A 233,554-nucleotide genomic window follows, 5' to 3' on the forward strand; every position below is an offset into this window, starting at 1 on the left:
CAAATTTGTCTTAACACTAAACATCTACCTCTGAGTCACTCACTGAGTACAGCAAGAAAGCAAATTATTTGGGGTCCTGTACAGCCCAGAATAACATTTTTTATTGAATGTGAAAGAATCGTATGTTTGTTCAAGTTCTAGAGCTGTGGTTCTTGGAGGTCTTACAGAGGTCATAGCTCTCCTACCAGCTTCAGCACAGCCTGCGTCTGCATTCCTCTGCAGCAACACGACCGCCACATCTCTGCCACTGAAACACATTCGACTGCACTAACATGACGCATACCAGAACTTTGTGCTGTGCTCAGGCGTTGGCATCAATTTGAACTCCTACATGGAACAAATTGGGACTAAAATAGCGCTACAACAGATAAGTGATATTTTACACGGTTGTATTTTTGGTTCGTGTTCCTCAGGCTTGTGTAGAAGGTGAACGGTGCCAGGCAGTGAACAAAGTGCCTCTTTGTGGTTTCTGCAGATGTTTTCAGTGCGGACTTCAGGGTGTACACATTATACAGTTAGAAATAATCACGTAGCCGAGTTTCATGTTCATGGAGTGTGAACTTTTTACATTTCTCATACTGAAGAACGGAGACCAAGCTGTTCAGTGCTCATCCTGGCACCGTCACATATGCTCCAGCTGAGGTACACCAACTGTTGGTGGTAAATACATAGCTCATGACTTTATAAAATATATGTATGTAAGCACATTCTTTCTAGAGACAGTTGGATGAACAAATAACTCTTCATTTAACAGCAAGTGACAACAACTTTGTTACATGGCAAGTTGTTTCTAAGGCTGAAGAGCCTGTGAACACTGTGCATACTGGAAATCAGCATATGCTTTTCTGGTTGCAGCTAAATCATGACATGAATTGCAAAGGTTACACTAAATACAGATGAGAATTTTAGATTTGATACGAAGTTTTTCTGTGACATTTCAGTGAGAACATATTTGAACAAAGAAAATCGCTGCTGCATCCATGAAGAGGACACGAGACAAACACATCAAAGTTGTCCACATGTACAAGAAATAGGGGAGACCAGAAAAATGGTGCAAAAATAAGAGGGTGCCTTTGAACCTAATGATAACCAGATGGAAGCATTGTAATCCTGCTCATGAGAGCAAAAGAGAGAGAGGAGGTGGAGAGAAAACACAGTTCTGAAGGCAGACCGAATCCGAGAACACGAGTGATGAATAAAGCGTGCCGTCTGATGCTGTGTGTGGCTCCAAATGCTCAGTAAATTTAGAGACCTCTGTGCAGTTTTGCAACCAACATCAGGCAACCATGCTGCCCTGGAAGATGCTTATAGTTGCTCTTTTCTGCTGCTGCATCGAGGCAGGTGCCACACAACATCGGGCTAATGGTAAGACTCAAAATGCATGTATGTAAGTTTGCTACAGAAAAGCAAACAGTTCAGTTTCTGCAAATACTTTTTGAGTATTGGGAATCTTTGCTGAACACAGAGTGATCCTCGTTCCTCACCTGTTCTGTAATCCAGCACCTAATATGTGAGTTAAATAGTTTTAAATGTCTATTTTTAGTCAAAGCATGTTTTAATGTTGGCGGCTGCTCTGGGATCACAGATCAGCTGCACCTGTTTCTAATGGGAAACAGTGGCTTTAGCTGTAAACTGATCTGAGAGAAGGAGGAAACACTGTGAATAATAAAAAGCTTACAGCAAAGATGATCAGATCAGCTTGTGACAGATGATTCTTTCTGCCTGTGGAGTTTGAGTGTTTTTGTAAATCTTGATTTCATTGCAATTCAAAAAAAAGTACGCCACTCTAGGAAAGCGATTAAAAAGCAGAGATGAGTGTGGGTCACTGACATGAAGGCAAGGATGAAAGCAAGTAGGGATGAGAAGCTGCAATCATCAGGATTAGATTTATTGGGCTCTTTTTTAAGATCAGCTGATAAACATGGGCACCATGTGCACTTTAGTGTTATGATGTTACATTTATCCCAGTGTTTCAAACAACTTCCTCCCGCTGCGATGTGAAGCTGCCAAAGAAATAAAGTTGGTCATCGAGATTTAAGACTGCAGTTAAAGTCCAGGATCTTTTTTGGAGTTAAAGTCTTAGATGAATAACTTACCATGGCGCAGCACCAGTAAAAACCATGCAAGTGGAACCTCATCCAACCTCACGTGCTTGAAAAAATGCTAATTTTAATAATTTGCTTATATAATATAATATATATATAATTATATCATTTAATATATGCTATTTAATAACTAGGAACATGTATGTACATGAAAACATTTCATGTAAAACTGTGCAATAAGAGAGAAAGAAGAGAAAACAGTGTTTGCTGTGATATCTTCTATCAGCAGAACATAAAAGTGAAAACAGGTTTGGATATGCTGGCGTTTAATTACTATTTTATGCAGCTAATTATGAATTATGTCCTGACATAATCGTAATTACCTAAACATGTAATTCAGAGTAATATGTTTCATGAAAATGTTTAATCGCTGTGAATTGGAGAAGTTACTAAAAAGGAAACGCTATCCTGTTCAATAATGCAAGCTCTCGCCGGCCTTATTGAACTGAGATTAATGGAGATCATTAGCTTAACATAATGACCGACTTGCTCGGTTGATTTAAAGTCTATTAAAATATCATCTCGTTTCATCTGCTGAAATAAACACATGCTGTGAACGTGCTGGCACTGGGTAAGTGGCTCTGGCGTATCAATAGCAATGAATTTCTTAATGTGCTTCCTTTTTTATTTTTTGAACTGAATCACCACTCTGCCGATATTACTGCATGCCGGAGCAGTTTGCTGTCTGTCTTTTTGCACGGTTCCCTCCTGTTTTCATGCTTTTAGGAAAAGAAATTCTGTCACCTGGATCTCGGAATTGCAGAAACTCCACTTTTAGGCATTAATAAAACCACACCATTATTGGATGTGAGAGACTGGACAATGAAAACTGTAACTTTGTTCCTTTTAAACATGTTAGTTCCATCACTGTCAGCTCACTGGGTCCACCACTTTGACCATGTAATCTAGATTGATAGAATTATTGTGTAGTCATTCATGCTCTTCAGTGTTTTAATCCAGTGACCTCCTGGACTTTTCATGTTGTTTTCTGTTTTTCATGAGATTTTCACATCACCCTACAACGCAGGCTCTCGAACTCTGGTGGTTTTACACACTGACATGTGGCACCAACACCTGGACAGAGTTTTGTCAGATACCTAATGTTTCCATTAGACTCGCTGAGTTTAATCCTAATTAGTGAGCCTTTTCTGAGGGAAAGCAGTTAAAAGTAAGGCAAAGGAACAATTCTGCTTTTGTAAAATTCATATTCAAGTTAAAAAACGAGAGCTTCTGAATTGCATTTGACCCATCAACTTGTTTTTAACATCCTGGCTTAAATCATAAGCATAAGGAATCCCATATACAGCTCTGTACAATCATCTGGAACTTGTTGTACAATCCATGTGCCACTCCACCTTTGATTTCTGTTTCCTTTGAAGTTTGAGGTCATGTCTCATTGTCTGCTGATAGGATTCATAAGAAAGGTTACCGATCACAGACTTTAAAACACCTATTATAGATTATCTGCTGCTGTGAGCTGGATGAACCTGGATTTCACATCTGTCACAGGCTTCACCTCACAGTAAAATCTGCATTTCATTGTACCATGCAGGGATTATTGCTTACTTGTCACAGGGATTTCCAGCTGAAAAGATTTAAACTGTCTTTTGGATGCATAGAAATAATCCAGATGTGAAACTGCGCATGCTTTCATAACACCCTTGATTCTCATTGTCTGTGTCTCTTGGTGCACCAGCCTTATTTCCAGCTGCAAGTAGTATAAAAAGAGGAGTGACAGCTGCGGTGAACCCCACTTTCATCAGCTCCATCAGTGATGCTCACCTGCTGTTTGAGGTAAAAGAACAAACCTTTGAGTTTTTATGAGTAAAAAGCAAACACTGACAATGTAACTATTAACAGTTACTTCTTTTCTTGTCACTAAATACAGATACTGATGTCTGGCATACAGTTTGAATCCAGTGGAGCGTTTTCGGTCACAGATGCTGAACTAGCTTCCCTTCAAAAGACAAGAAACCTGGATTTCATCTGCGAAGAGATCATTCCGAAAAAGCTAACAGACATATTGAGGCTCATATCCGGTCTTTCAAATCATACTGGCTACCTGCATCAGCACGATTTTGAGCGCACTGTCTTGACTTTGGTGTACACTGCCCATCAGATGGTCAGCTCCGCTACTGAATACCAAAGAGACGTGTGGGCAGAGTCCTTTGTAAGCCTATACAAATCCATCAAGAAGGATCTGACACTGAGAAACTGAGTAAGCAGTGGTGCTGTGACACAATGACTCACTGTTTAATATGCACACAGATGAAAAGCTGAAGTGTTGGAGCTTGCAGCTGGATGGCTGACAGATCCTGATGGAAATGTCCTGTCAGTAAACGTCAGCATGAATTCGTAAAGTGCACAGAAAGAAAATAAACACAATCATTGTAAAATATTAACTGTTACAGCAAATGTTCATCCAAACATGAGGTACTGTATATGAAACAAATTCATATCTTGAATGTAGCATTAAACATTGTGGATTTAATCATGTTCCTGTCATTTCAGCGTTTGTTCACTAGCACCCAGATGTGACGGCATTTCGAGACTAATATGAAAGAATAAAACATCAAGTTTTGAACCAATGAGAACTGCAGGTCTGGATTCAGATGACTGCTCAGGTTTTTTAAGATATACATCATCAACAATTATCATATCACCAGTATCACCAGTTTACAAAAAAGTCTATCTATACTACCTTCCCAGTCAAAGATGAGCCACAACATTAAAACCACTTCTCACGCTGTGGTAAAACAGTCTCCTCCTTAAAGGAAAGTGTTACTCGTCTACAACAATGTTTAGTTGGTTGAAACGAGCGAAAGTCGCTTCCCCATGAATGCCAGAAACGAAGGCTTCCCAGCAGAACATTGCACTGTAATGAAACGATCACTTACCCACTAAGTGGTTGTAACTTTGTGGCTGATCACGTACCTCCCAGTGCAGGATATAATTTGCAAACGTCACCTTAAAAGGTCCTTTAAATACTTTGCACCGTGTTGTTATATTAGAGTGCCCTTTACAAGGTCCAAACTGAGCTGCCTGTGATGGAACTGGTTTTGGAAAAATCCCCAAAATGGCACGCTGGAGTGAGTGCACCGCTCACAGGCCAGCTCCAGTAATAACTTGTGCAGGCTCTTGTTGTCCCAATGGCTGTTTAGGTTCCACGGAATTAGCAACTGCCCCGCATCCATCTGAGGAGTTGGGCATGGTAGGAGGACAAAAGGGGATGTACCGGAACCAGGAGGAAGAACACAGATGAGAGTTGATGCCAAAGGGAAGGCTGTAGACTTTTCCGCTCTCCAGTGTGTTGCTGGAGTCATCCTCATGAGCCTTGTTCCAGGCAAGGATACCTCGTTCATGCTTCGATCCTGTTGGACATGTTCAATGTTTTTAAAAAAACCTGACTCTGGATTATCTCTATTTCCTGATTTTGTTTGTTTATCATAAATGTTGACAACACTGTGTTGTTGATTCTCTAATAGAATATCTCTAAAACATTGTTCTTTTAAATTTAGCTGAAGTGAAAGACACTAATGAAAGGTTAAAAAATGTTACTTATTTTGCTGTTTTCATTTTTAAAGTCCTGTGAAAGAGAAAGTAGACCCTCGCTACAATGACAATGATAATGATCCCAAGCACGCCACCAAATCTAAACCAGAATAGGTAAAAAAAAAAAAAAATCAAGGTGTTGTAAAGACCCATCAAACTTTAGAGCTTGAGCAGATTGAAATTCAGTGCTCCCTTACAGTCAGACCATAAGAGGGCTGTGCATAAACAAATACCTGCAAACCTCAATAATCTCAAGCAATGCCGTAAAGGAGAGTCGGTCAACATTCCTCCACAATGATGAGGGTGAGAAAGGAAATGATTATTTCACCTCAGAGTTCTCATAGTCCTCACTGTAGAGTCATAGAGTCTTGTGTAAACTTTCTTTTTCACATTACTTTTCATTCTGACCCTTTCTTAATTAATTGAATAATCACTAAACTAAATGAATATGTCCACAATACTCAATACCCTAAAAGCATTCTGAAAATCATTTTCATCAGTTTCATTAAATTGCCATGTTTATCATAACCTCAGCTCTGTGCTTCAGTGTTTTAAACATGGTGAATTAAATACATGCAGAACAGTAACAAAGAGCAATACCTGGAACGGTGTTGTCCAGTATGAAACCAAAGAAGCCACCGACAAACATGCTGGTTGTCAGAAGTACCTGTAGGACCTGATCAAGTTCTACCACACCTGGACACAATGTAAACAGTTAGACCTGTGTTTAAATGATCAGGTTTTTTGAAAAAAAATTCTAAGATTAGTAAAGATTTTCTGTCCACCTGTAGAAATAGCTTTGGAATTCTTCAATATCCAATTTGGAATAACCAGACCAGTGAACATGGAGAAGCCGAAAATGAAGATGTTTCGAGACGAGTTCATGTCTGCGTACTGAAAATGTGACCCAGAAACAAAGTCTAGTTAAAACCGACTCAAATCAAAAGAAGAAAATGTGCCGACACGTTTGAGCTTCAGTACAAACCTGCAGATTTGAAACTCCGGCTGCAGAGATGACACCAAACATAACCATGAACATTCCTCCTATGACAGGTGACGGGATAGTGGTGAATATAGCGCCCACTTTACCAAATATACCCATGACAACCATCAACACTCCACTGGCCACAATCACCATCCGACTGCCCACCTGCAAAAAATAGAAATTCTCTCAGTTTTCCTGAGATCTGAGTGCACTGAAATTTGTGCTTAAAATGCCAAATTTAAGGGAGGAAAAGAACTAACAATGCAAAAAACTGCACAAAACACCAAAAAATCCAAACAGTAGCAAAAACTTCATAAAACAGCAGGTCATCTCACCTTTGTGATACCAAGGGCTCCGACGTTTTCGCTGTATGAGGTGGTACCATTTCCAGTACCCCAGGCACCTGCCAACAGGCAGCCTATCCCCTCAATACCGATACCCCTGTTGATGGCATGTTTTGGGGGTGGTGGAGCTCCAGATAACCTAGCACAGGCGTGGTAGTCCCCAACAGACTCTATCATAGAGGAAATTACACCAGCCAAGATGCCAATCACCCCTGCCAGGCTGACAGTAGGTCTCCCCCATTGTCCTAATTTTGGAAACGCAAGCAAGTTGAAAATGTCACAAATGCATAATCTGCAAAATATTATTCTGAAAATAAGATAACTTTGATGACTCTGTGAGTTTCTTCCAACACATCACTGAGCCACACTGTGGTACTGGATGATATTCCTCGTCATTAGAAAGAAATGTGGGTGGAAACAATGATCCCATTCAGTCTGAGTTTAGTTAAAAATCAGAAACAAAGAAAATGACCAAAGTTGTTTTAACGGAGCTTTTCTATCTTACCTGGGTACGGGAAAACCAGCCAGGGAGCCTGACTCATGACATCTCCCTTTAGATCGGTGCGTGCAAGGTAACCATACTTGTCTGGTTCAGCAGGAAGTACATTGTAGACAGTCAAAATGTAACAAATGGTCCAAGATAACGTGATTCCAAGCAAAACCTTGTGATGCATTAAAACAAAAACACCTTGTTATCTGTTTTGTTTGGCTTTAATATTAAAAAATTAATAGAAAAAAAGAAAAGACTCAATGTCTTCAACGTACAGGAAGAATCTGAAAGACGTAGACTGGAGAGGTGTGCAGTCTTTTATCCTTGTTATATGCTGGAAAGGGCACTGGTATGTGACGGAGGTACTGCGAGAACAGGATGATGAGTGCCGTGGTCCTGTGTGACACAGACATAAAGGAGAAAAACATCGTGTAAATATTGCTGAGATGTAATGAAGAAAAAGGAAAGTAGATCAGCTGTACTGGATGTTGGGCAAGAAAGTTTTAATAGGCTTTTCTCTGCAGCCTTAAGATTAAAGCTTTACTGGGTTGAAGGCGTATTATTTTCTAAAGTCTTGCCCAGGCAGGACTGGGAGCACGCTTAACACAACCTAACACGCATTTTATTGAGAAACCTGCTTTAAGGTGGCATGAAATATTTTTTATACAAATCTCTCTGGCAGTCTTTAAATATTCGTTTTGTCATTTTTATGTTATGTAGAGAAATGGGGCCTTTTTAGGGACTTTATTTAGAAGTTTTACCCACATTGCAGAGATGCCCCAGTGGTTCCCAGCACTGCTACCCGCTGAGTCAAAGAGGGACAGTCCAATGAGAGAAATAGTAGGAGCGATGGTGAGAGGCCCAATGAAGCGCATGAAGAGGCCAATGAGGCCTGAAAAACCAACCAGCACTTGGAAGACTGATCCCACAATAATGGATCCCTGAAGCTTAAGAAAACACAAAAATGTTGACAGTCAGAATTTGGAATTCGTAACCTCATTAACCTTTTTGTACTAAAAAACATTTCTGTTGTTATTTGCTGACAAACATTTCCATTGCCTTCCATAGACTTTTGGGATAAAATTCTATCTGCCTCACCCTTAAGTGTTTCTGTTTAACAGGACATGTACAAGTCTATAAGCCAGGAGCTGCAACCTCCACCAGAGGGTTCCAGTCTGTGGCTCAGCATCATGCATGAACTTGAAGGCTTCCAGCATAGGCACTAGGACCACTACAGACGCTAATCTGAAATCTTTGTGCCTCCCTGGAAGCACTTTTTTTTTAACAAGCTCAACTAGTTTGCAGTTGGAGAGAACAAGTCAGACGAGTTTTTAGAAAAATGTAACCAAAAATGGGATCAAAGTGCTGAAGGTTCAGACTGTCACAGTTTACTTACTGCTCTCATTCGACTTTGCCACACTTCTATGAAGTGTGTGGACGAGGTGTTGACTAGGCTGGCATTTTGAGTCCATGCAGGACACGTCCACTCTGGCATGGAGAGCAGTGCCATGGAAGGAGCCAGTAATGTGAATGTGCCACCTTGGAGAATCGGCAGCCTGGAAATAATTAACACAATACGAGAGAGCAAACCATCAGTTACTGTATCTTTGGGTGATTGAAATGCTTAGACTGACTGAGACAGTGTCTTCTGTGCATGCATGTGTTTTTTAAGACCTCTCTGACGGCATCTGCAGTCTATTTATTTGAATCGTGTACAAGGAAATGGTTAATTTAAACCATGTGAAGAGAGTGTGACTTGTTATGCAAACTGTTAGACTGAAAGTTAAGTCAGTTAAAATAATCTGCCACGTAATGACCCTCATTATGCTATTCTCATAAGCAGTGCATCATTCACACACGTCGCAGAAGAAGAGAAGTTTTCTTGTGAAAAACAAAACATGCAAACATTTCTTTTGATGAAACATCGGAAAGTTTTCGTTGTGTCGTCGGGACGCTAAAAGCACCACTAAGTGCGAGGCTTGTTTTCCCTCACAGCTGACTTGCAGACATTTTGGGAAAGACAAGAAAGCATGAGTGGTGCTAAGCCAGAACAATGTGGACTTAGCAGGAAGTAGATTCCAAACATAATAAGATAGAAATTCCTCCGTTAATCCATCTGTGACACCAGTATTCAGGCAGGCTGAGTCTGCAACCACATAACAGAAGTTCAGAGCAACAACATACAAGTTTGTAGGCCTCCAGAACAGTGACATCATGTTCGCTCTCCTGTGCATGTGTCACTGTTTACAAGGAAGTTTCCATACTGGTATTTTAAGCAGAAATTAATTAGCAAAACAACTAAATACTATTTATTTGACAATAAAAGCTGAGTTCTGTACAGTATAAAAGCTCAAATGGACTTATTTCACCTCCATGAAGCTTTCAAATACTACTCGGTGTTCATGAACATTCATTTTGGCAGACATAATAGTTCAAAAGAGGTTAAGAAGAAAGGCAGAATGGCTTCTCTGTTCTGGCTGTTTAATAAGAAGAAGAAGCTTAGTTAATTCCATCCTGCTGCACCACTGCGTTGGACAAATACTCTCAGAACATCAAAAAGCACTGAATGAACAATAAATTAATGTAAATCATCTTACATTAAATAAAAGAAATATAAAGCACTCCAGAATCCCACAATGTAATTCATGACTGCAAAAATTCCTAGTGCATATCCCCAGGAGACATCCCACAGATACAGACAGCCACGCAGCCTTACAGCCTGGTTTTCAATAAGTAATGTTCCTGCTTGTTTCCTTACCTAATGCCAAAGACTACTTGCAACAGAGTGCAGACCCCAGAAACCAAGAAGATTGTACTGATGAGATGGCTCTGTGTGAGGCCATCATGCTGCAGACACAGTCCCTGGGACAGAATCAGGGGGATGGCAATGATACCTCCAAATGCAGTCAAACAGTGCTGAGAGGGCAAAGTTGGGGGAAAACAGAGATTCATTTAATCGTTGTAGGATTTACACATTAAAAAAAAAAAGGTACATGGTTGATGTTTGTACACCACCTGAGAGATTACAGTGAAGGTTCGGTGCAATTAAAGTCCAATTTCACTATCTGGCTTACACAACTAAAACCAAGCAACTAACACTCAAGGAAATGTCAAGCGAAAGCTGGTCATGTTTACATTGTTACTTTAGAAACAATGCAGCAAAGCTGGCTCCTAATCATTGTTAAACATGACCAAAGGGAAACAAATCAAAGAAAAAACCTTTGTTGACATACCTGGATTCCTAAAATGATGCACAGGTACCAGGGAGGAACATCTGTTACACAGTATGCTAGTTTGTTACTGCACTCGTCCGTAGAGGAGGCTGGTTCTTTTTCGTTGTCGGGCAGATCACAGAAACGTCCTTCCAGCTTTAGTTCATTAGAAGAATAAGCAGACATGTCAAACTAGAACATTCTGCAGGGATCTATCAACACTTGTGATCCTCAGTTCACTGTATGCATCATTCACAACTGACTGCCCTTTGTTTAAAAAAAGAAGCATGTATTGATATGTTTTTACATGTTATCTATAAAATGTATGTAAATAACTATAATTAAAGAACTTAATTTCATGTTTCTCATAACCAAAATATTAGAATAAGATGAAAAGAACAGGGCAGTCAGATAAGTCGTTCCATTTTTCAACACTAGGAATCAAGAATTCCTTCTATAATCATGTGATGGTAGGAAAACCTTCATTTCACAGATACTTTAAAAAATCTACTCATGCTTCTGTTTCACTCAGCAAGCAGCTGTTTGATCTTAAACTAATATGAGGCTGTTTAATCATATTAGTTACTGCAGTTACTGCAGGTAAGAATGTGGGTTATTATTTAGAATCCACATGGACACCTGAGAGTTATGAATGCCAAGATGTGATTCTGAATCCAGTGCTTACAACTGTGTAGAGATTATGCAATCTCTCTAATCATTTCCTAATATAAAATTAAAAGCAACACTCACCGCAAAGGTATAGTTGTCAAGTCCATTACTTTCCTTTTCTGGAGCCATGTCAGGCTATAGGTCCAGTTTGTGGTCTCCTGAGCCGAGAAACAAAACAGAATGAAAACCATTAATCAGAGGGGAGGGATCAGGAGGAGCATCTGATAGAGGGGAGAGAGCGTACAGACGGGTCGGAGCAGGCAGAGTATTACGAACGCGCAGAGTTCAGACATGAGACTGCTGATCAAAATGGATCCCACCTGCAGCTCATGTGAACCGAATTACAACAGAATCAGCAGCTGACCGCCCGGCATTTGGCTGGCAGGAGATAAAATCTCTTACCAAGAACTCTTTAGGCAAGAAAGTATTAAAAGATTTAATTCCTCAGCATAGGTCATATAATTCTAAAGCTGAAGAAGCAGCAAGTCTGCTGTATGTGGTGACCTGTGCTCAGCTCTGCAGTCAGAGATGTTTAACAGTTAAAGAATACAGCCTTTAGTTTGACAAAGACTTCCCCCTCCCAGAGTTTCTTTCTAAATTTAACACCAAATGTTTGTTTTGGAGGGTAAACTTCTGCAGTGATCACATGTTGACAAATAATCACAAAGCTGGTATTGATAGATGACTAGAAAATGTTCTGTAGATGTTAATTTAATTTCCTAATTTACTGTATATTTCTACTTCCCGTAAAATGATAGTAAACCAGATTATATTGTTAGGAGTTTGATAACAGCCCACCACCACTTCATTAATGTGCTGGACAAGCAGCAGAAGCTCATCCTCACACTGCTTGCATCCATTTCTGTGTGCATGTCATATGATTATTAGTGCACATCTCTTCTTATTCCAAAATCAGGATCTAAGGCACACGCTGGCAGCACAAAGACACCAGTGAAAAGCAACCAATATCATTCATCCTTAAAGGATACGAATGCCTGTGGAACTCTCCGTTCTGTCATTGCCTGGACATTTGAATTCTGCAAAGGTTTTCTGAAGGAAAAGTCAGGTGATCACCAAAATGAGAAGGTTTCCTTGTCAGGAAGAGCAGAAGTGTTAGAACTAAATTAGAAAATACAATTTTAAACTAGAATCCTGAGAAAGGGTTTATCCTGACTGCTGTGGAGTATTTAAATAGTTGAGCTGGAATCTTGGGACGTATCCAACAAATAAAATAGCTGAAGAAAATTGAGGTCACATGAAACTTACAAACCCAGGAGAGTAGGGGGGCATCATGCGGTCTACTCTGAGTGCATGTGACTCACATGTCAGCGAGCAAAGGCCCGATTGTAGAAACAGTGTTATTTTTAAAGGCTTAATATCATTTGCAAAAAAGAAACAAAAACAAAAAAGAGAAGTGAATATTAGAGGATAACTAATAAATACAAACACTCAGCCGGGGTGTAACATAAAAGGTACCAGCAAAAAATGACTCTTAAACCAAAACTATTGAACAAGCCTTGGCTCTGCAGCATCTTACTTACACAATTAAAGCGTATAAGAAGAGGTGAAATGAAGAAAAGGAAGCAAATGGACGGTCACAGCAGACGGCTGCTCCTCCTGGAGCCAGTTCTGTTTATTATTGTTATTACTTTGTTGTGATTTGGTGTTATCAAATAAAACTGAATTCTGACTGAAATGAACACACACACACACACACACAGAGAGAGAGTGAGAGAAAGACAGCTCTCTTCCAAGAAGACCAATAGAAGGCCAAAGGTCAGTGGAGTAGCAATATCTGGTCAGTGATTGAAATACCAATGGAAAAGAAGTCTATACAAATAATGATTTAGCACTGAAACAAACAAAACTGCTGAACGACACTAAGATTTAATGAAGCTCTTATTCTTGTAACATGCTGGGAGGTGCAAATGAGACATAACAACGTTGACTGTAATCTTTTACGGCCTCGGTCTAAATGTTTTGGCTCTTATCTTGTGTCTGATTGCATCCTGTGACCTTCATAGTTTTACGAGCCGTGCAGTTTGGTTTGAACTTACCGGAGTTTGCCGGTAAGAAAGCGCATGTTGTTACTCCTTATAGTTTTCTCACCATACCTTCGATTAAGTGTGAGCTTGCTATAATTGATTAGCTTCTCTTGGATATGATGTATTGTGTTCGTGTCTTTATCAGCCCTACTTAGCTCTGACTTGGAATGGTGCATACCGGATTACCTAGAGATCACAAGAGGCACATGTGCGTCACATTTTGTGACTCATAAGTGGTTAATGAGTTAATATAAAGTATTTAAACATGTGCATTGCTTACCTTCAGCCCCCCAAGCTCAGAGGGTTCATGCTGTTCATGAGGGTTCATTATTATATTCAGAGAATTACAAGCAGGTTCACTGAGAGGCCGGTACCACTAGATGGAGACAGACCACTTTCTCCTACACTCTGCAGCTCAGTGCTTTTTTTTTTTAGTTGAACTAAAGTGTCAGAGTGCATACAGAGGCCAAGGTGATAAAGATTACCTGTGCAATAAATCAGGCGATAAGAAAGAGAAGCAATGATTTTAAATTTGTTTATGGTGAAATTTTATCAAGGTGATAATCAAGCTGCAGATTTAGAGTACAAATCTATCTGTGTCCTGCTGATTCTGCTGAAGGAAATAAAGACTCAGAGCAAACTGAACTACTCAGTTCTATCGTGATAACATCGTGATAACAACCAGATGCCATTATCTGGAGAATTAATTGAGCACACACCTTAAATTAATAGCTTATATATGAAAGATTAAAACTTTGAATGCTGGATGCTGAATGCAGTATTTCTTTTTCAAAAGTATGCTGTGGCATAATGCAGTAGCTCCTCCTCTTTATGATCATGTGACGCAGGTCAAACACTTGCTCATAGCAGTGGGAGGACACTCATGTGTTCTCACCTTGTAAAGCATTGAGTGTAACAAAGATCCCAGACAGAAGAAGTCAGACATCAAGAGATTTCTATTCTATTTCTATTCATTTTGTTTTTACTGAAAGAGCCTGACAGAGCACAAGGAATATTTTGTATCTTTTATACTGGTGACCAAGAACTGACTATAAAAGGAACATATAATGACAGATGAGCTGACGGTAGGCGATAAAATGATGGAAATATGGAAGAGAGGAGACTCAAAAAAAGAGTTATCCCAAATAGATAAAGGAATGGAATCTCAGCCGAGGAATAAAATACTGCATTCAATTGAAGAAATTCTGAAAAGGCCCTCATGTGTCAGAAAAGAGAATGAAGTACATCGGAACTGGTCTGTCATCAGAGAAAACAGCCAAGTATATAACCAGCATCCATGTACAGGTATGTTTTTTAGCCTTACTGTAAAAAATATTGGTTCAAATATTGTCAGAACATGTGTGTTCTCCTTTTGATGTTGAAATTTTTACTCTGTCAATAGAAACTCAGAATATGGGACTACATGAAGAGGCTCCAAAAGCTGCAGGAGACTGCAAGAGTGCGTAATACATTTATATATGAGTAGAAAAATCGATTAAAAGGATGATTCAAGAATGAATCAGTTTGAAATTGAACCACTTCTTTACTATCATATGTTTCAAACTGTCTGCTCACAGGTCAAAGAAGAAAGAGGCAAACCAGGGTCACTTTTACACCATTCCAGGTGCAGGAGCTCGAGAAGGTTTTCCAGCAAACCCATTATCCAGATATTAGCACCAGAGACCAGTTAGCCTCTCGCCTGCAGCTGACAGAGAGCCGAATACAGGTGGGATACATGTTGTTTGGTTTGGTTTTATTTTCAACTTAAAATAGTGAGATTTTTAATACTGGCCACATAAACAGAGTAATATTATTATTGGCGCTACGTTGGTATCAGTCACTACTTTATTTCCATTTGATCAAATCAGCAAGCTCCAAACACTCCAACTGTCTGACTGATTGCACTAACGAGTCCATCCATCCATTCTCTTCAGCTTATCCTTATCAGGGTCGCGGGGTGGCTGGAGCCTGTCCCAGGTGTTTCAGGGTGAAAGGCGATGTACACCCGGGTCCAAATTCATGGGCTGCATCCTCCAGAGGCCGCATTTGTAGACCGATTACGTCACAGCGACGCGCCGAAGGCTGTTCAAATTTGTAGACTCCCCCGAATACAGCCGACAAATGCGCCCTCTTTTCCCCGAAGTTGAAGGACTCCAGTTTCCAGCAATGGCGGCCGCTACTAAGTTTTAAAATTACTCTTACTAATCTTTCTGGGTCACAAAATAAACTTTTAACACATTTTCAGGCGAGAAAGTAGCTGTGTAAACATCAAATATCTGCTCGGTTTACCAAGATATCGCATATTTGCAAAAATGCTTCGACGTTTTCGGAGACGTCTGCCACCCACCAGCTCGATAGCTAGCTGGGAGCTCGAGGGTTACTGATGCGGCCGAGAACGGCACAACTCCCGGCACATCATTTTCACATCACCGCGGACTTTCGCTACTCGGGTTAAACGTAATATATAAGTCACTTAGACAACCTAAAAATGTTACTGTTGGGCTTTTTTCAGTGTTTTGTTTGTTCGTGAGTAAATCGGCTTGGCTGAGATTAAAGTTGTTAAATTAGATAAAATAAAACTTTATTAATCCCCCGGGTGGGTTCCTCCTTGGTTTTTACACAGCTGACTAAACGTCAAATAGAAAACTGATTAAACAGACGTATGAGACGGTCGAGAATTTACGCCAGTGTCCTGTTATATTTTAGATAGCAAGGAGCAGACGGCTGAGACAGCGGTGACGCTAATCAGAAGGCTAGACCGTCCAATTTCCCCAGCCGTTTACTTCCGGCCTACCCGACCTTCTGAGGACCTGGCCCACGTAGACCGCGAAGCCCGGGTCCTCAGGAGGATGCAGCCCATGAATTTGGACACGACCATCGGCACTCACAGTCACACCTGTGGGCGACTCATCAGTTAACCTAATCCCAGTAACTGTGTGTCTTTGCACATTAGTGCAGAGACAATAATGGTCTTTGGACAGAATTCTTGCACAAGCCAAAACCTCAAATGATTAATGATAAGGTGAGACGGGATAGGAGCACACATTTAAAATCATTAGCTCCAAACTGCAACACTGTTTAGGGGTTTTTATAAAAATGTTTTGAATCATTGTTAGTTTTAGATGTGATGCAGGCGTTTTTATTACAATGCAAAATACCCCGAGACTCCTTTTATTGTGAACTGGTTCATTGTAGGTAAATTAACTGCATTAACATTTCTTCATGCTTGTATTACTATTATTGAAGTTTAGTTAATTGTTCTAAATAAATGGTCATTGTGTGTGTTGTTCAGATTTGGTTCCAAAACCGCAGGGCCAAATGGAGGAAGGTTGAAACACTCAGAGACATAGAGCTGATCAGCAGGCAGCGCTTACTTTCGACCAATCTTCACCGGCTTTATTATGAGGTAATTTGACATATATTTTTGTAAAATGTGTATTTATTATTCTCACATGTTCTGTTATGAGGCTTCCCTCATATTCCCAACGCAGCTCGAAGCTCTTTACAATTAAGAAATAAAGCACACAGCTTAGACATATTTAAACAATAAAATGTTTATGATATTATAAAGTCTTTGAATACAGCGTGACTTTCTTAGTAACTGAGCCATTGATGAGGTTCATAAGTAGAATATCTTGGTTATTCCTGTGAGATAAACATCTTTCTCTGCTCTCACAGAAGCCCCAGCTGCAAGCAATGTGCTGCCTGCCCTGCTGTTTACCAAAACCTCTTCAAGCAAGGCTGTATTTCAGCTCATCAACAACACCGGTTGTGCTGACCGCCGCACATTCTCCTGGTCACAGGACTCTCTATATTGACATGCTGGGAACAGAACGATAGCACCTTCACCAATTCTGCACAACACTTTTTTTTTCATTGTTTTTAATTACACGAGGCAAAGAAAAAAGTTTGAGATGATGCTCAAACGTAAACACGAATCTGTAAAATACTGTAGCCGTATATTTTGCTTTTAATGTGTCACACTGTGTGAAGCTGAAATAAAGGCACTGATCTTTTTCTTTATCTCAATAAAGCTGATTGCTTCAAACGTTCTGATGTCTTTCTTCGAAATAAAAGTCCTCGTGATTAGTCTGTACTGATGTATTTGTACAGATCAAGGTTTGAGGGCGTCCTGTACCGTGATATACTTCTTGGTAGAGAGAGCCGTGTCACTGTTACTGTGCAGCAAAGCATTTGGCTGTGTTTTTTTTCATGACACGATTTTTCCTTGTCACAGATAAGATACAGCTTTGCCATGACCTGTTCATCTGTTTGACTTTCTGACAACCTCTCCTTATCTTAATTTGGGCTTGTAACTTGAGGTTATTGGCAGGTCAGATTTAGACAACATGTGGGATCAAAGGAGAAATACAGGGTGAATCATTACTGTATATTGGGGCTATAGAGCTATATAAATAATTGTGTTCTAGGCGAACTTAAAGAGTGAAAAGTTTTGATTCATTCTTGTTCCTTTGCCGAGCAAATGTTACATATTTATATTAAGTATTGTTCGTGGCCTTCCTTTAATGACTTGTGCTCACCAGTCACCTTGAAACCTGCTGCGTGCGACAATTCCAGGTTTTTCTGAGAAGTGTTACATAGGCCAGTTCCCAAATAATTACCAATTATAAGAGAGATAACACAGCGTCCGTCGCCTTCGCTATCAATTCAATAATTTACTTGACAGGGTCATAACTGATTACATTTAACAGGGCTCTGAGTATGGCTAAACTTTTCACCCTGGCCTTATCTTACTTTATTGCATGTGTTTGCTGTAAGATAAACCACACTGGTGGCTGAATGGGAGGGATTACAGTAAGAGGACAAAAATAGTTGTTGGAAAGAGAAAAAACAACAACCTTGAGAACCTCATAATCGTACTTTTATTGGATTTTGTTATTGTAATTCCAAACTGGCATCTTACATTTCCTAAAAGGCTGAAATAATTCCTGGGAAACCTTAGTTACTGATACCAGACAGGTTATCTTATGCCAAATAGCTGTTGCAATGTTTTACATCGAATGTTAGTTTATTGTTCACATTTGATCTTAATTTATTATTTTATACTTTGTCACTATTCTTCCATTAAACTTTTATTGTCTCAGTTAGAAAGGATCCACATAGATTAGCTGTACCTGCTTACTTTGAGAGTAAGATCTTTTCCATATAGTTCGGAGACTTTACTGGCCACGAGTGCCATAAAGGAATCAACACAGGAAGAGATTACCCAATACAGGGTTGTACACCATTTTCCTTTCACCTTAAATATATCGCAGTCTTTGCAACTGTAAGAAAAACTTCTTTCACTAAGGCACTAACTTGCATCAGGACCCCTGTCTGGTATAAAAAGCATATTGATGTCAGTAAAAACAATTTTTTAAATGTAATGGACACAAATAACTTTTATGGTATAAACACAACCTGAGAGTGATATTAAACACTAAATTATATATATATTTTAGTGTTTCCTGTTATATCTGCAGTGAGACTTTACTATATGTATACAAGTAGTTTGATTAAACTTTTTATTAGATTATAAAAATCCACAACTGATTATATGACATAAAAGCTTATAAATTGCACCTACCTGGTTGATAAAGATTTCAAAATTCACCAGTTTTTGGTTTAATTTTTTCATATACGAATTTATTATTATTTATTTCCATAAGAAAACGTAATGTAATCATTAAAACATTTAAAAAGCAGAAGGCATCCGTTTACTCAGTAACATTTACATGTTTGCACACGCTCAGATGGGAAGCGATACACCAGAGTAACCGACAGATGGCGCCCCTGCACCCATTAATAAGCAAAATTGATGCTCTCAGTTTTGCTGTGTGTCAAACAGAAGACACCACTGACCTGATTTTATTCTGTCATTTATTTAAAGCTCGTTTTTTTTATCAGCTGTTGAATGTTGTTCAGAATACTGAAGCACTAAAACAGATTTATTTTTGTTGTTGTTGTTTTTACTTTGTGCTTCGTTTCCAGTCTGCAGCTGGCTCTCAGTGGAGAGGAGGGGTGGGGGGCGGATATTCATCATCTCGCAGCCTCCGCCCGCCTATCTGGCTCATCTGCCTCTGTCCAAAGCGGTGGAGAGACGGGGGGAACCGCAGACAGACAGGGGGACATAAAGCTTTTAGTCGAAGCGAAAGCGCGAGAGAGGGGCGATGGCCGCTGGTGCAGGATGCGGGGAATCGGTGGATCAGTACCGGGCCGAGGTGGAGCGGCTCGCCCAGGAACTGGCCGAGGCGAACCGGGAAAAGATCAGGGCTGCGGAGTGCGGTTTAGCTGTCCTGGAGGAGAATCAGGCGCTGAAGCAGAAGTATACAGAGCTAGAGACCGAACAAGAGATCCTCAGGAAGGAGTTGGAGCAGTTACAAGAGGTAAGAGGAGAGGATGGGGCAGTGATTCTATTTATTTATTTGTTTTCATTCTGTAGGGAGGGGAAAGCACTGCAGTCAGGTGTGTGACTCGCTTGCACCTCAATTGAGTGACGCTCAGCGGGTATCTATAAACCTGTTTGACGCCCAGAGGCAGAGTGGGGGCGGCAATTTATCAGGGCTTTCAAAAAGAGCAATAGTTTAATGCAACTTAAATATGATGCAATTGAAGATCCTCCAGCTGGAAAATGTGCAACACTGTATGAATAAATTGCTTTATGAATAAATTATAATGTAAAATGCTGTTTGTGCAGTGGGTATATCGAGCAGCACTGAGCATTACAGTGTCGGAATTGCAAGCACACAGTAACAGTCCACTTCAGCTCCCACAACAGGAAGTTTCTTTGTTTTCCATAGTAAGAAGAGTCATTAGGGAATTTCTGGGACTCTTTTAGGACCTTTTTTTTTTTTTTTTGCTTAGATGTTTCTTGAGGGTATTTCACTGCAGGCCATATGGTGCTTCAATAATCAACTGGTCTGAATTATAAGAGATAAAGTCACATCAAAACATGTCGTTAAAATTCAAGATCTTTTAAGGTAGGTGTCGACCTGGCTAATGACTGCAGGGTGTCGAGTTACTCAGTGCATACATGTTGCAAGAGGCAGATGCTGACAGGGCTCCCTGGTCCAAGGTCGCCTATGGAAATTGCTGACCATTGGAAGAAGGAGTTGAAGGCTGGTTACACTGGTGCGGTGAGTGCTTGTGAGTGTCCGTGGCATCGAGATAGGCCCCGTCATTATTTACATGGAGTCATCTATTATCACTTGAACATCAGTTGCTTTGGTCGAACATTTAAGTCATCGAGTCACAAGAAAACTTTTAATACCCTGTTTATTTTTTCTGAAAGCAAATAATAGAGGACTGTCAGAATGCATCATGTGTTACAGGTGATCTTTTTGATATGTTAAGGGTGTTAGCTAAACCTTTCAAAGATAGCCAACAGCCCTGGTCAAAGTAATTCTCTGAATTATTCTTTTTATTGTTTCACTTTTTCGCATAAGAATCATTTTGATTCTGGTTCACGTGTAGCCCATTTGAAATAAACCTCTAAAAGTCCACATTCATCCTACACATCAGTGACTCTTTCTTGTGCAACTAGCTCACCAAATATAGCCAAATAAAAAAGAATCCACATAGTACATTAAGCATCACTTATCACATTACATTTTGCATGCTTAATTGTATTTATACTTTGTTCCTCGTACCCTTTTATTCCACTGCTTAGCTTAACATTTCGGTTTGACACGCATGCAGAATCTGAACGATCTTAGTGCAGATAACAGCACAGCAAGAAAGCTGAGGAGACAGCGTGATACAGCCAGCAGCTCAGCAGTGTCAAGCTGATAACTCACACTTATGGATTACAGAGGGATGGGTATTATGATGGACTATGGTGAGAATATGTTGAGAAAGAAAAGATAATGGAGAAGAAATATAAAGACATGGCCGTGTTTTAAGAGGGGAGACGATTATAAGACTAAAGCATACTGGAAGAACTGACTTTGTTAGAGGAAGTTGCCTCTACCTCTAAAAAATAAATTAAGCACGTCAACTGCTTTTAAGCAGTAGTGTAGGCAGCTGCTCGTACATTATTCATCCTTTTAGTTTTCACATTTGTAGTAAAACTTTGATTTTAACTGAAAAAGAACATCAGGTCAGCAAAAAACCACCAACCATTCCTCAGTGTTGTGGTCGGCTCACATCTGCTTGCCTGTATGATTGACTTCTCGCTTGACAGAGGCAACATTTTCTGTATGTGATATTGCTTCAGCAGAAAAAACCCCACCTCTGGGATCCTGTGTGTCTGCTGCACACTTCTATGAATAAGAGACCAAATGGCAGAGTGCAAACCTGCCACTTCAATAACATCACATCTGCTCTCCCCGTACTCGGGAGAGGTGCAAAATAAAAGGTGCAGAAATTCCAGATAGAAACTGAAATTGCTTCTGGGATTAAGTGGAATAGAATATATAATTACAGCGAAAGGTAGACACCTTTTTTGTTTCAGATTACAATGTTTTTCTTCAGTCGTATTGTTTGTATTACATTGTTCTATATTTTTCAGCAACAACTGACAAAAGGCTACTTTATCATACTTGTAGAAACAAAGAACAAATGCCTGAAGTGTGTATTTGTTATCCAGATGCCACACAGATCATATGCCATTGTGTCTGCATGTGTGTATGTCCAAGCTGCCCAGATTTGCATGCATGTTCCTACTGCGTTTGCATACGTTCTGTAGGCACACATACGGCAGCACTGTATTCCCCGTGTGCTCAGGTTGTTTGCCCTCAATCCAGGTCCCAGCTGGTGGGGAGACGCTGGTTAGAGCGCTGCTTGTGCTGCACATTCAGCTCACAAACTAAACACGTGGAGAAACCTATGCAAGACACAAGTGCCTCAGCTACTGTAACACAGGACTAATTTGGGCTTGTTTTACAAAAAGTGTGTATCTGTGTGAGTATCTGCTATGCAATGAACCACAAGGACTTGGATATGGAAAGTCATGATATGACGTGACACATCAGCATCCTCCACGCAAATAAGTCAAACAGTCTTTGTGTGTACAATCATGCACAAAAACGTATTTTTTGGACATTTTTGCTTTTTGTTGTTGTTTTTGATGATGATGATGATCCCAGTCCTTTGTAAGAAATTGATGTTGCTCCAGTGGTATTCATCCTACTTTTGCTTCTTCAGAAATAACTGCAATTGCATCTCTTTGCTATCTGCAGGGTCCAAGAGCATGTGTTGGCACTGAATACATATTTTATTTTATTTTTGTCCACTGTTTACCTATACATTGTTTCCCTCACCCAGCTCCGTCTCTCCCTCCCCGTCTCAGTGTTTGCCTCACGACCCAATCAGCCGTTCCTTGTTTCTCTGTGTGTATGCACTGTATGTCTCTGGATAGCTGCCTAAGCAGTGACAGAGACATCACTACCCTGTGGCTTTGGCTTGTTAGCGCTATCTCTGGGCAGATCAACCTCAGGAAGGACACATAGTAGGAGGCAGAAGGAGGAGGATGCCACTGCAGAGCAGAATAAGTTCCATCATGTTAGTGAGGTTATATGCTTTCTAGGGATTCACGCTGTCAGCAAAGCTTGAATTTACCTTTAAGAAGTATTGGAAGAGAATCGCTCTGCTATCATTTCATAATATAATTATTTATTTTGTTTAGTTGAATAAAAATGCTTGACATGTTTCGAACACCTTGGATCTGAGGAAGCATGTGAAATAAAAGTTAGCAATATCAGCTGCTTTCATAAGTCATCTTTGGGTCTTTCGGATCAGAAGCTTGCAGAAGAAATGACATTTGTGATAAGTTGGGAACAGGCAGTTCACAGGTCAGTTTGTTCCCTCTGCTTTGGGCCATGAAAAATGCCAGCTGAGATCTGTGTCAAAGACTTCACATGGTAATCTGAAAGACCAAAAAAGAAAAGCTGAGTCACGATTCATCAGATCAACGTGGAATTTCCTAATCAGATAAGTAGAACGTAATGCTAAAAGACCGGGCCCTGCACTTCCTTCTCCTGTAAGGTTTAAGCTTCATCATCAGACATTTTAACAACTTGTTTGCATTGTGTTGCACAAGCACAGTCAGCTGAGATTCTCCCACAGCCAGCAACAAACAGAAATGAAAGGAAGTCTTTTGTATGATGTGCACTTTACTTTTAGACAGAACAAAAAAGGAGACAATGAGTGAGATTTTAGCAGTTGCTCGCATGTTATAAAAGTGTGTTACTGTTAAATTACTCCAGTTATCAGTTATGTCTACTGGCTGTTAAGCTAATGGGGGGGTGATAATATGTAGGTTGCAAAATGGTCCAAAAATACTCCAGCTAGTGCATTTTTCAAAGGTACACAAGGTGAAACTTTGCTTTACATTTGGTCTGAACACACAGCTGTTTATAGCTTTCCTGTCCATGACACCTGTAAGGGGGGATTTTATAGCAGCCCTGTTTAAATTGTATTCAAATCGGTAAAACGTCTATTTAAGTTGTATTTCATTATAAGGGGTGTGGCCACTAAAGGTTGGCGTAGTTTCTTCGTCTTCAGCCTCCATCTTGTTCTACTGGACGGGCTGTTCAGCTTTGTATACAGCCTGTTTATCATCTGCCAACGTTAGCATACCATCTAATATGTCAGTGAATTATGGATTCATCTTGTTATCTAACCAGTGCTAGTGTTAGCTGATACCTCCCCAGCTCTACAGTTTGTGCATATGGTCAAGTCTGGTTTAAAGAAAAGAGGAAGAAGATGAAAAGGATGGCAAAAACCTGAACCCAAGGCTTCAAAAACATAGTCCACAATCACGTGAATGATTTCACTATGACTGGAATCTTTGGATATTTAAGGATTTCTTAATTCATAAATTGTATCCAGAGGAAAGAAGCTGAAGAAGAGCAAGCTTACTGAACAAGAATGCACAGGTTTATCTGTCTTTTTCAAAGAAGCATGAGAAAGAGCTGGACTGTATAATTATATGTGTTTCTTTTGAAATCCTATTGGCTGTTATCAAAGATGATCAACTGTATGTGTGATAAATACAAAAACAGTATTATATCCATTTTCTTTTAACATCATGGAACACTGAATCTAATTAATATAGAAGTCAGTATAAGAACACTGTATGACTGTTGCCTCATCCTTTCGCCTTGTGTCTCTTCCTCACCTGCTTAATTTGTACCTATAGTAGGCGGGGCTAACCCTGACCTCAAAGCGCTTTATAAGTGTCGTGTGATTTCTAAATATTCACAAGCTTTGTGTTTGCATGGATTCCTGTAGCTTGCAGTGGACGATACCTAAACTGAGCTGCAATTTCCCGAGTTTGAATCTGGGTAGGGACATGTGTCATTAAACAGTTTATTGTCTCCTTTCCATAATTTGTGCCTCGTCTCCTTTCTCCTCCATCTTCATGCCTGTGACCTGGAAATTGATCTCAGTGTGCCATCTCGGAGAATGTCCCAATTTCTAAAAAGCATTTGAAGAGGGAGAAGGGAAAGAAATCAAGGATGAGAATAAGAGGAGGGAAAGGGGGAATACTGTACTATAGATTGTACTTGTTTAGTTTAGATTTAGTTTATTTTGGTACTTACTTGTCTCTGGTGCCTTGTGTTTAGTTTTACTTCCCCCATCTGTCTAATTGTCTTTGATTACCATCACCTGTGTCTCATGCTGTGTCCTGTTTCCTGTTGTGTATAAATGTTGTTGTGTTCCCCACATTCTTTGTTGCAGCACTGGCTGACCTTCCTTGTGTGTTTCTGTTTGTGTGCCTTTGGATGAACTTGTACATCAGACTGAATAAATATCTCACTCTCTCCTCTGCAGTTGAGTCCTAGCTCCACATTAGATGACTGAAACAGTTTCTTGAAGGATTTGCCCAACTTAATGTGATATGCTGTTAGTCAATGATCGTGTGTGAGAAATTGCTTTAGATAAACTTTTTTTAGAATGACCAACCACCACCAAGTTTCAAATGTGCTGTTTCTTAAGCAGACATGGAACAGTGTAATCTGACTACATTCAAGATGAAGAGTCACTTTTTCCCTGCTGTGCACATCTGGCTTTTTTTTTAATTAGTACTGTCACTCTATACAGGGAGTGCAGAATTATTAGGCAAGTTGTATTTTTGAGGAATAATTTTATTATTGAACAACAACCATGTTCTCAATGAACCCAAAAAACTCATTAATATCAAAGCTGAATGTTTTTGGAAGTAGTTTTTAGTTTGTTTTTAGTTTTAGCTATTTTAGGGGGATATCTGTGTGTGCAGGTGACTATTACTGTGCATAATTATTAGGCAACTTAACAAAAAACAAATATATACCCATTTCAATTATTTATTTTTACCAGTGAAACCAACATAATATCTCCACATTCACAAATATACATTTCTGACGTTCAAAAACAAAACAAAAACAAATCAGCGACCAATATAGCCACCTTTCTTTGCAAGGACACTCAAAAGCCTGCCATCCATGGATTCTCAAATCAAATCAAATCAAAATTTATTTATATAGCACATATTAAAAACAATAGTGTTGACCATAGTCCTTCACAGTCAATAAAAACATGAGAAAGAAAGTGTACTTTATTGGTCCCCATGGGGAAAATCCCTCTCTGCATTTAACCCATTCACTCAGTGAAGCAGTGGGCAGCCATTGGGCGCCCGGGGAGCAGTGTGTAGGGACGGTACCTTGCTCAGGGGTACCTCAGGGTAGCTGTTCAGGGGAATCGAACCCCGACCTTCCGATCATGGGGCCACCACTCTCTACCTACTGAGCTATCCCTGCCCCACGTGAGACAGTTAAAACAAACAATAGAAGAGGACAACAAACAATAGGTAACAACGCAACAAGCTAAAACAGCCAACTAGACAGAATCAAAAGCCAAAGTAAAAAAACAAGTTTTAAGACGTAATTTAAAAGACTGGATAGACTCGGCAGTGCGAATATGAACGGGGAGGTTATTCCAGAGTCTGGGTGCCACGGATGCAAAGGCCCGGTCGCCTCTCGACTTCATTCGAGTCCTAGGTTGTGCTAGGAGCCTATGGTTGGATGATCTAAGTGCCCTGTTGGGATTGTATGAATGGAGTAAATCAGTGTTTTGATCTGTTCACCATCAACATTGCGTGCAGCAGCAACCACAGCCTCCCAGACACTGTTCAGAGAGGTGTACTGTTTTCCCTCCTTGTAAATCTCACATTTGATGATGGACCACAGGTTCTCAATGGGGTTCAGATCAGGTGAACAAGGAGGCCATGTCATTAGTTTTTCTTCTTTTATACCCTTTCTTGCCAGCCACGCTGTGGAGTACTTGGACGCGTGTGATGGAGCATTGTCCTGCATGAAAATCATGTTTTTCTTGAAGGATGCAGACTTCTTCCTGTACCACTGCTTGAAGAAGGTGTCTTCCAGAAACTGGCAGTAGGACTGGGAGTTGAGCTTGACTCCATCCTCAACCCGAAAAGGCCCCACAAGCTCATCTTTGATGATACCAGCCCAAACCAGTACTCCACCTCCACCTTGCTGGCGTCTGAGTCGGACTGGAGCTCTCTGCCCTTTACCAATCCAGCCACGGGCCCATCCATCTGGCCCATCAAGACTCACTCTCATTTCATCAGTCCATAAAACCTTAGAAAAACCAGTCTTGAGATATTTCTTGGCCCAGTCTTGACGTTTCAGCTTGTGTGTCTTGTTCAGTGGTGGTCGTCTTTCAGCCTTTCTTACCTTGGCCATGTCTCTGAGTATTGCACACCTTGTGCTTTTGGGCACTCCAGTGATGTTGCAGCTCTGAAATATGGCCAAACTGGTGGCAAGTGGCATCTTGGCAGCTGCACGCTTGACTTTTCTCAGTTCATGGGCAGTTATTTTGCGCCTTGGTTTTTCCACACGCTTCTTGCGACCCTGTTGACTATTTTGAATGAAACGCTTGATTGTTCGATGATCACGCTTCAGAAGCTTTGCAATTTTGAGACTGCTGCATCCCTCTGCAAGATATCTCACTATTTTTGACTTTTCTGAGCCTGTCAAGTCCTTCTTTTCACCCATTTTGCCAAAGGAAAGGAAGTTGCCTAATAATTATGCACACCTGATATAGGGTGTTGATGTCATTAGACCACACCCCTTCTCATTACAGAGATGCACATCACCTAATATGCTTAATTGGTAGTAGGCTTTCGAGCCTATACAGTTTGGAGTAAGACAACATGCATGAAGAGGATGATGTGGACAAAATACTCATTTGCCTAATAATTCTGCACTCCCTGTAGAAGGAAAAAAGGAACATTGATTAAAAGGATTAGCAGAACTTGAATACTTATTAACATTTCTGGTGTGTTTGACGTTCTCAAACAAGAAAGCAGCAGCTGGGGAGAAAGGGTTTTCTCGCTTCTCCTTCCACCTCCTCCTTTGACTCCTGTTTTACATTGGCAGAGGCAGTAAACATGGACAGAAGGGCTGAATCAATATCTCATGAGATGGTAGTGTTTCAATCTTTTAGCTGTGCACTACACCATCAGCTCAGCGTGCCCCTCCTCATCTCATTATTCCCCTACAGTCCCCCCCTGGATTGAAGTGGGAATTATGCATTGATTTCTGCTCTGTTTGGTGAAAACGTATCATGTCTGAGCTACGCTGGACTCTATTGTGTGTAGCGTAGCGTGTATTGCAAAGATCGGTGAATGCTGCCTAAACACGTGTGAGAGATTCTATTTAGTAGCTTCAAGAATTTTAGAAAAACTGGCTCTTTAATCAGTAACCCACTGCGCTTTATGAGCAATCAAACTGTTTTTGGCACCTTTGCCTCTTGGATGGAAATAAAGCCAAGAGTGGAATGCACTGTGCAGTTTTCGCTGATGCTGACCTGTGACCCTTGCAACAGGCTCAGGGATGCAGTCAAGCATATAGATAAGGACCTGTATGCCCTCGTGGTCTCTGTTGTTTTTGTGGAGAGTTGCCGTGTGTGTTTTTCCAGCACCTGAAGGGAAAATCATTGGTCTTTGTGTTTGAGCCACACATCTGGGCTGATGTGCACAGAGCTTCCCCCTTTCTGTTTTTCCCCTGTGTGCGTGTGCAACACGAAAGGTGGGAGGCTCGGGTGGGGATGTTGTGATGGAGAGCACAGAGTGAGGGGCGGCAGGATATTGTAGTGGTGTTGAGTGATTTCAGCCTATCAACCAGGCCCTCTTTGTTGTTTCAGGTTTTTATGGTTGTATTGACGTAATGGAGAAAAGGGGAGGAGACACAAAAGTGTGCTGTGCGTATCGTATACACACTGTGTCAGCAGAATAGAAGAGCACAGAACAGAGTTTGTTCAGTTGCTTCAGTGTAACGATTGTTCTTTTCTATTGTCACAGAGAAAGGGGCTTAATGAACCTGCAGAGCCCCTTCAGGTTTGCCCGTCCCTGCATAGATTAAGTTTTTTCAGAATGCTCCTTTTTGCTGCAGTGAAATGTAGTAAGAACAGGACTCTCCTCCCTGCTGGCTGCTGTATCGATTAGTTTTCCACTTTAGCTGTGTGTGCTGCAAACTCGGATACCATAGCAGAAAAATCTGTCCATCCTCTCACAAGGAGGAAAAAAAAGACATTATTCCATGTGTCGTCAAAACTTATTGTTTGCCTGAATTAAATTGGACTTCTCTTAAGTCATTAATGCATCACTGAACGTGGTTGTTAAGCCTTTCTTATTGTCTAGACGGAGCTATTGAGTTTCATCTACAGTATAGTCTTATTCTATGCTTCTCATCCCAGCATCCCCGATAAAGAGAAGCCTTTTATCTCCATATCCAGAGGCCATTTTATCCCGCAAAGGGCGCTTGGAAATGCGCATGATCCTCCCTGTCCTCTGCCTTGTCACCATTCTCACACACAAAGGCAGGCATGAGCACATGCACACCCAAGCATGCGCTTGTGATGGGTGTGCCATACAGAATAGGGTCAAAGATGCGTCTTTGTCACTTCAGCCCTATTAGGGAATGTATAGAATTAGACAGACTTTCCATAGTCAACCTGTTTAATTAACCATGTTCTCAGTACACTGGTCATGACTTCAAGTAAGGTCAGGAAACTAAAACAGGAAGTATGCCATGTCAGGGTGAATATGGAGATGATGGGCCTTAATTGGAATTAGTGGGATTAAGTTTTTTGGCAGTTTTGGGTGCGAACTTTTTGTCCAAACACTGACTCACATCAAGCATGATAACAAATCATTTTGACAAGGAAAACATTTCATACAAAAGGAGCAGAAACAGATAAAACAGCTTATAATACACAATGGAGAGATATTTAAGACTCTCATGGGTGTGAATATGTGCCATACTGCACCTTATTAGTACCTTTTTCAAGAAATCAAACTCTACATACTCTGGCATGGAGGGTCTCGTGTGGCTGCACAAAAGCACTGAGTCACCCTGAGGCCCCATGCATGCAATACCAAGAGGGTCACTGTGTGCAGGCTAGCCTCTCCATTGTAGTCTGTATTTGTCTGGCTTGGCTGAGTCCTCTTTATCAGGAGAGACCGAGTGCAGAGAGAGGAGAGCGTTTTATCAGATGAATCTGCTCTGTGTGTCTCTCTGTTTTTATGAGTCTGGCTGCCTGTCTGGGTGTGTCTGCAGGAACGATTACAGATTATCAATGAGCCTGCGAGTTTTCAGTCACTTCTGTCTTTTGATGTTGTAACACATTCCTCAGTGTTCAGACGCTGTTGTTGTTTTAAGTTTCCGGTTTCTTCTTCCGCCACCTGAAAAGGGGGATAAAGGACACCAGCATAGAGGGAGGTACTGCATAAAGAAAGAAGACACGTACTCCATTAGTGGTCTTCGTCCCCTGACTACTTAATGAAAATTATGGCGGGATTGGGGGGTATAAATGGAGATGGAAATTTAATAAGATATTAAATCTGGCCACTTTGATGTATTGGTGGATTATCCTTTTAGAAATATTTAACTTTATCACTTTTTTTCTGCTAATTTAGTTTTCATGAACCTCTGAGCAAATCACTGTGTTTATCAGGTTGTAACCTGAGGGAGAGGATTTGTTTGGATTACCTTACAGCTGATTCACTTAGCCACACAGTTACACACCTGCATGCACAACATAATAACCTTCAAATAGAAAGAACGGTCCAATATGGGCTCAGTGTTTCTGAAACATAATTTAGCTTTAGCACACATCCCACATGTTACTGTTATTGTTGGCTGTGCAGTCAAGTATGAGAAACAGCCTCATTTGCATCGTGCTATCAATTTCCTATGAAGCAAAAAATGATTATCCCTTGATCAGTTGATCAAACTACCCAAATCTTTAGTAGCGACAGATTTGGCAGCGATACGCTGGTACGTGTTTTCTCTGTTTCTTTGATAAGCGATACTTTCTTTGGCCTTTTTTTCTTTATGACATCAGCTAAATATTTCATTTATAAAGCACTAAATATTTGGCTGATTAATTATAAGGAAACTAGCACAAAGTTTTCATTAACATTTATACACACCGAAATGAATGTAGCCACATGACGTCATTCATCGGTATGTGGACCAGCATTTTTAAGGCTAAACTTTGGGTTTAAGGGAAACACTTGTTGAAGTGAAATGCGACATTAATCGGACGAAAGAGTGAGCTGCTGATATAATGGCCAAAGCTAGCCAGCCTAGTTTGCATAGTTAGCTTATTAAAAGACTGAAAAGGTGCACTGAACCCAGCACAGACAGTATAACAGTTTTCATTTCATTTCATTTATTTATTTATAAAGCACATTTAATAACAACAGGGAGCTGACCAAAGTGCTGTACAAAATAACAATTAAACAATGACATTAACAACAACAACAGGTAAGAAAATTAAAAGAAAATTTCGATAAAAGAATTGGTAACTCTCATGCAGTTTCGAATGTGTTTTAAGATGAGATTTAAAAAGAGTAACAGTTGGGGCCTTTCTAATGTGGAGAGGTAGATTATTCCACATTTTCGGGGCCACTACCGCAAATGCCCAATCTCCTCTATGAACCATCCTAAACTTATGTAAGGTAAGGAGTAAATGATCACTTGATCGAAGGGCTCTAGAGGGCGTATAAAGCTGCAAAAGGTCAGACAAATAGTCCAGTGCCTGGCCATTTAGCACTTTATAAGTCAAAAGTAAGATTTGGAATTTAATTCTAAAACGCACTGGAAGCCAATGAAGGCAATCAAGCACCGGAGTAATGTGTTGGTGTTTCTTCACACGAGTCAAAAGGCGAGCTGCAGCATTCTGTACCAGTTGGAGCCGGGCCGGGCCGAGCTGGACTGACTGACACCCACATATAGTGAATTGCAGTAATCCAGTTGAGATAAAACAAACACATGAATTGCTCGTTCCAAGTTTCTAAAAGATAAAAAAGATCTCACTTTGGATAGGAGCCTTAATTTAAAAAAGGACCGCTGGACAACTGAATTAATTTGTTTCTCAAATGTAAGTTTGCTATCCAAGAAAACCCCCAGGTTTTTTACATGCGTTTTAACAGCACATGTTAGGTTACATAAGTCCAAATCTGGGGCATTGAAATTACAACTTGGTCCAAAAATAATTACCTCAGGTTTGTCCTCATTGAAGGTAAGAAATTTGAGGCCATCCAGGTTTTAACTTCGTCAAGACATTTGACTAGCGATTCCATGGGTGTGGAGGTGAACCGAAGATAAATCTGGGTGTCGTCGGCGTATGAGTGAAAGTAGATGTTATGCTTCCTAAAGATTAGGCCTAAGGGTAACATATAGATGGAAAAAAGAATTGGACCTAATACGGAACCCTGCGGGACACCACAAGTAAAAGAAATAAAATCATCATCACGGAAAAAGTCCTCTCGGAGAGGTTTTATGGAGCCGCTGTGATGCCACCAATTGGTTTGTAAATTCCTCTTAAGGAACCAAGGAGAATGCAAACATAATAGAACATGACCCTGCAACTCACTCAGTCCACAGCCTAAATAATGACTTACAAGATGAATTTATGTCTCAGTCACAGGTTTCTATTCGTCACTGTATTAACTTTGTAGAAGTGACAGTAAAGTAAAACTGCCAAACCCCCCTTTGTGATAAATATGTCACAATCATATGAGCATGCCGTGTCCCTCTTTTTCTCATTATTCTCATTATTTCAAAAAATCTTGATGCCGTGGTCAAAATGCTCAGGTTGAGGCTTTACTAACAAACAGGTGATGTTACAGTTGCTGTGTTCATTTTTATCCAGTTTATTGTTTTTCCCCTTTTGTTGTTCCCTCTTTGTGAAAGGCAGGAATGAACAGTGACTTAGCACGAGTGCGAGTTGTCCTGTACCGATGTGTATTTCTGAATACGTATTTGTGTGTTGGAATAGCTTGAAGGTTCCACTGTGTGTTTTTGTGGTCCACTAGCTCAGGATCTCCTGTAGGGCACATTACCAAGCAAAGAGAATGACACAGCTAAAGCTGGTACAGTCTGTGCAGTCCTCTAGTAGCTTTCCTATCTGTCGGCCTACACTGGTCATTGCTTCCTTTCTAATGGGAAATCGCAGCTTTCTAGGTGAATGTAATGGTTTGTCATCAGATCAGTAATGTAGTAATGTAGTGTTATGTAGGCCATTGTTTAGTTTCACACTGGGTCAATAAGGTTGATTTTAAATCTGGGGACGATAAGGGTGAAGTAAGGAGGCGGAGAAGGCGAACATAGGGATGTATTTTAAGAGAAAAAGCAGTAAATAAAGAAAAAAATCTAACAAAGAAATCTAATGCACAGCGGCCTCTCTACCACCACACCGTTCATTCAGTCAGGTTCAGACTAAACACGTATAAGTGATAGGCATTCTGGGAAAGTATCCAACCATCTTTCTTATCAGGAGCAGACTTGGGCCAAATTTAATCACTCAAACAAGCCGCATCATTTTAGCCAGGCACCGCTTGTCCCACTGGCAGAACCCTCGGCTTCACACAGCGTGTTCTCTGGTCATTGTGTTGGTGAGCAGCAGATGTGACACCATTGTGGATTTCTGGGATTGATTTTCCACTTTAAAGCACATGAAAGCATTTTTCAGCTGTTAGCCTACATTATAGATGTTTTTATTCCTCAGTTGTGGGCATAATAGCATATTGTCATAAGAGGAATAATAGGCTTTATTGCACTAAACAGCATTCTGGTAAGGAGGAATAGAAAGCGAGCTATTTATCCTCATTACTATCTATAAATCATTCATTTCATGTAGTTCAATTTTTGTGCAGACAGTAATTCAGGGATAGAGGAGCTCTCTCTAGGGAAATTTAACAGGTTCTGCAGAGCATGCATGTGCACTCTACAATACAGTTATAAGCTATAAATATCCCTCGTGATTCAGTAGAGTAGTCCTGATGACCTAAAGCACACAAACAAACACTTGCGGTAGAATGCTCGCACTGCAAACTCTAATTTTGTCCACTGACAACAACAAAAAACAACAGATTTTCAACATGTTTTGCTAAAATTTGCAATTACTCTTCATCTTTTAATTGATTTCCTCCATTCTTACTTGGCTGTGATTACACACTTTCCCCTTACTTGTGGAAATGTGTTCGTGTGTCTGACAGATCTCTTGACTTGGCATTTTTTCTTGTTGCTTAGAAACCAACAAAGACATGTCTCCGTCCTTGTTGAAGGACAAAAATATGGCAGAGCAGTGTTTTCCATGAACCTTCTTCAGTATCTGTTTATGATATTCAGCATATTAAACTGAAAATATTACATTTGGTGTCATATTAGACTAAGGATAAATGTTACTTATTGTAAGAACTACTCACAATCATTTTAATGTTATCTGTGGCTGTGAAGACGATATTGTAAGCTTTAGAAATAACTTTGATCATATAGCTTTGAAGGCATCGAGGTGCTTTTAAATGGTGCTTCAGAGATCAGAGTGAACATTTAAGTTTCAATCATATTAGAGAATAAAAGTGAGGCTCGCTCAGTCTCACTTGTCACAAAATTTACATTTTATTGACGATAAACACTAAACTTCGTCCATCCATTCGCTTCCACTTATCCTTTTCAGGGTCGTGGGGGTCGCTGGAGCCTATCCCAGCTGTCACAGGGCGAGAGGCGGGGTACACCGTGGACAGGTCGCCAGTCTGTCGCAGGGCCAACACAGAGACAGACAACCATTCGCACTCACATTCATACCTATGGGCAATTTAGATTAATCGATTAACCTATCCCCACTAAAAAATATCAATTATATAGAGCAAAAACTACTAAAACTAAATTCCTAGATTACAGAGTATTAATTACAGACAGTTTGCAAGATGATGTAAAGCTTATTTACTGAACAGAAACAACAACAGGGAAATTTTCTTCACCATATTTATTTGAAATAAAATGCGATATTTCACTTTTTCTTTTCTTTCCTTCTCTGAGTCGTGCACAGCAGTCAAACGCTGTGTGTGTCAAAAGGAGCGAGTGAGTCAGGACTGCATCTTGCATATTTGCCTCATTCACTTACTGCCAGCTAACGTGTGTTTGTGTGCGAGGTCTCGTGGTGACTTAAGGTTGAGACACTGCATGCTGCTTCTTATTTATGTCATATTTGGGGCATTTTTGTGCTTTGGGGATTATTATTTATTCCTTCTGGGAGTACTGTTGTGGAGGGATTTTTTTATTGAATGAATTATTCGGCATGCTCTCAAACACTTTGGATAAAAAAGTAGAGAAACTAAAAATAAATGAAATGTCCCATGCATCAGCTGCGATGTGCTGTTTTGACGATGCACATGTTGAACAGTCCTCTTTGTCTTTTCTCTCCCTTTGTCTGGCTACAGTATCAATCCCGTGGTGAATGATTGCCCTCTAACACACACACACACGCTGACAGCTGCATGGTAGTGGATTTGCTGCAAGTCTCTCTCCATGGTACTGAAATCCCTGATGTGACTGCCCAGGCCACCCATCTGGCTGAGACGCAGCATTTGGTGTATATATCTGTGTGTTTATGTTATTCATAAGAATATTGCTTCTTAGCTAATAACCATATTTCTGTTCAACCATAACTGACAGAAACATTGAGGATGCCGCACTCGTGCTTAAAATTATCTAATTAAAAATACACATTAATTAGAATGACTGACATAAATAACTCATACAACTCGGTTATTGGTTGTTCCTCTCGACTGTGTTTCTGCACGTTTCGAGCATGTTCATTTACCTCCAAGGGTTGCTCTTTGACTCTGAAAATGTAATCGAGTGTATATCCTGCATTAGCTTTACGCTACATTACCATCTATAATTAAACAGCTCCTGTACAACAGATTAGTCCCCCTGTTAATGATGAAAGTTTTCATAAGATTAATTGCTGCTGCAGAAATAGCTCCATCCTCTGACCTCCTGGGTGTAAAAATAGATCCTTGCTGTATGCATATACACACAAATACAACATCACACACCCAGAGCACCTCCCCTGACTTCTCATTAGGGACTCCAGCAGACAGGGAAGGATTTTCGGGTTACACAAACTCTCACACTGCTGCAGTGGTGGGTTTGTTCCCTTTGCCTGCTCCTCCTCCTGTCGCCCCAGGGATGAATATCTATAGAACCCATTGTCTGGACTTTGTCCACTGAGACACATACGAGTGTGGAGCCTCAACACTTCTTGCAGTCTGTGATTTTCAGTATAAAGATCCAAAATGGCTGCCCATGAGTGACTCCATATTAATGTGATCCTGAGGAAACGATATTAAACTTTAATCTTCTCCACTTGATTGCCAATTAGGACACAAATACTGGGGCGTCACTTTATACATACAGCTCATGTAATTATCATGAGATTTAAAACATGTCGAAAGATGGAAACAGGTCTTTTTTTGGTGTTAAAATGATCTCTGTAGCAGAGAATAACATTTGGCCGGGAGTCTTTGATCCAATTCTGCACGATGCACTTTCAAGCAATTAAAAGGAGCTTCTCAAGAAGATTGTAATGTGATGCAGGGAGATGCATTTTCCTGGAGGGAAAGCCTCAGAGGACCAGAACCTCTTTTCTTAAAATCTTTAACTGAAATCTCCTACTAATTTCTTTGGAACTAAATGCTGTGATAAAGGGTTTTGTCCGGGCCAGATTTTTACTTCCTGTCCTGCAGAGCCCAGCTGTTGCCGTGAGGCCTGCTCCGAGATTGCCGGGCTCTCATCCGAGCAGAGAATGCAAGCTCATTCAGTCACACTGTGCCTAGAATTAATCGTCTGTTTTGTTCCAGAGGCCCTTCCTCTTAATCATTCACTACAATCACACTGTGGCTCTCTTGAGACCGAGAGGGGGCACCAGGGTGAGTGCACAAAGGAGTATGAAAAGAGAATGATGAAATACACAGAAAGTGGTGTGTACAGAAGGAAAATAATAAAGAAATATAATACAACCTTTCTTTAATAGATACATGTTGCCGAGTGTTTTTTAGTTTACGGGGCATTTTGCCAGACCGATTATTGCTGGCATTTCTTCATATGCTAACTGCTACACTTGTAATTCAAAGGCATAATAAAGAGGTCTATTGAATTTGCATTAACATGCTCTCTGAGGAGAGCGTGAATGAAAAAGCTTCTATTTAACAGACTTACAGCATGTAGATTAAAAGTGGGTTACACTGACAGATTGGAAAATGTGCCTGTTGGCCATAACTGCAACTGAACTGAATTTAACCTTTAATTCCACTTTATTGCTTACTTGATAATAAGTATCCATAAAGAGAGAAACATGTGGTTCATAATTTATTTTTTTTTTACATGTAAAAGCACAAATTAATTTCACCTCAACACAGCAGGAGACTGCCCGCTTAGCTCGTTAGCCACAAATGAAAAGAAAAGACAGCTGCACTTTAGGCTCATGTCTTTTCAAAGTAATGGATGCTTGTGCCTAATAAATGATTCATGACAAACAGAGAAAATATTATGATGATGAGATGGGATTGGGAAGCTTACATTATTAAAACATGTAGTTCAAAATAAATGGCTTCCTATTTAAATTGCATGGTCAGTTTGAAGAGTCAGTAACCATACAATACAGTATCATCTACAGCAGCGGTCCCCGGGCCACGGACCGGTCTGTGAGTCGTTTGTTATCGGGCAGCGAGATTTGAGGCTCGGGTGTGAAATTTATGGTTTTCAGGGTTTTTATAGTTTTTTTTTTTATTGTTTTTATCGTTAACTCGGTTTCCCTGGGTTTTTTCCCGTGTGTTATGACTAAAGCTTCCTTTTTTTGGTGCCGGTACTGGTTTTATTTTGTTGTATTTATCCGCGACACCTTAAAGGTCAGCCCGTGAAAATATTGTCAGACATAAACCGGTCCGTGGCGCAAAAAAGGTTGGGGACCGCTGGTCTACAGCATCCTGTGGCGATTGTAAACCATAAAATATTTTTCAGATGATCCATTTTCTCTCACAGAGGTTTCTGCAGGCGCCAAAGTCATTTCTCCTGATGGAAAGGGGCAAAAGGGAAGCATGGTTTATTGAATCGCTAAAACAGTTACTGATGTTCCAGTCATGAAACTCACACATGCATTCAGGAAACCTTGACCGAGAAATAGCGCTGAACTGGAAACACTGGTCTTCCCCTAACAGTGAATGTGTGTTTGCTAGTTTACCACTTTGACCCAGCAGGCCCGCTGTGGTTGCCATGTTTTTTCTGTTGATACCTGCTTTGATTTTATCATGACACGCCAGCTCTCAGTGTCGTGAAAACCTGTGTCAGGAAAATGGGAACACTGTGTCTATTGATCTGAGTGAAACATCACCCACATCGACAGACAGCAGGTATTCTTAAGGGCCAGCCCCTGCAAGTGTCCCATCAGTGCTGCCAGTGGTCAAAAGTTCAGCAGCACTCGGCCTAGCACACACAGCTGGGAGAGATGTGTAAGATTTCCGAGGCAGTGTGTGCTAATCCCTTCCATCGCTTGGATTATGATGCTGATGCTATTTGACAGGATTTGGATCAGTGTGATTTTAATTTTGACTTTACAGAAATACCGGTTTCCTTTTCTTCTTACCCTACCTCCCTCCCTTTTTTATCTCTTCAGGCATTTGGCCAGGCTTACACCAACCAACGGAAGGTGGCAGAGGATGGGGAGACCAATGAGGAGACACTGCTGCAGGAGTCCGCCTCCAAGGAGGCCTACTATATGGGCCGCCTGTTGGAGCTGCAGTCGGAGGTGACGCTTAGCCGCTCTGTGGCGTCCAACGCCCAGTCAGAGAATGAGCGGCTCAACGCACTTGTACAGGAGCTACGAGAGGTGAGTTTGTCAACACGAGGAAAGCATGCAGACGATTTATTACTTCCTAAATAAAGAAAAACAGGAAATTGAATCTACTGTGTGTGTAAGAAAACTGCATTTCACTTTTTTATATATTTCTGCTTATGTCAGTAGTATTTTGTCACCAACACCTAAAATTCTCTCTATGAGATGTGCACATTAGTTGTTTTGAAACTTGAATGCATTTGGCTTGCAGCTGGCTCTTGACTGAGCGAGATACAGTAAGAGTTAACTGCATGTAAAGCCATCTTATAGTTTTTATGATCAATTCTTGAGTCCAAACGGATTGTTTTCCACAGTTTGACTAGTATTTCTTTTATTCTACATTAACTAACATGAGACCTATGTGTTTATCAAAGATCAAGAGGTTACTGTGACAAACTAAAAGGTGTCATGCCTCACACAGAATAATAAACGATATGCATATGTGCAAAGTGTGTATTTATGCAAGTATATATGTCTGCAGCAACTGTGTTGGGCAGTACCGGAGTTCGAGCAGGGGTCAGACACTGCGGCCACGACCCCATTGTGGGGGGCAAATCCAGTGCTAAGCTGGGATATAAAGTGAAATGCCCTGAGCTCGGCACATGTGTAGGGACAGAGTACCAGCACTACGCCCACAGGACACACTCTCATTCACTAATTTGGTCAGGCAGTGCTGTGATGTTCGCTCATTCTCAAAGTTCACAAGAAGTGAAGATATTGATGGTGCTGGAGCATGTGGAACAAAATCAACATCTCAGCTGTAATTACCTGATAAACCTTTACACACGATGAGTTGTTCCTATGCACAAATGCCTCATGTCTGAGTCATGAGTGTGGCGCTTTGATATATTTATGAAGTGCCTTCTGCTGTTTTTTGAAGTCCTCATTTGCACATGTGATGCCAGTTAATGAACAGGATTCCTTTCATCGTGAGAGGCAGGTGCTGCAGTGACATCGAGCGCTTCATTTACCACAGACCAAATCTAATTAAAAGATTTTTGTTTTACAGATTTCAAGCAACCTAACATATACAGGTTTGGGGGAAAAAGACACTGAGTTAGTTTAGATAGATGTCTGTTGTTAGAGTTACAAGTCAGAACATGAGAAGTGATAAAGATTGCCACATGGGTTAAAATCAAAGTGCACTTTAAAGCCCAAAAAAGGAAACACAGCCCTAAACTTTAAATTTGTAAAACTTTGCCACAACAGCAGTGATGGCAGGGATGAATGAACACAACATGGCTGGGCCCCTGTTGTGGGTACCATTGTATGATGACTTTAACAGCCGCACTTCGTGCTGTGAACAGCTCTGCCCTGTGGCGGGCTCAGTGCCAGTGTTGTGTGCCGATCTGTCCCTGACCGTAGGGTCTGATTGCCCCCAGTATTATTTGGCCTTGAATATCCTGCACACTATTAATAAAATGTATTTTGACAACATGTATCACAGAAAGCTTATATTCATGTTCATACATCAACCGCAAATGTATTTTGTGTGTTTTTGGTCTGCTCTATTTTTTTCTTTTTACAGTGTTTTAGCCAGTTTTAGCGTAAAAGTGCTTTCAATGTACTTGCAAAACAGTCCAATTGTGCCTTTGTGGGATTTCCCCATTTACACCATTAACTTTTATATAATGGGAGTTCCTGTCAGCTAATGCACAAATCAGGAGGTTCAGTGTAGACCTGAGGTCTTCAGTTTCAGGTTTTTTGCCACTTCTAAAAGTAGCATCGTATTCACTGCCAATGCGTGTAGCCACCCACTCCACCCACAAAGTCTCTGGGTCAGCACTTCTGCCATATGTACAGAGAACTGCAGGGGAGCTGCAGGCAGCTCTGCAGCAGCAGGAGTACACACATGCGCAAATGCACTGTAACATTATTTTGTAGCCTATACTACAGACTCTGTCCACTAGTTGCATTGGGCTGCAAACATTTACACACAACTGTGTGTGAAAATAAGATATATAAAATATATTTTTTCATTTTTGTCTTGATATGTAAATATCATCTAGTTAATTTTTGGGAAACAGCAGAGAGTGTTTCAGCGCATGTACAGTAGAGGTATGTAAAAAAAATAGCTTTTGAGAAAGTCCTACCTCAGTGTGCAAAGTCACGTCACGTCTACATGCATCAGCATTATGAGTCTGTGCATGTCATGCAATCTTAAGCTGACGGGACTGTATTTGATATTGACCTTGTTTACGTGGGCACCACTTTGCCTGTTAGGGTTTAATCATATTCAGCATATTGGATTTACATGCTAGCTATCCTGGTTACTGATCACTGCATGTTGTTTGGGTTAGCATCTGTGATGGTTATGAGAAGTCTATTCTTAATTCCAGTAAATATCATCTTAAATTAATTTGATGTAGCTATTATAAATTTGGCCACAGTGGCTTGTAGTCGGCTCAAGACGTGTTGCAGATTTATCCCAACCAATGAGACCTCAATGAGCGGAAAGAGTGATGGGAACTGTTAAAAATGTCACCGCTGTTTTTCCTCCTCCAGAGTAACGAGATGCTCGAGCTGCAACGGAGCAGAATGAGGGAGGAGATCAAAGAGTACAAGTTCAGAGAGACCCGGCTGCTTCAGGACTACACAGAGCTGGAGGAGGAGAACATCACACTTCAGAAACTGGTGTCCACACTCAAGCAGAGCCAGGTTGGTACGAAGATCAACAGTTTGCACACTAATAGCTTCTTATTTATGTGTCATTGTCGTGTAGAGTTTCACTCTCTAAATGTATTTCTCAGATTTAAGCGTATCTGTGAAATTGCCTATTAAAGATCTGTCATCACTTTCAGTGATGCATCAGCAATCGGTGGCTCAATTGATTTTAATGACTCACACTTGTTTCACCAAAATGTACCAGTGCTCTCAGTGATCTCACAGTGTTTCCTGCACAGTAACACGAAGTCGTATTAGTTTAAACTAGCTCTAGACACGTGGTTAGATGAAGTCGAATAGAGATCTTAACGGTTATATTAATTTCAAAAGGATTTGTTTTTTACCAGCTGTTTACAAATGTGTTAAAATAATTCTTTTCCTGTTATCACGTGGCCTTTCTGTGTCCCTCAGGTGGAGTACGAGGGACTGAAACATGAAATTAAGGTGCTGGAGGAGGAGACTGTCCTTCTGAACAGCCAGCTGGAAGACGCTTTGCGCTTAAAGGAAATCTCTGAGGGTCAGTTAGAAGAAGCCCTGGATGCCCTCAAGACTGAGCGCGAGCAGAAGAACAATCTGAGGAAAGAACTAGCCCATCACATCAGCCTGGGTGACAGCGTCTACGGCGCAGGGGCCCATCTGGCGCTAACCGTCACCGGAGTTGAAGGCCTGAAGTTCCCCGAGGAGAGCAACGGCACTAATGGCAGCACCATCCCTGCTGCTAATGGCAACAATGAGGATAACAACCGCTGCAACGGTCACTTTCACGCTGGCTCTGGGATGGCTAAGATGAACGGGGACTACAGACCCGGCCGAAAGGGAGATGGCCTTCACCCCGTGCCAGATCTGTTCAGCGAGCTCAACTTGTCAGAGATGCAGAAGCTTAAACAGCAGCTACTGCAGGTAGGTCATAAGAGAGAGCGCCTTGGAAATTTCACTGAAAGTTTAAAGTCCCACATGAGCCCCGAGCCCAGTTTGAAATCAGAAAATCGTTGGGTCACCGAATCTTTATTTTCAAGGACACTGACGTCACTTGAACGTCACCGAGGGTTTAAATTACAGCGCTGAAGGGGGTTGAAATTAGCTTCAAAGAGCAGATTGCAGGACTACCATATTGATCTCCCTTCCCACAGTATATTTTAGTTTTTAGTGTGAAGACTGATGGAGTCTGAAGGCATTCATTTAAGGTTATTGTCATTTGAACCCTGTACTGACATTAGAGATAGATGAGAAGTGGAGAAAGACTAGAGGAATGACATCACAAATGTTCAGACTCAAATCGAGGCCCTAGCGCTCAGGGCGCCCATCTGGTAAGTGCTTTTTAAGAAGCATGCTAATGCACATTCAGTGTCTGTATCATGCATTATATATTATGTATGCTTTCACGCATGTTATGGAGGGAGTAGCTTTCAGTATGCGAGAATGCAGCTGCAAGACAAAGGCCGAGAAAGGCAACAGATTTATGCCAAAAGTGAAGGAAACTGCTTTGTACACTTTTATTTACACCGCAATTAGTTTCTGCTTAACGCTGTGAAAAGCTGCTACTGTATACAAAGAATGTAAAAATACAAAATATATATAATATAAAATATATAGGTGAACTAGCTTTCACTTAAACCCACTTGAGTACAAAACACACTCATCGTGGAGGATGGTATACAGAATGTTAAGTGACAGTGAAACCACAGAGAGATCAAACTCGTGCTAAAAGCAAATAAAGTCATTACTGTACATCTTTTATCTAGCTGGGCACCAGCAGGGAGGAGAAAACTAGATTAGTGGTTGCTCTATTCACAGTGTGCCTCTCGCTGTAAACACAATTACTCACTAGCTAATTTTCTCTTTTGAGTTGATCTGTCTGGGAAAGACCATCAGCCTTATAATGTCCAGCTGAAGTCCAGTTTTCATTGTGTTTCTTCTGGAGTTGTCCAGAGTTTCTTATAGTTCAATCTCATAACTTGAAAATCAGATTTATTGCTTTAACTCATTCACTGCCAGCCATTGGCAGTGAATGAGTTAAACCCATTGACTCATTCACTGCCATTGACGGCTATAGACGTCAATGGCAGTGAATGAGTTAATATAGTTTAACGTGTCGTTCTGGAGGACGTACACAAAAATGACATTGCACTGGAAAGTACAAAAAGAAACAAATTTAATTTTGTATTTCTGTCGTGCAGGTGGAGCGTGAGAAGGCAGCACTGCTCAAGAACCTGCAGGAGTCCCAGACTCAGTTGCAGTACACACAAGGTGCCCTGACTGAACAGAATGAGCGCGTCCATCGTCTCACAGAGCGCGTCAACGCCATGAAACATCTCAATGGAGACAAAGAGCTCGATGATCCAGAAGAGAGTGAGAAACCTAATGGGGGGTCCTCATCCCCAACGGCCAATAGCCATCATGATCTCGATATCCACGGTTTTAAGATTCTTGAGTGTCGGTACAAGGTGGCGGTGACCGAGGTGATCGACCTAAAAGCAGAGCTCAAGGCCCTGAAGGAGAAGTACAATCAGGCGGTGGAGGGACAGGGAGACAGCCATGATGATGACCGGGTCCAGGCACTGACTGAACAGGTTTGTGCAATATTAATCCAGTTTTGCTGAAAGTAAAACTGCAAACGTACTCACTAGGGGTGCAACGATACACAAAATTTACGGTTCGGTTCGATACTTTGGTGTCAGGGTTCGATATTTTTTCGATACAAAAAATGTTCATGCTTTTTTAATTTGTCGTTTATTAAAATTATAAATATATATTTTAACTCAAAAGTACAGTTTTTAAATGTAACGTTGCTGAAACAACAAAGGGATAAAATAATAAATCTATCTGATCGAGAAATCCCTCATCTTTGGAAAAGAGAGTTTATTACAGAGAAATGGCTCTTTCCAAAATAAAAGCTCTACTATACGCTTCTTCTGGGCTATATTCTCAGCAGCATATTAAACATATCAGGTCCCCATAAGGAGAATCCTGTGCTAACGGCTGTCTAAATGACTCGGGATGATGTCGGATGTTCCCACTAGTGCTGTCAGCGTAAATCTGAAATGACGTTAACGCCACAACACGGCAAATCTCCGTTAACGAGCTACCGCGGATCGCCCCGTGCGTGGGGCTGGACGGCGTCAGCACGTTAACGAGCTAACTGCGCTAACACAGTAGTTCCCACCCATGTAATTGAGCATTGCGTGGCACATCCGACATACTATTTTACTTTAGTCCATGACGCGCTTACCTTCAGGGTCATACTTCACATGAAAACCAAAATAGTTCCAAAGGCCAGATCTGAATGAGGGTGGGGGAGGTTCAATTTGCCATGTTGCAACGAGCTTAGCTTCTGTCTTGCTAGCTTGCGCTGTGCTCAGTGGATCTGCGCTCGACAGTGCAGCCTAGGCGGAGTAGTCGAACGCAGATCCACTGAGCTCTCAACACAGACAGCATCGTCAGAAGAAAAGAAATAAATTAAAAATGTTGTATTGTTCGATACATATGCGTACCGAACCGAAAGCACTGTATCGAACGGTTCAATATCGATGTGAGTATCATTGCACCCCTAGTACTCACCGTTTGTTTGTTTGTTTGTTTGTTTGTTTGTTTGTTTGTTTGTTTGTTTGTTTGTTTGTTTGTTTGTTTTCTGAGCAGGTAACACAGTTGGAGCGAAGTTATCGTGAAAGCCGGGAAAGGGTTGTAAGCCTGGAGGCGGAGCTCCGAGCAACTGCGAGTACTGCCTCAGAGAGCCAGGGCATGCTGAACGCTGCCCAGGATGAGCTGGTAACCTTCAGTGAGGAGTTGGCGCAACTCTACCACCACGTCTGTCTGTGCAACAACGAGACACCAAACCGTGTCATGCTGGATTACTACCGCCAGAGCCGAATCACACGCAATGGCAGCCTCAAAGGCTCGGAGGATCCTCGAGCTTTGCTCTCGCCTCGCCTGGCGCGACGTCTTGCGGCAGCATCGGCAGCCTGCTCCTCGGAGTCTCCGCGCAGTTCCACAGACTCCCCATCCAAAGATGCCCAGCATAACGAGACAACAACTCACAACCCAGCAGACTCCTGCCACAGCAGCCCTACCCGCAACTACACCGGCTCCCCGGTCATCGGCATCTCTCCTTGCCCATCTCCGGTACCTTCAGACTCAAGTGGGGACCTGCGGAAGGAGCCGATGAATATCTACAACTTAAACGCCATCATCAGAGACCAGATCAAACACCTGCAGAGGGCTGTTGACCGCTCGCTGCAGCTGTCCAGGCAAAGGGCTGCAGCTAGGGAGTTAGCACCCATGCTTGACAAGGACAAAGAGTCCTGCATGGAAGAAATACTAAAGCTCAAGTCCCTGCTTAGTACTAAGAGAGAGCAAATAGCTACACTCAGGCTGGTGCTCAAGGCCAATAAGCAGGTAAAATCTTTTGTTTGTTGGATTCTGGCACTTATTTCATTTTAAAAAAAAACCTAAAATGCATTTTCTATTAACATTAAATGATTCAATTCAAATCGCCCATCTTTGCAGACAGCAGAAGTTGCGCTGGCTAATCTGAAGAGCAAGTATGAAAATGAAAAGGCGATGGTGACAGAGACCATGACGAAGCTAAGGAATGAACTGAAGGCTCTGAAAGAAGATGCAGCCACCTTCTCTTCTCTCAGGGCCATGTTTGCAACGAGGTGAGAAGGGCTCAGGAAATGTGGCACAGCTAAGATGAGAAAGCAAAGTGTTCGGTTAAAACGTAGAATTTGCGTATAAATGTTGACTTGTGGCTACACATAATCCTGCTGTGTGTCTGTTAATCTCCCTGTAGGTGTGATGAATATGTTACACAGCTGGATGAGATGCAGAGGCAGCTAGCGGCAGCAGAGGATGAAAAGAAGACGCTGAACTCCCTCCTCCGAATGGCCATCCAGCAGAAACTGGCCTTGACCCAACGCTTGGAGGATCTGGAGTTTGACCACGAGCAGACTCACCGTACCCGTGGTGCTAAAGTGCCCAAGATAAAAAGCAGCCCACCCAAAGTAAGTCGCAGAGGTGTCCCCACAATTTCTTCCAACCCTACCAGCCTCCACAGCCACTTCATCATCATCACTCACACCCCGAACACCACTGTGACCCTTTGTAATCTTCCCTGTGTAGAGCTAACCTCATGTTTGTTTGTGGCTTTGTGGATATCAGCCGTACCTTCACCTCTGCGTCACTGCAGTTACTCCAGTTTCTCTCTGGAGTTCGAAGTCGTTGGTAGATCCTAAATGCCTAGCCCTACGCTGTTTTTTATCATCATTTCCACACCCAACACCAATTTTCTTCCCAGAAGCCTCTAGATTAGGTGGAATAGGAGAGGTGGTATCACGTGTCTTTAGTTTAGAAATGCATAAGGCACCCCGGTGCACTATCATGCAACATCTGTGCCCATGACACATCACAGGGAAGATTCTTTATGAAATACCAGATAACAAATCTGATATTAGATATCTTTTCTTCCATCTAAAATCCTGCTGCCATAAAATATGACATCATTCCCCAATACTAGGAAGTGTTTCAAAATGACAACAAAGCAAAAATGGCTTTATTTTTAATGACTCACAGCCCCTCACTGTGGCAGATTCAATGAATTACAGCTGAGATTTTTCCTTACAATTTATTTACACCATGACTTAAGTTGTCCCAGGTTTTTGACAGGCTCAGACTAGTAGGAAAACCAGTCAAGCATTTTCTCCGTGTATTCCTAACCCCTCTTTGGAAAAGGGAAAGTAAACAAAAGAATTCTTTGCTACAGCACAATCCTCTTTGCGACGTAACCATTTCTCAACACTAGATGGCGGTGTTTGATCAAATGTGTTTCCCTTTTGAAACTGCAGTCAATTGCTGTTGGACCTTTTTCTCCCTCCTTTTGACTCCGAATTACAGTCACATATATTATAAATAAGCCAATTTAAACTAAATGTTTTTAAAAAGCAATGTGTAATCTTCTACGTGTTAAATGAGCGAGTAAACAAGACCTCAGCAGAACTGGTGTAGTCCAAAAATACAATGCCTATATGCAGCGGGTGAGGTAGAGTAGGATTATATTTTTAGCTTTTGTTTCACTGTACGCGTCCTTGTCTTTTTTTGCCCTTGCAAATCAATATAATATTGTATTGGCAAGTGTGTGTGTGTGTGTGTGTGTGTGTGTGTGTGTGTGTGTGTGTGTGTGTGTGTGTGTGTGTGTGTGTGTGTGTGTGTGTGTGTAAAAGTGTCCATGTCTCTGTCTCTTTGGGGGTTTTGTGTTTTCTGCTTCCAGCACAGATTGTCTAGCTGTGCAGTGGCCGGTCCTGATGAGACTGGGCAGTCACTTGAGCTATACTCAGTTTGGTTTCCAGTGTGCTATTGATCTATAGTAATGTACTGAGAAAAACTGACCGGGATCAGCCTGGCGCTTCACCCTAAAAGTCACGGTAACAGTAGAATTCAGTGTCTTTGTCTCTGACGAGGTCTTCCCTTGTCTTGTCCACCCTGTTATCTCTGTCCTGTTGTCTAACCCCGAGTGTCACCACTTTGTATATTTGTCTAATTTATCAGTTTCTTGTAGATTGTCAGCAGCCTGCTGCCTCAGTACCGCTACTCTCCCCACAACTAAGGCGAGGGAGAGCCTCCCTAGTACGCAGGTAACAAGCTGTAGAACCTGCTAGCAGTAGACTTACTAATATCTATCTATCTATCTGCATACAATTCTATCAGTAACATGTCACATCTTTGTCATATAAAGTGACTTTTTCACATTTTTAGTTGGATTTGTTTAGTAGCAGCAACACCTGCATCAAGATAACTGAACCTGCATGATCCAAATATTAACCTTTACATTAAGTATTATGCAAACCCTTGTATTCTGGAATTAATAGTTCACACTATGAATTATTTGTCACTCTGCATGAGCAGTTTTGCATGACCATTTTGTATCTATACATGCTTTTCTGACAAGGCGAGGTTTTCACTGGAAGGAGGGTCTGTTAACGTATGCTCTGCACAATGCTATGTTGCTAGCAGGCCAATGAAGAGCTGATCCAGTGATGAATATGAGGGTCTTCTTTTTTCAGTTAGGCTCTACTGCTGATGTTGTTATTACCTCACGTTATAACCCTGTTTTGATTTCTCGATGTCACCGTGCACCATGTTGTTTCTGGCCTGGTTTAAGTAGTTGACTTTCTAAAAGTGCACATATTTCCTTTGTTCCTTAACTTAAACAATAAGACTGACACCACTCTGTCTGTGCACCACAAATGAAGTTGTCACTATCAGTTAGTTAGCACTAGTTAGAATAGCTTGACATAAAAACTGGAAACAATAGCTGGCCTGGCCACGGCCAAAGAAAAAGAACGACATTAGCAAATGAATTTGTTTAATAGATACAATAAAGGAGTTTAAGTATGCAAACTGTAAAGTTCAGATGTAACCTGTACTACTAATTTTTCTAGCTTTTGATAGAGCTGAATAGCTGTTTCCAGTATTTATGCTAAGCTAAGCTAACATGCTGCAGTGGGTATCAGATGTAAGTGGTATCGGTATTAATCCACATCTAAGCATGTTTTTTTCTTCATGCTTACATGTGGAAGGAAACCGTCTCATGCTCCATTTTTGCATTTTATATTTGGAATAACCTTTTTCACACTATTCTCTTCTCATGTGTCTTTGCCTCCTTTCAGTCCTAAATTTCTGGCAGACCACCAGGAACACCGAGCAGTCCTGTCCAGCAGCAGAAGCCTTCTCTCCCCTTGCGACCCTCGTAACTGTCTGGCCCAGCAGCCCCATCCTCCTGGCACCTAACCACGCTGGTCCTGCTCAGACCTCAGTCTGGAAGCAGTCCTGCAGAGACACAGACACACTGGACGGGGGTTCCCTCAGTTTAGCTCCCCTCCACCAAGCAGTCCAACCGGGTGCTTACTGAGCTCTGTGATCTCACTGAGCACTACACTGCCCAGCTGTGGCCGGCCTCCTGGTTACCTGGGTCGTAGAAGAGGAGCAGGACGCTTCCTTCATCTCTGGAAGTGACCTACTGTCCTGGAAACACAAAACAGAGACCTGACCTGAGGCAGAAATGCCAGTGACAACACACTGAAATCTGCCGCCCTGTTTCTCCTAGTATTTATTTATAATTTATTCACTCTGCCAGTTATTTATTTCTGATATATTTATTACTTGTATATTTTTGTGTGTTTTCCTTTTTTGTCATTCTGCGAGATGGAGCTCAAAGACAGTTTTCCTGCTGTGATGAAGACTTAAACAGTTTAGCACATTCACTACTGTATATGTATATTTGTTTCCCCAAAAAACGAAAACAAACAAAAGCAGAACGTCTTCTTTTGAAAAACTTAAGGAAATTGAAATATTAGATTTTACCAGCATAATAATCCCCAAAAACTCACATATATCATTTTTACAAAGGGGTGTTAGCAAATATGGTTTTTGTAAACAGGCTAATGAAGGTCTAGATTCAAAGAATAAGAATATTTTTCATTTTGTTGTTGTTTTTATGATGGCGAATTTAATTGTGTTTTGAATCATCAGTAGTCTGGATGCTTGTGGAGTATTTTATAACTCCCTTTGCTTTGATTTTTGTAATGATTTGCAGCAGACTCTGGTGATGTGTTGTTTGTCTGTTACATAGCTCAGGTCTCTCAGAGACCGGGGTAGGTGAGTGGTTGGGTGTTTGAGATCAAGACTAGGGCTGTTGGGCTGAGGTTTTTATTTTGCTCTTTGAATTGCACAGGTTTAAGTGACCGTGGAGTGAACTGACCTCCTTTTTTAACATTAGCTAAGGACAGAGGATTCCCCAAAGGTGTGCCTCCTCTTAAGTAACTGTCACCTTCATCATTGTAATCTCACCATTTTCTTCAGAAAACTTTTATTATTCACATTAATACCCCTAATTATGACATTAAGAAAAATGTTAATCATGCTGACATTTTCCATATCCGAGCTTACGCTGTTCTCAAAACATCACCTTGTTCAGCTTTCTCTACATGCTTACTCCATACAGTATGGAGTACTGTTCAAGCACAATTCTGCACTATGCATTAGAGCAATACAGTTGCCCCTGTTTCAGACTGATCTGGGTAAGATTTACCAAATCTTTTAACCATTTCCGTCATCATGAACTAACCAGCAGGATAAGAATGATAAAACAGCAGGAGGAGTGTTGCCGATTTTGATGAAGGAGCACTATTGTCAATTTTCTGTGTAAAAATTGAGACATTGTTGCTTTTGAAACACTGAGATGGGCAGTTTGTGGAGTTTGTTGCATAATTGAAGTCCCATATTTCTGTACCGTACTTGTCTGGTACACTCATAATGTCTCTGATGTTAGATACAGTTGTTTGTCACATGGATATGGAAGGGATAAATTAAAACTACATAGTCAGTATTAATCTTGTAATGACAGAACTTCTGTTACAACAGTAACAACTGAGTGGATGCTGTGTGTGTGTGTGTGTGTGTGTGTGTGTGTGTGTGTGTGTGTGTGTGTGTGTGTGTGTGTGTGTGTGTGTGTGTGTGTGTGTGTGTACATTTGTTTGATTTATCATTGTTAGATTGTTACTTTTGCAACTATAGAGCGTTGAAAACATTTGTGGTCCAAAAGTAGCTTCTGCACTCATGCAGGCTCATCGGTGACCTAACTCTCTTGGTTTGTTTGCACAACATAGCTATGGATGGAGAGAGACTAATCTAAAAATGGAAAAATATAACATGGTTAAAAAGGAATGCTAGCAGTATGCTGTACTGCGGTGGGTTTTAAAGTTTCTCCACCACTTAAAACGGTGTTCAATTGGCTTCACAACTAAATAAAAGATGCCCTTGGATTTGTATGACTTTGCTTCTGCGTCTGTTTCTCTGCCTTGCCATTTTTAATGAGCTACACAAAACTAGACTCCACGAGACTTCCTGTAATGATGGTGCCTGTATTCCTGTGCTCCTACAGACAACACAGAATAGGTTAAAATGCTAAATTATACTATAGGACAAAATCAGTGTGAGCCAGTGTCATGCCTAAAGGGGTGACAAATATTTCCTAGAGTCCAATGCAGTATGCGGTCTGCCGTTTAGTAAGTGCCACTGGTAATATTGCATATTATTATAAAAAATAATATATAAAAGGTAACAGCTAAAAAATGCATTATTAGTTTATTATTATTATTATTGTTGTTGTTGCTGTTGTTGTTGTTGTTGTTGTTGTTGTTGTAACTATCAATAAAGTTAGCTTTAGCTTGACATTAAAGTGATATGCAATCACGAATCTATAATTAGGAAAATGAATGGCCTATTCTGCGTAATGGGCACTTTCCCCTTTTTTATTTTAGTTCTGTATGAGTAGCCCATTTTACACTGTGTTGCTATTTAAAGGATCTAAAATGACCGTACATATACACACACAACACTGCTCTGTTTTTTGTGTGTGAGGGAATAAAAACCGCACAAGTCGCTGTAAGGTGGTTTAAAAAAAACAGGCTTCTGCTCCGCTGACTGGAGAGGCGGGTGCGGCTCGGGAAGCACCCAATCAAGGTGCCATTGGAGGGAACTCACTGAATCAAACCGAAAGTCTTTCACATAGGTTTTCTATATTTATGGATATTATTATTAGGTCTGTTTACCGAAATCCAGCGCGTCTTCAGTGCTGCTGACTGACCCGGGCAAACAGTTGTAAGTGGCGCTGCGAAGCTGGACGTGGTTGTGAACTTGCAGCGAGGAGGGGATCGCGTTGCTCAACATTTTCGTGGTTATTCTTGAAGATTGAAATTCCTGTCACTTAAGTATCCGAATGCTTGAGCGGTCAGAGTCTCGGGGGGAAATGGAGAGCTTTAACAGAGTGGCTTTTCGCAGGAAACCGAGAAGTCTGGACGCCACGCAGCGACGAGAAGCAGGTGAGGGTTTGTTTTTTAAATTGTAGGGAACATTTTGATGATTAGATGTAGGCTACAATCCCAAAGCCACTCTGAGAGATTCATTTCTCAACTATTATTTTTATTATTTATTTTGTGCGACTTTTTTTATCCAACTTCTTAAATATTTAATATGTCTTCACAGGAACCACTAGAAACATTAAATACGCTTTCATGTGCAGGTACGAATGACTCAGATCGTACCTTATGACTTTTTTAGTTGTCACATAGCCGTGATGTGTTTTCCTCAGTCCGGTTGGGTAAGCGTGGAATGGCCAGGCCGTGACACTCGGCACACCTCCGTTACAGCCCCGTGTTTACACACCACTGCTGAAGTGCTGGCTGATCAGCAGGTATGAAGGGTTTAAAGGCAAGACCCAACCTGTTGTGTAACCATCTGCAGGCTGGAGGGCATGTTTTTTCTTTTTTTTCTTCCAAATAACCACAGTGAACAAAAATTAGTAGGCAGTCATATGACACTGCCTGTACACACACCTCTCAGGTGTTCCTCAGAAGGTTTCTGTGCACTTTGTATCTCAGCTTAACATTTCAAATGCATTAAAAAAATCTTGGGATCTGTGACCAAACAAACTTCCAGATGACTCTTTGCAGAACCCCGACCTGGCACTTGTGACTGAAAGTTTGCCCGGCTCGCTAATCCAGTTTTACATTTGAAATTACTCTGAAAAAGGATCCAAATGATTATTACAATTATGACTGGGCAAGATCAGCTTAGACTTATCGCCTTATCTTGCAGTCCTACTGCATGCTTGTGCAAACATGCAGCTAAGAATACAGTACTCCTAGTTTGATGTGAACTTTGTTCAGTGATTATCACTACATGTATGAAGAGGGAAGGTGGCTTCAGATCATAAAATCTGCCTGTCAGTGGACCGCTCCTGTTACAAGTCCACACCTTTAAGGTGAGGAAGTGAGCTCAGTCCTAAAATACCCAAAAATATTACCAAGCATTGAATCACCCTGTGTTTGCAGTCACTTTTACACGTTTATAATCACTTCCCCTTGTATTGCACAATGTCGCCATATACCAAGTTGTCTATGCTTTATGTAAAACTGCTTTTATGATAATAGGCCAAAGGATAATAACAAAATGCAGCACTGAATCTGAGAACTGAGCAACGCAGGCTGCTGATGTGGTTAATGTGAAGTCTTGGCTAATTTCTGGAAGAATTGATTTGATTTGTCATTTTCCATCAGAAGAGGCTTTAACATCTTACCATGAAAGCCAGCCGTCATTCTCACTGCCAGTTTATTAGCACCGAACAACAAATCTGTCATGCTGGTTCTGTCACAGTAAATTTAACCTGCACATGAACTGTGATCGCTCTCGGGAGTTAAAGCACTGAATCGAACTAATACGTATGACTTAATTGCCCCTGCTGCAGTTGTTTCTTCTGTTCAACTTGATCCAATATGACTCTTAATGATCCAGCATTTTTATTATGCCTGGCTAAGCCTGCATTTCTTTGACTGCGGTTATTTTCTGGCTTTCAGCAGAGACACGGTTTTAAACTTTTAATCATCTGTTACGCTCTACTTCCATTCACTCAGGCCAGACGATTCACTAGCTTTGGTATGAATGTGGATTCTAAGCCATTATTTTATTCTGAAGGACAGACGTTGCAGTCGTTTGTGTCAGTTTTGATCACGTCACTGGGGACAAAAGGTCAGGAAATAAACTATTAGGTCTGCAAGTTTGTTATCCTTTGAACCTGTAACACATTGTTACCATGTCAGCCCTTTTTTGTCGTGTCAGTGTAACGGAGTTGGATTGCACCATGTAAATATCTTTGGATACCATCATAACCTTCAGAATATATCTGTGTATGTGGGCCCATGTCTTAGAAACGTCTCACAATGATCTACACGCACAGTAAAATGAATTCAGTGGAGTCCAAATAGCTTCACAGCACGTCGGTTTATGCTGATGTGAACACAGCCGTATCAGTCTCCAACAAAGGGACTGTTTGTTTTTTGTGTGCTAAGATAGAAGCAGTGGGACTGTATGAATCAGCAGCTGTGTGGCCTGCTAGCCTGCTGTTGCCGGTATTGTTTTTGCTGCACTGATGGCCATTCATGCTGAGCTGAACTGTCTTACTGTCCTCCGCTGGCTTTAACTCTCTTCAGCAATGGTTCTCTTGTACAGTTGAGTTCACGGTGGCTCAACAGTGATTAGTTTTTTCTATGACATGCTTTGCTGAACCACATAAGTAAACACTGCTCATAAATCATATGTGTGGTTATGGAGAAGCATTGCTTCATGTGTGATTGCTATTTGAATGATGAAAGCGGCCAGTCGCAGCCCCCCACCACACCCACTTCTGTGGTTACACCATAGTTAAAATCTTGTAAATAAAATGTGATTAAAGAGTCTTAACGGCTTAGATTGGAGGAAAAATCCACATGTACCATGCAAGAGTCTGAAATAATGGCCTTTATTTCTTTATATTTAAACTAACAAGAAGCTGGACTTGCTTTCTGAAGGTCTTTCAAGGTTGTTGGGTTATTTTGTTGTTGTTTGTTTACTCATTTTCAGCCCCTTCCTCATACCTCACAAGTTTCAACGAGCTGATTCCTAAAGAGCTATTAAATGCAATCTTGACATGCTGTGCACTACATCCTTACAAATTTTAAGGAAACCTGACAATGGAGGACTAATTAAGAAATGTTAGCCCTAAAAAAAACTATGTACAGCAGATGAACACTATCTGAAAGTCACATTATTGACAAACTGGAAAACATCCAGCAAAGATCTGACACAGACCCTGAGATCCATCTGGCCCTTCAGTTGATCCATGTAGTGTTCGCTAAAGCCTCTTCAGAAATGCTCTCAGTGGATGATGGCTGTCAAGAAGCCATCATTAAATAATCAGAATCAGAAAGACTTTATTTATCCCCAAGGGGTAATTAAGATACAACAAAGCAGCATGACATTGAAGATAAGGACAAACAATAAGAGTGAGATAATAAATACACAGAATATACAGTATATACACAGTTATAAAATTACACAGTTTTAAAATTAAAGTGACTGAATAGGTGAATAAATAACTGCAAGTGACTAAAAGTGAATAAAGTGTCGGCAGTATAAAAGAGTGTCGAGTAGTTCTAGTTAATAAGCAAAACAAGGAGAAGATGAGGTATGCAACATCACACAATAGCTGGACCGAAGAGATAAAACCTCCATGAGCCCAAATTTGACATTTGTGGTTCAAATTGTCGTCGGTACAGTATGTATGCAAGAGGCCGGGAGAGATGTGAAACAGTGTCTACAGCTATCTGTAATACATGGTGGAGGCGCTGCCATGGTTTGAGGCTGCACTTCAGCCAAAATCAAAATAGACTAAATTATAAATGGCAGGAGCTTCGTGTTTAGCGCAACAATGAGCCTAAACACACTGCCAGTGCAGTAAAAGCATCTCGCATGGACCGGCCTCCCCAGAGCCCGGACCTCAACATTACTGAAGCAATGAGGAGTCATCTTGACAGAACAAAAGGTAGCCAACATCGAAAGAAGATCTTTGAATGTTCTTCAAGAACCCTGAAGAATTATTCCTGCAGACTACTTAAAGAAATGAGACAAAGGCTTGCACAGGTTCAGGCTGCATCGAAAGAATAAAGGTGATCATACCAAATACTGATTTTCAAGCTCGTTAGAATTGTACAAAAAGGTTTTTTGTCTTATTTATTGTATTTCCATGTATATTTTCATATGTTTTAATAAATCGCTTCACCTATTTCCTGTTTACAGTATAAGGAGTGAGGTGTGCCTGAGCTTTTGCACAGGACTGTATGTGTGCACGACTCCAAAAGTTACGATTTTTATAACAGCAGCTCAGATTATTAATTTATAAAATAATATTTTATTGAAAATGTAACTAATAGGTTTTTGTAATAACTAAAAAAATTAATTGTTTTTTGTTTTTGGAGTAGTTACGATACCTGCTAACAAGTAAGATCATTTCCTCAGGATAACGCAAAGAACTTAAATGTGGAAAACGTGAATTGCTATGAGATGACTACAAACTGTTGAATAAAAAGTATTATTCTGATTTCGGTGCAGGTGTCACAGTACATTTGTTTAGCTCCAAGCATAGTTTGGTGGCCTACTCAACACCTCACAGCTGATCTGTGATGTCAGACTTTCAGTTTGAGGATAAATATTTTATAAACGTAATAAATGAATATCCACCCTCAAGCTGTCCTGAGGTCTGGGATCAAATGTTGAATTAATGTGTTTTTAAAAGTTCTTTTTAATTGGTTTTCATGGATACTTTTGTCTGGTATTTTTCCATTCACAAGTTTGTTATCGCTTTGTTCTTTGGAAAAAGTCACGAGAATCAGGAGGAATCTCATCAATTTATTGATTTTTTTTTTTTTTAATCACTTGACTTTCAGGACATCGTCTGAGATGTGTTTTTCCATTTGTTATATTCACTGGCATGTTAACATTGGCGTGAAGATGTTGTACAATAATATTTAACCACTTGCCAGGTGTGTATGTATTTTTGTTAATCTTTAACTTTATTAGACTGAGTAATGCGGTTGTTTCCTTATTGGAATTTCTTCCCAAAGTTTACTCTGTCTGCTGGAAACGACCCAGACTATAGACGATTGCTCATTGAAGTCTGGAGGAGGGGTTTGGTTTACTCAGGGAATAATCACTGTGGGTGTGTAGTGCACTAAAATGGCTTTTGTGTCTGTGTGTTTGTGTAATGTCAGGATCTGCATACACAAACTGTCTCAAACAGATGGATTCACCGTAGAATTATTTTTGAGGTACTGGTGCAGTTCACAAACGCTCCAGTAGGAGGCATTAAACGCTTAGGAATGTTTACAAATGGTTGTCACTGCTCAGTGTGGCAGGGCCCTTTCAGAGAAATGTAGTCCTTTATAATGAAGCCTGTATCAGCTGCACTTTAGAGTGGCATGACACTGTGCAGCTGATCCCGCATCAATTAGAAGAGTAATCATCGTGTTCGGTGCTTTTGATTCTCTTTGCAAAACCAGGCGTACCTCCCATCTGAGCAGCTCTTGATTCTATTGTTCTTTACTTTTACACACTAGTGTTCAGTATTTGTTTTTTTTAAATTTCATAAACTCATCATAAAACACACCAGTTCTGTGAAAAATTTCATGGCTATTTTGAAACTTCTGTGTTTATATCTTCATCTGTATTCAAGGTCAGCTTGTCCTCTCAGGCGATTTTTAATTTATTGTAAATCTGTTGTTGTAATATATTTCTAAATGTTAATGAGTCTGAGATTCAGTTTGCCCAATCAATAGAAGCTTAAATAGCTGCCATGTTTCAGCCAGGACATTCTGTTTTTCTTTCCATGCGCCAACCAGAGCTTCCTGACTGCAGTGTGTGTGTGTGTGTGTGTGTGTGTGTGTGTGTGTGTGTGTGTGTGTGTGTGTGTGTGTGTGTGTGTGTGTGTGTGTGTGTGTGTGTGTGTGTGTGTGTGTGTGTGTGTGTGTGTGTGAGTGTCTTTTCCCGGTCCTGACAAGCATTGTTATAGCCTAAGAGGTCCTTCCCAGACCACTACAACACTGTTACCTTTAGTTTGAACTGAGAAAAGGAGGAATCAGCCTTGCTGTGTTGGCCTGCTAGACACCAAGGAACCAATGAGCTAAGGAGCCTTCCACTTTGAGGAAGTTTAACAAAGGATGATATTGTGAAAACGTACAGCCCGCCTTTTTGGTTCTCACCTTTGCGAAACTGAGGACATCCCTTCTGCAACAGGATTAAAATGTGTTTGTGGCTTGCTGATTCATCTTTTATCTTTCTCTGCAGGATCGTAGGGTAAAGCGCAGCATAGTGTGCACCCAGAGGTGTACTGGAAAGGTACACTTTTTTACACTTGGGAAGTGCAACATTAGTGTTTCTTTGTAACACTTTTCCTTTCCTAATCTTTTTATACACCTCACTTTTGGGCACGAGATGGACTTCCTGAGATCCTGTCTGAGACGCGATATATCCTCGGGTAGGTGATTCTCACAGGCTGGACGACACAGTGAGGATGAATACTATCTTTAGCTGAATATATATGTTTAGAAGGACCATTTGGGTTATCATTTTAAAGTAAAAGACACTGGACGGATAATGAAACGACGACGCAAGTACTGGTTTTGGAGCCGGAAAGGTAAAAAGTCAAAGATGTGTCTGCTCTGCTGCTATGGTAAGATTTAGAGACCTGTCATTATGAATTACACAGCAATGAGTTAATGTTGTTGAAAAGGGAAGAGAGTTTTCTTGTTCATGCTTTTAAAAAGTCCTGTGTGAATCATTTTCTTACATGTGAAATGTCCTCGATGCTCTGTTGTCAGTGTTTAAATGGCATTTAGCAACTTTTAGTTTCCTAACTGTTAGAGAGGTCCCATTTCTAACATATCCGTCCTCCTGCTGTACTTCAAAGATCTTTGTTGTGCTGCAGCTCCCTCCGATCAAGTGTTTGCTTGTTCTTGCTTATCTTTAAAGAGCCTTGCCTTCTGCAGCACTGCTAATTGTGTTGGGTTTCGTTAGCAGTCTGCGTGAATGACTGGTAAATTCACACAGAGCGACTACTTGTCATGTACAGTGAGTGCTTTAAATGTTCTTGTTGATTTACTGCGTTGGCCTCCCTGCAGACCTGCCTGCAGCCTCAGAGAAACACAGCAGCATGTGAGGGGAGCTTTAAATCCACCACAGTGGAAAAAAACCAAAAGTTTTGTTCTCAGAGGCCTGGGAACTGGCTCCCACTCTTAAGACCCTCCAACCACTCTGACCTTTTGGCAACGTCCCTGATGAGCTTTTACAACTGTGTTCATGCAATACAGTGTATGCGTGCTGTAACATTGCAGCCCCTTAAATGCGCACCTTTCTTCGGCTCCTGTGTGTTGTTGAGGGGTTGAGTCACCCTCAGTTAAAAGCAGACCAGGAGAAGCGGTGTGAGACATTCTGCTCTCATTCACATTGGCAGGAAGGAAAAGGCTGGGAACACCAGCGAGCCCGGCTCCTTTCACCATGCTCATTGTTTTAATGTGGGAGAGAGTCTAAGAAGCAGTGGAGACCCAACTTATCAGCACTGCTACATGCACAGTTGGATTCATTCTCTATTTTTACTTTAGTGTTCAAAAGAGAGGTTTTAGTTCAGGGAACATTTGAGCATCTCTTAAAAAAAGGTTAATGGTGAATGTTTACTTTAAGTCAAATTAGCTTCTGTAAGCACTGAAGTAGCAGCATTAATCATACTAATGTGGGAACAAATGCCCAGTCTATCAGAAGATTCTCTTAATTTAATGTAGCCATGAAAACTAGAAAAATTATACCAGTAATGATAAATAAATTCTATTATCATGGCATGGAAATGGAATAGGAATGATATAGACATCCCCTCTCTTATTTTAGGGGTACGTAGCATCATGTTAAGAAATACTTACACCAAGTTCTACAAATAATAGTGAACAACAGTTACAGTCTGTTGTTTTTAAATGCTTACGTTCATGAAAGAATGCTCGATGTGTCGGGGTTGGCCTCGGGCATTTAATCCTGCTCACTGTGTTTTTGTTCAGCTCAAGGCCATGAAGTGTGTAAGTGTGTGTGTGTGTGTGTGTGTGTGTGTGTGTGTGTGTGTGTGTGTGTGTGTGTGTGTGTGTGTGTGTGTGTGTAAGTGTGTGTGCGTGTGTGTGTAAGTGTGTGTGCGTGTGTGTGTGTGAGTGTGAGGCATAATGACCAGCCCCTTAATGGTCCGTGCGACCATTTGCGTGTGTGTGTTCCCAAGATGACACACTCTTTTAGTTTGTGCTGCAGTGCAGTTGTCGACATTTTCAAATTAAATTCTGAAATATTGTGTAATTAACACTTACGTCTTTGGAGACTTTACTGGTAGTTGGCGGCTGATTCGTCAATGTTACTTCCTTGTTTTTACGTCGTATTTAAAGAACTTAAACAAGAAAGTAAGTTCTGCGTAGACAAAGGGCAAGTGTCTGGTAGTCATGTGCAGATGATAATGATGAGCTAAATTTAGCACCATTGTTCGTTTCACTTGGTGAGAGTCTTGAGAGTGTTGTTGTTAACCTCTGCTAGGTGCTTCCTGGAAAACTACATGTTTTTTTCTTTCTTTTTTTCCCTCCTTTATTGCAAACTCTTTCTTTACCTGTTGATCTCTCTGTTCACATTATTAGTTTGACACGACATGTATGGACATCTTCAGATTTACATACATTCATCTCATTCATCTCAAGTTTTAAACTTTCAAACTTGTCGGTTTCATTTAAATCAGGGTGGGTGTTGGAAAAATCTTCAATCTGTTAATGCAATAGAGGACATTTAGATCTCAGGTATTTCATTTGCTGAAATGCAAATAAACAGGTGTTTCCATTTGAGTCTTTTTTTAAATCTATAAGTGGTTTAAAAGCTGAAACAATGGAATTTACAGTAAGATGATGTATTGGATGTTGTTTAAGCACGAAAACAGCTGTCAGGCAGGTGTGCAGTCTCGACTGTAACCACCAGAGGGCTTTCTGCCAACACGCATGTCAGCAGATGTTGGGCAGAAACGCCAAATCAGAAAGGTGTGGGTTTTTAGTATTTCGGATTTTAAGGTGCTAATCTCAAAATTTGTGAACTGCTGTTAAAAATGTCGAACATACATTTATGATTATGGCTCCAAATGAAATTTCACCCTCCCGCACTGTCTGTCATCAGTCAGTATGGAGCACCTGATGAGCCTTGTCAGTTGAATTGTGATTGCCTTGTTAGAGTGTTAAATGGTGCAGAGGGGAACGTAGTAAATCCTGTTAGCCACAATGTGATTTACAAAGCATTTGCTGAATAGTAATTCAAACAGACACAGACGATCGGTGGGTATATATGACAGAATTTCACACAGCGCTCCTCATGTTTAACCTGTGCCTGTCTTTAAGCAAGATGGTGTTTGGCTTGATAAACTGGCCTTTTATAAGATCAGCGAATGAGCGCGTTTACATGTATGCTATCACTGCTGCACTCACAAACATGAAAATAATGAGGCGTTTATCAGTGTTAAAGATCCCGTTGAACTCATTTTGTTATACAGCTTGGATTATAATGAGATTTCTTCTGCGTGTTTACTGTGTGGAAAGACGAGATGGATAACAAAAGCATTTTCTGTGCCGAGATCCTTTTCTCACTCCCGGTAAACTAATTGTTTAATCAATTTGATGTTTAGATAAATGCTACAGTCTGGCTGCGTTATTATCTCTTGCACAGCTTTGCTTTAGGGTCGTTGCTTCACAGTCTGCATCGATTTTCAGCTGGTTGTTGGGGTTTTTTGTAGGGGAAGATTGACAGCAGGGATGGCATGATTGTGGGAACCAATCCAGGGCAAGTTGTGAGGCGGGGGTGGATGCTGACCCGTTGCCTGTCCTCCTTTTGTGACAGATGTGCTCTACTGCTGTAGAGACAAGCTTTTGGTTTGTGTACCTTGTTTGTGTCACGGTCTGCGGAGGCAGACCGTGCGGAAAGGTGTGTGGTGGACCCAGGTGCGAACACAAACGAGGATGCAGGAGTGGATTCCAACAAAACGAGCCTTTTATTATGGCTGATGAAAAGAACAAAAACAGAATGAGGGCAGCATACGTGTAGTACTCAACAGAAAACCTAAACTGGACAAAACTAAGGAAAGACTATGGCTGGAGGTACAGAACACAGGAGGTGGTAACACAGACGACGCGAGACAGACTGTATGAAACACAGAGACTAAATACACATGAGGGATGATCAGGGGAAGTGGCCACACATGGGAACACAGCTGACACACATGAACTTAACGACAGGACAGAAGGAGTGAAACTGAATACACTGACCGTGAATACAGACTTTCAAAGTAAAACAGGAAACATGGAGATTAGACAAGACACATGAACCGGGGAGACGTAGTACAGGGGAGATGACATAACCGACAGCATGGACTTGACAATATAAGACACGCAGACATAAACACACGAAGGGCAAGGGAGACTTAATACACGGGTAATATGTACAAATGGCTGGACTGCCTTAGTGACCCTAAACAAAGAATAAACATCAAAATAGGCTAAAACACAAAACACTGGGTCGCACGACCCAGGACCATGACAGTTTGTTGTGTATTTGAAGCTTTTGTTCTTGTGTGTGTGTCTCTGAATGTGCTCGTGTCTGCAGACCATACCCATCATTTATTATTGACCTTCAACAATGTGCATGGAGGAGGGGAGGGTTGAGTCAATGAAAACAGCGAGGGATCAAATATGTGCGTGTGCGTGTGTGTGTGCAAGAAAACAGGCGTGTTGGTAAGTGGTGCAGGTTTAATTAATGATGTGTGTGTGTGGTAGGCCCGCTTTGAGCTTATAGAGATGTGATGGGTAATGGCCTGGAGCTATGGTGCTCTCCTCCCCTCGCCTTTTCTCCCAGGCCAAAGAGAGAAGAGAGATGGATGCAGAGTAACAGAGAGGTATGGAAATGGCAAGAGCAGTGGGAACTGCCAGCAGCAGCCATGAGGAGGGAGGAAAAAGTGTGAAGTGTGTGTGTGTGACTGTGTCTATGTGTGATGAGTGGGAGGAAGGTAGTGAGGCATTAGACAGAAGAAAATGTATGCACATATATTCTCTTGTTACAAGGTAACAAAACATCACAAAAAGCCATCTGGATGATAAGATTCTACTCCCTTAAAATCTGTTTGAAATGAAGGCAGGTTTTTCATCTTTACACAACTGTCTGCTGAAAAGTGACTGCAGTGCTGATGGGTTGAATGTAAGCACTCGTATAATAGAACAGAAGAGCCCTTCACTGTCATTGTATATGTACAACAAAATTGTAGAGCCCAAATAGAGGGACAGAGTCTTAAAAGTCAGCTGAAGATATTATTTGTGTTATTATTTATAGTGATATTTTCTTTAATAAGAATACTTGAAATAAGCTGTGCAAAATATTTTTGACCTTACATTTTGTGTTGTATTGTTTTTGGATTTAAATAGAAGAAAGGCTTCATTTGGGTACATTTAGTGTGTGTGTGTGTGTGTGTGTGTGTGTGTGTGTGTGTGTGTGTGTGTGTGTGTGTGTGTGTGTGTGTGTGTGTGTGTGTGTGTGTGTGTGTGTGTGTGTGTGTCTGTTTGACTCTGTGAGGCAGCTCAGAAGTGGTTCTTTAAGCTGTCATCCAGAGGGTGTGACAGCTGATTCATCTTTGGCTGTACAGCAGCGAGGGATGGCTTATCTACCACCAAGCAGAGTGTGCTTCACCTATTTGATTGCATTTCTTATACCTGCGGTGTCTCAGAGTTAGAGCATGTTGTTGCATTGATGTGACCTTCTCCGTGTGTGTGTGTGTGTGTGTGTGTGTGTGTGTGTGTGTGTGTGTGTGTGTGTGTGTGTGTGTGTGTGTGTGTGTGTGTGTGTGTGTTGTGTTCATCAACCCAACGTAAATAAGACCTGTGGATTTGTAGCTCGTCTTATAAGTGTGCATGTGTACCTACGTGACAGTAATTCCTGCACTCACGTCACACTGCAGGTTGTACAGTGAATACTTAACTAGGTCCATTATTCGGCATCTGAAAAACAAAACTTCTGAAAAGCATCACAAAAGAAACAACACACCCTCTTTCTGATAAAAATCAGTGAATATGCTATCTGGTGACAGCCCAAAAACCACGACAGAGCCTGAACCAGTACAACCAGTGTACAACGAGTACACTGTACAAACACCACCAGACTTATGGTGATCTTCTAAAGCTACACCATTAGTAAAAGTCTACATATGCAATACTGCTGAAACTAACAGCTCGTGCCGAGATAATGCAGCTGTGCTAGAGCACTTTCTTCTGTATCATTGTGATATAGACATTATGACAGTGGTTTTTGTTTTGGCCCAGTCTGAAACCACTGAAACGACTTGTACCGTATTTTCACGACCATAAGGCGCACTTAAAAGTCTTAGATTTTCTTCAAAAAGTACGGCGCGCCCTATAGCGCAGTGCGCCCTGTGTGTTGTAAGGAGGACGTAGTAGAGAACACCATGAGAACGCTAAAGGGTGAAGTGTGGGCGTTGATCGTATATACCGGACAATCGCACATACCTGTATAAAAGGTCAGGTATGTGCGTTATGTGGAACATCGTTGTTTTAACAACCCTGAAAATGGCAAAGAGACACGCTTATGAAGCACAGTTTAAACTGAAGGCCATCAGCTACGCGGAGGAACATGGAAATCAAGCAGCCGCGAGAGAATTTAAGATTAATGAATCGATGGTTCGCAAGTGGAGGAAGCTGGAAAACAAGCTCCGGCAGGTCAAGAAGACGCAGCTGAGTTTCCGCGGACATAAGGCGAGGTGGCCCGAGTTGGAGGAAAGACTCGACTTGTACGCGCTGATTCCACAGATAAGGTACGAAAATATGTCAGGCTACGTCAGTAGCAGTTGGTCTTCAGGGTTTCTACTCCACGGCCCTATTTCATACTGGTCCACATTTCCAATGCACGCTATTTTCTGCAAGTACCGCTGCTTCGCCTCTGAATGAAATCGGTCTCTATACAGTTCATTCTCTTTTGAGCTGCTTTTAAGCATCTTTCTTGTAGTCGTCGTTCCAACACAGTGTGTTTGGTTTGATTCGTAGACCTCGAAAATGGCGCTGCGCTCCCATAATGCATTGCGGCGTGACGTCAACTCCAAAGTCCTATACACACTCAACACAAGGCTCCAGCCTGTCTCTCTCAACCACCCAGGTTAGGAGGGAACTGAGGAGGATTAATGGCAAGAAGGCAGCGGGTCCAGATGGCATCAGCTCGAGGGTCGTCAGGTCCTGCGCGGACCAACTGTGTGGGGTGATGGAGCACCTCTTCAACCTGAGCCTGAGGTTGGGAAGAGTCCCACAGCTCTGGAAAACCTCCTGTGTTGTACCAGTGCCAAAGACTTCACGCCCCAAGGACCTCAACAGCTACAGGCCGGTGGCTCTGACATCCCACCTGATGAAGACCCTGGAGCGGTTGGTCCTGGCTCAGCTTCGGCGCCTAATAAGCTCATCACTGGACCCACTTCAGTTTGCCTACCAGCCTGGCATTGGAGCGGATGATGCCGTCATTCACCTCCTACATCGTTCCCTCGCTCACCTGGAGACCGCTGGAAGCACTGTGAGAATCATGTTCTTTGATTTCTCCAGTGCTTTCAACACCATTCTTCCCTCGGTTCTAAAGGACAAGCTGGAGAACTCTGGAGTGGACCATCACCTCACTACCTGGATCCTGGACTACCTCACCGACCGACCACAGTATGTGAGGACTCAGGGCTGTGTGTCGGACAGGGTCGTCTGCAGTACGGGGGCCCCACAGGGAACGGTTCTGGCTCCGTTCCTCTTCACCATCTACACTGCAGACTTCTCCCACAATTCCACCCAGTGCTTCCTGCAGAAGTTCTCTGATGACTCTGCAATAGTCGGCCTCATCACTGATGGGGACGACAAGGAGTACAGAGGTCTGACCCAAGACTTTGTGGACTGGTGCCAGCTGAACTACCTCCAGATCAACGCCAGTAAAACCAAGGAACTGGTGGTAGACTTCCGCAGGCACAAGCATTCTCCACTGCAACCACTGAACATCCAGGGTATGGACATTGAGGCTGTGGACAGCTACAGGTACCTTGGTGTTCATCTGAACAATAGACTGGACTGGACCCATAACTCAGACACCCTCTACAGGAAAGGGCAGAGCAGGCTGTACCTGCTGCGGAGACTCAGGTCGTTTGGAGTGGAGGGCCCACTCCTGAAGACCTTCTATGACTCTGTTGTGGCTTCTGCTATCTTTTATGGTGTGGTCTGCTGGGGCGGCAGCATCTCTGCTGGGGACAGGAAGAGACTGAACAGGGTGATCCGAAGGGCCAGCTCTGTTCTAGGATGCCCTCTGGACTAGGGATGGGTATCGTTTAGGTTTTATCCGATACCGGTGCCAAATCGGTACTTTTGAAACGGTGCCGGTGCTTAAACGGTGCTTAAAGAATGGAGAACACAAACTTTGTCCAAAAACCTCTCATGTTCAGCTGTTTTTGTTTTTTTTTTTGTAAAAAGATAACAATGTTAGCCTTTTCTGCAGCTATGGGGCATATATGGTATCACTCTTGGCTGGAAGCAGTGCTTAAACAATGGAAAAAAAACACAAACTTTGTCCAAAATCCTCTCATGTTCAGCTGTTTCCCACTTTTTCTTTGGTCATTTTAGCCTTTTTGTCCAGGGTGAAGGGAGTATCTGCCATCAAACAAGAGGACAGCCGCATGTAGCTATGATGGTGTTTGCTAGTTCACCTTACATGCATTAATGTAATAACGTGGTTAGCCTACTCAACGTAAATTACACACGGACAACATTAAGCGACTCACGCAGAGAAGAACGGCTGCTGCTGCATCATCATCCTCATCATTTCTGCTACACTGGCAGGGCTAGGGGCCAGGACTCTATTCTTCGGGTTTTTGGGGGATGTTGCTAACTCCGGGTCCGATAACTGGCAACCCACCCAACGTGCACAGTGTGAGGTCTCGCAGCAAGCTATCAAATACAGCGCATTTCTCGGCTTTTAAAAAAACGCTATGCGTCGCCAGGTGTTTCATCGGATTCGAGGTGTTACCTCCTTTGACAGTATCACAGTATCAGCTTAAAGCACTTGTTGCTGCTGAGTTTGCATATTTTGCTGTGAAGTACAGCCAGACTTTTGACCGCTTCGCCTTGGACATTTTTAATCTGTAGCTCTGCTCTAACTGAACGTACGTACCTGGCCCCGCCTACTATCCTGGGAAACGTAAAATGATTGGCTAGAAGTGTATCACAGCTCAGGAAAAAAAAAGCACCGAAATAAAGCACCGAAATGTGCGCTGCTTTTCGGTCTGGTTACTACCGTTTATGTCAGAACCGGTGCCATCATGGCACCGGACACCGGTACCCATCCCTACTCTGGACCCAGTGGAGGTGGTGAGTGACAGGAGAACGGCGGCTAAGCTGTCATCCCTGTTGGACAACATCTCCCACCCCATGCAGCAGACTGTGACAGCACTGAGCAGCTCCTTCAGTGGGAGACTGCGGCACCCACGGTGTGGGACGGAGAGATTTCGCAGGTCTTTCCTCCCCACTGCTGTCAGACTCCATAATAAAGACTTTAACTGATCAAGCACACACATCCATACATATGCAATAATACTAAGTGCAATAATCCTTTCTGTCATCGTTGTATTTTTACTCAGTTGTATATAGTATTTGTATTTGTATCCTATTTTTATCTTATTGTATATTTATTTTATTCTATTCTGTACAGTTGTGTACTGTATTTATTCTTATTGTATTCTAATTTTTGCCTCATAACTTTTGCACTGTCCACTTCCTGCTGTGACAAAACAAATTTCCCACGTGTGGGACTAATAAAGGTTATCTTATCTTATCTTATCTTATTATTGTCACTGCTACATTTCTGTAATGAACCAGAAATTATTTCCACTACTAATTAATTACCGTTGAGCTCAAAGGTTATATTAATAAATGGTTAACAAATGTGTATTTATGACGACGATTTGTGAGACTGGTAAACTTACCTTTGTTCGTATGATGGTCTTTCGTGCTACACGGTGCATTTCAAGGTCCTGTACCCATCCGTCGGTAAACTGTACCTGGGCTTGTTGCAGTGACCTGAAGTTACTAAACTTCATGAGTGTATGCACTCACTCCAAGAACCGTATAATTATAAATTTTAAATGTAAGCGTGGTGAAAGTTGGGCAGCACGCTAAGGTCTTTTGTCCACTCTGTGTGCTCGTAAGGGTCTGACCCTTTCACTCCTTTGATTTTTTTCCTCGTATCTTTTCTGTCTTTTCATCGAGTCTGTCTTTGTACGGACCGGCATTGTTCTCCTTTTGTTTTGTACATTCCTTTTTTGTGCGGCAAAGAAAAAACAAGAAGGTATTGGAACCGGAGAATGAACGTTTTGCGGTACTGCAAATGCTTGCATTTGATGCGGTACTTGGATTGTTTTGCCAAGAGTTCCCGGCATGCAATGCGTGAAAATCACGTGATTGCTAAACAAGGGGGCGGGTGCATCCGGCCTCCTCGGCTGTAATTGGTCCAGCCCAGAGTCGATCATGACCAATTGGTCAATCCAACACCTTTCATTATATATACCCTTCCTAAAAAAAAAAAAATCCATCGGCCTATAAAAACAAAAATTGCCAGCGACCCACCGGGTATGCCCGATGGCCAGTCCAGCTATGCTTGGCTGCCATGCTAATGGACAGAAACTGCCGCCTATGGTGATTTTTAAGCGAAAGACTTTGCCTAAAGAGAAGTTTCCAGCAGGAATCATCATTAAGGCAAATGAAAAGGGCTGGATGGATGAGGAAATGATGAAAGACTGGCTGAGGGAGGTGTATGTAAGGAGACCAGGTGGTTTTTTCCACGCATCACCATTGCTCTTAATCTGTGACTCTATGCGTGCCCATCTCACAGCCGATGTGAAAAAACTAGTGAAACAAATGAACTGTGAGCTTGCTGTCATTCCGGGAGGCCTGACAAAGGAACTCCAACCGCTGGACATCGGTGTGAACCGCCCGTTCAAAGTAAGGCTGCGAGCGGCCTGGGAGCGATGGATGACCGATGGAGACCACAGTTTCACCAAGAGTGGAAGGCAGCGCCGGGCGAGTTACGCCACAATTTGCCAATGGGTTGTAGATGCTTGGGCTAACATGTCTGCTGGCACTGTTGTTCGAGCTTTCGCAAAAGCCGGCATCATTTCCGAGGAGCCGCACGGCACGGAAAGTGACTCTGACAGTGAAGAAAGTGAACTTGGCATGTTTGATGGAGATTTAGCGCAGCTGTTCAATTCAGACACAGAGGATGAGGACTTCGATGGGTTTGATTGATGATAAAAATGTGAGTACCAAACTTTGTTTTGCTCCTGCTTTATTTTTAAATACGCACACTTGTATGCTTGTGTGTTGTTGATGATGACGATTACCGGTAATAGAAATGTGAGTAAGGTACCGAACTCAGGTTTGCTCCCGCTTTATTTTTAAATACACATACGGTACTTGTATGCACCCTATGATCCAGTGCGCCTTATGTGTGTGTTAAATACAGTAATAGCACACATAACTGAGACTGCGCCTTTTAGTACAGTGCGTCTTATGGTCGTGAAAATACGGTACTTTAGCCAACTTTAGCCAACCCCCTTCTACCAGAAACACTTAGCTGATGTGTGTGTGTGGTTTTGATATTTCACGAGAAATTATATTGTTGTATCAGCCTTTATAGCCATGTTTCCATCCATTAGCCATGGATGGAAACCAGACAAAATACTTACGGAAAGCTTACAGACAACTTAAAACTCAAGCTATTTAACTTCAAATCTATTCCCATCCATCCATCCATCTTCATCCGCTTTATCCAGGGCCGGGTCGCGGGGGCAGCAGCCTAAGCAGAGAAGCCCAGACCTCCCTCTCCCCAGCCACCTCCTCCAGCTTATCGGGGGGAACACCAAGGCGTTCCTAGGCCAGCTGAGAGATATAATCTCTCCAGCGTGTCCTGGGTCTGCCCCGGGGCCTCCTCCAGGTGGGACATGCCCAGAACACCTCACCCAGGAGGCATCCTTGTCAGATGCCCGAACCACCTCAGCTGGCTCCTTTCGATGTGGAGCAGCAGCTGCTCTACTCTGACCCCTCCCGGATGGCCGAACTTCTCACCCTATCTCTAAGGGAGAGGCCAGCCACCCTTCGGAGGAAGCTCATTTCTGCCGCTTGTATCCGCGATCTCGTTCTTTCGCTCACTACCCACAGCTCGTGGCCATAGGTGAGGGTAGGGACGTAGCTCGACCGGTAAATTGAGAGCTTCGCTTTTACACTCAGCTCCCTCTTCACCACGACGGACCGGTGCAGCGTCCGCATCACTGCAGCCGCCCTTTTCCGGCTGAGAACCATGGCCTCAGATTTGGAGGTGCTGATCCTCATTCCCGCTGCTTCACAATCGGCTGCGAACCGTTCCAGTGCGAGCTGGAGGCCTTAACCCGATGAAGCCAACAGAACCACATCATCCGCGAAAAGCAGAGATGAGATTCTGAGGCCGCTGAAGTGAAAGCCCTCCGCCACTTGGCTGCGCCTAGAAATCCTGTCCATAAAAATTATGAACAGAATTGGTGACAAAGGGCAGCCCTGGCGGAGCCCATCACCCACTGGGAACGAGTCTGACTTATTGCCGGCAATGTGAACCAAGCTACTGCAACGGTTGTATAGGGATCGAATGGCCCGTAGCAATGGGCCAGACACCCCATACTCCCGCAGCACCTCCCACAGGACACCCCGAGGCACACGGTCGAATACCTTCTCAAAGTCCACAAAACACATGTAGACTGGTTGGGCAAACTCCCATGCGCCCTCAAGTATCCTTGAGAGGACGAACTCTCCTTTCCAGCACCCTGGCATAGACTTTCCCAGGGAGGCTGAGGAGTGTGATCCCCCTGTAGTTGAAACACACCCTCCGGTCTCCCTTCTTAAAGATGGGGACCACCACCCCGGTCTGCCAGTCCAGGGGTACTGCCCCTGATCTCCACGCAACATTTTAGAGGCGTGTCAACCAGGACAGCCCTACGTCCAGAGCCTTCAGGAACCTCGCCCCCGGAAATTGGCGGGTCTCTCCCCTCATCCCCAGACTCTGCTTCCTCCTCGGAAGACGTGTCAGTGGGATTAAGGAGGTCCTCAAAGTATTCCTTCCACCGCCTGACAATTTTCTCAGTCGAAGTCAGCAGCGCTCCGCCAGCACTATACACAGTGCAGGTAAAGCACTGCTTTCCCCTTCTGAGTTGCTGACGGTTTGCCAGAATCTCTTCGAGGCAGTCCGAAAGTCTTTTTCCATGGCCTCTCCGAACTCCTCCCACACCCGAGTTTTTGCTTCAGCCACTGCCCGAGCCACATTCTGCTTGGCCTGTTGATACCTGTCAGCTGCCTCCGGAGTCCCACAGGCTAACCAAGCACGATAGGACTCCTTCTTCAGCCTGGTGGCTCCCTTCACCTCTGGTGTCCACCATTTGGTTCGGGGATTACCACCACGGCAGGCACCAACCACCTTGTGGCCGCAGCTCAATGCAGCAGCTTCGGCAATGGAGACGCTGAACATGGTCCATTCGGACTCAATGTCCCCAGTCTTCCTCGGAATGCTGTTGAAGCTCTGCCGGAGGTGTGCGTTGAAGATCTCACAGACTGGGGCCTCTGCTAGACGTTCCCAGCACACCCTCACTACGCGTTTAGGTGCATCGGGTCTGTCCAGCGTCCTCCCCCGCCACCTGATCCAACTCACCACCAGGTGGTGATCAGTTTACAGCTCAGCCCCTCTCTTTACCCGAGTGTCCAGAACATATGGACGCAGGTCTGGTGATACGATTACAAAATCGATCATCGACCTGCGTCCTAGAGCGTCCTGGTGCCACGTGCACTTATGGACACTCTTATGTTCGAACAAGGTGTTCGTTAAGGTCATTTTGTCACCCACCCTGTCGTTACCCACGTGAGCATTGAAGTCTCCCAGCAGGACAACAGACTTCCTTCCACCTTCCAGCACCCCCCCGGCTGAACTGCCACTCAGCGCATAAGCGCAGATGACAGTCAGGACCCGTTCCCCGACCCTAAGGCGCAGGGAACAAACCCTCTCATCCACCGGGAAAAACCCCAACGTACCAGCAGCAAGCCGAGGGAATATTAGAATACCCACCCCAGTCCGCCGCCTCTCACCAGGGGCAACTCCAGACTGAGACAGAGTCCAGCCCCTCTCCAGGAGACTGGTTCCAGAGCCCAAGCCATGCGTAGAGGCGAGCCCGACTATATCTAGCCGGTACCTCTCAACCTCACGCACTAACTCGGGCTCCATTCCATGTCCTTATTGCCAGTCTTGGCAGCCGGGGATCGGTCCGCCAGGGCCTCCGCTCCTGGCCACCGCCCGGCACACAATGCACCCGACCCCTATGGCGCCTCCTGTGGGTGGTGGGCCTGCGGGAGAATGGGCCCATGTCTCCTCTGGCACCCTCCCCGGGCCTGGCTCCGGGGCGGGGCCCCGGTAACCCTATCCCGGGCAGGGTAAACTGTTCCCTCGATGTTTTCTTCATAAGGGTCTTCTGAATCGCTCTTTGTCTGGTCCCTCACCCAGGACCAATTTGCCATGGGAGACCCTACCAGGGGGCAAAAGCCCCCAGACAACATAGCCCCTGGGATCCCTAGTATAAACAAAAACCCCTCCACCACGATAAGGTAGCGATTCACGGAGAGGCAAATCTATCGTCTGATCTCGGAAGCTAAGCAAATCTATTCCCCTTTTGTTTAAATAACTCTCCTTGGATTGTCTACATCATGCACAAAACGCTGCCGCTGCGGGCCTGAAGTCCTGCACGTCTGTGCTAATCATAGAAGGAACATGAGGCTTGTTTTAAAATACTCGCTGTTTAAATTAAGTACCTTTTTAGATTTGACATTACTGTCCCGTAGCTTTTACTTGCAATTTTTATGGTTCTTAAAATTGGGAGCAAAGACTTCCTTGCCTTTGAATCTGCATGTGTCTTTGTATTTTTGTGTGTGAGAGTGCTGATTAAACTGACCTGTAATGGCTTCTGCAGTAAATGGCCAGGCAGTAAACGAGAATACAATTATCTCTGTAGCACCGTGATTTCCTGAATGTGGTTCACGGACACACAGAATCCGCAGGAAACACTACACACTGCGTATATTGAGGTCTGGATGTAGTTATTACTCTCTAGGCCTTTCAGTCACTAATTACTGTGTTGTTTAATAAGGCCCAGCCAGACTGTGTGTTTCAAGGTGTGTCTGAGACTAACAGCGTGAGCAGGTCATTTCATGGAAAACGTGAAAGTATTTAATTTTAATGGGTCTTCATGTCAGGCACTGGCTGTGAAGAAATTATACAAGACCTGAAAGAAAATGACATTAGTAAGACACACTGGGCAAAGGGAGATGAAAACAGGAGCGGACAGGAGAACAGAAAATGGGCCAGAAGCGCCGTGACTGCCAGTCTGAATTAATAAAGACACCACAAGAAGGAAGCTTACAACAAATACGGAAAAGTGCCCACGGTGCACAATGCTTTACCGTGGGTACTGAACACCCACAGTGCAATATTGTGTGTGCATCACACATTTCTTAATAGGGGGAACTGCCACGAGGAGGAAACTGTTTGTGAAAGCAAACAGTTCTCTATACGTGCGTCTGTAGCACTTAGCATGGCCGGAAGGTCATTTTGTCAGACAGCAATGACATTCTGAGAAGTGTTCTTTCTCAACGTGTCAACACTCCAGTCACCCCGACCACAACATATATCTGTCTGCTCTGCACTTTTCTGTAACTTCTGAGATCAAAGTGACAAGATGTCTAATACTGGCACATGTCGAGCTTCTGTTTGAGAGAAGCCCACCTCACGCCGATGGAAAGAGTCTGATCTCACCACGAATGCTTTCTTGTTTCACTCTTGGTCTTCAGTTGAAGGTTTTAATCCTGACGTGGTTCTTTAAGGGTTTGTGATGACATCTGAATTTATGGGATTATAAAACCAGCTCAGAATTTTTTGTGTGAGTGTGTGCATGTCATCAAGCTAAAAAAAACCCTGTTAGTTCCTGTATTTCAACTTTCACAAGAGGTTGAGGGATAATTTTGTGAGACTGAACTGTAAACATGAAAACCTTCCCTTTACTGTTAACTTTGAGCTTTTATCTCTAAAACTGTTCATATTTCCATTTGAACCCAAATTCCACAAAAACCAGTAATAAAAAGGCTTTTTAACAGACACTTTCCAAAACTAAAGTTACCTTCATTCTGGTTGGGTTTCACTCTGGAAGAGGTCACAAAATTAAGAGTGAACTTGACAATGAAAACCATTGAAATACATTGAGGTATGGCTTTAGCTGTTTGGGTCCCTCTTTCACTGATAATGATACGGGAATAAATAAGTGAGAAGGTTACAAAAAAATACTTATCAGGGGAATTTATAGTTAATAATAAATGTTAGGTGGACCTTTCATAGCCAGAGTGCGTGTTTATCTCAAAGGTGTATTACTGGCCATAAACGACCTTGGTTTTAAAAGCTTTGCGCTGCTTGTCGCACAGGTTTTATGAAGTCTTTGCACACTCTGTAGGAGAGAATTAAATGCTTCTAAAAAGGTGTAAATGAATGCCTTTGATAAAGCGTTTCTTTTTCCAGGGCTCACAAAATCGCTAGCCCGACGTCCCGGGGCTAGTGATTTTTCTGTTCGGGCTAACAAAATCCATCTCAGCCCTGCCTGTCAGGCTGTCATAGGAAGAAAAAAATATGTCAATGCTTTTGCATTATTTCGCAAACGTAGCTGTCAGTATGTGACATATTGAAATCGCGTTTGAATTTCCGCTTGTTTTTTGCTTCACTTTCACTTTGCGATGGCGCAAACTGTGAATAGAGAGCGGCAGCTACTGACTGGTGAGTGACAGATTAGTTGCGCACCAGTTCCTCTGACATCGTCTTATCACTCATTAGCTTACTATTCAAACGTGACAAGTGAAATCTCCCGCAGCAAGCTTAAACCTGTGATGCAGGTTGATTGCGCAGAGAATCGCTGATCATTATGCAAGTGCCTGTGTAAAAGCAGATGGATTTATGCAGGTATTTTAGTTCTGCAGAGCCAAATAAGACAGGTCAGGGTGAAGAAGGGACCACCAAAGAAAAGCCGATCACAAAACGGAAAAGATATGACAAATCAGGCTATGAGGCAAAAACAAAAGCGCAGCTTTTTTTGGTTTCATGGACAAAAGAATTTCTGTGGCTGGAATATGACGAGCTAAATAACATCATGTTCTGCCGGGTGTGTCTTGTTTCCCTCGATTTCTGAGTCGACAAGCACCTTTGTTACTGGGACCAGTAATTTTAAGAAAGACCCCATTAGAACCCATGAGAAATGCAAGAAATGCATTATTGCTCAGTCTGCAGTATCTTTCCCAGAACAAACGCCAATTGCAAAAAAAAACTACTAAAAATAAACCAAGCACAACAAGAAGTCCAGAAGAAACGCAGAAGAAAAAGCTGTTTAGAACAGCGCGATGTTGCAAAGAGTGAACTACCTTTGGCACAATTTAGCAGCCTTTGCAAACAAAGCAAATGATCTTGGTTCCACTTACCTCTTACCCGTGACTTCAGTGGAAATGTCAGATTCAGGATCTGACACAGACTGATCCATGTTCTACACAGTTCTTACAAGTTCATAGAAATTTCTGCTCAATTAGAACCAAATATTTGAGTTGATGATTGTATTTTTTTACAGTTGTTGTAATTTGTGTTTTAACAATTTTTTAAGTCAATCAAAAAATTGTCCTTTATTTTTTTTCAGGCTACTTAAATTTATTTTGGGCTACCAAAAACTGAAGAGTGTCTGCCCGAAGGGCTACCAGAGATTTTGAAATTTTGCGAGCCCTGAAATTTTCTAATCTTTTTGTAACACGCTTCCTCTTGAGGCACCATAGACACTGATTTATTTGGCACGTCTATGAACTGAGTCACCCTTATTTTACCTCAAACCTGCATTTTGTGTCTCGCTGTCAGTCTGAAAGCTGCTGAAGTTGACAGCTGGATTTTTTTAAACCGCTATGTCAGGCTTCTACTTTCTTTACACAGAGATCAGTTCTTCATCAGCTCTCTCTTCAGATTGTCTTTCTTACGCCTTCCACCCAACCCCACCCTCCTCTGTATTCACGGCGGGGGGTTGTTGCATGTCACACTCTCCACCTATATTGTGCTATAGCCACCAGCAGCAGGGGCGGCAGATGAGTATGGCCATTGGCTTCTTCCCCTCTCACCGGCCCTCCCCTTACCCGACACAATGGGTTCGCTTGTCCATGCAACACGCACAGGCATATGCAGAAACACATTCACACACACAGAGGGGGCTTTACTCTGGGGCTGAGTATCGCTTCCCCACCATATGCTCCGTCTCCGCTGGAATGTTATTATCCTCATTTGCTGTAGAGAGAGCGGAGCATGAGGTAAAAGAAGAAGGAAAGCGTGACTAGGTTAGGCTAAAGGGCGACTGGGTGTTGAAACGTATCTGTGTGAGGGAGAGAGAGAGAGAGAGAGAGAGAGAGACCGTGAAAAGGAAGGGAGGATGCAACCGATGCAGTGAGGCAGCAGTTTAACACCAGCCTCAACCTGCTACTGTGAGCGACAGAGCACAGGGAGAGGCACAAGGCACCTTTTTATTCTCACTGGACACAGCCTCCTCTAAGGTCAGTGTTTCTCTCTCTCTTTCTGTCTCTTTTATTTTTACCCTGGTTTACCAAGCAGCACCGGCACCCCGCATCCGTCGAGCTCACACTGTAGCCATAGGGCGGTAGGTTCACAGAGCTGACAGACAAAGTGTGTGTGGTTCATAACCACAGAGAGTATGAAATGCTGTTCTCTATTCTGCACACTTACACATTAAACGCCTGCTGAGGGTGATGGTTAACAATGGGAGGAGCACACATCACAAAAGACAAACCTGAGCTCTCACCACAGGATGCTGCTCTGGTGGGTGCTGTAGCTCAGTGTGTGTGTGTGTGTGTGTGCTATGACCTGTGTTAGCTGGAGAGGACTATTAATTTTCTTTAAGGCAGTGCCAACTGAGCCTCTTTAGACGTGCACACATATAAAGACTGTTAAAGTCGGTAAACGCTGCTTCCCATTTGAGCTGTGGGAAAATAGGTGAGGCAGTGTGTGTGTGGATTTTGTGTCACCTCGTACAAACACAGCTCTGATTTATAGTCGTCCTGTCTTGTCAGCTGTACTCTGATCCTATAAAAGTTTATGTAGTCTGAACTGCATGTAGTTCACTCTAAACTTCCTGAAAACAGCAAAGTCACAATAGCTTTTTAACCAATAAAACTGTTGGACTAAGGATGACACTCATGCTTTGACCTGAGTCGCCTCTCTTCATTCGTGTGCTGGGTGCTATCAGCGTTACTCTTTAGCTAACTGTCTTTACAGTTAAAACTATTAAAGTCGGCTACACCAAGCTACACTCTGAGCATGGCTGCCATTCCAGCCGAGAAGAGGCAGGGGGGTTGTCAAATCCTGTGCATTGATTGGTCTCTATACTAGCCGGGCTCTTCAGTGTGTCTGTGTGGTCCCAGTAAGAGGGATCCTCCAAGATCAACGAGTAAATCCAGGAGTTCATTTCATTCGTAACTCTTCTCCCTCTACTTGCATGTTATCTAAAATAGTAGACGCATTAAAACCGAGTTAGATCTTAACTCGTCAAAAGAAGAGAAGAGATATGTAATGTGACCAAAAATAGCACCAAACTGAAGAGAGCATTTTTGTTTTTGTTTTTTTAAGAGAAGTAAAAAAGAGGAAGGAGAATAACGAGCCGGTTCACAGTGAATAAAATGTGCATAACTCTACAAATATGGCTTACTTTGATCACGTTTGCGTGATCAAAGCTTGTTCTGGTCTCAAACTAAATGTGCTGTGTCACTGTCCTTGGGACGCAGTGCTACCTCTGCTGTAATAAAGCTGGTTGCCTTGTCATTTTATCCTCTTTTTGTGGAGCAGTTTGTCCTTCTGTTAAGACTCTTATGACACAAACCACAAATGCTGATGCTGTTTGACACTTTATTACAAAGCGTCAGGTTAGGTGTTGTGCGCTTGTGAATGCAGACGAGCAGAAAAGCAGGTGACCAAGCTCATTTGATCTGTGGGTTTAAAAATGGAGTGTGCAGAATGAGGAAGAAAGAGGAGGACAGAAAATTAGTAGCATAGTCAGCTTGGTTATAGAGGAAGTTAGTCACGTTAAATCTTATCCATTGCTTTCTATCTTTCTCTTTCTGCCTCGTTACAGCACCAGCCTTGGCTCTGGGCTCGGCTGCAGGCTTGCTTTCAGGATTGCAGGGGTTTTCTGTGCATTCCAAGTCTGTGCTGGGAATATGGGCTCTGCTGCCAGTCAGAATGGCTCATTCATGCTGAGCACAATGATCCCGTTTGAGGCACAAGTCCTTACCCACGCTGTTTGATTGGCATTATATTCACCATCTATTTACTTCATCCATTATGCATTGAGTCAGATCTGTTTGGCATTAATGATTCTCTCTTGTTTACTCTCTACTTGATGCATAAGAATAAAAAAAACTGAGACAAACAAAGATATTTAACGAATGAAGAAATTGTTTGGAGTATAGAACAGAAATGTGCAGATCTATAGAGCTGGGCACATTTGCTCCCAAAATATTGGCTAACAAAGAACAAGAAGAAAACTGCTGATGTTAGCTTGTCCCACACTTCATAGTAGATTCTAGTAGTAGTTGGTCACATTGTAACCTCACAACTTTATTTCCAGATTAAAATTAATCACGTCTATTGCATTACTGTGAGAAGCTCTGAACTGTTGCTGGCACGACCTTCCAGAAATGCCGTGTGCTGTCGCTCACCTTCTGTACACGGCATCCGTACAGTCTGTCGCCTCCGGCTGCTCGGTGCGTAAGAACAACAGGCACATTTCACTGATTTAATCGTCGTGAACTGAAGCCAGCATCAGAAGAGCAATAACAACTTAGTCGTTAGCGGCAGTTTGTGGGAATTTCTCATGTGGTTATTTTTGGATCTGGAGCTACAATTAGGTTCAGGAAGTCGTGAGATTTTTGCCAAAGTGTTGTAAATATAAATGGTTATTAATAGCAATCTTTTTTATAAAGGAGCGATTTGCAAGGAATTTAAACAGAGCTGCTTTAGTTGAAGAACTAGTTAAAGGACTCTGTGGCACAAACACTGAACTCACGCAAATAGTGTACGCACTATTGTATAGACATTTTTGCCTTTTTATACCCAGGCTGATATGCTGCACAGAGGTTTCCTCTTTCACAAATCTCCAGTTAATCTGTTGGACCCTTGAGATCCAGTTGATTTAGGCTCATCATGAAGAGCTTGTCGTAAATAAGCATTGTTGTTCATTTATGAACATACAGGTCTCCCAGGACTCGGTCAGGCATGGTAATCGGGCAGACATGCTATTGATTGGCACATTTGGGAGCTTCTGCCACACCAGCTGTGATCTTTCTGGGGGGTTTTTAAGGTAGACCTGCAGGTCATGTGGATGAAGGAGGAGATGACAAGAAAAATGAGATGACTGTGATGAGCAAGATGCTGTGAAAAAAGGCACACAGAGGAAAAGACTGTGGCATGTTGATGTTATCACAGACTGCAACAGTCAAGCTCTGCCTTAGGTCTCAGTGATTGTAGCGTACACTGCTGTTTGGATCTCAGCTATGTGCTCTCATAGCCCTCTGATACTAACTTTATTTTTCTTAGTATCCCTGGTTGTGGTAGAGCTACAGTATTTGGATCAGTTGTGGAACTTAGCGTCTGCCATCTGGCATGACAAACATGTTTAAATGGTCTGTTATAGTCATTCTTCTCCAGAGAATGATTATCCCTGCAACAGCAAACAGGAAGCCTATAGTTTCCATCTCTTCCTGTCTCTATGGGGCGGGGGGAAGGGTCCGTAGTGTTGTTCAGCTCGAGGATTGTAGCACATCCAGTCACCCAGTTGGCCTGCCCTCATTAGACATGGGCCGGAGAGCATGTTCAGATCATGCTTATCTTCACATGCTGGAGCTTTGTAGGGTGCCTGGTGGTAAACAAAGAGGCACAGTGATGTGCAGATTTTATGAGGCAAGAAGTGTGGCATTTTGTAGCTGAAAACAAAGACTGTCACAGGTCTGTGATCTCAGCAAAAACAGCACAGGATACTGCTCACCATATAAAACAATCTGCATAGATAGCATCTAGCAGCCGAAGAGTCTGCGCTGAAAGAGAAGCTAAAAACAAGAGGGAATCCCAGCTTACAATCCCAGTATTGCAAATAGGTAACTGCTAAAGCAGTGAATGACGAAGATGAAACCAAGCCTGAACATGGATGATGCATTCTGCAGCTACTTTGTGTCAGGGGTAAATGAAAGCTCAACAAACTGGCATTAAATTCAGGTACCAGAAAAACCAGCTTATTCTTTTAAGTGTTATATGGACAACGAACTACGTCAATTTCCCACGTTTGCTCCGTGAGCTGGAGACGCAGGGTCTCATCTGGTTGTCTTGAATACACAAAACGCTTACAAGGCCTTTTAATTTTCACTCTATTATGCCTGCGACAGAAAGCCATCACTCTCTGGTAATTGTCCATAATGGAAGAACGAGATTGAACAGAGGCAGACGCATCTGGTCTCTTTCAGTAGCCTCTGAGTCAAGCAAGAAAAGCTCGCACACATTTTATCACCACCGTGAACATACGATTAAAGGGGTGTGACTTGGCATGCTAATACATTCACGCTTTTCCATTATTTATGAGTTACATCTGAATAGCAGTTATCTCAATCTAGGGCAGCCTTGCATATTAAACTTAGCTTACTTTGCTTTCTTTGTGTCTTTTTGGTGGATTTTCTTTTGAATAATAATCTCTTTATCTCACCATTATAGAATTACATCAGCAGCATCCTCTCTTTACACTTATTTATATCAGGACTGAGACTAGGTTAAGGTTCAGCTCCGTGCAGTCAGTTTAAGGTGAATAACATTTTAGAGAAATTAGCAGGGTGGATCAAATGTTCATTATAATGTAAAATGGGTTAAATAATGGGTTTTAAAACAATTTTGCATGACCACAGATGACTAAATGTGAACTGTTACAGTTGGTTAATTTTTATCTCTCACTTCTCCATATCATAGTCACTCCTTTTTCCACCTTTCTTCACCAGTGATTTATTGCATTTCTTTAACTCCTCCTTTGCTTTTTCCTGCCTTCTCACTTTCTCCTCCCTCCTCGCCAGCTCTCAAAGCATTCTAAGGGAGTCATGAAAGTGACCGTGAATAAATATCTTGTAGGGCGACCTGTCCCTCCTCCCTTCCTGCAATTGTCTGCTTCACCAGGTGACTCTAGTTTCCAGGGAACCGGTTTGTGCAGTGATACAGAGACTCCAAAGCTCTCACGGGTACACACACACGAGCTTACCAGCCAAGAAGGAAACGTGTGTGTGAAGAACGGACTGTAATTTCTCATAAATATGGATACTCCTGAATGGAAAAGACACTATAGGATTGATAACCATTCTGTGTTTACCTGGCCGGGGAAAACACAACTCTTTTTGGGAGGAGTGCTGGCAGGTAGTGTAAAAAATTTACTTTTTGTTTTTTTGTCATATTTTCAGACACGCAAAATAAATAAAGGGTCTAAAAATGAAAAAGTGTTGTTGAACTACGGATTAAAAAAAGCTCTAGAGGAAGCGCTGCCTTTACCACAGAAACCCAAACACACAGGTGACTGTTAGATAAGCGAGTGTGAGAACAGTCACCTAAGAAACATTTTAGACACACAGCCTGCCTGTCAAGGGAAATTATGCAAGAACTTTTTCAATGACCTTTCAGAGCTTTCGTGTGAATGGTGAAGCAGTGGCATTTATTTCTTGCTCATAATCTTACCTGGTGCTGCAGAGCTTTAAATGTTTGTTGTGCTGTAATCGGAGAGGTGTAGCACACAAGAATGAACTTGTGGCAGATTTTTTCAGCTACACCATATTTGTCAGCAGCATCAGTTAACTTTGCTGTTCTTGCAATAATGTTTAAAGATGGAGAAAGATAGAATACCCTCATTTTTAGTTAAGCATTTTTTAAACCATCTATAGTTTATAACACATGTCCTTATGTGAATTATACAACTGCAACCTACAGTGTTGAAGGCTGGCGAAAACACAGGTGGTGACTGTGTTTTCAGTTTGACTGCTGGTCAGACTTGGGTTGGAGCTCATTTGGTGTTTTCAGTCACAGACGTCTATCAGAGTTCTTGTGCTGCTCTACAGCAAGTAAACGTAAGCACCACAAACCAAAGGACTGACCTGATAAAAGATTTGTTTGCACCACTTTTTGATCGTTAGATACGACATGTCGCATACGCAGATGCACATTTCTGAAGTTCAGATAAATGCCACGACTCACTGACCATTCACTCTGAGCAAAGGTTACTGTAGCTGTCAAGGACGAGGTGCCAATATGGTAGCATTAAAGTTTGGTAGCGCAGAGAGCTGCTTAGAACATAACCCTTTAAATTTTCTTTTTATTTACTTCGACTGCCAAGAGAACAATTTGTAGCAGTTTGCCACCTATGTTGTTGAACATCAAAGGCACAACTGTGATTCCATGTAACTGTAAAACAATCAAAATGTGTCAGTAGCAGTATTTACTCCCTCACACCTGTGTAGTTTATGTTTAACTAGCAGCTTTCTTCCAAGAACCACAGACGAGGTCTGCTCAGCGTTCTCACTTCCTCAATCAGTAATTTTAATAAATGCCTGAGTTCCTGTTATTGTAAATCTGATTCCTTCTCACTGGCCAATTCTCTTTCTCAGCTCCTCTCAGTAAACTTGTCGTTATCGCTGCCGTAACAGGAGACTATAAATATGACTTCTGGTTTCATTGTCACTATTGAGACTTTATGGCGACTCTCATCCCACATCACTTCCCAGATCCTACCTGGCCGGTGACCAGTGTTCACTTTGTGTGTGGATTGTGCTGTCTCCGGGTCTCTGAGGTTATCAGTTGTGTTATGCTCGGACTTCTAACAAAAAGATCATCACATAAAAACAAAAACAACAGGATGTTAATGAACAGGGAGGGGAAGCTTTAGTGTCAGGCCAGTTGCATGATGAGTACGTCAGTAGAAGGGCTGGTACACTTTCCTCCATCAGTCATCAGCCACATCTCAGAAAGCTATTTCTCTGACCTTTGTGGCTGCGTGTAGTCGCCAAAGTGTGAAGCATTTTCTCTGTTGAGTTTATTCTCAGTATTGACATCAGAACACATCCCCCCACTTAAGGAAACAATGGGCACGCAGTGACTCTGGTCACACGGCTAAGAGCTGGCCGGAGGAGAGGCCTCCATAGGCCGACTCTGTAGAGAAGATGTGTACATAATGCTTTTCATAAGCTGCTTACATTTGTTATATTTTCAGTAGGGAACTCGACTGGGGTTTAACTTGTATACTGTTAAGTAAGTTGTGTGTGTGTGTGTGTGTGTGTGTGTGTGTGTGTGTGTGTGTGTGTGTGTGCGTGTGTGTGTGTGTGTGTGTGTGCGTGTGTGTGTGTGTGTGTGTGTGTGTGTGTGTGTGTGTGTGTGTGTGTCTTTGAACAGCAGGCAGGCCTGTCATGAGGAGTCCAGATGGTGGGTGGAGAAAGCCCTCCTTTAATCCATGCGCCAGGATATTATACCCCCCTTCACTCTCTCTCCCTCACACATACACACACACACACACACACCGTCATCTGTATTTCCACCGTTTGCACGACCCCCCATTGAGCTACTCTACTATTGGTTTACGTACCATTATCCACGCTCCATTATGTCAGCTCGGTCCACTCGCTGCTGTGTTGTATATCCTGACTGACGCAGCACTAAATGCTTGTACAGAATTGAGTTTGAGAAACGATAAGCGAGGCATGAACATTGTAATACAATTCAATTCACTTGAGTAAGAGGACTCATTATGTTACCCTGTCATGTATTTTGGAGGGATATGATTTCTTTTATTTTTTTAATCTGTGTAGTTTCCTGACAGGCTGAAAACATTGCAGGATGATGTCAACACCGTTTTTTTCAACTGAAATGAAATAGAAGATGATTTACCACAAAACTATAACCTGTTCATAAGTGTGGATTGCCTTCTTTGCCTTCTTTTGTCTTCTTAGTCTCGCAGGTCAGAAGTGACCACAATTGAAAAGGGTTGAGTGCTAAGCCTTACTTAGCAAGATGCATCCATTAACAATATGATTGCAGCTGATAATGAATTAATTAAATGCACAACAAGTCATATTATAATGACAGTTGCTTTAAAAATTCTCCGATTTATTATCTTGCCCACAAACATTGGTGAGATAATCATTTTAAACAGGCAAGTTTTATAAATACTATATTAACACCCATACTGCTCAATAAAGGGATAACTTTTCCCCAGGTTGTTATTATGTTAGTGCTTCTGTAGCTTTATTTTAACAGTGGTGTCATTCAAGGAAATGCAGTTTTCTCCACAACCTCTGAGCAAACATGCAGTTCTTTTAATTCCCAAATGTTTAAAATCATTATCAGTTTGTTGCATGCTGATGGTACGTGACTTGTTTTCAATCAGTCAAATTGTTCCGCTGTAGTGCCGTTTACAAAATACACACTGATGCTTTCTTTTTAGTATTTCTCAAAAACATTTCTCGAAAGAATGCGGAACAACAAACCCGACTGATTGGCTTCGTTTCTGTGTGGTTAATGTTGACACATAGGTGAAGCTGGAGGTGGCTGGAGGGTTGAATATTGTACGATTTTCATTGAGAGTTACCTGGATAGGCAAGATTAGGAACGAGTCGATCGGGAGGAAAACCCAGGTTGGACAAAGTTAGGGAGGCGGGGCTTAGCTGGTCTGGATGTGCAGAGGAGGCTAGTGGATATGTTTGGCAGTGGATTTTGAACATGGAGCTGCCAGACAGAAAGACCACAGTGAAAATTTAATGATGTAGTGAAAGAGGAGGTTGGTGTGACAGAACAGGGTGCCTGTAGAGGCGATGATTACATCTGACTGAGGGCATAGGTTTGTGCTACTCTGTGTGTGTGTGTGTGTGTGTGTGTGTGTGTGTGTGTGTGTGTGTGTGTGTGTGTGTGTGTGTGTGTGTGTGTGTGTGTGTGTGTGTGTGTGTTTGGAGGTTTTGGAACGCTCACGAGGTCTTCATTGTTTTTACGACTAGCTATTTTCTCTTTAATCTTTTATGTGCATATTAAACGGCTGTTTTGAAAGAGCGTTTGCTCTCCCTGCTGACGATGGCCTACATATCACAGACAGACTAATTAGGGTTTCTCTCTCCAAGGGCTTATATACTCCCTTTCATTCTCAAAACAAACATGAGTGTACTCCAGATCTTGATAAATGCAGCTACCACAACAGTGCTTCAGATCTCACAATCTCTCCTGTTCATTGTATAAGTTTATTGGGGGCGGGGTTTGATCTGAGTTGGTGGACCTTTTACATAAAATCTGGGGAAGCCTCAAACTGTTTAAAGCTTCTGTCTGATATGCAGGTCAACCTTTAAAATAGCCTCTTAATCTACACAAATTCTGTCAACTTATTTTTATTCTAAATCTTGAAATCTGCGCATATTGTGTTGTAGAGAGGAAGGGCAAAGCTACCTGTTTCCAGTCGGAGAACACTGAAGAGCAGACCTGTGTGGCGGTGAAGATCGAACAGTCCATAGGTAGGTTGCATCACCTCCATTTATCTTTACGGTCTTTCTCTCAAGTGCTTGCACGCAGACTTTTTGAAAAACTCTTTAGATGTGTTATTATTCATATCTTAGTCTCCCATTTTTCGTCCACTTTGTGCATCATCTTGATTTTCATTGCCATGTTCACATGTCCATCGTCTCTTTTCAATCAACACCTCTGATTTACACACATTTGCATTCAAAATCAATAGAATGCATGGATTTTTCAGCTTTGCCAGACCTTCTGGATCGGAGTAAAATCAGTTAACATGCACAGTGAGGACAGAGGATGATACTGTGAAGGACACTATGAACACGCCTTCCTGTGACTCTCTGCTATGCAGGGGTGTGAAAAACGCTGCGGGTCGCTGCTCTATTTTTATATCAAACTCGTGTGTGCGCTCACGCTCGCAAACATGCTTGTGTCTCATGGTCTGCTTCTTTTGATGAATGGGCGCTTACCTCTGGCCCTCTGTGTCTTCCTATTCTTCATTTTCCTCGTTTTCTCTTCTTTCTAGTTCACGCCTGTAAGTCCCTCTCCTTTTTGCACCTGGGTTTTCATCCATGTCTCTTTCTTTCTTTGTTATATTATCTAGTCTTTCGAAGCAGACTCGTGGGGTAATCTCACAACGGCCCTCAGATTAGAGGATGATGCAAGCTTAATCTGAAGAAAGTCCGGGCAGTTGAAAGCCCCCCACCCAACTCCAAGCTCACAGGACTGGCTGTAATTGTTACGTGTCATTCTGTCTGTCATGTTCTCTCACACGGTGTGCGTTAGCATGATTGGATCATTCAAAGCCTCGTCTGTAAAAGTGGAGCCAAACGTGCACAGCAACAACGCACTCTCAAGCTGACTGGTTGAGGTAGTGCTATTTGGAGTGTGTGCGTACATGTGTGCATGTATGTTTGTGGCTTTGAAGCAGTTTGTGTGACTTTGTCTCAAAAGCTTTCGTTTCACAGCTCAGTTTTTCATCAAATAAATGTAACCATAACGATCATGCAGAACGCCTTTGTCCTTACAAAAGATGTTTACATGCACTAAGTAACCAGGGTATGCTTGTCTCACTGACTCTTTGAAACCAAGTAAACAAAAGGAGATGTTTCCTTCCAATTTGTACACTGATCAGCCTAATATAGTGAAAGTTGTCCTGTTGTGTTGCCAAAACAGCTGTGACCTAAGACACAGGACCTGTTCTCAACAAGGTGCTGGCTCGTTGGATTGGCATGTGGGGAATTTAAGGCCAGGTAACAACTTCAGGTAATTTTCCTCCAGCCATTCAATCCGCATTTTTTGCAGTGCAGAGGAGCTTTGTCATGGTGATAACAAGGGGAGATGTGTTTCTGCTGCAGAAATGTTTAGGTGGGCGGTATGTATCAAAGTAACATCCACACGAATGCCTGTACCAAAAGGTTCCCAACAGACAAGTTTTTTGGAGTTTTATTGTTGTGGCTCATCACTGGATGCTTTTGTTTCTTGCTTGGAGGAATTTGCATACGTGACTGACAGGATGGATAGTGGATGAGACAGGTTCTTGAGCAAAATAATTATATTGAAAGTCGCGCTAAAATAAAAAATACAGTCGCATTTATCACTGAAATATTTGTGCAAACCTCAAAAAAATCACCAGGACTCCATATTAAACATCACAAAACATATCAGGGTGGAAATTTAAAGCGAGAAAACTTTCAATTGTTAATAAAAAAATATATATTTCTGAGTAGTCACAGCATTCATTAAAAAAACCACCAACTTTGTTTTTTCTCAGTTTTCTACAAAACGTACAAAAGTAAAAAAACACCAAACAAAGTAAGGTGAGCATGATGGGAGTTGTGGTTTGCAGTCTTGTAAAGACAGATAATTTAACAGGAGTTGAATTTATACTGGTCCAACTAGTTTATTAATGAAGGAACAAAATAATGCTCATCACTCCCCTCTGCAGTGCGTTTACATGTCGCAGTAAGCAAGACCTCAAGACTTGTTTCTGTCAGAGGTGTCATCGTGACTTAAATTAAAGCTTCCTGTGTTGTTGTTGTTTGTTGGGTTTTTTTATCTGAAACCATGTGATGGTTCAAAGCTGATACATAGCAACGTAGATCAGACCAAGACCTTTCCACCACATAGACACCAGGGAGCAGCTGTGCAGCACACGTTAGATGCAGAACATGGAGAAGACTGAGTTGCACTTCCCAGTGGAGACTTCTGTAAAAGGTACATTTAGTTTATTCCCATAATTCCTTTTGTGATGCTCTTGCTTCATTTTAATGTAGCCTCATTTTGATATTTCACGATTAATCGGGAGGATTTGGTTTGTGTTCGTGTCGTTGCGTCAAAGTTTTTACCATTTTATATGTTAGCATAAATAACAGGGCTCAGGAGGACGAGCTGATTTAAATAAAAATTTATTTTGGGGGCTTCGATTAGATTTGAGGATGACAGAACTGCAGTGAAGCTGTTTAGGCTGCTTTTTCTGTGGTGGCTGTCAATCATTGATCAGGTGCTTCACTAATAAGAGACGCTGATGGAGGAAGAAGTGCTGTGGCTTTTGTCCTCTGCTAGTGGTCCTGTTTCGCTTTCTGCTGTTTGCTTCATTGTGTGATTGTAACAAATGGGTTTCACAAGTGAGAGGAAGCTGGAAAACCCTTCAGTGTACCTGAGAATTGCAGGATAATTTATTATTCCATAACTTTAAACTACATTTATTTCTATTCTCCGAAATTTGTTATTTTTCTGGAAAAATGTTGCTCTGACAGGCATTTGTGTCTGTTCTCTTTCTTTCTATGGATTTGAACCTTTTAAGGTCTAAAGGTGCAGTTCCTGTGAGCTTAAAGGTACAGAGTTCATTTGAAGGTGTCTTTGTTTGCGCGCGTGTGTGCGTGCAACTCTCGGTTTGTGCGAATCAGTACTTTTTAAAAGCCACTTAAATAAGGGGTGTGTGAGCGAGAGTGAAGGAGGAGTCTTTTGCTGCCCTGTAAATCTCCCTCCTGAGCTGAGTCATTCTCAACAGCACCGCCTGGGAAGATTACACGGATGCTAAACTTTCAGCTCTTCTGGGATACACACACACACACACACTCAAACACACAACAGTAGAGATCGACATTGCAGCTGTTTTCCGGTCTATCTCAAACACAGGGTGAGTTCATTCACTGGGATTTTGTTTTTTCCAAGCTTGGCAGAATAGTTCATCCTTGGATTGTCTCTGCTGAGTCTAGAGTGTAGTTATCGAGATACAGTTTTCTTCTCACGTTTTGTGTCATCTGCTTTGTTCAGTTTGCGGTGTTAAATAAAATTGTGTGATCACACTTTAGTGACAGCAGTCTTTCATGTTTTCATGCCCATGCTGCTCTTTTATCTTTTACGGGAGTGTTGCAGTGTTTACACTCCAAACTGTCTGAGCCTTTCATACAAATAACATAGGAGTGGCCTACAAACGCACTTTACACATAAATTTGCAGTTGCAAACTTCATCATAGCCACGTAAGGACTGAAGCTTGACAGATGTTTCTAAAGGCTGCTGTTCACCTCAACTCGTTTTTTATCCTCATTCTTCCCTCATGTTCCTTGACTTTGGTGTGACTGTGTGGAAGCCCAAACTGTCTTTTAAATGCCACAGAGTTTACAAAGATGAAGCAGAATATATCAAAATAAAAAATACTCAGAATTTCCTTGTTGATCACAAGGAAATTCTGTCACACCCTTGCGGTAACGGCAGAAGACGAAGCCTCAGTTTCAAGCTATGTCAACCACTCCTCTGCTTGCGCACAGTCGGGTGTGCCTTTTGTTTTTCACCTCGAGCTCTCACACCTAAGTATCAGGATATATTTTGCCTCAAGAGAGCCAAAAAGAACATGACACACAAGAAGAGACGCGGAAAACATAAAAGTCAGGTCGGACAGGTGTGCTGTCAGGTGACAGTTCTCAAACAAGGTGGAGTCAGGAGGTACAAATATCTTGAACATTCACATAAGAACAATTAGGTCAGATGCCTACCTGTAAATAAGCAAGATGTACGTTTTCTCTGTAAAAACCTTTAAAAAGAAAAACTAGAAAAGCGGCTCATCTTTGCTGTATTAACATTCCCGTGTTGATTCCCTGGGAGCAGCTTTTAGTCTTGATACAGCGGCATGGTTACAGAGGTTTGTGACTTCTGCAGCTGCGCTCTAAAGTTGAAATTTGAGGTTTTGAGTTAAACATTTGTTGTATGGTGAAACTTTGTACCAACTGGCACCTTTGATAATCCATCATCTTCTCAGTTTTCATTCATGCCTGCAAACCTGATGTCATGCCCATTAGCCTCGACTACAGTCTGTATTTCGACTTGTTATCCTTCTAAACTAAGAGGGTGAAAATATACCTTTGGTATCATCTGTCATCATGGGCGTGTTGGCATGGTGATTTTGGTACCTGTGATCTGTATGTCTTTTTTATCATTTATGTCCAGTGTTTCCTCAAATCTTGTATTGAGTGTTGTAAGTCTACTTGAAACATTATTAAGACAAAAAAAATTTTAATAAAACAAATCATTGTGACAACAACAAACTGGAAGAATGTAGTGTGCCTGGAGCTATTTTGGGAATTAGTTTGGATTTCACTATTTTCGGACTTTGCTTGTTTTCTTGTTGCAGAGTAAGATACTTGCGCTGAAGAGATGGATTTATTTCAACGTGTAGTAAACTTAATTCACCCATTTTAACAAATAGTGATTTGTTAAAATGGGATTTTCCACAGTTAATCTAATGTTGGGGAACCAGTTGATCACACTGTGAAGAAAGGTGCTGTTACTGGGGAAACTTCTGAAATCAAGGATTTGTTGTACTTTGTAAAACCAGAAAGTTTTCTCCGCTCTACCTCTCATGTGTACTTACCCTTTGCATGAGCATTTGTTAAGTCGCTTTGAATTTATTAATATTGGTCCTTTGGGCTCCGTGGAGTATGCAGTGAAATTTTACATTTTCACAAGGTAAAAGGATAGTTACCATGGTTACAAGCCTCACAAGCCTCACAATCCTGCAACAAAGAAAAAAGTCAAGTCTCGGTTTGACTAGTCAAGTCTTCACTTCCTGGATTGGAGTAGTGATCCAGCAGTGTTTTCAGTTTCTAGTAAAAGTAGATTATCTGTTTACTGTAAAAGCACAACAGAACTGAGTGGCAGGAAATTTCTTGCCAAAACACAAAAGTTATGAAAAGAAGGTAGAGTTCGTCCTTCCTTTCTGTGCAACACATTTAAGTTGTATTTTGTGTTCGCGTCCACCCGATCCATCTCGTACTCCAGACAGCAGGCCTCCTTCTCCGTCACACAGATGAGGATTAGAATCAAAGTGTTTTCGCAGCACGCTGTCTGGCTGCTTCTAATTTACTGCACATGGCTGTCTGTTGTGCCAAGACAGTTTTAATGAGATGGTGCCAGAATGAGTGCGTTACCAGGAGCAGGACTTTCTTCCCAAACACTGTAGTTTTGAAAAAACTTCCTTTTCAGTGTAACAGCTCTGGTTGCGTTTCCTTAATCTACTGATCAAGATAAGAGGTTAAAAATAAATGATGTGACATAAAATCTCGACATCTAATCTTCTTCTACATAACTGACAGCAAAACATCGAAGCATTTTCAGATCTATATCTTTGTTTACATCTCTCTTGTCTTGACACAGCCTACAGATATATTAAGTGTTGCTATTCAGGTTAAAGGCTGCAATATAAAGGTGATTCAGACGTGAGCCGCTGTGTTTGACGTGGTTACTGACAACCCCAGAAAGCAAAGCTGGGCTGTGGACACTGGACCTCCTGTACTCAGGAGTCAGGATAAATGCCACATGCGAAATGCAATTTGCAGGCAGACTTCGTTTTAGAACATGTACTTATAATGTGGTGCATAATGTTTTGCAAGATGTTTTTTATGACCTCTAATGTGGCTGAGAGTGGAAGTCAGGCACCTAATCATGAAAAATTCCTGCGGCCTGCCTTCATAACTGATTGGTATTTTTTGGGGCCATGTTTAGAAAGAAAGCCCTCCCAAACACAGCGTGGGACCGCTTCCAGTCAGACAGTTGCCAGACTTGTTGTCTTTAATTACGGTCCACCCTTTAAAATAGAAATTGTGACTGTATGATTTTGTGGTTACTCTTTTTCTCTTTCCCTTTAAGATTGGTAAGATAAAGATTACTCTAGTAAAGACAAATCTGGGGCTCCAGGAACCAAGTTGGCACATAGTAACAACGTTTTTGTAAACAAGCTGCATTTGGAGAGGTACTCCAAAGTATATAGTACATTAAGCTCTCACTCAAAGACCAGGTTACTTACCCTAAGGATACAAACAACACTTATTTCCATCATCAGCTTATCAACTATGTACTGTATGTCTGATTAATCAAATGTAGTTATAACATAGAAAAAAAGATGAACTTATATCTTTTTGCTTGAAAATTGGTGCAGCTGCAAGCCCCTGTGCAACCCACCTCCAACCCATCTCCTCCTTTTCATGTTTTTTGTGTCTTAATCAGTATCATGATTGTCATCGCTGACATCTACCTTATTCAGTGCTGTCTCCTGGCTGTCGTTCTGTCCACCTCAGACTTTGCATATACAACAGAACCCAGTATCCCAGAACCGAGCCATCCCAATACAGCCAACACCCAGGTCAACAGGTATACCTGTTCAGTTGCTTGTCAATGCAAATATCTAATCAGCCGATCCCATGGCAGCTTCTCAAAAGATTTAGACCTGCTGAAGTTTAAACCCAGCATCAGAGTGGGGATGAGAGATGACTTCAGTGACGTTGACTGCAGCATGGCTGTCAGAGGGGCTGGTCTGAGTATTTAAGAAACTGGGATTTTCCCACACATCCATCTCTGGAGTTTAGAGAGAATAGTATGAAAAAAGGGAAACTGCCCAGTGAGTAGCAGTTCTCTGCACGAAAATGGCTTGTTGATATATCAGAGGTCAAAGGAGAATGATTCGAGCTGATAGGAACACAAGAGTAACTCAAATACCCACTAATTACAGTAAAGGTATGCAGAAACGGTGGGGTCACAACATGGATCCATCTTACCATACACCAGCGGTTTAAGCTGGTGGCAGTGGTGTAATGTGTGGGAGAGATTTTCTTGGCACACTACCAGCCAAGCATTGTTTAAACACTACATCCTGAGTGTTGTTGCCGGCCACATCAATCCCTTTCTGACTACAGTGTTCCTATCTGTTGATGGCTACTTCCAGCAGGATAATGCACCGTGTGGCAAAGCTCAGAAAATCTCAAACTGGTTGCTTGAACGTGACGATTAGCTTACTGCACTCCAATGGCTTCCACAGTCATCACACATCACTTTTGGGATGTGACAAAGATTCATATCATGGATGCACAGCCGACATGCACTTACAGGCAGTTGATCAGCACAACCTCATGATGCCATCATCTGTGAGGAATGTTTTCAGCACATTGTTGACTCTATACCACAAACAATCCCATCCAATCAAGCCCTAGCAGGGTGTTCTTAATAAAATGTCCAGTGACTGTGTGTTCTTAGATATAGTAATTTTCAGTTTATCTTTTGCTCTCTTCATTGGCTGATCATTACAGCCACTTTACTTTACGTGTGTGATTATTCGAGTGGCAGATATATTTCTAAAAAAGAGAAATATATCTTTATCTGTTTTTAGACATGATGGGACTGAGTCTGTAAAGAAATGAAGGTCCTTCCTCAATGATTCATTTCAAAGATGAAACATTTCTCTGTGCATGTTAGCATCCCTGAGTGCCAGAAACATGAAGTCCCTTCTTCACTTTCGGTAATAACAGACTGACCGAAACCAGAACAAGCACAAATTATAAGAAGTCCACTGTTTTTGTTGTTTTCAGGTAAAGCAGGCATCCTTGGATGTGCTTAACTCTACAACTTCTGGACTAGATTGTAGTTTACCAGTGTCAAAGCTATATGGAAGCTACATCCAAGCTATACATCAGCTGGTTTGCCTTTGCTAAATCACACACACCCGTTAAATGGCAACGTTAAATGGAAGCTAATGTACTAATAGCTTATAGAATAATGAGGGTCTTCACTCTCTCAGCAGTGTAACTCCATGTTTGGACATTTGCTTTAACAGGCTTCATACTTTTTACTGACGTGTGTGTGTGTGTGTGTGTGTGTGTGTGTGTGTGTGTGTGTGTGTGTGTGTGTGTGTGTGTGTGTGTGTGCTTGGCGAGGTTAGAGAGAGGTCGAGTTAGGCTACTGTAAACACTGCCAGTCTGTGTCGCCTGCTCCATTAAGTCGGTCTGCCAGCTCTATCTAAACACTGATGCTGCGCCATCTGTGGCCAGCTGGTTGGGTAAAAAGTCTCACTGGTGCTGATCATCAGCTGGATGATTAACTGGGATAATCAACTGAAGTGTATGACACCCTCTAATGTGTGGTCTTCAGCTGTTTATGGCACTTAATATATGATGGGAATGATTTTTTCCTTTACAGGGCGAATTGGAGGAGAATATGTTTGCACATCTGTTTCTGGAATGGCACGTTGGTTTTTCAGGCCACCTGCAATACTGAATAAAACAAGACAGAGGTTGTTGTGAAAATTAAGGTGTAAAATAAAAGTTCTGACTCAGATATTATATTTCAAAATAATCCATTCTTAATAAGAAACATGTGTTTTAGCATAGTTCACCTTTGAAAGTAGTTGATGTAAAACATTGCACCGATGTAAGTCATGTACTACCACAGAGTGACGGCTTCAAATGTCACTGCAGGATGAGTGGGGCATATATCAGTGTCACCTATCGTAAATATTAGTCATGCCGATAATGCCTGTAGTGATAAAACAGTTAAATACGTATGCTTTTGGTTTCTTCACTCTCACTTCTTTGTATAAAAATGGTTTTGATTCCATTATCGATTTTGTTTTTAAGCTTGTGCGCCCTCTCTTTGTGTCCTTTAGCTCTAGGCAGCAGCCCAGGGTCAGAACGCAGCGAATTGCCGAGTGTGCAGGCGTGTCTGAATCGGGTGACTGCAAGGACGACCGACAAGAGCCGGGGAGGGGTCAATGGAAGAGTCCCTGGCGGCAGGCCTCGGCTGCAGTCTAAACCACCAGGTACATAATAGCATGTGGGAAAAAATTCAGCCAGACGCCACAAAGTGAGAATCTTAGGAGACACAAATTATTATAGCATTTCGGTGTCTGATTCACAACATGTGGTCTCAGTGACCTTTCTACTGCTGTTTTTCACTTTGTCTTTGTTTACTCTGTAAATCTGCAGAAAAACACTGAATGAATCAGTGCTTATGGACGCTGTTTGACACTGTTAACATCCACGAAATGGTCAAACCAGAAGAAGAGTTATGTAAGCTGGCTTGGGTTCAGTGAACCGAGAGACTCGTTCCTCTTGTGTTTGCGTTGGGTAAATCATTCTACACAGATAATGCAGGGAACAGAGCTCCATTCTTCCTGCTGCTGTAAGTCAGGCAGGATATTTAGTTGCAAAGCCATGCGCAGTTAGTTTTTGCCAAGCCCGATTATTTCTTTATTACATTTAGGACGTTTATTACAGTTCAGTGTCCTACAGGTGGTGTCACTTGTGACAGCTGATGCTGCCACCTTCAGCTTCAAACTGAGATTGCAGTAAGAAAATGAATTGAAGCTGTGATTAGTATTCAGGACATTTCTCATGTTGTAAATTCCTCTGTTTTATATCCAGTGCCTCCAAAGCCACTGCACCTCCAAAGCCCAGTGACAGATATCCCATCCCCATTGGGCCACATCCAGAAACCCCCACTTATAAGCAGGATGGAGGACGGAAGTGGAGGAGGAAAAACGGGGGCTGTCAGCCGGGAGAGACCCAGAGAGAAACCCTCCAAAGTCTTAGACCTGATCAGCCGCTTTGAGGAGAACAGGTTCGGCCTCTTAACTTTCTCTGCCTCGATATCTGCAGAAATGAGCAGTTACTTGATCCGTGGATGAATTGCTCATTCTGTTATTTTCCTAATAATGTTTAGGAAATGTAAGCCTCTGTTATTGCTTTTGCTGATTTAAAACTCCGTCACAATGTGTGATTGAATTAGCAGCTTTTGCCTTGATGTGGTTGAAAGATTTCATCTTTGTAACTTCTTGGCTTTTGTAATAAATCTCTGGCTTGTTGTAATCACAGTGACAGAAATTGGTCTTTCCCAACTTTTCTACACCAACTATTTCAAGGATAAAAAAGCAGAAGTTTCAAAGTTTTCAGCCGCGACTCATTGATTGTACGTCGGACGAGAGTCATTAGAGAGAGTAAGTGGAGATTAGTCTGTGGCTGCTGAGCCAAGTGTTAGCAAGGGGATGAAAGGAGATTTGTACAGGCGAGGGGAAACACGGGTCCACATTTGGTTGTGGGACAGAACTCGGTGCTGCGAGAGGAGGATGAGGTAGGAAATCTTTGACGAATGTGTATACTTTGATATTGTTGCCTCATAGTTAAATTGTGAGTTAGATTCTGTAAGATTTTTCCAGTGTTGATCTGTGTCTAACTTGTTGTGCTTTACTCGTGAAAGTTTGCACTGTAGCTGCAGCCTTGTGTCTCTGAGGGAGGCCCATTGCAAGCGGTGAGAGGCACAACAATGGTGCCCTTGTCTGTTCGTACAGTTGCACCCCTAAAATATGCAATCTGCAGCAGTAGCAGCCCACTAAAATCTGTCTCATCTCTGGCCTGGATCTCTAAAAATCTCCCAGGTCTACAGGCTTTCTTTGCACCTTTCATCGCATTTTCTGGTGTGAAATGAGGTTAATCAGAGGAATCTGGTGCATCTATTTCATTCAGCCACTCCTGGGCAGTGAGGATTATCCCTCCAGTGGCCCTGGAGCTCAAAGAAGAGAAACGCTTCACACAGATTCTGTGAACAGAATTAACCTACTAATGTACTAATCTGGTTCACAAGGTTTGGCTGCCTTAAAGGCAGCTAGGCGACGACCACACTGCAACTGAAGCTGCTCTTAATTCGTGTCTGGTTGAGCCTGTTTTGAAACACTGTCATGTCCTGGAACACTTGCTGTGCTATTTGTGTGGAAGGAGGAAGTGATGTGTGCACCTACAAAGTGATGCGGCTGTATTGTTTCTGAATACTGTATTAAATAGTATCTCGCCCACTAGTTGTGGTACTGTCAGTCTTACTCTGAGTGGTGAAAAGATAGTTTCATGTTCCCACACCACAGGTGGGTGACGGCCCCCGACACATTCATCTGTCGGGTGTTTCACCAGCTGTTTGTTCTTCCTCTATTTATTGATACTTCCTGTTTCTACTGGGCAGGGAGAAAAAAGTCATCTGTTGGTTGATTGTTTTTTGCATCGGTAAACGTTAGATTCCAGATATAGACATGGTAACTTTTTTTAATCTGCTAACAGTTTTGCCTTTAATGTACTGTACTGAGTTCAGATAATCTTAGCTGAGAGACAGTGGCTACTGTTGCTGCTTCTTGTTTGGCTGAACGTGTGGAGTATCATTTGCTGGGAAACAGCTGCACCGACTGCCGGTACAGGATGTCGAGCAGCTGAATGGTGACATTGTACACACACACACACATTGTTGTCAATCTAGTTTCCATTTCTGTGCTGCGTGTCAGTTGTCTTCTGCAAATTGTTTTTTCATTTCATTCATTTGGATGCTAAGCATAAAAGAGGCCTCGCAGCAGAATGTATAAAGTAGGTTTTCCATGTGTGGGGAAGTAGTGCAGCATCTACCTCTCGGGAGTAGTGGTGATTTACTTTTCTGCTCCTCCTATTGCTCTGTTGCTCCTCGTTACTGTGCCCCTTTGCTTTACTCACACTTCCTCTCAGCTCTCAGTCAGCAACCTAATAAGACAGCAGGAAGTTTGTGCATCTCTACTGGTTTATTTTTAACTCTCACACTCATGTGCAAAAGCTCTCTGCTTGCTGTTGTGCACCACACTCTGTCAATATGTCACCTTGAGAAGGTATGGACCAGCCTACTCTAAATTTCTTTTTTTTTTTTCCCCTCCCTTATTTTCTTATTCTGGGAAGGTTTGTTAGTTAGCCCTTTATACACTCTTACCCAGACTGAGCCACTTCCTCCTTTGCTTTTTCTTCTGTTCCTCCAGCAACACAGAAAACAAGAGAGACAGCTCACCGCTCAAACACATCAACAAGTCTGCCAACTGCAGTCCAGCTCACCGTGCATGTCCAAAGACGGAGACCAGCAGGAACACCTCTGCGGCGGCCACGACACAAGATGCCAACAGGCAAGCAGCGAACGGGGTGCTAGTGCAGATGGACAAGGACAACGAGAAGGAGAAGGAGGATACAGAGGAGAAGCATGAAAGTGTGAGGACAGAGACTGCTGAGCTTGTAAATGGAGATATGGGGAGCTCGGAACAGAGCGATGATCATTCGCCTTCACACGTGGACAGGACTGGTAACGAGACTGAGAATGAGGAGACTGATGCTAAGACAGAAGGCGAGCACAAGAATGAAGAAGGGAGCACAGACCACAAGGTACGTATTGAGTTTAAGCATTTGCTTTGTGCTCCTGGGACCCAAGTGTTGCGCATTTCTACCTGCTATGTAATACATTAAAGCTGCCTTGCTGCACTGACTCATCTCTGATAGACAAACTCTCAGCATTTATTTATTTTCTCAGCTTTCAGTATGATTAAATCATGTGAACTACTTCATCTCTGGGTGACTGTAACGTTGTAAGGATAGAGTTACAGGGGAAGTGTATGCATTTCTTTCAGCACTTTGTGCGTGTGTGTGTGTGTCTCAGTGGGGTATTTTTCTGTGAAGGGCAAACAGATGTCAACATTTAAGCAGCTGACTCCGTGCTTCAGTAATCTCTCCCATGGGAACCCATTTTGCCTGCTGTTGTCTGGTGATTATAGATATCTCAGGTTCAGATCAATCTCAGTCTTCACAGTGACAAAGACAGCTGGGTAATCTCGCGTTGTGGGAAAGGAAAAGCCTCTCTGCTGTGCAAAAGATATTCATCATTGCTACAAGTCCTACCATTTAAAAACGAACTAAATAAAAGTCAGAAACATATTTTAAGTGATGTCTTCTAGTTTCTTCCGTACTCTTGAAGCAACAAGTGCAAATAAACCCAGACTAACATTGTACTTATTTTACTTGTTACAGTGATTCATTTTACAAACATTACCCACAATTCAGATTTGGTTTTGTTGCGTTAATAGCTGCTAATGGAGCTACAGTTTGACGTGACCTGTGACAGGGAAGTGACAGGTGTTTTAACAAGCTCCTGTTGATTTAGAGGAAGTCCTGCCATTGTTAATGCTGCTCTGCTGTCATGACTCACCGGGACACTTAATGGGACTGGTATTTGGGTGGATAAATTCAATGTAGTTTCTGTTCAAACCATTCAAAGCAAAAGCATTACAATGGCAAAATGGGCCACAGACCACAAGTTGAATACTTAGTCTGCAATATACGTTTCTGCTAAACAAACTGAATTCATGTTTTGTGAGTGATGCAAATAACAAGTTGTAACTTTGAGCCGCCAAGTTTTTTCCAAGGCAGGAGAAGTGCGATCTTTAGAAATAGAATGTAAACTGTTCATCTGAAAGTGTAAAACATAGCTGTTGTGTTTTAAAGTTAAAGTAGCATATTTACAGAAGCCTACCCAAGTACTGTACTATACTGTATAGGTACTGTACTTTCGAGTAAAGTGATTACTGCTGGTCAGAACGTGCAATTTAATGGTGTGTGTGTGTATATATATATATATATATATATATATATATATATATATATATATATATTTATTTATTTATTAGGGGTGCAACAATACACAAAATTCACGGTTCGGTTCAATACTTTGGTGTCACGGTTCGATATTTTTTCGATACAAAAAGAAATTTTCATGCCTTTTTAATTTGTCATTTATTAAAATTATAAGTATATATATTAACTCAAAAGTACAGTTTTTAAATTTAATGTTGCTGAAACAACAAAGTAATAAAAAAATTAATCTGATGGAGAAATCACTCATCTTTGGAAAAGAGAGTTTATTACAGAGAAACGTCTCTTTTCAAAATAAAAGCTCTACTATACGCTTCTTCTGGGTTATATTCTCAGCAGCACATTAAACATATCAGGTCCCCATAAGGAGAATCCTGTGCTAACGGCTGTCTAAATGACTCGGGTAAAGTTTGTAGCATGCTGCTTGTTGTTTTTGTCTGCTTCCACTTGTCTTTGCACGAGGATGCTGTCGGTGTAAATGTGCAGTCATATTCGTTGTGTTCCCACTAGTGCTGTCAGCGTTAATCTGAAATGACGTTAACGGCACAACACGGGAAATCTCCGTTAACGAGCTACCGCGGATCACCCCGTGCGTGGGGCTGGACGGCCAACACGTTAACGAGCTAACTGCGCTAACACACTAGCTCCCACCCATGTAATTGAGCATTGCGTGGCACATCCAACATACTGTTTTACTTTAGTCCATGACACGCTTACCTTCAGGGTCATACGTCACATGAAAACCAAAATAGTTCCAAAGGCCAGATCTGAATGAGGGTGGGGGAGGTTCAGTTTGCTATGTTGCAACGAGCTTAGCTTCTGTCTCGCTAGCTTGCGCTGCACTCAGTGAATCTCCGTTCGATTACTCCGCCTAGGCTGCACTGTCGAGCGCAGATCAACTGAGTGCTCCACACAGACAGCATCGTCAGAAGGAAAGTTGATAAAATAAATTAAAAATGTTGTATTGTTCGATACTTATGGGTACCGAACCGAAAGCACTGTATCGAACGGTTCAATATCGATACGAGTATCGTTGCACCCCTAATATTAATATATATATACATATATATATATATATATATATATATATATGTCTCGATCCGAGTGATTCTACTGGCCAGTGCACTTTGCTATCTATAATGTCTTTTTATTGTGAAAGTTGTATTTTTGGGAAACAAAGAACTTGATAAAAAAAAAAAACAATGATCGGCATGTGGATGCATTAATAATGAGTGTACCTAAAGTTTGTTCTGGAACCTTTCAGGTGAGCGTCAGTGTGCTATTGTCACAGCTTCGTGGCTTTACTAACCACTCGCCTGAGGCTTAGTTTTATACAGACGTGTAACTTTGTTGGATTTGGTGTCGTTTCCCTTCTTCCACATTTTCATTTCCCATTCGAAGGTCCTCGAGCACCACATCAGTTCACTGTTAGCGTCATGTTAATGAAACACACACAGGTGCTGCTTGCCGGTGTGTGTAACAACAGCAAAGCTGTGCTGAATACAAGGCTGCAGTGAACAGCAGTGCGTTGAACCCACATTGGTAGATGTACAGCTATAAACGTTGTCTCGCTCACTGGTCACACAGTTCTTGTAGTTTCAATTGAGTTGTGAACGAAATCTTGCAAAGGGAACTAGCAAAGGGACGGGAAGCTACGCTTTCAAAAAAAGATGTGGGAATTGACAAAGCCATTGTTAGAGAAGTATCAGACGCTGTTAAGTTGCCAGTAAATGATGTGACTCTGTATGTGTTCGTCTCTCAGCAGAATAGCACTTTCACACATTAGTAACTGAATAATTCCCAGAATAATCTCAGTTCAATTTTACTGCAAATCGGCATGCAGGTACTTTACATGGCAATGGCAAGACTTTCATGTGCTATAGCCAGAAATGCACGAATTCACATGTGTGTGTGTGTGTGTTCTCTCTTTTCAGGAGACAAACGAACAGAAACTATTTAAAATCGCCAGCGAGCTCTTGCACACAGAGAAGGCTTACGTGGCTCGACTGAACCTGCTGGACCAGGTGAGGAACCCAGCGAGAGGCCACTTCTGTTTTCTTGACCATTTTCCATTGTAAAAGGTTTAACATTGCGCAGAACAGAAACCCTAATTTGTAGCCACTGTATATGTCTCTTCAGGAGTTTTGTGCTAAGCTAATGGAGGAGGCCAATAAGGGAACATTCCCTGTGGACGTAGTAAAGAACATCTTCTCCAATATCTCCTCCATCCACGCCTTTCACAGCCAGTTTCTGCTTCCCGACCTGGAGAAACGGATGGGAGAATGGTGAGATTCAGCTACTCGAACTAGTGCTCATACATGTGCTGATGCAGCTGCTTGTACCGCTGCGCTGATGATGCATGAGGTCAAGATCAGCAGTTTTGGAGCTATTTTAATACATGTACACGTACAAGGAATAAAAATGGACGGTTCAGCCAGTGCAAGCTACAAAGAAACTGTCTTTGTACTAAATTAGATCTTTTACTTTTACAACCCCACCCACATCTTTCCTGCAGGGACTCTAAACCTCGCATTGGGGACATCCTGCAGAAACTCACACCCTTCCTCAAAATGTATGCAGAATATGTGAAGAATTTCGATAAAGCCATGGAGTTGCTGAAGCAGTGGACAGACCGTTCACCTCAGTTTAAGGCTATAATTCAGGAGATACAGGTATGCACTGTGTAACAGAGTCCAGTAAAGGAAAATATGCATTTTCATACCGTGTTGTGGCTTTTATGCTTAAGCGTCTGTTGTGTTACGAAGCATTTGTATGATAAAGGAAAATCAAAGCTTTCTTGTTCTGTCTGGACAGAGTCAAGAGATCTGTGGGTGTCTAACGCTTCAGCATCACATGTTGGAGCCAGTGCAGCGCGTCCCTCGATATGAGATGTTGCTTAAAGACTACCTGAAGAAGCTGCCTCAGGACGACCCCGATCGAAGAGATGCAGAAAGTAAGTAGGAACGGCACCTGAACGCTGCACAGTGAGGAATCGGGTTCATTTCACTGAGGGTGTCTAAAATTATTCTGTTAAGTTTCTGGATTATCTGCCCTTTTTTTCAGGATCATTAGAGATTATTGGAACAGCAGCTACTCACTCCAACAGTGCCATAAGAAAGTCTGTAAGTAAAGATTGGCTTTAGCCAGCTGATACAGATCCTCTCTAACAGTTTCTCATTTACTAAGATGAACATAACTTCATCTTTTAGGAAAATCTAAAGAAACTGCTGGAAATTTACGAGATGCTGGGTGAAGAGGAGGACATTGTTAATCCTTCCAACGAGTTCATCAAAGAGGGCCACATCTTGAAGCTGGCGGCCAGGAACACATCAGCAATGGAGCGATACCTCTTCCTGGTGAGAGAAACACCTTCTTGTATAATGAAGGACACTGCGGGGAAATATGCTGAGGCGAGACTTTGCCCGCATCAGTCAATTGAAACAAGTGAATCATTTCTTGCTAGGACCACCTCTGTGTAAGGATACATCAGAGGCACATGAAGAAGTCTCTCAATTACTGAGATTGCCAGATGATGTGATTAACTTGTGTCTGTTTCTAATTAGCTGAACATAGAATGTGCCCCGTGTGCGTGATTCGGGTTACCTGCAGAGTTTTAGGTTTTCACCCTCAGGAAGGAAACTGTGCCCAGAAATCTAAACTACAATAGTGCTGATGCATCCAGCTTACATGGTTGCATAACTCAACTGCAAAGTGGTTTTTCCCCCTTTTCTCCTAGTTCAACAATATGCTGTTATACTGCGTCCCGAAATTCAGCCTGGGAGGTCCTAAATATACGGTGAGGACTCGAATCGGCATCGATGGGATGAAGGTCCTGGAAACAATCAATGAGGACTACCCTCATACCTTCCAAGTGTCTGGGAAGGAGAGGACACTTGAACTCCAGGCCAGGTACTCTTTTTCGAGCATTAACACACAATATGCAAAAGTTAAATTCTCCATTCAGCACCCAAGTGTTAAGCACTCTGTTAAAAACAATGTTATATGTATGAAACGGCTGCTAAATGACTACACCCGGTGTTCATTTTCAGATCCTGTAAATCAGTGGCTCTCAGCCCTTTTGCTGTTGTGTGACAGATTAATTTGAACGCATCCTTGTCTTTTATGTGTTAAACTGAATTCTGTTTCTGTTTTCTCCACCTCATCAGCTCAGAGCAAGACAAGGCTGACTGGATCAAGGTACGTAATTTCCAGGTGATTTTCCTATTTAACTCTTCGTTTTTTCAAACAAATTTAAAGTGACACCCCCTGTCGTGCTTATTCTTTTCCAGGCTTTCCAGGCGATCATCGAGATCTTCCAGCAGAAAAACGAGTCATTCAAGAATGCACTAAAAGACATGGACGAAGTGTCGGTCAGTGTTGGATCAAATTGCACAGAGTTGAATTGCCCACACATGTCTGTGCTGCCACAGTGAGTGGGCTTTTTTTCTTTTAATGGCAGAAAGCTGAGCTGGGAAAGCGCGCGCCGCGCTGGATCCGTGACAACGAAGTGACAATGTGTATGAAGTGTAAGGAGTCTTTCAATGCTATTACACGTCGGAGACACCACTGCAGAGCCTGCGGCTACGTGAGTAATGTTTCTGTTGTGGGTGCCATGCATGTGTATGCACACTACAGGGTAGAGAGGTTAGACCAGGGGTGGGCAATCTCAGTCCACGAGGGCCGGTGTCCTGCAGGTTTTAGATCTCACCTTGGGTCAACACACCTGAATCACATGATTAGTTCGTTACCAGGCCTCTGGAGAATTTCGGGACATGTTGAGGAGCTGATTTAGCCATTTAAATCAGCTGCGTTGGTTCAAGGACACATCTAAAACCTGCAGGGACACCGGCCCTCGTGGACTGAGATTGCCCACCCCTGGGTTAGACCCCATTAGTTGAATTGGGAATACCCAGATACCGCCTATGTGATGTTTTATTCCACCAAATATGTCGAATGATGATTTAATGACGTTTTAAACCACAAAATGTGTGGATCACCCCTCTGAATCTTTGAATTCAGGTGTTTTCAGTCCTGTTGCCATAAGTGTATCGAATCAAACGCTCAGCCACAAAAATCTGTGAACAAATGAGTTGCTCTAAAAACTCACAGAATAGAGTGTTGAGCAATATAGGGAGTAAAAGCTGCTGCCGCTCTGCTAACTCAGTGACTGCAGAGTTCCAAACCTCCTCTCCTCCTCTCTCCTCTCCTCCTCTTGCTAAATTGTTATCATCATTGATAACAATATTGCTGCCTGTCTCTTACAGGTGGTGTGCTGGAAATGCTCAGACTATAAAGCGCCGCTTGAATACGATGGCAACAAAATGAACAAAGTGTGCAAGGACTGCCACTGCATCCTGACTGGAGAGGCGATAGCGGAGGGCAAGAAAAAGGGCATTCTCGAGGTGACTTTTCAGTGAATAAACCTGATGTTGTCTAATGCGAACCCTCATTTATATCAGCGAAGATAAGATGAATAACAAAAACAACAAAAACAAGACATTTCAGTGAAACAGCTTCAACAATTTTAAAATTCTAAGCTTGTTGAAGGGTGAATATATTGTATGGCTGATGGATTAGACTACAATAGTTGTAGCTAACTTACTTAAAACAAGTGACTGTGCACTTGAAAGTTAAAGTGGTAATGCGAGTAAACCGTCATGTGACAGAAATAACATCAGCTGGCGTTCCTGTTTTGTTTTTTTCTTTTGCTGATCTGTGCGCATTTTTGCAGATTGAAGCCGGTCAGTTTGCAGACAGCAGCATCATGTGTGGCTTCCTGCAGCACTCTGAGAAGAGCAAAATTTGGCAGAAGTGTTGGTGTGTCATCCCTGAGAAGGAGAGTCTGGTGCTTTACCTCTATGGAGCTCCACAGGTAAAACAACTACTTCAAGCCAAAAATATGATTGGATATGTTCATTTAGCAGATCATTCACAGTGAAGACGATCTCTTCTTTGACTTTCCTCTCAGGATGTAAAAGCACAGTGCACCATACCCCTGGTGGGTTATTCTGTGGACGACACCACCCGGCCCACAGACCCACCGGCAAGCTTCCACATCTCCCAGTCCAAGTCCACCCACAACTTTGCTGCTGAGACCGAGGAACTTAAGCAGCGCTGGTTGAAAGTAATTCGAGTGGCGGTGAAGGGAGAGATACCGGAACGTCCCGAGACCAATGGCAGCGGCGTGTCGGATAACAACAACACGGAGGAAGCCAGCACTGATAACACATAAGGGCTTGTTTTCTACAAACAAACTGCTTTTGCACTTGCAAACATGCAAACTGCAGTTGGATTGTTCAAATAAAAAGATGGGATGTGCAGATTTATTCTGCATGCACAAAATACGAACACTTGCTATCCGTTCTGTCGTCGAATCTTTATCTTAAAGACAGCATGGGAAACAAAGTGCTGGATAAGCTGCCTCTCCTCGTGTCTCTCGTGTGTCTTTGTTAACGTCTGGATTTTCTCCTGCAAGATTCACTGCTAGAGCTGTGCTGGATTACTAACAGACACTTCTGATACAATCAACACTAGAACAGAGGGGCCTCAGGATAGATCGCCTTCCCTCAAACAGGCACTATTAATGAAAGCGCAAAATCACTCTCCGTGGACTTGAGCCAGTGGACTACCGCAGACTTAACAAAGTACCCTGTGAGGATGTGAATCACAGCAGGAAAGGTGGTCCAACTAAGTCTGCTGGTGCTGTATTTCTCTGTACATGTACAGTATAAATGTTTGTTTTTTTCCCTAAATGAACAGTTTTGTTTTTATGTACAGACATTAGTCAGACTTGGTTTCTATTAAATAGAAAAACCTCTAAATGTGCTATAAAGAATTTACAGTATTTCCCCTTTTCTTTGGTTGAGATTGTTCCAAATCTGTAACAGTGATCATGTGGTTGGATAATGATGGTCTCATCTCTCCTCTTAAAAGCAAAAGAAAGTTTCAACCTTTTAATCTGAAACAAACTTACAGATGAAGCAACATTAACACGTAAAGATGGATTCTGTTAGAAGTAGAGCCCGGTGGATGCGATTTTTAATCCTATGCCAATTTTTTAATGGAGTGTATAATTCCAGTGTTGATATATAAGATGATATTTTTATATATGTCCAGTTACAGCAGTGTTTTTTCACAAAATAGTTACAACCTACTGTGAAGACTCCGTTCGACATGCAGTTCGATGCATTTCTAAACCTCCCCCGAGCAACATCATCTGCAAATGTAAATTTAGTTCTCATCCTGCGGTTACGTAGCTGTGATGGGCGAAAACACCAGTCAGTCCCAGAGTTGGCTGAATCTGAAATGGCAGCTTTGTACACGTCAGCGTGTTCACAGAGAGAGGAGCAGGGATCGTCATTATCCACGTGTCAGGGTTTCTGTTCGGATGCATATGCAGCACAATCGGTATAGCAAGCTGGTGCAACAACTGTAAATGTGTTTTTAATGCTGTAATTAATTTTATTATTTAAAGTAATTTATAGACTACGCGAGCATGATCTGTTAAACCTGGGACAAATGTTTCCGTGTGTCAGCTGAGAAGAGCATTCGGTACATCCCTTATTTTAAGATTATTTTTTTCTTTTTCCACCACCAACCCATGAAATGTGTCACAGAGATCAGTCACAGTCCACGATGGACTGTGGTGAGGAAATGTGCCTATATTTTCCACGGCGTTTCCCCCCTCCCCCCGTGCTCAATGCTGGTGCTCACCTCTCTGAACTATTTCCGCCCGCCCCCAGTCGCCTGTATTCAAATAAAAACTAAGAGCACAAAACTTCTGTCTGCTAGATCTGAATGTAAAAGCTAGATTTTTATGCGTCCTCTCGTCCCTTTCCCAAAGGTTTAAGAATCTACGCACTTTACGGTCTTATAAAGTGTACCTTCAAAGAAAATAAAAGGGAGATTAAATGACTCGTGGCGCTAGAATGCCTGGTGTACAGTGTGTTTCAGTGTGACACTTGCCCACTTCTGTCAGCTATTGTGATGCTACTTTCACAAAGAGCATCTTGTTGTTTTGGTTCCTGGTTTTGCTTCTCCTGATAAGAAGTTTGAAATGAGTAAACCCAGACATGCATGTAAAAATAGGTGAAATCAGTCACTGGTGTTCAGCACAGCAGTGGTCGACGTCTTTGTGATGTGTGTGATAAGCTGTTAGAAAAAAACAAAAAAAAGCAGCGTGAAAATGTCACTGTGAGAGTCAGAAGCTTGAAAAACATTTCTATTAATACAGGCTAATCAAATGTCAGCAGACGGTAACCTCGTCTTTACCCGTTAAAAATGAAAGGTGCCCGTAGCCACTGTCGTTCAGGCCATTTATGGAGCGAGGAAGGTGAGAACTGGACATTTAACCGATTTAGAAAAAGAAGTTTATTTTCACAAAAATCATCCGAACAAACAAGAATATCAAATACAGTTTAACAAGTAAAAATTTCTTCTGCTTTTTCTTCTCCACATTCTCAATTCCTCAAATGGTGCTACTTGCACTGTGAACGTAAGCATGATCGAAATTGACACTACGAGTTATAGAAGAGGAAGGTCGGGTCAGTAGAAAGGAGTGATGTTGCCAGACATGAAGTCCTTAGCAGTGTCCTGGTTTTGCCTGTTATGAAGGCAGAAGTTCAAACTGACAGAGAAGGTAATCGGATCTTGGCCAGTCTCAGCTTTTGGGCTGTCGCAGCAGGCCGCGGATCCTGCGGACCAGAGCCTGGATAAAAGTATAGCGAGAGCGGACCTGGCTGTACAAGCCCTCCACCTCCAGCAGCTTCCTCTGCAGGGCCTCCCCAAATCCTGCAGCCATGTCGCTTTTCAGCTGCAATCACACAGACAAGAGAAAGAGATTAATTCCAGGCTAAAGGAAAAACCTGATGAAAATCTCCAAATGCTTATGGTTTAGGCCGAGGCTTAATGCATGGCTAGGAAACTGCCCCAGAATGTACAACTGTGTACAAGAGGTACAACACGTCTTAGTTTGCAGACTCATACCAGTTTACAGAAATTTCTTACCAGATCTAGATCTTGTTGGCTGACTCTGGATAGGCTTAGTCCTCGGCCTCCGCTGGCCTGCAGCCCGCTGAATGAGTCTAAAGAATTTGAACATACAGAAATGTTCATGTTTACTCAACCAGGGATGATACAGTGTCTATGCCACATCTGCTCTCAATAACCAAAAAGTGCAATGAACCTATTATTGGCATGTATTCTCTGTAACATGTGCCCCTACCATCTGCGAGGCGTGATCTGTATAAAGTGGATCCAGGCAGCAGCGAGTCTTTGGGGTCAGTGGGTATACAATGCAACAAGTAGTACTCCAGGTGACGCCACAGCACGAATAAGCATGTCTCAATCACATCTAAGCAGGAGTCAGGTCAAGGCTGTCCACAGCTTCTCATGTGGCATTTTTTTTAATAACTCTTATCAGTGTAAGATAATCAAACACTATATGGCACAGACATGATGGGCAGAGGCAGTTTCAGCGTAGCATTTATCATTCCTGGTTTAATCTTGTTAATCCCATTTCTACAAATGTGTCTGCGAGGGGCAAAGGATACAGGAGCACAAGGCCAGCAGCTTGGCTCTGTTGTTGATGAGCTGGACCAGTCGTCTCTTGGCCAGCAAGCTCCTCTGCACTGATGAGATTTTCTCCACTGCTCCTGGGCCTGAAACCAGGCCTTGGCACAACTACAGAGAAAAGGTGGTTAGAACTGACGGGAAACAACGCTAACAATCAAAACGTATGCAGGATGTGCAAGTTTGCAAGTTTATTTGGTAAACTGACGGTGGTGAAGTTATATCTCTATATACACTGTTGCATCCATCTATTACCTCCTTGAGCTCCTCAGGTGGGAGCTGATCCAGGCTCTGAAGCTTTCCCAGGCTCTGCCTGTGACTTTGGTGGAACCGGAAGAAATCAGCAGCACTATTCTTGAGCAGGTACAAGACCAAACCAAGACTAGGGACCCGAGAGTAAGCCATCGATGGCACAGTGGATGAAAGGTCTTGAAAAGAGGAGGAAGAGTCTATCGTTAAACTGAAAGTGTTTCCATAAACCGGAAACTTCAGGAACACCACAAGCTCCGAAAACATTCCATAACCATAGGCTAAGCCACATTAACGATTAGCATGAGCCAAATCCTTATTCTTCATAAGTTAGGGTAGAATATCACTGACCAGTGCGTGCTCCGTCCCTGCCAGCTGGCTCGCTGCCTGACGGGCTGAAGAGGCAGATGCTGAACTGAGCCTGGGCTGAGCTCTGCAGCAGGAGGGCCTGGCAGTACTCCATGATGTTAGCACACACCTTGGGACAAAGGACAGCAGGTTCAAGTCATTGACGATGCAGAACTGATAACCCTGATTACAGAGAGAAAACTCCAGACATTTCAGTGCCTCTCTTGTGGATTTTGCCCCAAAGTGTCCACTCCACACTTGGAATACGTAAAATATAAATATGCTAACGGGGAAGCTGGCACTGAGAATACACTTTGCATCTCCAGTTTTACCATTTACAGAATAACCGTCAAACCTGTTGCATGGCCACCTCCATCTCTTCTCGCCGTTCTGCTGAGTCTCCAGGTGCAGAGATCTCAGCCTGTTTTAGCAACCTGTCCCGCTCACTTCCTGCCAGACGGCCGAGCAGAGACAGACATAGGCGCTAAAAAAAAGAGAGAGAGAGAGACATTGCCACTTATGCAAATCTCACACTGAACAGTAGACGCAGAGGTTAAAGAGGGTTGAACAAGATAAAAGTGAAAGTTAGAACAGGTTGGTATGTAATAAAAACTAAGGGCATCATCTGACCTGGAATCTGTTAATGTGACCTTGGAACTCCATGAGCGCAGCGCTGTTGACTTCTCCACCCATCTCAAGGGCACCTGAGACATCAAGTAGTTACTGAGTCACTGATTATAAACACGTGGTTCACATAAGGCTGATATAACATTAAAAGAGCTTTGTGCTTTCAGTTCAGGGTGACTGCTCATCTTTGTACCTGGCAGAGCTGTTTTACTGATGATGCCAGTAAGCAGAGAAAGTTCCTGCAAAGCTCCCATACTGAGCTCCTGGCAGCGCAGCAGGGACTGAATGGTGTCTGCATGGACTATCAGCCACTGGAGAACCTGCACACAGATATTTGTTGTTACTTATTACTCGCTTTCAAATCAAAAATCAAACTCAACGATTCATTGAGTAACTCAAATAACTCCATTATTTAAAAAGAAAAAAAACACTTTGATCACTTTCTGCTTTGATGCTTTGTTTATTCCACGACTCAGTGGGGCTCATTCGTCCCCATATAAGCGTGAGTGTTTCACCCACATTTGCAACTAGAAATAGACCTGCAACTGAAACTTCTCTAAAGGCACACACGTGCATCAAACGTACCACATCATTAAGCCCATGCAGCCCCCAGGCTTTCAACAAAAACACTGATAACGCATCAGCAGGGGTGAAGATGACACGTCATGGTTTAACATGAATCAAGAGTCTGTCTACGCAGCAAAGAGCAAAGAGGGGGCGACGTTAAGGAGACCATGAGCTCAGGTTTAGGGCCGCCTGCTCCTGTAATCACTGTTAAAACCTTTACTTGGGAAAAAACTGGCAGGAGTCCTCAAGCAAACCATCGTGTGTCACACCAAAGGAAAGCTTTGAAGCTGCTCCCATCCAACATCTACAGTAAAGCTACAGAAGTTAAATAAAAGCATGCGTATGAAGATGAACTGATGCAATGTTTGACTTTGGCAGTTTGCTGAAGGCTGCAGCAGGGGTGAATCTAAAGGGGGGTGTGGGGTGTACTAGACCATATTTCATTTCAAGGCTTTAATACCATTATTTTACAGATTTATGTAAAATATACAAAACAGGAAAAATGTGATATTAAGTTCATGACATTAATATTTAAGCAGATAAAAATGAAAGCTCACCCCCCCCTCTCTCCACAGCGAAGTAAAATACACATAGGCTAGTAAAAACTGAGCCACTAGCCCGGGACTTTCTAGGCTGGACACTGAATCATTGTTGACATCTAAACCACCACAAAGTTGTTGTTTTTTTCCTGCAGCAGGAAACGTTGCATCAAAATAGGACAAACCACAGAGAATATCCACATGCTCGAATTTCATCATTGTAGTCATGAGATATTTCTTTAAAACCTCACACTCCCACGTGCACATGTGTCATTAACACGATTAAGCAAACAGACACACACAAAAACGCATACACATGATCATATACAAAATCAACCTGAGAAGACGTCATTTTCTCTCTTTTTGCCATTTTATTTTAGGCTTTAGTTTAAGCTGCATGTATGCCTTATTTGGATTCAGCTGTTCTAGAGATTATACATCTAAGCTTCAACGTGTCCAGAACTCTGCTGCCCATATTATCACCACATCACCCCCTCCGTCCTGCAGCAGCGTCATTGGCTCCCAGTCAAATATCGCACCAATTTTAAAATACTTTTGTAAACATTTAAGGCTATTCATCAACTCTCCCCTCCATATCTCTCTGATATGGTTCAGATCACCACTCTGCCCCCCCGCCACCATGGGCAGCAGTGCTTTCAGCTGCTCTGGAATTCCCTACCTCCTGATATAAGAAATACCACTTCCTTTTCTCTTTTCAAGGCTAGACTCAAAACTCACCTGTTCAGAAAAGCTAATCCCACATAACTTTTTCCATTCTGCTATTTTAAATCTGTTTTATCTTTAATGTTTTATGATTTTGTAAATTGCCTGCTTTTAATGTTTCTGCTGTGTACAGTGTCCTTGGGTGTTCTGAAAGGCGCTTTCAAATAACATGTATTATTATTTTTTTGTGCATTTTTGAAAAAAAAGAAGAAAAAAAGAAAATAAAAATTACAACTATTGCAAGAAACCAATGAGCAATTCATTTTGACATAACATAGGATTTCTTACCTGATAACTCAATAACTGATCGAATAATCAATTACTAAAATTTGGATTATTACAGCCCTACATTCAGCCGAGCAAAAAAAAAAAATCAACCAAACCAGAACAGGAAATAAAATAATAAACTCAGACACGTGACAATATTTGAAATGACAAAGCTCAGGTCTAACAACATTACACACTTACTTGTGCTGCCCCCTGCTGGTGATTTATGGAGGTGGAAGTCAGAATCACTTGAAAGAGCCTTAAGGTTGGTAAAAGAATCTGTCTGTAACGGTCCATAGGGCTGGGGATGAAGCCTGATGGGTCCCTCATCACCCTGCAAACCATAGAGGAACAGATGCAAACACAAGGGAAACTAGAAATATAGATTTCAACAGCTCTGAATAAAGGGCAGAGTTGTTTTAAAAAGGGATAGAAGATGTTTACATATCAAATATAAGAACTTTTTAAAAAGACAGCTAGTCCTCTCACTCTCTCCTCCTATCCCCACATCCATACCTGTGTGCGTCGCTGTCGGGCACCATGTCAAACACCTGACACTCCATCAGCTGTGCCACCAGCCCACAGCGCAACAGCTCCACGGCTCCCTGCCCCGTCTTAGCCACACGAGTCAGCAGAGCCTAAACACGCAAACAAGCTTGTAGCTTCACAATCTTCCACTCATTGAGGCTGCTGTGTTCAATTTTAGAAACTAAATACTGAAAACTGTCTCCTCACCATCTTGCTTTCAAAGATGTAGAGTGGTTTGAGGAGAGGTGGCTGTGGTGTGAGCAGGCTCTGTAGCGCCACATCATCCTGCCTCAAGCTCTCCACCAACGACCGCAGGTAGCCACTGTTGCAAATATACAGCAGCCACTGATTCTGACGGTCAATTGACAGGATACGGTCCAGCACGGCCATGGCCAGCATCTAACAGGGCGGGGGGGCAGAATACTTGTTAGGCTTGGTTAACATTAAAACAGAGAGGTGTTGATAGAAGCAAAAGATACTTGGCATTCCAGAAAAGCATGTTAGGATGCTTCAAGATTGGGGGCAAAGAAAAAAAATCACCAAGAGGCTGAAATAGGCAGAGAAAGCTTCATGTAGGTTTAACCCTTACTCTGCTAATTTCATGGCCGTCACAGGCATCTCGGCACACAACCTCCATGAGGGCCTTGCCGTAGCTCTCGATGATCGCAAGGTTCTCCCGCTGCAGTTTGGAGAAACCATCTTCAGGAGCTGTGAGACGTTCCCACATTGCTTTGCCTGCTGCAAACACAAAGACATTTTCTCAGACAAACCCACCGTTCCTTTGAAATGATACTAACAGACAGTATATGTCAGAAAACACTAACAATGACTTTTTTGTCAAATAAAGAGAGGTCCAAAAGGACTCTCTTATTATAACCTGCAGTGTGTGATTGCTTCTGTGTACCTGTCTGCAGAGTGTCCGGTTCTTCAGGTTTCTGGGCAATTTGCAGATAATACAGCAGAGAGCCATACAGGTGAGCACGCAGACGCTGATATCCGCCTCCTTAAGGTGTGAAAGACATTACAAAAACGTACTGGGATCAAAGTATATCCTGAAAAGTTTCCCCATGTGAGAAATGTGGGTTTATGAGTCACTAACCAGTAGAAAGTATAAAGTCCAGCAGCTTGCGCAGGATCAGGTGCAGCGCAGAGTTGGCGATTGACGCAAAGCCAGAGGATGCTTCTAATCCCACCCCCTGCTGCTGCTCAGACAGCACTGATTGGCTGAGGTGAGCTGTCAGTGTGAAGACCGCTCCGGCAACAATGGGCATCAACTCCCCTGCTGCATCCTCTGATAACACCTAGACAAAGCACAGTTACAAAAACTTGAGTATTGAACACTGAGACCAGTTCCTTATTGGACAGGACTGGATATTACTGCTACGCTGACGTGATCACTGACCTTATCGTGCAGGTCCAGCAGCAGATCCCTGATGATGAGCTGCCGCTCATCAGCAGGTATCAGATCAGCTGGGCAGGCAGTCAGCAGCGTCTCCACCAGACTCCTCCAGGACTGCAGCGCATGCCGCTTTGCACTCAGGCTCCGACGGACACGGTTACGTTCCACCACTTGCTGCAGGATTGAGTTCACCTCCTAAGGCAAAGTAAACAGTAATGGAATTTAATTACAGCTTTCAGCTAAAATTACAGGACGTCAGTTTGTGAGTTTCACTCACTTCCATTAACAGGGGCCTCTGTCCAATCGCTGCCATTCCCTGCAGCGCGTTCACCTCGGCGACCAGCACTCTGTGAAGCAACTGTGAGGAAAATGAAAACCAACTTCAGAGGCTGAAACAACACATCAGATCAAGAAAATACATTAGACATCGTATCCGGAAACGTACCTTAACGTTGCACACAGTATGTCCCTGCTCATTGACGTGCTCACAGTTGGAGATCACCTGCTCTATCTGAGTGCGTTCAAAGAAGTCCAGCTGCAGCAGCTCAGGCATATCCTGGCTGAATTCGATGGCATCCAGCACGCTCAGTAACTTCCTGCGCACTGATGATGAAAAGCGAGACGATCTGGGGTCATTCTTAAAAACTCCTCACATGTATTCTTCTAATATCTTTCTAAATTTGAAGGTGGACTTGTGACACGAACCTTTAGAAACTGTGTCAAAATGCAGAAAACCGCTGACTGATCTAGTCTCGTCTTCCATGCCAGATTCCCCATCTGCTAAAAAATAAAAAGGTTTTAGGTGCATATTGTAAATTTCCTTTGCAATAAACAGGACTGTCAGCTGTGAGGGCTTGAAAGTTTTCTAAAAAGATCCTTTAAGCTTTTATTTACAGCCATGGAAAGTATAGAGCAACTTTCCTTTACCTGCATGCTGAGCGTGTGGCTGGTCATCCAGCAGGAGGCTGACGAGGCGCTGTGTATGGGAACGCTGGCGGTTGAGTGAGGTCACTCTCAGCTCGATTGCAGCAGTTTTCATGAGCCAAGACATCTGGGAGAGGGCAGCAATCTGGTTACCTGAGGAGAAGAAGGAAGAGAGAAAAGAATCCTGCAGTGTTTTCTGCCCATTATTTCCTCCTTGCATGGATACACAACAACTCGTTTCAAATTAATGCTACTGCTTTGTTGGTAAAACGCCTTTTATTTAACAAGGTTAGCAGGGATTCTGAGCTCACTTGGCAGGATGAAGGGCAGGTGTTGCAGGTGTGAGAACAGGAAATCCTGACTGGTCCTCAAGTAGCGCATTGTGGGTCCAGATGTGTCTGGACAAGCACACAGCTGGTAGATCACCTGAGAGAAAAAGAAAACCAGACAAACACAAAGAAATTTGAAATATTCTGTAACATAAAATCCTCCTGCTAGCTGAGATACATCTCTCACTGCAGAGATTGGGCCTCGTTTAAACAGGGCTCGCAAAATCGCTAGCCCGACGTCCCGGGGCTAGCGATTTTTCTGGTCGGGCTACCAAAGTCCATCTCAGCCCTGCCCGTCAGGCTGTCATAGGAAGAAAAAAAATATGTCAATGCTTTTGCATTCTTTGGCAAACGTAGCTGTCAGTATGTGACATATTGAAATCGCGTTTGAATTTCCGCTTGTTTTTTGCTTCACTTTCACTTTGCGATGGCGCAAACTGTGAATAGAGAGCGGCAGCTACTGACTGGTGAGTGACAGATTAGTTGCGCACCAGTTCCTCTGACATCGTCTTATCACTCATTAGCTTACTATTCAAACGTGACAAGTGAAATCTCCCGCAGCAAGCTTAAACCTGTGATGCAGGTTGATTGCGCAGAGAATCGCTGATCATTGGCTGATCGGTGGCGCCAGTGTCCGGCAGCCTCGCCTCTGTCAGTGCGCCCCAGGGTGGCTGTGGCTACAATGTAGCTTGCCATCACCAGTGTGTGAATGTGTGTGTGAATGGGTGGATGACTGGATATGTAAAGCGCTTTGGGGTCCTTAGGGACTAGTAAAGCGCTATATCAGGGGTGGCCAACCCGCGGCTCTCGAGCCGCATGCGGCTCTTTGCCTGGTTTCATGCGGCTCTTACGTTCATATCAAAGTTTATGTTTGTGTTTTGATTTTTTTTATGTTGTTGTTTTAAAATGTGCGCGTTCGCTTCGCTTGAGTTCAATACGGTATTTTTCATCAAATGCGCATGTGTGTGAGATGAAAATACCGCAAAGTTTCCCAGTAGGAGCAAGTTCGCCCTTAAAATGGCAGGAAAAAAATGCACAGCAAAAAGAAAATATGAAGATGAACACAGGACGTTTTTAACAGAGTGGGAGAGTTTATATTTTTTTGTTGAACGCAATGGTAAGCCATTCTGCCTTATATGTCAGACGTCATTAGCGCATTTCAAAGCTTCAAATCTTCAGCGCCACTTCAGCTCACTCCATGCTAACATCGACCAGGAATTTCCAAAAGGGACTGAACTTCGCAAGCACGAGTTGGCCACTTTGAAAAGTCAGGCAGAAAAGCAGATACAGTTTTTCCAAAAATTTACGAAGCGGTCAGAGACCATAACGCTCGCATCCTATCAGCTGGCTTGGAACATTGCACGGGCTAAAAAGCCATACAATGAAGGGGAGTTCGTTAAAAAATGCCTCAGTGATGTTGTTGGAATCTTGTCTCCTGAAAACGACAAATTAAAACGCATGGTATCAGACGTCCAACTGTCCCGCCACACTGTTGAACACAGAATATCGGACATTAACACGGCTATTGAATCACAGTTGCACTCTGACCTTCAAGCATGTGAGTATTTTAGTGTCGCATTGGATGAGAGTTGTGATATACAAGACAAGCCTCAGTTGGCAATATTTGCACGGTCTGTTTCAAACGTGTGTGTGTGTGAGACAGTGCACACAATGTTCATTGTTGAAAATGACTGGCCTGTGGTTTTAGTACTGTAGGAGTCCATTTCTGTCATTATCATGTTGGTGTGTGACATTTACAATAAATCTGGCTGAGCAGAGGTGTGTGTGTGTGTGTGTGTGTGTGTGTGTGTGTGTGTGTGTGTGTGTGAGTGAGTGAGTGAGTGAGTGAGTGAGTGAGTGAGTGAGTGAGAGAGAGAGAGAGAGAGAGAGAGGAAAGGATGGGTGATGTTCATGTGTGCCCATGCGTATGATGTGGCTCTTTGCGGTAACACAGTAAAAAAAAAAGTGGCTCTTGGTCTCTGACTGGTTGGCCACCCCTGCGCTATATAAATACAGGCCATTATGCAAGTGCCTGTGTAAAAGCAGATGGATTTACGCAGGTATTTTAGTTCTGCAGAGCCAAATAAGACAGGTCAGGGTGAAGAAGGGACCACCAAAGAAAAGCCGATCACAAAACGGAAAAGATATGACAAATCAGGCTATGAGGCAAAAACAAAAGCGCAGCTTTTTTTTGGTTTCATGGACAAAAGAATTTCTGTGGCTGGAATATGACGAGCTAAATAACATCATGTTCTGCCGGGTGTGTCTTCTTTCCTTCGATTTCTGAGTCAACAAGCTATGGAAGCCCGTTCCTACCACTAAATAAAAACAAAACAGCTAGTATCCATTACTTTTCTCAAAATTTTGAGTTAATAACTCAAAATTTTGAGTTGTGGATCCTTTTTTTTTTTTTTTTTTTTTTAGTGGCGGAAACGGGCTTCCATAACAAGCACCTTTGTTACTGGGACCAGTAATTTTAAGAAAGACCCCATTAGAACCCATGAGAAATGCAAGAAATGCATTATTGCTCAGTCTGCAGTATCTTTCCCAGAACAAACGCCAATTGCAAAAAAAACTACTAAAAATAAACCAAGCACAACAAGAAGTCCAGAAGAAACGCAGAAGAAAAAGCTGTTTAGAACAGCGCGATGTTGCAAAGAGTGAACTACCTTTGGCAAAATGTAGCAGCCTTTGCAAACAAAGCAAATGATCTTGGTTCCACTTACCTCTTAAACGTGACTTCAGTGGAAATGTCAGATTCAGGATCTGACACAGACTGATCCATGTTCTACACAGTTCTTACAAGTTCATAGAAATTTCTGTTCAATTAGAACCAAATATTTGAGTTGATGATTGTATTTTTTTTCTTTTACAGTTGTTGTAATTTGTGTTTTAACAATTTTTTAAGTCAATCAAAAAATTGTCCTTTATTTTTTTTCAGGCTACTTAAATTTATTTTGGGCTACCAAAAACTGAAGAGTGTCTGCCGGAAGGGCTACCAGAGATTTTGAATTTTGCGAGCGCTGTTAAATATTACCTGGTAGCAGAGCTCAGCCAGGTGCGGGGCCTGCTGTGTGAGTGCAGGTCCCGATCTTTTCTCTGTGCCTCTCTGCAGCCGACTCAGGATGGCGTGCAGGCAGCTACGCGGGCACCCTAACACACCTGTAAGACAAACACACTTAAATCATCTGATTTTCTTTCCACTTAATCCATAAAAGGTTCAAACGGTGTTAAACATCATAACTGCTACTAAAATGAACATATTCACTGTAAAGGCCAAACTCTCACCCGGGTCCTGGAGATTGGTTGACGACACAGGCTTCTTCACTTCATAGCCCAAAAGATAAAGGGCCAGATTTGGTGCCTTCAACTCCAAAGACGTAATGAGCAGGTTCAAAATATGGATCTGGGTTTCGTGCCGGATCCTTGCCACCTTCTTTTGTGAGTCTACGTCTGAAAGTTAGTATTTAAGGTGTAAATTAGTAAGTCTGAGTGTGACAGGTTTAATAATTGATAGGTGAAGATCGTCTCACCATCTTTCTCTGTGCCCTCCTCTGCGTCTTCATTGTCCAGACACTCCACAAAGCCTGCCATGAGCTTGTCACTTACAGCCTGAAGTGGAGACGTTTAAATTAATGCCTGCTTTAACACAGCTAACGCTTACATGCACACAGCAAAAACACCCCAAGGTTTCATGAAACCTGTTCCAAGTCACCTTGAAAATTTCAATACTGTTCAAGCCGTTTTCTTACACAGATCTAATTTACTAATATATACTGAAAGACAAACGAGTTTATATCGAGGCAACTGTTCCATCCAATTCAAAGTATGACACGCGTTTCCAGACTGTTCCGACTTGGACGTACCTGGTCATGTGTGAAGTCTCCCACCAGCCTGATCTGAATGTTTGGGTAGTTGGCGATGCGACGCAGAATCTTGGCGCTCTGGAAGGCGGCCTCTGGGTTTGAGCTGCTGTGGTAAAGATACCTGCCAAAGACAAACGGCAGAGTTCAGAACTGTGCTGCAAAGACTGAGTTATAAGCTTTACTGAATAGCCAACATTAATAAAAAGTGAACAAAAATACATTACAGTTCAAACATTATTTTAAAAAATTAAAAAAGGATGTGTTTACCTCGCAATGTTGACAATGTGATCAGCCCTTCTGGTTTGAGGGCTGACGCCTTGGAGGAGCTGCTCCAGGGGAGAAACCAGCAGAGAGGCCTGGCTCTCCCTAAGAAGATCCATGAACACTGCTTCCTTCTGCAGAGCCAAGTCCAAAAGGCACAAGCAGTGCAATACTGCAGACTGCAAGTGCTTTTTACCTGTAAGGGCAGAGTGATGCACTCTTCTGTCAGAACAAAGACACAAGTTCTCTCCATTTGCCTAACAGCGGTGCATGCTTTCTCACCGGGGAAAGGTGCATAGGTGTCCAGCTGGCGGACCCCCTCCTCCAGCAGGCTGAGGCAGAGTGCCAGCATGGGCGAGTCATTGAGCAGGTGGAACATGATGCTGTGGCCCGGAGGCTTATGGGCCGGGACCTGCTCACCCTGCAGTTCCACAATCTCCTGGACAAAGTCAGACGGCTGGGGCTCGTAGTCCCGCAGCAGCTTGTGGAACACCTCGAGGACAGAGTCGGCTACCTCCCACTGGGAGACGGCAACGAAATGAAAGGAGGGGGGGGGGGGGGGGGGACAAAATGAGCAGATTTACACAGTTAAAAGTGAATCTATGTTTCGTGTCTACACCTTGACGCTAGGAGGGAGCATTACCTTCTCAGCAGGGCGACGATACGCTCTGGTGGGGAAGGGGAGGAACACAGAGTCACGCAAGAAGTTCAAGTAGGGCTGAAAGCCGGGCACACGCAACCCTGCTCCTAAATTAACGGGCAGGCTTCCCTCCACCAAGGTGCTGATCAGGTGGCAGAAAGATCGTGTCAGTGGGTACTCCTCACAGCTCGACTCGATCTCATTCAGCTCCACCTGATGGCCATGAAAATAATTCACAAAGTTTGAGTCACGTCCCTCTTTTTACAGGATGTTTAGCAATCGATCAAATTAAAGTAAAACTTTTAGTCTCCAGCTGTTTTACTGATCTATAAGGCAGATCTGTAACGGCCCAATTACAGCAGACCTGCTCAGAGCGCCAATTTTACAAACAGAAGAACATTTAAAGACAAATCAGACCGATAACCTGTCTGCATTGTTTTTCTTTACAACAAGACAGGCTTAAACCCTCTGACCATTACGCTTGCTGAGGAGAAAAAACAAAAACAACTAAAATCTCACCTCTATCCCTGCTGCTTGTCTCTGTCCGGGGGCTCGCACCGTCTGAAGGATCTGTTTGACAACAAAATGAGAAGCTTCAAAACACAAAGTTACAGATAGAAACACAAGAGTGACGATGTTTATTTTCTGGAAATTAGGTTTTAAGAAATGGCTGCAATCATGAGGACTGGACATTTGCATGTTTACAGCATCTTATAGTCATTTCAGTGGTGAGAGCATTGGTGTCTGCTGACAGCTTTAGTGCAGAAATTAAGCTTAACATGTAGAGAAATATCGTAAGAGTAGAAAGGGAGTCTGTGACTTTCTGATATTATCAAAATTCATATTTTATTTGCACATGACAAACAATGTTGACCCTATCAGTGTAAACTCTTGTCATTTTTAATAAAAATAAAACATTGTTCTGTTTTACCTGCGTGTACTCCAGCGACTGCCAGAGTGAAGCAGCGATCTCCGGTGACTTTCCAAACGCTGCCAGGCAGTGCAGGAGCTCAGCTTTCAGGACGGGAGGAACGCTGCACTGAAGCAATCCCAACATCACGACAGCTGGGGTCCACTGGGGATGCTCGCACAAGGCCAGTCGAGCATTTTCACTCTAGAGAAGATAGAAATTAACATCTGACTTTGTGGTATTTTACACCCACATAGCAGCACAAATCCATGCCTGTTGTGGCATACCCATGTGATGATGGTGGTGAGCAACTGCAAAAACGAGGTAAGTCCTTCCATCTCTCTTTGGGTGATGCCCCTGAGTGGCGGGTGGCGGTAGTGAGCCGAATCTGGATTTGGGAGGTCTCGTCGCAGGTTTTCATGGTACAGCATGAGTGAGTGAAAAAAATGTTCCCAGGACACCGGACTGCCTGAGACTCCCTGGATGTTGTCACCTGAACAAGATTAGTATGCATTAGAGAACACTGCAGTACACGCTGGTAAGGTTTTTGATTTAAATAATTATAAATAATAATGAACCCAGACAGTATTTTAATGGTGTAAATAAAATAAAAATTTAAATGTTGTTTTATTTAAAAAAAAAAAAAAAAAAAAAACAAAAAAAAAAAAAAAAAAAAAAAAAACAGACAAACACATTATTATTATTATTATTATTACAACATAATAAAGTTCCTTTTGTGGAAAGGCTTAACTTCAAATCGAATGTGTTGATTTCAACTGAAATATCACTAAAATAAATAAAGACTAAATTTAGTCTTACTGTGTGCTGCCCCGTTGGTCTTAAGCAGGCTGAAGCAGTAATGAGCACACTGAGGGCCATTGGCAAGTCCTTTTAACATACGGAGATAGGAGATGTAGAGGGTGGACGGCAGAAGGTCTCCCATCTGACGTACAAACTTGGACAAAACCACCTGTGTCAACAATCACAAAATATAAAAACACCTTTAAACAAAAAGAAGCCACGGACACACACACCCCTCCTCCCCAAATCTAAATCAATTGGACAATCAGTAACAGTAGTCACAAAAACACGAACCCTACCTGTTTATGTGGAGGTCTTTGCAGGGCCATTCCCAGATAAGAACCCTGCAGGGAGCTGTGTTGAAGAGACTCCGTGGGACACCAGAACTCCAAACCCAGCTCTAATCCAAATGGGTCCTTGCTGTAAAACTCCCCTATCTGAAAACACAAACCAAAAATTCTCATCGATCAGTAATAAAAGGTTAGAGGTAATACTGCCTCGTATGTATATATGGATATGTAAAAAAAAGCAAACCACTAACCAGGATCATGAGGTGGTCCAAGTCCTTCCGCAATGACGACGGAAGCTCGCTGTCCATCTGTAAGGACATGTGCACGAGGCGGGCATCCTCATCGGCACGGTTACGAAGCTGCTTCACCTGCAAAAAGCCAAAATACGCTTGTTACATATTTAAATTAAGATGCAAAAATAGATAAATAAATGAAATGTGATAATTACAGAATGTTGAATCTGATAAGTTAAAATCCATATTATAGTTTTACATGTCAGTCTTAAGTTAAAAGCACCTGCAGCATCTCTTACCTTCATTGGCATAAGAGCCAGAAAGTCTGTGATGAGTGAATGGACGCGGCGGATGTAAAACTCTTCCTGGGAAAAACTCTCACATCCCAGAATGCCCTCTTTCATAAACAAGAAGACATCGCCCAGGAGAGCCTGATCAGCCAGAGCCTCATCTGCCTCGGTGAACTCAACCAGTGCTGCACAAAAATACACGTACAATAAGATGAAATGGCTGTTATCTCAGAAAACGTAAGAATTAGAAGGGCATTTTTAATGGAGACTCAGGGAATGCAGTGCTTACCTGAGCCCTGTGGCAGCTGGGAAAGGACTCTCAGCAACAGAGCCCACGCCAGTCGACACACGGCCTGCAGCCCCGGAAGCTTCCATGGTTGGCTGTCCATCAGGCGACTGTGCACTGCAGACACATACTGCCTTTCTGTCAGCAATGGAAGTGCCTGGAGCAAATCTGGAGGAAAACACACGCAGGCAGATGATTTTTGGAATCAGTGATTTCAACAGGAAAAAAAGAAAGAAAACCAAAACCATCAACACGAACTTACCATCTCTATCTTCAGTCCCCTGCTCTATGAAACTGACATCCAAGCAGTAGAGCAGTGCCATAACCAGAGCCAGGCTAACACTGTCCAGTGAGCCATCAGCCTGAGCTGTAACTGTCTCCAGGTGGCCAATGAGTGCCAGAGTGTCATCTTTTGACAGGGGTGATTGGCAGGTCCATGAAAACAGGCTGTCTGCAAGCGCCTGTCGGCATTCCTTGATGAGGTCTGCAACCTGGTGACAGATGCAGAAACTACATGTAATCCATATTTTCCATAATCCACTCTGCATTCCTACACTCTATGTTTCTATGTTGAGAGAATTAGTGGCACTGTATTGTTCCTTTAACACTGGAAAAAGAAAACAAAGCAATTTGAAGATTTATATCTTTGGTTAAAATTTATACAAAAGATTACTTCCCACCTCCTTCCTGTGCTTTTCGTTGCCCAATCCGCGTTCTTTCTGCAGGCGTTCAAACTCACGCGTCACGCTTATCTCTGACACCAAAGTTAGGATGCGTTTGGTCAGACCTTGGCTCATGAGCTCATCTGTAAATCGTGTTGTCAAAGCCACCAGCTCTCCACTGAAGGAGAAAACAAATGACATTGTCAAACATAAGATTCAAATAGAACAGAATAGAATAGAATAGAATAGAATAATCCTTTAATTGTCCCACAAGGGGAAATTTGGATGTAACAGCAGTCAGAAAGACACATATACAAACAAACAGTACACAAGACACAGAACAGAAACACACACAATTTTTACATATTTACATCAAGGACAATGGTCACCAAAAAAATACAAGCAGGACAAAAACACCTTCATCATACGGGACCTTAACAGCATCTATCACTGTTTCATTGTACTACTTTTAGACACCGTTATTACCTAAGATCCAGGGTGAAGGTCTTGCCCTGTCGTGACTGAATGAGTGTGCGCAGAGAGTTGGCCATACAAAGTTTTCCATCCCAGTAAAGTAACACGGCCACTAGGCCTCGTGTCAGTCCTGGAAAATAGGGCTGCTGCTGTTCACCTGGAGAGAGATGATTACATAAAAGAAACAGAGCTCAATCTCAGTGTTTGATCAGGACAATCCATAGAACCTGCTACACAATTAACTACAGTGACACTTTACCTATAAGATGAAATGGAATTAATCTATGCTGGATAAAGTTGGGGATTTTTTCCCTTCATGTTACCTGCCAAGAGAAGCTCCAAAGCTGCCAACTCTCCAATGTCAAAGAGATCACTGAGGATGAAAGCCTCTGTCAGAAGCTGTTCTGGAAGGAGCCGTGACCCCTGCTGACCTTGGATGGCGATGCCTTCTGTGCTGGCTTTACGCACTTTCTCTCTTTGCTCTGCACTTTTTGGCTAAAAATGAAGAGAAGACAAGACGCTGTTAATATCAGAGTCTCGGAGGACAGACTGTAACTACAAGCTACACATTGGAGAAAAAACAAAAACAAAAAACAAACACCCGTGACCTGCATGTGTGAGAAATTACAGTGTTTTAAATGACCTATTCATGCCATCTTACCGGGTTCTTAAAAAGTGACAGAAAGTGAGGTTTGTGTTTCTTCAGCTGTAGGTCTAGGAGGTGAACACTCTCGGGCTGTCTCCTTAACACAGCTCCGTCCACTGTCTCCCAGAGCTCTTTCAGTGGCCCCCACAGACTGGCTCCTGACGGAGTAAACACGCTTCAGATGTTTTGGGTCGTCACACAAGTATGCAAACAACTAATTTCTAGTCATTTCGAGTTAATTTGCTATAACCATGCTTGTTAACACCACTGCGGCATTTTGCCTATCCTATAGACACTAAAAGATTCCAGAAGTATAGTACAGACACTTCTTTGCCTCCCCGGAGTTGTTAGTTTCACTTTTATTTCAAGCTGATCTATCAGACAAGTCGTGTCATCCCTCCCTGCTATTTCAGGTTGAGTGTGGGAATTAGTTCGATGTAAATGAGTAAAACTAATTTGTTATTTAACCTCAGCTAACTTAACGTCTATTTGCTATGGGCAAGGCTAAGCTATGTTAGCCTGACAGACCCAACAACATGTGGTCAAAACATATCATAATCGACAAATCTGCGGCCAAGAAGCGCATATATCTGCGCTTCAGTGCATAACAGAGGTTGAGATTTGATGCAATAATTAAACAAAATCCAATTATTTAATAAAATATACACCTTACCCGAATTTACCGCCATCTGCGCCGCCATGATACGCTCACTAAGTTGGACAGAAGCTTCTGGGTTTGTGCCGGTGTGAAATTTAAAACGATAACTTCTGTGATGCTTTGGTCGCTTTTAGTGAACAACGAATCTATCAGTCCTAATTTAATGTCCCCGCTGGTTAGTTGAGTAGATTAAATATCTTATTTCATGATTATGTGGGCTCTTTTCAGGCGGGGTCCTCCGAATGATGGCCCCGTCCTCATTAGCAATTATGGGAATTGTAGTTCTTGTAAGTTAAAGCGTTTAAGGCATTTAATTATATCTACAATATGTAAACTTTAAAAAAAAAAAGATTAAAAAATAAAATATTTTAGGAGACTTATATAAAGCAATACTTGAAAAAATATGCAACTAGAAATAGTTCCGAAAAAAATCAAAACACAAGCGGAACCATGAGTTTGAGGCTCTTGTTTTGCTTCCGACTGTTTTGACGGTACACCAAAATGCCCATGCTAGTCTTATATCTGTGAGTCTGTGACCGCTGTGATGAAAATGTGTCGTTTATGACGTTTAATGATCTGTACCACTGCGCTAAAATTGAGGTTTTGAAAACAGTTTAATCACAGTCATGGCTCGAGTCGTGAAAGTGTTTCGGACTTTGCGAAATCATTGGAAGAAAAGCACATTTGCTGTGTGTGTCTTGTCCTACGGTGGATACTGGCTGTATGGAAAACACTGGTGGGTATTTCATGCTATGAATGAGACAGAGTGCACAAATTCCCGTTTTCGCGTCCTAATTATGTATAATGTTTCATCAGTGACAGCGTCCTGCGCAGAGAGGCGTGTCTATTAGCCAGGGTAAGGTGTCACTGAATTATTACTCCAAAACACAAGTTTCCTCTTTGTGACAGTTATCCTTAACATCATCATTTGTGTTAGGAATATGGACAGCAGCAGATAGCACCACAGGAGCGAATCAGGAAAGCAACTGTGATTTTGAACCCTGCAGCTTGCAACGGGTAAGACGCATAATCTCCAGACGTCTCTCTGAGAGTCTTGTTTAATTTTTCTCAGAATATTTACAGCTTCCTGTGTTAATTTTCTCCAGGAAAGCCAACAACCTATTTGAAAAGAATGCTGCTCCTATTTTACACCTGGCTGGTGTGCAGATTACAGTAGTCAAGGTATTGTTTTCTATTTCAATTGGATATTTATCAGGTAATAGTGTCTCTGAGAGTGTCACAGAGCATGACATCACATCCAGATATTACATATCCCTCTACAGACAGACTATGAAGGTCAGGCTAAAAAACTGATCGAGTTAATGGAAGAAACAGACATGCTGATCGTGGCTGGAGGAGATGGCACGTTGCAGGAAGTGATCACAGGTTTACTGAGAAGGCCAGACCAAGTAGGTGTAATGTAATATAGTAACTGTGTTAATCTGACATCAGTTGTCTGTAATAACTATACTCAGTCTGATACGTAATTAAATCTTTCTTTTGGTGGATGTTTTCTGACCACAGGACGTCTTCACTAAGACACCAATTGGATTCATTCCACTAGGCTCCCATAATTCCCTCAGTCCAAGTCTTCATCTCCTCAGTGACAACAAGGTCAAGTAAGTAATGTTTCAGCATCACACACAAAAAGATCATTACATATTCCCACGACAAACTTCACTGGGTTGTTATCATGTCACTCAGTAAATCTATAGTACAGAATTCCCGATTTCTTCCATTAACTAGAATGTTTTTAACGTCATTCATTTTCCAGGGACATCACATCAGCGGCACTGTCAATACTGAAGGGAGAAACTGTACCGCTGGATGTGCTCCAAATCAAAGTGAGAAACTGCTTATATATTGCTCTACATAGCCTTAAAGTTACAAACTAATGTCTGTACTTATTTAAAAACATGTTGCTGTTTTTAACAGTAAGCCGGTAAACTGGATTCATAAAGCACATTTTCCAAAGTTATTTAATATTTATTTTAAAAGCCATCAGGTAAAATATATATATATATATTTTAAAAAACATATATGAATATTTATTATAATAAAAGAAAATTACAAGAAAAAATAAATGCGTTTTATCAGTTTTTGTGAGTATTTTCTGATTTTTCCATGTGACATTATTTTTCAAGTTTAAAAAATATATACATTGATTTATTTTGATGATTTTCTGTTATTCTCCTTTTGTACCACTCAAACTTATTTATTCATTGACTTTCTTTTCATATTTTGAATACACGTTGGCCTAAACGTAAACATAAACTATTATTTTTTTATTTTCTTCTTAATATTTAATATTCTCTTTTGCCATGTTGTCGACTTTAAATTCAGCAGAAGAAATAAGCAAATTTAAATTCAGGTCTTCATGCAAATTATTTCATGTCCAAGGTGTGTAGTAATTAAAAAAAGTTCTTCCCAGAGACTTCAGAATCCTTGGCACTTGGGCTGTGCCATATCATATCATCTGCAACAATATACATTTTTCCATGATATAAAAGTGTCATATTGCAGTATCTGTCCCATCTCAGTGACACCTGTTTATGTTTCCTAGCGCACACAACTGAAAGACAAGCCAGACTGTCTGACAGCAAGTGCCGAATTTCAGTTTTCAATTAGGGTTCAGTAAATAAGGAGCTACTTCAACAACCTCTAAAAAAGCACAGATCAAAACAAACAAAGAAACTCTGTGGAGTATAACCAGGTCAAGAAGGAGGAGAGACTAGCAGCTGGTGATGTGCTACCCAAAAGTAAACAGATGACACAACTGCATACCGCTGCCATATGATAGGATGAGCAAACAGTGGATGGAAATTACTGGCGTGGTTACGTGGTGGAAAAACATGACTTTAAGCAGCTCGACCCACGACACCAAATCCCAGGTAGAAAATATGAGGTATAGAGAATCATATACCCATCCCTTTTCCTGCAAATGGTCAATAATGGCCGACTCAATAAAGTAAATAAAGTATGCAATGGCAAGTTAGTGACTGTTTCTGTAATTACAAGTAGAGATGTGTGGTGCTCTGATTCTACACTCAGTCAAACTGACAGTGTTTGACTCTTAGAATATAAAATAAAATAAATACATAAATAAATTGACAACTAGCTAAGTGAGGAAGTAAATACAAAGCTGAATGCATCATTTTAAAAAGAAGTACTTTACATATACATGTTGTTATCCTTGATATTTAATGATGCACTGAAACTATTCTCAGTTCTATAAAAGTGGGAATTTAAACATGAGACATGTTCAAATGTAGTTTTTAGCCGTCAGCTGTAAAAGACTGATGGAGTATTGCTGTCAGTACCCACGTTTGTGAATGTGAGAACGAGGTGACATGTCTACTGGGAGAAACTGCATTGTTTTAACACTTGGACAGGAGTTTGACTTTGAAGTGTATGTGCTTGTTTTCCCAGGGAGAGAAAGAGCAGCCAGTCTTTGCTCTGATGGGACTGCGTTGGGGGGCTTTTAGAGATGTGGCTTCAAAAATCAGCAAGTAAGATTACTCAACACTGTAACTAGACGAGGAAGACAACGATTCTTCACATATAAGAATAATTAACCATAACGTTTCCCTACAGATATTGGTACCTCGGACCGCTGAAGACAAATGCGGCGCATTGGTTTAGCACTCTGAGGGTAAGGATGTTCTCTTTCCTTAAACATGCTGGCAAAGCGATTAATATGTCAATTTCCCCTTATTTTCTCCTGCATTGAAAATAACAGCAAACATCTCACTCCATTAACCTGTTGTAGTGTAAGTTTCACATCCTTAAAAAAACTTGGGGGTACATTTTGAAACGAGTCAGTTGGTGCAGCGGTAATGACACTATTCATTCACTACTATGTTTTAGGAGTGGCCTCTGGTCCGGGATGTCTCTGTGTCCTATTTGGCTCCCACGCTCCGGCCCCCCGACCTGCCCCCTGTGAAGGCCCCCAGGCCGAATCTGATCCACCGCATCATCCACAGGCTGAAGAACTACTGGAACCCACCAGCTGAAGGTGAGCGAATGTGACTGAACTTGAACAACTTGTAGCACAACAGCCCAGGACACTGTTTGTCTAATTGTTGCTTTGGTGGTTGTGTGTTTGGTCAGAGCTTCCAAAAGTGGAAGAGCCAGAGAAGTGGGAGGAGCAGCAGCTGTCAACGCTAGAGCTCTTTATTCAAACACACAACAAAAACCCAGTGGAGAGGGTCAGTTAAAAACCATTATATATGTAAAGCTGTGTTGCTATTCTTAGAAAAACAAAAGAAAACATCATGTCACTGCCCCTTTTAAGTGCTCTGTGCCTCTCGGAAGTTTTTGCATTCTTTATTTTAATTTTCAGCGCATCAATGACTCCCTCAGGATCAGTGCAGAGCCTCACAACTTGACCGTGGGCGAGTTCATTACTGCAGGGTCAGTAGTGTTTTTTCCTAAATTTCTGAAAGTGTGTGATTGTGCAAAATGCATTCAATGATTTTAATCCTTCTTCATAATAGCAATAAAAAAGCAGCAGACCCGACTGTATTCACTGAAAATGCCACAGAATTGGAGGCTGGTGCTTGCTGGCTGCAGCTGCCAGAGGTCAGAAATCCTTTAAAATCAAACCTGCTTTAAGGCTGTGATTCTATAAGTCAGTCTACTTCCAGAAGATCAGCGTGCGAGTTTTTGCCCTGACATTTAACTTTGCCACGGTCCCCGCAGGGCGCCTCTGGCTTCTACAACATCGACAATGAGGAGTATGAGGCGATGCCTGTGGAGGTAAGGCTGTTGCCACGGAAACTCCGCTTCTTCATCAGTGCCGAGCGCAGAGAGCAGCTCCTCTCACAGATCCAGTGATGAGAAAACAGAAGCCGAAAGAAGACAAGAACAGCGGGACAGAAGCCGAATTCGAGGGAAGCCAAAGAACCAGATGCCATCAAACCCAGAGTTCACCCTCAAAATGGATTTTTGCTTCGCCAGCAGTTTTTTAAATGATCATGAAGTGCTGATGGGGGCTGTTTTACTCCATGTAAACATAAAATATTCAGTACCAGTTACAAAAACAACTACCTTACAGGCTGTTTGCTGTATGTAAAAGGACCAAGGCTTCTTTTCTAAGCCAGTAACCCATGTACAGGCTGTCTTACAGGATGTTTACTGAAAAGTTCACTATTAACATGGTCAATAAAAATAATGTCTGCCCACCTCGGTGCAAGCAGTTTTTCTCCCTTTGTGATATTTATGTGTTCGATATCAAGGTTATAAAGCCATCAAAGCTGCACTTCTGCTGGTCTTCTTGGAAAAATTGTCGAGCTCATTTAAAGAGAAAGGAGCAAGTGACTGAGTAAAGATCAATGTGGGGACGTTGTGCCGACCTGAGTGTTTTGCAGTAGCTTGGACCTGGAGTTTTGGCACGCTGCACGGAGATGCCGAGTCTGATCGGACAGATGGCGTTAAGACAGCAAATCTGCAGGATTAAGCTTGTGGCTGCTTTGTGGGGCCCGTTGAGAATGCTGTGGGTTCATTTTGGTTTGGTTGAAAAATCTGAAGGTTTCAGGCGGAATATAAACGTAATTTCTACGTTTTTGCTAAAGAACGACTGACTTTAAATACAGTTTGTTTGTTTTTTACAGAGGAGGACTATTAAATTGAAATAGGAAAATGATGCGGTGTTAGAAGAAGATTAGATAACGCTTGAACCGTATCAGTGTTTTATTGTTTTACAATGGCAGTACAGTGAAACTGACAGTTGCTCATGCTATTGAGTTCTCGTGTACATTACTGACATCTCTTACAGTGTTTCGCATTAGTAGAGGTGAAGACTTGTTATTGTGTGATTACGCTTACAATCAAGAAAAAAAACAGTCACACTATTTGGATACGTTGCTGCATGTGTGCAATACTTTTGCCGTCTGTGACATTCAGTAATGTGAGAAGGCTGTACAAACGAATCATTTAGCTAATGCTGGTACACATCTGTGAACAGTTCCACAAAGAAGGCATTTTATACAGTGGTTTGTGTTGTGCACATTCCCTTTTTTTCTTTTAAACATTAAACATACATCTGGAAAACAAACGCTGTCAGAGGAAAGATGATATATCAGCTGATAAGTGAACAGACTAGGTAGTCAATCGTGGAAAAGCTAAGGTCATTCTGAAGTTCTCATGACAGTGTACGTAATGTTTTCAGAGAAATCAGTCACCTTGCTCTTGTAAGTTGAAAAACGTCACATTATGATAAGGCCCCATTCAAAAAACAGGGCTTAAAGGGGACCTACGATGCTCATTTCCAGGTCATGTTTTTGAATGGATACTACTAGAGTTGCTTTGCATCACTCAGAGTTCAAAATAATCCTTATTTGTCTTAAATACTTGGCTGTGGTGCAGATCTTTGACGTTTTAGTTTCTCTTCCTTTCTGATTGGCTGCCCCTCACGAACAGGAGGTGGGGCTTCTCATCTACACAGAAGCAACATCTTAAATATATAACACTGTGAAAAATGACTGTTCAGAGAATCTGCTTCCCAGACCTCGTTATTTGAAACTTTGGCCATGTTTAGTATGAGCGTATATGAGCCACTAAGGAAATGCAGAATAGGTCTCCTTTACTACCCTTTTCTTAAATATACAACACTTAGTGCATTTTATTTTCTTAACAAAGCCAGAAAAAATATGCTTGGGGTGGAGTACGCCAGAGAGAAAGTTAAAACCACTTCTTCAATTTTATACAAGGCAAACGTCAGACTTATGTGTTCCAACATGGAACAAATTATCACCGTGGTTGGCAAAGGGGTGGCTGAAATAAAAGCACTCTGCCAGCAGTATTCAAAAGACACAGTTGGCCCATTTCTAAAGCTGGGTTCACTGATGAAAGGACTGAGAAAAACAGACGGAACAGACCGAGTCCTTTCCGTGAATTTGCCCACAGAGGAGTTAAAGCTTCTGCTCGGCTCAGGACGTTACAGGGTTTTTTTTAAACGCACACAAAGAGATCTTTGTCATGAACACATCTGAACAGGAGCTGATCAACAAACAGCTTCATCGATTACGCTTTAGTTAGCAGAATTCTAAGAGACATATGAACTTCTGCTCATGAACAAGGCTCTGCAGTAGTTTGAAAAAGAAAATGTGACGGCTCATTTACAGGTGCTCCCGCTCTGGAACAACTAGATGGCTCAGACTGTAAATCATAAAAACAGCATATAAAAAGTTCAATTTAAGCGTGACTGTGTGTATCGGGAAACAGTCCCGTGGCGGACGTGGTGCAGCATTCACAATAAGAGTTACACATTCATTGAAAAGTCTTCCACCGATTATGACAAATGAGAAGCTTCGACGTACAACAATGCAAAAGGTTTCCAGAATGCGTCGATCTCCTGCACTCTGTGATATCTAAATATTGTTTAAGGTGCATGAAGGTGAGCAAGGTCCTTAGAACAGCTTTTCCCTTATCACTCAGATTCATATTGCTTCCTTTTTCAAAGGCAATTAACGTGGTCCAAAAGCTTTTTTTCCCCCCTCAACCATTTCAGGAATAGTCAGACAAAAAAACAAAACATAAGAACAGAATTACAGCTGTTATTCTGAGGTCTGTGTGATTCCCCAGGAAAGATATCTGAAGTGCACAAATTCATTTCGAGGAACCTTAAATCCATTTTTTAGACAAACCACAAGTGGACGTCAAAGTGCCGGTGACTTCACTACAGTAGCAGGTGCAATCATCAGACAGTTTACATTTTCATCCAGTGCTTCAGTCCTGGTCACTTAATCAAAGTCAAACAAGTATGCACACAAGAAAACTGGTTCAGACAAAAACAGCAAGGAGTGACTCGCAGAAGATGTTAATGGCCACAAGTCTGCTCAGCAGTATTGGTGTTTATCACCCACTGTGAGGAAGTGCACAATGTTAGGTGTCCTTTTCTTCCACAGTGGTTGGAAACAGTCTCCTCAGGTTAAGATGAGACACACACACAGAAGAGAAGAGAGCAGATGAAGTCCCAGGATGGAGGCAGTGTCTTCAGAGTCTTGTATTTGTGACCCTAGTAGGCACATATAATCCAGGCTTCCGAGTTTCCCGGGTTGAATGGGGTTCAGGGGCAGCAGAGGTTGTCTATGACCAGCGTTACATCGAAACCATAAACCTCCAGCAGGTCGGCAAGGAAGGCTCGATCTCCCTGGGGATCCAGCCCCATGGCCCTCACGTGCTCACCGGTGAGAGTGGGGTCGGCGCTTCCTGCTACCTCTGACAGGGTCTGGAAGATGCGGTTATTAAGCTCCATAAAGAACCTAAGATGAGATTAAAGGCAACTGCATTAATACGTGGGCCACACTGCACTTGTCTGAGTATGACTCAAGTCCATTATCAACCATGCAACCAGCTGTCAAGGACTCACAGGATGAAAAGATCCTCTTCATTTGATGTGCAGTCTTCACCCACCTCCTGAGAGTACAGCAGCAGTTGCCTTTGAAAAGAAAAAGTCAGTCACTGTAAAATCTAAAAATAACAAACGCTCATTTTGCAGCGTATTTCTATGACCACAAAACAAATGCATTTTGCAAATTTAAACAAAAAGAAAGAGGAGCGACACAATTTTAACGCACCTCTGCTCAGTCAGCTTCCTGTATTTCTCCTTGTCTGCTGCGGTCAGCCTGAGCAGCTGCTGCAAATGGCTCCTGTGAGTTTTCACATTCTGGTTATCGATATAGACGTCATACAGCTCCTTTTTCTCCTCAAAGATCTTCTCCGTGGTGCCTTCAAACATATCACGTGGGAAAACATGTCTATATAAAAGAACTCATCACTTTATGTTGTAAATCAAACATTTACAGTTAAACTTCACTCACAGGCCACGTATGACAGCTCTGTTTCCAGGGCAGAGATGTCGGCTATGTTGATGTAGAAGAAAGGCCGTAATTCAGGCACAGAAACTCCAATGCCAGGTAATGAAACGTTGGCCAGGCAGCAACAGCAATACACTGAGGGAATATGAAAATACTGAATGAAAACCCTCCAAAAAGAGGAAAAAACACCACACATGCTTCTCTGTTTGACTATTCGTTACATCTTGATCCCTTTGCATCACATTATTGTGAAAACAGAATGTGCATACGCAGTAAATCACATATTACTAGAGCTATAGAGAAATGTGCACAAGCTATGATTAAGCAACTCACCCCTGTAGCAGACAACTCCTACAGGTGGAGGCGAGAAGATGAGTATGCGCTTCCGAAGCAGCGCGAACTTCCACAGCACCATTATTTGCTCCCCGAAAAACTGGATGAACTGGGACATGCAGCCAGCCGGGTGGGTGATCTACAGGGTGCAAGTAGTGGCAAATGTGGTCATTTTTGGGGTTACGTTCGATGTTTCAGAGCATTCAAGACAAGGGAGCATCAGTAACCAAAGTGTGTGCTTTCAGACCTTCATTTCAGGGTGCATGCAGCGGCTTATATTAGTAACACTCCAGGTCGGGCAGGCGGTGACTAGTCCGTTTCCTGTAGGGGGAAGAATGGCCTTCTTATCCTCATAGAAGGCCTCTAGTGGAGAATACTGGCCAGGACACTGCAACTGGTGTCTTCAAGGGGATGACAAGGGGGAAAAGAAGGAATGTGAGCAGATTAAGCTTGAACTCACTTCTTTCTGCACATTCCCACCGGTGCTCACAGCTCATGTTACTACGTGGACTTTAAATTGTGTATTCAGTATTAGCCAGTGTTTGGTCCTCCTAACGCAAGATCACAGATTGTGCAAAGCAGAAGTTATCCATAAATTGCACAGTGAGATCATCTGAGGCCAGCTGTATGAAATAAATTTAACTTTTCTATTTGATTTAACCACTTAAGCCATACAGATCACACATTTTAGGCTTGCTACTGCAAAGTGTCACACATAAAATGTAGCCAAGAGTTCCACACTCCCTTCAAGTTACAGCAGATCTGCTTTAACTGTAACCCAAACCTGTGGTTGTGTCACATACTGTATTTCTACAGTCAGTGAGACTCAGGATTTTATCACAAGGAGAGCAGTGTTTCAGAAGAGAGGAGGAGAGATGCTGTTAACAGTATTTTCTTCACTCCTGTGCTAAGACTTCATAGAAAAACTGCATGTCAGTGGGTTCTTGTGACAAAAGCTGCAACTGGGATCCTGAGTTCATGTTTAATAAATGAGCCTATATTAAAGGCAGGCATATAAAAAGGAACCTGTGGGCAGGGTATGAAGAGGAAGGAAGAAAACAGCAACTCTACATGTCTGACCTGACTTGGTTCTCCAGGAAGTGCATGTAACGGTAGAGCAGAGTGTAGGACGGAGACAGAATTCCCACAGACTTCATTCTCGCTCCTCGTTCCAGCTCACTCTCCACGGGCATGTTCGCAAAACATGCCAGACCGAAGTAGCCACCCTTACGGAAATATCTGTCCAGTGGGCATAACGGAGAGCAGGAGACCGTCAGACTGACAGATTTCTGAGCCTCATTGAGCTGAAAATCTGACATGTGGAAGTACGTACATGAAGTCGCTGGTGATCCGATGAGAACCGCTGGCCATTGACTTGAATTCAACACCATCCAAGTTGATGTCATGAGGCAGGCACCACTCTATCATATTCCCTGCCATTCACAAATACACACACACAATAACCCATGAAGTCACTCCCTACACTGTCTACTTTCATCCTGGCAACTTCCTCCAATCCTGCATGTTAGTCATGTGTTAGCCAGAGGTCAGGGAGAGTAAGAAAGCAGTGACTCAGCCAACACAACTATGTAAAACGTGAAGAAACTTAGGAATTAGAGAGTTCTGATCAATTCTAAACAAGATCTAAGTGGAAGGATTTCCCCTTTAGACGATTTGGGACTTCAGTAACTTATTTTTGCATGAGCTTTAAAGGATGTTTGACTTTTGTCTCGTGTTGAAAGGTTGCCTCACAATAGTTGAGGTTATTTCTTCATTGTGGCTTTTATGAAAACCGTTCAGCATAATGCACGGTTGCACAGATAAAGATGTCAAAACATCACATGATCATCATTTCTGCGGTTACGCAGTCCATGTCTGAGAATTTTAAATGCGAAGGATAAAGAGACCAAAGTCTGCTTGCTCACCTGATCTTGTATCAAAGGTAACCACAAACACGGCCACTATCTGGTCTTTTTCCTCCCACTGATCCTTCACTGAGAGGCCGGGGAAAGGGGCGTTACGGTCTGTACCGAGAGGCTGCGGGCGATCCCAGCCGTGCCCGGACAGTTCGGTTCGGCCCGGGCTTCCGTCCCCTTTGACAACAACAGCAGCTGTCACATTGCGTGTCGGACCGGAGGGGATGATGATGGTGGTGGCGTCGATGGTGGTGCTGCTGCTCCACCCAGTACCAGCCGCAGTGTCTGTCGGCGCACTTTTCTCCGCGGAGTCTTCTTCTCGCGGCGGCTGAGGCGTAGGTTGAGCCGCCTGGTTCGGATCGGGCGGTGGGATCTCCTCCCAGTCCAGGAGCGGGGCTCGGTCCGACTGTTCCACCATGGTGCTGCTGCAGCCTCCGAGGACACGAGAAAGAAGGGGAGAAAATACACAAAGCTCCGACGTGCCGACGTGTCGAGCGGGTTAAGCACGGCGTGAGAGACGGATCATGCTTTCCTGCTGCTCGCGGAGTTGTTTTCTATGTATTTGTAAGCGTGTCACATCCACGGACGGGGCTTCTTTTCCTCCTCCTGCCTCACTGTTTTGATGACGTAGCCCACTTCCGCCCACGTGTCTATATTACTATTTAATACAGTGACCTATTTTTTTTTTTTTTACATTTCCCCTGTCAAATACACAAACTTTTAAGTTACTTACAACAATGAATATTTGCAACTGTCCTTAATAATGACTGTAAAGCGACTTAATAGGCTCATTTAAAAAAATCTTTTAATGAATTTTTATTCTTACTTTCAATGTCAAATGTTAGCTTTTCGTAATATCCCCACACTACCCTAACATTAACGAAATATCACATTTCTTTACTAATGCTTTACGTCAAGGTGTTTCTTCAATTACCACAACTCAACCAATCAGAGGGTTCGATGACTGAAACCGGTGGCGTCATTTATTTAAACAGGAAGTCATGCATATGTGGCGCGAAATTCAAGCGTTTTGGCGTGGATGGTCATTTGTTTGTAAGTATACGTGATAAACACACGTTATTAGGGGTATAAGCAATATGAGAAACATCTTTCGAGCTTAATGTTTTTGCTGGCAATAATAAAACAACTGGGCGGGGAACTAATTAATTTGACTTTTAGTGGGCTGCTTATAGTAACCCTTTATCCTACACTAGGCCTCTGGCTTTAGAGGTGTGGGGGTGTAACTGTAAACTTGTTACCTCTATGAACAAGCAGGCTTCACATTTTGTGCATAACATCGGTCCAGATTTTAGCACAGCACTGTTGTGCTCTCAGGTGTAAAAGGATATGGCATTATAAAATAAGCCATTCCCCAATCTCAGGCCCCAAGCATGGCTACTTTATTTGATGGAATCAGCCAGCAGCTAGATTTTTCTAGCTGTGGAGAAGAGAGCAGCAGCAGCAGCAGCAGCGGTGACAACTCTGATGACAGCACCTCCAGAGTCTACAGTCCCACCTCTGCCTGCAGGACCCCCGGAGCGCAACGTCACTTCAGTAGAAGCAACTCTTTATGTTCCCCTCAGCACTGTACCAGCCCCATACCTTACGCCTCCTGGAGGAAGCTGAGACTGTGTGACTCTCCCAGCACACCCAAGGTGGGGAAGAATATAGAGTAAAGATGCTTCTGTTCCCCGTCTGTGTGCTTGAATGATGTTTGTTTTTTCTTTGTCTTTCTCTCTTTCTATAGAGTTTGCTATCAAAGGCCTCCCAGCCTTACTCCAGTCTTAAGATAAGTCGTCAACAGCGAACTCTGCGTTTTGCATCAGCTGCCGCAAACCTAATCACAGCACCTCTCGTCAACGTGAATCCTTTCACCCCAGACCCGGTGCGCAGGAACAGCGAGCAACCGTGGAGGAACAGTTGTAGAAGTGACGATGATGATGACTTTGGCCGCAGGTATGCGATTCCACCTTATTACATGCTGGCTGTCACAATAAGAATCTCCAACTGATGACAAAAATGCTTTCAGGATTCAAATTGAACTAGTTTTGGTCTAAACTTAGAGACGTGTCCTGATACACAGGCCGGACTTTTGTAGTTCTGTATATAAAGGGCTAAATGCCCTTTCTGTATTCCAGGTTTAAACACAGCCTAACCTCATCTGAAGAGGATGATGACGCCTTTCTCCCACCAAAGGTACAAAGCTATTTTTACCAGTACTTGTGTTGAATGTAGCCCTCCCCTTTCAGATGCTTCTGATATGATTTCATCATCGGGCTTTGTCATCTTCAGCTGCCTCCTCACTTTGTGTTTTGTCCAAAAATGACATCCTGCCAGCCCTACTTCCGGAATTTCTACAAGGAATCTCTAGCAGAAAGAAAACTGCTGTCAGAATCCTCACAAAGTGATTTCCTTGTGGACTTATTACCATATTTGGTGAATCATCACAGAAGAAACCCCAGTTCTCCTCTCATGCGGAGTGACGTGTGCTCTTTCTTTAGAAATCTTTCCTTCTTACCATGTCTGTTTAATCTGGCAGAGACGAGCTGTCCAAGCCTTTATGCTGTCACGCTATGAGAGCGAATTCCTGGAGCTAGAGTGCATTGGTGTGGGTGAGTTTGGTGCAGTTTATAAGTGTGTGAAGAGGCTGGATGGTTGCTTGTACGCCATCAAGCGCTCCAGACGACCCCTGGCAGGCTCTGCCAATGAGTGAGTCAGCACCGTTTCTGTTTGGCTAACACACATCAGCCCTCCCTATCGTTTAAACACCTTCACTGATAAGATTTTTTTTTTTGTTCTTTTATTAGGCAGCTGGCCCTAAAGGAAGTGTATGCACATGCTGTGCTTGGGCACCACCCACATGTTGTCCGATATTACTCAGCATGGGCTGAGGATGATCACATGATTATTCAGAATGAATACTGTGACAGTAGGTTTCAAATCGGCATCTAAAGTAGAATATAAAATGAAGGACGGCGTTGATTTTTGTCTTCCCGTGTGTGTCCCTCAGGTGGAAGTCTTAATGGCGCTATTGTAAAGAGGGAGGCAAAGGGAGAGCTGTTCACAGAGGCAGAGTTGAAAGATCTGCTTCTGCAAGTGTCTGTGGGTCTAAAATACATCCACGGCTCAGGCCTCGTTCACTTGGACATCAAACCAAGTGCGTCTGTTTGACCACTTCTCCCTTTGGACGTTCATTCACTGCCTCGTTCCTAACAGTTTTTTCTTTTTAGGTAATATATTCATTTGCCACCGCCCCAGCGCAATTGTGACGGGTGAGAGTGAAGAGGAAGAAGATGGAAACCCTTCAACCAGAATCATTTACAAAATCGGTATTGATGTTGAATAAAGTGCTACCTTTTTGACCGATTTATTTTTGTTACCGTCGGCTGACTTTGAGTTTTCTGCAGGTGATCTGGGTCACGTGACATCAGCCACCAGTCCTCAAGTTGAGGAGGGGGACAGCCGCTTTCTGGCCAGTGAAGTCCTGCATGAGGTAACTGTTCTGAATGCTCATTCGCATTAGAGGAAAACTGGCTAGTTGCACTTTCCTGTTTTGTGGTAATTTCACATTTCAGTTGTCTCACTGCTCCCCAGGATTACAGTCACCTCCCCAAGGCGGACATATTTGCCCTGGGCCTCACGGTGCTGCTGGCTGCCGGGGCTTCTCCTCTGCCGCTAAATGGAGATCAGTGGCACAGTCTTAGAGAGGGGCGTCTCCCCAAGCTGCCACAGGAGCTCTCGCCTCCCTTTAGATGTTTACTTCAGGTAATTCTGTAACCTTGTTGTTTTAAAAATATTTCATTTAATGCTATTTAAACACTAATTCTTAGTTGCCACCTGTCTAAATATCATTTTTACTTGTTATAGCTGGAATAGCTTATCTTTAGCACTTTTTCTCTGTCAGTTGTTGCTGGAACCAGACCCAACAAGGCGGCCATCTGCTAGGGAGCTTTGCAAGCACACAGTCTTGAGGGAGAAGAGGACTGAGAGGCTGGCTGCTCAGCTGCGAAGAGAGTTGACTGTAGAGAGGTTCAGGACCGCCATGCTTGAGAAGTAAGAAGAAAACTGAAAATAATTTAAGCTGCAGTCCCCAGTTCGAAGGTTTCAGACCCAAGTCGCACTTGAAGTATTGCAGTAATTAATGGAGATGATGGGAGACTTTCAGAGTACTTATAAATCACTTATAATAAATAAATGCATTGTTAAGGAAGTGAAATCCCAAGAGAAGTTATAGGCCCAAGTGTTGCTTCTGAAGCGGTGACAATGCAAAAAAATGCACGAATCGTACCAGCAGGTGGTGCTGTTTCATCTCAGCAATGCTGTAGTAGTCGCCTGTGACAGCCTGTAGTAACCTCTCATTCCTATGTTCATATTTAACAGGCTGGTTTTGGTATCTTAATGACTAATTATAGTCGAAAACACTTTCATTTCCCCTTTCAGAGAACTCCAGGAGGCCCGTCAGGCAGCTTTGTCACCCAAGCAGAACAACCTACAGGGGCACAGACCACCTGTCAAGATGGGCTCCCTCCCCAAACCAGGGAGGAGGCTTGTTGGTAGAAAGACTGCAAGATCCATGAGCTTTGATTGCCCAGGTTATGAAGTCTGAGATGACGTGAAGCCTAATTTTCTGTTTTTTGCTGTGGTGTTTACTGTGACACTCTGCCAAGAAGTTGTGGTAAAGAATGCAGCAGAAGGCAATGTAGCGTGACTCCAGCAGCAACCGTAACAGAGACGATCGCTACATAATCTTATTTTACGTTGTGACTCAGACTTAAAGCATCGGGCAGAACTGTTTTAATTATATTCTTGACTCAAACATGTTCCAGGTGATAATTTTAACATCTCATAACAAGTGAAGACCAGTATGCTTAACAAGTCAGGCACTTGGTTGTTTTTTTTTTTTTCTTTTAAAACCTGTAAATAAACATTTTAAGCATCTTATCAGCATTTTATTTTGTTTTGAGTAGACTGTTTTATTTTGTTTTCCTGTGTCTCTGTGGTGACCTTTGTAATCCAGAAGATGAACAGGGACTTTCCAGTGTAGTGTTGCTCTTATCTATAACTACAGCCAACTGTATTTTGGGCTTGAAAAGCATGAGCCACCATACTGTGAAAGTTATTTGAAAGGCTCTGTTTGTCATAATCTTGAATACCAACTGGAGTATAGGCTTCCCCAAGACAGATCCAATTAGATTTATTTACCTCCCCCCCCCACACACACACACACACACACACACACACACTTTTTTTTTTCTTTTTTACGAGGCCACATTAGCACTGCCACTGATTCTTAACACAATACTTGCATAACTGCATAAATTCTAATAATAGTAATATATAAATATTTTCCTGTCACAATTTCTAGAGGCATTAAATGGCAAATATGTTATTTAAATAGTCAAAGTAGGTGGATAAGTCAAATGGGACTTACAATATTCGCTTTCTTAAGCTTGTGAAAACATGTCCAGAAGAAATATAGCTGTGGGACTATTTTAATGTAACATATTCAGTCAAAAATGACCATGATTAAACGTATATGCGTTTTTGACGCCTTCCGGGTAGTTTGGAGTCAACACCGTGTATGCCAGTCAAAAGATACATAAGCAGGCAAAATTCAGACGGTATTTAAAGGCGTCATGACGCAGTAGCGGAAACTGTTTTAAAGACTGAAGCTAGTTGGCAGTCTGCCGCATACATAAGTTTTCACTTCACGCAAATAAGTTAACGTAGGTGACGTAAAAGCGTGTAAGCGAAACGAATCGATATTTGATGTCATTTTGGTGTTAGGTATACTTTAGCTGCCTGTTATACTTTTAGTTTGTTCGACGTTAAACAACTTTGACGAGCCGAGCCCAAGGTAAGCTAACGTTAGCATTAGCTTAAACTATTTTTTTTCTTTATCCACTTGAAATCCAGTTATTAAAATACAAAATTCCTAAACTTCCTCTGTTTTGACTGACATCGCTTAAATATCGGTTGGGAACTGACTTTTTCCTCTCTCTCAGCGACTGTCAGAAACAAATTTCGATGTAATGTTAAAGTGTCCGGTTGTGGCATCTTCACTGCTATTATATTATTTAATATCGTTATTTTTATCTAAGGGCTCAGGCTGGTTGTAGATGGACCTCTCGACTACTCGGGTTACGGCGAGTGAGCTCATTTTCGCCTTCCTTCAAGAGGGCCATGAAAGCGCAAGCTACATGAAGGAGCTTCACTCGCTAGGCGAACAGTACAAGTTTTCTTGGGACATCAACAGCAACGGGCACGACGCACGTAACCTGGATAATGGAGAGCTTGAAACTGATGGTTATCATCCAAGCAACATCGGAGTCTCTATGCAGGATCTTCACCCCATAGTGGATCTACAGATCCGGGGTAAGTAAAGTAAAACGATGTAAACTGTACTGTCTACAGTCAAGTTTGGTGCCACAGTCATCAGCTGTTTATTTATTTATTTTTAATCAACAATGAGCTGTGTGTGGCAGTTTTTGAGACAGTGTAATAAAATAAATGTTTTATAAACATGTCGAGTTAAGAGACCTGATCAAATATATAGTTTGACCCAGATGTTTGCAAATAGTGCCATATTTTCTAAAAGTTATGCCACTAAATCACAATTGACTGAGTTGTTTCCAGTTAATAACAAAACAACTGAAAGTGAAACCAGGAAATGACCCTGACTCTGTTGTTTATGCTACAGAGCTGAAGTTAATTAGCAGTAGTCCAGAATGTTAAAATTGTCTTAATGGAAACTATAGAAACACGACTTCAGCCATAAATGTTAAACTTTACTCTGACTAATGCAATTGTATTTTTTTTGCTGCAGGAAATCATGAACAGGCTGCAGCTGTTCTTGAGGTTGCACGAGCATTGGGAGAAATCGCTGCTCAGTTTGAAGACAGAATTGTTACTGAAGCTACCAGGAACCTGAGCAACAACATATCAACCTCCCCTCTTCAAGTGAGTATGGGTTCAGCTAGAGGACTACTCAGTGCACAAACTAGGTGTAAACGAGAGCTAGTTTTAAATATGCCAGTGAAAAACTAATGTGGATATATTGAGATTACCCTAGTGATGCCACACCAGGTTGTTTTTATTTTGAGCCCAAGTGTATGGACTGATCTATTTGTTTCTGCTTTCCAGAAATGGAAGGATTACCTTGCCTTTGAGGTAGAGAGGGTGATGATGCGTTGGGTAGGTCCTGACCTACCCCGGGAGAGAGTCATCATAGCCCTTGCACTTACACTGGTGAAGAGGGTGTGTGTGCAGACCCCACAGAGGTTGAGAAACCTTTTCCACACCGCCCTGCAGTACATCAACACTGCATGGGCTCTGTGACCGAAGAAAAGCTGTCTCTAAGGAAATGACAGTTACATCTGAAACTGCAGTTTGCGTCTCATGATTAGCCAACTGTGAAAGGAGTTTGTTGATGTGCCAGTGCCGAACACTTCTGAAGATCAAAATGAAAGCGTTAAACATGACACTTGAATTTCATTATTCCTTTTGTTTACTATTGCTTAAGTGTTATTTGTCTTTATTACTTAAAATGTTTACTTTATGTTGCTTATAAGTAGCATGATTAAAGTTTTTTCCTTCAGTTTAATTTCATTGTATATACACAAAAACAATAAATCACAGCTGAAGTAGTTTAATCTCTTTATTGTTTTTTGCTTCAAACAATGTTCTGTAGGAAACTCGAGGTACAAAATGCCATGTTGGGTATTGTTTTTGACATCCATCCTGCTCTGGACTTGTAAAGTTTCCCTTTGAAAGTAGATGTTACACTCATCAACTTAAACTACATTTGCAGTACTGAAGGTGACATGAACATTCATACAAATTCCTATAATATCTTTAAACTCAAATGATTTTGCGTGATAGCAGCAGTGAGGGTGTGTTAAGGACCAGGCTAACAGATTACATGAGTTCCTCATAAATTTCCCAGCTGTTTTCCCTCTGAGGGAATCAAAGGGAGATTCCACACTATTTGTTTCCACTTCCTGTTCAGTATATTATTTTGGTTTCTTGTGCTCTGCTGGTTTACTAGAATGTTCAGTGATTTCTTTAATGTAGTGTGAACGCAAAATCCAAAATTACAGCTACGTAAGAGGTTGAGTTTATTGTTTGTTCTGAAGACTTTCCTACAAATCATATTTGAAATGGTTCCAAGTGGTTTTGATTGTCTTTTGGCAACCTGATTTTGCTTTCAATAACTCTCAGCATGCTACTGCTTTTCTTTCTACTTGGGGAGGGAAGTATTATGTTGTCACTGGGGCAGACACTTACAAATGAACCTCTGTGGAATTAGTCGGGTATTATGAGCAGTGCCGCAATAAGGGAAAAGGGGACAAGGCAAAGTACAGAGGACCAAATAAAGATGCTGGGGCGCAAAAGCACGAAAGCAAAGTAACTGAAATGAGGGTGAGAGTAACTGGGATAGGTGGGAATAGAGATCCAGTCAAATTCAACCCTAAAAAAAATGTCAAATAAATAAACTAGATTGATTCAATGTGCTGCAATCATGCCCTACTTTTCTGGAGTAATTATAGCTCACTTTTCACTGAAAGTAATCGGTGGTTCTTGTTTGGCTAATGCAACCAAATATAGTAGATTTAAAAAAAAAAACATCTGGTTTCTGAAACAATATGCATCAAGATTTTTTTTAAATGTTTTAAAACCACACTATATTTAAATTTATGTACTGATATCACAAATTTATTGTGCAATATGGACACGTTAGATTCATTTTTGGTTTCAATCGAAAATATCAAAAATACCATTCACTTCTATAGAAGTCTGTTTATGAAAGTATCAGATTTACTCACAGGGAGAAAAATATAAATAACCCTTTGTTGCGTAGGAGGCGGAAGAGCAAGAAACCCATATGTCGCACAACATCACAACTTATACTTGAGGTTTATGTTTCCTGTGAGAGCACTGTCAATTTTCAATCCAGCGTCGCTGACTCCAATGAAAGAAACAATGCAAATAGCAAACCAAGAGACACGACAGAAGCTGAATCTAAGCGAAGAGGGATAAAAGTTCACACACGCTTTTGTACTCAGTAATAAGTACAAAAGATTGGAGGCAAAAAGAAATTGGAAACAAAATTGCAACTGACCCCCAAAAGAAAAACAGAGAAAATAAGAAGTAGAGTGGAGTGCACCGTTTTCACATTTCTGTGTTTGCACCTGGTTGAAAGAAGCAGCGAGGGACTCCCAGCACTAAGGTTGTGGATGACAAGACATTCTGGTTTTCTGGGGGACACTTTCACACATTTTATACCTGGAAGATTTTTAAAAACTACTTTTAAGGAGAGTCTCACCGTATGTATGCAAATACCTTTATTCTACCTTAGCATTCTACACTCCCCGCTGCTGAGGATAACACTTTTTTACGCTATTTCCTCTGAAAGCGTATGAGAACAAAGGCTATAACAGCTGCAAGGACTGCCAGAGCAGCCCCTCCATAAAGCAACACTGGGAGCTCTGATTCTGGCTCCGGCTGCACTGGGGCCTCCTCAGCTGGTGCTTTGACAGGGGCCTCCACAGCCTCTGGAACTGGAGGTGCAGCGACCGTATCGTCTAGCTCTGCCACAGTCTCTGGTTCTGGCTGCGATTCCTTTGGCTGGTGAAACACAGTGATGGACTCTGGGTTCAGCTCTGGTTCGGACGCTAGTTCTAATGTGTAATCAGGCTCTGCTGGTGTTGTCGGGATTTCCTTGGCTGGAGATGGGACTGCCATTTCAGCAGGCACTGGATCGGTCACTGGGGCAGTGACAGCAGCTGGTTCTGGCTCAGGCTCTGGTTCCACTGCAGGAACAGACAAAGGTACTGCAGGTTCAGCTTCAGTGGGAAGGGCTTCAGCAGGTTCAGAGGCAGAGGGAAGCAGCTCTGGTTCTGAGGAAATGAATGAAGGTTCTGCAGACAAGCTTGCAGGTGTTTCTATCACAACTGGCTCTTCTAATGAAATCAGGGAAGCTGGAGGTGTGGGGTCTGCCTCAGCTGTCACTGGTGCAGGTGCGGTCTGGACTCTTAATTCCTCCCTGAGCTCAGCTAGCTCACTGTCAGTGCCTAAAACACTCATCATGCTTTCTTCTATCACTCCGCCTTCACTGCCTTCCTCCAACAGCTCGGCTTCCTCGCGCTCCACATGGACGATGTCCGAGTTTGAGGAGTTGTTTTCACTACGCTCCTCGACCAGAGCAACACCCTCGTTGCTGTCCAGGCTCTTGATGTCTTCAGGGTCCATCGCACCAACCTGTGCCCACGACTCGTGGCCAGCCAGAGACACAGGTAAGCTTTCTGTCTGCCAGGAGCTCTGCTCGCTGCTGTTGTCTCCGGTGCACAGCAGTGACGAGGGAGGGCTGATCTGGTCGTGATCCTGGTCTCCTGAGAGGATGTAAATGTCGTTGCTGTCTTCGGCAATAGTCACACCTCGCTCTTCATCCAACACGAGGCTGAATACTTCACCCTGTGGCACACAGAAACAAACATGACACTTACATTCAATTCATTAGTTGAATTTGTTACAATCTCTGTGTTTTGTTAAAGTTTAGTCTCTGGTTGCAACATCAGAGGCCACCTTCTCCCAAGAAAACCAGCTTAAGAAATATGAAATAAAAGAAATAAAACAACAATTTTAGCAACATGTAAAAGTTTCTCAGTAGTCATAAAATTATAACCAAGAATAAGTTATAAGGTTACATAATAGGAATTCAGAATAGGACTGCTATATTGGGGGGGGGGGGGGGGGGGGGGGGGGGCTTTTGCAGACTAAATCCACACTTGTTTTATCTTCTACGCCACCTAGTGGTAAACAACAGAGGAAGGAAGCATCTGTAAGCTGAGGTCTTGATATGTAACATGCAAATATAACCATGTGAGTGAGAATAACACAGGGCTGAGTTTGCTGGAAGAAAATCCATTTAAATAAGTTTCATAAATCAATATATCGAAGCTTAATATATTAAAGTAAGTTTTATCATGCAAACATTTAGCAAAGAAAAAAAAATTTTTTTTAATATGAATGCACATCACTGCACTGACCATGCAGTGATGTGACGCTTAACTTACAATTTGTGGTTCAAAATAGGCAACTGACCAAGACAAGCAGTGAAATCAAACATCACAACAGTCCTGTAGCTCCAAGGCGTCAACTTTGGACTTTGCACATTAACATTTCTCTATCACAACAAAAATCACTCCCCATTGGATCTGTTGCAATAATATAAAACAGAACTTGCTACAGAAAATCGTGATTGCTACGGCTCCAACTCCAGTTTATGCAAGAGGAACATATATGCCAATACTATACTTTGTTAGTATTCATAAATGAAATCCAACCTCATGGCAACACAAGAGGGAAATCTAAGGAAATCACTAGAGTCAGTAGGACCGATCCTCTGGGAGTCATTTATTTCTAAAGCTTTTGGCAATCCAACCAACACAAGATGAAAAGATTTAGCTTAGAAAGTAATAGGCTGACTAACCAAAAGAGCAACATACAAACCACCTTGTTGCACAGCATGCCGAGCAGGTAGATCTTGCAAATGATGCGTGCAAAAAAAATAAATAAACACATAATGTGAAACGAAAAGTCTGGATGTTGGCTAAAACAATTAGAGATACTAAACTGTGCTTGACTGAGGAAGTTAAGCTTGTATCTGACATGGCCAGGCTTTTCTGCTGTGTTGCATGTCACATAGGTGTGACCTGAGCTGATGAGATTCAAACAGACAGTTCAGGCACGCAGTGTTAGTCAAACAGGGAGGGTGAGTGTTTGTGTGAGCATCAGATAGAGGGGTTCAGACAGCCGCCAGCAGCTTCATCTGAAATAAGCAGAATATGTCAGCATGTTCTTCATGGTGCCCCTGACCAAACAGTTGGATCTGATCAACTCACACGTCAACGTCTGAACATGTAATTAAACATGTTTTGTTTTTTTAGAAAACCTACAAGCCGTGAAGGTCATTTTCCTTACAAAGAGACTCAGTGCTGTGCGCGGCAGCTGCATCCTGGGAAGCAGGACAGAGATTAAATCCAACAGCGTTTCATCGTTATCCAACATTTGCTTTCTGCATAAGCTGATTTGAATGTAGAAGAGCAGGAGTGTTTCACAAAATCCTCCCCTCTCAGGACACAGCCTGCACATCAGCTCGACACAGCAGGTTAATGTTGCCGTGTGGTAAAAAAATAAAAAATCCACAGCCAAAGAGACACTGGTATTCTTTAAAATTCTATTTAGTTTATGGTTTGTGTTTTCAGCAATAGCTATGACTGCACTGGAGACCACACCTATGAACTATAGTAATACAAAGACTATTACTGACCAACTATATGACCACATATTTTAAAGTTAGAGTACCAGTAATAAAGCTTGAATATAAAGCTTATAAAGTTTAGGATTAAACTAAGAAACACGATGAAAAACTTACATACAAACATACCTGAGAAGACATGCAAACTAAACTTTCTTCAATGCTTCAGGTTGTCCCTCAGAAACGCAGAGAGTGGGAAAACTCTAGGCTTTGTTGCTCTGTTCTCAGGCTCAGTTCTCCACCCTTGCCCTAAGACAAACTATATAAAACCACTGCACATTCTTGTTGCAGAGCCAAAGGTGTACAGCCTACCTGTTACTACTCTGCTTTTTAACTGGCTCTCTGCAACCCAAGGTTAAATAACATTGTAATTAAACACTGAAGCAGAAAGCTATCACTGAGGGTAAGAGTAAGAGTAACATAGCCACTGCCCTGGTGACTCATTTCTGCTGATAAATCAACATTAGTTACACTGGCATGGCCGTCGCATACAGTCAAAATCCTACAAATGCTGCAAATCCAAACATCAGATCTGACAGAGTTGTCACAAAAAGCAAACGCTCCACATCAACAAGTGAATTACTAATATTCAGTTTGGGGATTAGTCAGTGTAACGGTCACTGGTTAGTATGCACCCTTGGCATTTATATGAGCATTATGTAATCACTGGTCCTGCAAGGGGTCACACAGCTGATCGAGCTGAATAAAACAAAGTGCTGAGAAAGACAAGAAAAACCAGGAGCCAGCTTTAAAAAGGAAAACCTAAAGTTGAAATGTGTGACAACATTTACCAACGTCAGGGGCCATCGTTCATCTGCTATGTAACACCAGTTCTTTGCTGGGGATAAGATTTTAACACAGCACGGTTATTTATTTATTGTTTTACATTAAAGACTTCTTTGTTTTCACAAATGGGAAATAATTAACAGCAACAAAATAAGCAAACAGACACAAATTTCACCACAGGTCCCCACATCCCTATTTTTAAACTAACTTATCCCTCAGAACTGCTGTGGAGGCTTCTTTCGCATCGTTTCAGGCGACGCTTCCCTTTTCACAGAAGGAATGTTCATCACCATGAACGCATCCTCGCTTTTGGCCAACAACACACTATTTATCAGCTTCTCTTCTGCAACATCTTTATTACTGACAGAAAAACAGACACATTGCTATTATTTTACATTGTGTAATCCAGTTTTAGCATTTCACATTACCCTGGCTTTCATTAGCACACTTCATCCCCACCCCATAAATAATCCCTACAGATGCAGCATTGTGAAACTGACCACCACATGCAGGGTGTGACATGCTTGACTGTCTGAGATTTGAAAGTGTTTATGGAATCACACGTCTCCACACCACTTCTGGGGAAGCACCTTTTAAAAATAAAATAAAAATCTTATTGCAACAGAGTGTCTTGTTGTGTGCAGCTACACAATCTGCAATCAGTAAATATTGGGTTTTAGCCAAACATCGCTGACAGTGTTAGTGTTGTGGGTAGCTGGGGGAGCAGAAAAAAAATGAATGTCTGTCCTGCTTCATCACTGCCAATCAGCCAGTGTCCTGCTGCTTCAGCAGCTTTTTACAGCAAAGGACAAGCGGGTCAGTCAAGCACCTGGTGATGATGTTTTTAGGGGATTATTAGTTATTTTGGGGGCTTCCTCAGCCTGCGCAGACACTCTGTTGGTCCACATTCATGCTGATGCAGTGTCACAGTGATGCACATATTAAAGCCCAGAGCAGGCCAGAGGATGCTTACATAACACGGGAAGCACAGTTACACTGCACAGGGTGTAGCGTGATATGGCCTGACAGGACAAAGACTCGGGCCTTTAAAGCACCTCAGCCTTAAAATATCATCATTGTTTCTAAGCAGGGCAGCTTGTTCCAGTATACAAAACAGAGGACTATATATTTCTTTACTGCCTTTAAAGATATGGTGTTTTGAATATCAAATATGCAGCAATAAAGTAATGTATGTCTTTAATATCTTTTTCTCCGAGTGTAGAGGTGCAATTATCTGTTTGGCACCTTCAAGTTTTGGGCTTCATGTTCCATTATACTCTCAAGGACGGCAATATGAATACTGAACACTCAGTTCTTATGCAGCATTTTTACTTTCAGATGGACAGCAGGACACCAACATCATGCGAGCACAACGACGACAAGCTTCAACATCTCCTCAAGCTTTTTTTGTTTTTATCACCTCACCCATCGTCCCCCGTGTGCTCCCCTGACTGTCTATTGTCTGACAGCTACTTTTGTCCTTGCCAAATGAAGTGTACGCCACATTAGGGCCATACAAATCCTTTGTGTATTCTGATGTAACTAACAAAGCCATTAATCGAGCAGCCCATACCTAACTTGCATTTCAGTGTCCTAAAGAGAACTCGGCAGACACAACAGAAACTTTTTCCAATATCCTGTAAAGTACAAAAACAACAAAGACCCTTTTTGTTGATTAATATACAACTTTGATAGATGCAATAAAAAAAACTTCATTTACTCTCCTCCTTGTTGTGGAAATTTACATCTCACGGCCTCATATGTCAAATGTTAACAACAGTAAGCAGAGTACTGGTAGGAAGTAAAGACCTTTTTAGCTTCTTAAAATCTGTCACTGCTGCACACAGCCACACATGCACGCATGCAGACAAGCACGCATCACAAGTAAACCATCTTACCTGAGCGTGAAAGTTGTGAAATGTAAGTGTGAACGCACAAAGCCCCAGAGAGTCAAAAAAGACGGTTTGAGATGGAGTGCAGGTAGAAAGCCAGCTGGAGCTGTGCATGCAGACAGCTGTCAAACTAATGGAGATTTCACTTTGCCCTGACTGCGCTCATCCCTCCCTCCTTCGTGCCCTCTCCTTTCCACAGCCTCTTCGTGCACTCCCTCTCTCTTTTCAGTTCATCACTCCATTGCCGATCGTGCCCGAGCCTATCATCCGTTCATCAACTATGACATAACACAGAGCAAGAATGTAGCTTTGTTTGAAGCCAGCGTACTGTGTTCACATAACGCTGTGTGAGACCAGCCAGAGCACGACAATGATGTAATGGCGACCAGAGCAGCAGTTAACATGTCAAGTCACGTGAACGTTCGTCAACGTGGCCTCGTTAATAGCAGAGCACCGCACAGACTCCCTAAGTACAACGGCGAAGGGCTGCATTCTGGCAAATACTATCTCTGCAAAAATGTAAACCTAGAAACAAAGTTGCACAAGTTGCTTATCTATGATAATAAGAAGCCATGGAGAGAGTGAGCCTGCAGCCAAGCATCGTGACTTAGATGTGGAAGGACAACTTGCACGGCTAAAGGAGTATTTGCTAGACTTTCATTCATCAACAGCGACAGTTTACATGAACAGGGTTTATATTTAATATGAAAACACTCCACAGAACAGAAGTACTGTCCTATTTTTGCCTGACAATTTTCAGAGTTTATGGTTATTGGCCCAAAGAAACGTAGCAGTAAATACACTGTATACATAACAGTGTGGTTATTTATATAGAAGCAGAGAATTTATAGCCATGGGTATTATGATGCTCATTTTAATCTAGCAAACCAATGCATTTCTTGTAGCTCACTGATGCCCTCATCTGGCTATCAAGAGGTGTGTACATCTTTCTAGGCTGGTGCAATAAAGTTTTCCACTACGCAGCATCTTTTCTTCCTGTTTTATGTACGCATGCTCTGCACAGTCCTAATAATATTTACTCCTTAATAAAACTTAAGTCTCAGTAGGCTCTGTCCTTGATTATTCTAAAATTAGTCACCACACCTGCAATCTAAGATAGTTTTTAAGTATTTCTAAACTGGGAATATAGTTTTCTTAGTTTTTACTGGGGTAGCTCAGGTGGCAGAGCAGGTCAGCCACTAACCAGAAGGTCGGTGGTTCGATCCCAAATATCTTTGGGCAAGATACTAACCCCATGTTTGCCTACTGGTGGTGGTCAGAGGGCCCGGTGGCGCCTGTGTCCGGCAGCTTCGCCTCTGTCAGTGCGCCCCAGGGCAGCCGTGGCTACAATGTAGCTGCCATCACCAGTGTGTGAATGACTGAATGTAGTGTAAAGCGCTTTGGGGTCCTATACAAATGCAGGCCATCTTAAAATTGTATTAGATTGTTAGATTGGACTTTCAGGTAATTAGACTTATTTATAATGTATTTTCCCCTTTATTTAAAAACTCACCCATCCCCCAAGCTGAGTGATGTAGTCTGCCTCGTTCTCCTCTAGGAAGTGAAGCCCCAGGTCCAACAGAGTCATCACAGACTGGCCTTCACTTTGTAGAGCCTGGAGCAGCACTAACGGAACAAGCACCTGGTGGCAGTGGTGACGAGAGACAGAAAGCAGTTCATTCACAAGGATAAGAGACATAAATCTGACACCTCTCTCTTGTTACTAGGAGAAAATCTAACTGGAAACATTGCACCTTTTGCAAATTATGTCTCACTTCTAATCAGTGAAGCAGAACTCACGGCTCACTCACCTTGCTCCAGCCTCCCGGTGTGTGTGTTGAGAGCTCCAGTGTTGTGCATCTGAATCTCTGATAGTCCAGAGGTCTGAAAACACAGACATTACCATTAGTATTAAACACGTGATCTTCATGTTGAGGAGGTTAAAGGTTTTGTACTTTACCTACCACATGTAACTGTTTACCAGGACTACTTTTACCTTAGGTAAATTGATTACAACAACTGAGGAAGTAGCAGCAACACCAGTTATCAACCTAGATCACATTTTAGCACCAAATAACTATTATTATCTTATAGATATTTAATCTTCTTTGCTACAGTTTCATGTCATTATCTTTACTTATAGCCAGCTCCTGTAAGAACAAGGTGCTAATGCCTCTGCTGTCTGCGTGGGGAGGGGCTACACTGATTCATCATTAAAATAGCAGAAGAGTTTTTATTTCCGTTTTCTACTACAGGCAACCTCACAGGGGGAACAACAAGACAAACTATGGCGAAGACCACACAAACCTAACACGATAGAGTTTAAGCTATTATTTAAAACATGAAGCATTACCATCTCAGATTAAAAACTAAATTACAACACTGCACAAAACTAAACTAGCTCTACCCTGGGGCAAGAGTAGAATAATGAGCTAATGTTAGGTCAAAAGTATGTTGGTTGTTTTACTTATGATGGCAGTTTAATGAATGTGCACTTGGATCAGCAGTCTTTATCAGTCAGCCACTGAACTCTACGACCTGAGCAGCTCGTAATTTTTTTATTTTCCTCGATAAAAGTTCTCTCATGAATCATTTCAGTAGGATTCATGAGATGTGCAGTGTTTTGGTTTCACTTTTATCATCAGTATACAGGCTAACCCTGGGAACATAAAAGCTCGTAGACATTTCCAGCATATCTGAGTTGATACTGAACGCTGTATGTGCTCCAGTGGCTTCAGGATTTTATGGTTTACTAGTTTAGGAAAGTACAGAAGTAACAATGTAATGCAAGTCAAAACCAAAAGATCTAAAAGAAAACTGTGTCCGTATGACACTGTTTTGTATCCACTTAGTTCACACTACCTTTACTCTAAAAAAACCCCAAACATTCAGAATTAAAAGGACTGTCAATAAATGTTAAAGTTCAAAAGTGCATTACCTTGATAGCGAGCAAATACCTGCAGTGTATCAACAGTGACTGTGTCAGTCCTTCGAGATAATAACACTTTTCTCACACAGTAACAACTGCAGTAGAAACATGGCTGCTGTACTTAATGTAGATTACCGTACCTATACATCCATAATGGCAAAACGAATGGAAAAAATACTCCCTAACCTCAAACCCAGGATAACACAAGACGCACTTTACACATAATGAACTATATACAACATACAGAGCAGGCTGTGATCCTCAGTCTTGAAGCTGAAAAGGCATTTGACTCTGTTTGTTGGCCTATGTATGTATACCTATATAGAGTCTTGCATAAATTTGGTTTTAATGAGCCGGTAACAAATAATGTAAAGGCATTATATGATAACCCGACTGCAAGGCTTAGGATTAATGGTCACCTAAGTCAACCTCTAACATTGGAGAGGGGAGTGAGACAAGGCTGTGCCTGCTCTCCTCTTGTCTTTGCCATATTTCTGGAGCCACTAGCCCAACATATAAGGCAAAACAGAAAAGTCGCAGGTGTTACACTAAATGATGTGGAACATAAAATAGCATGCTACGCCGATGATGTACTCTTATTCCCAAAAACACCCGAGGAGTCTCTGCCAGAGGTAATGAACTGTCTTAAAAACATTGGCTCAATAACAGGATATAAACTGAATTTAAATAAAACTGAAGCCCTTCCCTACAATTATAGTCCTTCTGAAAAGCTCAGACAAGCACATCCACTGAAATGGAACACAGACTCAATTAAATACCTGGGTGTAAGACAGAAATTACAACCATTTATATCAAAGAGTACCTTACAAATTGGAATCATATCCCATGTCTGAGCATAAGCTCTAGAATAGAAACCATCAAAATTAATGTTTTACCGAGATTTTTATATTTGTTTCTGACCCTCCCACTCCAGATTAATCAAATGGATTTTACTGAATGAGTCAAAACGATCTCTAGATTCATATGGCAAGGCAGACGACCCAGAATACGATACAAAACATCACAACTGCCCAAAGAGAACGGCGGCTGGGGACTACCATGTTTTAAAAAAAACACTATACTTCAGCAATGATCAGGGCAGTGTTGCACTGGTGTGATCCCTCATATGTAGCAGCATGGAAAGAAATGGAATGCAAAACAATAACCATATGCATATACAGGCAGTTCTAGCAGATAAAAATCTACAGGACTACATTTCCAAATTAAGAAATCCTTGGGTAAAGGCCACAGTAGGGGTTTGGAAAGTGGTGGTAAAAGAAAAAAAAGCTGGAGAAGGATATAAAAATATTAAAATGGTGTGCATATGAGTCGGATATGAGCATATGAGCAAATCAAATAGACCCTAGTTTTAAAAACTGGAGAGATAAAGGAATCACGTCGATATGCGGTATTGTAAAGGAAGATGAAATTATGAGTTTCCAAACTTTAAAGCAAATGTTTCATTTAGAAAACCAAGACCACGATAGATACGTACAGTTAAGAAACGTTTATACTCGAAACATTAAAAACCAAATACCCACTACAGCGAGGCCATTTACCCAACTCTTTGTAAATGCTTATAAGTCAGAAATGAAGAAAGGTGTAATCTCACAAATATACAAAAGTCTTCATGATCTCAACAATTATTCAACAAAGTATATAAAAGAAAGATGGGAGAAAGAGGGAGGTCAGACAATCACAGAAGAGGAATGGCGATACATTTGTTCTTTTCATTGGAAAAGTAGAACATCACATATATGGAAGGAGTTCTGCTGGAAAAGCTTTTTCGTTTTTTCATTACCCCAGCTTTAAAGGCGCATTATGATGATGGAAGTTGTGAATGTTGGAGGAAATGAAACAGCACACCACTACCATATGTTTTGTGATTGTAAGAATATTAAGAACTACTGGAGAGAAGTCCATAAAGTGATGCACAACATATTTAGTACATATTTACCCTTTGATTTCAAATCCAGATTTTTAGGATACAAACCCTCAGACATAAGAGAGAAATACTTACTTGGTGTGCTGCTAGCTGCAACTGACCAAAAGGTGTCTGACACAGGATCCACCAACATTAAACAGCTGGACTGATGTAACTTTTGAGATTTATAAGATTAGTGAATTTTGAGTATGAGAAATTTGTAAAACACTGGGGAAAATGGCTCCGCTATGCGAGTTCTACAAGGCCAGATATCGCTGATATTCATCACTGAAGGAATGGTTGTTTACATTTTTGTCTGTTTTTTATAATAACATGTACTAATGCTATGTCACCATCTGCTACTGAGTGTGTTGGCTTTTCAATTGCCCTCTCTGGATGTATATAGTTACAAACGGTGTCTGTCTGTACATGTTTCTTTGTTTTGGTTTTTTCCCTTTTCTTTCTCTTTTTTCATACCTGCGTGAAGGAAAAGTATTTGAAGTGATGGCGGTCATCCAGACTACTGTACATATATGAGAACAAAGGAAGCCATCAAATACTGTACATTTTATTTTATGCATAACTTCAATAAACATAGCTGTCGGAGTTGTATGCAGTCCAGAGAAGCACCAATAAACTTAAAGCAAAAAAAAAAAAAGCTGCTGATTTAGCTTCACTTTTGTCAAAAGGGTCTCCGTTACTTATTGACGCCAGTGTTACTATCGTGCAGGCTGCTTTTTGCAAACACACAGCCACAACTCTACTAGGGCTGCCACAAACGATTATTTTGATAGTCGACTAGTCACCGATTATTTTTGCAATTAGTCGACTAATCAGATCATCATCCATTGGACGTACAGCATACAGCTTATTGCACCAGCAGCATCTGCTCTTATATAACTATCATTAGCTTACAGCTTGAAGTGTTTGTGCTAACTAAAAATAAAGACAAGATGGTAGTTTATTAATTTTTAATGAAATTTGCAGATTGTTTCGGTGAAGTTTAATAAACTCCTTGCTTTCTAAAATATAACAGGACACCGGAGTATATTCTCCAGCGTCTCACACTTCTGATAATCAGCTGTCTGCTTGACAGTTTTAGCTGTGCAAAAACTATAACTTTAATCTCAGCCAAACCGATTTACTCAGGAACAAATAAAATACTAAAGAAAGCCAAACAATAACATTTTTAATTTATCTAAGTGACTTATATATATGTTTAACCTGACTAGCGAAAGACGGCGGTGGGTTTGAAAACGATTTGCCGGGAGTCCGGTGTTCTCACGGCTCTAGTTAGCCTTGCCCCCGCCTAGCTAACGAGCTAGTGGGTAACAGACGTCTACGAAAACGTCGGAGCGCTTTTGAAAATATGTGGTGTCTTGATAAACTGAGCAGATATTTGAGGTTTACACAGCTACATTCTCGCCTGAAAATATGTTAAACGTTTATTTTGTGACCCAGAAAGAATAATAAGAGTAATATTAAAACTAACTAGCTGCCGCCATTGTCGACAACTGCGCTGGGCTGCGCTATGAATTCTGGGACACAGCTTCTTCTTCTTCGGGGTTTAACGGCAGCTGGCATCCTTGTACATGCAGTGCTGCCATCTTCTGTTTCAGTCCGTTATTACACTCTTAAATCCTACTACTCATTCCTGCGTCCTTTGTGATCTTACAAAGCTTCAAACGATGCGTCGACTATTAAATTAGTCGTCGACGATTTTAATAGTCGACGTAATCGTGACTAGTCGACTAATCGTGGCAGCCCTAAACTCTACAAACTCACCCTGTGAGGAGTGTGTGTACGGCTGCTGACAGGTGTGTGTCGAGCTCTTGGGCCAGCCTGTCTCCCACTGCAGCCAGGCAGTCCTCAATGGAGTTCTCCGGGTTGGCTGGAGCGAACACCAGTGAATTGTGTCGGTTGAATCCCGTCCTGGAAAAGGCTGCAAGCAACACAGGTCACAGGACAGAGTGATATCGCTGACAGAAGTGCAGCTCGTTTAAAGGAGGTAGTCAAAGAAAGGGAAGAACACGAAACATAAAGAGTGTTTGTTTTAATTAGTGCGGCACTTCTGACTAACTTTTCTTTTTATTAAACCTCTAATAATAAGCAGTCCTACATATCATTAAACAAATATGTAGGACTGCTTTCTTCCATTTGTGCAACATCTCTAAAGTTAGAAATATCCTGTCTCAGAGTGACGCTGAAAAACTAGTTCATGCATTTATTACTTCCAGGCTGGACGACTGTAATTCATTATTATCAGGAAGTCCTAAAAACTCCCTGAAAAGCCTTCAGCTAATCCAAAATGCTGCAGCAAGAGTCCTGACAGGGACTAGAAAGAGAGCAGATTTCTCCTGTATTGGCTTCTCTTCATTGGCTTCCTGTTGAATCCAGAATTCAAAATCCTGCTCCTCACATACAAGGTCTTAAACAATCAGGCCCCATCTCATCTTAATGACCTTGTAGTACCATATCACCCTATTAGAGCACTTCGCTCTCGCTCTGCAGGCCTACTTGTTGTTCCTAGAGTATTTAAAAGTAGAATGGGAGGCAGAGCCTTCAGTTTTCAGGCCCCTCTTCTGTGGAACCAGCTTCCAGTTTAGATTCAGGAGACAGACACTATCTCTACTTTTAAGATTAGGCTTCAAACTTTCCTTTTTGCTAAAGCATATAGTTAGGGCTGGACCAGGTGACCCTGAATCCTCCCTTAGTTATGCTGCAATAGGCAGCTGGGGATTCCCATGATGCACTGGGTGTTTCTCCTTCACTCACTATGTGTTAACAGACCTCTCTGCACTGAATCATACTTGTTATTAATCTCCGTCTCTCTTCCACAGCATGTCTTTATCCTGTCTTCCTTCTCTCACCCCAACAGCAGCAGATGGCCCCGCCCCTCCCTGAGCCTGGTTCTGCCGGAGGTTTCTTCCTGTTAAAAGGAAGTTTTTCCTTCCCACTGTCGCCAAAGTGCTGCTCATAGGGGGTCATATGATTACTGATGACTGTATGTATGACTCCGTATATGGTCTGTATGTATTATTGTAACTGAACTAATGTCTGAGATCCTGTTAATGAGACTCATAAATCATATTTACTTAAGAATAACATTAAAGCATCTTAGACTAGTGAAACACGATGAAGCAACCACCCACGTGTGTGAGCTGTGAAAGAAAGACAAAAATCCTCATTTTTAAACCAGAGTGAGACAAAACAATCATTCACTTAAAATCAAAATCAGCTTTTCTGTGACCAACCACAGCGATCTGCAGCAATATTCATGCTTTTTGGAAAGAAACCAAAGAGCTTTAACTGTACATGTGTCATACTTGCACACTGAACTTAATTTTGATCAACTTCAGTTTAAAAACTTAAGACCAGACTAGTGATGGTGTTCAGTGCTTTTGAAGGCTAATCTCTGGAACTACAGTTAGGTCCATAAATATTTGGACAGAGACAACGTTTTTTAATTTTGGTTTTTACCACAATGAATTTTAAATTAAACAACTCAGATGTAGTTAAAGTGCAGACTTTTAGCTTTAATTAAGTGGTCTGAACAAAAGGATTGCATGAGAATGTCTAAAACTAAAGCATTTTTAACTCAATCCCTTCATTTCAGGGGCTCAAAAGTAAATGGGAAAATTAAATAACTGAAAATAAAATTGTCAATTCCTAATACTTTGTTGAAAACCCTTTGCTGGCAATGACAGCCTGAAGTCTTGAATTCATGAGCATCACCAGATGCTGGGTTTCCTCCTTTTTAATCCTCTGCCAGACCTTTACTGCAGCAGCTTTCAGTCGCTGTTTGTTTTTGGGCTTTTCTGTCCAAAGTTTAGTTTCCATCAAGTGAAATGCTCAACTGGGTTAAGATCGGGTGTCCGACTTGGCCATTCATGAATATTCCCCTTCTTTGCTTTAATAAACTCCTAGGTTGCTTTGGCTGTACGTTTTGGGTCATTGTCCGTTTGTATTATCAAACGCCGCCCAGTCAGTTTGACTGCATTTAGCTGGATGTGAGCAGACAGTCTGTCTCTGAACACCTCAGAGGTCATTCAGCTCCTTCTGTCCTGTATATCACATCATCAATAAACACCAGCGTCCCAGAGCCACTGGCAGCCGTACACACCCAAGCCATCACACTCTCTCCACTATGTTTTACAGACGATGTGGATGCTTTCGATCGTGACCTGTTTCACGCCATCGCCACACTTTTTTTCTTGCCCTCATTCTGATAGAGGTTGATCTTGGTCTTTTTGTATTTCTGAGTTCACCGGTGCTTTCTTTCTTTCTCAGGATGTACCAAACTGTACATTTTGCCACTCTTAATATTGTAACAGTTTCTCAGATGTGTTTATTTTCTGTTTTCGCAGCTTAAGGATGGCTCGTTTCACCTTCCTGGAGAGCTCCTTTGACCGCATGTTGTCTGTTCACAGCAAAATCTTCCAAATACAAGCACCACACCTCAAAACAAATCCAGGCATTTTATCTGCTTTTTTGAAAACAACATAATGAAGGAATTGCCCACACCTGCCAATGAAATAGCCTTCAAGTCAATTGTCCAATTACTTTTTGTCCCTTTAAAAAGAGGCTGGCAAATGTTGAGGAGCTGAAACTCCTAAACCCTTCATCCAATTTGAGTGTAGATGCCCTCAAATGAAAGATGAAATTCTACACATTATCTCCATTATGTAACTAGTTTCAGTAAACAAATATATATGGACCTAACTGTAGCTGTGTATGTTTGTGATCACTTACAGGCGGCAATTTCGCCATCCAGTTCTCTCAGCCCTTCCTCTATTTGCTCCTTTATCACTCTGGATCTTGTTTTCTCAGCCTCTGCATCTCCTGAAAGAGATAAACAAACATGAAATATGAACCACTGTCGCTCCATCCTTCATTCTTTCTGGCTCTCTCCCATACAGTCGCCCTAGTTTTCATGCAAAACTTCCCCAAATGTCTTAAAACACGACTAAAGAAAAGCTGTTCTGGAAATTCTGAATTGCTTTGACTGCATTTTAATAGGATATTGTGGTTGGACGGTCATTTCAGTGTGTGCCAGCTGTTTTTGTTGCATTTGCATGGTCGCTTTTTAAAGCAGTCCTTCTTTCAGCGCCTCAATAATCATTTTAGGAACCATGAACATATTTCAGAAAAGGTCATTTACACTGATGTCAACAGCTATTTTGTTATTGTTTTATGCATGTGTTTAGTTTTCTTTATGTAACTATTCTAACAACTTATAATAAAGTTGGTCATGTGGCTTTTTCGAAAAGGTTCATTGTCTTTTTTTGATTCATAAGAGTTATGCACTCACTAGTTTGTGATATAATCTGATAAATTAATTAGAGGATCTGACAAAGAATGGGTTAAGTTGCTAACACAACAAATATGGGATCTGACCTTTTATTAAATCATGAAATATTTAACAGGCTAGGATCAACATCAAAGTGGAAATTGGGCCAGATCTTGACTCCACTATAAGGATGAGCGGTTGATGCCGCGCACACCAACTTTCCTGGAGGAGAGAACCACCTTTGCAGGCAGCCGCTCCTCCTCAGCCTGACGAGCTTGAATTCAAAGCAAAAAACTGTTAATGGTTCTCAGTCATCGTGTGCACGAAGGCTATCAAGGCAGAGGTCAATTATTTACAGCACCGAGTCTACACTGCTCAGGGTGTAATGAACCACGCAACACAAAGGCGCCAAGTGGGGCTGCACTGAATTTACACAAAAATACAATAAACCCTCAAAAAAATCAACTTTTACATTTGACCTCTCACCCCGGAGAGATGCAGGGATCATTTTATAATGTTCATACATGCAACCCAGAGGCACTGGTTATTTCCAGTGTGACTGGACTCCATTGGTTCAGTTTTAGTAGCTGACTTTTCTCAGTTTATGAAATCAAATACTGACATTTTTTAACAAAAAGCAAGAAGACACTCTGACAACTGGGATCTTGTTCTCTCAGGTCCCTGCATGGGTGCCATGAGGACCAGTGTTGGCTTTTCCTGGCCTTGGTGCTGTGTCAGCATTTAGACAGACAGCTAGCCAGACAACTATTTTGCTTTGGTCCACTGGTGTGTGAATAATGCTACAGTGATTGCACATGACAGGCTGTCAGAAATTGGACCGGGTCAAGCGGAAAGCAGGGATCAGCCACTCATCTGCCATCTCCGCCCATTCCAAGCATGCACACAACAATAAAATGGACAGGAAATAAAAAGAACTCCCCCCCCTCTCTCTCGTCTTCTTTTCCTTGCTCCAAATACATTTTTCAGATACCTCTGCTCCTTTACTTCCATGCATCATCCAAAGAGGCTCTCCAGCAGTCTTGTGCTCTCTTTAATCACTAAGATTTATTTCAGGATTAACGCTGTGAGGTCATAACTTGGTTCCACAAACTAAAAGAAACGAACAGCTGCTGGCATTTACCTTCACACATCCTTTCTCTAGTCTCACATAGCAGACACAGAAAATCATTACTATACTGTACATTTGTTCCACAACACCTCTTTTGGTATGCCGGGCATAAAAGGGAACAGGAAGAAAAATGTGAGCCAGCATGCCTGAAGCCATGTAACAGGGTTGTTGCAAAGACCTCTGTGAAGACACGACAGCTTTATGCACTCTGGTCACCATATTGGGTTATTGAAAGGATTCTAGCTGGGCTTTAGATGAGAATCCACTAAATCTATTGGTTTACAGACACTGGCTTCAGCTATCACGTTAAAGTGTCCATACAGGTCTTCTGAATGTGTTCTCCTGCTAAAGTCAGATTCCAGTCAGAGCCAAATTAAGCTGGCAAAACAGGTGGCTACGTGCCTACACACCCCAGATATTTTATGTTACAACCATGTGTGCATGTGAACGCCACTATTTGTGTGCTCTCTGAATGAAAGTGTGTGAGGGTTGTTATACGTGCACAGTGTGCAAAATGGGAAGAAAAAAAAACAACTGTTGCTCGTCTCATCAGCAATTTTTAATAAGAGGTTTGCCACAAATGCAAAGCATTTCCTCTCACCTTGAGCTGCAGCTGGTTGGTCTGATCTACCTGCAGGCACCATTCCTAGGTAGTTAAGCAAAATATATTTGGTTTCAAAATGGAAACCCTCAGGCACAGTGGCTGGGATTGAGGCAGAGGCGGTGGAGCCTGAGGTAGCCATCAAACAGATGTGTATCAGACTCTCAGGCACATTAATTCATACAGTCAAAGCTGGACGTCTCACCTAGGGAAAATAACAACCAGAGGAAGAATAATATCTCGTTAGAGGCACAATCGTTACAGCCTGAAGGATGGGCTGGCTGAGGCTGAGGCAGCCATTAATAAAAGCTAAGAAAATCTATATCTAAACTCTGGCATTGTATCATACAATATGTTATTTAATCTTAAAAAAAAAGAAAAAAGAAAAAGCTGTTATATGAATGACATAAACAGATGCCGCCCTCAGGTTTACAGTGTCCTGCCCCCACTGCGTGCACTAAGGGGACAAATTGAGTGATTTTAGACTTATGTGACTGCATGGATCCCAACTGAGGACAGAAGAATGGGACAGGACATATTTGGGTACTTTTTTTGTGTCTAGATCATGATTTACACAACACATGTGGCAAACAGATGGTCGTTTTAAAAATCCCCCCAAAAACCCCAAAAACAATTTTCAAATAAAATGATCACTGCACAAATATGAAACACGACTTTAACCCCCTGTAACTTCTAAGTTAATCGCCCCACATGGTCCTCCAGAGACGAGGTGACACCAAGCGGACCAAAAATTCCATTCATGTCAAGTCTGCCAAATTAAACAAAAATACTTCCGGGTTTAACTATCAAAATAAAATAATGTGTATAACCGAGTAATTAAAAAGTTCAATCATCAAATAACAAAGCGGCTACGATAATTACAGTAAATTAAATAAACACAACTATCCTCAAAAGATTTCAGTATGTCTGCAAAAAATAATCTACCAAATAACATAACCATTCGCTTTACTAACCAGACATGTAGCTTTGCTAATTAATTACCTGACTAATTACATAAGTGTCCGCTGCACCCCTCGCTGGAACACCCAAACTCACATGCAAGCTACTGTTAGCTAGCTTGACGTTACACGTTTTACGTGCTGGAGACTCAAAACTTCATTTTAACTTAAGCTCAGCGGGTGTCCGTTTCTTACCGTCCTTGTCCAAAGGCAACCAGATGTGGACAGACGACAAGCTGAACAGAATTATGAACACACACACACACACACACACACACACACTACTGTAGCAGAAGCCGGAGAGGGTAGCCCACCAATGGCAGGTAGCCGTTAGTACTCAGGGTGCTCTGGATGTTAGCGTACAAAACCGGCACCAGTCTTCCTGTCAGAGCCTTCATAATAATACTCACCTCTGCTACCGGACACCGTTCAACCTGTGGTCACAAGAGGAAACTTACGGAATTTACAAACACGTCGTGTCTGTTATTGGTGGAGATAATCCTTGATTTTCTGTAGCTATAAGAATTTCGAGGGGAGAGCATCCAACCTTAGCACCCCGCCCTCGTTACAAATATTTAACTGGAACGCGAAATGTTATTTTGAAAGTGCAGACCGGAAGTTCTATTTTACCTCCAGTGGTCAGCTCGACCACGAAAGCCAAACCGTGTGTTCACCCCAAACTGTTTGTGCTTCAGTGGACGGTAAAAGTGACGGAGACAGTTAGTTTGACAGACTCCAAAGAGACAATAAACATAACTGAGAAAAGCCATGGCGCTCACCGACGCTGACGTACAGAAACAGGTAAACTTTATGGACAAGTTAAAGCACGTCAATCCCACTGATGTTACGGTAAACATACATAATCTCAGTTAACGGGCCGATACGTGGACTGCAGCACTGTCCCGCTGTTAATCATTATTTCGCACTATGTTTAACATTTAAGGCAACGCCGCAATTCATTTAGTTCTGGTTGTCGGTGGCAGTTTACATTATGACGGGTGCAAAGTTAAAGTTAATGCCTAAATGCTAACATTGCCATTAATGCAAGTCAAGTTGGTCTCATTGCAGTAAATAATGAAATTTGGTCACTTTCTAATGCTAAACTATCAGTTTTAGTAAAACTGTAAAAGTGTGTGCGCATGTTTTTGTATCATTCAGAAAAAAATAGACAGACACATAAAGGACGCACATTGTCAGAGATCTAAACTTGAACCAGCTGCTTTTTGTGTTTCTTATGGCAGATTAAGCACATGATGGCCTTCATTGAGCAAGAGGCCAATGAGAAAGTTGAGGAAATTGATGCAAAGGTAACGGAAGCTCTTCTGCCTGTCAGTCTTGTGTTTTGTCATAGTGACCACTGATTTAATGAATCTTCTCTTACACAGGCGGAGGAAGAGTTCAACATTGAGAAAGGTCGTCTGGTGCAGACTCAGCGGCTGAAAATCATGGAGTACTATGAGAAGAAGGAAAAGCAAATTGAGCAGCATAAGAAGATGTGAGAAAGAGTGGTCACTCAAACTGCACAAATAGGAATGCATTCATCAAAAGAAAATTTAGTTAGCCTTTGGAAATGGTACACCACAGCACGCCTTACGTTCTTGTTTTTAGCTCCGCTGTCCCATCGGTTTGACTGTTTCTGTAAGATGCTTTTTGTCGCTGTTTATCCCACACTTCAAACACTTACAGATCTGACACTCTGCAATCTCACATCTCATGAGTAAACGCTGTCTTTCTGAGGCAGTGACTGATCTTCTGATAGCTTGTTAGGCATCCATTGAACTAACCAACGAGGAAGCAGCATAAACAGATTTAATCAATTCTGGGCCAACAACTCTGAAGAAGAGAAAATGACAACTCTAAAAAGTTCAAAATAAAATCATATTTGGTTCAGGCAGAAATTTTGCTTGAAGAATATCTCTGATAAAAGGAATTAATCGGTATAATCAACGCCCCCCACAGCCAGAGATCCAACATGATGAACCAAGCCAGGCTGAAGGTGCTGAAGGCCCGAGACGACATGATCACGGTGAGCGATGAATGCTCATTTCTGTGTCCACTGGAAACCTCCTCTATTCAAATTCATCATAACTTTAATGATGAATTTGAATTTGTTTCCATGATTAGCTTTCATTCTTGCACTAAATTGTTGTGCACATATTTACACATGGAAATAATGTGTAAATGTTGTGTCCTCTACTTGACCTTCACTACTCCAGTACAGTGAAAAAGACACGTTCCAGTTAAATATTTGTAAAAACTGCTCAGATGCAAGATAAATATGATTTTGCGTACCATAATTCATGAGTCATATATCAATTTCTAATGTATCCAGTTGCCTGTTTTTGTCACAGGATCTGTTAAACGAGGCCCGTCGGAGACTTGCAGAGATTGCTAAGGACCCTGCTAAGTACTCCAGTCTGTTGGAGGGCCTAGTGCTTCAGGTATAATCTACCATTGTGATCTATGATTGCAAACCAACTGTTAATATATTATTCAGTTTTCTATATTTAAAAAGTGAGCTTTTTTTAATGTTTCAGGGATTCTACCGACTGCTGGAGCCCAAGGTTACCATTCGCTGCCGACCGCAGGATGTTGAATTTGTTCAGGTGAAGCTGTTCTGACTAGTTATTTAGAAAAGAAGGAACAGGCCATCTGCCTCTTTTGTCGAATGCACAATAAAACATAGAGTTGTTTTCTCTCTTTATTACCAAACAGGCTGCAGTCAATAAGAACATCCCGATCTACAAAGAGGCGGTGAAGAGTAATATAACTGTCAAAATCGACAAGGAACGTTTTCTTCCAGCTCAGATGTAAGATGATTCAGTTCTTCAGAAAGAAGGTGGTCATGTGATTGTTACAGATTATCTATTTTGTATTGTCAAGATTGAGATGCAGGAATTTTTGCATTTTTAATCAAATATGACAAACACACTGTAGTCACTGCTCAGCTTTAGTTTGACTTTGGGGGTTGGAACAACTTTGTCTTTGTGGAGTAGTCTCCACAAGGTGTTGGAACATTCCTCAGACTTTTTGGTCCACGTTGACATGATGTCGTCACATAGTTGTTGCAGATCATATGATGCAAACTTCCCGTTTAACCGTATTTCAGTGGATTATAATCTAGTGACTGTCGGAGCCATTTGAGTACCGTGGACACATTCTTAGAGGATATGAGCTTTGTGACATCGCACAATGTCCTGCTGCGAGCAGCAGTTACTGTGGTCATAAAGGCATGGACATGCTCAGCAAAGATGCTCAGGCGTATACTGTGGCTCATTTATAGAAAATGTCCTCCACACCGTTGCACCACCAGCAGCCTGAAGCACTGATGCGTGGCCATGCTTTCATGTTGTTTTTACCGCACTGTGACCCTATCAAACCAGGCAACATTTCACAAACCTCTGTTATCTAATTTTGTGAGCCCACTCAAATTATAGCCTCAGTTTACTGTTCTTAGCTGACAGGAGGGGCCCTGGTGTGTAGACCATCTGCTTCAAGGTTTGACATGTTGTGTGTTTGGAGGTGCTCTTTTTGTTAACTAGTGGTTATTTGAGTTACTGTTGCCTTCCTATCACCTCAAATCAGTTCTCGTCCTACCTCTGGCATCAGCAACATACTATCACCCAGAGAACTGCTGCTCATTGGATCTATAAACCCTACAGATGGTTATGTGGAAAGATCCACATACTACTCAATTTCTGATCAGTAGATCAGACATTTGTGAAATGCTCAGTCCAGCATGCCTGGCACCACAACCACACCACATTCTGATGCTTGGTTTGAACTTTGAACCTTACACTAGACATCCCAAAAGGTTGATTCTGTTCATCTGGACGTTTTCAGTGGGAGAAACGTTTCGTCACTCATCCAGGTGACTTCTTCAGTCTCAGCTGACTGCAGGTTTCCCCAACCTTATAAACAGGACATTTGCACAATGACTGAAACTCGCACCACTGAATGAGCAATAGGCTGTGATGAACAGAACAGAATCAACCTTTTGGGATTTACTTACCTGGATGATTGAGCATGCATCAAGACTTAAACTAGACATTTCATTTTATCTTAACAGCTGTGGAGGAATCGAGGTGTATAATGAGAATGGGAAGATCAAGGTTTCCAACACGTTGGAGAGCAGGCTAGAACTCATTGCACAACAGGTAAAGTAACTTCGATGATATACCTCACATCCAAATCTTCTGCTGCTCACTGCAGTAGCTGCTGTTTGCCTGTGGAGGGCAGCAGAGCCCAACTTGCTTTCCAGTGGATCTAATTCGCTGAAGGGTGGAGAGCTGACAGAGAAAAATCAATTTAATCATTAAGACTATACTGTCATGCTAACAACGGATTTACTATATTTAAACTTGCTTTGAGTATTCAATGTTGCCATCGTGTCAATAACGCAAAAACTGGTTCATTTTTTTTAGAGTAAAGCTGTGAAATCAAATGTGTAGTAATTACAGTCACTGCTGATTTATGTTCGTAAATTATTCAGCTTTGTTCAGGAGTAAGGTCTTTTGAGTATTTTCTGCAACAATTGTATTATTAATGTATAGGTATTAGAAAAATAATTTTAAGATTCTCTAAAGGCCCAAATGGTCTAGACCAGAAGCATCAAATGTAAGACCCGGAGAGCCGGAATCAGCCCATGGCTTTGGAGTTTTAAAAGCTGACCTCCCCTAACCTTTATTTAGTCCCTAAAATATCTCAATATATGTAGTTAAACTTCTTTAAAATCACAGAAAGGAGAATTTCACTGGTCTGACCCACTTAAGATCAAAGTGGGCTGTGGAATGAGACGTGGGTGGGCTAGAGCAGTCCTTTGTCTTTTCACAGAGATTCAGTACAAATGATCTTACACATCCAGGTGGAAAAAGCTTAAAGATAAACGGGATGTGCACTCGCACTTGTTGGCCTTGATCAGAACAGGAGCCACAGAAATGACATAGTTACATAGAAATTTGGGATGCTGTGTAAAATGTAAGCAATGACAGAGTGCATATTATTCCACTCTGTCATTGGATGTTTTTAGGAAACTACATGGATACTTAGAAATCTGGCATCCTGTGTAAAATATAAACAAAGAGTGCAATGAATGAATGTGCAATGATGTTTTTAAGAAATTACATAGTTACTTAGAAACTTGGGATGCTGTTTAAAATGCAAACAATGACAGAGTGCATTTATTTGCAGGTCATTTAAAGCCTTTTTGGTAGAAGAGCAACATATCAGGGATTGAAATAGGAAAAATTGATTGAATTCAAAATGAGTATATATGCCAGAAACGAGATTTAACATTTTTAGACAGTGGCAAAAAAATCAAATGACAAACTTTGTGTTCTTACAGCTGGAAAGGAATATCAAATACTGAACTGTAACAATTGTAACAATGTTTGAATGCTGTGGCCAAAAAAACATGGTTGTGATTTATATCCTTACTATCTTGATTCTACTCTTGACAGATGATGCCTGAAGTCAGAATGAATCTGTTTGGTGCCAACCCCAATCGCAAGTTCTTGGATTAACTGTGGACATGAAGAGGGCACAGGTGGAACGTTTATGGTGATGACAGAGCATCACCATAAAACCCAAGAGTCTCCAACCATCTGCCGTTACTGAGATCCAAAGGGAGTGTTTATATAGTTCTAAATACTAATGGACTAAATAACAATTCAGCAAGTGCTCTTACTTTGAAATGTCCTCTATTCATCTTCTCTTAAAAGGACTCAATGTTCTAATGACATTACAGATGTTTGTCTTCAGTCGTTTCAGTTTGAGTAAACTGAGCAAGCTGCATATTTAAACCAAAGATACAGGCATGTGCGTGCGTGTGCGTGCGTACACAGAGTTGCTTAGCATTGTTCTCAAGGTAATAATATACCAAGGTATCAATTAAAGTGACATGAGAAAGGAACATGTATGAGATATCTTTATTTACAGCTTGTAAACATACACTTTACTCAGGCTATGTTCACTCTACAATGAGGAAAATGTAGGAACCTATATAGAGTATCCACATCAAAATGTGTCTTGCATTAAAAATGTAAAAAACAAAACCTTTTAGTGGCATCCAGTGGGATTCAGTAATGGCAAACTGTTGGCCAGACAAGTTGCCATACTCCCTCCATGGGTCTAACGATTACAGCTGTCTTTTGCTAAAATTGGACTCGAGTACCAAAACAATATTTCAACACAACCAGTTCCACTTATTTAAGACTTAAAGTTTTTATGCTTTCGAAACAACCAGCTGTCATAAGGCCTTAATTGCATTTTCTTTAGTTATTGTGCGTACACTGAAGCGTCTTATGTATAACTAACTAAGCGGTAAAAGGAATCCAAGGCGACAGCAAGGTTTTATTTAAACCGTTGCAAGCTGCAGAGAAGAGGACGTTAAGCCTGTGGAATCGTGGTTTTGCGGTTGCTGTCGAGCAGGAAGTGAGCAGTCTGTTAGTGTATATTGTATGCTAATGCGGCGATTAAAGCATTACCATCAGATTAAGTAATGACCTCAGAGACACTGGCAGGCAGCACCTTTAAGTCCAGTGAAAGATTCCAAGATTACTCGAGTACAAGGGATACTTAACAGTAGGAAGAAGGATATGGAGCCCCGTTTTAAGAGAAAAACATTGATGTCTGAGTGATTGGCAGTTTAGACTCTGACATCATATATCATTAAGACCCTGTTAAGACAGGTGCTGCTTTTCATCAGTCTGACCACATGATGCCTGATTAAGCATCCTAGTGGGTTATTCCTGAAAAGTTGTGGGATTTATTGCATTTTTATATTAATTTCAATAAAGCACAACTGCAAATACATGCTGTCACATTAAGAGTTTGTGAGTTCCTTAGTTCACTGGACAATGCCCTTTAAAACTGTTTTTTTAATTGATTTATTTTGTTTAAATTTTCTCCAATCAATGAAAAATCTCCGTCGCCAAGTGTGTGTGCAAGGGGCCCTGCTTTATGTCAAAACAAATGGTGAGAATATTCAAAAGTGTAATTAGACTTCCTTTAAGATAATACAGAAATTATGTACTCATTTCCCCTTCATCCATTTGTATGTACTGGGATGTACTACAGGATTTCTCTGCCATCTCTGTGAGTATGTGAACCCATGAGAAACATGACTATAAAACCATATGGTAATGCACTCTCTTTAAAAAAAAGAGTGAGGCCAGCGATGTTGTATATTCCATGTCTGTAAAGGGTTTTTAGATGAAGCTTGAAAGGAGACATTCTTAAAAAGTTGATGCACAGGCCAAAGAAACTGTTGGATTGGCTGGCATTTGAGTTAGCAGGCTCAAACAACATGCACCAATTGTCCCAGAAAAGAACAGATCTCTCTCAGGTGAAAGGACTAAGCCCAGGCATATTGGCAGGAACTACCCTGGGATAACCAGGCCAGCTTGGGACACAATCCTCACATTAATCATACACATACAAAGGACCTTGCTTAACCTACAGAATCCTGCTTACGGCAAGTGAAAACCTAGAGAAACATTAGTGTGAACCTGGTAGTCCACATATTAGTAAATGAAGCTTCTTTCATGCATATTCTGACTATTGCTCTTCCTTTGGTTAGTGGATTGTGGCTGTATTTCTCCTCTGTCTCTGTTTTCTCTGCTCACTGAGTAACAAAAGCAGCATATTATCTGCACAGAAACAACATGACTGCTGCCACTGGTACTTAGCATTGCTATCCCAACAACCCTAGTACTGTCTCCCCTACCCCAAGAAAGTAGACACCCTGGGCAATGCCAAAAAGAGGAGCAATGACTAAAGCACGACAGGTCGCACCCTTCAGGAATGCTGATGGACCCTCTCGCCTCATGATGCGCCTGCGAAGGGATCAGAGAGGAAAAGGCAAGAAATACAAGAAAGGCAGTGTTACTGGGCTGGTTACGCTTATAAAAACTCTATTGTGGAAGCAGATGTGGCATTATAAGCTTACGTTGTGCAGTCAAGAATTCCTCTGTATGTATCCTCCCCGGCACCTTTCTGCAAGGTCTGCAGACGGGTCTTTATTACTGTTTGGGTGTTTGGAAGAAACTTAAGTTTAGTAGAAGTATTTAACTAATTAGACTAACATGACATTTTATAGATAGAGTGATAGACATACAGATCTGATGCTGAGTTTACAGCATAGATAATTGGCTAAAATTTGGCATTTATAAGCCGGTGCTGATACCAGAACAAATGAGGCAGCCAAACTCTGAATGTGTTAAAATTAACAAGGTTGTATTTGATTTCTTATAAACTTTATTATGTGAATCTGTTGCACACTTGCATTAACATAAATAATTATAATGTAAGTAAAATAGTCTTGTCTAATAAGATAAATATTATATTGGAGTGAAGTATTGCAACATGAAGAAGGTATATACTCGTATCTGACTTCCACTCACCATCCAGCGGTGTAACTGCCACAGCTGCCACTGAGCCAGCGGAGCAGCCTGCCACAAAGGACTGCCAGAACGGCGCCCGGGCCTGCACATCAGCCTGCCCACTTGCACTTTCCCGGCCCAGGGCATTAAGGTTGGCAAACAGGGGGAAGTAGATCATAGAGAAGGGGACATCCCTGAAAGATAAGAGGATAAGTGGGGAAAAAATATGACTGGGTCACGGGAGACACATGAACCTGTTAAACTGCAGCATAGCAGACAGACATAGCTGCAGGAATCTATTGATTAGTGTTGATTAGCAGAGATGTCACAGACAACAACCGCAGTACGAGTTATGCAAAATCTAAAAACTAAAAGCAGTTCATTTGAACACTTTAAAAGGAAGAGACTGTGTCTTTTAAACATTTGTGTATGGCAGCCTTCAACATGAAGCATAGGGTAATGGATATATATGAAAAAATGCAATAGAAGTCTTTTCCTTATTCAAAGTAATTGAAAAGTTGGAAAATTACTTTTTTGAATTGATATTTAATGTGAACAGAATGTTGTTAAAATGGTCACAGTGACTACTTCATTTACTTATTTATGGGTGTGCGTTACCTCATTAAGGTGGCTCCTACCCCTCTGTAGAGACCAGCTAGGCCACGAGTCTTCAGCAGCTCCATGGTGATGCCTGTGGCTGAGGGTCGTGGTGGTGGGGTTGATTGGGCTTGTGAAGAGGGGGCCACCAGCGATGGGGCTGGCCCAGGAGCAGCAGCCTGTGCTGGAGCTGCCATTGGCCTTTGTGCAGCTAATGGATAAACAGATTTCCCCAGTTAAGAAAACACATGGAGGCTACTGTAATGCTGCAACAGTGATGCTGTAAATGATTTTTGTTAATAAGCACATCTTTGGGTTTGTCATTGAATGCACAATTCATCAATCAACAAACAATATCTGAAATGACATGACATGCTTTACTGTATCCTCATCACATCCTCTTACACTTACCAGACACTTTATTATGTCAATTTCTAATGAGCCAGTCACATAACAGCAGCTCAGTGCATTATGGGATGTAGACATGGTCTGCAGAATGGTCAGGCTGTTTCAAGCAACAGTAACTTAAATCTGCTAGGTACAACCAAGAACACCTGAATCTTAGGCTGCACTACACATAGACTCACCAGAATTGGAGAGCAGAAGATTGGAAAAATGTTGCCTTAGCAACAATTGAGCATATTTTAAGTCCTGCACCCTACCTGAGTATTTCTGCTGAACATGTACATCCCTTTTTGATAACAATATACATATCTTCTGATGGCTTCTTCAAGCAGTACAACACTACATGTGTTCAAATGGCCTCCATAAGTCATCAGCTCTCATTCCAATAGAGCCACTTTAGGATTTAGAGGAATGGGGGGTGTTGCATCATGTATGTGCAGCTAATAAATCTGCAACAACTGCGTGATGCTCTCCATATAGACTTTGTTCCAATGTATAGTCCAGTTGTATTTGGTTATATATAATAATCTCTGAGAAATGTTTCCCGCTAGTTTAATATTAAATCCAGTAAAGACCTCACCGAGCCTTCCTGCATCTTGTAACTGGATCTTTAGCATCTCCATTGGTGTGGTTACCACCACCTGGCAGGTTCCAGCCCCACACCCTGCCAGTACCTCCCCCCATAGCGGCAACTTCCTGCAGACAGAGAATAGTGTCGGTAACAGAAATATGCAGGCGTATGTCCAGTGAGTCTCTGTGGTGTAATAGCGTAAGGGCCGTACTTTAATAAATTTAGCATTATGATGTGCATTGTTGGTTGTTTTTGTAGTTGCCCTTTATATACAAGCCTGAGTTTGGCCAGATGTTGCCAAAGACTGTGGATATTATGTATCCATACTAGAACATACATACATATACATATATATACACATACACACACACATATATATATATATATATATATATATATATATATATTAGGGGTGCAACGATATTCGTATCGATATTGAACCGTTCGATACAGTGCTTTCGGTTCGGTACGCATATGTATCGAACAATACAACATTTGTAATTTATTTTATCAACTTTCCTTCTGACGATGCTGTCTGTGTGGAGCGCTCAGTGAATCTGCGTTCGACTACTCCGCCTAGGCTGCACTGTCGAGCGCAGATCCACTGAGCGCTCCACACAGACAGCATAGTCAGAAGGAAGAGCGCAGGGCACCTCCCCCACCCTCATTCAGATCTGGCGTTTGGAATTATTTTGGTTTTCATGTGACGTATGACCCTGAAGGCAAGCGAGTCATGGACTAAAGTAAAACAGTATGTTGGATGTGCCACGCAATGCTCAATTACATGGGTGGGAACTAGTGTGTTAGCGCAGTTAGCTCGTTAACGTGTTGGCCGTCTAGCCCCATGCACGGGGCGATCGGCAGTAGCTCGTTAACGGAGATTTGCCGTGTTGTGGCGTTAAGGTCATTTCAACGAGATTAACCTGAAAGCACTAGTGGGAACACAACGAATATGACTGCACATTTACGCCGACATCATCCTAGTGCAAAGACAAAAACAACAAGCATGCTACTAACTTTAGCCGAGTCATTTAGACAACTGTTAGCACATGATTCTCCTTATGCTGCTGAGAATATAGCCCAGAAGAAGCGGATAGTATAGCTTTTATTTTGGAAAGAGACATTTCTCTGTAATAAACTCTCTTTTCCAAAGATGCATGATTCCTCAATCAGATACAGGGCTTGCAAAATCGCTAGCCCGACGTCCCGGAGCTAGCGATTTTTTCAGTCGGGCTACAAAAATCTATCTCTTCCCTGCCCGTCGGGCTATTGTAGGAAGGAAAAATATATGTCAATGCTTTTGCATTCTTTCAGAAATGTAGCTGGGTAATTATGTCATTGGCATCGGTGAGCCACTGTCAATATGTGACATATTGAAATCGCGTTTGAATTTGCGCTTGTTTTTTTGCTTTCACTTTGCAATCGTGTGAACTGTGTATAGAGAGCGACAGCACTTATCTGTGAGTGATGATAATTTGCGCACCAATTCCTCTGACATCGTCTTATTAATCGTTAGCTTATATGCAAACATGACAAGTGAAATCTCCCGCAGCAAGCTTAAACATGTGAGAGGTTGATCGCGCAGAGAATCGCTGAGCTTATGTGAGTGAGTGTGTAAAAGCATTTCAGTTCTGCTGAGCCAAATAAGACAGGTCAGGGTGAAGAAGTGACAGCCAAAGAAAAGCTTACCACAAAACGGAGAAGTTATGACAAATCAGACTATAAGGCAAAAAGAAAGTGCAGCTTTATGGTTTCATGGACAAAAGAATTTCTGTGGCTGCAATATGACGAGCTAAATAACCAGGGGTGCACATAAGTGGTCCGCAGGTGCGCATTCGCTGTCAAAATAAAAAACACGCACAAGGGTTAGGGTTAAATTTAAAAACTGTACTTTTGAGTTAAAATATATATTTATAATTTTAATAAATGACAAATTAAAAAGGCATGAACATTTTTTTTGTATCGAAAAAATATCGAACCGTGACACCAAAGGATCGAACCGAACCGAACCGTGAATTTTGTGTATCGTTGCACCCCTAATATATATATGTGTGTGTGTGTGTGTGTGTGTGTCTACTATTTACTTAGCACTTTTAATTCTTATTTTTATATTTACTTGTCTGACAGAATGTTTTGCACTAACTACCGCAGCAATTTCCTAATGTTGTAAACCTGCTCAACATTTGGCAATAGAACCCTTTCTGATTCTGATACACACACACGCATATATATATTTAAATATGTATCCATGCTAGAATGTACCCATGCTAGAATGTATCCATGTATCAATGCTAGAATGTATCCATGTATCCATGCTAGAATGTACCCATGCTAGAATGTATCCATGCTAGAATGTATCCATGCTAGAATGTATCCATGCTAGAATGTACCCATGTACCCATGCTAGAATGTACCCATGCTAGAATATACCCATGCTAGAATATACCCATGCTAGAATGTACCCATGTACCCATGCTAGAATGTACCCATGCTAGAATGTACCCATGCTAGAATGTACCCATGCTAGAATGTATCCATGTATCAATGCTAGAATGTACCCATGCTAGAATGTACCCATGCTAGAATGTACCCATGCTAGAATGTACCCATGCTAGAATGTATCCATGTATCCATGCTAGAATGTACCCATGCTAGAATGTACCCATGCTAGAATGTACCCATGCTAGAATGTATCCATGTATCTATGCTAGAATGTATCCATGCTAGAATGTACCCATGCTAGAATGTATCCATGTATCTATGCTAGAATGTACCCATGCTAGAATGTACCCATGCTAGAATGTATCCATGTATCTATGCTAGAATGTATCCATGCTAGAATGTACCCATGCTAGAATGTATCCATGTATCCATGCTAGAATGTACCCATGCTAGAATGTATCCATGCTAGAACGTATCCGTGTATCAATGCTAGAATGTAACAGAGGCAACAGACTATTTCATGTTGAAGAAAATCCTACTTTATTACATGGTGCACAAATTAAATGGTCAATATACAATAGTATAAGACACTGAAAGCCGTACTTATGCTTTAGCTTTACATCACATAACTTCAGTGAGCAACAAAAGCTACATTACCCATCCTTAGAGAGCTTCTGTCTGAAGACATCATTGGCAGCCAGTTTGATGGCTTTTTCAGGTGTAACTAGAGTGAGGTTTACCGCTGCACCTGGAGGTAAACAAACTGACTATTAACAGCAATGCTTAAGGTACAAAAATAGAACAAAACTAAAAAACAGCTTATGGCTTTCCAACTGGGGTAGTAGGTAATCGCTATAATGATAAAACGATTTAGAGCATGCAGGAGAAACAATGGCGTAGGTGGTGAGATTTCTTTTACAGTTACAGTGTAGTTTATCACAGTACTTAGAAATGCAAAGAATACCTCTGTAGCATCCAAAATAGCCTTCTGAGCGCACCGTCTTGGCCAAACAGTCAAGCCTTTAAAGACAACAAAGAAGAAGTGAAAATCACTCTTAATTAAATAGCCATAGCAGTATCCAGATCTTTCACAACGGACTCTACAGTCATACATGTTGCCTTTGTCCTATAACCCAGCCCTCTACTCTGGCTTTACAACAAATACGGCTACAGAAAGTGATTATATTCAGATTCTCTGTTTTATTTCCAAATGCCAACTTTGTAACTGTCCCTTTAAAGGAATATTTCAAGCTATTTTTACATGTCTGACTCACTCTGGAAAATCACAAGCCACTAAACACAGGAAAGGCACGCCCCACCAGCCAGCAGTATTGATGCCCACCAGATGTGTGCAGCTAACTGTTTAGGGTCAATGTGTTTTTTAAGGACACCAAACTCCCTTTTCATCTTGATCTCTTGATCTACTAAATAGATGTTTAGAGTCCATCAGTGTGCACGACCATGACCCCAATGAGCTCTGTTCAAACTCATCAAAACATAGACGCAAATATGGAGAGAGCACATTTTACTCTACTGCTCCACCCGTTGAGATTCTGTGGAGAAATATGTCAGACATGGTTGCGTGCAGTTCGAATTACATCAGGAGGAAAATATTTAACTTTGATTCTGATTTCCACAAAATACAATTATCTGTAAGCAGCTCGTATGTTTTTTTCTTAATTAGTACCAATAACTAAAATAATTTAAAGCATAAAACAAAAAAACTTTATATCTGACAGATCAATCAGATTAGCATATTAACCCCCGGCTGAGGAAACCCCACTCACATTCCTTTGTAGACTTGGATACCCTGCTGGTTCTGTAGGCGGGTCTTGGCCAGATCTATAGGAAATACACATGTCACACCAACCAGGCCTGCCACGCCTCCATTAATCAGCTTAGCAGGGAGACTGCGAAGGGATCAACATAGACACAGAACAATTTACACACAGCCACGAAAACAAGCCGTGCGAACGACAAATCAGAGTCACAAAGTAGACACACAGAGGGAGGGGAGGGGATTCCCAACCAGTCCACACACAAAGAGAGCATAAAAGATAAATATTACCACAGCTGTTGCTTCCATTTGGTGAAAACCTCTTTATTAGACCAAACAAACAGGATTCATTACTTACCTAACTTTCTTCTCTCCCATCCTGCTTGTGTTTGGGCTCCACGCCTAACCTGCCTCTCTTCTTATCCCACCTCTTCGTCGTCTTCCTCTCCCCCCTGCTTTTCCACACTTCGGTCCACAGCCCAGAGTTGTCGTTGTAGTTCAACCCTCACCTGTCCTTTCACGCCACAAATGCACCCCGCAGTGTCCTTTGAAGTGGTAGAAATGGACCGTTTTCTTCTTCCTCTCCCTGGTATGTCAGGGATGGACGCCCTCCTTTCCTGTTGTGGTCAGACCCACCAGAGTTTAATCTGTGTCTTCTGGCCAGTTGTTGTGCTGTGTTGTACTTCACACAAAAACCCGGCCGTTCTTCCACTGTCTGGACAGACAAATGCAGATTCATGTAGAGTAAGACCAATATCTTCCTTCCAGATATCAAAGCCCTCCTGATGAAACTTTTTCTTTGGTGTTTTATCCTAATAGGAGGGCATGGTTACAATGAGGGATTGACACACCTCACATTGAATGTCAGGCTGCATAAAATCCAGTCAGTCATAAAGTTGAATCGTATCATATTCTGGGACTACCACACTAAGACAGAACATCTTGAGTCTCTCTAATCTGCCAGCTAAAAGGGATAAAGAGTATTTGTTTCCGGCCAGGAGGGCAGAGCTGAAAATGGGAGTATTCTCTGTATTACTTTTGCAGTTCACCAGCTACAAAAGGCTGAAGAGGAGATTTGAGTGGTTTGGAAAAATATCTCACAGGCTTTCCCCCCCCCTTTCTTTTAGTTCAGTGGTTTGTAGTCTAGCTTCAGTGGTGTATATTACAGATAGTACAAATGCTGCTGAAACCTTACCTGGGGACCCAGTTCTTGTCTTCCTTTACAGTGTTCTCAGTTTTAGGCGTCCTTTTTCTGTCTTTTCCACTCCCTGCATACCCCAATTCCTCATCTCCCTAATTAATCTCTCTCATAATCTCTCCGCCTCCACTCCATCTCTATTTTTACCACTGTAAACCTCAACTATATCCTTCATTGTCGCGTTGTCGAAGATTTAAAAAACCTTGAGATACAACATTTTGTATCTTTTGATGTCACCTCAGCAATTTCATCCCAAAGTGTTTCTTTCTGTCTCTGAACACTGTCTTTTTCCGTTGCCGGCGCATAGCTACATTCTACACATGCCTTTCACTGAGCCTCTTTCTGTGAAACTTTCTTTTAGATCCATTCACGAACAGTAGTGACCCTGCCAAAACACAGAGAAGGGTGCCTCAACCCCAGCCAACCTCCAACTTCCCCCAGAAACTGCACTAGAGCACCCAGCTCACATAGTTCAGAAGCACAAGCCCCACGAGACAGCTTCCAAGAAACTCACTTTTCTTCCATCACAGAGACGCAGCAGTAAGAAACGCTGGTCCTACCTCTGGTGCAGCATCCCACAAGCAGGATCAGGCTGTCCGCTTTCCTTTCACTTCAACAATGCATCCAGGAATGGTAGTCAAGCGAGAGCGATCTGAGAGAGCCAGCCGCCACTCAGGGGCCGTTGCACAAACACGAGTATTGTCCTGCTGCCTAAACCCCTCCCTCTTATGGTGACTCTCTGCTTGACACAGCCCAGCAACGCAGCTCTGCACTAACACAACTAGACATAAACTCAAGCCTGTGGAGCTGCTGTTAGAGGACGCACAACAGACACTGCAGAGACTAATACTCACAATTATACCTCAGTGTGTATTACTTCTACGTACTGTATAAATAAACACGACACAGAACGTGAACTGAAACAAAAAAGGCTGCTCACCAGTAATGAGCTCCCTTTTTCATTAGTCCTGCTATTACATAATACGTCCAGGAGCACTGAATGCAATTAATGTTCACAGACTTACAAAAACTACTAATAGCTGTATCCAATGGCATAATGCACACAGTTTGTGCCATTACTGAAAAATCTGGGGAAAAAAGCAATTACAGGATTCTAAAAAAGAAAAAAGGAGCATGTGATCATGGCAGCTACTGCTCATTGCCCTTACGCCATTTTTTCATGAGAATTGATTCAAATATTGATCGTTCTTAATGGAAAAACAGTTACTATCAATGACGTTCACTCATCAGTGCATATTTTCAAACCCGGCTTTCACTCTTAAAAAACTTGTGGTTATGCCGTCAGTTTAGAAAAAAAGAGCACAAATGTGGTGGAAATAGAAAACTGATTATTGCCTAGATATGTAGTGTTTACTTTTGTATGGAAAGACTTAGTTTCAGTTAGAGTAGAGAAATTACATCATTACGAGAGGTTTCAGTTTTTAGAAATCTAGACCTTATTGTAGAAAATAGAAATGAATAAGTACAATTTATGATAACAGCAAAAACAACAATAATAATGATAACTTTGATTTTTATTGTGCATTTCAAGAAACTCAATGATGCTTTACAAAGAACATAAATAAACAAAAAGGCTAGAGATTGAAGGCCTTCTTGAACAGGTGAGATTTGAGAAGTTTCTTATGATGGGATGTTGCAAAGCTCAGGTGGGAGAGATTCAGATGGGATTAGAGTTACAGAGGGGGGTGCCACACTGAAGGCTCTGCCCACAGAGGTATGGAGGTGGGTGTGAGGAACAGAAAGCAGACCCAATGACTGTCTTTAACTCTGTTGATATGTGAGCAATTACTTTTTGTTAACAAAAAAACAATAATATGTGGTTAAGAAATACTTTTTCTATCCTCTAATTATACCTTGGCATGCTGAAATACTGCTAGTATTGAATAAAACAGTAAAATATGGGACCATGGTAACGATATAATGAAGTGCATAACAAACAAACAGACTAGTTCTGATGTTTTTGGCATCACATACTCTTTTGGAATAAGTTGGTCTATTTCTTATCCTTCAGTAATGAAATAAATATGTTTTACTAGAATAAGACTAGCAAAATCACACGCAAACACTACTTTATGTGGTATTGAAAACCACAAAGTATGTGCTGATCATCAGAGAAAACGGATGCTTGTATTATATATTTGTTTGTTATTAGTGGTGTCATCAAGTATATGCAGCACTAAAATGCTGTTGCAAAGTAAGGGGAAGCAAATCAAAACAATATGTGCAACAGTACGTGATCCTTTATAGATATTGTATGTCTTAACACCCATAGTTCACCCGTGAAAGGGGTTTTGCTTATTTTACCTACATTGAAAGCTTCTATGGATTGTTAAGTTAACCAGCTTACTTCTGACTGGAAGTCTAATCAACCACGGAAACTGAAACAACCTGAGCAGTTATGGACTAATATTATAATGTATGTATTTTGTATTGCTGTCCCTCGTTCTCCCTGCTTGTAGACATATGTGCATGTGTGGGTGTGGCCCTGGCAGGTGATTAGCCACACCTGAAGACCTTGACACACCTGTAGCTGATCAGGCCTGTCGGAGGAGCTACTTGAGAGTGTGGTGGAGCTCTCTCTGATGCTGGATCATTGCGTGGCTTCACGTTAGTCTCTCGACCAGTTCTTAGTTTGAGTCTCCTGCATTATTGTGTGTTTGACAGCTGCCTCTCTCTTATGTCCCAGGAGTAGCGAGAGGCGAGAGGGCAGCGAGCATGGGGCGCTCATCACGGAGACAGGAGGACTAACACTGGGAAGAGGACACGTCATGGGAGTCGGGAGAGCACGGGATTTATTGTCATGTTTTTCCATCACTGTAAATAAATGCACTGTTTATACACAGAGCACCGCGCCTGGGTCCTCATTCCCCATATCCCCACGGTCTGGTTGGCAAACCGTGACACCACCTGTGTGAATGTGCAGTGCTTCCACTTTGTAGGTAGAGGCACTAGAATTTTCCCCTTTATATGCATACAAGGCATGGAAATATTTGCTGCAAAGGGTGAGTAAATATGGTTACTTACATCTCAGTATTGATGTTCTTCCTTGCCTCCCCCCAGCAACAAAGCAAACAGAAAAAGTAGGAATCACTATGTTTCATGTGGTTTTTATAGCCTTTTGATTCCAATCTCCAATCTCACTGGAGATTGGAACTACAGCACCATCAGTGTACATCGATCAGACACACTGAGAACAGGTGAAGTGAATAAATGTGCTCAACTCTTCTTAAAATCCAACCCTTTGCTGGGAGATTTTGAGCCCTGACACTGCCTAAACATTGTCTTAGACTCATCAATTTCTTCAGAGTACTGCTGTCTCATACCACTTTATTACCCCAAAGAGCTAAAAAGATCCAGCCTATATCAGCTTATTTATTTCCCTGAGGGTTATCGAAAGACTAGTCTTTAGTCTTCAATGAAACTCTGCCCTCTTTATTGAGGGATGTGCAGCAGTTGTAACAAAATTGTGCCTTAACAGCTATGTAGCCCCATTAACAATATAATCTTATGTTTGTGAATTGGATGGTTAGTTGGTTTCACTTCACAGCACAATATATTGCACTGTCATGACAAGTGACTGTTCTGTTCTTTTAACCATGGCCTGTTAAAACTCCATGTTACTCAGTTTGTGTGTGGTGTTGGTATCTCCAAAAGTTGATTCTGTTCATCTGGACGTAGCGTGTTGTGGGAGAAACGTTTCGTCACTCATCCAGGTGATGTCTTCAGTCTCAGCTGACTGCAGGTTTCAATCTTATAAACAGTAAATTTGCATAATGACTGAAACCAGCCCACTGAGGAACAAAGGGCTGGGAGATCAGTTCCTTAATCATAATTGTGCAAATTCTCATGACCATTGATCAACAACCATTGATCCAATCCCACTGATCAATGGCCATGAGTACCATTCACAGAGAGTTGGGGAATGGCTGCAATCACAGCATTGTAAGATGGTGACAGATGTACCCTTAGGCCCCCTCCTCGATTCAAACGTTTCTCCCACAAAACGCTACGTCCAGATGAACAGAATCAACTTTTGGAGATTTACTTTACTACAATGCTTCTTTAGGTAATATGTTAGCATGAAAAACTTTTGTAAACTTCAGTCAATGTCAGTTGTTCATTGCAAAGACTGGCACCACACTGATTGTCTTTAGAAAAAGAAGATGGGCTTGAACTTAAACTGGTAGGCTGGTGGGGAGATATTTAGGTAAGGATATTTAAATTACTGTCCACTGCCACCGTTTATGGAAAATGCTTGCTATTGCATTTAATTAGTGCACGCATTATAGAATAGAAAGTGCGATGTATTATGTGCCATACATTTACGTTCATGTAAAGTCTGTATATATTTGGTCTGAAGCACCACCTTCAGACCAAAGTGTGGGCCTGCACACGGGACCACTATGTTAAATCTCGCAGTTTAGTGTACGGTAATGCCTGAAAATTTATGCTGGTTTCCTACGCATGCTTTATGCATCAAATGAAAACGTTTGTTATACTACGTTAAAATTATACATCTTGTATTTTATTGTCTTGCAGAGATAAAAGTAAAACACACACAAATAAACACTAGACATCAGAATAAAATGAACTTGCTCTGAGTGCGCTCAGCGCCTCCGCTGTGCCATAGCATGCACTTCTCTAATATTACGATAGAGGGAGTCCTTGTGTAGTAACCTTCCCTTAAAGTGTTTACAAAATCTCGATGTACCTGAAACTTGCGCTTGAGTAATAAACTGAACGACAGTTTCGGACTGCTGTAAGTGAAAGGGGTGTTCGTTTCACAATGGGGGGAAAAAAGCTTTCACAGTCAGGAATTTTTACCTAAAGTAATATCGACGGACTCAATTAAAACCTACAGCAAGACCTTACATAAACGAACTTAAGCTGTAGGGCCATACCTGGTTTTAATGTTTTAGTTTTCAGTTATTCACCATTTACAATGGTTCCCTTTAAACGGCGAGGCCATTATCAATCGGTTGGGGACTATTTACTGTGGGAGATTACTATTAAACCGAACAGTCAAACACAATTGAAAAGAGGTTTAACAGTTACAGGCTATTATCAAAAGAGGCAAAGAGGCAAATATGCTCGCCACTGTAGCTACTATTTATGTTCACAGAAAGTTTAACATATCGACCTAAGTAGTCGGACACCCCTATTCGTCTTGCAGTGGTATCGCCCTTCCCATCTGTTCAGCTCCGGTGAGACTCTGATTGAAACAGATTGTAGCGCTCTCCGGGTCGCAATGGCAACTGTCCCAACAGGACGGCGACACCAACTTTTTTCATGTTTTTAATGTTACGGAGGCACTATACGTCGCGGAAGAATCTACTTTCTAATGTGAGAAATAAACGTTACAGAATTTCTTCAGCCCGAAAATGTCCCAGGGATGTACCGTTTCTGTGGAAGAGATCCAGTCTTGGTGGGAAGTCCCCGCCATAGCCCACTTCTGCTCGCTGTTCAGGACAGCATTCAACCTTCCAGACTTTGAAATAGAGGTAAACAAGAATTGTGATTGCTGGTAGTATCACCAATGGGTTTCATTGCGGAAATGAGAAGTTGTTTGTGTCAGCTTTTTTGCGTACGTGCTGGTGCGAGCGCACTTTGTGTAACTTAGTATTTGGGTAACCAGCTTAGCATGTTCTCTGAACTTCTCACACTGAGGCAATCCTGTTAAAGGAGCGAGCTCGTTAGCAGAGCTCAAGCTAGCTGTATTCGCTTTGCCCGTTGATGTTGTTCTCCAAAGTTAAACTTTAAGCGGAATATAGCATTGACGACACGGCTTGTGGTCCAGTATTTACAGTGACTTGTACGTGTTTGTCTATATCCAAGGATGCTCAGATGTTCGATAAACTTTACATAGACGTCCTCTTGAACCATGTGCCTCTCGTTTGTTTTTATTTGGCCCGAGGCCCGTGTTTATGTTGCAGAGCAACCGTGCCCCAGGTCATTTAAATTAAATTAAAGGTACTAAGGAACGGTCGGGAAGATTAGGAAATATAGTTAGAAAAGTGGTCAAGGATACGTGACGGGAATATTTCAGCCCATTAGATTTATGTTGGTTTTACTTGTGTGAATATTTTATTTTATTGTGAGTGAAAGAGCTAAGTAACTGTACGGCGCCGCTGTGTTTTGGTTTCCCTTTTCTGTCAGATAAAGTTAAGTTCATGGCGTGAGGTTTGAGTTTATTGTCTTGGAGGCCATCTGGCTTGTGTAGCCAGGGGACGCAGATGCTGTTCAGTCATTGTTTGCTCGCCCAAGTCCTGTTTTGTTGCAAGAAGCGAGGGGTTTAACGATTTTCTAAGGTTATTAATTGTCTAGGGCAAGTTAGTAGGTGGACTATTTACTCCACTAACTCTTCTGTCGCAGAATAAACTATTTATTACACTGTGATTACATAATTCAACTTCATCACTCGATTTGGCCTCCCACCCCCCTTTTCCCTTGAAATGTGTTCAGAGTCGATAGGAAAGCGTAGTTCACGACGCCTAACATGTGCAACATTTACGACAGAGATCACGGAGATTGTTTAATTAGTCGAGCAGTAATTGCACTTTAAAGAAACCGGCGAGGTCAACATCGCGCATCAACAGTCTCCATCACTCAGTCATCCCCACCCCCTTCGGGAGAATCACGTAGACATCGTCTTTGTTGTTGAACGAAGTGGCAGCCAGATGGGGGACTAGCATTGCGCCTAGTTTACATGAAAGTTGATCTCCTTAAAGGCCCGATGGGCTTGATTTCAAAGTAATGTTTCAATGATGTATTCCTGTTTAAAAGGATAACTTAAGCAGATCACGTGTTTGGCTCCATTACTCAGCCGGATTTCGGGGAAATATTGAGATTGATGTAGTAGTCTTACACTTTGACATCTTAATTGGGCACAGAAGTGTCCAAGGTCACAACTCTTTTGGTTCTCGTTATAATGATCCACTGGGGAATTTACAATAAGAGCTAAGTAGTTAAGCTTATAACTTTTATTGAAAGCTAGTGGAAAGTACGTGTCTTTCAAGGGGAAATGAGCAACATTAGCAACAGTGGTAATACCCCCCTCCCACCAAAACTTCAAAAGAAACCGTTTTAGGTGGGGAAAATGCAAGTAGAGCCCACATTGTCAAATGTTGTCAAAATCCCTCTGGTGGCAGGCTTTCCCACTTTGCAGCCATCTTGAAATGCATCTACCTAGGCACTGATTTGTGCAGTTATTTTGAAATATTGTGGGAATTACCTTATATTTCACTGATCCGTAGGAGATGATTCCATATATAGAATCACCTGTCAAAATATTTTTTTAACATTTGCTGACTTTGTGCCCAAAACAAGATATACAAAAGACTTTTTTTCCTTGAAGTGAATATTTTTTTTTTCTTTTCTGTAGTTTATTTGTGAGTTAAATGAAGCAGGCGGCGTATGTCTTGTGATCTGGCTGCTTGTGTTTTATTGGGGCTTTCATTACATTCATATTCAAAATAATGTGTAAATCACGTCCATTCAAAAAATTTGCCAGGTAAATTTATGCTCTTCATTTAAATCTTTATTGCTGCAAATGCTCTGGTTGGGTTAGGTGATGTTTAGTATTTGCACGTACTGAAATGAAAGGGTTTCTTGTGCTGTTATAGTAGCTGACCAAGATGGTGAGCTTTCAAAATAATTTTACAATATCTCGAATATTCGGTGCACTTCAGACGCTTGCAACTTGTCTTTTTGGTAAAAAAAAAAAAATACACCGCCTCTTATCTTTGCAACAAGTGTTCAGTCTTTGGAGCTTTGCTCTTACCTCTGTGTACACCTTGCTGTGTGCACAGAGGTAAGAGCATGTGAACGGCCAGGCCCCAGAGTTAATAAGTTGTAAAAATTAAGCAGTTCAGACCACAACATTCAAATAATCTTTTACAGTGCAGATACCAACTGGAAGACTCCTTGCAAATCCCTGCACTTTGGATATTATGATAATGAGCAATCAGCTGACACGGCCCTCTGTCAGGCTGATTTATGCTGTTTTGTTACTGTGGGTTTGCAAATATCCTCCCTGGCTTTGAGTCTGGACATTTGGATCCAGCATGTTTACTTTCTGAGGACTTTGCAATGTAGAAAGAAGAAACTGTTTGGCTGATGTGTTTGTTTTGCTTTAATGCCACATAGCAGCAACAAGACAAGCTGGCCCGGGCACTCCCATGAAGGCAGCAGTTTAGGCTTACTGTCATTTACCTTTGCTTTTTCTTGTTTGTTTTAAACTTGTATAGTCAACGTTAGTAAAAAATCAACGAGGCATTTTGCGCCACATTTAATGATCAGGATAATTTTGGCCTCAGATTAATTCCTTTGACTTGAGGTTCATTTTCTTTTGTCTTCCAAGAGGTGCTTCATAAGGGGAGGTGACTGAAAACGGTTTATTGGCTAACATCAGTTAGCTTGTGCAGGTTGAATTAAGGGGGGAATAGGGGGCAGGGTAGGGTCCAGAAGTGGCTGTTAGTGGTCATGACGGAGTGGGGCCCACTGAGTGATTTAACGTTGGCATTCCTTCTGTCTTCTCTTGTGGAGATGGCATGTTTAATTGGCTCTTATTGACCAATGTCCATTTTTGCCATCCTCTAGAGAGCAGTGGTCAGTGTTGATGCTGCAGAGGACCTCAAGCAGCTCTGAAAACAGCTTGAAAAAACATGCATTTTACAGTGGCGTTCCATACAAATCACAGATGAATCTGAGAATTCCCAGCAAAAATGTGGGTGTCTGTGGCACATTGTCGGCCTTACCCTGATTTTCTGCCAGATTAGAGCTGAGTTGGTTTGCGAATATGAAAGGCATCGCAGAAAGTTAAGGAATGAGAATTAAAATGAGAATTAGGGGCAGGGATAGCTCAGTAGGTAAAGTGGTCGCCCCATGATCGGAAGGTCGGCGGTTCGAATCCACTTAACGGCTACCCTGAGGTACCCCTGAGCAAGGTACCGTCCCTACACACTGCTCCCCGGGCGCCTGCTTAGTGGGCTGCCCACTGCTTCACTGAGTGAATGGGTCAAATGCAGAGAAAAACAAGTAATTTCCCCATGGGGATCAATAAAGTATCCATTATTATTATTATTATTATTATTATTAAAAACACGAGTTCACTTTGTTACTCACATCTCATCCGAAGTCACTTTGAGTATGGCAAACAGCGTGTGAATATAACATCAAAAAGAGTGGATTTCCAACTCTATCCACTGTGGTGATCAGACAGGCCACAGATCCCGCCGCCTCCTTAAACACCTGTTTCCTTTTCTCATAATGGATACTTTTGCTAAGGCTGCCACATGTGAGACCACAGTGTTTAAAGCAATATGAGACTACCACCAAAATGGATATTGACAAACTGTGATCCAGTTCGCTGCTGTTGTACTGTTGTGGCAGCTCTATTCTTTCTATGGTGCTGGTCAGTGATAATGGAGCACTCCCAGTCTCCTTGGCTAGCCTTACAGAACGGCCCCTTGCACATTGTTCCAGCACTGATACACTTCACTGTCGCTGGTTTCCACTTTCCTCGAGACTACAGGCAGCAAACCGGGAAAGCAGTGCATGTGTGTGGATGAGAGATTGAGAGGAGTCTTAGAGGTGAGGAAGCAACTTGTGTTTTAGTATGAGTAGCCGTCCTCTTTTCATGCCTTTTTGTGTTGCGGCTTGTGAAAGGTTCCTTGGCTGTTTATCTGGTAAATGATTCCTGAAATCCCACAGTGTAGTCTTCTGTTGCTTAGCCCTCAATGATGTGCCCTTCGTGCCAAGGACCTCTGTCCCTGGCTTCATGTAAGTCGGTGCTCTGCTGGCAGCCTGTTTGGCACATCATCATGCATTTGTTCCATGTGTCTTCATTAGCTGCCTGTCATCTTCTAACTGAGATGTAGATTTAGAGATGTTGTATTTCATCGTAGTTAATAGCTGGTGTGAAAACAACTTAAACGAGAGTCTTTCATGTACTTTTTCTTTGAGTAATAAGAGGAAAACGAGATTGCCCAGGAGTGGGTTGACAAATCTAACAATAAGTCTTGATGTTTTTAGGCAGTTTCAATATCCCACACTATGATAAGAGCTCCTCTGCAATCCCTTTTCATCTCAAACAACAAAAACACGTCTAGTTAGGGTAGCCAATCTCTTTTGCTGCACGTCTGTACACTACAGATCCTATTTGACATGGTTAAAAATGAGCAGTATGGGCAGCGAGTGCAGCTTTTTAGTAGCGTGGATCACTCGGTGGTAGTGTTGTTTTGCTTTTCAGTAAAAATTGTACTGTCACTTCAGAAATTTGCAAAACTCAAATATTTCATCGCTACTGTGGTGAAAAAGCTGTTAAGCTTTTCTGCTCATCTCAAATTATCACTTGAAATGGTTGTGCAGCTGTTGGTTTATTGTAAGATCAAAAACAATAGTCCCTGTGCGCTAACAGCATCTGAGGCACTGAATATTACTTTTGTCTTTAGGGGCAATATTTCCAAACAATAGTAAAATCCTCACTGGGGATTTATGCTTCAGCTACTGCGTAGTTATATCACAACTGCATCCCACTTGAAACCCTACATTGTACCCTGACGTGCACCTCCCTTGAAATGTAACAATGCATCGCATCAGTGCAGCCTGCAGCTACTGTGATTGGTCCCTTCAGTGTCATTGATTCCTCCTATGCCAATCATTGTATCAATATAAGAAATAATAATCATATATCATCAATTTAAGGACTCAATAATATCAGCAAGATCCTGAAACAGGGCAAAATACACATGGCAGAGAGTGGAACCACTCTCTAATAGTGACTGAAACCAAAATTATTCCCACTTCATAGCCATCTTTGTAACACCTCAAATGCAGTTTGTGTGCCAGCAATATACGAGAGTACCTGCAGTTTCAAACCCGGAATATAAAGACTTCATGTTATACATCTACCACAAATACTCAAAAGTGTCACAGCATTGCAGCTCCATTTCTTGCTAAATCAAGAGTGCTGATTTGTCATTTCAAATAGTATGCTAAATTGCATAACGGATACGGTTAGCCAAAAAGTTCTAACTAACTGTTAGCTTTCATCGGTGGAGCAACACCGTTAACTTATATGCTTCCTGATTCAGCTAATGATTGGTTCTTTCAGGGCAGGGCCAGAACTACAGCTGCCACTGGCATTACACGAGTCACTGTTGATTTCTATTGAGAGTTCTGGAAGTGCTATGTAGCTCCTTTAAGGAGCTACGTAGCTCCTTAAAGTTTTTTTTTTTTTTTCTCTTCTCCTAGTTGACAGCATCAGGGAGGTCATACTAATAAAAGTGCTTTTGAACACTGCCACCTTCTAGGAGGGAAGTGCGTTTTATAATGGCAATATCTGACATTTTGATCTCTGATAAATTTCCCTTTAAATATATGATGTTATGAGCACCTGCTGATGTCATTATCAAACAACATTAGAATACATGCAGGGAAATGACACGTATCTCTGCTGAGTTTGTTTCTTGTGTGTAATTATGTTTAGATTATATTTTGCACAGTTTTTATAATGTTGTGGGCACCTGGCTAAAAAGTAACCGCGACAAGTGCAGCGCTTTGTACGAAGTTAAATATTTGTCCATTCTCAGCAACCATAAAACAAACAAAAAAAACCAAACATCCTCAAGGGCTTGGCTTAGACAGTTGCCACCATGACACGCTGCTCACGTTTTGGACAACAATGGAAAAAGTATTCTTGGTTAGCTCAGTGCAATACAGTCAACGTCCCCCTGAAAAGATTGGATCAACATATTCAGTGTTGAAATGCAAAATGTTTACAGTTTCTCCTGCTGCCCATTGCCCCAATCCTGTTTCGAAACGGTCTCGCTGTCAACATTTCATGGAGTTGGTGACATCTTATATGTCCTAATACACTGACACCCAACTTCAGTCCTAATTTAAAGAACTGAAAAAACCCTCTTTGGCTTGATTTTTATGTAAATCATGAATTATACACATTTTAATATAATTAACTGCCACTTGTCCTCTTACCTCATACGTAACAACCGTTCCTCTGTGTTATTCGTTTTTGGAGGCCCAGTCTGCCTTGCCTGTTACTGTGCACGAACCCCTGGCATCACCATGACTAAACCCCAGATGGTGGTTCTTTCTCTCCCTTCCCCCCCAGAGGGCTCTTCTCTGGGTGCTTGTCGCTGCTGCTGTAGCCTTTCTGAGGGAGGGGGGCTTCTGTTTTTTGTAATAGCCTCCTGTATGACTATAAAAGATTTCGTCCCATTAGATCTGGTAAATAAGTGAGAGCAGGCTGTCTGTGAGCATGCCCTTGTTTCTGTTGTCTAGAAAGCAAATGGATTAACAGGGGGAGTAGGATCAAGGCTTAAGTGTTGCTCCATCATGGCCCAACTTCAGAGTGAGACTCTCTCCTGCTCCCCACTTATCCTGCATTATAACTGCAGATAGCAGCCATTTAGGATAATACCGGCCTGGCCTCTGTTAGAGGTTGTGATGTGAGGGCCAAGTATGGCTGTTGTGAAGATGGCAGGACATTACTAGCAAATGGGATGGGAATCCCTGACGTTTACCTTCAACCTTGGGCTGCTTTACCTCTTTGGTCATTTCCTGGCAGGAGATTGGATCCCTGCACACATTAACAATGATCCATTCTCTTCCCACAGCTATACTGATCAGTCATCCCTGGCATCCCATTGCCTTTCTTTGCTACTGTCCCACCCACGGAAACATCCCAGCTCAACCTTGCTTATTGCCTTGCAGACGCCAGCCTCTAATAACTTCCTTTCTAGATCGTAACCCCTTAAAGAGTTTCCACACTCCGCAACTGCTGCTGTGACATCAAGAACCTTTTTGCATGTCTTTTTAAGGCCCTCTCTTCCATGCAGTGTGTGTGTGGGTGGGTGGGGGGGCTTTGTAATAGTCTGCTGCCCCTCCCCCAGTTGTGATTGACAAGTGAGAGCAGCAGTACATGCATCAGATGGTTTCACATGGGGACTATGTGCACAGAGGGGGAGGTAGAAGGGCACATATACTGTTTTTTCCTCACAGTTCCATTGTTGCAGCACCCCATGGTTCCCTCCCTCTGTCTCTAGTCAGGACAGCATCCCTTCAGTTTGCATTTTCACTCAGCGTCTTTGCAGCCGGTTGTGAAGCAGACATCAGAAGTGTCGAAGAAACAACATGATAAGAAGTTCTCATCCAGTGAGATGGTGTTACTCAAGTCAGCAGATAAGGAGACGACCTAGAGGCAGTTTTTACAGACAGCGTGGCTTTCATCAGGTGTGAGAGTGTGTTTGTGTGAGAAAATGGCACAATGACATCCTGGAGTCAGCTACCGTAGTAGAAAAACCATGCAGGCAGTTTTGAGAATGTTTGTGTCAACAGATTTTAGCAATGCAGTAATGTTGACAATTGTTTAAGAGGTGGCTAGGAAACATGAAACTAGTATTGGTATGAGAGTTAAAGGATCCCTGGTACCTGGACAGATGTCGCAGGATCACTAGTGTATCAAGCTGCAAAACAAATCCAGAACACATCCTACGTATCTACATAATATTGCTTCAATAGTTGGAGTGGAAGTATTTTAGAGCTGTGCTGGCACAAAGAAGAGGGGTGTTTATCAGGGTAGGGTTAGATTTTACTTGAATAACCGGTCCAGCGAGTTACCGGTGGATGTTTCATTTTGTAACAGCAAAAGCGTGGCCTGGTTCAGCGTGTTTACTGGAAGGCCCGCTGTTCTCCCCCAGCAATTCTGATGCCTCGACAGAGCATTCAAATGAATTAGGGGGGTGGGTTCCTTCACACAGGGGCTAATGTCGGTTTGAACACGGCCCTAGGAGCTTTTGCGTCGCTGTTTGTGAAAGTCGGGACCTTGGCATAACTGTAAGAGCTATAAGACCCTGTGCTGTGTCGCATCTTATCCTGTGAAATGTTCCATTTAAAGGCAGTGCTACACTCAGCAGCCATCCCACCTTAAAACATGCCCAGATTATAGTTTGAAAGATGTACATCTCCTTAAGTAAAATGAATTGATCCAAAGTTGATCTTTAATTCACATAATTGACATTTATGTGAATTAGCAGCGCATATTTCACATAATCTTTTTAGGCTCCCTACACATGTGAGATTTTTATTTTTTGTGTGTGTGTTTGAACCATCTGTTTTCTCTGTGCGTGTGTGTGTGTGTATGATTCTACTGGGATGTCAGCTGAAGCAGGAAGCTCAGTTTTATATGAGAAAGTTGATGCTATGTGTCCTTAAAGCTGGCAGTGAACACACAAAACGCTCGCTGTACTGGGTGGCCTCCCCTTCTCCTGTGCTTAATGATCCTCTCCCACATACTCGGAGAGGTAGTTCGTGTAAAAGGTTTCCGTCTGTCTGAGAGAGCTCAACTGAGGAAAGATCTGTGCAATGCCCATCCCTCTCCTCCCTTCCCGCGGTCTCCTACTCTGTAGCCAAGCCACCTGTCCCACCTGGCCATGACACTGATACTAAAATAAAACTTAGCAGAATGTTTAAACTGACCCAGAAGCTGCGAGTGTATCATGTTTGTTTTTGTCTCTATTCTAAGAGTGGTTTAATTTGCATGGAACTATTATTATTTTTTATTTTATTTTTTTTGGTGGGTTTTTTGTTCATTTTGTTTGTTTTCCTTGTCACATATGTCCATGAAGAGATCTAATTCTTGTAGGAATGCCTTGTGTGAATCTTGAGTGTAAAGTGCATTACTTTTTCACTATTTTAAATTTATTATATACATATATATTTTTAGAAGTTCTTGTTTTGATGAATCAGTCAAATGTATTTGGCACCAACAAAAAGTTGTTGATGCTTTCCTCTGATCAGATGAACCGTACATCCTGAGGATGTGAGGGCGTTTTCCTGTGGTGTTACGGCTATGTGTTCATGTTTGTCATGTGGCAGGAGGTGGTTACGTGCGGGGGTGGAGGGTGTTGTCAGATGATGGCTCCTGGAGGAGCCATGTGTAAGCTGAAAGTGGGAGGGGGGTGGTGGAGGAAGAAATGAAGAAAGAAGTATAGGAGAGGAAGAGAGGAGCCTTTACACAACAAACAGACATCCCTTCCCCCTCCAGCTAGCCATGCACACGTCCTCCAACTGTTGGTGATATAGACCCCGGAGGAGCTGTTAACGGCAGTGGCATGGAAAGTGTCTGCTGTGAGGGTAGCCGGAGAGGCCAACCTCCAGATATTAAAGGCTTTGAGGATCTGCTTTAACCTTGGAGCCGCTGATACAAAATGCCACTTATCTAAACCCCTTCTTTTTCACTCTACAGGTGGTACTGGCCAGAGACACACATGCACACATTTTATCTCAGGTTTTCTCTCTGTGCAGATATGGATTGGGGCACATGATGGGTCCGTTAGCATCCACTGACAAAAGCACATTTCACTTCTATGTGGATATGCAGCGTTTCTGCTTTGCATTGAAATCTGTTGGCTGCTTTTAGCCTTGATAGTGTTTCTTTCAGAAAGTCAGGTCTTCTCCTCCTTTCAGTTGATTCATGTCTCATAACATTTACCACTTTGATTCTCATATCAAAGAGTCAGACTGTGTTTTGTCCCAGTGGTATCATTGTAACCCTTATAACAGCAGATGTGCCCGCACATAATGCAGGTTTATTGAATACACAGTCAGTCCATGATGGACCCGCTCTTATGAGACAGCTGTGACTGGATAGAACGTGTCTGCCTCCTTTAGTACTAAATACAGCTGGGAGAGTTATCAGTCTACGTCTCAGTAAACTGTTAACACACACGTGTTTTGGATCAATACTAGCTGGAGAGATGGGGTAAGATTTAACTTCTAACATGAAAATTATGCTTCTGCGTCAGAGCTACGTTGTAACTTGCACCACAACCAGAATCCCATTTTAATCCTATGCTACAACCTTCTACGTAGCACGATGTGCACCTCCCGAGATGTTGGGGCGACTCATACCACCACGACTTGAGTGGAAGATTGAGGTGTAAGCATAGGAGTTTTTCAGTTACTACATAAGTTATTTCCTGCAGAAGTCTTAATCGAGCTTAAATCAAGCGTTGTCCTGGTTTGTCCATATGTCTCCTTATCTTTTGTGTTTTGCAAATTTAGTGTTTATTTTCACCGTCTCTAGGAGGCATTTGTATAAAGTTCTTTGTCAAAATCCAGCCCTGATACAGATGCGTGGTTACCAAACCAGGCCTGTGGTCTATGTTTAGACAAAGTTTGAAGGAGGAGGAAATTAAGAAATGACTGAAACTTGTTGACTCAGGCAGATACAGTCGGATATAGTCAGACACAGCACATTATTGTCATGGTTTCTTCTTGAATAAGGAGTTGCCTGTATAAATCATATTGTTAAAGACATTGCAAGTAATAGTAGGTTTTATCAATGAAGTGACTGTAAATTCTGGGGTGTTTTGGCAGTTAAATAGGTATAGCTTTAATAATCTTTCCCCTGAGATGTCTATATTGCCACTTCTTACTTGGCCGTAAGCATAAAAAAAGATACCTTTTTACCGTTATCTGCATGAGGTGGACAAAGACTCTGAAAGTGCTTATCACAGATGACTGGACATTTGTAAATAGTTAGATACTTGGAGCCAAAACATACAATCATTAATCTATTTTTATAGTCAGTCTCATTAAAATGCAGTAATTTAGCTTGGTGTAAATGATGGAATAATACATTTAGAAGTTTCAATAGCAAAATTGAATTTCTTTTTTACAGAAGAAGAATAAACAATCATTTGTTTGTATCTGTAAGCTTTGCTGGTGTTCTGACTTTAGTCATGGCAGGCATGCTGTGAGTAGTAACTGGAACCTTTTTAGACACAATAATTTGTACATGTTTATAAAAATGAGATTCAGAAGTAATAGTGTCAACTGGGCTGAATAACAGAACTGAGAATGTAGGCATTTTATTCTGCAAATGTTAATGAAGACTCGTTAGGTGTGATTGGGCCTTTTGAAAAGAACAAGTGGTTAGCCACATTGTCACCATGGGTGTTACTTTTCGCACTTGTCTGCTGCTCTGAATAGACAAAGCAGTGACCCAAACAGTTTAAGTTGTTTCAGTGGATGTGGCCGGTCCATCTCACTGATGATGTAGTGCGGAGAATACCTGCCAAATGAGTTCTACTTTGCTATTCTGCCCTCAGCTCCAGTGAAGCCAACAACTGGTTTGGGTGTGGATAATGTGCGGAGGGAGAGGACAGATAAGGAAGATGGAGAAAGGAAAATGCGGGGTGGAGAGTGGAGCAAGGGTGTTGTCAGGGGAATAATAGAATGCCTCAGAGGCCCTGTAGACACTGGGCAGCAGGGCAGGGGGAGGAAAATGGTGTGAAAGAGAGGAATAAGAGGTTAAGCCAGTGAGAGGAGCAGAGAGAGAAACAGCAGGGGCGTCTGGTGAAAGAAGTGGCAAATACCTTCAGGGCGAATTGCTGATTGCAAGCCAGGCCTACAGAGGGAGTGAAGTGATGACACACACCTTTTGACTAAACCTTGACTCACCCTCCAATCTTTGTCCCAGTATCTGAAATGAATAGCCGGTTTTTCACAGCAGTATCTTGCCAATAAATCTGACAGCTCACCTTGATTTATGCAAATTATAGCCAAATTATATCTTATCAATTATTCAGCTTTTTTATCGTTCGGCCCCATTGATCATTAATGTTAGGCAGTCAAAGTACACGTTTGAATGAATTGTCATTGGTGTGTTTTTTTTCCTGTTATCTACAGTGTCAGTGCAGTGAGTTTGGGTGCTGCGTTGCGTGTGTGCATGTGCTTATCGAGGCAAAAGGTTCCCACAGGACGCTTCCAGCTGCAGCGGTGTCCCTTGCAGTCCTTTATCGTGCTAACTGTTTGTTAGCAACAGGCCACAGAGGGATTGGTCAATGGATGGGTGAGAGAAGAAAGAGCAAATAGACCCCAGTAATTTCCCCTCCCTTTGCCATCTGACAGACTGTGTGGCACTTCAAAGTTAGGGAAGAGTTGTTCATCCAGTGGGCTGCAGCGAGCCCTCCACTTGCTGTTCTGTACTCAACTCTGAACTCTTTCCCCAGCCTTGGCCCCGGCTTTTTTCAAAGTGTGATCAAAGTGCAGTTTGTCTCTGATGGATGTGCTCACTTTGGCCCAGAGGCTGCCTGACAGGGGACCTGGAAGTGGAAGAGCATGACACAGGATCTCACTGCGTCCTATGCACATGCGCTTACAGACAAACGCCCACGTGTGTCTTTGTATCCAGAGTTAGCTCGCGCTGCGAAAGAGCTCTTCTGCATATGTGACCACCCCATGACGAGTGAGCTAGCCTGAGCACATGTTAAGAACTTTAAGGAGTCTCTATTGTTAAACCTCGGTCTACCTGATCTATACTTGATATACAGTACACAGTACTGCCGTTTAGGAAGGTATTCCAACCTGATTTTCATAACTCGAAGCAAAGTGGCAAAATAATGTCCTTAAATGCAGTCTTGCTTACATTACTGTGAGTTTGTCTATCACTGTTACTCCTGGTCTTGTAGCATGTGCTGCACAACCAGGAGATTTATTAAACTTGTCAAAAATGCTGTAGAAATACAAATGCAATTCTGTAGTATTTAAAACGGTTGGTAATGATCACCCAATTATTGGTATGCACTGGCCTTGACAAGAAATTGTGCCTCGTTTTTAACCACAACAAGGCAAAAGTTGTGGTCGGTAAATCTTACATGTCTGGCTACTTCAGAACTTAAAATAGACTTTGATTTGCTCCTGGCAGTCACACACTCGTAAAGCCTACAGTTTAAGCCGTACACCTAAAATCCATTACAGTCTGACTGTGGTCACTGTGACCATGTCAATCTTCAGGCTTTTAAAATAGCCTCAGTGCGCTTGTAAACATAATGAGCTGTTCTTCTCAATCACGAGACGTGATTCTTATCCGCTCTTATGAAACTCGCCCTCCTGGTTTGCATTTTTTCTTTCGTTTTTCCTTCATGCTCTTTACGTTCCTAACCTCGAGCAGAAACGTTGATCTTATCCTGTTTTTCAACTTCTTTCACAACCTTGTTGTTTTTGGCTCTCTTTTTGTTTTTTCATTGAGCCAACTTGTTGTGTACCGGCTTCTGTCATTTCCACAGCAAAGAGGTGTGTACACTGACCTTTAAGGACCTTAAGTAATTGATGCGTCATTTCTTTTCCCTGGTTAAAGCTGAGAGAACCGATCAGCATTTATAGGACTTTCACAAGTACTACAGGTGCAGAAGTACTTGTGAAAGAGGGGCAAGAGTGACACCAACAACAGAAGTTGTTGGTGTGAAAGCAATGGTTATTAGGGGTGGGAGTGGTTAGCTGCGAGCCGTCTGTATGAGCTTTGAAGAGTTTGCTCTGTATCCTGTGGGAGGGTGCTTTTAAATGAAACGGACACTAGGTTGATGGAACACTGTTCATTTGCATTTCCTTCTCTTCCCTCTGGCTCAACTTCAGAGTCCTTGGGTGTGATCAAGGAGAGCTGTGCATGCTGGGAAGCTGTGTGGTGTCCAGTGTCTTGGTTGATCAGCAGAGGAGAAGGGGCATGTCTGTGTTGTAGCTCTCGGTCTCTGCTGCCTGCTGTCCTTTCTTGGTGCTTTCAGATCTTTGAGATTTTGCTCTGCCGGTTATTGCCGCTTCATAAAACCTAAATGACTATAACACAATGCCAGGCAGGAGAGGGGTCATGACTGAACTTGAACCTCAGCTACAGCCCAACAAGCACCAGCAAACCAAGACGCCTTAATGAGACAGGATGCGAGCTCTAGCTGTTACACCTCCCACCGAAATCTGCCAGCTTACCTTACACTCATCCCAGCAGTTTCTCCATTTTGATCACATACCACTTCCTTTATAGTGGCCAACAGTCTAAACACACAGAAAGCCACCTGTTTATTTCCCAGTCACAATACTTTTGCCTTTTATTTATTTATTTATTTTTTTAGATAGTTTTCATTTGCGAGATGCATTTCTCTGCTTCCATTATTGCGCAAATCGGCATGTTTGCACAGTTATCGCTTGCTAAGTGCTTGTAGTTTCTTCACATGTTGATTGACTGTGTCCTCTGTGTCCAGGAGCTGGAGAAAGCCCTGTCAGAACAGGACTTGGATTTCCTTGGGGATCTCGTTGCCTGTCTGTTGCAGGGATGCTACCAGCGCACTGACATCACGTAAGTAAAGAATAGAAAAAGAACCTGGCATATAGCAAACGCTGCCAGGTCACATCAGGTCTGCTTGTGTAACACCACCTGTAACACATAAGCCGTTTTCAGACGTGGGATGCGTAACACGGCTGGCATCGTGACGTAGGTCACTTTTGGCAAGAAACACGTGTCTGAAGGGGACGACCGAAAAAGTTTTGATTCATGATAGAACCCCGGGGTTGAACCAAAGTTTATTTGGACATAATAAAAATGCAACAAGTTGACTTGTTGCAGATAGAGGTGTGCACATTTCAGAGCTGAGATCGCTGTCCAGTACAGTAAGGAGGTCCCCTTAAATCTTTTCACATTTTAGAAATAAAGCAAAACTTATTACAGTTTTCTAAACAATGAGGGTAAGAACATTAACATTTAATTTTAAGCCCAGTTTTACTCTCCTAATCATGGAGTCTTGAGTGTAGGACCATGTCCAACTTTAGCTACTTTTACATAATTGAACGTGTTAAATGAGGCAGTGTGTAGATGGCTGATGTTTGGCTTTCTTATAGTATGTTTAATATTTTTAGTTACATTTGTTCTGAAAGATAATAAATAGGTGAATATAAGCAGGAACATTCACATTTTCCTGCTGCTTAAAACTGCCCCAAGTGGCGTGGGAAATTTACTTCATAGCTGACTGTAGGTCTAAGTAGTGGTGGAAGTTGGAATTCAAATTTAGAGTTTTTTGTTTTTTTTAATGAAGCAGAGGCACAATGGAAAAGAATTACCATTTTTACTTAAATGTGTCAAGATAAAACTTGTCTTTCCATCTTCTTCAAATTAGTCATAATACCCAGGAAGCTTCATAGGAAGTCTGAGTCACGAGCGCAATAACTCACTGAGGAGTCAGAACTTAGTCACCATAAGGAGCGCTGAAAGTAGTGATAGGTGGTATGGTGACATCATGTTTACTACCGCGGTGATCCGAAAACGGCGTAGCCACAGAAACTTTTCTATAAAGTGGTGGGAGAAAGTGAACGCGAAGCAGAGGCTGTTATTCAAATCCGCAAATGTTTTCTACCTCCCATGGGGCTTCCCCTTCGATACGCCTGTTAATCTAACCCATCGTTATAGAGTAGCATAGTGGTACAGTACAGTGATAAGCACAGAGCAGGAGTGATCCAGTTTTTCCAGCCAGGCAGCCGGTAACAAGAGGACAGCCTGCTTTATTGGACTGGACAGGCTCTGGCATCCTGGGGGTGGCTGCTCAGCCCTGGCCTTTCACAGAGCTGCCCTTTTCATCCGCACGCGTTAAACGCTCTGCCGGAGCGGGGGAAAGAAGGGAGGGAGGATGTCGGAGAAAACGAAGGACAGAAAGGAGGAGAGAGATGGGGTAGTAGTGAGGAGGGGCGAGCCTGCAGCTGTGTGAAAAGTGCACGCTGCTCTTTCAAGATAAGCCATTTTTTTTCTCTCCCTCTTTCTCTGTGCTGTTCCATAGATGCTCACCCTTGCCCCAAGCTCTTGTTCTGTTCATGTGAGCTGGAACTGAACGGTACAGATTAATCGGCTAGACCTGAACCGGAACCAACATTTATTTACCAGTTTTCACTCATAGATACAACACAACTCCCCTTCAAAGAAACTAGTCCTTTTCTTCTTCTTTTTTAAACCAGCCCCACCTCCTCTCTTTTTCCAGCCTGTATGATAGTGTGAACCTTGCCTGTTTCCTAGAAAGCGATGCTAGTTTGTACTGAAGCATGCTGCGTTGGGTTTACAGTGCCAAGATTTGCAACTGAATTGGTTGAATCTAGCCATCCATAGAAATCTCAGTACAAAAGTGAAGCCCTGTGTTGGATTGTTATTTTTGACATGCAGCTAGTGCTTAATTCTGATTTAATAATCTTTCATGATTAAGATGCGTAAAAGGACAAATTTACTCGAGGTGTAGCTAACCCAGTAGAGTGACATCTAAAAATCAATACGGCAGAGATGAGTAAGGCCGCTCTACTGTTTAGCCCCCAGGCATTTAGCAGTTACCTGGACGACATCATCAGCTACCGCTGGGAGCTGGAAGAGGGGAAACCCAACCCACTTCGAGAGGGGCCCTTTGAGAGCTTACCCCCTCGCACTCAGGTGGAACTGCTGCACCGGCTGTGTGACTACCGTCTGGATGCTGCTGATGTCTTTGACCTGCTTAAGGTGACTAAAAGAATACATGTGATCATAATAATGTATTCACAATTTATTAAAGAGTTAAACATTCACTCAGTATTGAGTCAGTAATTGTACATAAAAGGTTCCATGCTCCATTAATGCTGCCGAGTTGTGTACATGTGTACTGTTAAAGTTTGCTTTTTTGACAACATGATGAATGATTTCGTTCACCCAGCTGTTCAGCTTTAAAGCATAGTCAGATATATTTGTCACTGAGCAGCTGCCTCGTTTAACTTTGGCCTAAGAGTGCAAGATCTTAGTTTTGTTGTTCTTTAAAAGTATATTTACTGCCATGAACTAAGGTGGAGTTATCATAATCTGAGGCTTTACCCCTGTACTGTCAATCGGTTTCTAATTTTTAAACTGTAAACTGCTATAATTCATGAACACTCTTAACAAGATATCGAAAGTACTTATTGTCAGCACATGATTCACGCCTCTGTACGATCAAAGAGCTAAAATGACATCACCCTCTGATGACACACTGCATATTATTTAAGAAATGTTATATCCCCACCCCCGCCACCTCCAGGGCCTGGATGCAGACAGCCTGAGGGTGGAACCCCTGGGGCAGGATGGAAATGGAGCCCTCTACTGGTACTTTTACGGCACTCGCATGTACAAAGAAGAGCCAGTGACAAAGAAAGTAGGAAAACACAGGTAATGCTTCTTTTTCTGTCAACCAAGAATGAATCATCTGCACTTAGCTGAATGTTGAAGTGTTCAGTTGAAATAAAATTTTACCACTTGTTTAGAGTCCTCTTAAGGGTTAATTTACTTGTCTTTTATTCCTACCTAAGCTGTACTTTTAACCTTTTAACCTGCTTTTTTTTTTTTTTTTTCCCCCAGTGATGAAACAACAGAACTAACATTACCAGAGAAAAAGAAACGTGGAAGACCACCAAAGAAGAGAAAGCTGGAAGATTCACCAAGGTAAACAAAAACAAGAAAAACTTTGCGGTCAGTACTAACAGGGCGGAGACACAGACGTTTAGATTTGGGCATGTGCTGTGCAGATGAGCTCGTCTGTTTCCCGTGTGAAAACGATACTCGCCCAGGTTTTGATGATCTGGGTCTTCATGTCCTTTGCTCTCAGTCAGTTGTTGACTTGACCTTTATCCTACTGCTGGACCCAAAATGTAATAAATGATTAATGGAGTATTTCTTGAGCACACGCTCTCTAACCATATTCTCACCATGTGTGTAGTGAGGAATTTTAATTAATTCCAAAAAGTAGTTGTGGAGGATCAGCTCTTATACCAGAGTTACTTTTAAGCATGCCATTTTTTTGTAGGGACTTCATGGCTTTATATTTCTTACAGTGAGGTGGAAAGTGATGTGCCAGAGATGAAGATGGAACATGAATTGGAAGATCTTCCCCCAACCACAGGTAAAGAAACTTTGTGCTTTATATCCTGACATTTTTTTCCCTTTGTTTGCATTTTTCCCTAGAATCAGTGGTCCGATGTTGTTTTTCCTTTCTTTCCTGTGCAGGCCGTAAGCGAGGCGCTTGGTCGCTGGTGTGTGATACAGAGGAGCAGTGGCTCAGTCTGGCAGAAAGCATCAAGGACAAAACCTCCCCACAGGATCGCCACCTCTACCGTGTCATTAGCCAAAACTTCCTGCCTGAGATCAGCAACATGATTGAGCACAAGGTCAGACACCAGAGACACCACCATCAGTCTCCATTACACCAGCATACAACGCCTTCTATGCGTCCTCTGTTTTTGATAGGCTGTAGATTCGTTAATATGAAAGCGATTATACACAGACTTTAATTTGTCCTCGTTTGTGTGACAAGTCACAAGCGCCAGGGCGATTTTGATGAAATACCAGCTCATAAACGGCTAAATGAGACATCCCAAATGTGACAGTGATGACATTTGAATATGCAAATTGAATTTTATTGATGTACACTTGACTGCTGTCTTTTCTTTCTTCCTGTTTCCTTAATCTAATCTCGGGTTTTAAGATTACTGATATTCCTTCATCTCAGTTCAGCTGCTTTTATCTTCTGGTTGTCTTACAATAGTTGTTTGTAGGACCTCTCGACTGTGCTACACAATAGGTGGAGTCAAGGAAAGCTGGTCCCTAGTCAGTTTTTTGGGATTGGTCATATGTCTGTTAAGGTATAATTGGTGTTGAGTGCTTTAATGGGAGATGATATGCACACTCTGCTCCAGCATGTCTAAGCCAGCACTGCTTTCTTTACTTTGCAAAGGAATTAATTTGAGTCACTGACGGCTACAGCTAGTCGAGAAAACCTAGGTTCCTGTTTTGATCCCACCTGATTGCATAAAGATCAGTGGATGCTGTCTACTCCAGTGATGTATAACCAGCCGTGGCTGTTGCTATAGGAACGATCCTTTTTCTGCCATCATCAGCATTGAAGTCAAGAATCCTGAAGGCAGGTTAATGTCAGCCGAGAGGTCACTCAGTAATTGCAAATGGTTATGAATGAGTGAATTTGGTTGAGTCGTTCATCAGTCACACCCTCTGCTGTTCTACTTGTGTGCACATTTCTATGGCATTCAAAGTCTGTCTATAGCTTCTCTACATAATATAAGTAGAGCTGGATGAGGGGTTTTTGGCTTGTTGGCGTTTCCTCCGCGCCGCCGCACTCTGGACTTGAAGAGATGGCTCTCTGCCAAACGCGATCACAGTATGGGGTGAAAACGGATTAATTTAAATTTGCTCAAATAACAGATTCAATTAAAGGAATGCACATTCCCATAGTGAGCTTCTTATTTATAATATAGATCACACAGCAGGAGATCACATTAGGATGCTGTGCTTGGTAATTATATTAATTACACTGCCGCTGTGATGGTGTATAGATTCTGTGCTTGATTTGCTGCATAGACCAAATTTATATTAGACAACCAGAAATGAAAGCTTTTCAGAAATGGTGCATGTATACTTTTTCTGTTTGGTAGTCTGTGCTATGAAATGAAAGTTTTGTAAATACTTGTTTGCACTTTGAAATAACAGCAAAGGGGAAAGTGTCTGTGTGATATACAGCTTCTACAAGGCTGCATGTAGTACGTACATGTAGTTTGCAGCCTGCACTGTGATCTGTTTTGCATGGCCATTTTGTAGGATTGTTTGTCTTGCTCTCTCTCAAAGTATGTGTTAGTGCCTGATGTGTGGCTATAAATATCTCTGTGTTCACATGAGTGTCAGTGTGTATATTCTCCCAAATCTTCCACATGTCTCAGTCTGCTGTCATCAGCCATTTCACGGGGCACTGACAGCTGGCAGGAGCTCACCTTGGGGCAGAATGGAGACTCTTGAGTGACAGCTTTGCTGTGCTGCAGGATTCTGTCGACCTCTCTAAGTGGTGACACCAGAGGCACTCGATCATGTGTGTGCGTGTCAGATGATGGACTTGCGGTAATACGGGGAAGAATTGTGGAGCCTGGGGAGATGTCAGTGTTTCCCATTGAGGCGAGACAGAGGCGGCGCGGGGGCTCTCAAGCACACATGTGGACTGCCGCCCTGAACTTTTCTACACATTACCAGGCGGAGGCAAATGTGAGAACCCAATTGTTCAGTGTGATTGGGTGTAAGACGTCTGTAGCCTGCCAGCTCCCTGATACAGAGTCGGTGTGCTTTCTGATTGCGCCCATGTGATAGTTCCACAGCTAATTGTCCCATTGATTCATAGTGACCACGTGGGCTTGCGCTGCTACCTTGCTCACATCAGGTGAATCTTTTCCAGTAAGAGCATGTCTAAAGTGGACCCGTTGATAGGTACGTGTCACGATGGACCGCTTGAGACAACGGCAGACATGATCTTATTTTCATTTTTTATGAAAAGATGGTGTTTGAAAACATTATCTAGTTTTAGAAAGCACGTTAGGTTGTAAACATCTGTCTCCTTTAACAGTATTTTTTCATTTTAATCTTCTCCGCAGTGGGCTCCTTCCTCATTTGTTTGCTTCCCTACCTGCACGCACAGACAGTCTGACTTTGTTTATATAGCGGCAAATGCATATTTAGGACTCTCTACTTGTTATCTAGCAAGGTGTTACCTGTGCCAGGGTGGCAACCCTTAATAGTCCTACATCCTGGATGTACTCTGACATAAGCTGCAGGGGACAGTCCCTGATATAGACAGGATTTCAGAAACCACTTGGCGCTCTGTTGGCTGGTGTTTCCTTCCTTTTCTGTTTGCTCTAACTGGTTCTCTGACACGTCAGCGCTCATTAACCCTCCACGCTCTGTACTGTATATTTTGGATGAAGTTCCCTGCTCAAAAGTTGCCAGATAGGCTATTGTAGAACAGATTGTACACTACCACAAGCTAACAATAATATCACACAGGTTGTGATTTATTTTTTGGTGCAAGTATGTTAATTTTCTTCCCAAGCAGAGATGGAAGAGTAGGGAGCAAAGGTGAGAGAGTCACTTGGGGGATGGGAGAAATAAATCAATGACTTCGCTATAGTCACTGCTGCACTGCAACACCAGAGTGTCTGTCAGTGTGTTGGCTTTAGACAAAATGAATTACACAAACCGTATGTGATGTTTTAAAAGAAAGTTGCATTTGTGGACGAGAAAGCATTACAGACACAACAGTTTCCAGTTCACGAGTCCCTGTGTGTCATGAGAGACATGAGGAGCAGAACCAAACTACATGTCTTTTATTTCAGGAGCGTGAGCAGAAGCAGAAGCTGCTGGACCCAAACCCAGTTCGCGTTTCCCAGCGGTTCTCTCAAAATCACATAAAACACGAGGAGAGGGTGAGTGTTTGTCTGTGCTATGCTTTTTAGGTAGTGTTACACACCTAACAATGTCAGAATAAGCTGTGCCGATTTATTCAGCAATACAACGGGCATGTCATCCACTTATCTGGTTTTTAGTGCAAGACAAAGGAACTTGCAAAGAAAAGCGTCTGGACTTCTTTAAGTTGCTTGAAGACGTTTCACTTCTCATCCGAGAAGCTTCTTCAGTTCTAAGGTCAAATGGTGGAGAGTCCCAGATATAAACCTAGTGGGAGTGACCCCCCACAGAGGGACAAAAGGACCCCCTGATGATCCTCTAATCGCCTGAGCCAAGGTGTGAAACTGGGTGTGGGTCCCAATCAGCCAGAGTTTCGGGTGTGTTCACTCTCCACCATTTGACCTTAGAACTGAAGAAGCTTCTCGGATGAGAGGTGAAACGTCTTCAAGCAACTTAAAGAAGTCCAGACGCTTTTCTTTGCAAGCTCCTTTGACTACGATGACCTGGATGACTGAGAACCTCCACAGACATATTTAGTGCAAGACATTCCAGCACAGTACATGTTTGCACACGCACTGTGTACATTTATTCTCTCTGCTGTATATGTTGGTTTAGGGCCTGATTGTTTCTTTTATGTACAGAAACGTGTAGTTTTCTATACATCTAGCTTTCCTGGTGTGAGAGAAGAGTAGACTAATAGACTTTGTGGGTGTGTGCATCCAGGACAATCTCAAGGCCGGAATGGAGGAGGAGGAGGAGGAGAAGAAAAAAGATGAAGAGCTGGACAGGCAGGTCCTGCTGGCCGAGCAGAGACGAGAAGAGGAAAGGCTTCTGCAGGAAGAACGGCAGAGAGAGAAGCTAGAGAAGATCAAAGCTGTGGAGGGTAAGATGGTTACCGATATAGATGGAACACAAGTAGCACACTGCCAAGATGTTGTTTGTGTTTAAAAGAAGTTTGAAAAATCTCTTTCCAAGAATTTTAGTATATGCAGAAAGTTGTAAGATATTAAGAAGCAGCAGTAAGTTCACATTCTCTCATCAGTCATGTATCAGCAGCAGGTAGGCGGCTCTGTCAAGGGCAGAATGTATCATGAAGGGCACTCCCCACACAGGCTTTCACATCTTCTTTGCCGTGCTTTGGCTCTCACCAGCTGAAAAATCTGCAGTAGCATAGCAGCATTTGAAGCCTTGAGATTTATGTATAGTACACAGACACTGTGAAAGGGAATGCTCAGGGCCTTTAATCACAGGATCACTCTTCTTCTCTGATGTCATCTGTCAAGGGTTAATGAACTGCTGATTGTGCTTCAGTAGAGGAGCCTCATTATTGTATTATAGATGAACAGCAGGACCTGGCCCTACACTCTGTGTATTGCATATGTGGAATCCTCCTTCAAACATCTTTAATCCAAACGGCAGGGGGGCTGCCAGGCCTCTGTGCCTTTCATGTTGAAAGATAAAGCGGTTATGCATATGCACTCTCTGTGCTCTGTTCTGCTCTTTTGATCAACTTGGCCTAAGAAAAGATGGCCGATGAATCGTTCTCCTTCACTTATCTGAGCTGCTGCTGCTGTGTGTCACATCTGAGGCCTGGTTTTCATCAATGCTCCCGACAGTCTCAATAGACATCAATACTGTAACTGTAGGGTCTGAATAAGCAATCAAACATTGTTTACCTGCACTCTGAGACCGGCGTTTTTCATTATTTGTGATTTTAATTGCCCCCTGTGTTCACGATTTTCCATTAGAGCGTGCAAAAAGGCGTAAGATGCGAGAAGAAAAGGCCTGGCTGCTGTCTCAAGGAAAAGATCTACCACCTGAACTCCTGAATCTGGAGCCATCCTCTCCCGTCCAGAGAACACGCAAGAATAAAGAATTGTAGGAAGTTGTTCACATTTAGTTTCAGATTCACTATCTGCTTTAGCGACTCATGATTGCTGTTATTTTAGCCCATCTAACATGCCGTATGTTCAACATTTCAGCTATGAAATTGATGATGACTACACTGCTCTTTATAAAGGTATGCCTGCAGAATTATTACCTGTTGCTATGTTTACATGTATGTACCCGTCACATGACAATTCACGTCATCTGGGCAGATGTGTGGTAGTGTAAACGGGAAGCAGAAGTTGGCTGCTTATAGAAAGTATGTAAAAAGAAGAACAGCTATTGCAGAAAGTAAGACCAGCGGTTTCTTTTCCTTAGTTGACAATGAAGTGGAACTGTTACTCAAAGCAACACACAAGTAACAGCTGGTCTTTGTGTAAAGAGAATGGCTCTGACCCATCAGGCAAAGATGCAAAATCTCTTTGGTGTCTGACGCTGGAGCTTTATCCGTGGATTTGAGGTGATGCCTGCGGGGATTGAGCTGTGCTCCTTAACTGTACCTGAGCAGTTTTAGTCTTTGTAGGAATACCAGGGCCTTAGATTTACCAGCAGCATATCCTCAACAGAAAAACAACACTGCTACACAATAATTAATGTTATCCACTTCAAATGCTGGCAGTTTTAAGGTATTAATTATGGTTCGGCTTACATGTTTCATGCTTTTTACTCCTCGTCATAACACACCATTGTAATGGCAAACAAGCAGGAATAAGCCACAAACTGTATACGAGTTTAGTGATACCGTTGGTTGATATTTATTTTTGTTTTTAGAACCAATGTCGGGGTCTGTGACATTATTTCCAAAAATCTTACATCTTCCCTTTCCATACTAAATGCAGTTGCTGGGTTTAAAACATGTCGATGTAAATTTACAGTCAATGTCTGTTCTACTCTGTTCTTCAGTGCTTGAAGCCCTGAAAGCCCATAAAGATTCTTGGCCTTTCTTGGAGCCCGTTGACGACTCCTATGCTCCCAATTATCATGAGATCATCCAGGTACAGAATACTGTTGTTGTTTTTACAAATGTGTGACATTGGCTTCATGTTTGTATCAGTCTGGTTTGTGCATTAATGCATATATAAAGTTTATTGATTCATAATTTTAATTGCTTTATTTTTATTGTCGTTCTAATTTCAGACTCCTATGGACCTATCCACAATTGAGAGAAAGCTCAATAACGGGGAGTATGTCGCTAAGGAGGAGTTTGTTTCCGACGTGAAGCTGATGTTTGAAAACTGTGTCGAGTACAATGGAGAAGACAGCGGTAAATTAAGCATTCTAAACCATTTTTAAAATAACTTTGTTAAAGGCATCAAAATCCGTTGCGTTATGGATGCATTTTGAAAAAAGAATTTCATATGGACATTGAGACGCAGGGGGTGAGAGTGGGAGAGATCGCAGAAGAAAGGGGGGCGGTCTTAGTACTGTGTTGGGGCCGGGGCCGGGGCAGCCTTGACAGTGATTAATGAGGAGTGATTGAGTTGTGCTCGAGTGCTCTGGGGGATTCAAGTCCTGCAGTGCCAGAGAAACATTCCAGCCCCTAAGCCCCCTGTCTGGAGCCATCCATCCAACTGAATACTCTCCTCAGGGAATGGGGGGAGGTGAGTGGTGAGGAGGCCCAGGGTGGGGCAAGAGTAGAGGGAAGGGGTTGAAGGAGCAAGGGTCAAACTTACGCCCTCTGACTTGGTCAGCTGGTTAGCACTGGGCCAGGACAAGACAGGATTTTTGTGCTCTGTTGGTATGTGTCTCACCTAATGGTCACTTCATGAGTGGCTATTTGTGGGAGTGACTGCATGTAAATGAAGCGTTATTCTTTGAGTATATGAGTAGATGCTATAGACATGTGATGTATGTTTGTTCCTTTGCTGAAGATGTGCGTTTATGTAAAAAAAAAAAAAAAAAAAAAAAGTTCTCAGGGTTTTATCACAAAAGAATCGCTGATGTTGGTCTCTTCCTGTCCTCAGAATACACTATCATGGCCGAGTCTCTGGAGCGTTGTTTTAGCCGAGCCTTATTAAAACATTTTCCATCTGAGGATGGTGACACGGACGAAGAGTTCCACATCAGTCGAGAAGACAAGGAGCGCAAGGAAAGAAAACGCAACCGTAACAGCAAAGCTTTCGGGCCTGAAAGCTTGATCAGGGCTACTGAGCAAGTACAACGTAAGCGAAGCTCACAAAAGGGCAAAAGTAGCGCAACTTCAGAGGAGGATGCCAGGCTGGCACGGCTGCATCCTCATTGGGCTAACGGCCCCCCTCACCCGCACAGCTTGCCTCCAGGCCAGCAGCATATCCGGGAAAGAGATATCAGGGGGTTATACCACCCAGGGCAACAGGTATCCACAGATAAGACTTTAATCCTTTTTTTAAATATATTTATTTATTGGGAGTCTTAATTCCTGTCTGAAATGCAAGAGGGGTAAAATATAATAAATTCTTTATTTTAACAGCTCCGTCAGCCTGGTCCCCCTGGGCCTCATGGTCCACACATGTATGCCCAAAGAATGGCCATGGATCCCCGCTTTGCCTACCAGGTTCACTTTTCTAGACAAGGAGACCCCAACTTAAACCAGTTGCCTCACAACTTTAACATTCAGGTATGCTTGACCTATTACACACAACCAACCACCTAATTGTGTGTATGATGCATCTTGATGCTGTTATAACAGACAAAGCCAGATATTTCATATTTTATTTTCCTTTTTTCCTCCAAGCAACGCATGATTGAGCCACACCACATGGGGCCTAGGTATCCAGTGGGTCCAGATCCAAACCAGCAGCAGCACTCGTACATGGGTCCGACTCATGGCCCATGCTTAGGACCACGTCCCATGACCCTACAGCCTGGAGCTCCTCCTGAGGCCAGCATCTACCCATCCCACCACCGTCCAGAGGGCCACACTGTGCATCCTATGGGGAACAGGTTCTCAGGCCCGGAAGGATCACCTCAGCACAACTACCCAGGCTTGAGACCTGCTGGCATGCCACTACCTACTATGTGGAGTGGTATGAATCAACAGGGGCAGGAGAGGCCCAGCGGCATGTCTATTCAAGACCCAAACATGGTGAACCAGCGCAACTTTAGTTATGGTGGAATCCCCCCACCTGTGGGTCATAAACCGTGGCCAGAAGCTGCCGGATATCCCAACCATCCTTCCAATGCCCAGTTTCAAATGACTGCAGCAGCCAGCTCCCCTGGGCTCATGTCTGCACGTCCCACTGTGCCCCACTCAGACTCCTCCGGCAGGACACGCTTGGCTTCCATGCTGGAAAGCCCAGAGATGCTGGCCCTGCAGCAGCTGTCAGCCTCTTCTGGACCCCCTGCTGGTGCCCCTCATCAGCACACAGGCAACTTTCAGCAGCCTGGGCCCCCATCAAGAATTGGCAGCATCCCAGCTCACCCCTCTCAACAGCTCCCCCCTGCCCCTGAGGTTCAGCTGCTGCATCCTGCTAGAGACAAAGGCCCAGATAGACAGCCTCCCCAGCAGACAAACTTGCACCCCAAAGGTAGACCTGACCTTCTCTTGCTGTATTTCACCAGTCTGCGTGATAGAGCACTAGACTCTAGTGTCTCATTTGTTAATCAGCACAGCCCCCATCTTCTGTCAAGTACTTCTTACAATTTGACTTTAATTATTTCTCCCAGTAAGCAGCAAATTGAATATTCATCAGTTTGGTTACATTTTTGCTGATATCTTTGAAAATATAAAAGAGATTACATGTCATCATTTCAGCCTCACGGGGACGCCTTTAAATGTTTCTATAACCTAATTGTAAAGAAATGGAACAGAACGTTTTTTAAAATTTGATTTGTATTGTGCTTCTTTTGGATAAGTGGCATAAAACGGGGACAACGCGGGCATTGTACTTCTAGTCATAGTAAAACAGTCTAACCTGCAACATTGTTTTCTCCTGTACGTTAACAGGCACAACGTCAGAGAACAAGATGGCTGCCAGCAACATTTCCGAAGAAGCTCCATCACACAAAAACATGTTTCCAGTTAACCAAGAGAGCCCATCCAACCCTAGCCCCACAAGGCAATACTGTGGGCTTGCGGATAAAATGCAGAGCCCCCCAGCCCCAACCTTGGCCAGATCAGAACAGAATCCTTCTGGATCAGCGGCCGCACAGAGTTCAGCTGAAAGCCAGTTGGATAGTCGGGGACACTCTGCCAGTGAAAGTAATGGTACCATTCCTGTTTCATCCCATCCCAACTCGAGTAACACTGATCCTGCTCTACACAATCCCCCACAGCTTAAACCAAACAGTCCACAGCCAAATGTTCCAAGCCTTGCACTTCTTCCTCAGAACTTCCCACCACTGGATGTTGCAGCAGCTCAGAATTCCACTCAGCAAATGCCAGACAACTTAAAACTCGCAGATGGTGTAAATCAGGAAGGCAAACCCCAGCAAGCCATTCAAAAACATGAGCAACCTGAGGCGGGCAGCACCTCTCCTGAAAGCCACCCTCAGAGCTCTCCTCAGCCATTGAACCAGAACACACAGCAACACAATTCTCTGCTAACCTCTCATCATGTCCCCCAAAGCATCTCACCACACTGCACTACACAAAGCAGTCCCATGCATGGGATGCCACACGGCGCTACTCAAGGAGCCCAGCCTGGACCCCCACACCCAGCCCCTCTGACCTCTTTGCCACCCAGCCATCCTGCCCCTCTATTACCCTCTCAGCCCAGTCCAGCTGATCTCGGAGATCAAAGGCCTAGCGAGCCTACGAGGCTGGACACGAGAAGCCCTGCCATGTCTCCACAGCACACCAGGATGACATCAAGTGTTTATAAACACCCGGCTTTTAGTCCAAATCGCCATCAAACTCAGTTGGTGGGTAGTAATGTGGGAATACAGGCTCCAAGCGGGCCATCAGATGGGCACAATCCAGCCGTACCTCCTCACTCGCAAGGCCCAGAAAATTCAACTATGAGTACTTACGGCATGGGGAACCCTCCACTTCCACACTACAACCGGGCTAATATGAATAGGTCCATACCTCCGTCTGCTCACCACCCATATCATAACCAGTCCATTAATGCTCTCCACAATCTTGCTCCCAACACAAACTACCAGCAGCAGCAGGGAGGGTCAACCTACCCCTACCACGTGCCAGGTCAACCGCACCCTCATGGTCATGGCAATGTGTACCCACCTCATCAGTATCAGCAGCAGCAGCAGCGCTACTATGCCCAACCCCATCCCCAAACTCAGGCCCATAACCAAGCCACGGGCAGAGGGGGTTACCCTCCAGAGGAGTGGCATCGGCCTCATTATCAGTCTCACCAGGCAATGCCACACAATGCCTACTTACCTGTAGCCAGTGCCAGAGCTAATGGTCAGCTAAAGGAGAGCAGTGTCTCACCGCTGGGGTCTGAAGGCTCCAGCGGTACAAGTTTGGTTTCCCCAGGCCCAATGCCAGGAACAGGGACTCATCCTGGAGGCACAGGCGAAGGGAAGTGTGAAAACCAGCAAGCTGGTGGAGGCAGCAGCATTAATGGCAGTCCAGCAAAGCGGCCCCACAATGAGGGCTCAGAGCAACCTGAAAGCCCAAAAGAAATCCTGGACCTTGACAGCCATAATGCTGCTGCTCAACGCCATAGCATGCAGCATCCACATGCGTCTGTGGCGCACATGACGTCCGGTTTTGTGTACGACCCTCGAGCCTTACATCCAGGAATGCAGCAAGGTGTCGTCCATCATATGATGTCCCAGGCCCGTGGAGCTGGAAATGGATCCCCTTACGCTGGCCAACCATACCCTGATCCACGACACTATGCTGCTCAAAGACCCCACTCACACCTGATGGAAGCTCTGCAGCGGCCCCAGCAGCTTCCCTATTCCCCTGGCCAAACACGCATGGTCATGTACAGACACCCCCGACCTGGGGGGCACTTTCAGGGCATGATGATTCAGCAGCGAGGTGTGGGACCAGAACGCTTCATGCATCCAGGGTAAATTTTTACAAAGTTTATATTGTCAGTGGGTATTTGACTGTTGTTAATTATGATGGCTTAAATATGTTCTGTTTATTACCTGATATATTTATGTCAAAAACAAAATGTGAAAATGTCCCCTTGGATCTCAAACTCTGGTGGGCATTCCTTATCACTACTGTAATTTAGTTTGCTTGTTTTAAAGGCTAACACTATAATAAGAAAATAAAATGACCACATCAGTCTCACAGTCTTAACCAAGCAGCATAATGTTGCAGAGTCTTATTGTCCTACCAATGGCACTCGGACTGCAAGAGCTAACAAGTCTATTTATTTACAGACAACAGATGATGGCTGCTCCAAGCGGCCTTGGCAGTAAACAGGGATTGTGATTAAAGTGAGTATAAAGACATTTCATAAATTGTTAAAACTTGTGTTTTATCCTGTTGATTTTTAGGTTTCCAGTCGAAACAGCAAGATGAATACTGCCAGAGGCATTGTTAACTGATTGTTGTTGTTCTCCTTTCAGAGATGATGTTGTCAACGAACATCTGGATAAACCAGTGAGCCAAACCGCTTCTGAGAAGAAGAGACACTTTTTCCGAATATATTTCCTACTGATATTCTGCCACTGTGCAACAGTTTTGTTCAGCAGTGGGATTAAAAATCCAGCCAGGCAGCTGGTACTACAAAGTAGAATTTAAAATGTGAAATGTTACTGAGCCTTGGAGAACAATTCTTTCTCGTGTGCCCTCCACCGCAAGAGCTCACGGAGGTCACTGACAGAATAGCTGTGAAACTGTTAGGAATTCACCGACTTGCTCGAGGACACTCCAGTAGCATGATTGCTTCCCAGCGTGAGCATTTGAACTTTAAACCTCCTGTGGAAGGGGCGCCCCTTTTAACCACTATGTCAACCTGTTAAACACAGGAGACATTGCCTTCAAGAACACTGGACAGCACTCATCGACGTGAGCCGTCAGATTGTAAAAGGACGGATTAGTGACCACTGAACATAATGTTCTTATCCTGTCTATTGACTGTAGGGCAGGATACTGCACCTACTGACAGGACTGTGAAAAAGAGGAGATGGACTGGGGTTGGTTGTTTGTTTTCTTTTTGACCACGATTTTCTTCTCCAACCATATCTAAACTCAGGTGTACAAAAGGAGGTACTATGAGACTGTCACCCTAACCTAGTCAACTCAAAAGCCCCTGGTAGTTGCCTTGGTTTGTTTTTATGAATGTATGAGTGAATGTGTAGACAGGAAATGCAGTGCAGCAGCTGCTTGTGAAAGAACAAACAACACTGATCATCCATCTGAAGCACAAGTCATCCCACCCATTTCTTGTTCATTTCCACCCAATCTCTAATGTTTTTCTTTCTCTGGAGCACACACACAGTATATGCATCATTCAAAGCTGCCTTCATTTGTTTGAATGTCTTTGAGTAGCAGAGAGGGACCGGCAAGGGTGGTGTCATTATTATCTAAATATGTGTGATTCTCTGTTGTGCACTATGGATTTCTGTTAGTCTGGACATCCTGGAACCAAGTGGCCTTGGATAGTCGTATTTTAGTCGATACTTATTAATGCGTAAATGTATCTAAGAGTGTATACTATATTAATCACCGCCCTTCACTGCACAGACTTATTTCGGACGATATACTCACTGGTGTATATACGTGCACAGAGCAAATGCATACACAAAAAAAAATTATTTGGCTATTCGAGTGTCCTCCAACAAGTTTGTTTTAGTTCTTTGTTCCTTTACGGTTCCTTCCCCGTGTCAGTACTAAACATATCCTCAGGGTGTACAGTTTCTTTATACGGGTACTGTTCTGAATTATTTGAAGGAGGAACAGCATAAAGAAAATGAGACTGCAGCTGTGGTAAATCAATCCACCTCATGAAGAAGTTGACTTGTGAGAGTCATTGGCCTTAATAATAAATAACTGCCCCCTTTTTTTTTTTCTTTCTTTTTTTTAAATATATTGCTTTCGTCAGAGTTAATTGGATTTTAATAGGATCTAATTTGTTACTCTACATTCCACTTAATTTGATGTCAAATCATTTGTCATCACAATGAATTTTGGTTCTTTGTCTGCGAGCCCCACTGGGGAAGTTTAGCAATGGCGAAAAAAAGAATAATCTACCTCATCTAGCCAGTCTGTGGCATCTACAAAGTCTATCCACTTCTTCTCGTACTCTGCCAGACTCCTGTGGGGTGACGTTCTGTGACCAGCATGAATTGATGTTAGCACCACTTTTAGATCTCATGACTGTAGAACTGAGAATGAAATTGCCTTACAATGCTTTACCATCTTTGGCGGGAAATAAAAAGCTTGTGTGTCGGATCTCTGTGACTAATTATGGTGCTCACTGACGACCTCAAGTAGAGGTGATTACTCGGCTGTCTGCAGGTGCTGAGGCGTCCACTGTTCCATGGTATTGCACCTTCATTATCATCATTTTTTTAAAATATTATTAGAGAATGATGGACAATATTTAGTATTTTAAGATGGGACTATGTCTTAACTTCTACAGATCAAACGCTATTCCACCTACAGGTTGTGGGCAGTAGTCCAGTCTAAGGTCTGTAATGGGCTGCATACAGTTTGGCAGCATTAGAATGTCTTAAGTTATAGGATGTTGTAATGAAATATTCAGAAAGAAAAGAAGCTGGGTCGGGGAAAGCTAGACGCTATGAGACAATTTTGTAAATGTATCACAGAAGACCTGTCATAGATGATTTGCTATTTTGTTAAAATAGGCAGTATTGGTGAGCTCAGTGGGGCCACTAAGGAGGTAGTGTGTTCACTCGTGCTGTCTAATGTATGAAGGGCAGTTTGTTTTATTTTTTTTAATAAGGTCTGTAAGGTTGTGATGTTATCTTATGATGTACAGGTGTGTGTGTTTGTGTGTACAGATGTTTTTTTTTTTTTTTTTTTTGTTTTTTTTTTTCCTCTTTTCTTCTGGTGCATACAATCGGCACCAGATGACTGGAAGTGCGCGTTCATCTTTCACTTTACTCTGCTGTCATCTCTGCACTAGTTGTAACCCAGTTAGGCGTGATTAAATGTGAATCATATTTATTTGCTGTTTTAAGAATTTTTGTACATTTTTGGACTTTGTTTTAATATAATTCTGGCGTCTGTCTCTTTTTCTCTCAATGTTTTTGATGTTTTTAAGCAGTCGTCTTTTACCTCAGTAGCCATTGGAGAAGAAAAGACCTGTCTTTCATTTTGAAGTGACGTTTACAAGTTCTTATCTGACTGACATAGATTATTTTGGAAATGGAATGGAGTATTTTCTCTACTGTACATTTCTTAGGAATAAAAAAAAATGTTTCTCAAACATCACTTTGGCCTTTTTTTTGAGAAATAAACACTGGGTTGGGTTTATTTATTTTTTTAAATGACTATTGGAGCAACTGAAACGTTAAAAATAATGAAATGAAAAAGTCCACAATGTGACGGCTGATGCATGACAATGCATTAATGTATTTGGAGGCTTTACACCATCACTTTTGATTAGTGTTTATCCTCGTGATGAACACCCTCCACAGATTGAATGCTGCTTTGTCTGACCCTTCTCCTGTCAGCAGGAGTCACAGATGTGACGTCAGAGGGCTCCTCCTAATAAAAAGTAATATATTCTTTTGTTTAGGCCTAATGAGGCCAAAATTGGCATTAGAAAGAAAATGCAAATGAGGCATGTAATTAAGGCGCTTTAATTGAGCCCAATTACGCACATTGTTGTGCAACTAGCTTTTAAAATACGGAAATGCAAAACGCAACATGCCAGTAATGCTAAAGAACTACTATATGATCAAAATGTACTAAAACTTGACTTGATGAAGCTGTGGAAACAACAACCAAAGTTTGTTTTGCTTTTATACAAAGGAAACAAGGATGGCAAGTTCTGTGTGTATCTCTTGCCCCACCCACTGCTCGTTTTTATTATCAACAAAACCATAAGGTTTTTGTTTTGTTTTACAAACAGTGAAATGAATTTTCCGTATTTTTCCTCTTTTTTTTGTTTGTTTGCAGGGTAATTATGATGTCACCAGCAAAAATATTTTTTCGTTCTTGTTTGGTTAATCGTTACTTTGTTTTCTCTCTTTCTCTCTTGACGACTGGTTTCCGCTGTTAGAGTAACCAATCAAATTATTCCAGGGAAAAGCTTTAGCCAATCATTAGGCTTCTAAGCAAAGCGACGGAGTGAGAAAGAGAAAACATACAACGGAGGTTGTTGCGTCTCGCAGAGTGTTTACTTTCGTGAGTCTGTCGTCTTAAAAGCGCAACTTAAAAGAGAATGCGGACGTTTTTAGCTGACATAGTCGTGCAAGGTTTTCCGATGATCTCTGTTCATAAAGCGACTATCGCCGGGACTGTTTACAAAGTCGTCTTCACCAGCTAAGCTAGTCGCTGTGCACCAACACTCTGAGTAAGTCGGGCTGCTGTTAGCCTAAGGTAACTTAACGATAGCCCCTGTTTCTTTTTCTGTGTTTAGTCTGCTGTGATAAGTTGTGAATTTGTCTTCTAAAAAGTAATTCTGATTACGATAGAATTTTGTAAGGGAAATAACCGCTGAGGAAGCGGCACCTGGTTGTTTTCTCTGTTTCGCCGGTGTTATAGGTTGGCGTTTTATTTTTACCCCAGAACAACTGTTTTCTGTTCCGCAAAGAGGCTGCCGTGCTTTCTCAGTGCAGTTTGCTTTAACTCGTGGCGTTTTCTGTCTTAAACCAGCTCCCACCTTCTCTACCTAAAATGGCAGCCCTGCTACAGCGACCCCACGCGGCTGTGCTCTGTTTGTCGATACTCTACTTGACCGGTGGCATGTCCATCCCGGACCCCAAGCAGAGAGAGGCTCTAATAAAGCAGGAGTCCTCCATGCAGACAGGTGGGCAGCAGGTGTTGACTGACGCCGAACAGCGTCTGAATGCTCGCCTGTTAAAAATGAAACAAGACGAGATGGAAAGAGAGGAATTCCCTCCTGCTATGCACTTCTTCAAAGCCAGGGAACTCATCAGGAACAGTCCCATCTTCAAGCTGCTGCAGAAAATGCCTAAAGGTAGCTACTGACAGAAACATGGATAGAACCTAATTTTGACACAATAATATTGTATTCTCAAAAGATATTGGAAAATAACAAAATTCTCATTTAGGAAATGTTGCAAAATATTTATGCAGAGTATCACAGTTTTTATTTCATTATAATTTTATTATTCACGGTTTCAGGTGGAGCTCTACATCTCCATGACTTCTCCATGGTAGATGTAGAATGGCTGGTGAAGAACGCGAGCTATCGGCCACATTGCTATATTTGCTTTACTAGCCGGTCCGTCAGATTCATCTTCTCGTCTCAGCAACCGAAGCCTCTGCCATATTGCTCTTCTTGGTCCCTGCTGGAAAGCCTCAGGGCCAAGACCGTGAACACCACAGATCTCGACAACAGGTGATCTTGTCTGTGTTGCAAAAAATAATAATTTAGAAAGAGACAGAAACACTCTTGCGTAACTTTTATGTAATCGTCCCACCGAGTTCTTTAAGCTTCTGTGAGGCTTCTTATTGGTATATTTAGTTTTCTCTGCATTTCCATACATTTTCCTGTCAATGCTGAGATCATGTGTGAGAGCACCCCCGTAACACATGGCCTCGAGTGCACCTCTGATTTTTGACCTCTGGCCTCCTAAAATTAATAGGCAACAGTATCAATTTGTCCTTAGGGATGGGTACCGGTGTCCGGTGCTATGATGGCACCGGTTCTGACATAAACGGTAGTAACCAGACCGAAAAGCAGCGCACATTTTGGTGCTTTATTTCGGTGCTTTTTTTTCCTGAGCTGTGATACACTTTAGATTCTAGCCAATCATTTTACGTTTCCGAGCATAGTAGGCGGGGCCAGGTACGTACGTTCTGTTAGAGCAGAGCTACAGATTAAAAATGTCCAAGGCGAAGCGGTCAAAAGTCTGGCTGTACTTCACAGCAAAATATGCAAACTCAGCAGCAACAAGTGCTTTAAGCTGATACTGTGATACTGTCAAAGGAGGTAACACCTCGAAACTGATGAAACACCTGGAGACGCATAGCGTTTTTTTAAAAGCCGAGAAATGCGCTGTATTTGATAGCTTGCTGCGAGACCTCACACTGTGCACGTTGGGTGGGTTGCCAGTTATCGGACCCGGAGCAACATCCCCCAAAAACCCGAAGAATAGAGTCCTGGCCCCTAGCCCTGCCAGTGTAGCAGAAATGATGAGGATGATGATGCAGCAGCAGCCGTTCTTCTCTGCGTGAGTCGCTTAATGTTGTTCGTGTGTAATTTACATTGAGTAGGCTAACCACGTTATTACATTAATGCATGTAAGGTGAACTAGCAAACACCATCATAGCTACATGCGGCTGTCTTCTTGTTTGATGGCAGATACTCCCTTCACCCTGGACAAAAAGGCTAAAATGACCAAAGAAAAAGTGGGAAACAGCTGAACATGAGAGGTTTTTGGACAAAGTTTGTGTTTTTTTTCCATTGTTTAAGCACTGCTTCCAGCCAAGAGTGATACCATATATGCCCCATAGCTGCAGAAAAGGCTAACATTGTTATCTTTTTACAAAAAAAAAACAGCTGAACATGAGAGGTTTTTGGACAAAGTTTGTGTTCTCCATTCTTTAAGCACCGGTTCGAGCACCGTTTAAGCACCGGCACAGTTTCAAAAGTACCGATTTGGCACCGGTATCGGATAAAACCTAAACGATACCCATCCCTATTTGTCCTTCTTGTATTTGTATTTTATTGGCACAACTAAGTGGCTTTAAATCTGTGAAATATTACATCCGGATATTATCAGTTAACTGAAACTATTAGGAACAAGGTGAAGTCTCATTAAAGGGAATGAAGTCTGTTATTGTAATCATAAACAGCCCGGCTATTATGAAAGGTAGGACGGTTTAATTTGACAATGTAGTGATTGTTGTTTTTCAAAGAGTTAATAATAATCCTGCATAGTTTTAACTTCAACCTCAGGAAAATGTTAACAATATAATGTTTTGTGCATGTTTGATGTATGGAGTATAAGCCAGTTGTTGGTCTTATCACAACCATATCTGCATACTTGGTCTTAGCATCATGGGCAATCTGACGCTCTTCACTGATAAGGATCCAGAGGCAGTGTACCCCACTCAGACTGTGGTGTGGAGTATATTTGAAGAGACCTTCCAGGCAGCGTATGGTCTGGTTACTTATGCTCCTGTGTTCAAAGACTATTTCTACCAGGGCCTCAGCCAGTTCTACATGGACAATGTTATGTATCTTGAACTTCGCGCTATACTTCCAAAGGTATTTTAATACTTACATTCTAACTATACTCTATATATACTGATTTCCCTGTGTGTCTGATGTACCCAATGGATTCACACGTGTTAATTTCTTCTTCTTTGTTATATTTAGATATATGATTTGGATGGCCGCACTTATGACAAGGCCTGGATTTTGAAGACCTGCCAGGACATCTCAAGGCAGTTTGTAGCAAACCATCCTGACTTTGTTGGCGTGAGAATCATCTTTACCGCCAAAAGGTTGCTGCTCTGAGTGCTTTTAAAAATTAGTCAGTACTATTTATTTATAATTCCACACTGCTCCTGACAGATAAAATGCGGATTTAATCACTGATCAATTCTGCCTATAATAATTAGAGGTATTTGTAACTGGGGCGGCACGGTTGTTAGCACTGTTGCTGCACAGCAAGAAGGTCCTGAGTTCAATTCCACCATCAGGCCGGGGTCTTTCTGTGTGGAGTTTGCATGTTCTCCCCATGTTTGTGTGGGTTCCCTCCGGGTACTCCGGCTTCCTCCCACCGTCCAAAGACACGCAGCTTGTGGGGATAGGTTAATTGGATAATCCAAATTGCCACTAGGTGTGAATGTGCGAGTGAATGTGAGTGCGAATGGCTGTCTGTCCCTGTGTGTTGGCCCTGCGACAGACTGGCGACCTGTCCAGGGTGTACCCGCCCTATGACAGCTGGGATAGGCTCCAGCGCCCCCCGCGACCCTGAAAAAAAAGGATAAACGGAAGCGAATGGGTTGTAACTATTGGAGCTATTTTGTTATATTTTGTAACTTATTTAATTTAGTTAGTTACTGTTCTTACCGTCTTGGAGCAACTGGAATTGATAAAGTATTCTGTTCCTGTGTATTTCAGGACAATAAACACTAACACAATGCTTAAAGTTGTGGAGCAGGCTATGGAGCTGTACAGAGACTTTCCTGATATCATGGCTGGTTTTGATCTGGTAAGAAACACTTTTACAGTTTGAAATCATTGAAAACAAAACATGCTGGAAGATCCCAAATGGACTGAAATGGTGTCATGGCTTCTATATATGTTGAAAACAAGAACACACGAAAACTTGTGTTTGCGTTACAGGTGGGTTGGGAGGATGGCGGGAGACCCCTGTGGTATTACAGAGATGCCTTGTCGCTCCCTGTAGAGAGAGGGGTCCCACTTCCTTTCTTTTTCCATGCTGGAGAGACAAGTGAGAATTCATCATGATTCCAGTGTACCAGTATAACAATCACAAGTTTGTTTTTAACCCCCATATGTAAAACTGCACAAATGTGAACTTTACTATATGTTTAATCCAGAGAGTGCAAAAGAGTATTTGTAAGTCATTCATTTTCTTTGTCTTTACTGTGTGCAGATTCTCAGGGTACGGAAGTAGATCAGAACATATTGGATGCTCTTCTCTTTAATACGTCACGCATTGGACATGGATTTGCACTAACGCGCCATCCAGTCGCCAAAGAGTGGTCTAGAAAATATGGGGTTGCTGTGGAGGTGTGCCCCATCTCCAACCAGGTACACTGCTATCTGCCACTATACTGTACATCAGGGGTGGGCAGTTCCAGGCCCCGAGGGCCGGTGTCCTGCAGGTTTTAGATCTCACCTTGGGTCAACACACCTGAATCACATGATTAGTTCGTTACCAGGCCTCTGGAGAACTTCAGGACATGTTGAGGAGCTAATTTAGCCATTTAAATCAGCTGTGTTGGTTCAAGGACACATCTAAAACCTGCAGGGACACCAGCCCTCGAGGCCTGGAGTTGCCCACCCCTGCTGTACATGGATGGTAATGTTTTCCTGTTTGTAGTGCGAGTGGACTAAAACCCTTTGTCTCATCTTCTCCTTCCACATACCCTTACCCAGGTGTTGAAGTTGGTCAAAGACTTGCGAAACCATCCAGCTGCTGCACTAATGTCTGAAAACCACCCGGTTGTCATCAGCTCTGATGACCCCGCCATATTTGGTGCATTTGGCCTCTCTTATGACTTCTATGAAGCTTTCGTTGGTTTGGGGGGCATGCGTTCCCATGTAGGCTCCCTTAAACAGCTGGCCATAAACTCTATCAGGTGAAGCTCTGCTAAGATGTGACTTGTAGTTGCATTGTGTGCGCTAGCATGCTTTTGGGTGACTGATGTTCCTGTGTCTGTGTTTCAGGTATAGTTCTTTGAGTCCCGAGCAAAAGGAGAAAGCACTGTCTCTGTGGCAGAGAAGATGGGATAAGTTTGTCTCCGAAAATGCCTTTTAGTAGTAAACTTGCATTTGAAAACGACAAACAATGATACAAGCAGTCCTTTCTGCTGTGAAAGGGGCCTTTTGTAGGACAGTCGAAGCTGAATCATGAGTGTAAATGTCAAAAACTGCTGAAACAGCCACTGAGTAGGTTTGTGGTCGGCACAAATATAGTGTTGTTGCCCACAATGTTTTGTAATGAATGAAATAATGTGTCATAACATGTCGGCTACTGTGGGGGAAAAAAAGCCTTTAAAAAAAGGTAGAACAGACTCACAATGCCATGTTAAATACAGTAACGGTGTCACACAGCTTTAAGTGATTGAGCTGTTAACTGCTGTTTTATTCTCTGTGGTTCTCTCGCATGTTGCATAAGTGTGACAGGTAGCTTTTTTGTGTGCGTTTTAAATCACATGACCTATGGAACATTTTCCTTTAAAGACAGCATTTTTTTTAAAAAAAAAAACATCTGTAAGACTTTTTACTTGAATGTAATTTTAACACTTATGCCTTCAACTGACTAGTAATTAATATTTGCTTATGCAGGCAAAACTGCGCGAAAGACTTGAAACACAAAAAGTAATCATCTTTCAGAGGCTACTTTTTAAAGCAGTATCTGAAATTTAATTAATAGTTTTCAAATCATGCAAACATGAATGTTCTGAACTACATTTCACATAAAAGCAGCTGGTTATTCATTGTTCTTTTTATGTAACACCATCACTGGTATCAGAGCGGTGCATCACCCCTCATCTGCTGCAGGTGTTGAACTTGGAGAAGAAGCTGTCATCAATACATCCTCTTTTAATGTCTGGTTTCCTTAAAAATGAAGCGTTGTTAAAAACAGCGAGACAGTGTACACTGTGTTAAATTTAATAAAAACAATTTTGCTCAAAAGTTACTAACTGTTGTTTGTGTGTTTCGGCCAGTTGGGCGTTGGCGCTGTCCAGGTCTCGCCTCAGCTGCCTGTTCATTCGTGCCTGCTGCCGCTCAATAAGCAGAGTGGTACGAGCTGAGTTCAGGCGCACGCGATCGTGCCGCTCTTCTTCTTGTTTCTTCTCCAGTTCTTTTCTCTTTACATGCACAGACAACACACACATTAGGAGAAAAATGCTTAATATGGGCTAACTTTTAAATAATCCACACTTTGAGTGCAAACATGTATTTTTTTTTTTTTTTACCCTCTTCTCCTCCATTTGATGTTTCTGGATTTGAATGATCTGCTGCAGGCTCTCAGGAGCTGTTCTCCTGTCACTGCTGGGACTCAGGCCGGGCACGGCCACCGTACTCGGGGTACCTTGAAACTGGCTTTGCCTGCCATTGATTTCTTTGTCTTGACAGCGCTTTTCTTCAGCCTTTGCCCGTGGAGACACATGAGTAACAAGGTGGAAATAAAAAATGTTTATTGAAGCCTATAGCAGCGTTTAATGCAGTTAAATTCCTCTGACTCACCATAGACCGATTGAAGTCTTTAGTGGCGATGGCAGCTGCCTTTCTCCTTTCTATCTCAAGGCTCTGAAGTTGCACAGCTCTGTTGTCCATTCCTACTCTGCTTTGGTCATAACGCTGCTCTAAAAATTTCAGTAGAGACTATGACGTGAGCTTGACTTTTGTGTTTGAACTGAGCATGTGTATCAAGCATGGTTTTAAGGCAAAACCCACCTTCCAGCTCTTGTTGATGCCTTTCCGCTGCCTGCTCAGTCTGCTGCTGGGTGAGCCACTCTCTGAGCTGTTCCCTCTGGTTCTGCTGCCTGATCTTACTTTCTGGGTCTTCACCCACCAGGCCAGGAGGCATCATCTGTGCATCACTCTGCTCTACTTTTTTAATACGGCTGGGATCATTCAAATCATACTCTCGCCGATCTTCAGGGTGCTGGTATTGCTGCCTGTAGGCGACAACGGCTTTTTCCAGTGCACGCTTCTCCTTCATTTGGCGGCTGTCGACAATGCAAGCTACTTTGCCATAACGGAGCATATCAGCATCTGCATGACGATCACATGACACACATGTATCACAGTTCACTTTAATGAAGGATTGAATGACATCACATCAGGAAACAAATTTGAAGTAACTCACCATAAGCGTTTTGTTCCTTTTTTGCAGCTTCTACTTGTTCCCTTTTCTCTTTCACCTGCTCATCCAGGGCTTCCTTGTCAACCTGTAGAACAGTCATTTAGAGACAAACACAGTGCGTTAAGCTCCTCTGCCGCGGACTTTCCACTTCTGTTTAATTCAGACCCACAGCAGAGCCTCAAACACGCACCCCGATCGTCCTCAGCTTGTCATTAAAAATCCTTTCTTTTCTTTCAGTCTCTATGTTGCGACGCTTCTCCAGACTGGCTCTGGCGAGGCGCTCTGAAAGTAGTTCATTTTTAAGCATTTTGGCTCAGCGGTGGCTACAATTTAGCTGAGGATTTGCTCCCATCGGAAACTTAGATTTCAAACACACTGGTTGCTAAGACACCAGTGCTCGCGAGCCGTCGTAAGACCTCGGCTTTTTCCGGAGCACTCACCCCAGATGCCTCGGATCGAAACATTTCAGCTAATGAAAGCAGACCGACTCACATTTGCTCGTCACGTTTTTGAGATGAACATCACCAAACTATCCGATCGATCCTTTTTCCTTCTCCCAGAATGTTAGTTTTGATGTTTCTATTCGGCGTTAGAGCACATTCCTGCCACTTAAGCTCTAAAGAAAAGATGTTTGAGGGACACGCAACAGTATTTTCCCATCACGCTCAGATTAAAAGTTCCCTGATGTCGGTTTCCCATCACTTTTGTATCTTGATGACATATTTCCCCATGCTCATCGATGACATCTCCGTGATTTGGTTGAGATGAGAAATGTAAACGTGCATCTCCACTGACATTCTGGTACTCATGAGCTGAAATGCTTCCAGCATGTTATACACAAGCTCAGCATAATTCTCTGCTCTCTGATTGGCAAGAAAGTTCTGGACACCCTGCACAAATGCTTCCCAGTCCTGCTGATTTCACTTTCCTTTAGGACACGTCATGAAGCACGAGTTCACTGATAAAAGTAACAGGTGATATTAACTAGTCTGTCTGCATTTGGTTACAATGAAGCTTCTGACCTAATTTGCAGACTTTATGAGACCTTATCAGCGTTACACATGTAGCAGGATGGTTTAAGCGAGGCTCTATCACCTCCCTCCCTATGCTCATTGACGGCATCTGTTGTTGCTCGCTATTTGGTGGCTGCATTTTAACTATGGGGCGCCGTTTGTAAAGTGAAACATGCTGAAATTAACGGCAACATTTTTCCACATTTAGCTCAAAACCTTACAAAAACATGTTTTTTCGAGTCATTTTTTACAACATTTAGTAAAATATTTGTAAATTTTCATATTTAAAACACAATTTTAAATGTTAAATCTAAATGTTAAATGTCATTGTTACAGGAAACTAACTATATACTATACGGATCAACGGAAATACCAAAATAAAAGCTTTACAAAAACCTCCGGTGCAAAAGTGTGCCGGTAGGTAGTGGTCAGATTGGCAAGAGACCGCACGCTTGAAGTACGCGCACTACGCGTACTACGTACGGTGCGTACGAGAAGTGCGGAAGTGAGAGGATTGTGAAATGGGACGGTCTACCCTTCTTCGCGCTGTTCAGGTTGCCTAGCAACCATGATACTAACTGCGAGAAATGTTACACACAGCTTTGTGTGACAGAAATGAAGGAGAAAAATGTTTTTTTGTCATGACATCACTTTGATTAGTTGAGTATCTGAGGCTGAGACCACAGGACTGTAAAACATGATTGTTGGGCTTCATTTATGTACTGAACAGTCATTTAAGATTAGTTAGTAAATAACAATTAGCTAATGTTGTTCATGAGACTAAAATCATCTCACTGCTGTAATGTAAATATAATATGGCTTTTATCTATCTATCTATCTATCTATCTATCTATCTATCTATCTATCTATCTATCTATCTATCTATCTATCTATCTATCTATCTATCTATCTATCTATCTATCTATCTATCTATCTATCTATCTATCTATCTATCTATCTATCTATCTATCTATCTATCTATCTATCTATCTATCTATCTATCTATCTATCTATATATTACAGCAGTGAGCTTGAACTCTGGGTCAGAGATTCAAGTTGCAGTTATTTATCTTTCCTATCACCTAAAATCTTCATTCAAAGACAAGCATCTTTGACAGTGTATATACAGATGTATTATACATAAGAGACAAATATTTTTCTTTTAATATGTTGGCATTACTAAATTTGGCTCAATGCTTACATATATGTGTAAAAACAAAATGTAGGAGCTGTGATAACTGTTTCTGATAGAATGAAGAGTAGACTAATATATGAAATGTTCCTTTATTGGGTGAGAAAATCAGACCATGTCATAACTGCTTTAAGTCACACAGAATAGATATCAGAGCCTTAAACAGGCTGACTTCTGCTAAATGGGTCAAACTGGGCAGAAAGTCTACAAACACATAACATCCTTATAGAATATGATGTAACACTATAGATCAACTTAGCTCAGAATATATAAAGCATATAAACAGTTACAGCAATATGATGCAACAAACACAGCAGCTACTGATCCAAAATACTCAAAGCTTCATAGAACTGAAACAAACATTTATTTTTAGGTCCATTCTGCTGCTGATACATACTTTAGGTTTCTGAACATTAAACTTGTTGCTGCCTTTCATAGTGTGTAACTTGAAGGCCCTGAGTACTCTGAGTACTTTCTCCCACACTGAAAACACTGGGATGATAAAATTATTTGAACATTACCTAATAAGACTGATTCAGCACAGACAGTTATGTTAAACTTTCCTAGCAGTCCTTCACAAACAGGGAACAGTCTGTCTATTCTCTCCATCTGTCAGCTGCTGCTGGCTCTTCCTCCTCCTCTTCCTCACACACTGCTGAGTTTGTCCTGGTGGATCACCAGGGCTGCAAAGCCTCACAGATGATGTGCAGCAGTGGGTCCCTCAGTCTGTCCTCACTCTGGACACTTGCAGTTGTCACACATGGAAATCAAATGTGTGATAAGCTGCAGGATTCAAACACAAGTGTAACTTATAAACACATGTTCATACTTTTATTCCACAATCAGAGAGAAAGAAACAGAGAGAGAGTGCAGGACAGACAGACAGGTGACAGTCTCAGGTGTACACACTGCTACAAACAGGAGGATTTAGTGTTTGTGTTATTACGAGTGCTAAACAAGAAGAGTTCCAGATGGTACAGTGGACACATGTGTGACTGCTGTGATTAAAGCATCTTTCTTTCAGCTTAACGAGTGAACCATCAGCTTGTTCAAACACACGTTAAAGTCCGTTTGGCTCAACACCACCGAACAGAGGCAGCAATATAACATAGCTAACATTAACAGTGCAGTGAATCCTGCTTGTGCCGTGATATTCAGGACTGCAAACCGAGCAGCATCACTGACTTTCAGCTTGTTGTGTTTGTGGATATATGACTGACTTTAATTATCCATCAAATCATCACATTCTCTGTAAGGTTCTGGACAAGTATAACTGACACCAATATATCAATTACACCAGGAAATGACATGGACACGTTGAAATTAATTCTTCAACAGAAAGTAATTGATCTAGATTGTGAATATAAGGAGCATAATATAATAGATCCAGAAATAGATTCTGAAAGTAACTTTCTCTCTACTTCTGTTAAAAATTGTAATTATTTCACTCAGGAACAATATGAAAAAGAAATTAACCTAGACGGGAAGCTCTCATTAATTCACTTTAACAGCAGAAGTATGTACTCTAATTTTGATTTCATTAAGGACTATTTGCAACAATTTTCTCGCCCCTTTAGTGTTATAGCCATCACTGAAACTTGGTTCAATGTCGATAAAGGAATAGATTTTTGTTTGAATGGATATGATTTAAAATACATGAATAGATTAAATAAGGCGGGCGGCGGGGTTGCTATATATGTTCATAACTCTATAAAATATAATGTTGTAACAACTATGTCTATGGCTATTGATGGAATTTTGGAATGTTTGACTATTGAGATTATGAATGACAAAAAGAGAAATGTTATAATAAGTTGCATATATCGGACACCCAGTTCAAGTATTGACACTTTTAATGAATGGATAGAAAAAACGTTTGCTTCGGTGAACCAAAAATTACTATTCATCTGTGGTGATTTTAATATTGATTTGCTAAATCCAACAAGGTTAAAAGCCATTGATGACTTTACTGACACGATGTACAGCTTATCACTATATCCAACAATAACAAAGCCAAGCAGAATAACTTCACATAGCGCCACTATTATTGACAATATTTTTACTAATGTCATGGATTTCCAAATTAATAGTGGCCTGCTTGTCTGTGATATAACTGACCACTTACCAGTTTTTACTTTGTGTGACTGTGATTTAAAAAAAAATAGATACCAAGATCATGATAGCAAAGCGAACAATAAATGAAGAAGCAATTCATGCCTTCAATTTAGATTTAGCACAACAAGATTGGAGTTCGGTGTATGAAGAGTCAGATGTGGACAAGGCTTATGATAATTTTCTAGATATTTTTACTATGTGGTACAATAAACATTGTCCTGTAAAAGAACACATGACAAAGAAAAAAAAGATAAAAAGTCCTTGGCTCACAAAAGGAATTATTAATGCTTGCAAAAAGAAAAACAATCTGTATAAACAGTTCATCAAAGTAAAAACAAAAGAAGTGGAACAAAGATATAAAGCATATAGAAATAAATTGACTGATATTATAAGAACGAGCAAACAATTTTATTATAGAAGAAGATTATGTGAAAATAAAAACAATATAAAAGGAACTTGGGATGTGTTAAACAACTTAATTAAACAAGGATCTTCTGGAACATCATATCCTGAATATTTTACTGATGCAAATGGTGAAAATCACAACATGAGTAATATTGTCGATGGGTTCAATAAATTCTTCATAAATGTTGGCCCTGAACTAGCAGCAGACATCCCGTGTCATAAAAATATCAGTAATATAAAATCAAATCCCTTTTCACTGTTCCTCTCAGCTACAAATGAGCAAGAAGTAATAAATATCACATTAAAATGTAAAAGTAAGTCTTCAATGGATTATCATGACATAAATATGTCTGTAGTTAAACAGGTTATTCTGAATATTGCTAGTCCCTTAACATATATCTGTAATTTATCATTTCAGTCCGGTTGTTTTCCAAAAAAAATGAAAATTGCGAAGGTAATACCACTATATAAAAGTAATGACAAACACAGTTTTACCAATTATAGGCCTATTTCTCTACTGCCTCAATTCTCAAAAATTCTAGAAAAACTTTTTAATTCAAGATTAGAAAAATTCCTTGAAAAACATCAAATAATAAATGTTGGTCAGATATGGTTTCAGAACGCAAAGAACCACTTCAATGGCGATAATTGAGGCAGTAGAAGAAATTACTGATACACTGGATAAAAATAAATATGCAGTTGGTATTTTTGTTGATCTCAAAAAGGCCTTTGACACAATCAATCACTCAATTTTATTGGATAAATTGGAAAGATATGGTATTCGAGGGAAAGCTGGTAACTGGTTAAAAAGTTACCTAACGGGTCGGGAACAATATGTTAGCATAGGGCATTACCATTCAGAGAAACTTGGTATTATAATACCAAGTTTCTCTGAATGGTAATGCCAACACTGTTGGTAATCCCAACACTGACCCTTGGGGAACACCACATGTATACATGTATACATGTGGTGTTCCCCAAGGGTCAGTGTTGGGACCAAAACTTTTCAATGTATACATAAATGATATTTTTGATGTTTCTCAAGTACTTAAACTCATACTGTTCGCAGATTACACCAACATATTTTTCAGTAGCGATGATTATACTGATCTTGTAATGACCGTAAACAGGGAGCTAAAATTAATAAAAAAAAAATGGATGGACATAAATAAATTATCATTAAATATAAATAAAACTAAAGCAATGTTTTTTGGTAATTTAAAATATAATATAGAATTACCAATTATCATTGAAGGTGTACCAATTGATAATGTGAGTGAAAACAAATTTTTGGGAGTCGTAATTGATAATAAAATTTCATGGAAACCCCACGTCAGACACATAAAAACCAAAATTTCCAGAAGCCTCGCAGTTTTGAACAAAGTGAAACAATTCCTTGATAAAGATGCACTTCGTACTCTGTACTGTACCCTGGTTCTTCCATATCTTACATATTGTGTGGAAGTGTGGGGAAATACATATAAAAATACAACTAATCCATTAGTCACAGTACAGAAACGAGCACTGCGTATTATTCACAAGGCTGGTTATCTAGATCATACTCACAAATTCTTTCTTCAGGCAAAGTTACTTAAATTTCAGGATCTGGTTAATTACAATACATCCATAATTTTGTATAAAGCTTTTACTAAACTTTTACCGGCAAATTTACAAACTAGATTTGAAATTCGAGAAAAGGTTTATAATGTGAGAGGCTTTGGAGAATTCAAATTACCCAGAACTCGAACAACCCGTAAAGGTTTTTGTGTGTCTGTATGTGGTGTGAAAATCTGGAACAGTCTGAGTTTACAATTGAAACAATGCAAAAATATTCATAGATTTAAATTTCTCTACAAACAGTTGGTCTGGTCACAGTATACTCAATGATGGTTTTTAGTGTGCTCTGTAATGTCTGTTCTCTTACCATTGCTGGTATGGATTCAAAAAAAAAAAAAAAAGTGTGCGTATGTATGTACATATATGTACATGTGTGTGTAGATATATATGTATGTATATGTATGTGTGTTTGTTACTTGTAGTTATTACTGCCTGTTACCTGTGGTAATGCCATTTATAATTTATATATTCTGTATTCAGTTATGAAGGCTCTAATTGTTGTTTGCGAGCTGCCGCTTAGATGCTTGTATCTGCCCGGGGCTGTTGATGGGTCTGTATGCAATGATGGGCGTAGCTGCGGGAAGTTTATTGTTTTTTTTGTTGATGAGTGAGTATAGGGGTGGGATTTAATAAGTTTTCTTCGCCCCACTCCTTTTTCAGGCAATTTTAGTTTTTTTGTTTTGTGCATTTTATGTTCAATATAGGTATTTGTTGTGCCTGAAAATGAACAAATAAATGAATGAAAATGAATGAATGAAAATAACATTTATGAAGAAATTTAAAGGGGCATGCCAGTAGGTGCGTATCAATGATTGTATAAAAGATGGACGACGCGACAGCTCCCCAAAAATGAAGCCAAAACGTCTCTATCGCCCCCTGGTGTCTGGCTGCAGTATAGGTCATAAATCCCGCCTCCTCCATGTTAGTGGATGGGACTGGGGTCAGACTAAAATAAATTAATTCTCCTAAGATAAACTTTTTCCAAAGATTCTTTCTTTTGTTATCAATAGTTCTCATCCCGCTGATTGATGTCCAATGAGTCTCCTTTCCCATAAGTTTGATTCTAATTCCTACCGCGGTGATGTTAAATTGGGGTGAAACGTCATCATAGCAGCTTTGACTGGCAGCTGCAG

At 42.0% G+C, this 233,554-nt stretch overlaps 16 protein-coding genes across 37 annotated transcripts; 10 read left to right on the forward strand and 6 right to left on the reverse strand.

The window, feature by feature from the left end:
- Nucleotides 1-1,286: 1,286 nt before the first annotated feature.
- On the forward strand, nt 1,287-4,480 carry LOC308392564 (protein FAM180A-like; the record flags this gene model as incomplete). Its single annotated transcript, XM_080875644.1, has 3 exons — nt 1,287-1,365; nt 3,802-3,899; nt 3,994-4,480. The coding sequence occupies 3 exons, from the start codon at nt 1,287-1,289 to the stop codon at nt 4,321-4,323; spliced, it is 507 nt and encodes a 168-aa protein (XP_080731770.1). The 3' UTR covers nt 4,324-4,480.
- A 2-nt stretch (nt 4,481-4,482) lies between these two features.
- Nucleotides 4,483-12,985, reverse strand: slc23a4 (solute carrier family 23 member 4). Of its 3 annotated transcripts, none has more exons than XM_080875641.1 (13): nt 12,899-12,985; nt 11,439-11,515; nt 10,710-10,844; nt 10,235-10,392; nt 8,873-9,032; nt 8,242-8,423; nt 7,752-7,872; nt 7,492-7,648; nt 6,978-7,231; nt 6,643-6,807; nt 6,443-6,551; nt 6,258-6,353; nt 4,483-5,476 (listed from the first exon to the last, which is right to left on the reverse strand). In XM_080875641.1, exons 2-13 carry the CDS (start codon nt 11,484-11,486, stop codon nt 5,208-5,210), a joined length of 1,854 nt encoding a protein of 617 aa, XP_080731767.1. In that variant the 5' UTR covers nt 11,487-11,515; nt 12,899-12,985; the 3' UTR covers nt 4,483-5,207. The 3 variants fall into 3 exon arrangements, with proteins under 3 accessions (XP_080731767.1, XP_080731769.1, XP_080731768.1); XM_080875643.1 differs by lacking the exon at nt 12,899-12,985 and adding an exon at nt 11,760-11,866; XM_080875642.1 differs by lacking the exon at nt 12,899-12,985 and adding an exon at nt 11,602-11,686.
- A 1,299-nt stretch (nt 12,986-14,284) lies between these two features.
- Nucleotides 14,285-17,441, forward strand: LOC308387946 (uncharacterized protein). The gene is made up of 5 exons (XM_080868350.1): nt 14,285-14,707; nt 14,805-14,861; nt 14,980-15,128; nt 16,695-16,808; nt 17,081-17,441. The coding sequence occupies exons 1-5, from the start codon at nt 14,470-14,472 to the stop codon at nt 17,240-17,242; spliced, it is 720 nt and encodes a 239-aa protein (XP_080724476.1). The 5' UTR covers nt 14,285-14,469; the 3' UTR covers nt 17,243-17,441.
- Nucleotides 17,442-19,369: 1,928 nt separating this feature from the next.
- bicd1a (bicaudal D homolog 1a) lies at nt 19,370-51,374 on the forward strand. Of its 4 annotated transcripts, none has more exons than XM_080876220.1 (10): nt 19,371-19,788; nt 38,372-38,584; nt 41,096-41,248; nt 41,666-42,154; nt 43,432-43,824; nt 44,891-45,646; nt 45,758-45,909; nt 46,044-46,254; nt 47,795-47,880; nt 48,916-51,374. In XM_080876220.1, exons 1-10 carry the CDS (start codon nt 19,573-19,575, stop codon nt 49,034-49,036), a joined length of 2,790 nt encoding a protein of 929 aa, XP_080732346.1. In that variant the 5' UTR covers nt 19,371-19,572; the 3' UTR covers nt 49,037-51,374. The 4 variants fall into 4 exon arrangements, 3 of the variants coding, with proteins under 3 accessions (XP_080732346.1, XP_080732347.1, XP_080732348.1); XM_080876221.1 differs by having other exon boundaries at nt 19,372-19,788; nt 47,805-47,880; XR_013970876.1 differs by having other exon boundaries at nt 19,370-19,788; nt 46,044-47,880; nt 48,916-48,966.
- A 474-nt stretch (nt 51,375-51,848) lies between these two features.
- LOC308392892 (FYVE, RhoGEF and PH domain-containing protein 4-like) lies at nt 51,849-107,103 on the forward strand. 7 transcript variants are annotated; one of them, XM_080876223.1, is made up of 18 exons: nt 51,849-52,128; nt 85,351-85,434; nt 94,369-94,521; nt 95,126-95,321; nt 97,519-97,912; nt 101,107-101,196; nt 101,312-101,457; nt 101,688-101,844; nt 101,987-102,125; nt 102,236-102,294; nt 102,382-102,528; nt 102,909-103,081; nt 103,339-103,369; nt 103,462-103,542; nt 103,632-103,757; nt 104,437-104,574; nt 104,904-105,044; nt 105,141-107,103. In XM_080876223.1, the coding sequence occupies exons 1-18, from the start codon at nt 52,026-52,028 to the stop codon at nt 105,402-105,404; spliced, it is 2,622 nt and encodes an 873-aa protein (XP_080732349.1). In that variant the 5' UTR covers nt 51,849-52,025; the 3' UTR covers nt 105,405-107,103. The 7 variants fall into 7 exon arrangements, with proteins under 7 accessions (XP_080732349.1, XP_080732352.1, XP_080732351.1 ...); XM_080876226.1 differs by lacking the exon at nt 51,849-52,128 and adding an exon at nt 58,094-58,151; XM_080876225.1 differs by lacking the exon at nt 51,849-52,128 and adding an exon at nt 58,256-58,346.
- A 392-nt stretch (nt 107,104-107,495) lies between these two features.
- Nucleotides 107,496-125,506, reverse strand: nup205 (nucleoporin 205). Of its 3 annotated transcripts, none has more exons than XM_080876218.1 (42): nt 125,275-125,506; nt 124,617-124,759; nt 124,279-124,450; nt 123,968-124,112; nt 123,500-123,659; nt 123,082-123,310; nt 122,823-122,987; nt 122,543-122,718; nt 122,262-122,378; nt 122,020-122,157; nt 121,739-121,889; nt 121,207-121,412; nt 120,941-121,123; nt 120,529-120,579; nt 120,013-120,222; nt 119,652-119,889; nt 119,376-119,565; nt 119,109-119,229; nt 118,776-118,854; nt 118,531-118,695; nt 118,280-118,404; nt 115,225-115,339; nt 114,917-115,066; nt 114,695-114,766; nt 114,435-114,592; nt 114,267-114,347; nt 113,993-114,184; nt 113,690-113,891; nt 113,495-113,593; nt 113,180-113,328; nt 112,798-112,989; nt 112,579-112,700; nt 112,264-112,396; nt 110,160-110,286; nt 109,970-110,043; nt 109,695-109,823; nt 109,343-109,469; nt 108,998-109,170; nt 108,724-108,853; nt 108,396-108,524; nt 108,179-108,255; nt 107,496-107,984 (listed from the first exon to the last, which is right to left on the reverse strand). In XM_080876218.1, exons 1-42 carry the CDS (start codon nt 125,300-125,302, stop codon nt 107,832-107,834), a joined length of 5,976 nt encoding a protein of 1,991 aa, XP_080732344.1. In that variant the 5' UTR covers nt 125,303-125,506; the 3' UTR covers nt 107,496-107,831. The 3 variants fall into 3 exon arrangements, with proteins under 3 accessions (XP_080732344.1, XP_080732345.1, XP_080732343.1); XM_080876219.1 differs by having other exon boundaries at nt 113,180-113,325; nt 114,695-114,769; XM_080876217.1 differs by having other exon boundaries at nt 114,695-114,769.
- A 229-nt stretch (nt 125,507-125,735) lies between these two features.
- Nucleotides 125,736-130,473, forward strand: agk (acylglycerol kinase). The gene is made up of 14 exons (XM_080874419.1): nt 125,736-125,995; nt 126,076-126,115; nt 126,197-126,276; nt 126,366-126,441; nt 126,543-126,668; nt 126,784-126,878; nt 127,034-127,103; nt 128,689-128,768; nt 128,854-128,911; nt 129,127-129,274; nt 129,370-129,467; nt 129,602-129,672; nt 129,756-129,840; nt 129,961-130,473. The coding sequence occupies exons 1-14, from the start codon at nt 125,886-125,888 to the stop codon at nt 130,093-130,095; spliced, it is 1,272 nt and encodes a 423-aa protein (XP_080730545.1). The 5' UTR covers nt 125,736-125,885; the 3' UTR covers nt 130,096-130,473.
- A 1,352-nt stretch (nt 130,474-131,825) lies between these two features.
- dennd11 (DENN domain containing 11) lies at nt 131,826-136,944 on the reverse strand. The gene is made up of 9 exons (XM_080874418.1): nt 136,337-136,944; nt 135,745-135,844; nt 135,492-135,650; nt 134,659-134,812; nt 134,412-134,550; nt 134,082-134,213; nt 133,839-133,989; nt 133,631-133,699; nt 131,826-133,523 (listed from the first exon to the last, which is right to left on the reverse strand). The coding sequence occupies exons 1-9, from the start codon at nt 136,743-136,745 to the stop codon at nt 133,328-133,330; spliced, it is 1,509 nt and encodes a 502-aa protein (XP_080730544.1). The 5' UTR covers nt 136,746-136,944; the 3' UTR covers nt 131,826-133,327.
- A 128-nt stretch (nt 136,945-137,072) lies between these two features.
- On the forward strand, nt 137,073-141,288 carry wee2 (WEE2 oocyte meiosis inhibiting kinase). 3 transcript variants are annotated; one of them, XM_080874413.1, is made up of 12 exons: nt 137,073-137,380; nt 137,710-137,982; nt 138,075-138,283; nt 138,466-138,523; nt 138,867-139,036; nt 139,135-139,256; nt 139,338-139,484; nt 139,558-139,656; nt 139,735-139,820; nt 139,922-140,092; nt 140,232-140,380; nt 140,768-141,288. In XM_080874413.1, exons 1-12 carry the CDS (start codon nt 137,231-137,233, stop codon nt 140,931-140,933), a joined length of 1,800 nt encoding a protein of 599 aa, XP_080730539.1. In that variant the 5' UTR covers nt 137,073-137,230; the 3' UTR covers nt 140,934-141,288. The 3 variants fall into 3 exon arrangements, with proteins under 3 accessions (XP_080730539.1, XP_080730541.1, XP_080730540.1); XM_080874415.1 differs by having other exon boundaries at nt 137,177-137,380; nt 137,663-137,982; XM_080874414.1 differs by having other exon boundaries at nt 137,177-137,982.
- A 672-nt stretch (nt 141,289-141,960) lies between these two features.
- bida (BH3 interacting domain death agonist) lies at nt 141,961-143,979 on the forward strand. The gene is made up of 4 exons (XM_080876665.1): nt 141,961-142,184; nt 142,429-142,702; nt 143,154-143,287; nt 143,471-143,979. Exons 2-4 carry the CDS (start codon nt 142,447-142,449, stop codon nt 143,663-143,665), a joined length of 585 nt encoding a protein of 194 aa, XP_080732791.1. The 5' UTR covers nt 141,961-142,184; nt 142,429-142,446; the 3' UTR covers nt 143,666-143,979.
- Nucleotides 143,967-164,497, reverse strand: bcl2l13 (BCL2 like 13). Of its 2 annotated transcripts, none has more exons than XM_080876663.1 (7): nt 164,352-164,497; nt 163,198-163,402; nt 160,930-161,019; nt 157,963-158,119; nt 153,136-153,208; nt 152,838-152,966; nt 143,967-146,800 (listed from the first exon to the last, which is right to left on the reverse strand). In XM_080876663.1, exons 2-7 carry the CDS (start codon nt 163,337-163,339, stop codon nt 145,727-145,729), a joined length of 1,665 nt encoding a protein of 554 aa, XP_080732789.1. In that variant the 5' UTR covers nt 163,340-163,402; nt 164,352-164,497; the 3' UTR covers nt 143,967-145,726. The 2 variants fall into 2 exon arrangements, with proteins under 2 accessions (XP_080732789.1, XP_080732790.1); XM_080876664.1 differs by lacking the exon at nt 164,352-164,497 and adding an exon at nt 164,200-164,341.
- Nucleotides 164,498-164,804: 307 nt separating this feature from the next.
- Nucleotides 164,805-169,977, forward strand: atp6v1e1a (ATPase H+ transporting V1 subunit E1a). Its single transcript, XM_080875134.1, has 9 exons — nt 164,805-164,957; nt 165,398-165,463; nt 165,542-165,651; nt 166,116-166,182; nt 166,508-166,597; nt 166,694-166,762; nt 166,872-166,966; nt 168,226-168,313; nt 169,616-169,977. Exons 1-9 carry the CDS (start codon nt 164,925-164,927, stop codon nt 169,676-169,678), a joined length of 681 nt encoding a protein of 226 aa, XP_080731260.1. The 5' UTR covers nt 164,805-164,924; the 3' UTR covers nt 169,679-169,977.
- Nucleotides 169,978-169,985: 8 nt separating this feature from the next.
- On the reverse strand, nt 169,986-180,211 carry slc25a18 (solute carrier family 25 member 18). Of its 4 annotated transcripts, none has more exons than XM_080875133.1 (10): nt 180,088-180,211; nt 178,688-179,044; nt 178,340-178,394; nt 177,517-177,572; nt 177,210-177,300; nt 174,120-174,235; nt 173,156-173,345; nt 172,559-172,731; nt 172,105-172,180; nt 169,986-171,991 (listed from the first exon to the last, which is right to left on the reverse strand). In XM_080875133.1, coding segments are annotated over exons 3-10 (846 nt in total). In that variant the 5' UTR covers nt 178,342-178,394; nt 178,688-179,044; nt 180,088-180,211; the 3' UTR covers nt 169,986-171,849. The 4 variants fall into 4 exon arrangements, with proteins under 4 accessions (XP_080731259.1, XP_080731256.1, XP_080731257.1 ...); XM_080875130.1 differs by having other exon boundaries at nt 178,340-178,462; XM_080875131.1 differs by having other exon boundaries at nt 178,340-178,462; nt 180,042-180,158.
- A 4,565-nt stretch (nt 180,212-184,776) lies between these two features.
- cecr2 (CECR2 histone acetyl-lysine reader) lies at nt 184,777-217,789 on the forward strand. The gene is made up of 19 exons (XM_080876648.1): nt 184,777-185,049; nt 199,603-199,697; nt 201,683-201,866; nt 202,414-202,541; nt 202,731-202,814; nt 203,204-203,271; nt 203,376-203,536; nt 206,537-206,626; nt 207,330-207,489; nt 208,355-208,484; nt 208,589-208,626; nt 209,397-209,488; nt 209,631-209,757; nt 210,458-210,828; nt 210,943-211,089; nt 211,207-211,999; nt 212,419-214,456; nt 214,779-214,835; nt 214,968-217,789. The coding sequence occupies exons 1-18, from the start codon at nt 184,930-184,932 to the stop codon at nt 214,828-214,830; spliced, it is 4,878 nt and encodes a 1,625-aa protein (XP_080732774.1). The 5' UTR covers nt 184,777-184,929; the 3' UTR covers nt 214,831-214,835; nt 214,968-217,789.
- Nucleotides 217,790-218,641: 852 nt separating this feature from the next.
- Nucleotides 218,642-224,457, forward strand: ada2a (adenosine deaminase 2a). 2 transcript variants are annotated; one of them, XM_080876678.1, is made up of 10 exons: nt 218,642-218,913; nt 219,190-219,514; nt 219,682-219,898; nt 221,560-221,773; nt 221,885-222,012; nt 222,635-222,725; nt 222,860-222,968; nt 223,134-223,291; nt 223,640-223,842; nt 223,931-224,457. In XM_080876678.1, exons 2-10 carry the CDS (start codon nt 219,211-219,213, stop codon nt 224,019-224,021), a joined length of 1,515 nt encoding a protein of 504 aa, XP_080732804.1. In that variant the 5' UTR covers nt 218,642-218,913; nt 219,190-219,210; the 3' UTR covers nt 224,022-224,457. The 2 variants fall into 2 exon arrangements, with proteins under 2 accessions (XP_080732804.1, XP_080732803.1); XM_080876677.1 differs by having other exon boundaries at nt 218,642-218,887.
- A 140-nt stretch (nt 224,458-224,597) lies between these two features.
- Nucleotides 224,598-226,853, reverse strand: ribc2 (RIB43A domain with coiled-coils 2). Of its 2 annotated transcripts, none has more exons than XM_080876680.1 (7): nt 226,572-226,853; nt 226,083-226,164; nt 225,668-225,988; nt 225,458-225,576; nt 225,187-225,360; nt 224,912-225,078; nt 224,598-224,824 (listed from the first exon to the last, which is right to left on the reverse strand). In XM_080876680.1, the coding sequence occupies exons 3-7, from the start codon at nt 225,978-225,980 to the stop codon at nt 224,755-224,757; spliced, it is 843 nt and encodes a 280-aa protein (XP_080732806.1). In that variant the 5' UTR covers nt 225,981-225,988; nt 226,083-226,164; nt 226,572-226,853; the 3' UTR covers nt 224,598-224,754. The 2 variants fall into 2 exon arrangements, with proteins under 2 accessions (XP_080732806.1, XP_080732805.1); XM_080876679.1 differs by lacking the exon at nt 226,572-226,853 and adding an exon at nt 226,270-226,489.
- Nucleotides 226,854-233,554: the final 6,701 nt, after the last annotated feature.

This window comes from Rhamphochromis sp. 'chilingali' (genome assembly GCF_963969265.1).
Source record: "Rhamphochromis sp. 'chilingali' genome assembly, chromosome: 2".
Lineage (NCBI taxonomy): Eukaryota > Metazoa > Chordata > Actinopteri > Cichliformes > Cichlidae > Rhamphochromis > Rhamphochromis sp. 'chilingali'.

Coding starts and splice junctions, on each gene's coding strand:
- nup205 (XM_080876217.1), bottom strand. CDS start 125,302: ATGGCGGCGCAGATGGCGGTAAATTCGG. Junction 122,988..123,081: donor GGGGACTGAAGATAGAGATG/GTAAGTTCGTGT, acceptor GTTTTCCTCCAG/ATTTGCTCCAGGCACTTCCA. Junction 114,770..114,916: donor GCCACACGCTCAGCATGCAG/GTAAAGGAAAGT, acceptor TTTATTTTTTAG/CAGATGGGGAATCTGGCATG.
- wee2 (XM_080874413.1), top strand. CDS start 137,231: ATGCTTTACGTCAAGGTGTTTCTTCAATTACCACAACTCAACCAATCA. Junction 137,983..138,074: donor ACTCTCCCAGCACACCCAAG/GTGGGGAAGAAT, acceptor CTCTTTCTATAG/AGTTTGCTATCAAAGGCCTC. Junction 140,093..140,231: donor CCTTTAGATGTTTACTTCAG/GTAATTCTGTAA, acceptor TTTCTCTGTCAG/TTGTTGCTGGAACCAGACCC.
- cecr2 (XM_080876648.1), top strand. CDS start 184,930: ATGTCCCAGGGATGTACCGTTTCTGTGGAAGAGATCCAGTCTTGGTGG. Junction 202,815..203,203: donor AAGCTGGAAGATTCACCAAG/GTAAACAAAAAC, acceptor TATTTCTTACAG/TGAGGTGGAAAGTGATGTGC. Junction 214,457..214,778: donor GAACGCTTCATGCATCCAGG/GTAAATTTTTAC, acceptor ATTTATTTACAG/ACAACAGATGATGGCTGCTC.
- slc25a18 (XM_080875130.1), bottom strand. CDS start 178,707: ATGGGAGAGAAGAAAGTTAG. Junction 172,732..173,155: donor GTAGGAGCCACCTTAATGAG/GTAACGCACACC, acceptor CTTATCTTTCAG/GGATGTCCCCTTCTCTATGA. Junction 172,181..172,558: donor GGCAGTTACACCGCTGGATG/GTGAGTGGAAGT, acceptor ACACCCAAACAG/TAATAAAGACCCGTCTGCAG.
- slc23a4 (XM_080875641.1), bottom strand. CDS start 11,486: ATGGCTCCAGAAAAGGAAAGTAATGGACTTGACAACTATACCTTTGCG. Junction 7,873..8,241: donor CACTGGGGCATCTCTGCAAT/GTGGGTAAAACT, acceptor TGTGTCACACAG/GACCACGGCACTCATCATCC. Junction 6,808..6,977: donor GAGCCCTTGGTATCACAAAG/GTGAGATGACCT, acceptor TATTTTTTGCAG/GTGGGCAGTCGGATGGTGAT.
- bcl2l13 (XM_080876663.1), bottom strand. CDS start 163,339: ATGGCTACCTCAGGCTCCACCGCCTCTGCCTCAATCCCAGCCACTGTG. Junction 161,020..163,197: donor CCAACCAGCTGCAGCTCAAG/GTGAGAGGAAAT, acceptor TATCTCTTTCAG/GAGATGCAGAGGCTGAGAAA. Junction 152,967..153,135: donor CACCGGGAGGCTGGAGCAAG/GTGAGTGAGCCG, acceptor CACTGCCACCAG/GTGCTTGTTCCGTTAGTGCT.
- bida (XM_080876665.1), top strand. CDS start 142,447: ATGGACCTCTCGACTACTCGGGTTACGGCGAGTGAGCTCATTTTCGCC. Junction 142,703..143,153: donor AGTGGATCTACAGATCCGGG/GTAAGTAAAGTA, acceptor TTTTTGCTGCAG/GAAATCATGAACAGGCTGCA. Junction 143,288..143,470: donor TATCAACCTCCCCTCTTCAA/GTGAGTATGGGT, acceptor TCTGCTTTCCAG/AAATGGAAGGATTACCTTGC.
- ribc2 (XM_080876679.1), bottom strand. CDS start 226,386: ATGCTTAAAAATGAACTACTTTCAGAGCGCCTCGCCAGAGCCAGTCTG. Junction 226,165..226,269: donor ACAAGCTGAGGACGATCGGG/GTGCGTGTTTGA, acceptor ACTGTTCTACAG/GTTGACAAGGAAGCCCTGGA. Junction 225,989..226,082: donor AAAGGAACAAAACGCTTATG/GTGAGTTACTTC, acceptor ATCGTCATGCAG/ATGCTGATATGCTCCGTTAT.
- LOC308392892 (XM_080876223.1), top strand. CDS start 52,026: ATGCTTGAGCGGTCAGAGTCTCGGGGGGAAATGGAGAGCTTTAACAGA. Junction 102,529..102,908: donor TGGAGCGATACCTCTTCCTG/GTGAGAGAAACA, acceptor CTTTTCTCCTAG/TTCAACAATATGCTGTTATA. Junction 105,045..105,140: donor ACCTCTATGGAGCTCCACAG/GTAAAACAACTA, acceptor CTTTCCTCTCAG/GATGTAAAAGCACAGTGCAC.
- LOC308387946 (XM_080868350.1), top strand. CDS start 14,470: ATGACAGATGAGCTGACGGTAGGCGATAAAATGATGGAAATATGGAAG. Junction 14,708..14,804: donor TAACCAGCATCCATGTACAG/GTATGTTTTTTA, acceptor CTCTGTCAATAG/AAACTCAGAATATGGGACTA. Junction 14,862..14,979: donor AGCTGCAGGAGACTGCAAGA/GTGCGTAATACA, acceptor GTCTGCTCACAG/GTCAAAGAAGAAAGAGGCAA.
- atp6v1e1a (XM_080875134.1), top strand. CDS start 164,925: ATGGCGCTCACCGACGCTGACGTACAGAAACAG. Junction 165,464..165,541: donor TTGAGGAAATTGATGCAAAG/GTAACGGAAGCT, acceptor TCTCTTACACAG/GCGGAGGAAGAGTTCAACAT. Junction 166,967..168,225: donor CGTTTTCTTCCAGCTCAGAT/GTAAGATGATTC, acceptor TTATCTTAACAG/CTGTGGAGGAATCGAGGTGT.
- bicd1a (XM_080876220.1), top strand. CDS start 19,573: ATGGCCGCTGGTGCAGGATGCGGGGAATCGGTGGATCAGTACCGGGCC. Junction 41,249..41,665: donor CCACACTCAAGCAGAGCCAG/GTTGGTACGAAG, acceptor TGTGTCCCTCAG/GTGGAGTACGAGGGACTGAA. Junction 42,155..43,431: donor TTAAACAGCAGCTACTGCAG/GTAGGTCATAAG, acceptor TCTGTCGTGCAG/GTGGAGCGTGAGAAGGCAGC.
- ada2a (XM_080876678.1), top strand. CDS start 219,211: ATGGCAGCCCTGCTACAGCGACCCCACGCGGCTGTGCTCTGTTTGTCG. Junction 219,899..221,559: donor ACCACAGATCTCGACAACAG/GTGATCTTGTCT, acceptor ACTTGGTCTTAG/CATCATGGGCAATCTGACGC. Junction 222,969..223,133: donor TTTCCATGCTGGAGAGACAA/GTGAGAATTCAT, acceptor TACTGTGTGCAG/ATTCTCAGGGTACGGAAGTA.
- agk (XM_080874419.1), top strand. CDS start 125,886: ATGGCTCGAGTCGTGAAAGTGTTTCGGACTTTGCGAAATCATTGGAAG. Junction 126,669..126,783: donor TACTGAGAAGGCCAGACCAA/GTAGGTGTAATG, acceptor TTCTGACCACAG/GACGTCTTCACTAAGACACC. Junction 126,879..127,033: donor CTCAGTGACAACAAGGTCAA/GTAAGTAATGTT, acceptor TTCATTTTCCAG/GGACATCACATCAGCGGCAC.
- dennd11 (XM_080874418.1), bottom strand. CDS start 136,745: ATGGTGGAACAGTCGGACCGAGCCCCGCTCCTGGACTGGGAGGAGATC. Junction 135,651..135,744: donor CGGATCACCAGCGACTTCAT/GTACGTACTTCC, acceptor CCCACTGGACAG/ATATTTCCGTAAGGGTGGCT. Junction 133,524..133,630: donor GAAGAGGATCTTTTCATCCT/GTGAGTCCTTGA, acceptor ATCTCATCTTAG/GTTCTTTATGGAGCTTAATA.